The sequence below is a fragment of the Cinclus cinclus genome, chromosome 1 (genome assembly GCF_963662255.1).
Source record: "Cinclus cinclus chromosome 1, bCinCin1.1, whole genome shotgun sequence".
In the NCBI taxonomy this organism is placed as follows: Eukaryota; Metazoa; Chordata; class Aves; order Passeriformes; family Cinclidae; genus Cinclus; species Cinclus cinclus.
This window is the reverse complement of record NC_085046.1, coordinates 65,045,681-65,334,038: the sequence shown is the minus strand read 5'-3', so window position 1 is coordinate 65,334,038 and position 288,358 is coordinate 65,045,681. Positions and strand designations below refer to the sequence as shown.

The 288,358-nt window shown below is 41.2% G+C and overlaps 3 protein-coding genes across 4 annotated transcripts in view; 2 read left to right on the top strand and 1 right to left on the bottom strand.

Annotated features, from left to right (window-relative positions):
- Positions 1–10,619, top strand: part of TMEM170B (transmembrane protein 170B) — an 11,910-nt gene extending 1,291 nt beyond the window's left edge. The window contains exons 2-3 of the mRNA XM_062498915.1: positions 6,328–6,498; positions 10,489–10,619. Of these exons, the coding sequence (XP_062354899.1) occupies positions 6,328–6,498; positions 10,489–10,619 (302 nt within the window). The remainder of the gene's footprint in view (positions 1–6,327; positions 6,499–10,488) is intronic.
- Positions 10,620–50,578: 39,959 nt separating this feature from the next.
- ADTRP (androgen dependent TFPI regulating protein) lies at positions 50,579–80,017 on the bottom strand. Its single transcript, XM_062498902.1, has 6 exons — positions 79,865–80,017; positions 72,468–72,602; positions 70,899–71,000; positions 60,419–60,534; positions 56,504–56,655; positions 50,579–50,622 (listed from the first exon to the last, which is right to left on the bottom strand). The coding sequence occupies exons 1-6, from the start codon at positions 80,015–80,017 to the stop codon at positions 50,579–50,581; spliced, it is 702 nt and encodes a 233-aa protein (XP_062354886.1).
- Positions 80,018–150,597: 70,580 nt separating this feature from the next.
- On the top strand, positions 150,598–272,200 carry HIVEP1 (HIVEP zinc finger 1). Of its 2 annotated transcripts, XM_062490807.1 has the most exons (9): positions 150,598–151,459; positions 155,772–155,916; positions 220,979–221,032; positions 240,363–246,304; positions 252,527–252,660; positions 254,019–254,194; positions 256,180–256,284; positions 267,123–267,640; positions 270,479–272,200. In XM_062490807.1, exons 2-9 carry the CDS (start codon positions 155,877–155,879, stop codon positions 271,625–271,627), a joined length of 8,118 nt encoding a protein of 2,705 aa, XP_062346791.1. In that variant the 5' UTR covers positions 150,598–151,459; positions 155,772–155,876; the 3' UTR covers positions 271,628–272,200. The 2 variants fall into 2 exon arrangements, with proteins under 2 accessions (XP_062346791.1, XP_062346735.1); XM_062490751.1 differs by lacking the exons at positions 150,598–151,459; positions 155,772–155,916 and adding an exon at positions 200,554–201,606.
- Positions 272,201–288,358: the final 16,158 nt, after the last annotated feature.

Below are 288,358 nucleotides of genomic sequence, written 5' to 3'. Positions count from 1 at the left end.
GTAGCAAACAGAAAATTAGCATCTTTCTTGTTCTTTTAACTTTCAGGATGCATCTTAGTGTAATAAAAAAGATTAACCTTTTCATGTTTATCTGATCTATGAACTTTATAGTCTGTATATCTGATAATAAAGTTTCCAGTTATTAGTGTGGTGACACACTAAATACAGCTCATTTCCTGAGTAGTTACTTTAACATACCTACTTTAAAAACTTGTACTCCTGAAGGAAAAAGTTCACAATGGATTTCACTTTACTGAGGATGTCTGGAACAAAGCAAAGTTTTTCTTATTAGATCATTATGCAACACAGGCGTTTCTATGAAATTCAGTGCCGGGAGTTAAAATCAACTCATTTCTCAGTGCTTTTGCAATAAGATAAGGGCTTGCATAAGGTATTTTTAATGTGGAATGTTTTTTTTCTTTTTTAACCTAAAAAGTATTCAAAATAATTTTTATCCATTATAGCATTGTTGGGGAATATGTCACTGCCACTTGTAGTTGCAGTTTCTAAATTGGTGCTTAAATGCAGGCTGCTCTTACAGCCATTACCTGTTGAGCTGAATGTTCTCATGGACTGTCAACAGTCCAAAACCTGCACTGGAATTAAAAATCCTTTCCACAGGATAGACTATATATTGATATAATCATTGATATTAAGAAAAAGCTGAACTAGTTACATAAGCCCTTCCTTACTACTTATCGAAATAAACTTTTTTTCAAATCCAGAAATTCTGTTCTTTTCCCTGCTAAAGACATAGGTTTGTGAATGAGTTTATCTTCTGTGACTACTTAATCCATTCCCTTTTGCACCTCTATTAGGTATAAGGCTAAACTTCTCTAGAATACTGGGAAAAGAAAATCATTAATATACCATATTCCATGAATATTCAAGACTGCTTTGCGTCTACATTTGGACTTAAAGTTGTCGTCTAGACTGGACTTTTAAGTTGTACAAGAAAATATTTGTCTCCTTTAGATAAGCCATATTGATTATGTTTTCACGAACACGTTGCAAAATTTTATCAGCATTGTACTTAAAAATAAGTTAATTTTCTGAAATTTTCAGCAGGGTCCTGGTATGAATTCCAGCCTAAGCCAGCAATGCTTCATACCCTAATAGCTTCATTTTGGTGGGTTCTTTTTTCTGTCCATGAGAAACTGAAAGATTTTTTTTATAATGTATGTGTGAATCAGGTTCAACATAAAAAAAGGAAATCCTGTCTTTCGTTCGTGGCCTCAAATACCCAGGAGACCACAGACAAGTTCATTGCTGCCACATACACATCACACCCTGCAACAGCTGAAGCTGCAAGCGTTGTTCTTCTTAGCTGAACGTTGGCCCATCACCATGGTGTGCTTGCTTCCTATCTTCCTGACCTCTCTTGGGAGGTGGAAGTAAGGTTTTGGGAATCATGGGAGAGGTGGGGTGGCTTTTGCCTCGATCTTGTTGCATCCTCCATTAAATCCCAAGGACACCTCCTTTATATGAGCTGGTTGTGTTTTAGAGTTAGTGCTAGATCAGAGTTGGCTGGAACAAATAAGATAGCAGCTGAATTTGAACTGAAAAAGGAGGGGAAAATAATCCCATTATTAGTATCCAGTAAAATAAAAATTGTTTAAAGGGTGTTTCTACGATAAAGGACTTGGTGATATTTCTTCTAATAGAAGCTCTTAAGCTCCATGCTGTGCTCAATTGTCCCAGACTGTCTGGATTTTCTTTGCCCCCTATGCTGTTACTTGAGAGGACTAGTTTGTAATTTGAGATTTAAATGCACCTCAGTGAAGTGTTGTTTTTTTTTTTTTCCGCAATTAATGCAGTATGTCCAAACAACAAATTGACTGTATTTTTGATAGCTTCAAAAGTACCAGTTAATACAACAATTAAGGTGCTGAAGGGAAAAAAATGTAGCATGTGAAGAGCTGGGTTACATTTGCAGGTATCATAAGGTGTCACTTCATCTGAGTGCTTTGACTTTATAAAGCAACAGGAATGTAACATTACTTTTCTAATTCAAAATTTGATGTGTGCTACCCTATTGACTTAAATTTGTATTTTTTTTATTCTTAGTAGAGGTGCTTATTGCTTGACTTACCTCTGTAGATAATAATGGTAGGCTGGACACTGGGCTTAGAATGAAGAGGGAGAGAGACTTTGTTTTGGAGTAATCTCTTCTGATTTATGACATGTTGTAGGCGTTCATTATTCATCTGGCAAAACAAGCTTAGAACTAGAGGAAAACTGCTGAAGATGGAGATGCTTCATGTATACTGAAGCTGAGTGGCAGTAGGACAGCATATTCATATATATATATAGATAATATTTGAAAATGTTATAGTTTATCTACTTTCCTTGTGTAAGATGAAACTGTTGATGGAGTGCAACTTCAAGTCTTCTTAAGATGGAAGTGATATGAATGTTATTCTAAACAATAATATGCTTTAATAAGTTTCTTCCTAATCTTTAATGTTGTGTATGCCTACACTAATATATGTGTATCTGTAGTACATAAGCAAAATGTATGCATGATACCTATCTGATATGTATAAATATCAAAATTAGGAAAGTACTCTAAAACTGGTGTGATTGGGCATTAATTACAAGGTATTTGAGCCTTGCAGCTTTTCTGGGAGGACAAAAATCTCCCACTAAGGCAAACCAGAGGAAAGGATCATAAACACTGTCTTAAATCTTCCTTTCAGTTTAAGCACTAACAATTTTAAACATGAAAAATGTATCTCAGTTGTTCTTATTAGAAGAGCTGTGACATCTTTGCAATATACTGAATGTCACTGTGCTTGTAAACTACTGGGCCTTCCCTAGTTCCTGTAATTTCTCTAGGAACTGTGGAGTTTTGATACACATATGTTGTGTTTCGATGACTTTAAATAATTTGGATACACTAAAAATGAGCTCTGAAATTTTCTTAGGGTCAAGCAAAGGAAGTTGCAAGCATTTTGTTGAGTTGGTTTTTTAAAATTTTATACTGTTCGTGCCTCTTTAGGGATGCTCTTTGAGGGCATGACTAAATAAACTGAGGCTAGGTGAGTATTTTAATCTCTCTGACAGATACAAGTAAATCATTACCTATGTAACAGCAAAGTACTCTGTGCAGCTCACGTTGTCAAAAGAGCCAGCTAATTAGAATAGCTGCACAAAGACTGAAATTGGACTGTGCTTTTTATGTCAGGGTAGCAATACATAAATTTATGCTGCTTAAAGATCAGGCGGTGTATAGGACCTAAATAGCTGAGATGCTTCAGTCTCACTTCCTCTTCCTTACAGACGTTGCAAGTCAATTCAGCAATCAAACTACTCAGTCATTTTTGAATAAGTGAAGTCTTGACCATTTGTGTTCAGAGGTCCACATTCTCTTTTTCTGTTTTTTAGTGGCACCTAAGTGTTATTCCCAAACCATTCTTTGTGTCTGTCAGTGTTACTCTAACATACTGTTTTGGAGAGTCATCTCTCTTCATGGTTCAGGGGTTAGATGATACTGAATTTTACAGAACGTGAGTAATTCTCTGCCCTCACCATATCAGGCTAAGAATGTCTACACTGTCCTCTAGGTGAATGCAGCTTAAGGTCTCTAATTTGCTTGAAAGGTGTTGTCTCTCTTTCCTTGCCTTGTTCATCCCTGTTAAACAACTTACTTGCTTGCCTTCATCCCTCACCCTACAAGCAGAAGTAAATAAATGACTGTGTTGAAATCGCAGACACAGAAAGAGTAAATACAGGAGGATAAGAAGGATAACTCCTGGCCTTTCCTAGGGAAGATGCTTGGAAGTGATTTGTCCTGTTTCAGCTCCTAAGACCTATGTGATTTTTTAATGAAGGGAGGTCATAGTTTAACAAAGCTCCAGCTGCTTTTGTGTCAAACAAGGAATATTTCTGGATGTTCTCTATTTTTCTTTTCAATATGCCTGTTGCTTTTAAGGAGTAGGAGGATAAAGTGTGTTGCAAAGCACTGAAGTTTATATTTCTTTAGCCATCAGGACATTTTGGTGCTGGTTCTATTTTCAAACCTCCTGGCCTAAATATAAAGTGAGGGGTGATGATAATTTTCCTCAAGCCTTATTTAGAACATAAATAAGACCGAAGATAGTTGCTCACTGTGGAGCTATTTTGTTGTGTAAGAGTCCGTAAATATTTTGGGTTTCTTAGTTACAGGGGAGTAGTTCGCCTTCCCATAAGCTTCCATTTTCTTCTAAAAATACAGTCATCTTAGTGAGTTTTCCTAAGACTGGAGGTCTTTTGTCTTTTCTACCTGATAAAAGTTGACAATGCCTACAAACACCGATTTCCTAAAAGGTGATGCAGTGCCTAACAAATCTTGTAGAAATGATGGAGTATGACAGTGTCAGATTCCCACAGACTCTCTTGGTCCAGATTGGTTAATAAATCCTAAGGTTTGTTTTCTTGTTGTCAAACTGTAAGCCTGGCAGGGCTGTCATGTTCTATATTGGTAGATCTTTGGTTAATCCTCTTGTTCATGTGCTTCCACTTGAATAAAACAATGGTAACACCCAGGCTGTGCTAGTAATGGACAAGGCCTGTTAGGACAGTAGGGAGAAGTTCCCCTCCCACAGATTGGGTCAGTCAGTCTTTCTTCATTTTAGTGTGGGGCTTTGTCGAGTGACTGCTTGTCATTCCTGCCAGTGTTCTATCACAGTGGCTTCTGAGAATGATGAGACATTCATTCAGTGGAACTATACCATGGTCATTATTCTTTTGCCCAGATTTCTGAGACCCATTTTGGGGCGAGGAGTGAAGGGATGGAGGATCTCAGGGGAGCTGTTCCGAGCCACCCTCAGGTTGTGGGCACGTGTATCCAGGCACTCGGAAGGAAAAGCTGTGCCTTGAACTACAGCTGGAGTGTTAATTGGGTGTAGATTTGCTAGCCACTTTCCTTGCTGCTCTCTTAAAAGAGCATTTTGGCTGTGATGATTTCGGGGAGTTGTACGTCCTTGGGCAGGCATGGTGTTGCCATTTCTGCCTGTGTGAAAGGGGAAGGGTTGAGCTACTCCCAAAGGACTGCTAAATAAAAAAAGCTTAAACTCTTGTGTCTGTGTTTTCTGTATACATATCCTACTGACAGTGGACTCCCAGGGCTGTGGTTGTTGTGTAGCAACATGTTTTTCTCAGCATCTTTTCACAGCGTGTTTTGTGCTTCTCAGTATTATTTTTAAGTTAGCTAGTTGGGTTGTATTTTTTTCTCAAATAATTGATATGAGTCAAGCTACATTAATATAGGCTTGCCTCATAAGCAGTAAGTATCTTGCTTTTGTAAGGAAGCTGGGTTTTTTGTTTTGTTCTGTTTTTGAGGGGGAACTGCAGCAAAAACTGAATTAATGACAGTGTCATGGGATTATGGAATATGTACCCTAATTTGCTAAATTCTGTAATGGTACACACCTACTGTAGTTGACTTAAAACAAAAGGGATTTTTTTTTTCTTGTATTTACTCATCCCTTTGATTTATAGAATGTTTTTAGAAAGTTGACGCCAAGTGAGAAAGGTTCTTGAGTTCCTGTGTAGCTCCATTGATGGTTCTTTTCTTTGAAGGTGCTCATCATGTCTGACATTCTTCAAAGAAGTGTTTATGCTCCAAACATTCTCATGATCTGATGCCCTTTTTAATAATTTAAATAATGGTCACTACCTCTCTCTGAAGTTCTGTGCAAAGCAATTAGAAGCAAGGAGTTAGATGTGTTAAAATTTCTTGTTAAAATTGTAGGAGTTTTTATTTGCACTTTTGAAGCTAATTTGATAGAACACTCTATTACAGCTCCTGGGTGTAGATAAGTTAGTCTTTAATCTCAGTTTTCCCATCTGATGTTGCCTGTTGCTGTCTCTTACTTATGGGGGTGGGGGGTTGAGAAACAACAAAGGATCCACACCACCCCAAAATAAAAACTCACAACCCAAACAAACCCCGAACCAGTTCTTGACTTTTTCCTCTCTCAGTCTTTGTGTCAGAGAATATTTCATTCTCCAGAAGCAGTTACAATGCCTACTAAGAAATTGCAATCACCACTATTTAAAGAAGCCATTAAAGGAATTATGGCTGCTTAAAAAAATACATCTAAATAAAGATTTCTGCCAGAATACTTTTTATAATTTTTAACATAATACAGCTAATCCTTTATGGCAGACTGCTGACGTGAGGAAAGAGTCTTGAGCATGAGCTGATGGTATCACATGTATCACTTTTAAGATGGAAATCAGTGTTGCTTTTCTCTTACTGTTGATTGTTTGCAATGTTTTAAAGTTACTTATAAAGTTCCTGTCTAAAATGTATTAACCCTTTATTTGACTGCTTTCTTTCAGAGATGTGGTACTGGGTTTTCCTCTGGGCTCTCTTCTCCTCTCTCTTTGTCCATGGTGCTGTGGGAGTATTAATGTTTGTGATGCTGCAGAGGCATAGGCAGGGGAGGCTGATCTCTGTCATTGTGGTCAGCATTGGATTTCTGGGTTCTATAACTGGAGCAATGATAACCAGTAAGTCTGCCTTTTGTTCTTGTTTGGGTTTTGTTGGTGGTGGTGGTGGTTTGGGGTTTTTCCTTTCGTATTTTACATCTAACTTCTAAAAAATAACCACAACAAAGCTGCTTTTCTTAGTTAATTGTTTATTAGGGATTTTGTAATAGTTACAGAGTGACTTCCCCCTCCCCCCCAAAATAAAAAAAAATAAGCTTTGCTGATGTTCTTGATGAAATACTGTTTGGCAAGGGCATCTGTTACAGAGTTTCTTGTGGTATTCAATGAATGGCTACCACTCAAGATACATTTTTTATTCCTTGACATTGTACACTCAGATGCAGACATTTTTTATGTTAAAGCCGAAAGGTTCGCAGAGCTGCGTTTAAAAACCACACTCATGTTGAAAATACTGCAGAAGGTAGGTGTGTGTTATGTGGTAAAGTGTGGAAGGGGTACAGCTGACCAAATATGACATGAGTAGTGTTGCCAAGAGTGTTTTGAGGAAATGCTGCTCATCTATCTTCACCTAGAATTACTGGTATCAGATGCTGCTTTTCCATCTTTCCTGAAAAATTCTGTTATTGATGTCAGCACAGCACTGAAATATGGGCCATAAAACCTGTAGGACAGTTTATTCATTCTTTGTTTCTATCATATCCAGCTCTGTTTACCAAACTTATAAATAGACTACGGTAGCTTTCCCAAGCAAGTAGGAGCATGCTGAGTTTTCAGCTGTGGGGGCAAAAATAGTGAATGTTATTTTATCAGGAAAGAAGCATGTGCTTGTCTGAAACAGTGCTGACAAGGAGTTCTCAGCATTAAAATCCATGTATTGAATGGTGCCTATGTTAACTGAGCAGTAGTTTCTGCCCCAAAATCTTCAGTGTTGCAGAAAAGATTGCCTAACTTGAAAGGACTCTGTGGGTAAGGAACCGTAAATCTAGCAACCACATATAGTGTGAAGGCAAAACTTCCCACCTTTCATTTTGTATTTCCTGTGTTCTGCCCAGGTTATCAGAATAGTGGCATCACTATCAGCTTTGGACACATTGTTTCACTTGCTACGGATTTCTCATCTTAGAATTCACACCCTTTAGCACAGTCTAGTTCAGTATAACTATTTTTTGTTGGTTTTTTGCGGGGGGGGGCGGGGGGGGGAGGAGATTGGTTGGGTTTTGTTTTTGTTTTTTTTTTTTGTTAAGATAAGTTGGAACTAGTGGAGTGCCTTATGTTATATGTTATGCTGACTTTTGTCTTAGGATCAAAATAGCAGTGGCCTATTACAAGGTCAGCCATTCATGAGCATTTCTGAAGAACTGAAGTTAGGAAATGTGGTGTTGAAAGATCCAAGCAGAGATTTTCACAGCTTTTTGTGGTGGGGAGGTTTCAGGATCAGTGTGTCTCAAATGAAAGTACTTTGTGTCTTTTATCTTGCATAAAAAGAGAAGCAATGTAGTTGTTTTTTTGGCATCCAGTTTTGCAGGTCAAAACATTTAGCACGTAAGCAATCCTGCTTGTGTGCATATTCATCAGAGGACTTCTCTAAGCTTAGACTGTAGACTTGTTATGCTGTTCCCAAAGGTTTTGCACAGAGCATTGCAACTTGCTTAGGCAAGTACTTTTACCTTGAAGTATTTTTGTTTCTGGCCAGAACTCAGTTGTTTTATACTGAAGGAAATTCTGTGGGGAGCTTTTGAAGGCAAATTATGCTGATCAAATATTAAAGAGGATTTTTAATAGCTATTGTGTTGCAAACTGGGAGATGCAAGTTGAAATATCAGCTATTTGAGTATGCCTGGTCCAGTGCTAAAGAAATTGAAAAAACAAACCAACTTCAATTTCCACTTTGTATTTCTAGTCTTCTGCATTGTTTGTGTAGGAGAATGAAGGCAGTATAGGTTATTGCACAATATAAGTTTAATTTTGCTCAGGGAGATCTTTCAAACTTTCTCATGTTCTGGGACCTTTTTACCAGCATATAGAAAAGCAGGAGACTCCTCTGTTTCTGAGCTTTGATAAAATCACAGAAATCAAATGTTGTAAAAAAAGGTACTGAAAAATTACTAATTAGCAGGGGATACAGTAAAAAAGAAAAACCAACAACCAAAAAACTGAAACCAAAACCACAAATAGCAAAAATAAAACAAACAAACCCACAAAACAACAACAAAAACATCCACCAAGCCAAACGAGAATATATTAATACTAGGCAGTTTAAGGCAAAGACTTTAGCTGTATCTGATCCAGAAGGGTCTGTCCTTCCTCCTCTTCCCAGCACGCTCCTTTTTGGTGGCATATTCTCATTTCCCTCCTTGGCAGCCTATTGTACATACTTTTGGCTCTATACCAGCTGTGCTGGGTTATGCATTACAGGTTGTACTGCACACTGCTATTTGTGTAATAATAAATAATAAGCAAGCTACCAACATTTTATTGTTTTAATCTGGATATTTCCCAGGGTATCTCAGTGTTTTGTCAAGAAGCCCAAAATTTCTGTTATTGACCTAGTAGTGACAATTCTTGTATATGTTTTTGGCCAATTTGAATTCTCTTTGAGAGTTCAATCTGAAAAATATTTTTAATGTCAATAGTGGGCTCAGTCTAAAGGATCTCTTTCAGTTTTTGACAGCAGCTAGCCAAGGAACAAATGGAAAAGCTTATGAAAGACATCTGAATGAAATACCATAAGACTAGCCTTCTGATGAGTTATTTCAGACAAAATATACTTTACAAAAATATATTTATTAAAAAAAAACAAAAGCAGTTAAAATAAATTAACCCAAAATTGCCTAACAGTATGATTAATGTTTGTAATTATTGTTATGGCCACAATCAAATTCTACTCTTCCTAAAGCTATTGTAAAAATGAGGTGTTACTTTTTGAAGATGTCGGATGATTCAGATGCTGACTGTACTTTTAGAAAATCTGTTGGGACTCAATGTTTTTCTGTGACAGTAATGGATTTTTGATCACTCCAACAGACTACTTCTGTTAGTGACTGTGCAAAACAACAAAAAAAAAACCAAAAAACAAAACCAAAATAAATAAAAAAAACACACAACAAAAACCCCAGCAACTGTTTTTTTAAAACTATTGCCTATTATTTAAAAATAATTGTGATGACTTTTCAGTTCTTTTTTGAGCCTGAAAAAGCCTCTTTGATCTCTGAAGGCTTTTAATTATGACTGATAGCATCTGTGACTATACACATTGAAGATCTGCAATTAATTTTTGGGTTTGGTTTTGGTTGATCCTGGCCTCCTAATATTATATTTCAAATGTAAACTTGCACACAACTATACAAGAAAAATGATCTGTTGAGTTTGCTTTGGTGTTTTTTTTTTTTTTTTTGTTGTTTTTTTTTTAATGTGCTATATCTCAAAATCTAGTTCTGTTGGTTAGATATTTCCTCTCATACACATTTATGGAAAACACTGCAATACTTTGGCCTTTTTCATATTTTGCTGGATTTGCTAAACAATTGTTAACAATTCAGTAGTTTGTCAAAATAAACTCATATAGTATGACCAGTTTATTCAGCTGAAATATTGAATGAAGCTGGTAAATGTGTGTTTACAGTTGTTTTGTTGACACTAGCAGTTTTATTGTTCTTGTCTTCTCCTTCCCTATACAAACAGTATTAAACCACTCTTCAGACTTGGTCAATTTTTAGAGGACTGTCTTGCTACCTTTTCAAACTGGCCCAAGGCAAAAAATGTTAAAAACAAAATTTGAAGATGTGTACAGGGAAACGACAAGATTCTATTTTCGTAAATCAAACTCATGATGGGAAGAGTTGAGCTGGTTCAGTTGGGGAAATCATTCCTGAAGGACATATATATTAACTATAAAAATACAAGCAAGGCTAGTAATTGTGTAATGCCATGAAGTAATACAGTGTTTGGCAATGTTTTATAAATAGCTGACACATAGAGTGGATAATTTGTCACGTATTTCAACCTTGGCCTTTTCTGTGGTTTGATCATTGTTTTCCTTGTGATTCTTAGGTGCTGCAGTAGCTGGAATTTACAGAGTAGCAGGAAAGAATATGGCTCCCCTAGAAGCTCTTGTCTTTGGCGTTGGACAGACAGTACTGACATTAATTATCTCATTTTCAAGAATTCTTGCAACGCTTTGAAACTGATGTGGAAAGGGGGAAGAAAAACGTCTTTAATCTGAAGAGAAGCTTCCTGAAAGTGGATTCATCAGCTCATGGACCCGAATTCCAGTGCAAGAGGAAGGAAGCTATGTGGAAAGTGCGCTACAAATCTCGAGGCTCAGTCAAATGAGCAGGCTGTCCTCTAGTGTTGGAACTGCTGCACTCCTGCACTGCGCCTTACCGTGCCTCTGTCACGGGCCAGGGAGGATCCCCGTGTGCCACGCAGAGATGGAGCACTGGGAGCAGCTGCCAGGCAGGTCCATGCTCGGTGATGGCATCGCTGTCCCTAACACCATGCAGTGGAGCAGAGGGGCCGTCCTCAAAGTTGCTCCGTGTGCCAGACTTGGGGTATAATTCTGAGCGGGCGGCTGGGTAAGCTCTGGGATGTAGAAGAATTCTGTGAATGTGCACAATTCTCCTTGAGTTCAGGTGAAATAGCAAAGATAACTGACTTTTGTGTGTTAGAGGAATCTCTCTGAATGCTGAATATTCTTGTTCGGCATTCAAAACAACTCTTAGATCTGTTTCAAAATCTAGATTCATTTTGATGGGGTTTAAAAACCACGGCTTTAACAACCCTGATATAATTAGCACTATGTGAGGAATGGCTTGTGGCACTTTTCTTCTTTGGCACATTTCTCCGTGATTTTAGCCTGACAGAAATCAGGATTTTAAGGAGATTGTATGAAGGTTACTAAATACAACCTTTCGTGTGTGCACAAACAAATATCAAACTGATGCTTTCCTCAAAATTACATTGTCTAAACATACAGATGGTTACCAGCCCTTCTGCAAACCTCAGAAAAAGGGTATTCATTGCAAATAAACTCCCTATATTTGATTAAGCACTGGTAGGACCCTTACCCCTACATGTATTCTGTAAGGAACACACAAATAGAACAGAGAATACACCTAAGTGAGGAAAATGGAGAGGGGTAACAATATGATATGTTGATTTTCTACTGAATAAAAATATGAAGTGTAATAAAATAGTTACCATACTCCAAAAATTTTTAAGTGGGTCAGCACTAATGTATTTACTACCTTGTTTCTGAACACTTTGTATCTTTGGAAAGATTAAGATACCTGGAACTTTCAAACACTTAGCTTTCAGTCGTTTGTGCTTTTCTAGTTTAAAAGGGACTGAGTGGTGTTGTGCATGTGAAATGTCATAAATGTGAGTGTTTGGAGTAAAGAGAAGTTTTAAATCTAATGACTATTTATGAAATACAAAATTTAAAGGGCATAAAGTTCTGTGAAGAATAAGGATTTTTTTGCATCTTTTCTCAATTAAATGCTTTTCAGCAGTTGTCTCTTAATGATGACGGGGAGTAAATCACTCAAAGGTTTTGCTGTTATGATGTCAAAAAGACTTTCAGGACTGTCGCAAACACTGGCACCTACTGCACACCTAAAAGAATATGTTTAAAATCTAACTTGCAGTCCAGTCATTGCTTAGTATTTCAAAATATTATGAATTAACCTGTCTGCCTTTATCTTATTCCTCATACATTTCTTTAAAGTACTAGGGACACTAATATTTGTTTTCTTTAAAAGCATCAAAGTCTTGTTTGGAAAACATACAAAGTTATGGGCTTTGCAGGAAACAAGCTAAAATATAGGTTTATAAACATTTTCAGTGTTATTTTTACTTTTAATTGCTTAAAAACTGTGGCTGAATACATATGCTCTCACTGTTTTTCAATGTCTTCAAAAACTTTTTTGTGGTTGGTTTTTTTGTGTTTTTTACTTTCTGCTTATACTTTTGGGCACACAACCATTGCACTTTAGTAGACAATGAAATTACGACATCTGTAACAAGAAATTGAAACTTCTCCCCATTGTCTTAAATTCTGAGAAAACTGGTTTCAGGTATTTAAATCAAATTGAATAAAAAAGTGATTGAATATATTTTTCCTAGTACGTGCCTTGTTACATATATGTTTAGGGGAGAGGATTTCTAAAAGAAATTGTCGCATCTTCATTCTTGTTCTATTTAAATTATTTGTAATTAATTTGGTTACTTGATACCGTGTCTTGTTCAACAGAGTTCAAAACATTTTATTTGGCAACCTGGAAATGCTTGTCTGGATCAACACCAGCCACATTATGAGGCACTGTGTTCAGTAATTTAGATTATCTCATGCCTTTATCTCATGCTGAAACTTATTCACAGGTTCCAAATTTCCTTGAACATCTCAGTTCTTTTTATAGGAGGCTGTTATGCTGCCCCTGGTCAATGGCTTGCTGTCTTTCACTAAGTTAAATTACAGCAGACTGCTGCTAACTGATGGGACACATATGCTTGTATTGATGAACTTCATTTTAATTACTGTGCCAATGAAATTGTTGCCATTGTAACTTTCCCCCTTGGACAAGGAGGCATCTTTGCAGGTTTTAAGCTACCTTTCCCCAAAGAATTTTTATTGCATAGGTTGTTGTGTTCACTTTTGAAATGTTGTCATGTGCTTAGTTGTCTCTGCATTATATGGCATTATTGCCTGGCAACAAGGGACAGGCAGATAATATAATGCTTTAGTGGCTTAAGAGGGACAAGGCTTTATTTGACTGAAGTTTGTTTTCAGCTGTTTATTGTGAGGAGTTTTAAATTATAAAAAGTTTGCCTGTGAAGTATTCTTTGATCACAGCATGAACGTACTGCTTAATAACTCCAGCAGTGAAAGAAAGTGTAAGTGGCCTTATGTCTGCAAGACTTGGAACTTTCATTCCATATCCCTAGAAACAGCATTGTTAAGCATAAGGGCTTTACTCAGTGTGTGTATGTGTGTGTATATGTGTGTATATATATATACATATATATATATATGAATGAATGGTGCTTTGTGAAGTGTGTTTTATACTTAACACACACTAACAACTGAAATAGCTTATCCAAGAAAAATAAAATTACTTTAGATAGCCTCCCCTCCCCTGCTCCTCTTAATTAAGCTACAAAGATGTCTTGTGTGTGAATGGCACTGATGGTACCCTGGTTCCCCTTGGACAATAAAGTGTTGTCCCCACAGGATGTTTTAGCACTATCTTCAATCAGCTCTGCCTGTCTCTGCATTGTATCACTGGGCACATTCTGCATTGTGCAGAACAAATAATGCTTCAACACAGATTAATATTTGGAAGAAGGGGGAGTACTGAATATATTGTTTAATGTGGAAAAATTACTGTTTTTAGAAGCTGCTGCTATCAAAGATTCAAACATTCCACACACTTTCCATTTATCAGTATGATTATAGAATTATAGAATACCAGGTTGGAGAGGACCTCAATGATAGTCTGGTCCAACTTTTCCTGTCAACAGCATGGTCTAGACAAGGTAGCCCAGCACCCTGACCAGCCAAGTCTTTAAAGTGTCCAATGCTAGGAAGTCCAACACCTCCCTGTGGATTTTGTTCCAATGGCATTACTCCAGTGTCCAATTGGATATCACAAAGTAACTTGTATGCGTGACCCCTCATCTTTTCCATGTGACTGCTTGTGTAAAGGGAGTATCTTTGTAGCCACCCTTTGAAAATTGGAATATGGTGATAAAGGCTCCCCTAAGCCTTCTTTCTTCCAGGCTGAATCAAGCCAGTTCCCTGCCTTTCCTCATATGTCAGGCTTCCCAGACCTTTGACTATCCCTGTGCCCTTTCTCTGGACCCTTTCCAGCCTGTCCATGGTTTTGTGGGTATTTTGCATATCAGGGACCAAAGCTGGACACAGAGAACCCAGTATCGCAGGTGTGACCTGACAAGTGCTGAGTGAGATAATGGTGATTTTATCTCTGCTGGTGATGCTCCTGTTGATGCAGCCCATCATGTCAAAGATCCTGTTGGCTTCTTTTCTGCCATAACAGCACACTGCTCACTCATATGGAACTGCTTGTTCACCAGGACCCCCGGATCCCATTCCACAGAGCTGTTCCTCAGACAGGTCCATCCCAGCCTGTGCTGCACTTCTGGCTTATGCTTTGCCAAGTTCAAGATCTTACCCCTGTCCTTGTTGAACCTTCTTAAGGTTCTCTGTATATCCTATCAATGTCCTTTTAGTTCTCAACATGTATTTTTCTGCTTTTCCATATCTGGTAGACTTCTCTTCTGGCTTTGAGCAGACTCAGAGGTTCACAGTTAAGTCAAGGAGGTCTCTTGCTCTGCCTCTTTCCTGACCTTAAAGGTGATGAACTGGTTTAGTGTTTCCAGGAGATTGTTGGTGAAAAAGTCCCAGCACTCACTAGCTTCTTTATCCTCCGTGGCATCACTTCCCATAGGCTCTGAGCATAGTGAAGTTTGCTCTTCTAAAATGTTTTTACAATGACCTTCAGCATGCTCAACAGCATCCCACTACTGTGGTCATGGCATCTGAGGCTATCACTCATTGGGATTTTATGAAGCAGGTTTCCTTGGCTTGTGAGTAGCAAGTCCCGCAGTGCCTCACCCTTGACTGGCACATCTAACCATCTGTGTTCCAAATATGACCTCTACATACTCTAGCAACCTGATGGATAATATGTGGGCTGCTGTATTGTTTTTCTACAAGTCTCTAGGCAGTCAAAATCAGCCATAGAACCAGGTTCTGTTGACCCAAAGCTTTCTTAATTGACCCAAATATTGTTTAATTGCTGTTATTTCCTTGATTTGGAGGTCAGTAGCAGATGACTCAGGCATTCAATAGAGCTTCCATAACCTCTGTGGATTGGTACACATATACTGGAGGTGCTTTCTCTTTTGGTTCTCATCTTGGGAAGCAGCTAAGGAACATTTGGCACTGTTCTGGTTGGCCTGACTTATTCCCCAGATCAAAAAAATATTGTTTTGATTCAAAACCTGCAGCTGTTTTTCACGAAAAAAATCTTCCAAATAATTATTGTCTTTAATTTTTTGGGTGATTTTGAGTTTATGAAACTAAGCTGCGTGATGTGGCTAGCCATGATTTGCTGTTAGCCTTTTTTTTTAAGAAACCAATAATTCAACCATTTTTTAACATTCAGCATGGATCTGACTTTGTCTAAAGTAGCTTTCTAGTTTTGAAGTACACTCTTTTGATAAAGAAAATAGTGTTTCCCTCTCAACATTCTTTATGTTGATATTTATTTTGCTACAATTTGTATTTGAGTTCTGTTGTGGGGGACACATATATAATGCCATTTGAGCAGAAACTGTAATGGAGTCTGAGCTCTAATGACTATGAAAACTATTCTTTTTTGTTTTAACTTACATATTTCAAGCACTAGGCATATTTTAATAATGGCTTGCCTGCATTAAATCTAAGTATTTATATCATGAGCATATTAAACTGCCTGTTTTTGTACACAGCCATCCAACAGCACACGTGTATAATTCCAGATGTATAGACACAACAGTATTGCTTGGTGTAATGAATTGTGGATTCATCAGTTAGCTGCCCTCCCCAGAAAGTATGTGACTCTAGCAAGGCCTAGAAATGCAACGGTGAACCTGAGATTTGTTTTCAGTTGCTCTTCTGTTTCTAGAAATAGGTTTTTCCATCATATGTGTATTTCGGTTATGGGGAAAAGCCTGGAGATAGGTCACAATTGTCATCCTAATAACCAATCTAATTCCAAACAGGTTGAGACAAAATGGAGTTCTGGATATTGTTCATAAATTATGTCGGAGTATTGTATACACAAAAATGCTAAAGCATAATTCTTTTCAGAGATACCAAAATTTAACATACAATTGCATTAGCATATTGATGAGATACCTTTTGAATTATAACTTTTCTTTTAGTCTTTAGATTGGGAGCAGCCAAAGGTGGAAAGACTGGTCAAATCCTCAGCTGCTGCTTCAGAAGGAATAAGGGTTTTCTGAGTAGAGATGAATTTTACAGAGCTGAACCTTTGTTTTGGGCTGAAGGTCAAATACTTGATTGCACGTTAGTCACCACCATCACAACCTTTAAGGACAATGGGAAGAGTGTTCTGTACTCTGTTACAGCAATGAAATCTTCAAATCTGGGTTCATTAATTTGTGTATATAACTGCACATAATTTTTGGAAAAATGAAGTTATCACAGAAAGTAGAATTCAACCTGAGTATGTATGTTTGGTATCCTCAAATTGTGACAGATCATGTTCTGAAGCATGCTGTTTCTGCTGTTTCCCACAATTGTGCCTGAAGTTAAACATGAAATTCAGGTTGTGCATTAATTCTAAATGTAATCACAAGGACATCTCAAAGCCTGTGAAGATGTATTACTGCTTGGGGTATTCTCCCAGTGTAGCAGATATAAAAACAATTACGCTCTAAAAAATTGTCTAAAGAAGTATTTTCTTTCAGGAAGACACATTTTGTCACTTCTCATTGTTCATCTTGTAGTTACTGGAGACTTTAGGAAGCTACTGTATGAATCCTAGCAGGATTTGACAGCTGTTGAAGGGAATGGATAGTATGTCCTTCTTCTGAGGACTGGAAAACACCAACCATAAGGCAAAGTAAATACTGAAGAGACTTTTTCAGTAAAATAAACTAGTACTTGATTTAGTACTTGATAAACAGTAATTGATACAAATGGCATTCCTTTTGATTTGGGACCTAACTCTCTAGGTTTATTTGAGATATTTAATATCAACACTGTAAAATCCATTCTGGATTATCCATCAATATAAGGTATATGGGAGCTAAAAATCTAAAACTTTTTAAAATTACTTGGCTAGAGGTTTTAGTTGTTTGAAATGTGCCTAAATTTTATACAGAAGTTCTGAAGTTCTTAATAATATGCGTGTTTTAGAAGATAATCAGGTATCTATGGAACTAAACTTTTGACTGTGACAATATATAGAATAGCACACAATTCTTCAGAAGTGCTTACAGAAACCACTAAGAATAAATACCTATTTTACAGTTAGAAAAAGTATTTAGCATCTCTATTGGTAACTTTAACAGTTGTACTATAAGCTTTACAAATAAAAGTGATATAACAATTTGGATTTGGCTGAATAAATAGGAGGAGAAGAAAACAGGAATTTGAAAAATCTTTAAAAATGACAAAGGTAAAAAATATCCATTAGTCCACTGACAGACTTTTGCTCCTTCAGTACAGCTTTTCATCAAGCATGACTTAAACAATAGAACATTGTTGGTTTCTCACCATAAACTGTCTTGTTGATAGAATGCATTCTTCATACATGTATTAGTAATAGATGTTCATATCTTCACTTTATAAAATTACCTAAGCTAAAGTGCTCTGACCTAGGCATTGTTGCAGAGCTCAAACATAGCAACAACAGTGATGGAGAAGAGTGATTTAACATTTAGTTGATTTATGCTTTGTACAGGACTCTATTGTAGTGTGCAAAAGGTACTTGTTTTGAGTTGTGGATGTACTGCATGCTCATGTAATAGTTTAACTCCAGTCAAAAAAGGGTGACATTTAAGCTGTAAATACTGTATACTACTATATTTCATTTTTAAGCAACTTTTTTATTTCCCTGTTTGTGTACAGTTCTCTATGTACATATTAAAAAAACCTAAAACTGACAAACCACAACATTTTGAGAAACTTTTGTAGTTATCTTTTGCATTTTAATTGTCTTAACAACCTAAATATGTCCATTCAGCTGTCTGTTTAATTTGAAGTTTTCATTGCATGTTTTCAGGTTCTTTGAAAAACAGCAATAACAGTTGGGCAATTATTTAAAGTAAAAAATTCTTCTGCACAGTTTCCACTTCCATTCTTTAGAATGCAGACACAGTGGAACAGTTGTCCAATTGTAAGATTAAAAGAATCTTTAAGTAGTTATTTATATTTATTTTCTTTTTAGTGGTAGGAAATGTCTCATAGTTTATAAACAGAATTTGTAAGTTAAACATGATTCCTCATGCTCATTTATTTAACTAAAATTTTCTATTAAAATATTTTCATAAACTTTCTGTAGCATAGTGCATGTTCTTCTAAGTAATCATGAAGCTATGTGTCAATCTCTGTGTGAAATACTGATAACACAAGTTTTACATTTTGTCAATCTGGTTGAAATGTACAGATGTACACATAAAATAAAGCTAAAACTAGTAATTAAATTATGTACCTTCTTGTAGACCACAGTGGTGTGTTCCTGCAGTTGTCTTAATTGTGATTTATAGATAGAAAAAGACCCTTCACTGGTACCTGTGGTAGCACAAGACTGAAGTGTGTTGTGAGTAATACCTTCATTTCTCCACTGTTTCCACACACAGCTTTATAACCTATGGCCTCTGTTTCTTAAACTTTAGTGTCTGGGGAAAAAAACACCCAAGCAAATGAAACATCTGTAAATGGCTAGTTACTGCAGAAACTGAGGCAGCTGCTTCTGTGGTTGTAATAAGGATTTGTTTATGCAACTGGGTGTATGTAGTTTAGAAAACAAATTGGTTGCAGAAATGAGAACCAGATTGATGTAGTTCATCAGGTTAAGCCAGCTCACAAGGGAGAGCTGTTTGGGAAAAAGATGCTAAGTCAACATGATGTAAATGTTTTCATAGGGTTTTTTTGTGGTCCTGCTGATGTATATAGCTGCTAGTTATTCCTGCTTTTTGTCCCATGTACTTAATTTTAAAGGAAGTCTAATTCACCATGATTAGTTTTTATATCTTGAAGATGCCATTTTGACCAACAGTAGTGTAAGCTTTGTATTGCTTATTTTAAAGGAAAAGTTTGATTTGCTTTCTGTTTTCTTAAATAATCTGTCTGAGAACATTCACTAGTAAATCTGTGTGTCCTCCATGGAGACTGGAAGCACTGCTTTTAGAGATGCATTGCAGGAGCTGACTTATGAAGTGCTGAAGGGCCTTTAGAGAGTATAAAACCAGATTGCTATGTTGCTATGTCTCAAAGTAGCGGTGGGTTGTGGGGATTTTTGTTTGTTTGTTTTGGTGGTTTTTTTGTTTGTTGTTTTTTTGTTGTGTTTGTTTGGGTTTTTTTGTTTGTTTTGGTTTTTTTGGTGCATTTGAAGTTTTGGTTTTGGGGTTTTTTAATTTGTAAGTTAAAGTTGCTTCCAAGATGAGCTTTTACTGTGAGTGATGGAGGCACAAAAAGGGAAATCAATCTAGAAGCAAGGATTCAAAATACCTAAATCTTCTGATTAGAAACTCTGGGGGAACTTTTGTAAGGCACAATGCAATGCTGTGCAAAGGTATCAGCTTTCAAAGTAACTTCCAGAAGCAAGCAGCTACTTTAATTCTGCAGCCTACATGGGGTACCTGCCTCTGCAGAACAGCTGGGTACCCTCTGGATCTGCCTCTGAACGCAGCAGGGATGTTCCTCTGCCACCCTGCTCCCTGGCTGCCTGCCCTGGACCTCTGCGGGAACATCTGTGAAATCTGAGCTGTGTCCTTAGCGGGAGCCAGAGGAAGGCAGGAGCTGAGAGCACGCGGGCTGCTCCAAGGTAGAGCATAGCATCTCTGTGCCCAAACCTGAGCCCTCACTCCAGGAGGAGCAATGTCCAAATTCTATCTCCAGTACCCCACAATGGCTCATTCACGACTGAATTTTTTTCCCCCCTTCTTAAAAAATAAGACGTGCTTAATTTTAAGACACTTATTCTCCCAAAGAATAGATGTTCTTGTTTTCTGAGAAGCTTAGTTTCAGGGAATGCTGTTAAGCATTGCATTTTACATTGCTTCACAGAAAGGTTTTTAAATCGGTTTCACTCTTCCTGACACACGAGAGAAATATGTCAACTTTAGAATACCAAAAGTAATAAGCCTGGTGGGTTGGATGTAACCAGAACAAAACTGTGTTAAAGTTATATTATAACATATATAATATATCTACAAGCATATATGTATGTATAGACACATATATATGCATATCCCTATTTACTGGAGCTTCTCTTCCTGGCTGTATTTGTGAATGGTGATTGGGTCTACCTTTTGCTTTAGAAGTATTTGCTATTTTTCAAGTATTCCTAGTAAGTTTGGGCGCAGAAGTACAGTGTAGGTAAAGCTTGTTCAATTATAAAATAGGATACAATTTTAATTTTTTTTTTGGGGGGGGGAGCATGAGGACGTGATTTTTATTTCAAGTGTGTTCCTTTTGTCCAAATAAATTATGGCATGTGTCAGCCCAATTCTGTTGATGGATAATAGAACAACACTGATTACTGACATTCCAGGCATGGTAGATACTGGCACTATCAGGGTTTTTTTAAATTGTTAAAAGCTGACTGAAAATATTATTGTAGAATAGCAGCTTGAAATGTTATCAGTGGAAGGGGAGCCAGAGTAATCAGTAGTCTGAGCATATAGCTTCCTATTTAGCATGGAATTTATCCCAACACAACTGGTTCAGAACCAGACGAAGCTGTCCCTTTGCACAGTGCCTGACTATCAGCTGAGCAGCACCTTTGTACTGTGGTTGCATTTTACTTTAGAGCTGCCTAAACTGTCCCTGGTGCTTTCTAAAAAAAATAATTAAATAATGGTGGCTTTAAAAAGAAAGAAGTTTCTAATGCCTGCACTATTTGTTCTCTCTTTAGTGTTTTGGAGCAGTTACATGGATGGATGCCTTTACATTTTCAAACCTTGCCAGGCACAGCTTCTGCTTTTAGTACAATTCCAAGCACCCTCCCTCATTAGAGGTTATTTGTTGTGCCCTAGCTACCCTGGGAGAGGTGTGCAGCCCTGCTCCTAGCACTGGGCAGCCTAGAGCTTTAGTCCTTGACTGTTCCCCTCTTGTGCTGGCATGCATGCACAGGACCTACCCTTAAGAGGCTGTAACTCAGTGTAAGACTGTAGAAAACAGTCATCTAAAGGCAGGATGGGAAGTACAAGGCAATAGCATTGTTCAGCGTGCTGAAATGATAGGGTTTAGAAAATTATTTTTTAAAAAAGTCAAAATTGAGGCTGTTATCACATAGCTAAGTAACTTGAATGATTAGGGTTAAAGCATAACAGTGCTTGAGAAGTCAGTCACTGCTAGATAGTGACATGACAGACTCGTTGGATGTGGGTGAAAACTCCCTGATAGTGCATTAGATGGCTCGACTGGCACATACTTTGGAATACCTTGAAATAAATAATGAAACTTAGCTAGGATGGGGAAGCAGAACAAGAGACCTGGGTGAGCAAGACTAGGATGCACTGAATTATGGTGAGGATCTTTGTAGAGCGTGAAAGGGAGCAAGGAAAGGTGTATTCCTCAGAATGGGGGAAAGGATGCTGCAATAACAAGAAGAGAGGCAGCATGAGCTTCATCTGGAAGGCTAGGAGAGTTTTATTAGTCTGAATATTAAAAGGTAGACATCCACATCAAAGATCATGCCTCAAGTTTAGCATTTTAAATTATGGATTTCTGTACAGGAAGGGAGAGAAAACAGCGAGATATGAAAGAAAAGAATAATGTACTGTGCAGGAAGAATTAAAGACAGATTACAGACAACCTTCATACTTCACCCAGCTCTCCTTCAGAGTCAGGTGCTGCACAAAGGTACACACCCAGGACTGCTTCCCTCATGCAGAAGGAACACTTCCTCTTTCATGTACTACTTATTCTGTGGGTTTTGGGATCCCACCAGTTTAGAAACCTCATGCCTCTATTAACTAATGAAAAAATAATTAATTAAAAACATGTTCAGGTTCAAATAATATTTAAGTTACTTTTATCTTTTGTATATTTAAATTGTTACTTCAGAGAATATTAAAAATAGTGCTTGGGCACATTGGTTTTCCACAAATACAATTTTCTTGATAGTTTTTTACACAAACAAATAAAATGAAACAACAAAGTACTACATACTTCACTGTACCAGATCGTATGCTATGAATTTTTTCGTAATCCTGAAGCAATATATAATCCTTCCTTTAGAGGACTGTTGTTCTATCAGGGTTGGATGGTTTGTTTCTCCGGCACCAGGAGTTTGTCTGATATTTAAGCAAACCCCCTGCAAAGCAGAAGTTCTGTCGCTAGGTGGTAATCTTGGCCTGTCCATGATTTCTCCTCCTTCTTCCTCTCCCCTTTCCTCCCACACTGCACTTCTAGATAATGACCAAAGTAATAATCCTGTTTTAATGCTGCTTATGAACATTATGTCTACAAAGGTAAATAGTCTTAGCATTTTAAAGCTTAGGACAGATTGAAACTATTCATTCTCACATTTTTCCTCTTAACTTTATCTTTGTTTACGATGTCTTGTACTCGATTCTTTATTTATTATTTATTCCTTGTTGCATATTAAACATTGTGCTATATGACACGAATATTTCTAAAATTCAAACTCAAAACTACAGGAGCAGATGAGACAATCCAGATCTTGAACACTTCAATGTTAAATTACTCTTTACCTGACTCAAAATAGAAATGTGGTTTTGGTGGTGGTGGTGCTGGTGGGTGTTTTTCCCAATAAAGGAACAGAGCAGTAGTGTGTTGGCTCAGGAATTCGGAGCACAAGATTTTGCCTGGTAAGAGGTAGTAAGGCAACAGCAAAAGTGGGAGTGTGCAATAAACAAGAGCAGAAGGGAATCTCTTGTTGAGGCTATACTTCTATTTGACTTGCGACAGCAGGTGCTTTCTTTGGAACACCTCCTTTCTTTCCATGCAGTGCAGCTCTAACTCTGCATCTTTTGCAGGCTGACAAAGTGGCCCTGTAGAACCGGGAGTTTTTCAGGAATGTGACAGTTTTGCCATTTGTGTTTGCTCGTCCAAGCTGGGACTCAGAATCCCATAGACCATCCTTCTCTCAGTGCACAGCCATTGCATTAAGTGCTCTCATTCCAATGTGTGTTTTGGAAAGTGAAGTCCTCCTTGGCTTTCTAATTGGTGAGATTGAGATATGAGATACTTCAGGAAGAAGCATTTCAGTGCCAAGACAGGGTCTTGCATTTAAATCTTTGTAAAGCACTACCCAGGTGTTTCACAGTCAGAGTAATTACTTTGCAGACATAGAGAATCTTGGTCAAGTAATGCCTTGACTGGCATAGTCTAAGGAAGATCAGCCTGAAAAGAGCCAGATTAAAATCTCATTCAACTGCAAGAGAAACTTATCAGTTCCCACTGGAAATAGAGCTACTTCACACGATTTCATGTCCTGTGGGAAGGATTCCGGAACAGTTCTGTAGTGAATAGCTCCAATAGCTCTATAGTAGAGAGGGAATGTACCTGAAATTCCTCATATAAGCATAAAATCCCCCATACTTCCATTTATCTGCCTAAACAGTCCCATAATCACAGTGATTGCATATGCCTGGAGCTGAGACACCCATTTTCATATTGAAGATTTACCACTATTTTTATTTATTTTATAATAATGTATTATCCTGGAACCAATCGGGGGAAAATAAGAACTTTATCCTATGACAATCCTTTTAATTTCAAATTAACCCCTTTATGGATCAGTAAGATAGTCAGATCTTTATATTTAACTTTGTCAAGTACAGATTTCAAGGACATTAATAAGATGAAGAAGACTTCAAATCTCCAAATTTAAAAGCTGTAGGGGATTGTTGGGGTTCCTGTTCCCCCTCCCCCCTCCCCCTGCCTTTTTCTTTTTCAAGTGGGTTAAACAGTCTTTGGAGTGCTTCTTCTAACTGAAGTCATCCAACTAATTCTTTCAACATGGAGAAATCTGTTTAATCTAAGCTATAAACATCTTCTAGATATCCCATGGAAACTTCCAGTTGAAAAAATAAATGGTGAGTCCCTGTTGTAAACTTTCAACAATGCCAATAACAGCAATATTCTGCCTTTTACCATAAGTCTTAAGAGAGAGTTTTCTAGTGAGCTTACAATTCAATAGTTGAATGCTCTTGCTTTTGCTGAGGGGCCTCTAAGCACAATGTAGTATGTGGATCATATGCTTGGGTTGACAAGTTACTTAAAATAAACTGTAAAAGAGAGATTTATTACTCCAATAATTAAACAGAAAGAGTAAAGCAAGCAGGTATTTAATGCCAGAGATTCCATGAGGGGTCATTGTTCCTTGTCAAAACACGAACTTACAAGTGGTAGAAAAGCCATTGAGTAAGTTCACACAGTTCCAGTTTTGAACCTGAAACCTGTAGGGCTATGAGTTATGAAGACAGCACACCTTAATTTCAAAACAAAACAGACAAACAAAAGGCCCAATAGTGTAACCTATTGCAAAACAAGTCCATACTCAAAGGTCAGACTGAGTTTGGGAAGCACAGGAAGAATATGCGTGGATATCCATCTGCTGAGAGCAAACAGTCCAGCCTAACCCTCTGAGCACCCAGTACTCCTCAGCAGAGCAGTCAGGGGGAACACGTGCAGCTATGGCTGGTCAAGAGCTTGTTTTCCTGACTGAGAGAAGAGGACAACCTCCTTCAGTGAAGTCTCAGTGTTAGCTAAACAATGAACCCTTTTTACCTGGAAAAATGTGCATTTGAGGCTTCTAAAAGTACATTTGCTCTTTGATAAAATGCCTGTTACAAATCTTATACCACAGGTCTGCAAGGTACAGCCTAATCTAAGGCTTCTTAAGGGTTCTCTGCTCTGATCTTCCTTCAAGCATTTGACACAGGTCTCCCTTGGTCTGTAAAGGTTCAACCTATCAATTTTGTCCTGTAACTAAATCAGGGAGTTAGGACTGAACACCTAATAGCCCCATGACAAAAAGAGCAGAAGCAGAGGGTGCTGCACCTGTGTGAAAGTAGTAGTGACTGTAACACTGCCCAATTGCTTCCTCTGAATAACAGATGGGTCACAAACAGGTTATATCAATTGATCTTTCCAGCTTCTCTTCTGTATTTGCCAGGAAATTTCCCTTTCCAGGCTCAGTTTCACAAACATGTAATTTAATGGGGGCATGGTTGAATTGCTTGGCTCCTATGATTTTATAAAAATAAAGGCTGAGAGCTCAACACAAGAGCATGCACAGTTTGGGGGGATGGGTTAACAATAACATTTATTGTTAGTCTGTAGTGAGAAAGAGCACTACAAGAACCAAATATGGTGTAAGTTTTGGGTGCTCCTTTCTGTGTCAGTGAATTTTCTCTGAAATCTTCCCACTGCCTGCACAATCTCTGCTTTTATTTTGTGCAAACAGCACAGGGAGTGGTATGTAGTCAGTGGTCATTGGTAGACTGACCTAAGCACCAGGTGTGAATATCTTTAAGGCTAGCTTCTTCCTCAATAGTTCCTGCTCACTAACTACTCCTGCTGCTCTGTTGCCTTCTCTTTCACAGGTTCTTGATGTGGTTTTTTTTTGCAGCAGGACTCCTCCAAAAGGCTGCTACCTACCTGCACTGGTTCCTGCTCCCTACTGGTCCCCCTGACCACCAGTAGCTCACCCCTTACAGAGAGCATGAGATTCAGTAAAAATATGGGATCCATTTGTTTCATTGCCATAGTCAGCTGAGATCTTCTGATACAAAGCAATAATCCTCTAGGTATGCATCATATGTGCATCAATATTTATTAGAGTAACACAAGCTGGGCTGAAGGAATAATTCCCAGTGTGTATCAGTCCTGAATCACGCACAATGATATTTAGTTGTTCTTAACAGAGCACTTAAAGGGTTTTTAAGTTTCAGTAGTCTGCCGTTTTTTGTTTAAGACTACACTTTTTTTAATGTTTTCATTCATGCTCTGATGTGAAATTACAGCTGCATTTGCATGCCCCTGCATTATTCTCCCCTCTGTCCCCAGTTCCAATCAAGTTTGCTGCAAGATATCCAAAATTATTTGTCTTGAACTGCCTGGGATAATTGACATTGCAAATATGATGCTATACATAAATACTCTCAGATATTCCTTTTCTCCTAAGTTTACTTGTGGCTGGATTCCTTAAATGAGCTATGGAAAAGAGAACTTTACATTCATGCAGCTTGAGACAGAAATTATGCAGCCTATAATTGCCTTTTTAAAATCTATTAAAAATTTAAAGGAAAAAACCTCACCAATTATCTTACAGGCAAGCAAAATTACTGGGGTTTTTTCCCCTACCCCTGGGTATCTTTTTCCAGGTGCTTTAAGGACATACAGTACCTGTATGACTCTATGCATGCATGACTCATTTTAGTTATAGAAGAGAAAAGATATAAATTACTTAATGCCAGACAAAAGGATACCAGTATAGAGAATGTGGCTCTTGGATTTTAGGAGTGAGGGGAAACACATGGGTGTACAACAGTAAAATCTCCTCCTTGTTCCATGGTGCTCTAGGAAAGGCAATGTGCCAGGGAGCAGCAAGAAATTTCAAGCTGAAGATATTCTTGCAAATGTGTCTATCTTACAGGATATTGTTGTTCATCTGCTTTCTTGCCATGAGGACTTTGTGTTGCAACTAGAGTGGAGAAAGGGGGAAAGGTGTACTGTGTGTACTCCCATCTTTTATTCTGAGACCTGGGGTTATTTTAGAAAATGGCAATTCTAGGATAATAGCTTAAGTTAACAATATTCCTTAGCTAGATGAGCACTACCACAGCTTTAGTAAATACATGTTCAGATTTTTAAATTTACTTTTTCCGATATGCATATCTTAAAATCTCTGGTACATTTTCCCTAAGCCAAAAGACACTTAGAGTAAAAAGAAACCAAACCAAACCAAAGGAAAAAAAAACCAACAAAGTAAAAACCAAACAAACCCCCAAACCCAAATATAGTCATTTCAAAACTTTTCAGTTATGCAGGATATATTTAGGAGAATATTGGTGATTTCAGACTTTCCAGATGGCAGTTCATACTGCAAATACCACCAGAACAAGCTATTAGTACAATCTGAAGGATGACATGTATTAAACAGGCTTGGCAGTAGAACAATTTTCTTTCTGTAAATGTTCATCATTTTCCTGGGGCAATGATATCGAGAGAAGGGATGAAGGTGTAGGAAAGGAGGATATGAAGAAGTCCTGTTGCTTTTTTCTGTGGCATCTTGATTTATGGATAGAGACAGCATTCCCTGTCTCAGTACCAAATAGTATTTGCCAGCACTTCAGGAGAATTACTGTTATTTTAGGCATGTTCTGATAAATTTTCATAGATGAACTTTTGATAAATGTTTCATGCCACTGACCCTAGTAGGTAAGCACTCCATGTTTCACTGAAGCAGCAGTAAAAGCAAACCATACATTAGGAAATGCATTTCACTCATGATTCTTCATTGCAGCACACTTCACAGGACATCAATCCAATGCCAAAAGAAGGGGTCAATTTAGTTTTAAATCCTTAGCCTTGTGACAGTGGTTCAGGATCTGAAGAAGGATAAGATGTACCAGATGCAATGGCTACAGAAAAAAAAAAAATTGTCTATGGATAGGCACAATGTAAAATACTTCAAAAACTACAGAGGCTTGCAAGGTAAGATGTGTAGGGCCTGATTTCCTATGAAGGACTTCCATAACATGAAGTTAAGGCAGTAGAGTAATTAATTCTGAAGTCAAAGGGTCTACAGAAAGCTACATGGGACTGGTTAGCCTAGACCAAGTGTAGACAATTGTTTTTAAAACAGTCCTCTAAAACTCATATGTCATGTGAAAGACTTAACTGATGGGTCCCATAAGGTGCTGACAGAGAAATCAAACAACCCTGATGATTTACAGAGTGCTCATATTAATTACTGGCTAAAGCAGCAATGACAAAGCCCTAAAACTTTTCCCTTTTTCTACTTTTTCCCCCACAATCATAATATTTAAAGAATACAGTGATCATGAAGTAGTAATTGTTCAGCATCCTACCAACCCGTGCCTGCAGTGCAGTGGCCTGTTGCACACCCTTCCTCCTCTTCTCCTACATCAGGCAGCAACCTCTATTCCTGCAGAAGTGGCTTCTGCTGTCAACTGCAGTATGCTATGTCGTATCTGGAGAGAAATAAAAGCTCAATGTGTCCATTAGGATATGTTTTGTTATGGGCAAATGAACAGCTGGTGAGAGGAAATGTCCTGTGGAAAAAGTTGCTGAGAGATGTAGGATGGTGAAAGGAAGTAAATGAGCAGCTGGTGATTTAGAGAGAGAGCAACAAAGATGTTACAGGTCAGTTCTGGGAGTAGCAAACAAAGTATTTCAAGCTAATTAGCTGAAAAAATATTGGCAGTTTTAATTTCCTGAACAATTAGGAAAAAATAAATGTCTTCTTGATCTGAAAAACATCTTTTAAAGGACATCATGTTACAAAAAGAATTAGGGATCTACAATAACAGAAATGGGAAGTACAATAATCAGCTAATTACACCTGGACAATAGATCCAGACCTCATAAATAAGATCACTGTCTGTCTTCTGGTTGGCACGGAGTGAAATCAAACCTTTTACAAAACATGTTTTGAATGAAGGCTAATTCACTTCCATAGAGTGTCTGCTTATTTTCTCAGGAAAAAAAAAAAAAGAATATAATAAAAGAAAGTACCAGGGAGTTGATCTTGTAAACTGGAAAGAGAAGTGTGAAATTTCGACAGTGAAATTTTATGGAATCACAGTAATCCTTGGGGGAGTAGGTCTCCAGTCGGTACAAATATTCAGAACTTCATTATTCATCTTCATTTTGTAGGTTGTTTTGCAGAAGCTGTAGGTTGCCCCTGGGCAGCCCAGATGCCAAGTCAAATTGTTCCACAAATGGTATAAATGGATGAAATCGTTAGCTGTGTGTTGAGGCTGTGGGGGAGGGAAGCACTGCTTCTCTTCACAACTTAATGGCTCGCCCCCCATTTCATCCTGAAACCCCAGAGCATCCTCATGGCAACCTCATTATTACTTTGCCAGGAAGGTAATCCTAAATGTAACTTTTTGGCTTCCCTTGAGTGCGATCATCTTTCTGTCCTTGCAGGACTGTGCCCTCTGTCATCACTGTGAAGCCAGTGGAAAGCAGAGTGATGCACGAGGCTCTCTGTGCCCTTCTCAGAGGCCCCTGTACGGGGCTGTTTCCATCTTCTTAAATTAATCATTTTGGATTAAGCTTTGCCAGAGTGAGTTCCTGGGATAGGTCTTGTTTTGCACCTTCGAACAATAACAGAACTGGCACATTACCAGGAAGGGCAGTGGCTGGGGTGGGTAGGAAGGAAAGAATCATATAGGAAATAATTGTGTAGGAGGTTTTTAAGTATGAGGAAACAGAAAATAAGAGCCAGGACTTATACAGATTTGTGATGAATGCATATGTTCAGCTATAAGTGGTATCTGCATGGAAAATTGATCTATTTTTAGTCGGCAGGCTTTGAATCACTATTCTAATTTGCTATTCTGGTTTTTCCCAAATTAATCCCTGCAGGTGAGTCTAAATTGGAAGATTGAATGTGAACAATTTAGAGTGGTGGGGAAAATTCAGGCTATAAATCCCAACCCAAGATTCATATTCTTCTCTGAGATTCTGAGAGATAAAATCACCTGGAGGTTTGAACTTTGTTGGAAAACTGGATGACTGCCCAGGATAAGAATGGGATGGAGGAAAGGAGACCTGTGATTCGTGCACAACTCAGGTACTCACAAAGACTGCATTTTCTCTAGCTGCAGTATCAACAAAATGTCCTGGCTTCTCAAACCCCTCTAATGCTCTGGCCAGTAGATGGATAACATTTTCTGCCTATCCAGAGTGGGCAGGCTACTGCCAGCAGACATTATTTGGGAGGAAGAGGAGGCCTTTGAAAGCGAATGACTGACATTGCAACTCTCCTTTATTTCTAAGGCTCTGTGTTTCCTCAGAAGCATAGATGGGGGCAGAGGAGAAAGGGAAAACTTTTTCAGTATGTGGATAACCAGTGGAGCAAAGGGCTGATTGTCTTAAATGTACTTCTGAGAAGAGAAAGGAAAATTAATGGCAACCTTCGGACTTTTCTTCTGGAGACAGTTATGAAGGCAAATTGCACTTGTTAAAGAGCTTATTAGCACTTTCTGTGATCCAATTGACACTTTCTCTATTCTAGTTAGAAGCTACTGGAATGCTTGCGGATAATTTTTTGGTCCGTGCAAGATGAGAATGACGGGTGACTTTCTAGCCTTTATTTAATTTTTTAAAATATGGTGGTCCAAAGAGTTCCTTCTGAGGGCTGTGAAAGGTTATCATGTAATTGTAGTGAGAAATAGAGCACTACATAAACAGTAGACGGGGGAAATATGCCTTAAGAAACAGTGCCAGAAATGGAAGTTATACAGGACATCTACCTGGTTAACACTGTTGGTTTCTTGGCTGTATGGTGTTGCACTCTTGCACAGCAGATCCTGTTCTAGAGGTTGTCTTTGTAACTGTTTTCTGATGTGGATGTGTGTTTCATATTCACCTATTCATAAATTCTGGGTGCCTTTGAGAATAAGGAGTCAGTGCCTACTTCAGCCTGACTTAACCAGCTCTTGTTAAAAACACAGCCTTGCTACAGAGAGCTCACCTTTGATCTTGGCAGTCTTTACAGCCTTCAGATTTGCTATTTTTTTTTCCTTCCAGCTTTTCTACCTTTTTATTTTTCTTCTTCTTCTTCTTCTTCTTCTTCTTCTTCTTCTTCTTCTTCTTCTTCTTCTTCTTCTTCTTCTTCTTCTTCTTCTTCTTCTTCTTCTTCTTCTTCTTCTTCTTCTTCTTCTTCTTCTTCTTCTTCTTCTTCTTCTTCTTCTTCTTCTTCTTCTTCTTCTTCTTCTTCTTCTTCTTCTTCTTCTTCTTCTTCTTCTTCTTCTTCTTCTTCTTCTTCTTCTTCTTCTTCTTCTTCTTCTTTCTTCTTCTTCTTCTTCTTCTTCTTCTTCTTCTTCTTCTTCTTCTTTCTTCTTCTTCTTTCTTCTTCTTCTTCTTCTTCTTCTTCTTCTTCTTCTTCTTCTTCTTCTTCTTCTTCTTCTTCTTCTTCTTCTTCTTCTTCTTCTTCTTCTTCTTCTTCTTCTTCTTCTTCTTCTTCTTCTTCTTCTTCTTCTTCTTCTTCTTCTTCTTCTTCTTCTTCTTCTTCTTCTTCTTCTTCTTCTTCCTTCTTCTTCTTCTTCTTCTTCTTCTTCTTCTTCTTCTTCTTCTTCTTCTTCTTCTTCTTCTTCTTCTTCTTCTTCTTCTTCTTCTTCTTCCTCTTCCTCTTCCTCTTCCTCTTCCTCTTCTTCTTCTTCTTCTTCTTCTTCTTCTTCCTCTTCCTCTTCCTCTTCTTCTTCTTCTTCCTCTTCCTCTTCCTCTTCCTCTTCCTCTTCCTCTTCTTCCTCTTCCTCCTCTTCCTCTTCTTCCTCTTCCTCTTCTTCTTCTTCCTCTTCCTCTTCCTCTTCCTCTTCCTCTTCTTCTTCTTCTTCTTCTTCTTCTTCTTCTTCTTCTTCTTCTTCTTCTTCTTCTTCTTCTTCTTCTTCTTCTTCTTCTTCTTCTTCTTCTTCTTCTTCTTCTTTGCAATTCAGCTAATCATCTCTGGCTCTAGAGCTTGGCACAAAGGCCTTTATCCCACTGCTGAAGTGGTGTGTTGTGAGGAGCACTGTGAGACTCTGCTAGAGAGAAGGGATCTTTGATGATATCAAAGAATTTTTACGAAGGAACACCACAAAGATCTGTGTTGTTTGTACTGCTATTGGCAGGAAGATCTGGAACAAAGGAGCATGAGCTCAGATATCCTTCAGATCCGAAAGAGGAGCAGCAAACCTCAATGTTGAAAGCAGGGTGAGGCAGTAAGCTTGATCTGATTCACAAAAGAACAGTGTAGTTGCTTTCTGATTTCTGGGGCACACTTGATCTTTCCTCCCTTGATTCTCAGGACACTATAAGTTATGCTCTACCTGTGGGATCCTGTGCTTCATAAACAGGTCAGGATTTTGTCTGTCTCCTCAACAAGGGTGATTTATTTGGTCCTCCATTCCTTGTCCCCCTCTCTTGCAGTCCATGGGACTTGGCCAGTCAGCCAACATCAGTAATAAATAATATATAACATCTCCTCAGTGCAGTTATTTCATTATCTGTTTGCACAGACTGGTCCTGGAACAATGGCAAACAGAAAGAGTACATATCTTGAACTGTTTACTCTCAATTTATGAGCAGCAATGAAGCGACTACTTGTCTATGAAAGTAGCACAATATGCAAATGAAAAAGGTAAGGAAGCAATTAAAGAAACTACTTAGTCTAGCTGATGGCTAACACTACACTAAAACAGGTAATTTTTTGTAATGTACTGTGAAAATATCTGTTTACCACCTCCTTATTGTGGCATTTACTTTATTTTCCGTATATGACTGCATATGCATATTAATTTTTTAATCCTCTTAAAGGCTAGATATTCTTACAGCTCTTTTCTGCTGTCACTTACATAAGGCTTCAAGACAGACTGACCCTAAATGTTTGGTGTTGTTTTCAGAAAATAGCCAGAAGTGACAGGACTTGCCAAATCTTTCCTTTTCCTTGAAAGCACAGTTGTCTTGAGGGAGTGCTGCTTTGGGAGGACTTTTGCAACCTTTGTTTTTGACTCCTCTGGAATGTGACACGTTGTTATCGCACTTGCCTAAGAAGGCTTTAGTTGCAGGTTTATCATATACTCCAGGCTCCTGAACTATTTCCCTGGGGACCACACTGCATTCTTGATTTGCATGGCGTCTAGTAGCCAGCCAGCACCATTCAATTCCTGTCCTCTTGGCATCCTGTCTTAGAAAATGACCTTCTATTCTCCCTCAGTATCTCCAAGTTGCTATTGAAAAAGTGCCTGCTGTTCAGGAAGACCCACGGGCGAGTCTGGCAAGAGAAAACAGCATTTGGGTCTAGGAAGTTTCAGTGATGCATGTACACACACACACAGACACAGTCATCTCAGGAAAAGCTGAGCTGTTTATGTTCCTGTCTTTGAAATGATGAAGAATACATAAAAATTCCAAATATGTACAGTATGGAACAGGTGCAGAGCAGCCCAGTGACAAACAAAGAGTAATGCAGAAAACCCTTCCAAAACATGGGCTGAGTTTGTGCTTTACAAAGTGCTAATTCATAAGTTATTTCCAACATACAGCTGGGCAGATGCCAGGTTTTCTTTGATTCTGCCTTTTTATTATTTTTTTTTAAGAGCTCAGTTTTGAAAGAAAAACAATAAATAATCCCTTTTAAGGAATCCATTGCCAAACCATCTTGCAGGTCTCACATGGTAATAGTGTAGACATTAAGGCATTTGTACAGTTGACAGGATCCTCCTAGAACATAATTTTTAATCCAATATGCGCTTAATTACCTTAGTTGAGGACACAGTGAAGCTGTCACATTTTTTGGAAACAGGTGCCCGCTATCTCTTTTCCACCATGTAATGACCTTCTAGAAATCACATTTTGCTGGCAGGAAAAGCTCTTCTTTCCTTAACTACCTCAGAAAAATGTCAGTTGTAATATATTTATTTTTAATCAATGAGAATTTTCATAACAACACAGAAAAACATTTCTTTCATCTTACATTAATCGAACTGTCATTCCAAATTTTAACAGTGTGTTCCTAATTGAGAAAAGAGAGCAATATGTGCCAATATATTGTAGCAGTCCTTTGTAGATCTTACCCTTGCCAATTTAGCAAGTTGGGTAAATGCATATTCAGGTTGTTTCCAGTGAGTTAAAGGTGGGGCACACACTCAAGTTCCTTGCTAATATGCATCTGTCCTGTGCAGTCCATGCAGTTTAATATTTTTAACAAACACAGCCAAGCTACATTCTAGAAGAGAATTGCTCTTATGGAAAGCCAGTCTGTAGGGAGGAAGGGAGCAGTTCTTTTCCATCTATTGCAATCCTATCTGGGTTCCACCTGTGGTGTTAGAGGCCCTGCTAAGTAGTGACCCTAAAAGAGCATGGTTGGGCAAGTTTCTGACTGCAGCTCTTTCACCCACCCAGAGAACAAAGGGGTTTCTGAGGCACAGAAACTAGTGCCTCTGGCATTGCTGGGTCTCCCCTGAGTGTCCCAAAGGTGAGCAGCTCCTGGTGCTGGCCCAGGGCATGCCCTGCCTGCCTTCAGCTGCAATCAAGCATCTCCAGGTCTTCATTAGCCTTATCAAGGAGCATTGTACTGTGTATATTACTTTTTTTAAAAAAAGAGTTTAAAACAATAAACTTTTTGAAGTGTTTTCTACAATGTTTAAAAACCCAGCTAAGGAACAGTGCCCTAGGAAACCTTGGCTCAATACCCAAGAATTTTTCACCGTGTTTCGATTTCAAAAATAGCTCTTGTTGTTAAGGCTGATCTCAGGACAATAATAAAGTAATGATGATGATGATAATGATAAAAAGATCTCCACTTTGCTCAGGAATTGGGTAGCAGTTCATGTCTCTTTCAAACCTTTCTTTTAAATGCAGCCTTTTGCCATAATAGCCCTCAAGGCAATTTGAATGTTATTAGTGACCAAAGTCATATCACTGTGGAGCAAGAAGCAGGAGCTTTGTCCCTTATTGTTTTAACAAAGAAAAATAAAAAACTGTAAATTTTTCTCCTCTAATATTTATCTTCAGCTGTGACAAAACCGATATCAAGAGCCAGAGGCTTATGTCCACAGGCATGTGCTTTTCCAATGCTCTCAGTCTCAGCAAGTTTTAAGCTAGTGCTACACTGGTTGTAGTGGGCAGGTTTTGGGGTGGGAAAGACCCTAAAATTACAATATCTTTCCCTGATTTCAGACTTAGAGGACACCCTATTTCTGCTCCATGTCAATCTGAGGCCTCCCCAACTTTCTCAATATTTCCACTCTCAATGTTATTCCCAGGTCTTTCCCTCAGACACTGAAAGTCAGATATGAAATGTGCCTTGTTCTGACATGGATATATGATCCTGTGCTAATTTTTATGTTAATGCTTTGATTTTGTTTAACCACGTAGGTTCACAATGATTATGCAATATGCTCTTCTGGGAATGCTGAATCTAATTGCAGTCACCTATCACTACTTTAGTCATTAGTAATATTTGTTCTGACAAGTTCTTGGGACTTGCTGTCAAAGCAGGCCAGTTGTGCTTCTTCTTATTAAAATAAAACAACAATACAATGTCAGTAATTCCTTTTCCCTCTCAGGAAATAGATAGAGATGATTGAAGTTTGTTGTTGTTTTTTAAAATCTCTTATGACGCTTTAATGCACCTGTTGAATAGAAAGATGCAAATAAAAAACTTGCATGTAATGTTGCTGACAAATTTTGTAACAGTTTAAAAGAAAATCTTTGTTATTCGAAAACTAAAAATACCAAAAATATTTTTTTTCTAAAACCTGGGGGGTTTTTAGCTAAAACCTCACCAGCATAGAAATATTTATAAAGTTTCCTGAAAAGTTCTTTTTCATTCAATAGCAGTACAATCATTTCTAGTCATTAGTACAGTCACTGATTTTTAGAGGGGAGGCGTACTCAGCCAAGAGACTATCTGAAACATGCTGCAGTTTCTTCCTAAAACAAAATTTTGCTTATCTGATGATGATAAAATTTAATTTTTTTAATAAAATACCACTGAATTAAACTGTTAACTGAACTTTAAAAATATTTGAAATCTGGGAGATTCTTTGCTAAGTGGAATAGAAAGCCTAGCTGAAATTGATCACATTGTGAGACTGTTGATGATAAAGAAAAAAAAAAAAAAAGAGAAGAAATTGCTCAACTGCACTAATACTGGCTCAGTGTACAATAACTTTTCATTCCTGACTAGTTAGATGATGTTTCTTTGCTGGAGCAATTGCACATTCACCTCTCCAGGGGCCCATGTCCTCATGGAAGTGTTAACAAACATTCCTCTCTAAAAGTTTCTAGGCATGTCCAGCTGAGGTCATGGTAATTAGGGATAGAAAATACCCTTTGGGTCACTACATCTTTCTCCCTGCCAGTGCAATTCTGTTTCTTTAGGAGGTGTATTTACAATTGACTTTATAAAGCTTTGGAAAAGTGACTCAAGATGAGGCTATGGAGACTGTTACATAATCAAGAGATCATAAGAGTACTTTTCTGGGATTTTTTAATGTTTTCTTGCATTTTCCTTGCTGCAATTATTTTTTCATCTGATAGTCACCTGGGAATCCCCAGGAACTATCCAGTTTGGAGCTTGTCTGTCATTAGCAGCTTCCTACTTTGTCACATTGCACATCAGCTCACTCCTTGAGAAGACATTCAGAACTCAGCACATGATGTAGACTTCCTTACCTTTTCATTGCTCTGGCTGTTGAGCTACTTTCTTTTCTGGAAATCCTTTAGCTGTCCTGGGCTTAAACTCAAGTTTGCTACACTTGAACAACATCATCATAGTCAGACCTGCAAGTAAAAATACTGTTTTGAGAGAGGTTTGTGGGGGGGAGCAATATTTTTTTCTGATTTCTGCTACTTTTTGTTCATGATACTGTCTCAGTTATGCTTTATTTACTTGTGAACATTACTCCTCCCCAGCATCTCCTTTGACTAGATTGAAAGTGTGATTATGAGCTCGCTTACTGTGGGTTTACATCACTGTAATTCCATATGGCAAAGCCATAACGATACATGTCAGAGGCAATAGTGTTTTACCTCTTTTCCCTGGAGTTAACTGGTGAAAGTCAGATGTCCACATTTCCATTTTGTCCATGAATCCTTGCAAGTATGTGCTGATGTATTTATTCACCAAGAGAGGCTTTTCTTTCCCTGCCTTGTTCACTGCACTATGGAAAAGGCTTCTTGCTTTGTCAAATTAAAATAAATACCCTTGTATTTAAAGAAGAAAAATTAATGTGTAATTGTTTTCAAAAGCTTGATGAGGAGGAGGCTGCCTTCTAGTCCTAAGTGATGGTTAAGGTATAAACAAAAGACTGTGAGATTTGTTTTTTAAAACCCCCATGTTCACAGCTGACTGTGCGTTGTCAAGAGGCTGGACTGGATGATCTCCTTCAACTCTTTCTAACCTGGCTTGGTCCATGATCCTATGAACCTGTTTGAGGGGACAGCAGGTAATCTAAATGCATCACTTGAGGAAATTTCAGGAGAAAAATATTTGGTAGAAGTTCATTTTATGCTTCTCTCTTGCACAGCTGTTTTTTTCACAAAGAGTCACTGTATTTTAGAAGAAGGTCTTTTAAAGTAATTTTCAGAATTTATCTCCTTGTTTCATTTGTTCTATTCTGATATCAGACACTATATGAGACCACAGTTTTGTTACTTGAGGCCTAAACTGCCTGCCAAACTCTGCTTTAATGTTGAACTATTGCTTTCATGGAGAAGATAAAAGCTCAAAACAAACAAAAATATTTTAAAAAATCACACAAATCCACAGCAACTTTCAAATAGCATGCAGACAGCAGGGTGCCTTACAAACATCCCCGCTAACAAAGTCACCTTTTGAAATACCAGCAATTACACTGCATGAGGCACAGTTGCTACTCATGTGCCAGTTGTCACTTTTTAAAAGATTACTATTAGTTATATTTCCTCCCTGTGAGACATTGTAAAGCTGCTTAGCATTTTGGGGAAGCAAGTATATTTTCCAAAATGCATATATCTCAGGAAAAAACCCCAAAACCCAAACCCACAACCAAACAACTTGGCATTTATAAATGGCATAGGATATCCATGGCATAAATAGAAGCTCATTTTCTGTTGCAGGTGAGGGCTGCTGTTTGCCCTCTCACTGCAACCTCACAACTGGAAGACTGCCGTGAATATGTACAACATGTAGGAGACCAAAAAGGAAGAAAACAGGCAAGTTGTGGAATAGAAAATAAGTCTATAACACCAGCTCTTAAATATTGTTAAAATATTATTGAATAAAATTATAACATAATTTATAAGCTTTTAAATTATGTTACAATATTGTTATGTTAAAATATTTTTGTATCCATTACACAGTGTTCTGACTCCTGTCCTTGCACCACTGTGGTTTTTTAAGCACTTTAAAAAATTCTAATAAAATGCTCTTTTAGGGTCATTGAACACTTTCATACAAAAAGAAAGAAAGTAGTCAAAAACCTGGCTCAAAGGCTGTGAAGTAACATGGGGCTTTTAGATGCCTCTTCAACTCCATGTTAGTATCAACCAGTACTCATAGAAATGGGAAATGCAGAGACATTTAGCAAAGGGGTTTGGTTTGTAGCAGCTTCCAAATCTCTCTGTTATACTTCTTTTTTACTCTGTGTCTGACATTAAAGATGCCATTAGAGATGGAGAAGTGGCAAAGACAGAAATAGAAATACTATTCTTGGGGCAAGGCAGGGGGAACAAACCCATCCAAAGACCTTCCCAAAATGTGAAGCAAGGCTTTACATGGCTGCTCCTTTCTGCTCTCTATGTGTATAACAGCAAGTCAGCTGAACAGACATGGAACAGGATTCAGGGTCATTGCCAGAAGGGGCAGAAGGTGGGCATGATCTTTCATCACCCTTATTTCACCAGCAGAGTGCCCTTGCACAAACTGTCTGGCACAGTGATGGCATCCTACCTCCTGTGCCACCTGCTGTGTCCTGCTCAGCCATCCAGAGACTGGATGCCTCACGTGAGGACAGCCTGAACTAGATTAATTAAACAAATGGGTACTTGTGCAAGAAAGTGTTTTTGCCACTGTTTCTTGAGAAGCAACAGCGGCCTGGGGTGGGAGTGTCTGCTGTTCTGGCCATTCTCAGGAGCTCTGTGTTGTGTAAGCCTAATGTTATGTAATTTCGTGTGTCTGCCAGATTTATTTGCAAGCCTTTTCATGTCTTGGGAATGAAATGGCTAGCAAAAAGTCTCTAGTGCACAAGTAATCTATGCTGCTCATTTTTCATTGTAATATGTATTTCATGCAGGGATATATGAATTGTATTAGAAATCTCTGTATTAGAAAGCTCTCTTTTCTTTCCATAAGTGGTACCAGTTTTAACAAACTGTTCCACGTTCCTAAAGAGCTGCAAAAAGTTGCTTGGGAAAGGCAAACTAGGTGTTTCTCTTACATGGTGTCAAATGAAATAGGGTTGATATTCAGCACTCTAATCTGGTTCTGAAGGTACTTTATGTCTCCATTAGTTTCCCAGAATTTTTATAGCTACACTCTTTATTAATGTGGAAGTTAGGAAAGGAAATAAAAAACTAGCTATAATAAAGGGAGTATTTAAATTTTGTTTTATTAAGAATGAACAGTATTTTTTAAGCCACCATGGGGTTCGATGCCTCCTCCTGTAAAATGTTATTGCTTCTTATTTCCGTTTAGGGAGGAAAAATCTTCATTGTTATGGGTAAGTAGTCACAGGAGAACTTGCATTAAATCAAAGCTAATCAATACTGTGCTTAACAATGCATTACCTGGGAAAGCAAAACAGATGCTTGAAAAGAGCAGAATTACCATTCAAAATTACCATTTTTTGTGTAAGTCAGTCCTTGGACAAATTTTTTGAGGAATCCTGGCCAGATTCCTCCTTATTTTTTGAGAAAGAACAAAAATTTTCTACTTATTATATCAGATCTGATCTCTAGCCTCTTGTCATCAAATTGCCTGCATCTTTTCCCTTAATATTAATTTTGGGGTATTCCAAGAATAATTGTCTTTGAGGACTTGGTTTTATTTGCTCTAAGATCTAGTAAAGTTTGTTTCCACCTCCATATTTGAAACACCTTTAATTCCTGAGAAAAGGATAAATTTTACAATTTAATTAAATGCAATGTGATTTTTCTGTGGTTGCATTTGTGAAGGAGGAGGTTAACAACTCCATGACAGACACAAAGTATTTGGCTAACAACAGACCTGTGTGCCCCAAGAATAACCCTTGCTTTAAACAGATTTTGGTGGAGGGATCACTGCTAAATTTGAGAATAGCTGACAACCTTTTCTCTCAAGCTAGAGAGCTCAGGAAGAGCTATTTAAGGCTCCTCTATATGGAGAAACTGATGAGGAATAAACTAGTGGGAGAAGTTAAAGAACAAAAGGTGGTCTCTGGGAAGAGGCTGTAGTACCAGACTGTTTCTATGGAGTGCAATAGCCGTGCTGCAAGCCCCTGATTTTCCTTCCCTGAACAGGAGTGTCATCTTGGTTTTAGAGTCCACTGTTCTAGTGTCACTTAATTATGAAGAAATCTGATTTTCCATACATAGAGAACAAAAGGCAGAAAAATAAATTCTAAACATCGTTTTGCTTCTGAGAACAGCATGGGGCTTAAGGGGTTTCTGGGCAGAATACAAACAAAAAGACCCCCAGGTTGAAGTACTCTTAATGTCAGTTTTTCAACATGGCATTTAAAGTCAGTGAAAAGCAGAGTGTGGTGGCAGACCACACTTATCAGTAACCTGAATCTGTAAGAGGCACAATTAAACTGAACCAAGCGGGGCTTAAACAGGTTAACACTATCCATAGAATAGTATCCAGGTATCGAATTAATTAAATTAATAAGCTATTTTAAACTAACCTTTTGCAAATTTTGAATATCAGCATTCATCACTGTGATCCAAGCATAACTCCCTCATGCTAACTCCTTAGAACCAAAAACATGACAGGCTGAGTATAGAAAGTTAAATGGTCTCATTCAGCAACACGGTCCAAGACGGGTGAAACTTCAATAAGAAAAAAACCATATAGAGAGATCACTTTATGTAACTTATCAGGCATAAACCTTTTGATCAGAAGAAGATGAAAGTTCTACTAAATTGCAGGGGCCAAAGTTTTGATACAGATTACACAGCAATGATGCTAAGAACAGAGTTTGTTCCACAATTTCAATCTTCTGTGCGCACTCTTTGTTTCAAAATACTCAGTTGTGTGCATGTGTGATGCTTATTTCTTTGGATTCTGGCTGAGAATGAAAGGGGAGCAATGTCCAAATCCCTTTTTATCTCTCATTATTGTTTTGGCACAGGAAGAGCTCTCAGTCAATCATTTGAATCCATTGGCTACAAGCAGCCTGGCTTGAGGCTTAACTCAATGTGCTTTGTCCTTTCCAGTGGTGTGTCTTTGCTGTAATATCATTTACTGCCATGTGGCTGCCAAGGCACGCCCATGTCACCCCTGTCACAATGTCGCTTTAGATGGGTACAGCGACAGGATTTAATTCAGCTGCCTACATGATGCAGGGTCAGTGCTCACAGCAAAGCTGCAGCAGTGCTCCAAATGGTATGCTGGTAGTACAGCTGGGGAGAAGGGAATGCAGGACAAGAAGGTGAGTGTGTGGGAATAAAACAAATAAGCAGTAATGTGTTTAGCTTTATTTCTTGATAACCTCTATTTTCAGCTCAGTATGATCATGTGAACTTCGTGGACAAAACTTTGCTGAAACAATAGATAAAGCTGTGTAACCTTTGCTAATTAGAACCACAATAACACAGCACAGGCTGTACAGGAGTGCATAGCTGGGTGAATGGCCAAAGTTAAAGCCCAGTGGAAATATTTTTTGCATGCATTGATCCAAAGCCCAGTGAAGACAAAGGGAATGAAGTCTTGTGCCAGAAGCAAGAAGTCACAGATCCTCTTCTGATTAAGTCTGGAATATTCTGTCCAGACCTTTTAGTTTCAGGTGTTTTGAAGGTAGTTTTTTTCTTTAAGTGCTCTTCTGTTTCCAGGAAATCCAGTTTGATTATTGGAACACCTTCATGTATGGGCAGAGGAATATGCTGAGTGATAGAGTTGAAGTGGTTTGTCTTTGGACATCAGCAGCCCTGTCATGGAAGAAATTGTGAAGTTTCTTTTGTAGGAAGGTTGGGGAAATAGAATGAAGAAAAACAAAGTGGGATAGCTGGAAGCAGGTGCTAATACTAATCAGTGATTGTTCTAAGTTACATAAAATTTTGAGATCATCTAGTAAGGTACAGGGAATTTAGCAGGGCATAGACTGGTACAAAAATGAGGGGGGAAACAGATGGAGAGGTTTGAGAACTACTTGCAAGCATGGCAAAGCATTAGGGCAGACTGAGAGCTGCACCGTGGGAAAGGACAATGCATTTCAGACTTGAATTAGCCATAATAAAAGACTTTTCCTAAAGCTTGAGTCAAAATGGCACCAACAAATTTCTTCCACAAGCAAATACAAGCTGGGTGAAGAACTGTATCCCACTGCTTGTGGGGCACACCCGAGGCACAGAGACCTGCTCCCCCACTGGCCAGAGGACAAGGTGTTTTCCCTCAAAGCCACGTGCCCCTCCTGGTGTCCAGCGGGCAGCAGGACACTCGTGTTGCTTGGGGCAGGGGTGGAGAAAGGCGTTCTTCTTCCACATCCACCCCCTCCTTCTTTTCATCTAACAGGAATATCCTAATCAGGGAAGTATGCACAGTCTGTTTAGCAAGGGGTCAAATCCATTTGGATGAAATTCCAGGGCTTCAAGGATAACAATGGCAGGAAGAGAGGTTTTTAAGCTGGCCCTCACAGCACCTTGTTGACAGATACGGCTTGCTGCTTCATGCTGCCCGCCCTTGGAAAGCCCTGGCTGCTCCCGGCACCAAGGAGAACCGAAAGCTCACTGCAACTGGAGTTAAATGAAAGAACCCTTCCATTAATTATGAAATTATTCTGTGACCATGCTTCTTGCCCAAACATAAATCTCCTCTTCAATGCTTTGGATATTTTAGGTGTTTTATGGGATAGTATGTTAGCAAAAAGGGAATGGTTATTCCACTTTTCCCCTTTCCCATGGGAAAACCCTCTTAAACAAACCCCAGTGTAAGCACTGGGTTTTCATTACAAGCTCCCGTCTCAGGTATTTTCAGTCTGTAAGAAGGAAATCAGGCTTTACTGATTGATCCTCAAAGCATATGGGGCAACACATAAGTAAGACGCAGCACATAGATTTTTTTGTGCTTGCTGCCGATGCTGGATGCAGTGGCTGCCTTTTCATTCCTTCAGCTGCTGTTTTTCCTGCTTCCTTTAAATTCCTCAACAGTTAACATAGGTGGGCAAATGGACCAAACCCAGGACACAGGACTGTGTCTGGCATTTGCTTCAGGAATGCTGTAGACTGGGAGATGTTTCTCTATCTGGCTCTGACACTGGGATGAGGAAGGGGGAGGAATGAGAGGGCTAGTCCAAGTTAGGGCACATTTTTTCATTTCTAACACGCCATGCAGTGCTCTGATTGCCTGATAGTGACTGTGTGGGAAAATTCTGTCTTATCAATTTGTTAAAAATGCCTTTCTCATTGGGGAATAGGAGACGGCACTCACATGCACAGACAGAGAGCGTAGGAGTGCTCCAGGAGGGCTCTGATAACTGGGAAACTCCAAACCCAGCAATTCAGCAAAATAAACCAGAAACTCCTAAAAGGCACTACTACCACTAAAAGGAAAGGCATTTTTTCTGTCAGTGTAATGACCAGATCAACCTAATTTCTGTCCCGACTGTTTAATTTGTTGGTGTTTTTTTTTTTTTTTCCCAGCTGACCACAAGAGTGCACTCATGGAATGATGTCCTGCATAGTTTCCTCCAGGTCATTTCCTTTCCCCCAGCTCTGGAAGCGGCTTGCAGCATGTGGAGGTCGGGGGGTCAGACCTGGGCCCACGTGTTGTTTCTCTGGACATATAGATGCCGTGTCCCCTGGGGAGGAAGACGCTGCAGCTGTACATTGAGTGGAACATATTTCCACGATGAGGACACGGACACGTCACCAGAGACACACGCTGGGGTACATCTGAATGGCACGGGCTTTGCCCACAGGCTGTGCTTTATGTTGGTAATGATTTTCTTCCTTATAAGGGACGGCTATACTTAAAGAGCATATCTGAGATTCTCCCACAGCCTCGTCTTGCTGTACAGTTGGGGTTTGGGGGGTTTTCCTTCCCTTTTTTCCCCCCTCCCAGTGTTACTTTGCTACTCTTCCTGACCTTCTAACACCGCAGATCATTTGTCAAATAACCAGTAATGGCTAAAAAGAGGCCCACTGTAGTAGGCATTTGCAACAATTTGTTAATAATAAATATGATGTGATTAGTAAATGCCTCATCTTTGAGTTATGTTATGTAGAAATATCAGCTTTGTTTTTTGCCAGAATGTTGGTTTGCTTTTTTAAAATTATTATTATTTTTTTAGTTTTAATTATCTTTCCTCTGAAGCAGTTGTTGTGACTTTTTTCCACCTGCTCATTTTTTTTCTACACCTCTGATTCAGGACTGCAGTCAAAGTTCAGCTCTGAATTTGTGTCAGAGTCTAGGACTGAGACTTAAGATAACTAAGTAGATCGATGATTAGAAGTGTGAAGGAAAATTGAAAGTCAATTTTTACACCACACACAGTGTGCATGTGGATTTTACCTGTCTTGCAGGGCTTTCTTTATCAATAAATGTATTGCTGATGGAAGATGAATGATCTTTGTATCCAGAGATGTACAACACAGAGAACAACAGTATGAAGTTCCAGTGGTTCATGAAAGAGCCTCTTTTGTGGCCTGGACTTGTATTTAATGAAATACACATAAGAAATAAATTCAATTTTTAGGATGCCAGTTCAAAGTAACTCAATTTTTTTCTCCCTGCCTCAATGCTGAAGACCAGATTTCCCATAAGCTACAAGCTATATATATATATCTAGCTCTGCTTCTGTGACCCCTATGATTTCCAGATCTTTCTTCTTCAGATAATGTATTTCTCCAACCAGGAAGGGTAGCTATTTTACATTTCCTTCCAAATCCTCCTTCACAGTGATTCTTTCCAAAATCAGAGTTTCATAAAAGCATCATCTAAGGTGCAATTGCACAACCACCAAACTCACTAATTATATGCAAGTCGCAGTGATATGAGCACTCAGATATTTGTGGTTTCATTTCTGCAACAACATGAAAACAGCTGCATAACTAAACACTTAACTATCATAAACTCATTGTCATAATGCTTTTCTCTCTTCCATCCCCTACAACTTTCTTATTTCTACTCCACCCACTTCCAACGTTCCAAATTGTTCTGCTCCTTTTGGGTTTATTTGTGCTGTAGACCATCCGTAAAAGCATCTCTGGAACTTTTAAGTAGTTTTGCAAAGACAGCAGTGGGAGGGCAATTGTACATCATATTATTTTTGGCTAGACCCTTCAGGAACAATGGCTATTGTTTGGCAAGCTAGCAACAAGGAGGCTACATTAGTGATATAAGGGTTTAGAGCCTGGGGGTTGTTCCACAAATGATTGTGAGGCATTTTGGAGTATGTGTGATTCAAAACCATTTGGCAACATCTGTTTTTTAAAAAGAAAAAAAAAAAAGGGGAGAAGGGGGGTGGTGAAGGGGGGGTGGTAAAGAAGGGGGGGGGGGGAGAAAAAACCGCAGAGCATCCACAAAACCCGAACCTATGGATAGAAATAATGCGCTCTATTAACTTTTGGGTTTTTTCCTCTTGCACATAATTGTTACATGTGTTGATCAAAACGACTCTCTGTTTGTTGTCCCTCTCTCTGCGATTTTGGCTTAATAAGGTGGCGCTGGCTGACCGTGACAGGGGGGCATTTGCTTCGGGCTGGGGCTGCTTTGGGCTCACAGATGTGCGAGTGCAAGAGCTCCTGTGCCGAAGAACTGCCCCCGTGCTTGAGAGGCGAAGGCTGGTGCACCTCTGGGAACCCACCAGCGACCGGAGGCGAATTATTAATTAACGCCGTTCCCAGCGCTGAGGCAACCCCCGGCTGCTGCACCGCGGAACGCCGAAACCGCCCACCAGTGCACATGACGCTGCAAGAACCTGCCGTGAGGAGGACGTGGCAGCTTTCCGCGGTGGGAAAGGGCCCTTCCCGCAGGCGGGAGTCGCCCCGGGATCTCCCGCTCCCGCAGTGCCCCGCGGCCCCGCTATGAGGGCGGGCGGGCCATGGCTCCGCGCCGCCGCCAGGTGTCGCTGCGGCGCCTCGGGAGCAGGGCCGCGCTCCCGCCCTGCCGCGCTTCCCTCAGGGAATGGCCCTCCGGGAATGGCTCTCGTGGAGCGGCCGCAGCGCCGGCACCTGCGGAGGAGCGGAGCTGCCAGCGGTGCTGCCGCCTCCGTGCTGAGTGCAGGGGGTCCTGGGCGCCGGTGAGGCCGCACCTCCGGCGCTGAGCCCGCTTGTGAGACCCGCACTACAGCAAGGACACGGAGGGGTGCGGGGCTGTCCGGCGCTGGAACAGAGGCTGCCCACAGAAATCGTGGAAACACCGTCCCTGCAGGAGTTGAAAAGACGCGTTTTGGATGTGTGTGGGTGTGGCGTTTTGGGACGTGGTTTAGTGGAGTACTTGGCAGTGCTGGGTTAATGTTTGAATCCAGTGATCTTAGAGGTCTTTTCCAACCTTAATGGCTCTGTGGTTGGAAGTGTGGCTCTTCCCTGCTTGAAGCGCGCTTCCACAATTGTGCTTATCTCTGTCCACAGCTAGAAAAGCCTGATGGAAAGAAATGCTTAACCATGGAGCTCCTTTTGTACATGCGTCCTCATTTCCCACATGGGCACTGATGCTTGGGCACACTCACTGGGGGTTTCCACATCAAAAACTTGAATTAATCTCAAAAAGCAGTCTTGTGTTGGTATATACTAGTTTCCTTCTCCTCTACCTAAGGAATGTAGTCCATACCATCAGTGAAACCATACTGTCCAGCATACTTGACAGTAATTCTGCTTCTCTTGGGTGTAAAATAAAACATTTTTCTCTTACATATGTGCTGTTCTCCAGGTAGTGAAGGAAATTAGCCCCTCAAGTTGAAAGTTTGCTTAAATATTTTGAGAACATCTGATAGAAAGTGACATTTGGAATACCAAGTATTACCATAAAACTTTATAGCTCAGACCTATTACTGGGCCATATCCTAGAGGTTTAACTCAAACACTTGGTTTTTAGACTCACCACTGTCTGGAATCTAAACTGAAGGGTACTGACATCAAACACTAAGGGATTTTGGTTTGCTTTTCAGAAACATTGAACTCCTTGCAGTGTAGGGTCTCTGGAGACCTTAAAAGGCAAAAACTCTGCTTTGGGGCTTTTGACCACTTGTTCTGAGGTCTGGCCTATTGAAACTGTATTTGGTTTTTGCCTGATGCTTCTTTCCAAATGGCTAATTCAAGGACAAATAGTTTTTAGCTGTAAGCAGGAGCTTTAGTTCAAGAGTAGTTCTTAATATTGGGGTTGTTTATATGAATCCAGACTGCCAATAACTTCTTCCTCTGAGGTAAGATGTTACTACAGATGATCAGCAAGATTAAATGCTAACAAAAATTATAATGAACCCATACATGTCGGCAATGATTTTTTTCCAATATTTACTGAATAATTTGCCTGGGAAGTGGGTCTTAGTTTGGCTCTCATGGTTGATACTAAGCCTTCTCTTACACATACCCCTGAGACTCTGGTTAATTTTGTGGCACAAAATATTTAATTACGTGCTCTGCCAAGTGAATACAAGATCTCAAATTGAATTTCAGCATCCCTGGGCAACTATTTTAGACATTTTGGTAAAATGTAAAAGTATATTTTCTGCATGCTAGATCCTGGCTCCATATCCATCAAAGTAAATCCTCAGTAGTTCCACTGAAGGTTTGGAACAATCTTAAATTATGTTGTTGAGGTCACATTGTGACCCTGAAGCTCTGGCAGAGACCCAAACCAAAAAAATTGTGTGGGAAACTGGGGAGGGAATAAATTAGCACTTGCCTATGCTTTTTGTGGAAGTAAACTGTTACAAAGGTGTGAGTTAAGATGAAAGCTCCTCGTGGTGGTGTATATTGCTTTCCAGCTGTTTCTGCTGGAAACAGCTCAGTGTGTGTGTATGGGATGAATCCTTATTTTCTGATGGTGCTCTGTCTCAAATAACGACCAGTTTTGAATTTCCTTCCCCCCACTGTCCCTTCCCTCTCACCCCCTCTTAACAAATATCGCTTAATCTTATAAAATGAAACTCCAGGGGTAGGTTCTAGTCTGGGCAGTTTTGGTTTTTTTTCCTCTGGTGAATTTAATCCGTCATTTTCTCTCTCTGCCAAATGCAAGTGGCAGGTCTAAACAGTATTAGGTAATTGTAGTTGTCATGCTGCAGATTGCACTGTGGAAAAAATTAATTGCTGTTTTTCTGCCCAGGGGTTTGAGCCGTGGTCCCTCTGTCTGCCTGGGACAGTGTTATTTCCCTCCCCGTTGGGGCTGCGTTCCGTGGAGCAGCATGAAAGGGCTCCTGTGCAGCTGCTCTGGGCAAGTGGGCGGGCACCTCATTCAGTAATAGCAGCTAATTTATACAGCCATGAACATCGGCGGCTATAAATAAACAGTTCCGACTGACTTTGCATACTTAAAATGAAACGAGAGAGACTGATGGACTGGAAAGAGAAATCTGGTGCAAATGTCGTCAAGGCCAGATCCTGACACAGTGTGTCTCAGTGAAGCCTTTTGAAAAATCACAGGGAAAATGTTGGTTTGTGAGCAATGACACATTTTCCTCCTTTCAGGGTTTTGTGGACATGAGAGAAAGGAGCAAAGCGAATCCAAGATCCCAGCAGTTGTATTTTGGGGACAGGCATTCCTCATTGCTTTTCCAAAGTGCATGACTGGAATCCAGCTTCTCCTCCATACAGGATGTAGCAGAGAGAAGTACCTCTTCTGAGCCCTTTTCAAAGAAATAAACAACCTCCCTCATGATTCTCCTCAAAGCCCTGTAGTCCAGCAGCTCCATCCCTACATCAGATCCCAAAGGTCCCCCTGGTGTGAGCAGGAGCTGAGGGTGAGATCTGCCATTTGGCTCCTCTGGTTGGAAGTGGAAAGATCTATCCCTCTGTGTTGGGGCCCAGGCTTCATTCTGAGTTTCCAACTGAACTGTTTGTACTGGAGTATCAGTACAAAATAAAAGCATTTGAAAAGAAGAGATGTAGAGACAAAAATATCAACAAACCTGTACAGGGAGTTTCCACAGCCTTCTCTTCTTCTCTAATTCCCTCCATGTTTTTTCTTCTGTCTGTCTCTCCAGTATATTTCCTTTGAGCAGCATCTTTCAGCTTCAAGAAAAAAGGAGGGAGGAGTATGTTTGTGTGTGGGCAAGTGTAATTGCTTACATTCCCCTTGCAAAGTTAGCTGGACCGAGTTATCTTGATAAGATGGGAATTACTGAATGCATGCACATCTCTCATTGAGTTAATTTAGTTTACAGTCTAGGCCTAGCATGTTAACTTCCCAGATTAGAATTTTTATCAGGTGCTTAACACATGCAAAGAACAATATTATGTATACATGTTATCTTTTTATTGCTCACAGGCAGCTTACAACGTGTTTCATTTTTACTAAGCTCCGCGGCATTTAAAAGGTGAAAATAACACCCCGGCGAACTGCATGCACAGTAGCTCTAAAGGAAGGGTTTTGGCAATGAGGATAGAGTTAGACATTTAAGTACTGCAGCTAGTTTCAAATCTTCTTTGAATACAGGAATAATAAGAGAGATTTTTCTTTTTCACGTTGACCATTAAGGAACAGTTATGGTACTCTCGGTTTTGCATGTTTATTGGAGTTTGCAAAGCAGATCTCCAGTGTTTTGGATGTTAACAAAATGTTGAGGCTAATAACAGAAATCAACTATATTGAGGAAAATTAGTAAACATGTGAATGGAGTGTAATTATATGGCAGGCAGCTTTATGTTAAACAGTGCTTTAAATTAACATGCTTTCTGTCAAAGCAATCATACAGTCAGTATAATTAGGTTACTTTTGCTGTGAGATTAACTGAAACCAAGAAAAAGAAAGAAACTGTTGCCTTCACATTTCCTGTTAAAATGGAGGGGAGATATTAAGCATATTAATATTACAGGAAGTTTCTCGTTAGAAGAACTCGGCTTCTTGGTGAACTTTCTGAGCAGACATTTCTAATTACACTGCTTGTTAGCCCAATTTGTTATCTAGCTAGCTTGGAAGTCACAGCACTGTTAAAATTATCTCTCCTTTTAATTTTTTCCAGACTTGATGAAGGGCAATCCAAACAAGAGCTGGCTTGCATTCACAGGTCTTTTTCAGAGTGGTGCGAGGCTCATGAGGGAGTGCATTTACCAGTGACAACTTTTAACCATGGACACATCCTCACGTACATTGTGCAAGAGATGAGAAATCTGTGTAAACAGATGAACACGATTTTCTTATTCATAGCAGTTGCAGAGTTATCATGAAAGAGGCAAACATTTCATATTTTCCACCAGTTTTCCATATGTCTGATGTCATAACAGCTTCACCAGAAGCTGCAATGCATTGGAGAAAGGATTTATCGCAGCTACATTTATTTTCCTCTACTTCATGGCTTCAGCATTTGTGGAGAGATTGTTTGGCTTCAAGAGGAGGATTCACTTGCCTTTCCACTTGTGGTCCAGTATTACTATTGAATCTCCTGTTTGGAGACAAAGGAGAAGATATTATTGGGATGTTGGAGGGGGAAGGCACAACTGAGAAGGCCTTTCACACATTTGTCATGAGTAGGATGTGAAACTGGCTCCAGCCTCCCAACATCCCTGGGGATCTCTACCCATTTGGGAATGGGAGTAAACTGTGAGTGCATGTCTCTCACCAGCTGCTAACGCTAAAGTGCTGCAGAAGTCAAATGAGTTTGGGGTGTCCCCAGCAAGTAACAGATTACTCCACCATTGAGGAATTATTTGAAATCTGCCATGGGCCACACCCACTGAGAATAATTGTGCTTTGCCAGTGGGAGAAAGTATCTGCTGCTGAGGGAACCTAGCTTATTGTAAGAGTATGTGAAAAGCTTTAAAAATAAAGCTTGTCTGGAAGGGCAGCAGATGCGTAATCCCTGAATTTGGTATATCTGAAGGATCCTCACATGGCTGCTAAGGACAGCACAGGACCTACTGAAATCCCACAGCTTTCTGAAGCACCAGTTATTGTGCTACTTTGGGACATCCAGTGTGGCAATAATCAACTGTTTACAGGTACCTTTTCCAACACACTGTCCCAGCCTCTCTTCTTCCCCTCCGATGATCATTTGTTCACAGGAAACTCTCCTTTAAATGATCTTTCCTTGTCTGTAGACCTCAGAGGCTCTGAAACACTAACTGCTGTATTGTATGGGTGTGTACCGACCAAATAGATATTTGTGGGTGAGGGAAAAAAAACGCAAACCACAAAGAAAAAAAATCACCTGGCAGGCCAGGGACCAGCATGTTAATCAGCACTTGTTAATGTCTGGCCTCCACTGATGAATTCAGAAGCCCTGCTTTGCAAGAAGTTCTGATCCAGTCTGCCTCCAGTGGATCACCAGATAAATTTATCACCAAAAATAGGACCTGTGACAAATAGTGCAGGTTTCCTTTACACAATCAGTCATCTCTGCCTGAGGGGTAAGCTGCAGCTTTGGGGAGTGACAAATATGAAGGACATAAATGTCCCATCACAGGTTTGTGGTACAATTAAGACGGATGAGTCTAAAGTAAATATTCATATATAGTTTGCAAACTCTGGGATTTAAATCCTATAAAATCTGAGTTCCATTCCTCATCAGCAATATAGTGAAATTATGTATATAAACATTATTTGGCCACTGAAAGGAACAGATAGACTCTGGACTCTTTTTCTTTGTTTTTAAAGGCTTGATACAACAAATCCTCCAGAATGGAATCCCAGTTTCAAAATCCCACCTGGATATTGTAATAACAAAGAGTGGAACCTGTGTCTGGAGTAATAACTACATGCAGAACAACAGCATTTTAACATTGACACAAAAACTGCTGTTGATAAGCCTGTACCAGTACAATGGTAGCACTGCTTCATACCCCATACAGTTGCCCTTCACATCCCTTTATTTCCCATTTGGGTTTCTGCAATCTCAACAGCTGCTCAGAATAATGACAGCATCAAGAATTCAATCTTATTATAGTATTTGCTTTGTATTGCACAGACTTGTGAGCTGTCACATAGGCTGGATTTCCCAAGGCTACAGGGTGTTGAGGGAGCTTGGTTTCAAAAGCCCCTAAATATGGAAAAAAAAAAAACTCAGGGAAAACAATCAGTTGTGAGAACATATTATATGATTCTGGGAAATGCATTGAATGCAAAAGTACTAAAAAAAATAAAAAAGAGGAAAAACAAGCTAAAGAGAAGATTGTTGTTTAATTTTATTTCAGCCTTAGGTAAATAGGTTTCAGCAATGTCTTCCCAAGATATTTAAGACCTCACAGAAGATCTGGAAGAGCTCATCTCTGCACTGAGCATATGAAAGTTATTCCACCATAAATTTTTTCTTTTTCCTCAGAGCAATGTCTCTTATTCTTGTTGTGCTATCTTATCCCTTTCATTATAATATCTTTAATTTTTGTTTTGCCCCTGACAGTGTTCCTCAGCCAGTGCTGGCCAAAGTTTTCCCCTCTGGAGGACAGCAAGCATCCAGGTGGTTCTGTTGGAGCTGCTGCCCACTCCAACAATCAGCCTCCTTTCCTCCCCTGTTTCTCTGCCAAAGGAAAATTCCACCACCTGGGGATAAGCATTTCTCTGGGAGAGGCCTTGGACCCACAAAATCTTGCAAGTGGTTTCCCAGGTGTCCCTCAGGAGACTTTTCAATCACTGGTGGAGCAAGTAGCTGTTGCTAGCTATAGCTCCTCTCCAGCTGCATTTCAGAGTATTGAAATGAAGCAGCTGATGAATGTTATTTTGGATTTTTTTCAGATGTGTTAGATGCAAGATGAATGTGCTCCATCTTCAAATTCTGGTTCTAAATAAGAGAGCTTACTTGAAAGGTTGCTCTGTCTGATGTGGAGAACTTTGATCCAAATTTCTCCCAAGGATCTGATTGTCCCAACAAGAGCACCCCCCCCCCCCCCAGCCCCCATAAAAAGCACTGCTTTGCTTTACTTTGAGGATTCTAGTTTGACTGGTCAAGGAGACATGAGATCAGTTGCCTGTGTGATGTTTTCCACCCATTAGGAACAGGAGAAACTATCACACGGTTCATCTTTGGTACTCAGACTCTGCAGCCAAGTTCTTGGCTGAGGTAAATTTATGGCAGTAAAAGAATCAGCTCATTGTTTCTAATTATCCTCTTTGGAGTTTCTCTATTGCTCAACATTGTCTTGTACTCTAGAAACTCTGGGATTTAAAACAAAAAGAAGTCATTACTGGTACTATTTTCTGTGCCTCTCAGGCTGTGCAGCTGGGTTGCCTTAGTTACCACCAATCCAACTGTGCAAGGGGAGGGAGAGGAGAGGCACATGAGAGATAATACATTTTTAAAACCTCCAATACTGTATGAAACAGTTTGTCTATAAATAATAAAATGAATTTAGGGTCTGGCATCCTGAAAAGGAAAAAAAAAGGTTATATTATTCTACAGCCTAGATTTTCCAGCTCTCAGAAATGATACTGCCTCTTTTTGGTCAAGCACGGGATGTGAATTTGACACTTAGTTGCTTGAAGCTGGAAGCTGCCACCTATAGACTTTGGAATAAGTTGGAACTAAATATACCTTTAAGTGTGAAAAAGAGTAAATATGTATGTAGCTGGTTTTAGGAAAAATAATAATGGCCTGGAGTTATAAGGGAATATGGAAGAGCCCGTATGAAGCATGGTGTGCTGTGAAACAAGCTTCCTTAGCAGCCTACAGTTTGCCACAGGATGTAAGTCCAGAAGGAGCCAGGCTTGCCACACTGGTGGAGGTGTTTGTTAATCGCTTCTTGCACCTTTGAATAAACACATCTGGGCAAGCATTCTTCATTTGAGTGGGAAAAAAATAAAAAGAAGCAACAGCCTCGAATATTTTTCCTCTGGGGAGAAGCCTGCTGCCAAGCAGCCCAGTCAGAGATCTTTGCCTTGTCAGATCCCAACAGCATCAGGGCTAATTGTTTGGTGGCTTCAGGTGTTATTAGACAAGGTGTTTTCAGAGGTGCCTATAGCAACCTAGTAGATAACTGCATTAACCTGTAACCCACACTGCCTTTGGGGAATGAGGAAGAAGCAAAAGAGAGATCGAAAGTGCCCTTCCATGTACTTTGTCTTTTGGGGGAGGAGGTGGACAGGGTGGAGAGTATGGAAAGATGAAGAAGTCTGTCCTCTTCAAATCAGCACCACTGATTGTTTTACCTTGGGGGGTGGGGGAGCTGTTTATTTTTTGGGGTCTTTTTTGTTGTTTTTTTTTTTTTTTTTTGGTCCCCTGCAGGATTATTCCCACTGCATCTTCTGCCTTATTGTGATGGGAAGGAGAGACAGGAAAGGGTAGGATGAAAGAGAGTACATGGAGCCATTTTTGCTGTGGGAACAAAGGTATGTCGGAATCACGTCTTCATTCAGTTTGCAGCTCTTTTTTCTCTGGTAGTGCTGAACCAAAAATTTGTCTCAGTCGGGAATATATTAAAACTCTGGCACACTGTAATTTGGAATAGCTTCCCTGTGGCTATGTTTCAAGGCTTATTGGGACTTTGTTATTGATACCAGCTTAAGAAAGTCCTATTCTTCCTTTGGGTGGATGAAGCTGGGAAGTGGATCAGGAAAAACACTTGGCATCAACATGGGGAACTGTAACTCAATGGGAGTGTCTTGCACGTGGATGAAAACACCATGTAATTGTTAAGGCCAGGATTTTGTGGCTCCTTTGAAAAATACTAACTATGCATGGAGAGGCAGACCCACCACACAGATGAGGCCTCCAGGGATTGCAAGAACACACCAGATATCAATGGAGAAGATTGTGTATTGTTTATATACATACTCTGAGGTTACATTCATGCTACCACAACAGGGGTGCTTTTCAGCCTTTCTATGTGCACAGTAAAGTTGACTGCTTGCCCCGGTTTCTTTAGTCAGCTGTTGAATATGCATCTAATTTTTGAAGTTAATTTGATCTCTGCTTGGCACAACATTTTGTCCAATCAGTTAACACTTTGGGAATAAAATTATTTTAATTCTGATTATCTCCAGCTTATGCAGCAGGCATTCTCTAGGCCTAAAATTACTAATATGTACTCAGTGATGAAAAAAATCTGATACATAGATGTATCAGATATCTCATATAAAGACTTACACCATCATGAAGTGATGGTGCGGTCTTTGGTTAGTAATAGTTACTATTTATGTGATGCCTCTTAAAGCAGAGCTAGTGCAGAAAGGCTGCAGGTCTGTTTTCATTTACCAGCAATCCTCATCTCATATTATGTTTATGCAGCCAAAATCTCCAAACATGGACATGTAGAGCAAGCATCTTGTTTGTAAAGGTAGCAAGCTGTGAAGTTGGTTGTTCAGCACATTTGAAAGCCAATCTGCTGCCTTTAGGTAGCTGAGTACGGGTGGTGAGAGACCAGCTACAGACACTCTACTTTGGTTTGACAGGCATGTGAGGCTTGGCAAAATAGATCAGGCATCAAATGTTCCCTGAGAACAGAGGGAGGTTGTCTTATTTATTTTCAGAGGTGTTTTTGTAGTGTTTTTTTCTTTCATCAGAAAGCTAGTTTAAGAAATTGCAAATGTTCACACATTTGTCCTAAATAAAATACACACGTTTTCCTGACAGAAACACTTTCATTCTCAAAAATTCAATCTTGAATTAAAAAGGAGAGGAAACCAGAAGGAATAATAATGACAGACAATAATAATACTAGTATCCCCTGCTAAACCCCCAAAAGTGCTTCCTCAGTTCTCTCTTTCTTCCGCTTGTTAAATATGCTTTCCTAAACTACTTTTTTCCCTCCTTCTAACTGCCCATTATAGCCAAGGAAGCTGCTTTTCATTTTTTTAGGTCACTATTGATTATACCATTACTAAAGCAGAAGGGAAAAGTTCTCAGCAGTTTGTAAAACTTCCCCAAGTGCTGCTTTAGTCATGGAGCTGCTGCCACAGTGCTTTTGCTTGGATACACTAATGCATTCCTGTAAATTTTCAGTAAATACTGCTATTCCCTAGTCTGACAAACAACATGTGATGCAGGTGTAAGAGTTTTAGCCCAAGACACGTGGCTTCTCTGCCCCCTTCTTTGTGCAGGAATTAAAAATCCAGAGATTATGCTGGTAAGAGGTGCTTCTTGAGACAAATTAGAGGAAGGTGATCCAACCTTTGTTTGGTAGGGTTGGGATCCTTGCTCCAATTTGTTCTCTATTTGTTAGCATGTGGGCGGGACCAAATAATCACTATTTTACACCCAAATGCCACCACCCCAACACCTTCCCCAGTGCACTCATGCCCCCTTCCTCTCCCTGCCTGCCTGGGCAATTACAGCAATTCATTTTAGGGGTATTTTTTTTATACACATAGAAGTAATGAAGAAAACTTGGACTGACCCCATATCATACGGTTGAGGAACTCTCCGAAGTTGTAGAAGGAGATGATGATGGCAAGGCTACCGGCAAAAAAGGCTGCTAGCCCAAGGGGGCTGAACAAAGCAAAGAGAGGATATACCCACTCTCCCGTTACAGAATAAATCCACAGGACCCTAGGCAAGGAAGAAGAGAAATTACCTTTGTTTAGGATCATTCAGTTAGAAGAACCACTTCAAAATTTCCAGTTCCTGAGGGTCTGAGTTATCAAAACAGGCTTGATACAGAGAAAATTAGCTGGGCTGTCAATACATCTCCTCAGCACTTGGGCTATTTGCTGTGAAGCACGCTTGGGCCCTGCTAAATTAAATGTGTTTCAGTGCAGGTTGAGATGCACACAATATTCTGCTGTCACCTGGGTGGCATTGGCTATTAACAGCAGTAAAAGCATGGTAAAATAGCAAAATGTTCAAGAACAAGGACATGCACTTGGCTATGCTAAATGAAGCTTATTCAAATAAGCTCTCACATATGTTTACTCTTTATATACAACAGCTTTTCAGCCCCTATCCAGATCCCTAGAGTCTGTGGAGACACAGAGCTGTTCGTCCCTGTCTCAATCCTTCTGCTGTTGACCGCTGTTTTGAGGAGTGGAAAGAAGTTTACAGGAGGTGAGAGGGCAAGGGGAATTCTCCAGCACCTTTTCTTTCGTAAAGGAAAGGAAAAGAAGAGGAATGATTAGGTGGGACACCCATGTGGCTGCTTCACCCTTTTGTGCCAGAACTGTTTGCAAAGCATGGTTTGGAAAAGAAGGAAAAGGCTTAATATGCCTGCTTTATAGGGTTTCTTTTCTTCTAATTGTGCCCTCTTTTTCTGCCTTTTTTATTCTCTCAGAAAATATCTTGTAGTGGCTGTCGGTTTGCTGGGAATATGTTCATTGTTTATGGCTCATAAGAGTAGTTTGGTAGAGAATGCCTGAACTCAAGAATATAAAAGTGATCTTTATATATTAATTATTGGAAAATACACTTTACTGGGATTTTTTTTGTGAGTAAAATTATTCATATTTGCATTGATTATGTAAAGAATTTAAGAAATAGGGTAAGTCTTCTTTGATTGTTATCAGGATGTGCCATTTTAACAAGGACAGTACTTTCCTAAAAAAAAAATGTTTGGGTCCAAATGGTACTGAAAGGTTTCATTCTTTATTTAAAAAAACATATCTGAGGATTATGCCATCCACTTTCCACCACCAGTGCTAACATGGGAATGCAATCACAATTTTTTCTGATGGCACCCAGCCTGCTACCTGACACTGAGCATCCTGCCTCAAAGAGAAGTGACAAACAGGATGCAACACTATCCTGAAACTGTGTCATGACACTGAGGTATGGGAGAATGCTAAGGAGGGAAAAAAAAAGGCTGAAAAGATGCTTCTTCCTTTCTCTAGTAAAAGAAGGAAGGAGTGGGGCATTAAAAGGTGGTTTTGTCTTGCCTGTAAATTAAGATTTACTATCCCCACCCAAGGGATAGAGTGGAGAAATGGAGGGGATTCAGAGTAGAGCTGTCTGGACTGAGCATGGAAATATTTAAATGTAGGGACTCTATTTTATGGTTCAAGATTCTTCCATCTAATAGACAGAACTGTGAAACACCGAAGTAATTAAAAAAAAAACCACTAACCAAAAAAACCCAAAAAAATAAACCATGCAGGAAAGGCTCCTGAGAGGTAGAAACACTGAAGTCCAGGTGCTAAGTGGAGCCTGTGCAAATGTCAGCATGTGTTCTTCACAGCACAGGACTCCTCTTTTCATATTGTATCTCCAACAGGAAAACAGAGAGTGACAACCACTTTTCTTTTACATAACGAGGATCTGGATTATCTTTGTGCAGTTTGGCCAGCTGGTGTGTCTCAAATGAAGCACTCCAACCTGCATTTTCAAGCCCAAATAAATGACTGTGCAGGGTGTCCAGTGTGACAGTGATACCCTGCTCAGAGGCAGGTGTCTGGTGCGAGGTGTAACTGGCTGCTCAGTTTCTCTGCTGCCTCAGAGGGACCAGTCACTTCTCAGCCCATTGCCAGTGCAGTGATGGCAATGACAGTCCAAGGAGAGGCTTGGGGGAAGGACTCTGATGCTTGTGAAACATATGGTGCCCACACGGGGCTATTAAATCACCAGGTTGTAACACCAACAGTAAAATGTGTACATGTGTTGAGATGTCAGTGCACGGGCCAGAAAATTTTTGTGTTTGTTGAAAGCTGTTGTCTGTGGTTTGCAGGGCACCACAAAGTGGAGGCAAAAAGAAAGCAGACAGAAGGTTCCTTGCTGATTTGAAAACTATATTGACATCATAATATCTTTTATCCAGTCTTCAGGGCCCTGGCACACGGGACAAGCACTCTAAGGGACCACCTTCCACTCCGGACCCTGGCAGCAATGTAGTGCTAACTCACAGAAAATACTGGGAGGGCTCAAATGTGTTGATGCTTGTGTTGATCTTCATCCTTGGATGTGGATTCAGGTCCTGATATGAGCCGTGTCTCCCGAGGGATGAAATTGCTCAGCTGATAGGGATTTTAGGGGAAAGCATGGCTCACATGGTTGTAAAAGCAGTCTGGTCTCAAATACAGTAAAACCCAAATGTTTTCATAAGACAAGCAAAGCAAAGCTGGTGTTAAGCAACTGGGTGAATCAGAACATAGAAAAGGAATTTAGGAAGCCGTGGTTGTAATCCTATTAGACTCTGGGCTGGATTAGAATAAATGGCTCCTAATTTGGTTATGTAATGTATCAGTGAAGTCCCCTGTTTCCACAGCCACTCTGATGGGTTTCAAATCACTCCAGTGTTTCATCTGAACAGTTTATTTTCTATTTCAGATTTTTACTCACTAGGCTGAAGATGATTTCTAGCTGAGAGTGAGAACTGTAAGTAGGAATGGGAAGGATGGGTTTCCTCATAGTTCCAGTGACATCTCAGAAGTGTTTGCATAAGGACAAGTTGTCTCCTCACTGACCAGTGTCCTCTTGTTATACAGGTGTTCTGTATTCTTCACCCTACAGCCTGGATGTTTCCTTAGCTCTGGAAAGTTTTATCACAGCATACCCTGAAATGATACAGCCCCCTTCCTGAGCTGGGTCTCAATATAAGGCACCCTCTGAGAGCTTTGAAATGTTGGCAGCTGCCCAGAGTTACATGGGGTGGCAATGCCACCATATCCCCGCACTGCAGCCAGGATGCAATGAGCAAACCCACTCCAGGGGTGCATCACACACACAGAGCAGGTGGACAGATGGCTATGAGCTGTGGGAGGTGCTGATTAAATATATAATTTATTCTCTCAGGATCATTCTCTGACAAGTTGGGGATCAACTGGTGCATTGCTGGAAATATGGGCAGTGTCCACTGCTGGAGTGGGAGGTGGTGGTGGGGCAGATGCCTCCTCACTATCCACCAGTGTGCACCTGGCTCAGAGTATCATTTTCTGTCTCAAATTTCTTAAACCAGCCACATGTTGCTGCCAAACATTAAACTGTTTTACTCCTCTCCTGCTCCCATGACCTTTTGGGATTTGGTGGTTTAGTAGTGAACGGAACAGCGAGTGGAGGTAAATTGTATGGTACCAGTGGAAGTAAAAACTCCAGCCCAGAAGAAATTACTCAAATTATCCCTGAGTTTATGGCAATTTGGTTACTTTCCTATAAGAGGCCTTACTAGAGCAGGAGATACTATATAAGGTCTCAGGACCTGTACTGTGTTTGAAGAAACCTGCCTTGATTACATTTGGAAATATTTTTCATGGGTTTCAGCTGAAGTTTAAATGATTTCTCCACAGAAAAGTCTGCTGTCCTCCTTTAGAGGAACTTTAGATCTAAAGTACAGCATTTAGCCTTATTTTAAAAAGTAGATTACTTGAAGAAAAAATACTTAAATTCTTACCAGCTGATATACAGAAAAGCGACAAATCCCAGTAGGATCAATCCCTTCTTCTTTGCTGGGTAACGATGTGGCAAGGCGAGGATTTCCAGGAGAGCAAATGGCAATACAGCCGTGTGCTGAGGAAGAAAGAGAGTCTGTCACTGACAGATCACAGTGCTTCACCTTCAGTCATTGCTGATCACAAACTTCAGACCCCTTCTCAGAAGCAAAAAATTATTTAACAATACTGAGTATAATTGTATACAAACGTGCACACTTCATTTTTTATAATGACCTCTAGAGTAATAAGCACAGAAACTTTCTTGTTAATATCATATGAAAATGAGGTTTGCCTGTAGCATGGTCTATAATAGGTGAGCTCTCCTTTTGCATTTTGTAATGCAATAATTATTTTTATAATTCCCATTAGAGTATAAAAGATACTGAACTCTATCATTATGTGTGGTTGAGGATGTCAGAAGAGTGCGCCTTGAACTCACTAAGCAATTGCTGAATTGCCTTCATGTTCTCTTCTAGTCATTATTGTATTTTATATAGTGCCATTTATTACGTGCTCCAGTGCAATCCCAGTATGTTGTGCTTCCCTTTGTAAATGGAAAAATGGGGTTGTAAACATACAAGAGACTTCAGTTAGCTGTGATTGAAGGTGATGAAGGAACTTTAAACAAGCTTATCCCAGAGTCAGAAAGGAGTTAAATTGATGGGGAAGTGTGTTTTTCTTCTCTCTCTCTTTTATTTTTTTTTTCCCTTATTGAAGAGTTTGAATTGTAGCTTCAGTTTCAAGGACTTTAATGGTATCTATCTGAGCATGGAGGATTTTCAGCTCTGGGCAGACAGTTTGGTGGCGCTGATTGTTTTGTGGTGTAGAGCTGTGTCCAAGAGGGATGCTCTTCACCATGGAGATGTTGGGAGCCCAGCAGAAAGCCTTCTGGGCTCAGATGTTAAATGGCCAATGCAGGGACTCATAGAATGGTAATGCCTAAAATTTTTGACTGATTTGTAACAATTTCAGAAAATAGTTTGCCTGGGTGAAACTTCCCCACTGAAAGTCTTGTATTCCCTGTGCAAGCAAACAATAACTTGGAATTGCAATACCTGGGACAGATGGCTTAAACAGTGTTGGGGAACAACGAAGCAAAACTAATCAATGAAATGCAGCAGGAGAAAACTATAGCAACAACTGTAGCTGATTAGTTGGTTAATTTCCTGCTAATTAAGTACATAGTTTCATGGGTAGATATGGGAGGTATGGGAGGAGGGCAACAGAGAAAGATAGATAGATTTTTAAGTAGAATTAATGTCAAAATAAGGATTTTTTTTTTCTTTCTCCCTAAAGGTGTAACCTGCTGGGTATGTGGTATGAAGATTCCTCTTGTCCCAAGGAAATGGTTCTAACATTTTTTGATGTATGTGTTTTTCAGAAACTGTTGTCAATATCCGATATGGTAATATGGTGTCAAATTTTTACCATATGTTTATGCTATAGTTGTGAAAAATACATACTAAATTCTTTACATGAATGGTGAGCTATAAACAGCATGCATGTATTTAGCTTTTTGTTTAAGAGACAGGCATCCACTTTGTCTGCTGCTTCCAAGTGACCACTCTCTGGAAGCTGAGTGTCCTCCCTCAGACTCCTACCACACCCAGGACCTGCTATTCATACCTGGCTATCCTATCAAAATAACCATTCCACTTCAGTTATCCTCTTTCAGAGAAAAGAGATAGAAAATATCTCTTTGATGTTCCAGTTCCTCTCAGTCATTGGCACTGGGATTTTCTTCTGTTCTGTTTCACAAAGATATTCTTCAACTCTACAACCTGCTTGGTTGATTGCAGAAGTCTCATATCAGTACAAGTGATTCTTGGATTCATTTAACCAGAAAAATATCTTCAGTGCACACAGTTCTTGTATATAATCCCTGTAACTTCTTTTAGTCAGAAATCTATGTGTTAAGCTGCTTTCAAAAAGATTTAAAAGAGTTTATTTTCCATAGCTGAACAATAGTTCGTCCTTGAGCAAAACCCAAAATGCCCATGGCAAGGCAGCAGTGATAGAAAACCTGCACCTTGTCCTCATTTTTGGGCTTTAGCCTAAGCCTTTGGCTGGCACACTGATTTAGAGCACCTCATTTTGATAGGTATTTTGGAGCATGCCCAGGAAAGAGCAGCAAAAACAGCCAGAAGGTATGAACAGTGAAGCAGCCCAAAGGAAGGCATAAAAACTGTGAATGCACTGAATGTGTTGTTGCATCTAGAGAGGGAAGGAGAATGAGAAGTTTCAAAAGCTTAAGAGACTGATGCAGTGATGACTGACAGGTGAGTGCTCCATGTCCATCGTGTCCATGACCAGCGGTGAGTGTCTCAGTGTCTCACAAGAGAGATGTGGCTTCATGCTGGGAAGCACATACGCTCCAGCAGCTCACAGACAGCATGTGGACAGCAGGATGCAGTCACAGGGAGAGGCTGGGGGTGGTGAGGGGCAGCCTGCTGCTCAAACACACCCTGCATTGGCACTGCTGCTGAGCAGCAGGCTGGTAGTACCTGCAAAAGATTGCTGGGAGATGTGCTTTTTTTATTCTGGGCTGGTTTAGAAAAGGATGAAATGCTTTACTACTCATTTTTGTCAGGCTCCTTCACTTATGTAGGAGTTAGAGAAAATACTCAGGGGCCTATAAATCAATAGAAGCTTGAAAGCTACTGGCAAAACTGGAAAATCTGGCTGCTTTTGGGAATAGCCAGGCATTTAGCAGAAGGGGTAGGTAGAGATTTCTGCTCTTCCTGGTTTGATGACCACTGCTTGTAAGATTGTTTCCATGTCCAAGGACAGCGAAAGCATTCAGGAGTGGGACTATCTGCCTCTTGTTTTGCAAGCTCTGAGTTTCATAAAGGTCTTGGAGCTATCCTGATTTGGAAAAACAAATGAAAAATAAAAAAAATCGTTGTGGCATAGGAAAGCTGCAAGCTGCTCTCTTCCCAAGTCCAGTGATGTCACTGGCCCATGACTGTGTGCTATTTCCATTCAAATAATTGTATCTTTAAAAATCTATTTTGCCCTGTGTATTAACTAGATGTGTTTTTTGTAGATTCATCTAAATTTGCTGTGAAAATGACTTCTTGAGACAGATTCCTACAACAGTTCTCAGCTTCCTCAAGCACCCCCAGGATGGTTTTTTAAAATGTTATTATTTTTCCTTTGTGGATATAAAGGTTTGTTTTTGTTTTGGTTTTTTTTTTTCATTTTTCCCCTCTGCCCCTCAATTCCTTCTCATGTACACATACACCCCAGGCTTGTAAACATGTGGGAAAATCTCTTGCAGTTCTGCTATCCCAGAGTCTATTTCTGCCAAGCTGAATTTGTGCATTAACAGTAAAATCACAGAGGAATTCCTATCAAATACCCGAGCAAGTTTATGACTGCAGATGGGTTTTTGTGGAGCAGACACCAGGGAAATGTGTGGATGGCTGTGGGGTGCAGAGTCTGCCCTTTGCCTACAACACAGTTGGCTTTCCACAAGATTTCCCTCTCTCAGCCCAGAGACGTTGACTTTGGCAACATCATTAGTGATAGACCATATATCATGCTTAATCAGATCTGCTGAAAGGCTATAAAGGCTTCTCATATCCTTCTCTAAAAAAAAAAAAAAATTAAAAAAATCTTTTCTCATCTGCATTATTTTTAACCATAGGTCTCTGGTGCATAGTCATTAAATATTTTCAATCCTACTTAGCAGTGTTTCATACTCTTAAACTGACGTATATCTGAGGAGTGCAGTATTTGTATGGGGCCAAATTAAAATATACAGTTTTGCCTCTCCCTTTAAAGAAAACTTAATAATTAAGCTCAGATTGACACAGATCAAAACATTGGCAAAACTTGCTGGAAACAGTGACTCATTTTTTATTTCAATTAACAGTTTCTCAGTTTCACATATAAACAGTGAAACTGTCAAAAATAATTATCTCGGAGGGAGGGAAAAAAAATCCAAACTATTTCACTCCAAGGTGAAGAAAACAGGCAAAAACAATAGCTGTGTGTACTGATCAGGATATCAATGACCCAAACTGAATCAGAGAGTTTTTGCCTACTCTTGGCAGGGATCCTGCTGGTACTTACTTTTATGTTCTTTGAAATATTAATGTATTTATTTGTCTAACAACCTCTGTTTGTTGAGGAAAGCTTTCAGCTTACAAATTTTGCAAGAGCAGAATTTTTTTTTTATTTCTTTCTAGAGTGAAGAGGTAAAAATTATGTGACTTTCAAAATTATCAGAGACAGTTGGTTAACTAATCACACTTTTAGCCTGAATTCTGCTCCCAAACATTCAATTTTAAAATCCTTTGTGTCTTTTTGGCAGCCATTGTGATTTTCCAGATGGTTTTAGTTTCTTTGTTTCTCTCCTGAAAAACTCAGGTGAATCTGAACTAGTTATAAAATTACAAATTTATTTTTGTTGCTCATACAAGCTCTGGCATATGAATACAGGGGGAAGAAGGTTTCTTGGACATATTCTAACCTTTATCTCAAATATTGGCATGTTAATCTATCTCCTGCAGACAAGAACATTCCCCTGCTTCTTTACTTTTTGTTTCCTGCCCTGTGTTGTGTGTTTCCCAGGATACATTTCAGGTTCACAAGTTTAAGCTGAGATAAATAGTCCTCTCTGAATATTATTTCCAGTGCTTGCTAGGACCATATGGAATTTTTACTTCCCTTTATTTTGAGTAATTTGTGTATTTATTTAATGCTATATCCTCATTTTGCCGTTGAGAATTCAAGTAAAAGCGAGTTTCCTGGGGCTGGGTAGAGTTTGTGCTCAGCTGCAGGCTCCAGCCTAGGCTGAGCTTTGAGCCCATGAATAATCTCCCCAGAGCTGCTGAGATCACTTGTGCTCCTGACGCGTGTATCGCAGTTGACTCGGTGTGACCTTGTTTGACTCCAGAGCAAAGGAAATGATGCCTCGGTTGACCAGAGCTGTTTGTTTCTAATTTGTCTGCATTTACATACACTCCATGTCTGCTTTCCATTAACATGTGAGACTTTTGGGAGGGATCTTTTCACAAACAGTTACCACTGGCCAAACTAAACTCCACTGGGCACAGTTGGAGACCATCAAGTGCTTTTGAAAAACTGCCTGTGTTTCTCCTTTCAGACCAATTCCCTGCAGAGCCTGTGTGCTGACAACCAGTCGTGGCCAATACTCACTCTTCTCTCTTCTCCATCGGTGTGTTGCTGCAAAGGAAAAGGAAAAACCCACTTTGGTGTTGCTTTATGAGGCTCATAAGCCAGTATTCACTGGTTGCCCCTTGAGGTGTTTACTCAGATACTCAGTTCTTTGTTGGGAAACGTCCTCTTGTCTATGGAAATTTCCTACAGTTGGATGCTTTCATGAACAATTACAGCCTGTGTTATCTGAGCGTAATAAAACTAAATGGCTTCCTGTCACCATAACCTCTGTTTAGTTTTATACTCGTAATTTTCCAAATGTCTGTATGTTCTCTCCTTTCTTGGCTTAATTTTGGAACTAATTCCCTCTTTTGATTTATTTTGCTATTATTTTGTCTGCGTTCAAATGCCTCGTTCAAAATTTTCTTTTGCAATCTCTCCCTATACATTTTTCTTCTTCTCTTAATCTTCCTTTATTTTTCAGGGTAGAAAGGGCTTAAGCATTATTGTTCATTTTATTTCCTTAACTAGTACCTTGCCATTTCTAGTTGAAGAAATATTTCTCTCTTGGGGTTGCTACATGTCTCTTGTGTTTATAACCATCAGTGCATTTTCAGGGAACCACAGATTTATATTATGGATAGAGCGGGAGGCACTGGGAGTCCTGTTACTGAGCAGGTGTGGTGGCAGATTAGTGAGGAAGCTATTGCTCAATTTAATTCCAGCAACACTCCTCTCTGAACCATCAGCCACTCTCCCTTTCTGCCTTTTCCAGATCCATTCATGCTCACCTGTAAAGCAACATTAATATTTTTTTCTTAGATGTGTAGGTAGTTTGGAAGTGTTATCATGAAAAAATGGATGAAACATTCAACCAATTGTATGATCAAAGGTAAAAGAGCTTCAGAGATAAAGTTTCTTGCCTGCACACATGCATTTTTGGGAATAAGGCCCTGGCTGAATGTCCTATTGCTTACTAGCAAATGTTCTGTCTCAATGTCAGTGCCAGAATTTTAATTGCCTCTCTCCCTGACATTAGATATGTAGTCTAAGAAATTGATGTTGCACTGCAGCTGGAGGCTGACATGAGACTGAAGTGACACATCCTTTGCCGTGGAATATTTTTCTCCAGCTGTTCCTGTGCAGGGAGGGTTACAGGAGACTGCACCTGTGCACGCTGGGATAGCAGTAGCCCGGGAGGAATCCCTGCCATAACATTTGCCTGTGAAGCACATACTTTCTCCCTGAGGAAATGGGCTTATGTCAACGAAAATGGAAACTTCAAAAAAATCAGTGTAGTGCTGGGAAAAGCTAAGCATCTTTGCTCTTAAATGTGTGGGGTGATTAATTTTGTGTGCCATATTCCTCACACACGCATTCTTCTTCTTTTGCCAAAAGCTGAATGTAATTGGCAGCCTGTGAATGTCCATAGTTGCCAGACAGCTTAAAATTGAGATACTGTGAAATGCAAACAAATGGAAATGTTTCTCCCTTGTGTAAATATGCAAGAATTATTAAGCATTAAATAACACTTGCAAAGAAAATAGTTTAAGATGGTCAAAGATGAACCTGAGGTTCTTCTCATGTACAAACCTCTGGAGTAGGAGTTAAGTTCAAGTGGCCTGGAGAAGAGGGTTCTGCCCTACGAACTAAATTTGCACACCTTTTTTGTTTAGTGATGCAGCAGCTTCCTAAAATAGCTGTAGTAAGATATAATCCTTCACACAGATGCTGTCACATGAGAGTAACTTATATTCACATAGCTTACATTTTTTCCAGATGGAAGTAGATCATGCTGATCTGAAATACCATTTCTGTTGATGTACCTGTGTCCACACTGGGGAAGGTGAGGTTTAGTTAGGTAGGCAGAAGACAAGCAGCTTTTATATACCAAGAAGCTCCAAGATGGGAGTTGGTATTCCTACTGTCAGGGCATCAGTGGCCTGCTTCAGTGAAGGAAAATTACTTGTATGTACCTTGCTTGTTCTCTCACTCACTTGCATTTTTTTTTTCCAGATACAACTTAGCCACAGCAGGGTAAAGTACAAAGGAGCTTAAGAAGCTCAGGCAATGGGGGATCTGTGGTCATTTTTGCTGAAAGTCTGCCAGGTATGAGGTGTTTTTTTATGAACTTCCATTTACCTTCCTTCCTTGTCTATTCTCAGCATTTTAGCATACAAAATCTTCTGAACGTGCACAGTTCAAAACCATGTGTCAGTAGAATGCCCAGGGAACTAAAATGCTGTTTTTTGTAAAGGTGAAAGGGTAATACAGTTACAGGGTAAATTAGAAAAAGAGGTGGCCAAACTTAACTTAGCTGCATTCTGAAAACAAAGAAAATTGTGCTTTTGAGAAGAATTGTGCCAACAGACTGAAAATATAAATCTTCTTTTATGAAAACACAATTGTACCGTTAGCATTTTTTTGTAAGCACATCTGCTCAACATTTATATATCTTTTGTTATAGATCAAAAATGTTTTTGAGTTATATCTTCTGACCCACCAATGGCCCACTTTATTTAGCATTCAATTCCATCAGACCCTTCAAAGTGTTGTGTTCCCCAATACTTCCATTAATTTGAATAATACGTGCACATGGCTTAATCCAAGATGTTTCCTGCAGTTAGTCTCCTTCTGGAGAGTGTCCAGATGTTGCTTAAAAAGAGATGACTGGGAAAGAAATAAATAAATTCACTTGACAAATTGGCCAGCGTATCCTTTGTCTCAGCCATCTTCCACTTCAAAAATCTTGTTCAAATAAAATAATTGGGCTTGAGACATAAGTAGAGCCGACTTTTTTCATCTCTGAAGGTCAAAGTTTTATATAAAGATGGTAAAACATAATTATCCCAGGCAAACAGAAGTGGAACCTGAGGCCCAACCTTTGGGTTAAACTCAGTAGTAAAGCAAAGAGTGAAACCTAGATAGTCTGGAATATTTAGTCTCCTTCAAATATGAGCAAAATTCCATTCTACTTTAACCATCCTGCCTGCAAAACAAAATGTTTCTGCTCAGAGTGCAAAAACATGGCAAAAATGTAGTGCTCACTCTGCCACTCTGGGCTTCCAGATGGGCAACAGCAACCCTTTCCCGCTGTAAGAGCAGTCCATGTGAGGAAAAAAAGTTGTTATTAATTTCTGCAAGGGAGGTGCTGCAGCATTACTAGAAAGCCAAGGAGATCACTATTCTTGAAAGGGGTTTACATGGCTGTTTTTTAGGTTCCCTCTCCAGTTACATAACAACATATGCTTTCCCTATTTACAACATTAAAATAGCCTGAGATTTTTAAAAAAGCATTCCCACTGCAAATGATATGGCACTGATGGTTATTACTGATACACCCATGTCTTTCTCCTCCAAAGCCAGCTACATGCTGCTTCAATCTGCCATGAAATGCTTGTAATCTCAGAGCCATATTGTAATAGCAATATGCAAGGAAATGAACCTAAAGGAAAAGTGTCTGCTTGGCAATCAGAACTTGGAGATTGTCCCTTAAAATGTTGGTATGTCCATACCCTGGATCTCCCTAGTGTTTCCAGCAGATATTTTGTGTTGGAAGAAGGAAATGCCTCTGCTAAGCCTGAAGGCACCTGTTGGAAGGTGCTCTAAAACACAGGGATTGTCAAAGCAGGGATCAGTCTATGCTGATGGCAGATGTTTTATGCTTGATAGTGACTGGAAGGAGAATTTCCTACCCAGGAGCTGTCAAGCACAAGATGTCTGCAGTGTATTAAGAGCCTTAGAAGTAAAATACCAGGTTGTGATGGAGGTTTGCTTTATGTGAAGTTTCTCTCTCGTCAAAATAATTCTCAGGAAGAATTGTTTTTCCTTTTCTAACACTTGTTTTTGACATTTCTGATATAGAAAAGCTTTATGTTGTAGTCAAAATGACTCTGTTATGAAATGTAGATGTAGGTAGGGTAAGAAGAAGTTATAACAGATGTGTTTGAGGGGTTTCTGCAAAGAGCTCTTACACATGAAATAAAAACATATGCCCTAACACCTCTCAACCTTCCCATGTCATAAACAAATGTGGAAATGGAAAGGGCAAATTCTCAGCTGTGAGCCAGGATTAAAACAAGCAGCAAAGCCTATCTTCTCTGAGCTTCACTTTGTGCTGCCCCCCTCTCCCCACTTGCCCAGCACCTCCACCACTGTTGTGAGGATTGCAAACCAGTTGCCCATAGTAAATCCTGGATCTGAAACCAGCATGATGCTGACAACATGAAGAACCTTTCATTTTGGTGGATGATGGCTTTCAGAAAGTGCAGTTCCCTTTTGCACCTGTGCAGAGGTTTGGACAGCCATAGAAGGGTCCTGGTGGAAAAGAATTGGTGGACAGAGAGCAGGTGATGAGGTTAAAAGTGCATGATGGCTGTGGTTCACCACTTGGGTATCAGCAATGCAGACATGCCTCTGTGTGTTTGGATTCCAGTCACACAACTCTGAATGCACCTGTCTAAATCAAGGGGCTGCTCAAATCTTAAGCAACTGTTCTCAGCCAGACGCCCCAAACCCTCCCAGATTTACCTGCAACACTCACTGGAGAGTGCTGCAGTGGATGGCAAGGCACTGCTCTTATGAAATGAAGTCTGGAGAGAAAGGAGTCTTCTGTGTGATTATTTCATACTTTTTGGCTTCTCTGATTCTAGCGCTGAACCTCTCCCTTCTCTCCCACTTCCCATTCGCCCCACGAGGCCTCCCTGACCTTGCAATCCACCCACAGTTTCCATGTTACTGTCAGCCTCCTTTCACTTGACTGATGAGAAATATGTGATTATTCAACACATCATAAAAATGGCCAGAGCAAATGAAGGAGAAATCTGGAAAGTATTTATAGAAAATCTGTAAACAATCATTGCAATCCAACTATTCAAAGCTGTGCACACATTAGCTTATTAGCTGTAGAGCTGTCAGATTCTCTTTTGTTATTTCACATTTTTTAAAAATTAAGGGCTGCTTTGTTACACTCACAGCCATTTTGTATTTCAGAGACTTCTGTTAGCAGACACAATTTCTTTTTTGAGCTACAATAAGTGATATTTTCTTTCCTTATGACTACACATCATTTCATTGACTTCAGAGGTTTGACAAGCACCGATTCACTGACATCCCTTGTGTTCTTGAGGCAGCTTCAAGCACATGCATCTGATTGCTGCGTACAGCTCAACATCAGATTCAGATAAGCAGGAAGGAGGAGGTGAGAAAGGAAAAGCTGTGAAGCTCTTCTGGAAAACTGCACAATGCAGTGATGGGGCACACATGGCAAAGTCTCCCTTTTCTCTGCAAGAGGCTGAGGTGTTTCTTACTCACCATAGCATGATTTAACCAGAGCGGGATGACTCCATCGAGGCTTTTGGGGTAAACCAGCTCTCGGTTGTAGGTATACAATGTCCAAAAGGATATACACACAAACTGGAACAAAAATGAAAAATGAAAGCAATTTAAAAATGGAAGGCAAACAAAACTGATAGGATTTGGTTAGTGCTTTCATTTCTGAGAAGGCAAAACATCTCCATGTTTTTTTACATGAAAAATGATGACATTGCCAGATAAACTCATGTTATCTCACATTTACTTAGAGATACAGTGTTCTGTGTTGATACTGAGAGAAAAAAACCCCTGCTTTATAAACTGCCAACACTGATATTTTCTGTGGCATCTGAGATTAGCTGCTGCCTTCCCTCCCCCCCCCCCCCCCCCCCCCCCCCCTCTTTCCCTTTTCCTTTGTAGATGGGATCTTTTGATGGTCAAGTAGTTCTCCTCAAGGGACAGTCTGTCAAGCCTTTGTTTTGCTCAGTAACAAACTGAAAACAGATCTTGATAAGGCAGTTCACATAAACTTATCCTTTACCTTCACAATTCATGAGCCTAATTCCTAAACTGCAGGTGAAAGCTGCACACTGTGGGCACCCATCTTTTTCCCCAAATGATCAGGAAATACAGTGGGACAACTTAACTGAAGGAAATTATCCCTGGTATCAGTGTCTGATACCTGGAAGCTGATTTGCAATATCTGGCCCAGCTTTTCATTTGAGCACGCTTTGTGCTTGGGGTTAGGAATCAGGGGTGTGAGGAGCTGGAAGAGTAAGACTATGCCACAGTGCTGCAGGCATGGTAAGGAAGCCTGGCAGGGTATGAAAGCAGCATACTGAATGCTGCTGTGCAAGGTAGATAATTATCCAGTCTCTCTGACTCCATCCCTGGAAGGGCTTTCTTATGGAGCCAGCTATCCGAGCTGCATGTGGACCATGTTTAAGCCATGTTTCTCAGACCTCTGAGATTCAGCGGTGGCTGCGGGCATCACTTTCACAGAGTGTACCTACATGCATAAATAACCCATCAGTTCCTGTCCAACCCACAGCATTTTGATAAACAGCATTGTCTGTGAGGGAGTAGGTGATCCATGATGAATCTGACGTAGGCTGTGACTATAATTATTTTTCTGTGAATCTGTTTCTCTCCGGTGCTTATTTAAAGCTAGTCTGGTTTCAAAGGAGGAGATGTGAGGTTCTGCTGCCTCTTAGGTACCCTCTTGTGTCCTCCTGACCTGTGCTGCCCTTTGGAGAAAAGCCCTAAATTGATAAATCCACAGCTATTTGGACCATGAGATTAACAGAGAGGTTACACCTCAATCACCCTTTGGGGTCAATCTGTGTCCATTTGAGGACAGCAGCCCTAATGTTTGTGCAAGAGGCTTTGCTCTCAACCAGGACAGGCTTAGCATTGTTTCTTCTTCTAAATGGTCCAAATCCATTCCAAATTCAATGGCAGAAGAAAGCCCTTAATTCTTATCTATTTCATATGCATAGTTTTGGAACTCTACACCCCTAATCATTTATGCAAACATAATTTTCACATACTGAGACAAAGGGTACTTACTGTGGACACTGGGAAAGCCAGGACACTGAAAAGAAGGTCTCTGCTGGAAATTACGCACTTAGCACATCGCAGTTTCTTAATTAGTCTCAACACATCAGCCAGGAAGGACACCCCATAGAAGACAGCCTGCAAAACCTAAAGTAATTACACCTAATGAGGGAAACTCATCCAGCTTTCATTAGCATGTTCCTCAATGAAATCTGTTCTTGCTCTTCAGGGAGCTGTTGTGTTTGTAAGCTGCAAGCCTGTGTGAGGGAAATAGCTGTTGGCTAAATCTCTTTTACTAACCCAAACTGATTAAATAAAGTTGGTCAGGAGTTAACTTTAACACTATCCCGGTTAATAGACTAAAGAGAGATGTGTGATGTGATTCAGATGGGTGAAGTGAAGGGACATCTTGAAAGCCAGCTCAGTCACACTTCCTATGTTAATGGTTGACCACTGGATGTATCTGAGCAGGAGAGAACAAATTATGCCAGGACGTATTTCCTATAAAGCAACTGCTAGATAGCTTTTCCACTATTTAGCCAACACAAGTTCTTCTTTCTAGGGACTTACAGTGCAGTTGATCTCAGTGCCAAGTAGTTCAAAATGATCTAAGGTGAGAATTAGGCACAGAAGTTACAAAAACAGAACCTCTTTTGCTGAACTCAAAGGGATTTAAGAAAGGATTTCAAGTGCTTAGAAGTAAAGATCCAGACATCACCAACTAAAAATGAAGTTTTATTTAAGTTTAAATGAAACAATTTATAACTAATGACTTTTAGGGGTGGGATGTTGTGTTTTGGTTTGAAGTTTTTTCACTCTTTCTTTAAATCATTTATAGGTAGCAAGGGTGGGATATTTTGGAGAGGACAGTAGGAGGATTTGGCAAAGAATCAGATACGTGCATAGTGACAAAACAGAGTTCTCCAAATAATGAGTAAAATTGTCATATTGTTGTGGTTTAAAACAATATTGCTTTTCTAACTGATTCATTTTCTCTCCTAACACTACACAGCATATCAAGATGAACCAGATTTGTCAGACATGCAAAGGCAGAATAGAACCTCGCAGAAAAATACTTCTCCTGCTGTCTTGCATCAAGAACCAAGTCAGTTCAGTTCACTTAAATCATGGGGTGACCTCTTCTTTTTAAGGCTAGGTTATCCCAGAGTGATGAATATGGGAAATGCAGCCTACTGCAAACACTGGATCAGCTAGTGATGCTTAAATGGAAAGAGGGCTACAGCTTTCAGGATGAGATCTCTTTTGCCATGATCTTACTCTGAATCAGATATTTATTTAGAGCAAAGTCTCTGAAGCTGTGGCTGGTTACTTCATCAGTTTCTGAAGAAGCTGAAAAGGGTGGTGCTTGGGAGGGGACAGGATTAGTGCAATGTTTTTCCATTAGAAATTCCTTTATTATCAAAATACATGAGGGGAGGAGGAGACTATGATCTCACCACGCCTGTTGTCAAACAAGGGTTTCTGCAGGCTTTAGTTTACAGAGACTGAGTCTTCCTGGGCAACAAAATGACCATGGTTTGCAGTTGTATGCAACCACCCCCAAACATTTTGTTTCTTCCCAGCACAGGGAAAAGATACAGTCTTCCTCCCCTATCCTTTCCACATTCCAGGGAGCCAGAACAGTAATTACCACTGCTGGATTGTCCCTCTCCCTGTGCAGAGCCACAGCAGTGGAGGTAGGGAGGTGCTGACACAGGCTGGGTAACTGGCACAGGATCACCCAGGACCAGGTATCAGAGGCTGTGCTTCACCCAGTTCAGCTGCAAAGCCCCATGTTTCCAATCAAGGCCTAGGATGAACAAACATATCTTTACTTAAAAAAAAAAACAAACCCAAGCAACGTCATAAGATCCCACATAGGTCTTTGTTGAATTCTGAGGCACCCAAAGCAGCCCTTTCAAGTGTGATTTTTCCTTTCCCATTATCACAATTAGCAGGCATTATTTCAGTCAGTAGGGATTCAGCCCTCCAAGTCATAAGTCTGGTCCAGTTAAGTCTGTGCTGGGGTGCAGTGTACTTAGACACAAACACATGTTCAGCCCAAATGTCTGTCCCAGCCCTTGGCCTCACCAGGACACCAATGCCAAGTCCTCAAAGAGCTAAGAAAAGCCTTGCAATAAACAGAAGCTCTTGTTATACCCTGTAGAGTCAGCAGTAACTTTCTGTAAAAGGCATGAAAAATGAGCATGAGGGTGGTGACAGTCCAGTGACACATGGTGACTAATTGCCAATAAAGCAATTAGGGAAAAGCCTGGTTCCCAGAGGATGGGGCTATTATTATCTTGTTCATGGTCAGCTTTACATTAATCATGGGACAGGGATAGGCTGCTTCTCTCCACTTCAAAATTAACTAAAATAAACATTACTGAGAAGAAACAGTCCCAAAACAGCCACATTCTCAGCCTGGTAAATATTCTGTTATACACAGGGGAGGACAATGTTATCTTCTGTATGGAAAATTCTTATCTGAATGTGTAACCTGACCCATTTCTCTGGCTAAACAAGAGAAGAACAATTCCTGAAGAAGTTTGAACTCAGCCTCAGGAGCTTGGATTTGTGCTGCTGTAGCTCTACCCTTATCCATCACCATAGTTTCAACAGTGTTTCGGACACTTCAGTGATCACCCTGTATTTCCAAGAGCGATGGAAGGTTATACAAGTGATTTTCAAACCAGAAAACTGAATTTAGCTAGGATTGTCCCTAGTACTGCATAGTCTGGCATTTTACGCCCACAGTAGATTAAAATCCAAGTTCCAAACCAGCTGGGATTATTGTTGTAAGAAAGGTGCATCCAAATCTTGTAGCCCTCCACTAAAAAGAAAATGTTGATGTTAAAAAAATAATACATGAAAACATCAAATTATTCAAGATGTCCCATGAATTTCCCAAGCAGCAGTGCTGGCAATCACAAATCCATTGCAGGCGCTCATGGAATATAAATCTACTGGCTGTAAATAGAAAGGATTCCCTAAAGTGTTCCCACACGAACAGAAGGAAGACTGGAAGCATTCAGAAAGCTAATGATTAACCCAAATAGAAGAATATGGATATGATTATCCCTGCTGGAGAGAGGCTGCTTTCCCTTCTAGACCCTGCAGAGTTCCATGGTGGTGGGTGCTGGAGAAACATTTAATTTGGCCAGATCAATTTTCCAAACTGAGACTCACAGTGTCTAAGACAAAGCTCAATTTTTATCTAGTGCAATGATCAAAAGGGTGTTTCTGTTTAACTAACCTGACATGATTTACTTTTGTGTATAAGATCTTACCATATGTGTATATTGAAATCTCCAACTAGTACAAATAAATCGGGCTCCAAGCTCTGCCCTTTAGGGAGGGATAAATCCAATATTTTGAGCAAGTTATTAGACATCAAAGTCAACATTTAGTGTAGACACATCCATTCACATGCTAGTGTCTTAGAAAGTATCTTTACTAAATACTGGACCTATTCTGAAATAAATACCAAGCAGCTTTCAGGACAATTGAAAAGTACTTCCATTATGAAAAACAAAAGTGCACAAAATAAATTGAGGCAGGAACACAATTAATAGTTTTAAAGGTGCAGTATGCTCATTATGCAGTGATTTACTAATAGATTTACAGCTGTTAGTAGATTTTTATGAGCTCTGATATTTCAGACAATGAATTATTCTGCTTGCACTGTTTTGTGTCACAGTTGAATGAAATTAATACAAAACTGTTTTTATCTGTCATTTCTGCTTCTTCAATAATGGGTCAATGAACCTCTTTGATACAAAGCCCACTTATCCCTTCCCCCCCCACAATAATATTTCCTTTCTGAATCTTGATTGCTATGATCATTAAGAAGACAAATCTGAAGCTATGCCAGAGCTGTTGCTCTCTTGGGAGAACCACATGACTAGCAAGGAATTGAATGAGGTGCTAAAAGAGGGCCGTATCTAGAAGGAATTCTTCCAGCATCTCTCGTGAAAACTGGGAGACAAGCAGCATTTTCATCTGCAGAAAATGTTACTTTTCCCAGTCTTTCCTTTTCAGATCACAGTGAGGCAGCCAGACCAGCTTTCCACAGAAAGAAATTTTTAAACGCTATCCCAAAGAGATAAGAAAAATTTTGGAGGGAAAATTTCCAAGTGATTCAGACAGTCAGTGCCAGAAGACAGGCAATCCCAATCAGGCAGGACAAAGGCAGAAGAGCTGGACAAAGGCTGTCTCTGCATTCCTGGCTCTGGGAAAGCCTTCAAGGCACTGCCCATGCCTGCCCAGCACAGCAGACCCACTGAACCAGGACAGCTCAGTGTGAAGGTTTTGCCCGCTCTTCTTCCCCACAGCCATACCTCCTGATATCCCCAGATGTTTTCTGTGTCCAGACTGGAAGAAATTCAATGTGTTAGATGTGCTCCCAATGGACAGGCGCCTCTTGTTCCTCGATGTTCCTCAGCAGCAACAGGGAGTGACTAAATGCCAGACCATGGGATGAATTTTTTAGGTTCAATGGAGACCCACAGAGAGCGCCACAGCATTGTGGGACATGTTATCTTCTCACCCTCTTCCTCTCTTATACAGCAGCTCAAGAACCGTTTGCCACCTTTTTGCCATTGCTTTACCAAAAATTGGTACCCAGTTCAGCAGTAGAAGGGGGGTGACAGCATTTCTTTCCCTAATCCCTCTTTGTTTTTTGGCAATCCTTTCTTGAAATAAATAAATCCCTGAAGAAGGACTACCATCCATGAAGGAGTAATTTTGCACACCCTGCCCCATTGCCCCATTTTCTGCATGAGAGGCAGGCAGTATCTTCAGCCCAAACTATTTCCCTGTTGGGTGGCAGCTCCATTTTAACACTGGGATCAGATCAGTGAGTGGTTAAATGTTGGGAGTAAAAGGACTGGGGAAGAAGAGCAAGAGCCCTCACTCATGGAGATTTATTAAGACCTGAGCTGTTCAGCAGATCTGTAAATGAGCTGGAAAAGGGAGCAAATACTGAGGTGTTACACTTGTGAAACTGATGGGATTTTTTTTTTCCCTATCAAAGGGATCTGACTGTTAAATTGCCAAAGCATCTCAGGATACTGAGTGCCTGAGTGATCAAATAGTAGGCAAAAATCAGTGTTGATAGGTGCGATGTAAAGCATGTCAGAAAAAAAATTAAAAGCAGCTTCAGTTATATATTTTTCAACAGTGGGTTCTCTATTAACAATCACCATCCAATAAAGAAATGTTGGACTCAGTGTGGATAACTCTCTCAAGTTGCTGTCTCCTTGCCTACCAGCGATCAAAAAAGACAAATAGAGACTTAAGAGTAGTCAAGAAGAATTGAACTACAAGCAAGGAAACACCTTTAGGCCACTGTATAAACACATATATGCTCATAACTTCACTGCAGCCTGCCCCACCTATTCCCTCCTGAAACTTGGAAAAGTGCTGCAAAGGGTGATATGGATGATTTACTGAAAGAAGCAACCCTTTGAGGAGAGAAATGAAAAAGGCTTGGACTTCCAGCTTGCAGAAAAGAGTAACTGAGAGGATAAGCTAATGCCACTATAATGAGTGGGAAAGAAAATGTGAACAGGGATGGATGATTAGATTACAACACAGAAATAATGAGACATCCAGTTCAGTGGTCAAGGAAGCAGGTTTACACCAACAAAATGAACTGCTCTTTCACACAAGGCACATTTGCCTCATGGCACAGAGGATAGCGGAAGTACCAGAAGTATGAACAGGTATGTTTTTCCTTTAGATAGATGAAAGGAAGGCTTTGAATGGGTATTAGCTACCATTATTTTATTTTATTTATTATTATTATTTTTTAAATTTTATTTTATTTTTTGGCTGGGTTACTCAGTATGCTAGTGGGACAGTAAAGCCATGTAAACTTCATTTCATGCTTGTACATGCTCTTGTCTTGTGCAGCCTTTCCCTGACCTTTCACTGTGGATCATTAAGGGAAACTGGATGATAATTTCAGTAAATATTTCTTCATCCCAAAATACTGGGAAGTTGGTTACTTGCTTTGTCTTTTTGACCTCATGCTTTAGAGCTGGGTGGTAAATCTCATAATAATGGTGCCAGGGGATGGGGGTGGAGATGCTGTTTTGCCTGAAAGTATGGGTGGTATTTTAGTGGGGTCAGCTATCCCCCCAAAATGGCTATGCTTATAAACACCACAACTAGCAGTACAAATGCCACCCGACTGCAGTGATATATATGTGTCCTCATCCTTCCACAGCTGGCTTGGCCACTGAGAGCACTGGTGCTCCCAGAATACCAGTGGGTTCCCAGAATCCCCAGGGTTGTTGTGGCCACTTCACTTGCCATTCACTGCCTCTTGGTTGCAAATGTTTCACAGAGTCACAGAACGGCTGAGGATGGAAGAGAACCAAGTTCCCTGCCTCCCTGAAGGTCTCCAAAAGCCCCACTTGGAGCTCAGGAGCCTTTAGGCTTCCACTGAACTCCAGCATAGAGTGTCTCCTTCTGAAGGGTAAAAGTAGAGACAAATATGCCCCAGACCAGATATTTATGACCAGTGATATTTAACTCTGACGGTCTCACAGAATGGATGAAAGGCTATGTAGGTCCCTGCAGTCATCCTTCAAATTAGCAAGTATGCCTGCTTGAAATTTTTCCCTTGTAGGAAACATCTCCACAAGCCTGGTCTTTCCACCAGCACTACTTTCCCAAGCTGCTGATGAACACATTGGACTCTGAACAAGCCTTCTCCCCTATCTCACATACTTTCACTTTGATTTCTGTCCTATGAAATGTTAGCACATTAGAAGAATCAGAACACATTATAGTCTCTCTTTTTCTGTGTGCTTTTAGGAAATGTACAGCCAGTTGATAACACTGCTGAAGCTCATGTATTAATATCACAAGCACCTCTCTCCACAGGCTGGAATTTCTTTCCCTTGTGTTCTCAACTGGTTGTCAAACAAAGCAGGTACTCTGAATGGCTAAATTAGCATGGTGCTCTGCTTTGTTTCACTTTTCCTGTAATTTAGAAGATATAAAAGCCTATTAAAAAATTTAGTAAAACTCCAAACAGTGTTGAAATATTTTGAATCAAAGGATAGAAAACAGGCACCAAAATTTATGTGGCCTGGCTGGACATACCCCCACTTTTCTGTCCTTCTCCTCACTGATAATGTCTTTTTACAAGGAGGCAGCTAATTTCAAAGTACTTTCTGAAAACTAAGCATTTCACCAGTCAATATTCTTTGTGCATGAAACCTGTGAATACATTTCACAGCACAAGCACAGATCCCTCCTTAGTTTCCTTTGGGGTAAAAACCACCAAAGGAAGCAGTTTAGCAGCAGCAAATACACCAGCTGCATATGTCTTGAGGCGCAGATGGCAGACAAACAAATAGACATATTGGTATCACTCTACAACACAATTTGCTTACCAGATTGAGGACTGTCAAATATTTCCACTGCCCACCGTAAAGGAACACTTCAGATGGCCGTTCCTCTGTTTTAATATGTGTGATGGAGTAGGCAACAAAAAAATACCAGACAAAAGCAAGGCAGTGATACGTGGCGAGAGTAGAGATTTCCATGCTTCAGCCAAGAGCAACTGACAACTGCTCCAAAAGCAGCTTTTCTCTTAAGGTGCTCAGTGCTTGGGATAAGGCAAGGCAGGAGGGTTTACTTCAGAGCAGTCTCAGGACACGATGCCACTTTGGTCTTGTCAAAAGGAAAAATCACAAGGCTGCGAACTTTGCTTCTATTTGTTTCCCTTTTCACTGTACAGATATGCTGGGGGATGGGGGGGAGATGAGAAGAATAGGCTTATTCCCTGGATTTAAATGCCTTGCTCAAGATTAGCAAAGATTAGTTGCAGAGTTACGTAAGTTTTGGGTTCGTTTTTTTTGGTTGGTTGGTTGGTTGGTTGGTTGGTTGGTTGGTTGGTTGGTTGGTTTTTTTCCCAAAAGTGGGGGGGAGTTTTGCTGCTGATTTTGTGTAACAAGCTGTCATATGTCGGGCAGAGAGTGAAAACAAGCAGCATTTTCCTCACTTGTAGTTGTGTGTGCAGCCATGTCTCCAGCTCAGCCTGGGAAGGCTCTGTGTCTGTTTTTTGCCTTGTGCCAAAGAAAGAAGTGGGAAATGTAATGGCCTGTGAAAGAAAAACCTAGCTGATTTGTTGATAGGCTATGGAGGTGGCAAGGAAGCTGACCGAATTCATAGGCAAAGGTCCTTGGGGCTGAAAATCTCTGTGGCTGCTAACGTTTTTTTGTGGGAAAAGGCTCTGCCACATTTATGCCACTCCCAGCCGCTGTGCATGGCAGGTTGGACAAACCCTGAGTCACTCTGAAGCTCTGGCAGGGATGGAGATGCAGGGCAAAGGCCCTGGGTGACAAATAAGAAGTGCTGAGCAGCATATCTTGCCTCTCTGCTTCTTTGTTTGCTGCCAAGCACCTTCAGACAGCCCCTCTTCCCTGGCACAACATCATCACTTCATCAGGGCTGAGGAGAAGAGAAGAACCAATACAAAATGACCCTAAATTGAAGCAAACAAAAAAATTCCCATGAGAATGGTTGCTTTTCCCTCTCCTCCTGCCTCACCAAGCAGCCATAACTAGCACTGGAAAACACACACAGTATTTCCTAAAGTGTCTATAATTGCTGCACTCTCAGCAGTAATTGCCACCTGAGTGTTTCACAGGGGCCTTGACAGGGAGCAGGTATCATGCCCCAGCCCACAGCTTGACCTTCCCCATGCAGGATGGGGAGGCAGGTTGCTCTTCCTGCCCCTGAAGAGGTTGCCCTGTGAGCACAGACAGTCTGCTTTGGCCAAGCAGACTGCACTAAGAGATCTCTTTTTCCTCCCCTTTTAATTGGCCTACAGACAGCATTGAGCAATATGCTGTGTTTTGGTTTGGTTTGTTTTTATCTGGCTTTTTTTTTCTCCTCCTACTGGACCCAAGGCTCCACGTGGGATAATTTCCTATGAAGTCAGACAGCAATGTGCATGCATGTTGGGAAACAGACCTCGCGCAAAAGCACTTCAGTATTCTCCTGTGTTTCATTGACTTCTCCCCTAATTCAGATTGCCCGCATCCAGATCCCCCAGGCATTCCAGCTACCACAATCCCAGATAATTATTGCTGCCTCACTTAGGAAAAATAAAGATGTAGAGCCTTCTGTGGTTGTTTGAGGTTGGAAGAGGAAACTGCCTGCCAGGAAAAAAAAAAAAGGAAAACAAAATGGGATTATGTTTTTTATACTCTGACAATATCACCAGTATTTTCATAGAATCACAGAATCATAGAATTATTTGGGTAGGAAGGAACCTTAAAGATCATCTAGTTCCAGGTCCCCTGTCATGGGAAGAGACATCTTCCACTAGACCAGGTTATTCAAAGCCCCAACCAACCTAGCCTCGAATACTTGAAGAGATGGATCATCTACAACTTCTCTGGGAAGCCTGTTTCAGTGTCTCACCACCAGTGAAGACTTTCTTCCTAATATCAAAGTTAAACCCATCCTCTGTCAGTTTAAAGCCGTTTCCCCTTGTCCTGTCACTAAATGCCCCTGTAAGGTCCCTCTCCAGCTCTCTTGCAGAACCCCTTTAGGCACTGGAAGGCTGCTCTAAGGTCTCCCTGGAGCCTTCTTTTCTCCAGGCTGAACAAGACCAGCTTTCTCATCCTGTCTTCATAGGTGAGGAGCTCCAGCCCTCTGAGCATCTTTGTGGCCTTCTCTGGATTTACTGCAACAGGTCCATGTCTTTCTTATGGACAGAGCTGAATAGGACTACTACAGGTGGGGTCTCGTGAGAGTGGCATAGGGGGGCAGAATCACTTCCTTTGACCTGATGGGCAAACTACTTTTTATGCAGCCCAGGATACGTTTGTCTTTCTGGGTTGAAAATGAACATTTCCAGGCAATGCTGAGCTTATTGTCAACAACCCACAGACCTTCTTTCAGGGCTGCTCTCAATCCATTCTCCCCCAGCCTGTATTCGTGTTTGGGATTGCCGTGACCCAGGTGTAGGACCTTGTACTTGGCCTTGTTGAACTTCATGAGGTTCACACAGGCCACGGTCTCCAGCCTGTCCAGGTCCCTCTGGATTCCATTCCTTCCCTCCAGCATGCTGGCAGCCCCACACAGCTCAGTGTCACCAGCAAATTTGCTGAGGGTGCCCTCAATCCCATTGTCCATGTGTCACTGACAAAGACGTTAAGTAGCACTGGTCTTGATACCAACCCTTTAGGAATGCCACTTTCACTGCTTTCCACTTGAACACTGAGCTGTTGACCACAGCTCTTTCAGTGCAACTATTCAGTCAATTCCTTGTCCACTGAGTGGTGCATCTGTCAAATTTGTGTCTCTTCAATTTAGTGACAATGATGATGTCATGTGGGATAGTGTCAAATGCTTTGCTCATGTCCTGGAAAATCTAGCAGAAAAGGGTTTTCATTTGCCTTTACAAAATTTCTGGGTAGGGACAGTGCCATTATGAGCTGTTCTTCCTTGTCTAGACTCATCTCTGTGACAAAAGGCAGGAAGAAAATAGGACTATGGCATGGAAGGGTTCTTTTTATTAATAGTTTGCATATCAAAGTCACCAGGCAGTCAGTTCTTTTAACAAGTAATCTTCACAACAGTCTTTCTGAGGTTGAGTGCAACTTAAAAAATGGGAAGGCTGAGCATTCCACTCAGTAGGTGCCTGAATGCATGCAAATGAATGTAAATGTATGCAAAATGGCAAGGTGTGTTTTTTCTTTTCTGGAGGATTTTGGCCAGTATGGCTGGGAAGGTGTCAAGTGCGGTGACAGTTTTCTGATGTGGACATCTGTCCCTCAGACTGAGACCATCTGCTTTGTTTTCCCGTATACAAGAAGGAAGCTGCATTCCCTTCAGCCTAGTTAAGGGATAAAATTTGAATGCAGAAACACCACAAAGAAAGCATGAACACCAAATAGGATCTGAAATCCAACACTCCACACTTCATGGAGTCTTTCTTATTTCACAGCCAATGTGATGTAGCAAGCAAATACACAGCAAAGGTCATATCTTATGTCATCTCTCCATGGGTATGAACATCGACTGAAGGTTCAGTGGGATAGGAGATTCAGACCAAATCTTTTTGCACTGAGCAGAAAAAGGAAGAAGGAGCACACTGGGGTGCAGCAGATGTGCTGCTGAAGATCTAGTGGGACTGTTTAGGGAAACACCATTTTCCATCTGCTTGGTACCACACCCCAGCTTGCATCTACTTCACCCCTGGAGCTGAGCCACATTCACATGCTCTGACCATGCTCCCAAATCTACTTCAGGGGTTCATCTGATTTGTGCAGCAATGGCTGACTTTGTGCTGAAGCAAACTGGGAGCTCCCAGTTAGTTCATTAACATGGTTCAGCTGAAGGATAGAACAAGTAACTGGAACTGTAATTCACCTTGTGTCCAGAAAATGTCCTCTGCTCATGCCCAATTCTATGAGAGTGACTTAGGCCACCTTTCTTGGCTGCATCGAAATGGGTTTGACTCACTTATGGTATTAGTACGGTTCAGGTACAGAGGCGACAGCGAACAGTGTGAAGTGGCAATATCTTGGATGATTGTATTTCTTCACTGATGGGCATGGTATTTTCAGGCCATCAAGCAGTCCCCAGTTAAGTCCATCATTACCATATAGTGTTTATTTACCACCTCAACCTGTCGCTAATGAAGCAGCTGAAAGAAACAAATGTTCTTGCTTCCTCACTTCTGACAATTTGTTCAGAGACCAGATAGGTGCCTTTCAAATATTCTTCAATATTTTTGCACTGGCAAGGTTTCCTCTCTGCCAGGGCAGCATCCAATGAGAGCTGGAAAAACAAGTGAGAGCAAGGCAGGAAATTACTGGCAGGGGACAGCAGTTAGGATCTGATGATAGGAGCAGATTCAAAGCCATGCAAAAGCCTAGGAAAGGTTTGAGGACTCAACAAAACCTGTCTTTGTGCTTATCTCTCCTATCAAGACGCCATCTAAGAATAAGAGACTGGTACAGAAGGGAGTCTTTCCTCTGCCAGAGTGATTTTATAAGGTGAAAAAAGCCACAGGGAGTTGGGCAAGTACATTCTTCTTCTAGTTTTTTGATGCATATTTCTGTTCTTGATGCAGTTCTGCTGTTTCACGCGTAGATTTCCTAGTTTGGTTGTTTTTAATTTACAGCTGGCTTGCATTAGGGGCAGCATCCCTTGAAAGGGGGGCCCAGGGCTGTTCTCGTGCAGCATCCTCTGTGCAGAATGTGAATGTGTCTGGGGGCTCTGCTTCCCTCGTTCTGGCTCAGTTGCAGGTAGTGTGGGGGTCTGTGTGGAAGATGCGTTTTCAGCCAAGCCCTATCTGAGAAAGCTTTTTAGCATGTAGTGTGAGGCTGCCTGAGCTCTATGTCCCCAGGGACAGCTACGATAACAATTCATTCTATGACAGCCCCAATGTATGAAATGAAACGCAACTGACAAAATTGCAAGCTCAGCATAGTCTGCTCCAGGCATCATCAAATCCTGAGGCAAAGTCATGTGGTTGGTGTAATTCACATGACTTAATTCTCTCTGGTTTTATTTGTCTTGGGCTTTGGTAGCTTCTGGGGGTTTGAGTTAACTTTTCTTCACAGCTGTGTGAACAGCAAGTGTAAAAATATCTTAACTTTTAATAAAAGTGGAGGGCTTTGCCCAGCAATGCAGCAGTGACAGCAGCAAGTAATAAAGATTGATTGATAATATCCTGAAAGATTTCAATACAAATCTGAGAACAAGCAACACTGCAATGTCTACCTAATATGTGTGGCAAGCAGGAAAATTTTACAGTTCTTAGACAGCTTATGCATCCTCCTGCATGCACCTCTCCTCTGGTGTAAGATTAATATTTTTAATATGTATTTTTAAGGAGAAGGCAGGAAGTGGCTTGCCTCATCTCAATATCTTTGTTCTGAATTAATTAAAAGGTTGTTCCAAAAAGCCGAAATTCAGAGGTATTTCTCAGTCTCAGAGGGATTACTTGTGTACAAGCAGAAATTGGATTCAGTAGTTGGAAGTATTTGCTTAGATTTCAGAATTTCTCCTTCTCATTGAGTTGGCTTTTAAACTGTGTGTTTATTCAGACTGCTAAATGAAATGTCACTTTGATCCAAGCCCAAAACTTCCTGTGTAACAATGATTTGACATTTCTGACTCTTTTAAATGAATGAAAATTATGACATTAATCAAAACAAAACCTTTTCAGTTAACAACTTGGATTCTAAAAGTAGATATGTTGAAATTTAAAAACATTTTACCAGAAAAACGCTTTCCTAACTCATTATCTCCTGCTCACAGGGGAAATTCGTAATTGTTTACCTTACCACCAAACCCCAAGAGTGTGTTCTCTCTTGGCAAGGTTACTATTATTTAGAAATAAAAGGCATAAGGAAAAGGCATTCACTTATTTTCAACAGCTTTCAAGAACTTATATACATTTTTAGAGAGATATATAAGTTGCTTCCTAATTTTACCTTTTCCCTTTTCTGTCAGAGAGGCAAAATTAATATTTGACTATTTACTAATATTGTGCAGAAACAGCCTGAAGTTCAGAGTGAAAGAAACACACCACAGTGTACTAGGGAAAAAATGCCACGGTATTTATCCTGCATTTATACACAAAGTATAATTGGTTCTCAGACTCTGTCCTTCTAAGCAGTTGTGTTAGGCAAGCTAAGATATTAATTTATATTATCTTTTCTTTTGCTTTGCGCTTTCTAGAGGGGGTCAAGAACTGCTCTGGTAAATAGATGCGTGTTTGATAACATACTGCATATCAAAATTTTCAAATTTATATGGGGTTTCTTCATCTACCACTGAAACTCAGGAACTTCTATGACAGCACAACAGAACTCTGTAACAGGAGAGTTTCATAAATATTTATGACACAGAGAACACCTTGCTGGACTGAAGGGATAAGAATTGCAGGTGGCAGAGAAGAAAAACCACAGAAGTCACTTTTTCATGACTAAAGAGACATTACTAACAGCATTTTTTCCACTTCCTTTTCAGAAGACAGCAGATCTAGCACATGTTACTTTTAATGTGGTCTATTCATGACGATAAGCAATTATTCCACATACAAGGGATCCAGCACTGACTCCACTAAGTGCTTGCTGAATTGATGTCATTTATGTGCAACTCTATCGTAGATAATATTAGATTATGTATTAGATAATATGATAAAATCCTATCTAAAGTCCTATCCTCCTGAAGTCCTATTGTGTGTATTAGTATATGTTGTCACAACCTTTGGTACTTAGGTTGCAACAAATGCAGAGCATGGAACTGCTTATCCCTGCTGTGTGCATGGAGAAGTGCAATCCAGAGCAGTGAAAGGGTGTTCCGGTCACATGAAATGTAAGTTAATGATTATTCCCATTAAGTCCTGATAACCTCTGAAGCATCTTGGAAGAAAGGACATAATTCTGCAAGAGATGTTGAAGAGATGCTGGTTTGCTTCCCACCACTGGTATCATCTTGATGGATGACTCAGTGGGTTATAAAATACATGTAAATGCCAAGAATTTCCTAAACCCCACTAAGTCCTTGGGACCTTGCAAATTGGCCAGAGTGGCAAGTACTAGGATCTCCTCTCCCTGGGGACACTACTATTGTTTGCACACCACATCTATGTCCAGTTCTTGCTCACTACCAGACACTGAAGAACAAGGTAATTTTATCAGTCTGTGAAAGACAGGATAAAACAAAGGTTGCAATGTTTTAATTATGCTAACAACCTGTTAACAGGATCATGTAGTTTGAACCAGTGGGTTGGTCCAACTGCTGTTCTAGCAATGGGTACAGTGAGTGGGTTTCTACACAAGAGCCACTGCTGTGGTTTTCACAAAAAAGTATCAGCAGTGTCTGACACCGCTTGTGGCTCTGAACCCTACTTGTGAACTGATCAGTCAGCTGCTGGTAGGCTCTCGCTGGAGTAGGGGTTACTCAGAGGGCTATTCCGGCTCAGGCACAGCCTAAACCCCCTGCTCAGCTCTCCAGGGAAGCACTACCATGGCAATCACACTCTAGCTGGACACTGTCAGCAGGCAAATGTTGGGTTTACCAAGTCAATGCTGCTCCTTTTCTAAAACAATGCTGCTCTCCCCCTTCTCAAACAAAAAAGCAAATCCTGCAGTGCAAGCTGTGTGTGATACCAATGATACCTCAGTGTCTTGGCTGCTGTTCTTCACTAGCAATGTATGAGTACTCCTGCGACTCTGAAGGGCTGGCATATTGCCCCCTATTATTCTGACCCTTTACCCTGGGAAGTTCTTTGAATTTTCTTGCCTCTTTGGTGAAGATGGGATGGGGAAGGAGCAAGCCCTGCCCTGCTTCCCCAAGCTGAAGTGGCCTGCTGCCTCCTCTTCATTTTTTCTTATCCCGATCGCCAGTACAAACCCCCACATAAAGATGTTTCCTAACACCAGCACTTTTCTGAGGACATCAGTTCAGTGCCTCCAGCTTCCTTTTAGTTCTCACATGTATCCATACTCACTGTAGTTTCTGTAGTTTTCACAGGTCTTTCTCCATGGGTGGCTTTTCCTACCTCTTTGAAGTGCAGTGGTGATGTGTATTGCCCAAAGAGCTGTGCCAGATATGACCAAGTTCTGGCCCACAGCACCTACCTGCAGTATACCCGTGCTCTAGCAGTGCTACCTGTGAGGGAGGTGGCAGTACAAGCACTTTGTCTCTGCTTTCTGAGCCTGTGTCTTTCTTTGCAGGCTGTGGTTGGGCACAGCTTGAGCTTGCCCTCTGCAGGGGAGTGAGAGGTGATAGGGAGCTCTGTGCTTCTTGTAGCAGCTGTGGCTTACCTTTGCCATATTTTCAGTGCTGAAGAGAAGTTTCTCCGGTTTTTGCAGCACTTCATTTGATTACTGGTCAGATAATCAGATGTATTTGTGAGGAATTTGAGGTTGGAATAAGGCCATTTGGTATGAAGCTCTTGTGCTGCCTCCTTTTCTCTGAAATCATGCTGTGCTTCATCAACACTAAATGTGTTTTCAAGATCTGAATCTTCTCAGTCATGTGCTTTAGCTGCTTAGTGAAAACATAGGTAGTTTGTACACCTTTATGTTTCTGGGATCAGCTGGTGAAGGGAGGCAGTGTTTGCTGTTCACTTCCCATCCCAAAGCCTTGGTGTTTTCATGCATTCTTTCTTCCTAAAAGTGGGGGTGGAAAAAAAAGCAGGCCCTTGCCAAATACAAGATGCTGGTTATCAGCTAATTCTACTGTTTACTGTTCACACAGTGAGAGAACTGCTTGTGTTTGGCAGTGAGCTTGAGTTCATCTGCAGAGTGCAGGACAAGGCTGCCTGCTTGTTTTCTTCAAGAGCTTTCTGCTGTTGTGTTTAATTGTAGCACTCAGCAGCAGCATGCTGTACTGCTTTCTCTGTGTGCATTCTGAGACCCTTTAAGGAAGGAGGGTGTCATCTCCCTTGCTTTGAAAAAGGAAACCTGAGTTTCTAGACAAGCAGTGCAGGTGTGCTGGTTCAAATACATTAGATGGAAGCTAACATGGACTGATGCTAACGTGGACTGATGCTAAGTGGTGCTGCTGCAGGTGTCTTGAGAGCAGGAGTCAGACTTGTGATGACTCCTTTCAGTGTTGGTGATCAAGGCAGGAAAAATATATGGCGGAAGGGAAAAAAGGATAAGAGTGTAAAAATAATCAAAACTACCCCAGATCTGGATGAGGTTTTCCCTGAGTACCATCAGCACTGGCCGCATGCAAGCTGAGCTGACATTTTCCTGGGATACCACACCTGGAGCTTTTCTTACAGCCAAATGTGTATGGGTCTTTGCAGTGCTGCCTTCCAGTGGTGCTACTCCGGCATGGAGAGCAGTGCTAGTGTCACCTAAGGAGGTGCCAGCGCCAGCCCTCTCCACGCTCAGGGCTGCCAAGAGGAAATATCGGCCTCTGCGTCATTAGTGACAACTTCATGTTGTTGAACTAGTCTTTGATCCCTTCCTCCTCTGCAAAACTGCACAGTGGGTGGTAAATTAATCCCTGGAGTTTAGCCCAGCACGTATGCAGAAAGCACAGGGGGAAAGTAGGTGATGCTGTGCTGATGCTGAGAGCCCAGAGCTTGCCTGTGCCCTCAGTTTTAGCTCAGTGTTGTGCCACTGACTTGGGTGGCAGAAGCTCTCACAGCAATGTAATGTCAGCACAGTCTGTGCTTCTTTCCTCATGCCTGCTGGTGCACTCATACAATAAGCATGAATCCAGATGTCACTGCTCTTCTCACTAAGTGCTGTAGTCATTGTGGAGAAAGAGAACCTGGTTCAGTCTGCCCTGGCTGAAAGGAAAGGTGGTGCTGTCAGCTAAGTGGGCTCAGTGCTGGGGAACTGGGCGGTACTGCTTCATGAGGAAACCAGGAGCAAAACAGAGCAGAATGACAACTGAGGAATGGACAAATAACGAATCTAGTTGGTTAAAGGAAGGGACTTGCAGTTCACACAACAATGTGAGGAACAGAGGCGGCCACAGTAAAAAGATGAGCCTTCTCAGTTCCACATATTTTTGCTCTTTTACCCTTTCTTTGTCTTTCTCTCCTCTCCTTTGGGAAGTAAATTTCCAAACTCAAAATCTAATGAGTTTTAGGACACTCAAAGGGGAAAGAAATTTTTTTCTGTATGTGACTGGAAAATGGAAAAAATACACTCTTAACAAGTAAAAGGTTGTAAGCTTTGTAATCTGCTAGCCAGCTTGGTGTGAGAGCTGAAGCAAACTGATGCTCTTCTAGAAGAAAGGCTTTGCTGACACCCCAGTGACTGGATCAAACTACTGTCTGCTGACAATGTCTAGTTCAATCCCAATAGCTGTAGCTAGGATGTGGCACATGACTGCAACACATGCTGAGGATGCTTTGAAGTGTCTTTTTTGCTTTTATTTTTGCTTTTTTTTAAAAAAAAAATTGAGCTGTAAAGTATGCAGTTCAGGAAGGTCAAGTATCACATGTGAATATTGCTGACTGCACAGCACAATGAAGGTCTGTGCTGAATGAAGTTGGGCCTCTGGTTCTTTGCAGATATTTAGTAATAACCTTGAACAGAGCATCTTTGCTTTCCACAACAGTTCTTGTAATTCAGCAAATGCATATTCCCCTCAAAGACAAATCTATACAGCCTGGCAATTGCTATTTTTGTGTAAAGCTCTATTTCACTTATTATTGCATAAGAGTTAGCCTGTGTACATTTTCAGGGAGCTTGTCCAAGGCAGAACAGCTACTCTGAAGACAGCACCATGGGATAATGACTTCCAGACTGTCCAAATCTACATTCCTTCAAGCTTCCCCATCAGTGCAGTAATAAAAACTCTGAGCCACCTGGGCTGCATCTGTACTGTGTGGGAGGTAGAAAATGGTGCACCCTGCAGCCCTGCTCCCCTAGCTATCCAGATGAGGCCTTCTGTTGAACTTCCCTCCTGCCAAATGCCCGAGTGTCCTTCCAGTGGAGCCTGAAATGCATCCTGGTGGGGTGAGTGCTCACGTGCAAAACAGGGCATCATCCATGGAGGTAGCAAAGGCTGGGTCATGCTGGAGATAGCTTCCATGAGCACAGTGAAAGTCAATGAGGAGAGGTCCTGCAAAAGACTGGAAGGACTTCTCCTAAGGACAGCTTTTGCACATTTGGGACCCACAGCTGGCAGAGAGATTTGCTAGTGCAGCTTGGCATTGCTCTGCCAAAAGCCAGTTCCAGAGGAGGTCTTGAGCAGAATGAAATTGAAGTGTAAGTTATTGAGCTGATGTGAGCCACACCAAAGATGGCTTGCATCTTCACGGAACAGAAGCTTGCTTCCCAACAACAAAAAAGTCAGGGCATATGAGGACTTTGCTACAGATTAGTGAAAATGTAATCTATGGGAAGTAATCAGATAATTAAATATTATAAATATTTATAATAATTAAATTAAATAAGATGATTTAAAAAATAAATAAATAAAAAGAAAACTAAGTTGATTCTAAAGTTGAATCAGCCCTAAAGCTGATTCTTCCACAAAACTAGTTTTTGTGACTTCCAAGTGACTCCACAAAATTTATGGCTATGCAGAACTTGCAGGACCCACTCCTTAGAGGCTCCAGCTTACAGGAGAGAGAAGATAACAGATTTTGCTAGCAAGCCTTGTACAGTGGGGAGAAGCAAACAAGATCCAAGAACAGAAGCCCTTCTTTCAATCTACAACTGGAGCCTTGCATTTCAATGTTGGGACTTTGAACACATACAGTCTAAAGCAAATGGATATCTTGTTTACTCTTTGGTGCTTTTTCTAAAGATATAGAAGAAAATGTTAAATAATGCCAGAAGTTCATATGGAAACATGTGGGAGAATGTAAATTTAAGTGGGCTCTGAACTGACTTGGTAGTGAAGTGGTTGGGGCATCTTTAAATGATGAGTTTGAGGATTGCTGTTGCAAATATGAAGTTAGCCATGTAATTCTGTGGGACATGCATGGACTCTTAAAAATTTACCCTAAGTGTCTTTTTTTGCAGTGGAGAAATAAGCTCTCTGTTCTGTGTAACCTTCTCTTTCAATGATCCTCAATGTTTAGATTTGAATTTAGGTCACTGAGAGAAGTTTGGCTGGAAAGAAAAGGTGAAGTTAAGGATTCAAAAATATAATGAGAACTGCAGGAAGAAAATAGGAGAGTAAGGGAGAAAGCAGCCTAAAGGGACAAAAAGAGGAAATGGCAAACAATCTCCAGGAAGCTGGATCATAACTTTCCCCAAAGTATTTTGCTTTTCAAAAGTAGAAGATCACCTTGTGCAAGTAGGCAGTTAGGTCAGGAGCAGCAGCCCAGTAGCAGTTCAATATCTTTGGATATTGATTCCTTAAAGGAAGATGTACTGCTAAGGCTTCATGAAGCAGGGAGGGAGATTCAGTCTTCTGGGGTCTCTGTATTTATTTCAATATATAATGTCCATGCATGTGAATGACATGCTGAATGACCTTACATGGGTTGCTCCATTTCTATCAGATGCCCTGATGGAAGGAAGGGTCTGTCTGCATTGGACTTCTGAATGAGACCCTGGTGATTGATAACCACTCTTCAGTCAGAACTCACATTTCACCTGTAGGCTGCTTTTTCTTTGGTTAAGCCTCTACGCAAAACAGGGTGAACTGAAAGCTTGAGTAAACCCAGTATATTTCCAGCGTGCTGGTAAGGATCTGGAGATTCAACTGGAATTAGACATGAATGAAAATGACAAAGCATACACATATCAGCCTTGTCCCCAAACCCAAGACCAGACCTGCCCCCAAAATTAGGTGATCCTGGCAACTGCCTGTGTGGATGCTTGCTCTGCACTAAAGTGTTAATTCCTTTGCCCTCACTTGCTATTTTTTTTTTCCCAAGGACCTTGGGAAAAGCTCTCTTGGCACTACTCCCTGGAACCTGCTGAGGTCACTGGTCCCCAGTGTCAAAACTAACTAATTTTCCTTGTTTCTCAACTGTTAAGAAGAAACACCAGATAGTAACCAGTCTTTTCCTCTACCTCAATGGCACCTCCCCTCCTCTCCTAAATGTTGGAGACTCCATGTAATCCTATCTTTCCTCTGTTTCTGGTGGAACCTTCCACTGAGGACAAAACTTTTATTTGGGAGGTAGGGATATAGAAAGTAGGTGTCATTTTTCACTTTTGTTTCTGTTCTGGTAAGCCTTATTTGAAAGTCACTTGAAGCTCACTGGCCCAGAGCATTTATTTTGGAGAGAATACAATTCCTATTAAGCTACAGTGGTAATTGTATGTAATATGTATTTTTTAAAGTGGATAAGTTATCCACAAATCCCAGATGATGATATGTCTTTCAAAGAAGATGCTGAAGAGGGCCAAGATTCCAAGAGTACTGTACAAAGGAGACAGTGTCATCAGAGGGTGAACAAAATGGAAATGTTTTCTAGGGGAAAAGAACCAAACATCCATCCTTGTGTTTGCAGGCCTCTTTTTACTGTTGCTTTGTACCTGTCCCAGACTTTCCCCTGAGCCTTGAATGTAATTGTTTTGCTCGCTGTTTGTTGTGGGTACAGCAAGGGAAGCTGATGTGACCTGTGTGTGGCAGGGCCAGTGCTTCACCTGCAACCCTCAAGCCCCCCTTTTTCTGAGCTTCCCACCACAGGCACCTCTTCAGCCCTTCAGGAATGGTTGAATTTGGGATGCTTGAATGAGGGCGTAGATTGAAATGGATGAGGAGTTGTGCTCAGGCACATTACTGGGGTATGATGTTAAGTGCCTGCTCCACCCACAGGGCTGTGCAGCCAGTGAAGGCAATGACTGCTGCTGCCAGCTGGGAAAGTGGTCTTTAAAATGGAGAGCATTAGGTGGGGCTTCTCCTTCCGGTTTCTTTCCTTTCCTTTTATATATATATATATATATATATATATATATAAAGAATATAAAGTTTTTAGATTCTCCATCTGCCTGGAGACTTTCTAAGCCATCTTTTCCCAGGAGTTACCATTTTTATCCTGTAAATGATTGTTGTTTTAATCCTGCCTCTTGTCTCTCACAGCCTCGTTGCTTTTTTGGACTCTGCTCCATCCCTCCCCACCGCCTTCTCTTTACCCCTTTTGGACAAACTGCAGCAGCGTTTGCCTCGGTTAAGAAAAATGGGGCTAGACAGGGTTGGGCAAGGCTCCTGACTTGTCACAGAACGGGCGGCGAGGATGAAATGTGGCCGCAGCTGAGTTTATTTTGGAGACCGCCCACTGGTGCCCTGCCCTTTGCCCGGGGCCCTGACACAGGCTCCAGCTGTGCCGGGCACACAGCAGTGTTCAGGGGCCAGTCCTCATGGGGGAAGGCAGATCCTGGAAATCCCCAGTGCAAAAGAGCAAACGCTGCATTATTTTATTTCAACCTAGGACATGGAAGCTATGTGCTGTTGTGTTTCTTTATTCTTTCCTTCCTTTTTTTTTTTTTTTAATTTAGAACAGAAGAGAATCTGCAGACATGAGTTTAGAAAACCTGAACGCTTGCATTCCTTTCATTTTCACACATATGTCACGATTTGGATAACCCTGCCGTTCCGAAGGAGCGGGTTTGGATGTGCACAAGCTGAGGAAAACCAGTAACCACTGGCATGGCGCAGCGGGACCACTGGTTTTCCCAGAGCTGTGCCCTCCTCGGGGCTTTGCTTTCCCCTTGCCCTCCCGTCCCCTCGGCGCAGAGAAGGGGCTGATGCAGCCGAGAGCTGACAGCTCTGTGCATCATTCCAAGCCCATCCTTGGGTGGGAGCGGGGCGGGGGAGCGTGTGGCTTGCTTTTGTTTTGCTGTCCCCGGGCATTGCGCAGGCTGCGGTCCGCTGGCCGAGGCGCCAGCCCCAGCAGCGGTGACTCAGGATGCTGCTGGGGATGCTCCAGAGCTGGAGGAGGGCTGCCCGCAGCCCGGCGTGACCGGGGAACCACGAGCCTACGTAGGCGCTGAGCTCAGGGATGGCGATGTTCCTCCTCCCGCCACAGAAGAGCCAGGAAGATCCCTGTCACCCCGACTTTGGGAGCACAGCTGAAAAACAAACTTGCTCTTTTTCCCCTTTGCTTCTTCTTTTTTTTTTTTTAATTTTTTTTTTTTCCTTCTTCTTCCCTGCCATGCTTAAAAGTCCCCTGGTGCTTCAGCCTCCCTCGTAGCACTCCCACAGCTCCTCTGCCAGCATCTCCCTTAAAACCGCAGCTGAGCAATTACCAGCGCTGCTCCCAGGGCGCTGGATCCCAGAGGGAGGAGTGAGGGGTCCCCGGGAGATCTCCCCACTTGCCTGCCGGTTAGGTTTACCAAGGATGCTACATCGGGGAAATCCCATGAGCCTCCTACAGGAGTAAACCAACCAGGCATGCTATGCACTCTGTGTGTCTGTATATATGTGTGTGCATGTACAAAGAGATATTATTTAGTGACATAAGCCCTCATTAATGGCAATGGGATTTGTGTGGTTTACAGCCCCTAGGAAGCTATTTGATAGCTTACTCCTAATTTGCAAATCTTTGAAGCCAATCACCGTACCTGGTGATTAAGGGGTTTTTTTGGTTCTTTTTTGTTTTGCAATAATCCGGTGCAGAGAAAAACAGAGGCCTCTCAGCGGTTTGCATGAAAAGGCTGCTGAGCGAGTCCTGTGATTCACGGGCCAAAAATAATGTGTTCTGTTTAAACAACATTTGCTCTGTGATGCAAACTGACAAAAGCCAGTGAAATTTAAAGGGACCCTGTCAAATCGGGTCTAAAAATAACCCCAGCCAGCTGTGTTTTGGTGAGTGGGCATGTGTGCTCATGTGCTGTGCTCCCTCTGCTCTGCCAGTCTTGTCCTGGGCTGTGAGGTTTTTTCAGAAACAGGCTAATATGACATTTGAGCTTTGCCATCTGGTCGTGCGGTGTATGAAATTACTCTGTTCTGGGAGAAAGGTTCTGGCTTTGGCGTGGGAAGGAGCATCCTCATCCTTGGCCACAGCATAGCCACATTTCCCTGAAGGAGGTGAAAAGTTGCTGGCTTGGGATTTAGCATCCCAAAAGGATGTTGCAGCAATACTTCTGGCTATCATCCTTTAATTCAGTGGGATGGTGGCAGCGCAGGTTCTCATCCACGCCCAATCTTGCAGTGTTTAGTAGGAACTCTCAGGATGGAGCTGGACTCTTTCTTCAACATGCACCTCCCTGGGCTTTGGAGGCATCTCTCTTGGGGAGTGCTGGGACTCTCACTTCCCTACAAGCAGCTGTGAGATGGGCTCCTCATCATGAGATAACTGCTATTTCTCAGATAAGGCTCACTTTGAAACTGGGATTCCCCTTTGTCCAAAAATACCCTCTAGCATAAACCAGCATAACTCTGCCAATTTTCACCTTGTCTGACCTCACCTTGCTCTTTGCAGGAAACAAATCTAGGCTTTCTACCTCTGTAAATGTAATCATTCCCTGTGCCCTCTCCTCCTCCTGGGCATGTGAGAAGATGCATAGAAAGAAATATGCACATAAAGCCTGTGTATGTGTGTGATGCATCTGCCTAGGGGAGCAGAAGCAGGCTTCAGTTGGTTTCTTCATCTAGAGAAGAAATGGGAGATGGAGAGATTGATATTTCTTAGGACCATCTATCCCAGTGCTGTATTTCCCTGAGCCCTGTCTTTTAAAGTCAGAAATGGCAATAAACAGCTGCTGGGGAATTCCCTTCTGCAGAAACCTCAGTAAAACACCTTTGCCCCATACCCAGGAGCAGCTGCCCTGTTTGCTCTTCCCTTTCCCATGCGCCCACCAAATTTCTTGCTACCCTTTCTGCTCTCTTGAGGTTTCTGTTGCAGAGGTCCCTGCCCTGTGGTTGCTCCATCACTGGCAGTAGGATGTTGAGCATCTCCTTCCTTATTGTATAAGAACTGCAAACCCCAAATATCCTTAGATCTTCCCTGCCAGGCAAAGGAAAGAGGTTGAACATGTGCAACATCGGCACAACTTTCCCCTTGCTGTCTCAGCAGGAGTTGGGTGCAGGATTGAGGATCTCTTTAACTATCCTTTCTGAATTTTTTCCAGGTGTAATTTTATGTTAATTCGAACTAACATTCCCAAATTGCACTATTCTTGCCTAAAATATTAACAGTAATAAAACTTAAATCTTCCTCTCAGCATGCTTCAGTGTAACTGGAACATTTCCATCCCACTCTTTTTCTTGAGGGTTTAGATATTAAGTCAGGTACCATGACTGGCTGAAATCTGAAGCAAAAGTTGCTTTGAAATTAAGTTAAACAACTTTATTTTAGCACACTGAAACTGTAAATACTGCTATCAGATTCCCTTTTGGTATTGAAAACATTTACTTTTTGATGTTATTTCCAAAACAAAATGTCAGCAAAACTTGACGCCTTGGCAGGATTTTGTGCTTCTCTGATTTTGCTCTAAGGCTGTTTTCCAAGGGAAGTTGTGCTCTTCCAATGGTGGTTTTGCTTTGCTGGACACTTATTGCTTCAGTCATCTCCCACATGGGGGTGAAATGTGCATTTTGCTGTAACAATATAATAAAATTGATTACAAGTGAGGCTGATAATAGGGTATTTACAGAGATGCTTACATTGTAGGAATTATTTTTTTTTCCTAGAGCATTCTTGATTGATTCTGGGCTTCTTAGTGTAGTACAGGACCCCAGTGTCCAAGGATGAAGATAACATCTGCTATCAGGAGAAAAGTGGCAGATATTCAGAATATCAGATAGCCTCTGGTGTTCTTCCAGGTGTTCACTGAGGGGGGAGAAATAAGAAACACTTCATTTTGATCTCATTGCTGGCACCGAAGTGCCAATGGAGTTCAAAAGAACTTTTCATCTTAAGAAGGAGAAAGAAGACTTTCAAGATGTTCCTCTGAAAACACTTAAATGGAAGACATCCAGATTATGGTCTTTCACATCCACTGGTCTGATACTAGGAAAGAAAAAGGGACCAGGGAGAAGAAAAATAATTCAAAGCACTTTTGACTTGGTATCAACAAATTGTACACTGTTCATCAGCATGAATTCATTATTTGCCTGGAAAATCAGAGGTCAGAGCAAGTGTTGCAGAAAGCTTTTACAAAATGTCAATTCCAAATTTCTACCAGAATGTATCCTGGAATATGTTTCTGGAATACATCTTCCTTTTCTGTTTATTGTCTGTAAATGGATGTAATGGTGAGAGAGATATATAGAATCAAAACAAAAAAAAAAAGGGAGGGGTGAAAAAATCACAAGCAAATATCAAGTAGTCCCAAAAAAGCAGATTCTGAATTCATCATAATGATGTGTGGAGGTTTTTTCCAAAAACTCTGGAGTTAATCATTCAAATACAGTAAGGCACTGCCTGATTTGTGTGTTCAATCAAGACTAATCACCACAGCTTGAATTTTGAATATTAAATGTTTGTGGAGTCTGCTCACAAATTATGTGCATAATTTTTGTCATGTAGATTAAGTTATTTGATGAATTATGTCAGACGACACATGTCTAAAAGTTAGGAAATGTTGGAACAAAATGCACACAGAGGAAGAGAGAGGTAATTTCCTATGAATAGTTCATTCATTTCTGAGTTTGATTCCAAGATCTTCAGGTCTTAATTTTTCATCAATAGCAATTGATGTGCGACTGAGTTTTTGCTGGGTAACATTAATGGGGATGCTGTCTCCCTTCAAAGTGAAGATGTTGGGAGCTGCTCTCTGCTGCTACGCTTCAGAGCTGCTTCCTCAGAGCTGCGTAGCCACAGACTGTTTGGTCTGCTTGTGTCCTGCATCTCCTCCTCATGTTGCTGCCAACTGCAGCCTGGGGAGGTGGGCAGAGCTAGTGAAAACTGAAATTGCAGGAGTAAAGCAAACGGCCTTTGATGTATGAAGTTGATGGTTAGTCAGGTGGAACTAGGAATTAGAAATTGGCTTGCTGAATCAGAGAGAAGAAATGGTCTGATTAAAGAAACTAAAGGGAGTTGGTAGGTGAGAGACAATAAAATGCAGGAGTTCATCAGCATGTGAAACTAAATCAAGCAGTGAATGACAGGAGGAAAGAATATGAAAACACTGTGTGAGACAAAGAATCACAGAATAGATTAAGTTGAGCAGGGACCTTAAAGATAGCCTAGTTTCACTCCCCTGTCACAGTCATGGACACCTTCCATGAGACAGATTACTCCAAACTCCATACAGCCTGGACTTGAATACTTGGGGGTAAGTGTTTGATGCAGCTGTGGATGAGGTATCCACGGCTTCTTTGCTGACTTCAGGAAAAAGATGCAAACATTGCAGCTCTGCGCAGGGCTGTGCGAGCCGGGTTAAAAGGCATGTTCTTTAAAGTGTGGCTGAGGTGCTCTCACTGCCTTGTGTAAATGGGATGATTTATCAGTGTCTGGCTGACTGCTTCCCTGGGGTGTCCTGGCCTTTCCTTGGAGTGAAGCATTTTAACACCCCTGAGGTTAGCGTGTAGATAGTGTTTGTTGCCAGTAGAGGCAAGCAAATTCTGTGCCTGTGCCTTACTGTGATTCCCTCCTGGCTTTACTGGGCACCTGAGTGTGGCTGTTGTCTCGTGCCCCCTCGGCTGGGTAGCATCATGCAGGAGGGATATTTTATATGTGACATCCATGTGTCACAGCTGAAGCCCCTCTCTAGGGTGTGAGCTTTCTGAAACAGCATGATTTAAATTTTCTAATGCATTTTATAGGGTTAAGGACAAGAGTGATGCTGTGATTTGCACTCTGCTTACAGGATAGACTGCACAGTTAATTGAGAATTTCATGTTTTGGCACATTTTGTGTTTGTGGAAAAAGTCTGAGAAAAACCCTGACATAACAATCAAATGCATGTGCTAGAAATGAACACATATACAATATCTTTTCCAAAGCATTGATTTTGAAGCAGTTTTGTCACCTTAAATTTCACCTTGTTGTGGACAAAACCAAAAAACACTAGAATTATCTCTGTGGGGGAGTTCTAGGTCCTCCCATGGCCACTGACTTCCTGTGGCCCTGGGAACAACCAGTCTTCTGATGCCGTCATCATCTGCATTCTTAGGAATGTGCCTGTGATTTGCCACAAATTAGGCAATGATAGGCAAAGAAATGCAGAAGATGTTTCTCTCTCTCTTTTTTTTTTTTTTATTCCAATGTCAACAGCTGTTTTTCATACACGATTCTGTCCCCTCCATATTTTCAGCCTATGCAGTTGAATCTGCCAGTGATGCTTAAGAGTAAATAAAAGTGAGATCAACTTAATTACCAAAGTTGAGATACAAAGCAAATGAAAAATATAAGCTGACACAATCCAAAAGGGTCATGCTGATTTGTTTTTTTTTTTTTTAATTAATACGGTATTTTCAATTTTCAGTCTAGGCAATAGCACTAATTATTAGCCCATTTACTTGTTCTGTTAATGTCACACCATCCTTCTAATGAAGAATGAAGTAAGATAGCAATTGGGATAAGCAAACCTGTTACACAAGACAAGATTGTTTTAAAAGTGCAGTCACTACAGTGAAACAGTGCTATAGATCTCCCTGCTAGCAGTAAGGCAAGGAGGCCACAGTCTTACAAGAAAAGCTCATAATTTCAGTCCCCAGCTGCCCCAGACACCTTCTTGAGTAAGACACACCTCAGGGCAACTCATCGTGGTATGTTTTTACAAAAAGTCTCAGAGAGCAAATTGGAGGCTTTGTTCTCAGTCTGCTGAAGCTCAGAGAGATGGCTCCTAATTGTTTCCACTCATGCTGGAGCAGGGATATTATTACACCTAAAAACAGGAAAACTGGAAAATGCTGGGGAATCTGTGCCAGCTTCCAAGGAGTACTTTGTTGTGCATATGGTGAAAAAAGTTTCCTAAATAAGGGACAATTGTTTGAAAATCCTGTTACCACCACAAGTCAGGAAAGTCCACCAGTTAGCAAGCTGCAATTCAATAAACAAACCAATCAAAAACTGCCAAAAAAAAAACAAACAAAAAACCCACCAAAAATCAGGCAAAGAAAAATACAAACAAACAAAATCCCCCAGGAAATACAAATCCCCACCGCCACCCCAAAAAATAAAAAACATTCCCGAGGTTAACAAGAATATGCAGAACTGCACAAGTATATGTTATCAAAGTTCAGAAATGTATGTACTAGTGGCTGAAGGAATCCTCAAGTGTGGAAGATTGGTGAGAGATCTGGTCAGATAACCCCATTTTTAACCACTTCTTCATTCTCACATGGGCTTGTATTTCCCCAGGGGAAGATCAGGAAGGTGGCTGAACTGAAACTTGCCTAGTCACTCCTTTGTCCACAAAACCACCCTCTGACCCTTGTAAAATTTCCAGATCTGTCACGTATACTGCCCCTCATGATGGGACAAGATGATTAGAAAGTTGTCTGTGTGGTTATTGGATATCTTGGTAAAGGGCTCCCTCCATCTCAGTAATTCCCTTCAATGGCCCAGTGCCACAGGCAAAGTGTGGGTGTTTGGAGAGGTAAAAAAAGATAAAATGCAGGGAAAAGAGAAAGTGAGAAAGTGGGTTTGTTTCTCTCATAAGAAGTGTAAAGGAATGATTGGTGTCATGGGAGAAATTAATGCCCACCCTGACCATGTGGTATCTTCAGGCTTGCTTTATTTTCCCTTATGTGGGAGCCTATCGATGATCTATGGGACTTATTTCTTGTGGAAATAAGTCTGGCTTTGGGTAAGATAAGGCACTTCTGTGCATTTTCGTGATGTAAACAAATGCTTTACAGATACCCATCTTCAGAGATACTCAAAAGTCTTCTGGTCATGGTTCTGAGCAATCACCTCTGGGTGACCTCACTTGAGCAGGGGAGTTTGACCAGATGATCCCCACAGGTCCCTTCTCACCCCAACCAGGCTGATGTGATCCACCTCCTGAGTTTTCACTTAAAGCTTGCAAACTTCCCATGTTTTCATGGGGAAAGGATGGGTGCAAGTTCCAAATAACTTAACATTGGAAAGAGAGAGGGAATACGAAGAATGGCAGAGCCCTTTCAATGCCTCAGGGTAATGAAAAGTGAACTCCCTTTGTTTAGACCATGTTGAAGTAATTGTGTGTATGCTTTCCCTATTGATAAATGTCTCCCTAACTCTGGCTGCGACTTCTCATAATAGGACTATCAGGGAAAAAGATTAAATATATGTGTAGCAGCAGAACTAAACTAACAAAAAACCCCACCCTCAGTGCAGCTTATTCCAACCCAAAGCTTGGAATACAAAAGGGGAAGCATGCCAGAATCCACTCTGTGCCTTTAAAAGCTGTTCTTTCTCCACAACTTCACCCTCTCTGGAGCAAATATAGGCAGAATAGGATTCTGGATTCTGACTTTTTTGGGGATTTTTTTTGTTTTGTTTTGGTTTGGTTTTTTGTTTTGTTTTTTTTTGGGGGGGGAGGGGTTTAGGTTTTCTTTGGTGAGGGGTTTGGGTTTACTTTGGGGTTTTTTTTATGTTGTTGTTGTTTTGTTTATTTGTTTTAAAGTTCTTTTTCAACATCAGTTGAAGTCTGTCTAGGATTTCTCTGATCCTTGCAGTGCAGTGTTCATTAAGTTAGAGAAACCTGTGATGTCACCTTACCACCCCCTTTAGGTCTGACAATAATAATGGCTGAGGCAGGCAATTAATGAGTATCTGCTGCTGCTTCTGTGTTTGCTGAAGGCCCAGGGAACATTAGAATATAGGCTTTGCTAAAGGCAGTGCAGGACAAGCACTTCATTTTGGAGAGAAGTGACATGATAAGCTGAGATCTAGTTTGAGAAAATATATGAAGCATGGGTTATTGAAACCCCACTAAGCAGAGCCTTCTTGGCTCTCACAGTTCTGTCAAGGAATATTCTTGTGGAAATTTAGAACTGCAGCATCTCAAACTCTTCTCTAAATGTGTGGTCCATTTCTCTTCTTCCTCAAAGAAAAAGAAAAAAAGGAAATTTTTTCAATCTATCATTTGAGGATAGCAGGGAGTCTGGTGGACCTCTGCTTTCTTGCTGGGGAAGTGTGAGATGTGGCAACTGGGAACAGTGTTGTGGAACGATTAATGGAAAGGGAGGTACTGTAATTTGGCCTCCTCCATGGCACATGAGCAGTCATTTTAGAGATGCTTTTTCCATAAGGATGATTGTTAGCATTGCTAGCAGGTTTTTTTTTCTTTTCTAGTTGTAATCAGCTTTGTGAACAAGACCCAAAACTGTATTCACAACTGACCTATACATATAAGCATGGCATGCAATTGATGTGCAGGCTTCAAAATAAATTTGAAGAACAAATTGTCATTGTGATTGTTCTTGTTATAAAACAATTTTGTGATTCCAGAATTTTACTGGAGGGATAATATGTTGTTCCTCAAACAGAGAAAAAACAACCAAACCCTGCAAATGAAAATGAAATGTAGAGTTTTCCACCTGGCAGATCAATAGCTTTTCAACATTTTCTGTTTCTTGTGTTTCCCAAGTGAATGCCTGTTATTTGGAAGCATAACAAAAATAAGACAGAAAATGACTGTAGGAAAATTCGAAGCTAAGTCTTTCGTTTGAACAACTGTAACACACAAAGAAGCGATGAAATCTGTTTTTTTTTTTTCCTTTGAGAAAAGAAAGTGAACAATGCTGTATTACTAAACAACACTCTTGATTTGTGTGTGTCGGACTGAGCAGGCCCTTTTCTAATGGCAAGCAAATAGCAGGAGCCAGTGTCTGGAAGAGCTTGCTCCATGGTGGCATTTCCAAAGCAGCTAACATAGATGTTCACAGCTTTTGCTACGTGCTTGGCATTGGAGACTTTGATGGTGTTTTTACATGGATAGCTGAGTGCATGAAAAGAGATCCCTAGTCATCCTTAAGTCCTGCCAAAAAAATAAGATTTTACCCATGGCTGCAGAGACGTCTCCAGGAAAGTCTGACTTCTGCTCAGGGGGAGGAAGAACTGGCCAAGTTGTTCAAGCAATAATGCAAGAGCATTGTTAGCTTTCAAACTTCTAAACCTGCCAGTGAACTTGATCCTTTTGAGGGATCAGAGTTACCTATATGGTGGTTTGGGGCTTTCTCCCTTCTTTCTACTAATCTATGATGTTGCACTTTTAAACCTGAAACATTTATTTGCTGTCTGCAACTCCTGGCTTGTGTGCAGCTGTGCTTTGCTGGTGATGCTTGGGAAAGCACCAGTGTCCGCAGAATAGTCTTGCACAGAAGTGTGTCTGCTGGTGGCACTGAGCAGGGGCTTTGAAGTGACTTGGTGTTGCCAGTGAGTTAAGAAAGCAAAGCTCAAAATAGCAGCTGTTGGGGGGCACTTAATGGGGCTAACAGCATCGGAAACAAACCTAAAACTGTGGCCAAGCCAAATATTCCTGCCCTACCAGATCTTAGAGTGGCCAGAGCAGGGTGGTTGCTTTGCTGAGCTGATGAGGGCTGGGGAGGGGGGTTGCTGAACACTCAGAGAGTAGATCTTGGTGTGGGAGTGTGACTCTGCCTGTCTCCTCAGCCACCAGCTGAGTCCCAGTGGTCTTGTACACAATGGGTTACCCTGCCCCACCACCCACTGGGCCTTCAATAGGGCATCTTTGCACAGGAACAGGGGCAACACTTCAGCACCACTTGTTTCCTGGGAAAAGCAATTCATTTCCATATGCAAGCAGTGAACAGTGTCTAAGACAGGATGCAAAAAAGCTGCCAGCTGCCTGGAAATCCCTGAGATCATCAAGAAGACCGGATCTATCCTGGTGCCACAAGATAAAGTCTGGCCATTACAGTATTTACTCTCAGCCTTTCTCTTTGGGAGAAGTGAGTTTCTACCCCGTAGTGCTGCAGGCTGCCCTAACTCTTATGGCATGACCACTGAGATAGGACCCAAGGAGAAGACCTGAACAGGTTAACAAGCACCAACTATAACAGGAAACTGCAGCTTTCCCTGTCCAAATCCAGCTGAGCCACTGCAGAAACACTCTGGATCTGGAGAGCATCATTGGTGTGGGAGCAAAAGGAGCATAGCTTCTGGGACATAGTTTGCTTACAGAAACGTGCTGCTTGGGAATGCAGGGGTGTGTTTGTATCACCTTTCCCCACCACCTGCTCTGTGCTCACCCCATTAGCCAGAGGGGGAAGGAGAGCACAAGAGCCAAGGGCTGGGTGCAGAGTGTATGACAAAGGTATGAAAATCTGGGGAGAATGAGGAAGAATTTGGGTGATAATTATGGAAAATCCAAGGGCTGTGGCAGCATCCTCTTCTGCATAGGGACCTCTTACAAGCAGAATTCATGCAGACCCTACTGACCCTTCAGGCTACTTCTGTAAGCTCTTCTCCTTAACCTTCCCTGAAGGTACTGTGGTATCTGCTCGACCCTGCAGGAGAGGAGGGCTCAGATTGTCCATCAGTGTGCCACAGTCAGCAATTATGTTTGGTATTGCACACCCCTCTGATTTTATTTGATTTTACTTGATTTTAAAACCTCTGAGGAGCAACAAGTTTTGCCTGATGGGTGGACTCCCAAAGCCACAAAAAATGGGCAAAGAGAGTGTCATTGGAGAAAGCAGTGGATCTGGATTTCTCAAACATCTGGTGGACGATTTTGAGGACTCAAAAGGAAGCTGATTTAAGGAGAGATGATTTTCAGCAGGCTATAGGCCATTTTGGCTATATAAGGGTCATTAGGCAAGACTAGATGCATTCCAAATCACTAAAGCTTGTATTTCCTATGTCAAATCTTGGCTATGTTTTATCTTAACCATCACCCTGAATGCTACCTTTTATTCAGGACAAGTTGTCTTTTCAGCAGTGCTTAAATGCATTCTTAACGTGAATTATCATGTTTTATGGTAGAGCATCTGAAAAAGAAAGAGGCTTGAAGAAAGCTTTTTGCTGGCAATAAATTAGATCCAAGTTTCTGTGATAAGCTGTAATAGCTCTCAGAGCAGATGTATTTTATCTGTTTAAGAACACAGACAGAGAAAACATGTACTGCGTTCAGACTTTTAAAAAAGTATTTTCATGTTGGTATGTTCGCAGTCAACAATAAATCCAGAGAAGCTATGATTGTCTTCCACTTAGACATGATGCAGTTTGTGCTGTGTCTGTTATTATATGTAGGCTGACAGAGGCACTTTTCAAGCCTTTTCAAGTCACTCCTTAACACAAAGCCCGGTACTGTTGGAAATGATGGACTGTTGGCCCAGGTTTGGTCAAGGGACAAGGCATGCTCCCAAACAGATAACTCACCCACGTGAAGGTTTATGGGACACCTCTCTCAGTTATCTGCAATCCAGTTTCCTGTCTCAGGAGCCTTCTCAGCTGCTGTGGTTGCTGCCACACATGAAACATGTAGCTGACACCAACTTCATCCTTCTCTTCTTCCTCCTCCTCCTCCCAAAATCTCTATGTTCCCAGTGCCCAGGGAGAGAGGCTGGCATTATCTGCCAGCTTGGGCTGCTCTGGAGTTGCAGCCATGTCCTTCATGCCAGCAGCACATGTGCATCTCACCTGATGCAGAGGGGTGGCCCTGAGGGTGATAAGGCTGTAGGGAGTGTGGAAAATCCCAGCTAGGCTGTCCAACCCTGGAGTGCTGATCCACTGAGAAATCAAGACAGTCTCTCTCTCCCAGGTGTTTCTGTGGCATTTGTCTGAGCTTCTTCAGAGGAACCCAGCCTACCTTCCCTGGATTTTATACAGTGGGTGTGGAACACGGTTCTTTCCCTTGCCTTGTCATCTTCTTTTTCACAGTGCCAGTCTGTAAGCAAGGTGGTTTTGCTCACTCCTCAGCTATACAGGTTGATGAACACCATGAATCAACATTCTTATTTTAATTTTATAATTTTTTTTTCTTGATAAGAGAGTATTTTGAAAAGAGGTCTGCTTGGTTTTGCACAGATTTGTATCTGTTTTTCAACTGGGCTGTAAAAATAGTCAGCAGAATTTTCATTACTTTTTCTCATCAAAAGACAAAGGCAAGCAAGGGAATATTTTGCTAAACACAGGGTTGATTTCCACACCTCTGTAGAGTACTGGGCACCCATACATTTAGGCAAATCTCTATAGGACCTCACAGACACAAACTGTGCGACTTCAATGAATGGATAATTTTCCAGTCCTACTGGCAGACTAGTTTGTTAGAATTAAAGAATTAAGAGAATAGAAAAGCAGCTACTTTGAATTTCATTGTTTTCTAGCATGGCTTTTCTAAGGAAGCAAGTCTTAAGCAATCGTGTTGGCTGCCTGGATTGAACCTCTCAATGTTTGAATCCTTTGGTCATTTTTAGGCACATTTTTCAGCAGGGGAAATGTCTGAGGCGTCATTAAATTCCATCAGTCATGTGAAAATTAGGGTCTCCATAAAATAAAGTCTTAGAAAAAGAGTCAAAATGTGTGCTTCAGCATAGGCAATGTCTGCAACATGATTGCGGATGGTGTTAGCTGCTGGAACACCCACATGAGAGAAAGAGACTTTATGAATATCCCAACCACAGGAAAATCTTCCCTGGGAATTTGAAATCAACCACAAGACACAGATATTCAAGAAGCCAGATTATGTTAAACTGGGGTGTGTGAGGGAGTAGGTCTCCAACGTCTCCGTTTTCTCCTTGCCAAGGCCATCCCTGTATGGTTTAACTTGCTCTGCACCCCTGAGAAATTTGCTCAGATTTCAAACATCTAAGAGTTTTCCCTGACCAAGGTAATGGATGCCAATAGATGTGCACATCCAGAGCAGGCAAGGAATTTTTCATAAACCCTACTGAGCTGAGGTCAAGCAGAGTGAAGAGACATTTTCTCTCTTCATTGCCTCATTCAGTCTTTTCCCACCCACAGGCCGGCAGACCTGGGCGAAGAGGTTTCCAGAGGAGCAGTGCTGATGTGACACTCTGCTGGTCACATTGCTTCCTCCTTTAACTGTGTTTGTTTCTGTTTCACTCTGTGGTTGGACCAACAGGGGTTGTCCAGGGTTTGCCCTTTCCACTTCAGTTCCTTCTTTCTGTGTGGAGGAAATTTGCAACTTCCCCTCATGACATGATGTGTTGTAGATCATGACTGTCTTTATGAAAACCCTTCCCTAGTCCTATTCCCCTTTAAGCTTAATGAGAGTGACCAAACCAGATTTGTTCACAATTATTTAGCACAGAGTGGAGCAGCTCCAACAGGAAATGCTGAATTTTTAAGCAGAGTAACCAGCAGCCTTGTGGTTCAGAAATTACCGGGGAAGCCCATGTTAAAATCCCCAATCTGCCTGATTTGGAGACGGAAGCTGAAGCAAGACTGTCTGCTGGAGTGCCCCTTTCTGCCAGGGGGAGAGCTTCTGTCCTTTGTGCTCAGGTTGATAAGATTTAAACCAGGTCTAGATTAGAAAATCAGATACCTGCCCATATAAGGTGTAGGAGAATAGGCCTGCTTAAGAAAACCAGAGAAAACAGAACTTCCCTTTACCTTGCCCCTACCCTGTCCATCTCAGTGCTGTTTGTAGATGACCATAAACAATTAGATCCAGGATAAAATGTAAAAAGCACACAAGGATCACTGGAATGAGAGATGGTTTAACAGTGGACTTGACAGTGTTAGGCTTATGGTTGGACTCTATAATCTTAAAGGTGTTTATGAGATTAAATGATTCTATGATCCTCTGTCTGCTCTTCTGCTCTTTGACTGCTGGGCTGAATCATCACAGGCACATTTCCCCACTGAGCTGAGCATTTCTTTTCCTCTCTCTAGGCTCTCGTGCTCCTCAGGAGCCTCCTATGATGAGTTTCTGTAAGGCCTGTCACCATGGGCGGTGTTTTGAGACCTCTTACCATGATTCTAAAATGGAGAATAAAAGCCCTGTAGAGTCTGTTCATTGCCTGTACAGGCCTGGTTTGTATTTAGATAGGGTTGGGAGGAGGTGTTATAGAAGATCCATAAAAAACTGCTTGCTTCTCTCTGGGCTGAATAGTCTTCTGGGTGGTCAGGAACTTTGCTGGCAGGGAATTGTGACATTTGCCTTTTTTTCTTAGCTGAATTTGGCCCCAAGGGGCAAGAGCCGGAAGCTGTGGTTTCTGCAGTTGAAGATTAGTTTTCTAAGTCACTGTCCCTGGCAGATAGGTATATCTACATATTTACTCTGGAATGTGACAGTGGAGGTTCTACACAGTCAAGGTGCTCTCAAGGAATAAACATTACATGTTTTAATTCGACATTAAGATGGGAGCAGGAATTTCATTTTCCCTTAGATGCAGTTCCTGTTTAAAACAAAATCTCCATGTACCAAATAAAGTCCTGGCTTTGGGTCCCAGAAGGACAAATAAAAAAGTCATAGTTGTACACCACCATTCCCTTCATTTTCTGCAACAGCTGAAACTTTCCAAGAGACAGCAGTCAAGGTACTGAGCCAGATAAACTCTCTGATCCTCAAGAGTCAGATATCTTCTAGATACATTCAGATGAATGGCATATTCTAGAGTTCAGAGGAAAAGAATGAGAATACTTTCTTGGAAGGGCTGAACTTCGTATGTCATTGTGCATCCCTTCACACCAAAGCAGGCTTCCTTATTAAATACTTCCAGTGCCAAGGGTGTTACTGTGTCTTACTAAAGGATAAGACTTGAATGAGAGTTTGCATATAAACCCCTTCTCTAGAGCAAGTGAAATGGTGAATTTGGAACAGCCAGAAAAAAGATTCTTAGCAAAGCGCCAGGACATTACTTTGTTTGGGAAAATTCAAGGACATGTGACCTCAGGGTGCAAAGAGCCTGAATTTTTCTTAGGGAAAGGGACAAACCTCTAAAAGCTCCTATTACAGGTACAACAGCAGATGACTGAGCCTCAGACAGCAGAAATAGTTTTCTGGACATGTTTCTATTCACAATTTCTCCCGTGATTTTTTTTTTTTAATATCTCCTGGAAAAAAATTGGATTAGTTTGTAGTGCTTAGTCTAAAACTACTCTGCAAGTCTGTGTACAACACGCTGGGTTTTGCAAAACAGCAGCTTGGTGCACGCAAGGTCTGTCTCCCACCATAACCCTCCAAACGGGCAATGGAGCAGCCCCACAGCCACTTCTGACTCACTGCCGTGGCACAAACAGGTTCTGTGTTCTCCCGGGTGGGAAAATTCTTGTCCCAGTAGTGTTTGGACTTTCCGTAACTCCAAGGGTACTTGTGGTGTTATAAATAGTAGTGGTGGGGCTATTAAGGGGTGCAGGGCTGTGAGTAACACTGTTTGAATAGTGTGCTCTCTGCGGTAGATTCATGTTTTTATTTCCAGCATTTGTCCAGCATCTATAATCTTCCCTTCCTGGAGTTCATGATGAATCTGGAAGGGAGAAGCTTTGCTTTCTCATTTTGTGAACCGGAACAGTCCTGTACATTGGGACTTTTTACAGATTTCTGTCCAAAGCCACCCCGCAGTATAAAGCGATGTACTTTATCCTCCTCCTTTTTTTCTCGGTTGCTTTAAAATACGCTTTTCACCAGATTAGCCTGAGTGGTAATTCTCTGTCAGCTATCTCTGAATCTCCCCCTCCTACGTGTCATCTCTGACCACTTAAAGAGTCTCCCCTCTTCCTGAGCCTTGGGAAGGAGGGAAGACAAAGGCAAGAAAGCCTCTGCCGGAGGCTGTCGGGATGAATGGCCCAAGTTAAAGCAGGCGGTGCCTGATCGAGCACGGGAAGGTCCGAGCCTGGCACAGGATGCAGTGAAGCTGCCGCGAGTTTCCGCAGCTGGCAGGGCGCAGGTACAGATGCCACTGCCCCTGTCCGGGAGAGCTTCCTGCAGTGATGTGTGCGGCCGCTGAGGATGTGAGAGGCAGCAGAGGATGATGAAGTGAGACCCGGTCTTCCTCCAGCACAGCCTGGCATGACAGGGGAGGCTGGGATCTCCTGGGATCTGGCAGCAGGTAACACCAGCACACTGTCTGGAGGAGGTAAAGCACCAGAGAGACGTGCCAGCTCTCTCCCTCCACACGCAGCTAATGCTCAAGACATCCCTTCTCACAATGAGCTCTCTTGACAAGCAAAACTGGAAAAAAAAAAAAAAACTACAAAACTCATTGCAGAGGAGCTGACGCAGATTAGATCTCAGCATCAGGTAAAATATTCAGCAAGAATACCTCCTGCTGGGTTAGCTTGGGGGAAAAAGGCTCAGAACAAAACTTCAATGCAAAGGAAGAGTGCAGATTTTTAAGTATGGATGCATAATTTTGAAAAGCCTGTTTCTTAAAATACGGAGGGCTCACGAGTGCTATGTATGGGCTAAAATATATTGTGGAATATAACTCAGATACACAGATGTAAGAGTATCTTTCAGGATTGGACGTTTTGCAAAAGCTTACCTTTTTTTTGGTAAATAAATGCAATTAAGAAGCCCTACTGGCACGGACACCTCATCTAACAAGAAACAGTGTAATTATTCCTCAAGATTGAATGGCTTTTAATGAAGATCTCAAACTTCAGTAATGTGGAAATATCCACTGGAAAATTTTTTCTTAATTTTCTCAAAATAATGTAAAAATCCTAGCTTTTAAGTGGGATCAAAGCTGGTCTTTGAGGAACAATTGGAAGCAAGTAGGAGTATTAGAAACATCTTTGTAGAAACCAACAATGACATTTGCCCCCAGCTTTTCCCACGTGTTTCAGGTAGGCGCAGATTTATTAATGCAGACAAGTGTTACCAATTGCACCCTGAGAGAGCAAGTCCAGTCAAGCAGAAATCTAGTTTACATACCTTGCCTTCACCCCTCTGTGATTATTTTGCTCTCTATTAAATGGTTGGTTGGATTACTAATTAAAAAGGAGAAAAAAAAGGCTTTCCATTTGCAATCATTTTGGGGCCTTAATTTCCTTGGAGGTCTAACAGCATGAGCTGTTGACACAGCTCAAACATTCACATCTCAGTTATCCTGAAAAAGTGCTGCAAATAGGATAATGAACTTAACACGTGTATCAGCATGGGAAGTTGGAGAGGCTGAGTCTGACCTGTTGCACTCCTCCAGCAGCAGAGAGAGGAGGATCATGCCCTGCATGGGAACATCTGTGCAAGCACACTCTGCCATGCCTATTGAGACATCCTGCCCTGCTCCGGCACTGCCCTTTGTCACATGGGGCTGTCACAGCTTAGGCTGTGGTCCACAGCCTTGCAGGAGGCTGAGTTCTGGGGCCATCTTGTAAGGTGGCAGCTGTTCTACAGATGCAATGGGATGGGGAAGGAAAAGAAAGCCCTGTGGTTACCCCAGTAAAACCAGCAGAAGATACTGGCAGGTGTGAGACCATCTGGTGAACGTGGCACGGAGACTTCCCCTTGTGTTTGCCTTATTTTAAAGGAGGTCAGTGCATGTGTGTGAGCTCTTACCTGCTCAGCCCATCTGAGCAGTCTCTGCCCAGCACACACCACTGCTACTGTGGCACATTTTATTTCTTCCTGCAGAGAGCATGATCTAGTGGCTGTGGCCACTCTTCAGGAAAATACAAGTCAAGGGCTTGTACAGCCTGACAGAACAGAGCTTTCTAAAGACACAAGAAGCAGAAGAAGTTGTAGGGGCAGGAAAGTGGAAGCTACTCTCTGGTAAAGTATGAGCATGCTTAATTTTGCCCTTACTGTAGATCAGTCCTAGGGTACTCTGCCATCACATGGGAGGCTCCCAGCAAAGTACACCTGAGCTGGTGTCCCCTGAACCAGCAGGATGACTCACAGAAAGGGGCTCAGTGGAGAAAAAAACTGCTGCCATTTAAAGCTCTTGGCTTCTCTGCCAGGCTCAAGCACAAAGCTGCAAGATGTGAGACAACACATAGCACATAACTCTGGGGGCAGAACCCAGTGCTGGGAGATTTCAGATAGGCAGCCAATGGCCTCTGGACTCCTTGTGTTCTTAGATGTTCTGAAGGGTCCTGAAGGGGATATGTATCTTTGCCAGTTATTGATCACAATCCTCCAGCCTCTCCATGTGTCTGACCCTGAGTTTGAGGGCAAAAGGAGTGTGCCCTCATGATGAAGGATAGGTGAAATCATTGCTTGGGGATAGCCAGAGAGTGCTGTGTAGGAGTCTGCTGTGTTCATCCTCTGAATGTGCCAGTTTTGCCCAAACTTCAGAAGACAACCTTATTGTCACCTCTAAGACAGTTTATTTCCAGAAAAGCTGTTACAAATGGCAATAAAATTTGCCCTCTTCTCTCTGCTTTCAAGATTTCTTGGGTCAGGGCAGCACCCTCCAGGTGGTCAAGAACTGCAGTGAAAGACTGTGGTTTCTGACTTGAGGGCTGCCTGCCCCCGACACCAGCTCTGCCCAGGAAAGGCTATGTGACCCTTAAATAACCTATCTCCAATTAGAAAACAACCCAAATCCCCGCTGTTCACATGCCTTCCCCATTCTCCATCTTGGGAGGAGAAATGGAGGTGGATTATAATCAGAAAGGGAGCACGTTCTGCCTATCAAGCTGCCAGAGCAGCCATCATACTACATGGCATATTTATTTGGTGGCCTAGGAGTAACTGTGCAAGTGTATTCAGGTTTTGTGTAGAAAAATGTAGTTGGTATTTCAGCTAATGTCCCAGTATCCAGGCTTCTGAAGGGATGGCAGAAAGAATCCAGTGGTCATATGGTCACCCTCTAGGCCAGTGGCTGCTCCTTGGTGATGCTCCCTCAGGTCCCCAAGGACAGTGCAGGTGGCCTAGGAAGTGGCCAAATGCTCCAAGTCCCCGTGCAAACAGGGAGCAACAGCGCTCCTGCCCTCTGTGCAGTGTTTGAGGAATGGGAAGGAGTGGGAGAGAGGATGGTGTTTGCTGGAAGGGGGTGATGTCTGCTGGTGAACTGATGTCACGAGGGACCAACCACAGTGCTGGTGTGGTCAAGCTCAGTCCTGTGGCACCAGAAGGGACAGATAGATGCTCGTTTGTGAGTCCAGCATGTATGGCACATGCTTCTATAAATGTACACACTGCTCCCAGGTCGTGGTACTGATTTCAAGTTAACTTCGAATTGCTCTAGTTCTGTTTACTGTAATAATTTCTTTCACTAGATCACTCCTGCTTTCACAAAAGAGTATTTTAATCAGATTATACATTAGTGGGCAAATATTCTAGGTTTTGTTACATATTATTTTTTACCTTTTTTTTTTTATTATTCCATGCTGTTCAACCATCTCCAAAGTTTACATTGGGGAAAATAATTTCAGGAGCTTTTATTCAACGAGTTTTCTGCTATTGAATGCCAATGCAACTGCAGATTTCTGTTTCATAAAAACAGATTAAAGGCAGTGTGGAGTGTAACCTCCTTTGTGCCAAGTTGAAAGTTAATGGAATTCCATTGTTTCACTCACCTGTGATTATAAAAATGCTGCCTTATATTGCAGTCTGCAAAAGCATATATATATCTGTGTTTTTATATACATAGATGGTCACTTAACTGTTTCTGAGAAACAAATCTTTCCAGATTGCTCTGTCTGGGTATAGGAAAAATGTAATGCAAGTAAAAGTAGTAATGCAAGTAAAAGAAGCAGCAAAACAGCAATTCTAACTAGCCTATTTTAAAATATCAAATGTGGGCAAGAAAACGGGGCTCAATTAGTATTTGCTACAATGTCTCAGAAAATAGGATTCCTTTTTCATCCGTTGGGACAGAGTTTATCATGGCACAAGTGCAAGTAAATAGTGCAGTGCAGGTCATGTCTTAATTTTGAACTGTGGGTACTGTGTGAACTGTGAGCCTTACTGGGTACTTGGATGTATGTCACTCCTGCTGGTGCCTGGTCAGGCAGAGGGTAAATGTAAGAGTAACTCTGCAGTCCTCCTGTCTGAGCTGATTTTCTGCACAAGTAAGTCTATCACTAATAATAGAGCAACTGAAGCCAAGGAGCACTGCAAAGCAAAGCAGGGATTTACAGCGACCAGAAAGCACGGATTTAAACACCCAGGAAGAGAAATAATTGCAAATTGCAGCAAAATTTAGTCTTACTGTCAGGTGCAAAGCATTAAGGAGCTAACCTAACAGCATGTGCCTGTGCAGACCACACAAAATTCTTGCCTGTGTCTTAAGGGTTTTGTTGGTATCCACCTCAATGATCCCCAAATGCAGGCAGAGCAGAGACCTCATCCAACATGGCTTTGGATGTCTCCAAGGATGTAGTTGGAGGTTGAGACCTCTCAGCATCCTGCAGTGCCAGTATCCCATTTAGGATTTATTTGACTACTCAAAGTTCTGTTAAAAATGCTTTGTTATTAAATCTATTTGGAGAGATGAGCTATAGACAGACACTCCTCCCATCGTATGCATTGTCTTATTTTATGCACATAAGCTGTACTGACACTGAAGAAGACCACATTTTGTGGAGGATTTTAGAAAACCTATGAGTAACTTGAAAAAAAAAATAAAAGCCATTTCAACAGCCATTTGTCTTTCAGGACCCCATTGTCACCACTGCCTGTTACTTAGAGTCTGGACAGGACTCTCTAAGTAGTTTCTGTTCTGTTTTATGAGAGCTGAATGCTGGTTTAAGATCTCTGGTATGGCACTGCTTGATGCTGCTGGCTTTTCTGCTTTGGATCATCCATGTTTCAATTTGCTGCTGTGCTTGTAAAGAAAGAACCTTTAAACGTGTCCCCTTTTCTCCAGCTATCTTCGGATTTTCTCTGTTTATTAACTATAGATGTATAAAAGCAGTGGTTTTTATCCTAATTTTGTGTTCAGAAGCAAAAAAGGTTGAGTTGAGGTTGTGCAGGACAAATTTAAACAATATCTGTGGCAGCCTTGCTTGGAGAAACATGCAGAGTTAGAGATAGAATAAAGACAGCAGAATAACAATGCAAGGACTTAAAAGCACAGATTCTGTCTCCTAAAAAAAAATACTCACTGCTTTTAGCACTTTAAAGGTTGTTAAAATAACAACCTGATGGCTGTGCCACTGCTGGCCTCTAAGGACAGGATGGAGGACAAAGAGCTTCTGCTGTTTTGTGTCCACTCGCCATAAACCACGGAGCAGGCCAGAAAAATGTTCCTGTTGGAAAAGGATACTCTGTTGCCCCAGTCTTGATGGGAGCTGTGACCTAACCTGTGATTCAGCACAGTCTTGTTTTCCAGGTCCACTCACAATAGCTGCTGAACTGACACTCTTTCTTGCTCAGATGTGTCAGGCCATGCATCAGCTGGTGCTGCCCTAACCAAAAACTATTTAAGCAATTGTCTCTATGTCTCAGAAGATATTAATATTGCTAAATTAGCCCCTTGGGCAGCACACCCTGTCAGTGATTCTGGCTACGCAGCCTTTATCTGAGTACTTCGACAAGCTTAAATCAGTGTTTCTATGGCAAATCTTCACCCAGTTTAAATAGATATAATTTTATCTATTCTAAAGCTATGCTGTTTTACACCAGCCAACATACCAGCTCTTTCTTTCCAGAAAGCAATCCCAAAAACTTTATTGGGCAAAATTTACCTGAGATGTACACCCCAGATTTTGCAAAATCATCTATGCTATGCTAATGCAGAAAGAAGGAGTTTTACTGTTATTGTATTAAATGGTTTTGGTTTTATTTTCTTAGAGCAATTATTTGACTTGATTATCATAGAAGAACTTCATCTGACATTGAGCTTAGGTGCACCTGAATTCATTATACTGTCTAATTTGTATTTGATATAAAATGACAATAGCTTGAAATTGTATTGACAGATCTTTATTGAAGATAATTACTCAACAAGAATCATTCTGAATGAATTACACTGAAAATTCGCTTCAATTTTGCAGCACTCCAGTGATAAGAAACATAACTATACACATTCCCTTTGCTAAATTGTAGCTATAATTTTGTTTAAAACTCTTTGAATTCTTCCAGGTAAATTTGAGCTCCCCAGAGAAGCTTGTAACACCTAAGCTCAACTTCTGAGACTTGATTAATTCACAATTCAAGATGATATAACTACAGGCAGATGTCTCACTCTTCTCCCTGGGATGGCAGGTTGTCAGTTGTTTCAGGGAGACAGTTTTGTGGGAAGTGTGGGAAAAGTGACCACCCCTTCCCTGCTCTTATCCAGAGGAGGGTGTGTTCCCCATTTGCAGAGCAGGCAGGGAACTGGTCACTGCTGTGTGTGTCTGGTGATGTCACTCCCTCCACACAGCTCCAGGAGGGAACTGGAGGGTTCAGGTTGCACCCCCCTCCCTCTCCTCTGGCTATTTCAGTCTGTGACTGCCATAGAACCAGCTGCAGGTTCACAATTGAGCATCTCTGCATAACTCTGGGATTACAGAGGCCTTATGCTCAGCACTTTGCAGAATCAGTACATAGAAATATTTCTTTCAACTACAGTGGGTACATACCTTTTATCTCAATAGATTACAATAATTTATTTCCTCAATTTTGATCTCTTTCTACCAAAGAGAGCTGGCATAAGTGAAAATCTAAGGGTTGCCTTCTTTTTTCTTAACCTATTAAAAGTCATTTGCAAACACAAGTAATGTGTGTGATATATAATGGCTGTCACCCATCTTATGTTCTTTGGCTACAAACTGGCATGTGTGGAACTGGCTTTCCAATAATTACCTTTTAGAAACATTTTCTAAAACTTATACTCAGCCAGGATATAAAACAGCAAAACGGAGAAAAATTTAACTGTAAACCATGGGAGGGGAAAGGAAGGAAAAAAGGTAAAATATCATCAGAACCTCTGAAATACGATCGTGATGTGTTCATACAGAGAAGGCATTCAGCATCCACAATGGCTTGACCTAGTAAGTGGTGTAATTGTCACTCAGACATATTGTAGTAGTATTTAATTCATGTCACGTTTAAAAATTAGTTGAGTCACAAAAGCTGAAAATGAAGAATAGTGAAGACAGGAATATAGAGGTAGAAGACAGAAGAACAGGGAATGATCACACTGAGAAATCATACTGAGAATGAGTGTGCTACACGTAAGTGAATTCCTTCATAGGCTATTAATTAAAGGTTTATTTCCTTTTGTTGAAGTACCATTGTCCTAATGGAGTTAGACAGAGAGGAAGAAAAGGAAACAATGGGGTGGGTGCAATTCATCACCAGAAGAGGAAAGCCACTGCATGTAATAAAGTCCTTCCATCCACATGGTCTGTGTCTCCTAGTAAAACACTTCTGGATTTTCCTTAGCATCTTAGAAATAATGTATATTATTGTGCTTCAGCTGTTTTATTAGTATTCATTTTCCTCTTAGCCAAATGGGATTGTTTATTGAGAAGCATTACTGCACATCACTGAGTGTCCAAGCTATTTCAGTTTGGCTGTGCTTGCTTCCTTCAAGTCTCAAAGGTCGCCAGCTGCTTTGTGTTGAGGATCTGAGCCAGCAAATTGTTGGTACCCACCTAAACATTGACTGCTAGGGGCTTATATGGCTCTGCACAGGAACGTGCACTAAAGGCTGCTGTCACTTTCTTGTTGCTTTTCCCTTCTGTTCTACCAGCCCTGCAAAACTCTTTGTGAGGGATGCTATGTATAAGGCACTATCTGTGTGGGGAAGAGGAGGTGGTCATTGCCTTAGTAGCCATGCACATGCTCTTTTATTACTCTTCACCCCTAATGGGACAGCTTCTCCTCTCTAGCTTTGCTCTTCTGGCTCCAGAGGGGTTCTCCTGATTCATTCCATTGTGAGAAACTAGAGGATCCATTGTCTTTTGAATCCTCCGCTTGCTAGCACCACTTGGATAGATGTGTAGCTCTATTAATTTCAGCTGAATAAGTTAATCAATGCTGATTTGGTGAGAAGTGAATCAATTTCAATATTGCAAAAGTTCCTGTACCTTTTTTGGTGTTACCTTATATTACGTGTATTTTCCTGTCTCTATTATAACACACCTTTCCAGACTTAACAAGGGTTTGCAGAATTTCCAGAAGACCTTGATTAAACAACTGTATATTTTGTGCATATTTGCCCAGCCTTTCTAGGAAAATAAATATTGTGTAGCACAATACAAAGGACTTTTCCATACCTTTAGACTAAGCACAGGAATGAAAAGCAAAGTCTTATGTGGGAAGATTTTGCTCATTTTCACAACCCTAATTACAGACCTGTGAATTAGATGCAGGAATAACACTGATAAATTCTCTGTCATGTTTTACTGCCAGTCAAGTACTTTCACACATGAGTTATTATATAAAACTCATAAACCACCTGAAGGAGAAAGCAGAAACCTCACTGGAAAAAGATGCATGTGCATTGGCCAGCTGTTGTTCCACCAGGAACCAATTTTATCCAGTACAAATTCCCATGGTGAAAGCTAATTTGGAAGCTGCTGAACATTCCATCCGTGTAGATTTTGCAAATAGAAGATGAGGGGAAAGGGCATACAGTTCAGCAGGTGGACGTAGTCTACTGTGTGGAAGACAGGAGACCATGGAGAATGCTAAGATGTCTTAAAGAATAAAAATAGTAGTCACAGTCTATTCAAACATGTTATATTACACTGATTAAGCATAAATCTGGTTTCAAACAGAACTGCCAGCCATTAAACTGTGTTCCTCATCTTTGGACAAGGAAATGTGTCCTGGCATAGTCCAATAACACAGTATTTTAGAAGAATGATTTTTAAAAATAAGATTGAAAGCAAAGAAATATTCAGAAATTTTAGATCCTACAGAGGGGAAAAATGGAAAAAAAACCCAGTCGGCTGAAAAGCCTGGAAACAAGGCTTTTCAGGGTATTTTTCTTTGGCCCTCTGTCTTCAAACCTTTGCTGATCTGTGTTTGCCAGCCTCAACTGGTCAGGGGCAGTTAAATAGAACTGTAGTGAGACAATATTTGCAGAAAGGCTGCAAAAAATTTAGAACAGAGTTGAGGTAGTAGCTTCCTCTGGGTTTGGCATTTGGTGAAAGGAAGCCCAACAGAACCTAGAGTATGTCAAAAGATGGATGGAATATCTTTTTTTTTTTTAAACAAATCTGTATTTGGAAGAGAACATAGAGAAGTAGATGACTGTGGTTTTCCTTTCTCAAATGTCTTACATGTTTGTAACAGCCTTTTGTAAATAGTAAGCAATTTCAAAAATTAAAGTCATGTTAGAACAGTGTGAGTGATGAGACTTTTACCTGAGACATCAAACTGAACTGGAGCTGTCCCTTGTCTAAAAAGATACGGCACAAACATTTGAAGAAGAAAACAGCTTAGTTTGGGCAAGAACACAAATTGTCCTTCTTTGGGAAGTGAGGGAACATTGGACTGCTGAAGCACTAGAAAGAAATTCCTCTAGCAGGAAGACATCCCCTTGTTACCTACTGCAAAAATTATTGTGTGTCCTGTAACTCTACTTGTATTGTGCAATACAACTTCCAGCAAAGGAATTTTGGTGCAAACTTTTAATACTGCACATTCTCACTAAACCATCATTTATACTTTGAAGAAAACTCCATGAGACAAAAAGTAGACATTCTGACTATACCCCTTATTTTTATTTCTCAGTCTGTTCTAAGGCACCTCCCAAGCCAAATTTGCAAGACCCTGTTTCAAGTTACTCACACTTTATGATAAATCTGAGAGTAGCAACAAGGTTTAGGGCTTTTATCCTTTCAGTAATGTTCTTATCTTTCAAGGTCTGTGATAAGAAGTTGGACTTACCCAGGTTCCTTTGCATCACTATCTGTGTTTGAGGAAAGTTGTTTCTGAGTGTGGGGGATAGAATTCTGCGTGATTTTAGTACGAGGCAGGGGGGTTTCTTGTTTTTTATTGGAAACAGCATTGGATTTGGCTTATGTTCTGAAACATTTTATCTCATGGTTGAAAACTGGACTTGTGAGTTGCATATATAGTTTTGCTTAAACTCACATCACACTGTACATGGACTTTCTGAACTATTTTTATGGCAATTCTGTGACTTACCACTTGAAACAACTAACAAGGTAGATACATGAGAACCAAAATTATTTCAAGTGTTGTCTCATAGGTAAGGAAACCCAGACTGAAAGAAGTAAAGGTAATATTAGTGGTTAAATCTAGCAAACTATAACTGGCAATTAAGTCACTGTAATTGATCATACAGTCTACTGGACTTGAATTATTTCTCCAGACTGTTGTGAAGATACCTTTTCTTTCTTTGACTTAAAATAGAGATATGTCAGGAATTGGAAGCCTGAAGGCTGGATGCTGAGATCAGATAATATGAAGGATGTGTAACTACTGCCAGTAATGGCTATCACATAAAATAAAAATTTATTACAAGAGTGAAGAACATCCATGCTTGAAATTTCCTATGATCTGATCTTGGCTTATGGTACAGGATAACTGGTTAACCTGCAGCATGTTTCCCACGAAATTATGCAAAATTATCAAACTGAAGTACACTGTTTAGTAGTACTAGTGAGACAATGTACTACAGATGTGCCAACACTGAGAACTGTAGTCCATTAAAACAAACAAACAAACAAAAAAAAACCATAAAACCAACAACAAAACCTCTAATGGACCATCCCCTGTGGTCTTTAAAGAGGTAAAATCCTTTATCTACCCTCACTGGAGCAAGGGCAAACTGCCTAAGTAAGAAATATGGGACTGGTTTATGTATGTGTTATCATTCCTCCCCCAGCTTGACTGAAATGACCCAGTATCTCAGCCCAGCCTGTCAGGTAGCAGAAACTCATGAGCCATTTTTCTACTACTTGACCCTGATACCAAAAAATAAATCCCAGGGGCTGAAAAGGACAGAGTGAGAAGAATAAGAAAACATATGGCAAGATCAAGAGATACATCTGGTTTGCAATCTGAAGAAATACACCTTCGGATTTCCCTCTTGCTCTGAAAACGCAGCTCTTAATCTTGCTGCCACAGAAAAGCTTGGTCACCATTCTTAGATAAAGCAGTCTTCTTATCTCATCAATTCCCACTCACCCATTACTTATTTCACAAGTTAGAAAGCTGTCAGCATTGCATAAGAACCATCAGCATGAATATTTGATGACCACAGCTGTCATATGCATAACAAATCTGATATACTGCCAGCAGCCATTAAATATTCTGTTTACTCCATAAATGTACACTTTAGGAAATCTATGGAGAGACACTGTCCAAGGAGATTTGAATCTGAGTATTTAATATGAATCTTAGTTTTGAATATAAATTATAAACTTCCCTGAAAGTCTATACAACATTTACATCCTTGGTGCATATTTCTGCATTTAATGAGTGCTTAGAATGCAACATCATTTTTTGCTTCTGACTATTGTGTGATGAAATGCAGTGACTTGTCAGTTTACACTCTATTGGAATGCATTTGAAAGCCACATGAATATGTTTATGTTTTAATAGGCACCAGTATTTTAAAAGGGTGGAATAATTTTAAATTATTTTCTATTAAATACTTGATTGTAATTCTATATTTTTCCAATTTTTAATCCTAGAAGAACTTCAGCACCTTTGTTTTTATGCATGAAAATCTCCCTGGATTTGTAAGCAGTCTTTTTTTTGCTTTGCTGTGTATGTTTAATGCAGCAGAGATTTAATTTATCTGTGCTGGAATGTGCTCCAGTGGCTTATACAGTGAATAACAACAGCTCTTTCTCTTAAGTTTAAGAGTTACTTCTAGGTATCAAAAATCACACAAATTTTCAGCCTGATTTGGATTATATTTATTTTTTATTACAGAACTCAAAAAATCCTAATGGTTTCAATTAGAAATCAGTCAAGAGTGTTTGTTATGGACCAGTACTTAACTTGTGAGATATTCAAGTGAAGATGCCAAACTAAGGCAATGATCAGAAGAAAGTTTGGCACTCAGTAATTCCCCCATAGAGAAGCTGTTGAGCTTTCTTGAGGCAGAAAAACAAAACAAAAAAACAAAACAAAAAGCGCTATTTATTTCAGTAAAGATATTGAGTACTAAATCTTTCTTTCTTGAATTATTTTCATTCTGATCTTAAAATTTAAATTATTTGCACTGGAGTCTTGGAAAGCAGGAAATAAAAATGGTTCAGTCGGGCACCAGAGCAGAGAGAGATGGTTTTTCTGGGGATGCCAAAAGGAGCACCACACACAAATTGGAGATTTGATGTCCATCACACCCATGCCCATGGAACATGGGGCAACAGTATTCTTCCATCTTCTACACTGTTGCTCCCAAAGACAGAATGGAAGATCTGCCCAGTGATAGTTAACATGAAAGTTGTACTATTCGAGATGAAACCTCCTTCCACCAATGTTTACGTATTTACAGATTTTTACAGATTTTCTAAGATTCCAAAACTTGCCATGTTTGCCAGCAACCTTTGCTAACCTTTTAGCCACACTAACTGCTTTTTGTACTTTTACAGACTTTTGTGGCCATAATTATGATGTATATTCTTTATCTAATATCAGATTGTTTTGCACAAATTTTATATGAAGTTCAGTTTAAATAGTTTGCAATTAGATGTGTATAGTTTAAAAACCATGAACACTGGGCAGAAAAACCTTAACGAGATTATTCTTATACTCATCAAAAGAAATAAATAATCCCCTGGTTCAGCTGTGTCTATCAAAAAGCAGGGCAGTGGTAGCAGTCTGAATTTCATCATGCTGTGTCACCTCTCAGGAACACCGGCCTTCTTTTCTTTGCAAACAAAAACTATGGATCTGATTGAGCTGGATATTTTAAATCTGCATCTTTAAAAATCGTTGACACCATTTTAGTTGACAAGAAAAACAATTCAAATCATTCAGAATGAACATGAAGTATCATCATCTGTACGTTTTAAAATTATTTTTCTCCTCCTTTCTAGTGTTTCTAGTATCTCTCTAGGATCCTGAAATTAAACCATTTCCCTGTTGATTTGGGTTTAATTTTTCCAATTGGAAAGAAAGAAAAGAATATGCTTTCCTTTTTTTCTTCTTTTCCTAGCATTGCAAAAGCCCCACAAGAATTCTCTTCAAAGAAATCTGATCAGTGATTCAACACAATATAAAATGTTATGTAAAAGCACTAAGAAATATTCTCATAAAAGTCTTTTGGGAACAAAACAAGAGACAAAAACAAATGTTTCAGCCAAGATTTCCAAAGGAAGATCTATAATTTTTATTATTATTATTTTTAGACTCAATCTTTTTCCTCATTCAAGCACATGAAGAATTGGCTTTTCATACACATCTCATGCCAGAACCCAAGCTGGGAACAAGGTGCTTGTCTGTTCTTCAGCACTTGATATGCTGGAGCTGAGGATCCTGAGGGGAGGGAACAAAGCCACATTACAACCCTGGTCTTCAGGACAGCAGACTTTGGACTTGGATGTGCTTGGAAGAATACAACAGGAAACATCCCTGGAAAGAAGAGTGGTCCAGGAGAGCTGATTGATTTTCCAAGGTCATCTGTTCCCAGCAGCAGAATGGTCCATCGCAATGAGCAGGATAAGAAGCAAAGGTAGCAGGACATCTGCATGGATGAGCAAGGAGCTCCTTACCAAATTAAAATGTAAAAAGGAAGTATACAAAAACTGGGAGCAGGTGCAAGTGATCCAGGAGGAATACAGAGACACTGAGAGTGCATGACTGGGGTAAGAAAAGTCAACCCATACGGAACTGAATCTTTAGGGGAGGTAAAGGGTAACAAGAATAGCTTCCCTGGGTACATTAATAGGAAAAGGAAAACTAGGGAAAATATGGGCTTGGTGCTGTATGGGGCAGAGGGCAAGAGAATTGGTGGCAAAGGGCATAGAAAAGGTCAGTGCCTTCTACCCATTGGATTTTACTGTAAGAGTGGATTTCAGCAGTCCAAGGGCCCTGAGATCAGAGGGAAAGCCCAGAGCAAGGGAGACATGCTCTCAGTACAAGAGGACTGGGTTAGGGAGCATTTTTACAAACTGGACACACTTGAGCTCATGGGAGCTGGCAGGGTGCACTCACAGGCACTGAGGGAGCTGGCTGACAGATTGTGAGACTGGTCCTGATAACCTTTAAACAGTCCTGGCTTTTGGGAGAAGTACCTTAGCAATGGAAGAAAAAAAAGTCACTCCCTGTGAAGGAAGTAGGACGTGGGGAACTACAGGCCAGTCAGCCTCACTTAGATCCTCAGGAAGATGATAGAAAAACTCATCCAGGAGATAGTTTCCAAACATTTGAAGAACAAGTAGGTGATTAGGAGTCAGCATGGACTTCAGAAGGGCAAACTGTGCTCAAACCATCTGGTAGCTTTCTACAACAATATTAGTGTTTTAGGTTACGTGATAGACAATACAAGGGAGGGAGTTAGATGATTTTAGCAGGAACAGAAGTGGGAAAATAGCAGGGCAAAGTTATAAAAAAGGGTGGCTATCCATAAGCTGTTGACTGGTCAGTATGGTTTTTTGGCTGTGCCCTGTAGCTGAATTCTGTCCTGGAAAAGCTGAGACTTTCATGCAGAGAAGAAAAGGCACAAGATGGGCTTTGTGTGTAAAAATATCTGAAGGAAAGATGTAAAGTGACAGGCTCTTATCAGTGGTGCCCAGTGACAGGACAAGAGAGAATGGGCACATACTGAAACACAGGAATATACATTTAAGCCTCATTCTGAAAGTGGAACACTGGGCTAGATGTCCAGGGAGGTTGTGAAATGTCCATCTTTCAAAACCCAAATAAAAATGGCTCTCAAAAACTGCTCGTAGTTTTCCCCACTTTGAGAAGGGAGGTTGGACTGGATGATCTCTGGAAGTCCTTGCCCACTTCATCAGTTTTGTAGTTTGGTGGCATCAGTGAAGCTGAGGTGCAGCACAGCAAAAGCCGGGAGCCCAGGACATCCTCTCCTTTACTGTCACCTCCAACAGCTCCACCACTGCCAAAGGAATTGGTAAGCACATCTCTTGCCTCTGCAGGAGGGAGCAGAAAAGGTGGCAAGGAAGAGCTGCAGCCTGTCCTTCATAAGAGACAGTGGGGAAGCTTCAGCTATGCTCCCAAGGCTGGGGTTGCCCTGCAAGTGCTGTTGACACCTTCCTGCTGCTGCACATCTCTGCCCCTCACCCTGCCCCAGCGAGGCACAGCTGCCTCTTGGCATGTGTCTGGTGCAAAGCCTTTTCATGGAATCACAGAATATTTGGGCTGGAGGGAACCTTAAAGACCATCTCCTTCAAATCCCCTGCCATGGCTAGGGACACCATCCACTAGATAAGGTTTCTCAGAGCCCTATTCAGCCCATCCTTGGGTGGGTTAGGGTATCCAGGGATGCTGCTAAAGAAATAAGACACAGGCACGAGCACCGTCCCCACATTGCAGCTGAGAGCATTTCCCAGACCACTGCCAGCATGGCAGCTGCCCTTGCCTGGCCACACTGCTTGATCCAGAGGGGAGGTCACTTGTGAGGGTCCAGATGCCCTTCACATCCCCTTTCCTGCCACAAGTCAGGCTCCTCTCAAGATGAATCCCACTTTAGCATAGGGTAAATATTATTTAATATAGTAAAATTCCTTTGGATTTCTCTAGACTCTTAAAAAAAAACAAACAAAAAAAGGCTGCCAGATAATTTTGGGCAGTTGTTATTGAGACAGTTAAATCCAAAGGGAATTTTATTGGCCTTCTGTAATGCAAGTTAAATATAGGGGCAGCAGGAATTTCCCTCCAGGCCAGATAGGTCTCATATAAAATATTTGAACTTTGCAGGCATGCACACCCCATAAGGCAATGCTGAGTATTTCACCCAAGTAACAACATATTCTCCAGTATTGCAGCAGCCCTATGTGTGAGTGAGGGTGGCTGATTCCCTTTGTCTGTGTTTCATTCTTATGCTACTTTGACAAAGTCTGTGTACCATCATCCTTACTCCTACCCGATCATTCCTCTTCTTTGATCCTTTCTAGCACCGTGAATGAATTTCTAATTCATACGTACTCCTTTGTGTGGAATTATTTCAATAATTTCATCTGGGCTATTCCACATTTCCACCAGCACACCTGAGAGAATTTTCAGTTTATTTACCTATTTTGTAAAGTTCTGAAATTTATTCTCTCATTCATTAAAATTCCATGGGAGATATTTATTTTGCCTTGCATTTAGTGTAAAGTCAATTTGAAACAAAATAATAGAAAAGGGGGGGAAAAAAGAGTATGGGTAGCTGCATTTCCTTCTCCTTGATTAAGGCAACTGACTGGTCTGTCCTGGAAGAGCTCCTCTTTGGAGAAACCAAAGACCTCGACACCTTGTGGATACACCTACAGGTCCCCAGAGAAATGTTACTGCTCCAGTGCAAACTACTACTCACATGTAAGTACTCATAGACAGCTTGCAGCCTAAAGGGGAGGGGAACAAAAGATGTCTGGTATGAGAGAGCAGGTCAGTGGAAATGCTCCTAGAAACTTTTCAGATATTTTTCAAATGAGCTCACTGTGTTAATCACTGTGCTTTTTCTTTTCTTTTTTTTTTTTTTTTCTCCTCAATGGTTGTGTATTCTGGTAGAGTAAAAAGAAGAGTGTGCCACAACCAGGCCTGGATTTTGTGCACCTTACAACCCTGGCCAAACAGAAATCTCTTTAATTTTTTTTTGTAGTTTATTTACTGGTAAACTGAGATCCCAGATTGCACTGAGAAGATACATATTGCTCCAAACAGTACCTGTCTTGGTAGCAAGATGCTAAGTGGATTAAATATGTAATGTTTCCCAAAGGAAAGAGTGTGCTTGTAACAAATACAGCTCTTAAACCTGACATTTCTACAGGATAAAGGAAGATGAACAGCTCCCATTAGCTTTCCTCCCTTCAACACTACATGCCACTCTGAATGGAAGTTCACAAGTAATTAGATACCTTAAGAATGAGGTGAAGTTCCCAGAGAATATTGATTTTTAAGAAGCAAACATACTTGCTTGCTTACTCTGTTCAATACAGATTTCTCCTTCTCTGTCTGCAGAAAACCTTGGTGGGAGCATATTTTCACTTACCTTGGCCATACTGGTGCAAGCTGGGTGCAATAGAGAGGTCCAGGTCTAATGCAAGTGCTTGCTTTAAGTGTGGGCTGCAGAGCTGGGGGTCTCATTGTAAAACTGCATCCAGAAAATCAGATTTTGGAGGAGAATGGAGAGTGGGGCTGCCACACTTATAAACACCTACGGACTGACAGATTTTAGACAATCTGTAACACCTTGTCATTGGGTGTCTCAACCACAATATTATGAATTTATTTTATTATGTAAACCATTTAAATGATTTAAATAAAACCCATGGGAAATCTGTGCTCCCTGTGTTTGGGTAGCTTGAAGGAACAAGATTGTGCCTCAGTTTCCTTAGGTGGGGAATTCTTTCAAGGGCAACCCTTTTCTGCTCTTCTTTTGGGGAAGAGGACTGTCCACTTTGTTGTAACTGCTGGAGGTAAATTAATTAATAACATGAAAAAAGACAGCAAGAAAGCAACACCTACAATAGAAAGCACAACATATACGTGCAGTTAAATTAGTTAGGATTTGTTCCAGAGGTGAAGAGGTTAAAAAAGCAATACAAATCTGTTTCTTTGTTTTGTAAGCTGTATTTTCTGATGCGTCATTTAAAGTCTATGCTTATTCTGTTCTAATCTTCTTCCAATAAGTATTTTTAACCCATCTTTGTGTCATCAGCTTTTTGATATTTAGAGAAGTGAGTTTCAAGCAATCATCTTGTACAAGGGAGAAGTTTTATTGTCTCAATCATGTCTTAGAGCCTTTGTTTCAGAAATATTACTCTGCAGCATTCTCCTGTGCCTCCTGCAGATATTAATAACACTGTGTTGCTCACATCAGACTATCAAACAAATTTACCAAACTAACTGCAGACTAGAATTAATTGAATCTTCCTCACAGTCAAGTATCTTATCATCCATACACAGCAGGTAAGTTGGGCAACTGCTGTAAAAACTGAAGCCATGTGCATGTGCCTAATGGTGATAAACAGAAGTAATTTCTGTGCAAAAACATTTGATGCAGCATTCTTTCATCTCCAGAGCTCCTCCATTCCTCCGTTTATTTTCCTGTCTACGTTAAATCAGATACTTTTCCTGGTGAGCTCAGCTAACTTCAGTCATAGCTTTGCTACCTGAAATGTGAACACATCCAAGCCAAGAGAGCCAGGTAACTGTGCCTGTGTCCACTAGGAAAAGACTCTCGCCATGCTCCAGGGACGTCAGCAGCACCAAAAAGAGAAGGTGCAGTGTGCGAGGGGACCTCTCCCTTGAAGCTGTCACACCAGCAGCAGCACCTGGACACTGTTTGACACTGTGCCAAGGCTGTGCCCCATCTGCTTTCTCACCATCTTCCTGCAAAACTGCAGCCACCAGTTTTGCAGTGAATTGTCTTCTTGGAAGTGACAGACCAGGAAATTCTGATTGAAACACCCACTTACCAGGCTCTTCTCAGTTACATGCAGTCTGCTTCAATCAGTAAAGCTGTGATATGAAAAGTCATTTCATTTTGTGGAGGATTTTGATATTGCAAAATCTGCTTTCATTTCAAATTGGAATGAAACCTAAATTTCAATATTTTTCCATGAAAGGGAAAAACCTTGGGTCACTGCATTTCTGGAAGGCTGCTGAACAAGGGAGGGTGCTGGAAACCCTCAGTCTCTCATCCCAGGGCTTGTGACTGGCAGGACTGGGACCAGTGAGCCTGAAAACCACAGGGTCTCCCATTTTCCCAGGCAGTTGCAAGGCTGCAAATTGGTGATTCAATTCATCATTCCCCAGCAGTCCACATGGTGATGATCTCTGGAGAGCTTGGTGTGGTAGCCCTTCTCTCCCTCCTCCTTGGGTGACTTGGTCCAGTCTGCTGCATCTCTTGGCTTCGTATCTTTGGATTTCTTGATGCATTCCCAAAGTGCAGACCCTTTTTGAGAATCCATTTATGAGAACTGGGACCTTGATATTCAGTCAGCCTTGGTATTCAGTAGGAGTTTTGGAGCTGAGTGCCAAGTTTATAAGCAAAAACTTTGTAGCTCCTTTGCCATTGGTGCCAACTGAGATCTTTAGTCAGGGTGAACTTGACCTCTGTGTAATGGTTTGCTCCTGCTGATGCAGATCCTGAGACTGGTCTCAGGTCTCAGAGACTCCCTGATGGCTTAATCAAACTCTTTCCCAGAGCACCATCTCTGTGGATATTCTGGCAGGCCATCTCCTTAGGGACACATGATAGCTGAAGTGAATACTGCAGCCTTTGCATGAGGTTTCCAACCACATCCCAATTCCCCCTCCCCTTACAGCTCCCTCAACACTATTTTAGGCAGCACAAGAGAAATACAGATCTAGGCAAAACAATAACATGTCTGTGTGCCATAACATGCCTCAGTTTTCTCATCATGCTGAACATTTTTGAGAGCTTTCTGGGGTCTTGCTCTCAGAAATGCAGAGCCTCTTATCTCTGGACCTGACACTACAACATGGTTCAATAGTTTTCCTCTCCCTTTTGTGAGACCTAACCCCTTCTTTCTTCCAAAATTAATAACAAACAGTCAAAATTATGCTTTTTTTGCATTATTTTCTTTATCATATTTATTACATTGTCTAAAGCTGTTGAAAGTGCCAGTGACCCATCTAATCCCTTACCAAAGGCAGAGCTTCACCTCTCTTTCACCTATAGCATGCAGATTTCATCCATCCATCCATCCATCCATCCATCCATCCATCCATCCATCCATTACCCAAGCATAAGTCCCAGAAAAGATCTCTGAAAACAAGAGGGTCACATAGCATCAACAACTGGACATTTTCTGTAGTCAGTCTCTTCAGAGGGTTCAGTGTGGATGAGTCAGCTTTCTCCAATGAGCAGAAAACACTTCCTTCAGACAGCTTCTGACCACTTGTGATTCACTCGGAGAATGAGAGTGCCAAGTTGAAGTGATTGGAAGAGCAAACAGGGTTTCTAAGGATGTGAGACCTTGCCACCGCTCTCAATGATAAATGTACCTGAGGACATGAGACTCTGCATCAGACTACTGTGTGAACACAAACTCATTCTACACCTACCTCAAGAGCAAACCATGCTTTTAAGGGCCTTGTCTGAGCATCCTCAACTCCACCTGAAGTCAAGGAGGGTTGATGCTGTTTAACATTTCTGACATGCACTGAATTATGTTGATATTCAGCCAGGGGCTTAAACAATACAGTCCTTTCGCTCCTTCTGGAGCTTTGTGCCAGTCTGTTTTCTTGTAACAGTACAGAACTGTACTAAGAATTTATATATTATTTGCAAGGTCACAGACATTTGATGGAAACCTCCATATGTAGGTCTGGATACAGGTCTGCTTTTATGATTATTTTGTTTGTTTAGCTGGTTAGTTTGTTTTGGTTTTGTTCAGGTTGGGGGGCTATTTGTTTGTTTGTTTGTTTGCTTGTTTGTTGGACCATCTAGGAACTTTCTATGTTAGACCATCTAGAAATTTTCTGGAGGATACCAGAAGAGTTTAGCTTGTTTACCTTGCCAAAATCAATGCTGCGAGAGATTATGGGAGTGGTGGATAAATACTGCGTGAACAGTGAAAAGATCACTGACATGAGAAGACTAGGTTTGTTAAGAAAAGTTCAAGCTGGAAGTGAAGTGTTTCTGAACAGACAGTATCTTTTTAGAGGAAATAAGAGAAAGAATTGCCTTACCCCTTCCTTCCTTGGCCCTTACTTTTCAGGATAGGGTTTTGTCATTTCTATGAATTCAGATGCAGTGTGTCTGCAAGCCACAGCAGGAAACAAAATCAGACACACAGAAAATCTTCCTAGCTCTAACGTCCTGGAAGTGTCCTTTCCACAAGAGTCTGGGCTATTGAGCTGACAGAAAGCTGATGGAAAAGGAATGCTATCTGAACTTAAGCCTACTCATGGTGAATTCATTTGAAAATCCAAGCAGATGACTTCAGGGAAATTATTATTGTGTTGCTTGCTTAGCTGCAGCTGTGATTTCCTTTCTGCATAGTGTAGACAGAGTTTTACAGAATGTTTCCAAGCACCTTCTGTGGTAATTGACAGCTATATGTAAACCCAGCCTATTGTTTCAGATCGTACAACATCTTAATTGTAGGTTTCAGATTAGAAAATGAATAGACAAATAAAGCAGTAAAGTATGTAGAATTTGTTTAACTCATTCTTTTTTTTGTGTGTACTCTTGGGCATATTCTCCTGCCACATGCATGTGAACTCAATTGGTGTTTAATGGAAGCTTTATGAAAATGCTGAGGAAAAATCATACTTCTCTGAAATTCAAGTAATATTATATCAGGTTATATCATATAAGCATATGAGAGACTTACTGTCCAAAGAAATATTGTCTGTCTTATTTCCTTTGCCCTATTATCTTTAGAGATTATTTATTTTTAATAAGGCAGTGGCATCAAAAAATTGCAGAGCTAGATTGTGCTGCCTACGCAGAATGGTGTGTAGGAGTCTAATGACTGTTTTTCCACAAAAAAAGGTCCTGTAAGTTTGCAGACTGCCCCCAGATGACCCTGCTAGGATGAAGGCTGAATCATAGAATCATTTAAGTTGGAAAAGACCTTTAAGATCATTGAGCTCAACCATTTAGCCAGCACTGGTGAGTCCACCATTAAACCATGCCCTCAAGTGCCACATCTACACTTCTTTTAAATATCTCCAGAGATAGTGACTCAACCACTTCCCTGGGCAAAGTCCTAATGTCCAATCCAAACCTCCTCTGAGACAACTTGGGGCCATTTCCTATTGTCCTACTGCCTGGTACTTGCGATACAACTGACTCCCACTCACTACAACCTCCTTTCAAGTTGTGAAGACACACAAAATCTCTGTGGAAAGTTTGCTATACGAGTGAGGAGGTGGAGGATTCAGAAGAAGTACTTGGATATAAAGTCCCTTTCTCCATGAAGAGGATTCTTACAAAACAGGCTTGAATGGAGGATTGAGGGGCTTACATTTTTAAACTGTAAAACAACATCTGAAACACCATCACTAATCCAGTAGACCAGCAATAATCAGAGAGCAAGAGAATACTGTATGACACGGGAAAGGATTTTATGCAGATGATGTCATTCTTCCTTTGAATGAGTGTTATTAATCTGCATCTGAAGCATAAAACCATGAGGTAATGGAATACATTAATTACTGCAAGCTGCCAATGTCTCTAGGCCAGTGGTTACCAATGTTTTTGGAGCCAGCCTCTTAGCACTTTTCCTCTCAGCCCTTGTCCCCAATGACAATTTCCACCTTTGCCCATATCAGCTGAAATTTCCCATTTCATCTTGCCAGACAGAGTCTTTGCTGCTTTCCTGCATCCCAGTTCCCCATGCTTCTGCTGCTTTTCCTTACTGCCAACTCCCAAGAACGAGGCCGCAGACCCCAGCAGAGATTATTCACTTGGCCCCTTGCACTGTACTGAGCCTCACCTTTAATGTGGACACACCTCACTGGTTGGGAAGGGAAGTTCTAAGTTACCTGAGTTGTTCTGCTAGCTCAGCAGGAGTGCTAAAGGGAATGTGAATGCAGAGGATCAGTGTAACTGTTCTCCATCACAAATGCTGGAAGTGCGTGAGAGCTCTCTGGTAGGAGCTCAATATTGCATACTTCCAGGTCCTTGGCATTTGCTCAGGAGGGAACCGTGAGGGATTTTAAGTGCATTGTGTAAATGGCCGAGCAGAGGAAGCTATTGGTATTCCCAGAGTATATCCAAAATTAGTAAATTATACTAAGGTAATAGCACTTCCATCTGTGTTTGTAGTTCTTTTTCTGGTTAGTTTCTTGGGGTGGGTTTTTTGGTCTAATTAGATTGTACATACTTTGAAGCATATTTTGTAATGTCTAATATAAGTACAGGCAGATAACTGATCCTGATACTCAGTACAGGTTTATAGTAATGTATTAGAAGGATAAAGATAGTCCTGGCTATTTTATAGTGGTGTAAGTGCCAGGTCTCTGACCACAAGGTCTGGCCTGCCACTTGAGGACTGGAGTCTAAGCTCCGAAGTTGTAAGCAATCAAGAGACTTTATTTGTGCAGCTGACATGCTAAGGTACTCAAGGTGTCTGAGATCAGGTCAAGGTGTCTGTAAGGACAGAGCCAGCAGCAGCTACAACTTTAGCCTTGGGATGAAGGGACAAAACTAGACTGAGTCCCCTTCCTTCCATCTTTGATAATCCATCCACATGCTACCAGCCAAAAAGTTGATAGTTCCAAGACAGATGAGAAGCTGTGGAAGAGGAGTCTGGGAACCAGGGCTTAAGGGATAACTGAGACAGAGGAAGCTAAAAGGAAGATAACAAGCTTGATAAGGAAATGGAAAAGGAGGATGAGTAGGGGAGCTGGGAGAGTCAGAAACTGGTGCAACAATGACAGTTTGGAGAATCAGAATGGCAGTGGGACAGGGGAAAGTAGTCAGGGTAAGAAAAGGCAGAAGAATGGAGCTGGATGAAAGGTCTACAGAGGCGCCTTAATGGGCTGAGACACTTTTTAGGAGGAAGCTTTGGGGTAGAGCCCGACTGTCTGGGTAAGGAGGCAAAGGGAGAGCATTCATCAGGGTCAGGAAGACTGTACAGCAAGGGATGCTTGTGAAGCAGAAGGACTGAGGGGAGGAAGAGACTCAAGTTGGGGAAAGTGTAGTTTGTCAAAGAGCCTCAGATGTGGATTCACAGCCCAAAGGAGGGAGGGAGGGAGGGAGGAAGGAAGGAAGGAAGGAAGGAAGGAAGGAAGGGAGGAAGGGAGGAAGGGAGGAAGGGAGGAAGGAAGGAAGGAAGGAAGGAAGGAAGGAAGGAAGGAAGGAAGGAAGGAAGGAAGGAAGGAAGGAAGGAAGGAAGGAAGGAAGGAAGGAAGGAAGGAAGGAAGGAAGGAAGGAAGGAAGGAAGGAAGGAAGGAAGGAAGGAAGGAAGGAAGGAAGGAAGGATTTGGCTGACAAGGAGAAATGGGTAGGGATGAAGAGTGCCAAAGGAAAAGAATCAAAGCAGAAACATCATAGTGGGGTGGGACAGAGTCAGTCAAGCTTGGAAAGGAAAAGCAGAAGAGCATGTGTCCCAGAGAACATCAGTGATAAATGGGGTCCCTCAGGGGTCCGTACTGGAACCAGTGCTATTTCACAACTTCACTAAAGACACAGACAAAGGGATTGAGTGCATACTCAGCAAATTTGCAGATGACAGCAAGATGAGTGGTGCAGTTGACACACCTGGAGGATAGGATGCCATCCAGAGGGACCTGGACATGATCAAGAAGTGGCCCATGGGAATCTCTTTAACAAGGTTTGATGAGATAAAGAGCAAAGTCCTGCACATGTGGTGGGACAACCCCTTGATTGGCTGGGGGATGAACAGGTCAAGTGCAGCCCTGCTGAGAAGGAAGTGCTGAGGGATGAGAGGCTGGACATGAGCCAGGCATGTGTGCTTCCAATCCAGAAAGCCAACTGTGTCCTGGGCTGCATCCAAAGCAGCATGGCCAGCAGGTTGAGGAAGCAGATTCTGCCCCTCTGCTCTGCTTTTCTGAGACCCCACCGGAACACTACATCTAGCTGTGGGGTCCCCAGCCCAGGAAGGACATGATCTGCTGGAGCAAGTCCAGAGGAGGCCACCAGAATGACTAGAGGGTTGGAGTACCTCTCCTATGAAGAAAGGCTGAGAGAATTGTGTTTATTCAGCCTGAAAAAGAGAAGGGTTCAGGATGACCTAATTGTGGCCTTCCACTACTTGAAGGGAATGTACAAGAAAGATGGAGAGGGACTTTTTGCATGGGCATGCAGTGACAGGACAAGGGAAAATGGATTCAAATTGAAAGAGGGTAGGCTTAGGTCTAATATTAGGGAAAAAATCTTGGCTGTGAGGGTGGTGAGGCACTGGAACAGGTTGCCCAGAGAAACTGTGGCTGCCACATCCCTGCAAGTGTTCAAGGCCAGGCTAGATGGGGCTCTGAGCAACCTGGCCCTGTGAAAGGTGTCCCTGTCCTTAGCAATGGAGTTGGAAAAAGACAAACTGTGAGGTCCCTTACATATCAAACAATTCTATGATTCTATGATTCTATGACTCTCTGTGCCTCTTGCAGCATATATTTCATTGGTTCATACATTGTCAGCAAATAGCACTGAATCCCACTGGCAAAGTGTGTGTGTATGTGTGTGTGTGTGTGTGTGTGTGTATTTACGGTATACACACTCACATATACAAACTTGCATACCAGGTGGGAGCCTGTCAGATATATCAGGTAATGGTCAAATACTAATGAAAATTGTCCTTCAATTAAAGTAGGTGATGTCTTCAAGAACAGTATGCAGCCTTCTGTGTGCTGGAGTACTCGAAAAAAACAGAAGCATATTTCTAGGCTTTCAGTGTGTTTTTATAAACTTAAATAATGGACCTTTTTTCCCCTTGTTAATGTTTTAAAATATCAAGACCTTACTTTTTGGGCAATGCTAGAATTAAGGTTGAAAAATGCTCTCAGCACTGAGACCTATAATTTTAACTGCATACATTTTCCCTCAGGACACTTCTTTGCTGAAGACATAAGATGAATCTGCTCTGGGACATATCCTTCCTTGTTCTATATAGAAAATGGCAAATGGGTATTGCATGAGAAAAAGAACTGAGGATAAAGACTAGAGATTGTGAGAGCTGCATCTTGGTTCTGCTCTAATTCCTATATGATGTTAATCAAGCATTGACAGTTTGAAAACTTATTTAAGCAAGGGTTTTTCTTACCTACTGTATTCCAGATTTCAGGTGCTGATGCTTATGTTTGCAGCAAAAGTCAACATAAGTTGTTCTCTTGTCAAGTAAAGTGCTGTATAATGCTAGAGCTTCTGAAAAAAAATCAAACTGGCCATTTAAAATTAATGAACAAATGGGTATTTGTGATACTAGAGTGGCGGGTGTTATGGATATTAGTAATTCTGTCTCCACTACAGGGTTTGAGTGGCACCATTACTAAGGCTTTGGTACCATGCCTTGAGCAATACGGCAAAAAGGAATATTGAACAGGAGCTCATTAATGGTGCAATCACACACAATTTTCTGGCTGCAGCAGATCCTGTCTCACGGGTTGCTGACCTCTCAGGTCTGCTGCTAGAAGAGCACATCTCACTGTTCCTCGGCTCTGCAAAAATTATCTGCCTTTGCGTGGGCACTGCTTTGACTGCCATTTAAAGGCACACACACCACCGTGCTGCCCCCCAAAAAATTGGATCATTTGACAGAATTTGAGTTAGGAAATTACTACAGATGGAGCTGTGCTGGCAGATCAGAAAGTGTGATTATGTCCCTGGTAGAGAAAGAAGGGGTGATGAGCAGTTGGTGGTAGCATCAGGGCAGTGACTCTGTCTTGGGACGAGCTGGGATCAAAACACATCTGATCCTGTTTCACCAGTGTCCCACCCTCAGCAACATGCAGAGCATGGGATCATGGGATGGCCTTCATGCACAGCAAAGGAGCACAACACCGTGTTGGGCTCCAGTACTCACTCCATAGGACTAAACCATGCTGCACAGGTGGCATTTCTTGTGGTGTTTCCCAGCTGCTAAGTGGTGACCTTTACAGTGTGAAATGTATTCTGAGCACATTTTTATGTGTCAGTACACATGGAAATACATGTTACATAAGGTATATGTATGGAAATTTATTTTTGCTACCTGTTAGGGGTTGGTTCTTTCCCTTTTCCCTCTGTGGAATTTTCCCCATTGTCATGCTAAGATACCTGTTGACTGGGCCCTGGTGACAAGGGGGAGGGAAGGGAAGAGGGAAACCCCTCGATATCCAAACATCCAGTAGAGGAAGTGGAAGGCTCTGGCTCGGCCCATTTCCCCCGCGGAGTTCGGACGAGAAGGACGATCGCTGCCTGTGTCCCATCCCTGCCATCCCAGCACCGGGAGCCATCCCCAGTGCTGTCGGACCCTGCCCTGCTGCCTCCTCACTGTAACCTTCCACCATCCAGCACTCTGCTGAGCACCAGGACCCACACCGTGAGCGGAGGGCTCTCTCTCCATCTCTCTCTCCCCCTGGGACAGCGCTGCCATCACCCCCAGCCCTCCTGCGGCTCTGCGGGACCCGCCCGCCCCCAGCACCGGGAACTGCAGCTCAGGGAAAAGGTGCCTGAAGCCAAAAAACACTGGGACTGAGTTACTGTTCTGTTTGTGGGTAATTTCATAGCTGCTGTTGTTCTAGTTTGTCTTGTTAGATATACTAGTAAAGAACTGTTATTCCTACCCCCATATCTTTGTCTGAGAGCTCCCTTAATTTCAGAATCATAATAATCGGAAGGAAGGAAGGATCACATTTTTCAGTCCAAAGGGAAGTTTCTGCTTTCCTTAGCAAACACCTGTCTTTCAAACCAGGACACTACCTTTTCTTTGCTGTGCGCAAAGAAATACTCTAGGGCCAGATCAATCAGTCCTATGGCCCAGTCAACATTACAATGAGTCTATCTAGTAGACCTCACAGAGAACATTTAAATCACATAGTTATTTTAGAGCCACTTACTAACTTCTGGTACTCCTTAAATATTAACAGCTGCTCTGGACTGTTGGATGAAAGACCATTTGGAAAGTGTTTTGTGCAGATCCATGACATAATGGTGTCTCAGTTGAAGAGGAATGATTCCTTTAATCAAATAATGGTGTAACATGTTTGATTCACCATGGAGTTGCTAAGTAGTGTGTCCCAAGTCTCTGCAGCAGATACAAGGCATAAGTTGGGTGGAAGGGTGGGGGGAGTAGAAAAGGGAAATATATTTTAAATCATGCCCATAACCTGAATCTTAGGCCAAAAGTGGACAAAACAAGTTTCCTAACTGAAGGTGGAGTCTGAAATCTTCTTAGATTTGTGCCAACAGGTGGTGGCAGGAGCAGTTTCAAAGGAGAAGTAAATAGGCTGAGGGCAGCAACCAAGCATCGACTAGTGGTGGGGATGCCATAGTCTTAATCCTTATGCCATACTCAAAGAAGATAAAAGGATATATAAGGTGCTCTGCCACTCCTCCAGAGTGAAGCCAGATGGCTTTCAGGACATTTTGGTTTGCTCTGCTATTCCAAAAATCTGTAGTGAAGATATGTGGGCTGAGCTGGGAAACTTGCCCCTCTGCTCTGGTGTACCTTGAGTGAAATTCATGTATGAAATGCATCTGTTTGGATTGAGAAGGATTTACCAATGGCAAGGAGGCTTGACATCGGCAGAACTATCATTCCCACCACCTGGTACAGTTTTTTGCATTGAAAGAAGGATTGAAAGGTAGTTAGAGCTCAAGACCCATTTTATAGAAATTTAAAAGACAAGAGGTGCACCACTACAGTGACATGGGTGTTGTGCACAAGCCTTGAAATGCCTTACAAGACACTTTACCACTTTACCACAGAAAAATTCCCTGAGGGAACTAATCTTGCCTGTTGGTAGAAAAATAATCTATTCTTCTTTGAATGAGAAAAATTGAGTTTAAAAATGGTAATCATCTTCTGACAAACTGCGCCACAAAGCTGGAGAAAGCTTCGTGTGGCACTCTTGATGTGATAACCTAGAATAAATGCCAGTTGGTTGAAGAGGCTGTCCACATGGTAACCATTCGTGCTATGTACATGTGATGCAATTGATTTTTGTAATCCCAGACAAAAGAAGACTCTTCTGAAGCATTGTCAGCCTGTGAAAAGCTTCCAAAGACCAAAGCTGCTGCTGAAAAGCCAATGGTGTGGCCAACTTCCAGTTTGGCATCTGCGGCTAATGTTCCATCTACCTAAAATTGCCATTATAATAACATAGTTAGAAAAGGCGTTTTTCATTTCCTGCTCTGCACTAATGTGTAGAGTTACTGTGTGCTGTTAGCAACTAAGTGCTGGTTTTCACTTCAGGAACAGATGCCTTTTATTGAAGGCTAGATTCTGGCAGGCCCTCCATAATTAGAGATGGAAAAGAGTGCAAGAGGCTGCCTGGACTCAAATGTGCATGTGCAATGCTCTTTCTGTCAGGTTTGGTTTTCTCTTTTCACTGTCCTCATTTTTGGTTTTTCAGATGTGAGGCTTCTCTTCTGATAAGAACATTAAGTGAGAAGAGGAGCCCTCACGGCACCTCTCCAGCACGTGAGAATGTTCCTGGATGCAGGTAGCTTCAGTCCCTACCCAAACCTTCCCTGTGTGAAGTTGTTGGTTTGAGCCTTATGGGCTGCTCTGTAGTTTCTAAAATATTTCAGATCTCCTCCATTAAGATGTGCTAAGCAGCTGCCAGTCTCTAAAGATCAAGGCATGATGGGCACTTGTGGTGGCCAGAGTTTAGTGTGAATTAGATTAATTTTCTCTGAAGCAATTTGAGAAGCTGAAACTGTCCTTGTCCTCTCCCTGGATAATTTCCTTCTGATGGTGATCATGAATCATCCTTGAATAACTCTTCCAGAGAGATGGTTTTGATGTTCTATTGATTCATCTGTGCAATCTGGGAGGGTTTGCTGTATGCTGGCTCCACACCTGCATTTTCCAGACCAACCCACAGGGAAATGCCCCATGCAGTTGCTCATGGTGTCCTGCACACAGCACCATGCACCATTCTCGGTCATCTCCATCTCTTTTCAGAGGTAATGTAGTTTTTGCAGCATTCTTGCTTTCCAGGTTTTAGCTAAGCCAGGTAAGATAATGCCTCTGTGAGGTACTGGTGACTGTTCCAGTGTGGGAGGTCTCCATTCCCACTGATCAGCCAGCAGGTGGAAATGTGTTTACATACACCATTTGCTTCTTTACAGAATGAACTCAGTTAAACCACTGAAGAAGGCAGTCTGAACTAGCCCATGTGCAGTGGAGCAGCTCAAGGAGTGTCCACACAACCCTCTCTGCTGGCAAAGAAGGAGCTGTGAACTTCAGGTGGGACTCCAACACACAGCCTCAGCTGAAATAGTAACATGAGTAGAAAACATTTATCCACAGCCTGGAAATAGATATGACTTTAACTCAGTCCATTTGAGGTTACGGTAGCACATGGACAGGATTTAAAATATTAAAAGATTCCAACATAAACTAAATTAAAAACTAATTACACAAACTTGCAATGAAAAGGGAAGAATAAACATAATAACTGAACTCTATTAAGGGATTTCCATTTGTTCGAGAACATTTGCAAAACTAAATGTTTTAAAAATTGTTTCAGATTATTTGGCCAGGAATAATTATAACCTAAAATCAGACTGTAAATACAGAGAAAACCAAATTAAGCTGAGACATGAAGAAAAGTAAGTTATTAATAAGAATCGCTGTTTCATATTTTGTATATTTTTTTCCAACAGCCCTGAATTGTCTTACTGCAGGATAATTAGAATATAATCTTGTTCCAGGAAATCCAGCACTTGCAAGCCCAGCCCTGTGTGTGTTTGCATTCAAGCCTGTCTGCACACTGCTTGAAATAATCTGACTGATGTGCCAGACACTCACTAGTATCTACTAGAGAGAAGGGAGAAGGCAAAAAGCATTAATTTTTCAGTTGATTTTTAATTTAGGGAGGAGTACAGATGCCACTAAAGACAATAAAAAATAGAGAGCATCTTGGAAAAGTTATCCTTGTGGAATGGGAAGATTAAAGGGAGAATCAATTTGGGGGAAACAGTCTAAAAGTGAGTACAACAGGTAGTAGTAGAAGTACAAAGCAGTAAAAGAAAGAAAGAAAGAAAGAAAGAAAGAAAGAAAGAAAGAAAGAAAGAAAGAAAGAAAGAAAGAAAGAAAGAAAGAAAGAAAGAAAGAAAGAAAGAAAGAAAGAAAGAAAGAAAGAAAGAGAAAGAAAGAAAGAAAGAAAGAAAGAAAGAAAGAAAGAAAGAAAGAAAGAAAGAAAGAAAGAAAGAAAGAAAGAAAGAAAGAAAGAAAGAAAGAAAGAAAGAAAGAAAGAAAGAAAGAAAGAAAGAAAGAAAGAAAGAAAGAAAGAAAGAAAGAAAGAAAGAAAGGAAGGAAGAAAGGAAGGATGTGGAAGGATAGGATGTTGGAAGTGCAGAACATTTGTTTCCAGATTTATAATGATTTGTAGACAAGCAAACCAGAAAATTCTTAAATAGATTTTAAAGTAGCCTGGATGTAAATTGGAATGCAGGCCATATTATTTTCAGCTTGAAACTCTTGCCTAAAAGTACTTTCAATCCCTTTATTGAAGCTGTGTCTTTCTTTAACTTCCCAAACTTTTGCTTGCTGTGTGACATCAGATAGATTTTTAGAGTTAAGGTCTATTCCAAGCCTTAGAGGTTCTAAAATCATAAGCCATATGTTTGGAAATGGAGAGGGGAGCTTAAGAAAGAGAGAATTAACAGAGTGACATATAGGGTGTGTGTGTGTGTATATATGTGTGTGTGTGTGTGTGTATGTGTGTGTGTGTGTGTGTGTGTGTGTGTGTGTGTGTGTGTGTGTGTGTGTGCAAGCTTTGCAGTTTCTTTTGCTCATTCTCACCATCAGGGTCCTGAGAACACATAACTGTTCTCAATAAACCTGGCCAGCCCCATTTGGGACCCTCACTCAACCACCTTAAAAGGGAGCAGAGCCCCTTTTTAATTCACCTGGGGACTGTCAGCCTCTGCTTGAGCTGTTGGGGGTATTTTGGTCTCCAGATCAGCCTGGCTAGGGCTTGCTATGGAGATGTTTTCTCTGAACTCACTGTCTGGACTGTCTTCCCAACCTAAAGTGGGGACTGTCTTATTATTGTGGCCCTATTTGGACATCACTGAACCTGACTTATTAACTGACTTCCTGGTTCTGCCTTCCTGGTTTGATCTTGGATCTGACCTGTCAGCATGCTTTTGCCTCATGGTCTGAACTCTTGGTTCCTATCTCTGAGCCCATCCTGCTTGGCTTACTTGAGGCTGCAGGGCAGGCTGTGGGGTCATCTCAGTTTCTGGCTTGCCATCCCTTGGAGGAAAGACCTGCTTTTGCTTCTCTCTTCTGCTTTCTTCAAGTGTGTGTGTGAGTGCACAGAGGTGAGGCACTGTGCTGTCATGATGACAGAAGGTGCTGGCTCCTACCCACTCCACAGAAGTGCTGTAACTGAAGTCATCTTTTTACCTAAAGAGGAAAGAGCTGTTGTTAACTGTTTACTCTTCCCCTGGAAGCAGGAAAGCAGCAGCAGAAGACAGCGATAAGGAATAGGAGTCTCTGGCAGCATTGCTACATCATCTGCACCGCAGGAGGAAAATCTAGATAATGGTTTTATTTTCAGATGTGAAGATCTGTGGTTCATATTTAGCTAGAGGACTTTGCCCACAGATATAGATAATCCTCTGTTCAGTATTTCACTTTACTGCAAAGCCTTGCTTGTCTAGGTAAGGAATGTGTGCTGACATGCCTCATGCATTTCCAGAGTTCAGTGTTTAGGTCACACTTGGTACTTCTTATCTGTCAGACTGATCCACTTGTGTTTTATAGGTCAAGGGGACTGGGATTCTGCAGTATGCTTCCAGAATCACCTTTTGATCACTTTTTGTCACTGCATCTAACCAACTCCACAATATCAAGGAATGTTTTTTGCCTTGGTAGTAACAGGGCTGAGAAACAGGTCCCAGATTTGTAAACAAGAAGCAGATAATTGCATTTCTGTGTCTTCTCTGTGCTTCCTGAGAGCTGCTTAAGAGGCATCCACCAAATGGTCAGCCAAGACAGGATGCTAGAGAACTGAGTGAAGGAAGCTTCAATCCTTCCTTTCCTAACCTGCAACTCCTCAAGCTACATTCAGATTGGGAAAAATAAGACGGAACACAGTGTCTCCTCATGCAGTCTGGGTAGGGAGAAGGTGCTTGGAAATTGGAAGATAAATAGTGTGGAGAACAACTGGAAAAAGAGACAAAACACAACAGGAAGACAGGCCCTGGGAATGGCAGTAGGGAATGAAGAAGCAGTTAAAAAGAATGTGTAAGTGGAAAGGGTATATTAAAAATAAAGTTTATATGCAGCCCGTGGGGCAAAAAAGGGGAGATACAAAGGTAGGTACCATGAGTTTGGCCTCCATAAACCAGACTGAATTGTCCTGCTTGCTTTATCCTGCAGTCCATAGCAGTGGAGTGAAGTGTTTCTGCATCTCTTGGTTTGTGTGAATAATATGTTCTTGGCATCAGCTTTGGTTTTAATGTGATTTGGTTTTTAAACATAATTAGAAGTGTTTTTACAGCTTTGTGTATTTCTGTTTAAGAGACAACAAAAAGTGCACGGTGATGTTTTTTTACCAGAGGAAGATCTCTCAAACATTACACCAGAATGGCACTACTGTCTTGGTAATTAGAACATGCATGGTGGATCATTGCAGATTTGGCTCTGAATGTTTGCCAGCAAAGCCTCTGAAAACAGAAAGCACAACCTGTGGTTTGTTAGCCCCGTTGACCTTGGTGCCTCATTGTGCAAGCTGTTCACAGGATCAGATACCCCAAAATGGAGCTTTAGATGGGGGAGGAGGTGTTCAGTACTGTTTCAGTAATGAACTTTCTTGATTTAGTTATATTCACTTTCCTTTTTCATTTGAAGTTCACTGTGGAGGCTACAGTAAGACCATCAGGGACTCCAGGAATGCATGGTCTCACTAAGCCAAGGGGATAACTCACATGCTCAAATGATGCCTGTAAAACTTGATACAAGTACCCCTTAAGCACATGCTCTGGTTTTCTGAGAATGCATTAGGGGACTTAACAGACACACAAATTCTTTCCTGAAGATAGGCACAGGAAAAATCACTCCGCAAAGGAAATGCCTCTCCATAGAGGGATTCACAGCTGTGCTATGTACTCTTCCCCCTCACTGCACTCTGTGCCTGAAACCTTTGGGGAGCTGAACTGTTCTTCACAGGCTTGTCTCCTATTTGTATCCAGCATCTGCCTTATGTTGGTTCTCTCTATCTCAGCTGGCCTGGCCTCCATGCTGGATTTCTTCTAGTCAAGCAGACAAATGGTATTTTTTTAAGAAGTGAGTTCACACCATTTTTGCATTTAGGGGTTGACTGGCTGCTCCTCCTGTAGCATTTCTGTGGCAATAATATAATCTAAGTATCTTGAAGGAACTTTGACAATTTAAGCCAGCAGAAGATTCAATGTCTTAATTTGCTTTTTCTTGTGTTTCCATGAGTTTATCTGCAAGTTGAACAGTGAATCAGTGTCAAATTCTACTTTCCACAAATGTACACACATTTAATGCACCAGAATGGCTGTTCCACAGTTCGGTCAAAACAATATATAAACCACATTTTTGTCACTTAACAAAGGCCTTAACACTTGCTATAAAGACAGGGCTGGGGAATGATTCACCTCTGAAGGAAATAGTGTACCACTTCTTAAGCCAACAGACAAACAGCTTTGAGACTGGCTGCTGCACCCTAGAACAATTTTGATGTTGCCTTTCAAGTGTTTAAACAGAAGATAGAGTCAGTTGTGAAATGTCTTACTCCTTTTTGATGAAAAGAAGCTTCAACTGGAATGTGACAAAGCCGTGGCACAACTTTCTGGAAGGGGTGCAATGTGTAGCTGGAGCTGGAGAAGTCCATGTGGAGACTGCCAAACCAGACTGGAGCAAGAGTTTGGGTCAGGGGGAGACAGGGCTGGATGTTGCAGCAGCCGTGGGCTGATCCATAAAAAACCAAACCCCAATTATTTATCTCCTTACTGCAGTGAGAAGCCAGACTTGACCCATGTTTCTTATTCATATCACTGCAGCTCTCCTTCGTCTGTCTTTCCTCTATCTTGTACACTAAGTGGGTAATTGTTTATCAGTGTGTGAAAATGGGTAAAGGATGCAGTCATACTGCTGTGATAGGATTTTTGGAAAATGAGATCCATGGCTTTTACAGTGAAATTGCCTTGTGAAATTTTGGGACAGCTGCAAGACTGCAAGGGCTGTGTTTTCAACTTGCATTTGTTTCCTACAGTGTGCTTTTAAAATTTTCTACACTCCTCAGCATTGGAGCTTAACCTTGTTAGCCTTAGACTAAAAAGATTTATAAAACCACTGGCCACAACTAGAGAAAATTATTTTTCAGGAGACCCCATAAACAGGAAAATTACATAGAACCGTGATAATTCAAAGCAAAGCCATATGTTAAATTATTGTTGTAGCCATTTGGATTTAAGGATGACTGAGCATCTTTAAATGATATAGCATGGCTTATGAAAGGTGACCTGTGTGGTTTGTGATGCACCACTGCAAATATTCTATGTACTATTTGAATGCCACTTCATACTTCTGAGGAATAAAGGCTAAAGGAACTTGAAGCTCTGTTGTTGATCTTTGCCTAGTGATCTGCAATATGCCTGCAAAGTAAACATTTTAGTAATCAAATAAACTTTAACATATTTGAGAATTTTCAATAGAATGGTGATTATTTTCCCTTTTGTGGATTTCTTCTATTCATATCTGTACTAGGAAGGAAGCAAGGCAAAACATTTCCACAGAAAATAACAATGTTTTCCTTATTTCCTTTTAATCCTGCAATCTTCAAGCTGCTAAGCTAACTTAATGTTCTCAAAAAGTGATATTTAAAAGACCTCTCCCACACATGTCTGTGGCAAGCAATACTAGAGGGCCACTGAATGGCAAAAATACTTGGGGAAGAAAAGCCTGGGTTGGAATGCTTTTTAATCATTCAAATATGTTAAAATGTTTGTGGTTGAACCTAAAGAAAAAGCATAACACTGAAGGCATCTTGGCAAGGTGCATTTGTGTTAAGTGCCTCATGTGTCTCCTGTTTCTTTAACTGATAAAATAAAAGGCTTAGGAAAAAGTGCTGGCAAACCACACCATATTTAAATGAACAGTTCAAAACCTAGAGCTACTGAGAAGGAAAGATCAGAGTGAACTTGTGGGGTGAGGTAAGGAGAAGATGCAGTGGAAAATATGAGCAACTTAACAAAAAAGTTCAGAAACCTGTCTAACTCAGAAGTAAAAATACCAGGGTGAAAGGGAATAAAAGGGCTGTGAAAGTGCAGAGCCTGCTGACCTACAGAGAAGCAGCTCTTTCTGAAAAGACAGAAGTAATTTTCAGTGGAAAGCTAAAAGCTTTGAGACTTGCTTTTAATGGGTACATCTACACTAACTTCAGAGCATCAGCCCAAGCTCAAACTTGCCTCATGTCTGGACACAAGACTCTGCTCAGGGCCTGGGTGAGCTCCATCTCTGGGAGGAGGTGGGGAGTCTGTGCTGGCTCAGCCCTTTAATATAACCCAAATGGTATCACACCATGCACTTCAGATGAGCCTTCGCCTTATCCCAAATCCTTCATTCCAGATCTCATAACTCTGTGTGGCAATTATCCCCCCCCAAAAGTGCTTAATGTCACATCCCCACAAACCCCTGCTGGATGTGTGGTGTGCTGAGTACGAGGCATTCACAGCATGCCAGTGGTCCAGCCTGCTCCCTATCCTGCTAAGGGCAGGTCAGCAGCAGCAGAGCCACACCATCTGCCCACCACTGGGGCTTCCTCTTGGACTAAAAGGCAACAGTGGTTTAACCAGCACAGTTTTAATTATTCTTTGTTTTTCTCCTTAGATGTTGGCAGGCCATCATAAATGGGTTTGTCCAGGCAGGGAGTGGGGCCAGCCTGGAAAGTGCTGAGAGCGGCTCCCTGTCGCTTGGCCTCATCAGGTGTCTCTGCAGGGAGGATGCTGCATGAGGTGGGGGCTCAGCCCTGGTCTCACCAGGGCTTGCTGTACTGAAGGACACTGCACAGGGACTCTGCTAGAAGGTATTCTTCTCATTGGCTGCTGTGCTCTGTGGCTGGTCTCTTGTCTGGCCTCTGTCCTGTGACCAGCCACATGAGACCTCATGTGCTGGGAGGAAAGTAGGCTGATGTCAGGCTGTGGTTGTGGTGGTTAAAGTGGGGTTAAAATATTATTTCTTCCCCTGCCTCCATTGAGTTGTCCTGTGATTATTCTTGGGGAAGCACCCCAGCAGCTGGGACTCTTCCAAAGAGGGAGAAGGAAAAAAGTCACCAAGAGAGATTTTATCATGGCCTCTTAAACACAGGTATTCTTGTCTGAGACACTCTGACATCATTAAGATGAAAATGATGTAAATAAGTAGATATGGTATCTGTGATGTTGAAGTTCATTAAAATATTTGGTTAATAATACCTGGGAAAAAGGTGAAGCTCTGTCAGTGAACTGCGCCCTGTATCACATGATTAACCTGAAGCTGGACAGATTTTTTACCTTTTCTTAGCCACGGGAGTTCATACCAAGTACCACCACACAGAGCTGCACTGTACACAAGTAAATAAAAAGGAAGGTTGTGCCAAAATTATTCGATGGAACAGTTTGCATTATTTAATGCCAGTTTCTCCAAATCAGAAAGAACTGAGCCAACTCATGGGACAATGAAAAGCAACCCGCCTTCAGGACCTCCTGAGAAGGGTGTAGATGAAGGATATTGCCACGCAAAATGTCCCAGCGAAGAGCAGCTTTGTGGAGCTGCAGGCTGTGAGGAGTGGTACATGACCAGGTCCCTGCTGCTGCCTTTGCCTGCCCCCAGGAAAGCATCTGGCTGCTGCTGACAAGGGAGAGCTGCGAATATCTGGGGTGACAGCTACTGCTACAGAACAGGGGAAAATGACCTCCCCTCACATCAGCGGTTGCTGCCCTATCTCTCCAGCCCTGCTGCAGAAGCAGCAAGCCCTACAAAAGCTCTAAGCACCCACTGGTACCAGGTAAGCCAAGATCCTCTGACTTTTATATGAGTAGTGCTCAACGAGAAGCCTCAGAGCATAAGCTAATAGACAGCAGTTCTTTTAGTGAAACCTTTATGTTAATTCAATACAGACTACTTATGGAATTTCCCTTCTCTGAGAAAATCTCAGCTTCTATAGAGAACAGCACTCAGTCTTGTTCTTTTTCTTTTCAGACCTTCAGAAGTTCCCTCAAAAATTCCCCGAAGCCTTAATAATAATGATTCTCAGTTGCATGTCAGGATGTAATGTACAATGTAAAGTTTTCACATTTGACGCTCAGCAGTTAAATTTACCACAGTGCTTCACATTCAATTTATGCCAAGAATTCTAGCAAAATCACATACTGTTCAACTAGAGATTTATCATGGGGTGCTTAACAATGAATTATTCAAGACTACCTAATGTATCGTGGTTTCTTGAGAGCCTAATGTGTGTATGTGTATATATTTATATATAAAATACCTGTGAGCCATTATAGAAAACCAGTTTGTGAGCGAGGTTTCAAGAGTAAAACTAGAGGATGTTTAAAAATAGGTGTCCTCCTGAAAAATAGCAGAGTTTTAGCAAAAAGAAAACCTCAATGATCTTCCCTGTTCAGCTATACACAGTCATTTAAAGAGGATCTATATCCTGTAGGACTCCTTTTAGGTGAAATTTTAAAAGTATCTAAATTCTGCAATAAAGGTCTTGTTGGTTTGGGTTTTTTTTTTTCCCTATGTGCCAATTGATGTGGCACTTTAGATCTCACTGACAAGTTTTAAAGAATTTCCTTCATTTGCAGGTTTGAGAAGATTACTCTGTGCCTCCTACTAGCGATCATCCACAATACTTTTCCCAAAGTACTTTACTGAGTGGGTATGCACTTCCTTTTTTTGATGGAAAAACAGACAGAGAAAGATGACCTGGTCTGCCCGGGATAAACAGCATGGTATGCTGCCTTTTCAAAGATCTTAGGATTGCATTTTTTACCTGGCCAGGGGGCAGCCTGCTGGAACGATACTCAGCTGGGCTCAAAGCAGCTCTTCAGCCCTTAGTTCTGCTCGCTCGAGGGGAACAGGCTGAGGAGAGTCCTCAGCTTACAGCTGCCTCTTTGGCCACTTTTTCCGATGGCCATGGAAATAACCCCAAGGGGCCAGACTTTCAATTCTTCCTTGTCCCTCTGCCCCAAACTGAATTTGAGATGACTGTTTTTATGTTCAAGGGTGGATCAGCTGCCACCATCTGATATGCATTCCTGGGGATCTGTCTCCTCTTTGACACCTCATTGAGTCTTTCCTGTTAAGACAGTTGTGCTTGCTTGCAGAGGAAGGGCACCTATTATATTCCTGTACTCCTCGGTGTAGTGAGAGGGCTGGATTTTCACGCTCATTGGTGAGAGGCAGTTTGACTACTTCTAGTACAAGAAACTTTACCTGCTGGCTGCAGGGGGTTTGCTACGGTCTTATTTCAACTTACAGGCTAGAACATTTATTTTGAACTTAACTCAGCGTCCTTATGAAGAGATGAGTGACCTAGAACTCCCTTTGGCACTCACAGCAGCTGGGCTGGCTCCCTTTTCCTAAGGCATCTTGTGAGGAAGGGCCAGTATCTGACGCTTTCTCCCTGATGAATCTGGTGAGCACAATCTGAGGTTTTCAGGCAATAAGTAGCAAAGAAGGAGATAGATGCTATGTGTCCCAGAGGCCTGCGGGACAGATTTTAAGGGACAGATGAGCAGAACAAGTAGAGGTTCAGACTTAGCTTCAGAGGCTGCTTGGTCTTGGGTTTGTGACTGGTCAGACTTGGTACAATAATTTAATCTTATGGCACCTGTAGGACTGTATTCAAGCTTGATGTGTTTAGGATAACAGCAACCCTGTTCTTTAGCCAGTCAGAGCCCCAAGTCTAAAAGCCAGACAAAGGAAAAACGGGGGGGGGGGGCGGGGGTGGCAGACAAGGGGGAAGATAAACACCGTCTCTAACAATAAAGAAACATAATTTTCTTGTCCACTAGGAATAACAGAACACATTTCTCCAGAAGATACTCTTTGAGGGTCTGATCTTTCTGTGAATCTCCAGTTCAGTGATGAATAATATCTCTAGCCCTAACCACCAGTTGCAAACTAGCCAAGGATTTCACTTACATTTGCCTCCCGTGTTGCTTCTGGGCAGGACATAGGACAGGTTACCCCCAGCAGAGAACCTGCCACCATTGTAAGCGTTCTCAAGGTATAATTCAAGTGAACTCAAGAGGAAAATTAGCCCAGAGACAGCGCCTGTGGCCAAAACCTCAGGCAGAAGTGGAGTCACATCAGTCCATAGCTGTACAGCAAGCTACTCTGCATCTTCCTGCCTTGTTTTCTCCCCTGTGAAATGGGGATTAAAATACTCATCTGTCTTACAAACATGATTAAACATAGGTTGAAAGAAGGCCCTGCAAAAACCTTGAAAACTCTGAGAATGGTGGTCCTGTTCGCTTAAGGCAGGATCTGGTCTGGACACTGACCTCCAAAGAGAAGGATGTAACTGGGCCAACGTGCTCACAGCCGAGCCCACAGTACGCCACGGCAGTGCAGGCATGGGAGAAGGGAGAACACGGAGGTGAGGCAAGAAATACTTAATTTGGTTTATTTGCTAAAGACATCACGTACTGGCTTCAAAAGCAAAACCCGATGGAAAACCCGAATGGTAATGAAAAGCTGCCAACACTGTTTTGTCGGGGTGTTTGGGTGCCAAAAAAAAAAAAAAAAAAAAAATAGCCAAACTCCCCTCCCCAGCCAGTACCCAAAGCCCAGCCCGGGCCCCCTCGCCTTCTGGAGGGCGGCCCAGCGCTCCCTTGCTCGCGGCGGGGAAGAAGGGAGAAGGGAGGGCAGCCCTTGGCCGGGCACGGTGACCCTGCACAGAGAGCGCACACACACGCACAGAGACAAACACACGTGTGGGCTGCGCACACACCACACACCCCCGCAGCTGATGCTGGAAACCAACCGCGGCACAGCCCCCACCGGCAAAACCCACGTCCCGGGCCAAAAAAGGGGCGCCGCGGCGGAGAGCACGACGCGCCTCCTCCTCGTATTTCCTCCCCCGCCCACTTCCAGCGGCGGAGGGGCTCGCTGCCGCCACCGGCTGCCGCCCGGGATGGAAAGTTGTAGCCGCGGCGGGATGCGCGGCGCGGCGGTGAGTTTCCCCGGCGGCGCCGGGGCGCGGCGGGCCGGGCGGGCGGGGGCGCGGGGAAGCCCGTCCGGGCGGGCGGCAGGGAGGAACCTCCGGGATCTCCGCGTCAGCCCCGTCTCTCTGCGTGTCCGTCCGAGTGTGTGTGTGTGTGTGTGTGTGTGTGTGTGTGTGTGTGTGTGCGCGCGCTCCCGGCCGTGCCGGTGCCCCGGGGACCGGGCCCTGCCAGGGGGGAGCGCGACGCGCACCGCGCAGCGCCCCGAGCGGCGGCGGCTCCGGCCGTCGGGGGGAGCGGTGCCTCGTGCCCTGCCGAGCGGGGACCCCCCCTTGAGGAGACCCCCGGGAGCCGCGGCGGCGAGGTGGCCCTCCTCCCCCCGCCTCGGGGGCAAGAGTAGGGGCCGGGGCGGTGGACGGCGGTGCCCGGGGGGTCCCACCGGTGAGAAGGGGGAGGAGAAAGAAGTAGAAGAGGAGGAGGAGGAGGAGGCAGTGGGGCAGGAGCGGCCCCCCGGCGCGCCGGCCGAGCCTCCCCCACCGGGCCGCGAGGAAACCCCCTCGGTGACCCCTCCCCCGACCCGGGGAGGGGGCGGGACCGGGAGACCCGGTGACGTCACTGCTCCGGCCGGGCTTCCTGCAATAGAAAGTGAGAGAAGGTAAAACACCCCCCGCCCCCCCGCGCTCCCCCCGACGGTGACCGGGGCGCCGGGGGGAGGGGCGGGGCGGGGCGGGCCCGGCGGGGAGCGCGGCTCTCCCCGAGGGGACCCCGGCGGATGCGCCGAACCCGCCCGTCTTCCCTCCCTCCCTCCCCCGCCGGGCCCGCCCCTCCTCTCCCGCCTGCCAGGGGAGGCTCCCGGCCCCCCCCCCCCCGCCCCCCCGCATTGTGTCCCACCCCCCCCCCGTCCACCGCCCCACGGCCGAGGGGCAGGGCCGCGATGGGGGCTCCCGAGTGGGACGTGGGGGATGGGGCTCCCGGAGGAGGGGTCTGCTGCCGCGGGGGGCGGGCGCGGCCGGGGGCCGGGGGGCTGCGGAGCGGGGCCGTGCCGGGGGGCGGCGCCTTGGCCGGCCCGGGGGGACGGTGCATGGAGGAGGGGTGGGTGCCGCCGCCGGGCTCTGTGTGTGCGTGTGTGTGCGGGCGCGGTGGCGGCTGTGGCGGCGGCGCTGGGTCATGTTTGTGTTTGAGGTTGTCAAGTGAAGGAGGCTCCCGGCCCCCTCGCTCCCCCCCGCTCTTTCTCCCTCCCTCCCTCCTTCTCCCTCCCGCCGCCGCCGCCGCCGCCGCGCAGGGGTCGCCGCGCTCCCCGCCGCTGCCGCCGCCATCAGCCGCCGCGCCGGCCCCTCCGCCAGGTTTGCAGCGGGCCCCGGGGGGGGCGGGAGGGGGCTCGGGAGGCGCTGCGGGGACGGGGGGTGCGGGGCGGGACGGCTGTCCCCCGCCGCCCCCCTCGGCGTGGAGCCGCGGTAGCCACAACACAATGTGTCTGTCCTCCGCCGGCGGCTGGGGGGGAACGGGCGGGCGGGGACGGGGAGGACCGCAGGCCCCGGATCCCCCCCCCCCCCCAACCCACCGCGCTCCGCCGCGGCCCCTCCGGGACGCTCGGGGACTCCGCGCTCCGGCTGCGCCCGCTCGCCCGCGGTGCCCCCGGGGGTGCCGGTGAGCCTCGGCTCCCGGTGGGTTTGTCCGGGCGGCCCCCCCCTCCGCCCCGGGTCTGCAGCCGGGGTTTCGGGGGCACTGGGAGGCGCGGAGCCCCGGCCCGGCCGCTCTCGGCCCCGCCGCCGTCCCCGCTGGGTGCCGGGCCGCGGCCGCCCCCCGTTCCTCTCCCCCCTTCCCCCCGCACCCCCCCGCGGCATGTGTGCAGCGCTTTGTTCGGTGCGGCGTTGCAGAGGGGTTTTCCCAGGCTCCTCCCTCTTTATTCATTCATGGATTTTTTTTGCCTCCCTCCTTTCCCCTTCCTTTCCCTTCGCAGTCCCGCTCGTGAATACCGGCGGCTCCCCGGGCCCCGGGACGAGATGCCTCCCGCCCCGCTCTCCCATTTTTGGGTGGATACGGGGGGATGTGACCGCCCCGATCGCAAAGGCCCATTTCTCCCTCTCCCCTTCCTTTTTTTTTTTTTTTTTTTTTTTTTTCTCCTTGTTCAAGCGAGGGATGGACTGACTTTTGGCGTGGGTTCTGCCCGGTGTTTCCGCCGTGGCTCTCACACGGCCGTCTCTCCCCCGAAGGAGAGGGTCCTGCTGGCCAGCGGGAAAGCTTGGTGGCATTAAAACGTCAGTAGGATGTCATTTGTGCTGCATGGAATTGTCGGGAAGGGCTCTCAATTTACCGAGACCCCGGGGGATTTCTAACTCTCGCTCCAAATAACTTGTGTAAAGAAGTGACGGTGTTTATTAGCGTCTTCAAAAACCTCAGCTCAGCCCCAGGGACTTTCCCGGTCCCCGCAGAGGAAAGGGGGACTGGGGCTCGGGGAGTACTGGTTGCTTCAAGCCATCCAGCCACTTTTCTCCATTTCCAGTTTGTGCCTGAGACCTGGAAAATGGACCTGTTAGCATAAGGTTTTATTTAATTTCTAAATATTTCTGTTCTGCTTGCAGATAAAGTGGTATGAGTTAACAGCTTGACAGGCACTGTACTCCGTTTTGGATTTTTTCCTTCAACATGCAGTAATACCCTAGTGAAGAATCATTTAGTCAGAATAACGTTTTCCAGCTTTCCTTTGTGTCAGTTGCAGTAATTTTTTTCCCTCCTTTTTTTCTCCTGTTTGGGTCTTTTTATGCAGCAACAGACACAAAAGAAACATTAAAAAATTATGGTTATATTCCTCAACAGTATGTAGACCGAAGGGGTGGTTGCAAGTAGTCTATTTTAATTTGGTTTGAATTAAATTTTCACAAAAACATGGTTGCCTTGAGAAACAATATAAGCGCCCCTAAATTAATGCTTACAACAAATACTAAAAATTCTACATCCTTCCTCCTTCGAGTGGCTGTCCTTAATCAGTTTGCCTGTATTAGGGGCCATTCCAAAGTTCATATAGTTTTAAAAGAATTCTTCCTAGTGTTTACTTAAAAGAAAAATCTGTTAACATGAAGTAGTATTGCTATAAAAAGAACAGAACCTTGTTATTTTAAAATTTTGTTTAGAAGGAAAAGTGTAATGACACCAGTTATTTTCCTTTTTAAGTTCTTGTGCGTAAGTAGTTTTCCATAGGTCTTTGAGTAGATTTCACATCCTATATCAGAAACTGAACAAAATGCTTATTGAGCTGTTAGCAATTGCTTAGAATGTTTGAAAAGTAGGAAAGTGCAGGTAGGTCAAGAGCTAGCGTGATCCTCTGCTGTACACTGATATTTTGGCAGAAACATCCCATGGGGAATTCTTCCAAACTTACACCTTCCATGTAAGGATTCTGTAGGTAATGTTACAAATAGGATGATGCTTCGTGTGTTTGCCCTCCCCTCTGTACTTCCCCCACCCGAAGCTGAAGATCTGTATCTGAAAGCCTGATGCCAAATTTTGTTTAATTTTTTGGATTTGCTTGCATGAGGCAAGGGTTGTTGGAAGATGTTTTCTGGCTTGAAAACAGCTGACAAATGTGGAAAAGTGTTTTCGTTTTCTCATGCTTCCTGAGTAATCCTAAAAGGAGTTCCAGCCTCACGTGGTTTTCTTAAGATACTGGAACACTTGACTCCATAAAACCTGTTGGGGAACCCATTCAGTGCAGGTTGTGCAGCCCCAGTGGGAGCTGCAGGTTGAGCTCTGGGTGGCGGGAGCCCGGGGCAAGAGGCTGGGAAGTGGTGCCGACCCTTTGCACAACAAAGGGCGCTCACGTCTGTGGCCCTGCCAGGGGACCAGGGACACAGCAGGAGCCCAGGACTCAGCTGGAAAACTCCAGACTATGGCACGAATAAGACTGGGAGGGTGTAAAAACCCGGGGTGTCTTTGAGGATTCCTCCTCTGAGGCACCAGCTTGGGCTGTTACTCTGGTGTGGCACCATGAAAAAATTGCCTAAAGGGACCAGAGGTCTGAGACTCTGCTGTGGGAAACCTGTATTGAGCTGGCAAGGAAATCTTGGCTGACTGTGTGAGAGTGGAGAGAGTCAAGCCCACTGTGAAGAGACTTTGGTCCCACCAGTGTAACTCTGGTGGTCAGAGTGTGACTGCCACAGTGGCTCCTGGGCTGTCAGACAGGAAAGTTTCCTAACCAAATAATAGGTGCAGAAATATTTCTTGCTAATTTCTATAGTCATTTGAGGATGAAAGAGATCAGATAGGTATCTTTGTTTTTCTTATTGATGCCTACATCTCATAACTTTCCCTCTCTGTCTTTTTCAGCGTATGGATTAACTGAGCCCTTTGACAAGTTTATGGAGCTGCCATCTCTCTGTTTCCTGTACCTTCTGTTTCTGAGAGGAAAGTGGTGCATGAGATTAGAGGAAAATGCCTCGGACAAAGCAGATACATCCCAGAAATCTAAGAGGTATGTCACTCTCAATTGAGAAGGAAAAGCTCTTGGGAAACTCCGTTGCAGTTTCAATTATGAGGTTAAAGGAATATGTGTTTAAGAAGTTGGTTTTGTTCCAAAAGTAGTTTGTAAGCTGGTTTTAGATGTCCATGAGACTGCTCTAATTTTCACAGGGAAATAACTGGAATATGTCCTTATCCCAGCAGTTTGTGTACTTGACAGCATTCTTGATATTCTCCAGCTTACAGCAATAGCCAGCATGAACTTCGAAAATGCAAAGGAAGAAGCAGTTTCCTTATCAGAGAATTTACAGTTGAAATACAGGGGGAGGTGGGAAAAGGGTGTGACGTGGCAGAACTTGACATCTGGCAGCCGGTAGTTGTTTTTCTTCAATACTTTTCAGTGTGGCTTGCTTTTGAGGGGATCAAAATCTCCTGCCATGGATGGCTTCTCACTGTTTATCCATCACCTGTCACCCTTGCTACCTTGAGCATTGCTAGGTTTGACCTTGGTCTCCTCGCTCTCCTGCTTTTGCACAGCCACACAGTAGCTTGGCTATAAGGAGCGAGCAGACAAGAAACCTGCTCTGCAAACTGGCAAGCTTACATGTCCTGGCATTTCCTTGAACAAAATCCCAGTGCACTTTACCAAGCCCATACGAATGTCAGGAATCTGATCCTATGGATATTTGTTACTGCCTTGGTAGAAGTGGCCCTAGAGGAATTAAATGAGAGGAAAAATGCAGGTCAGTTGACATCCATGTTGAAGAACACGCTTCTGTCCCCACCCTTTTACCCAGCTTTTGGGAGAACATGCTTCCACCTGTGCCCTTACATGTAGCTGTCATCAGCTTTTTTCAGGTTAGTTTTACAATTGCAGTGTGGAAGCATCCCTTCAAAAAAAAGCCATTACAGAACCACAAACACCATCATAAGGCTTTAGGGCCGGGAACAGCATTTGATTCTGGTTTTAACTTTTTTATGTCAAAACACAGCAAACATCCTCATGTGTCTCAGTTAGTTTACAGTTAAGAGTCTCTCAAGGGCTTGTGCATACAGCTGTATCTGAGACCTCATGTTTGCAGATTGTTGTCATTGCTACCACTAACAATCTCTGCTGGAGAAGACATTGTCTTTATTCAGGAAGTGCTGAGTAGCATTTTGGTATGATGGATAAATCTCTCTCACAGATCAGGAATTTAACATTTCTCCTTCTTGCTGGATGTGAAGTAATAAATCAGCTGAGTTTTTCATATTGCTGCTTACCAAGTTGCTGACATAACTGAGCTTATGTTTTCTGATCAAATAGGAGAGTGATCTAATTTTAGTACTCTGACTGATATGTACTCTTGTATTGCTTGAAACTTAATAGGAGTTAAATCTGTTGTAAAGCTCTCTATTCACTTAAATAAATAATCTAATTAAAGTCTTAATTGTGTAAGACATTAGTTGTCTTTTTCCCCTTGCATAATTTCTCCAGTCATTTAGCTTTTATCAACCCTGTTACAGCAGTTTTCATCAGTTCCTATTTTTCTACAGCTAATGGAGTTCTTGAATGAATTGAGATGGGTTAAATGTTGAGAAAGGAAACAGCAGTATACAGCAAGCCCATAGTTAGAAATTATGTTGGAACAGCTAAATGATTGTCAAAACTATACAGGTTGCTGAAAACTTCAACACCTTGTGAGCATATATGGCTACTGTCATGGGTTGTTAGAGGTGAAGTGACGTGAAAAATCAGTTTACTTCTCATTAGTTATTTCCATTTTATTTCCACACTATTTCCATTTCTAGTCTAGATAATAAAGAAAACTGGATTTCACTTTCTTTAGTCATTTTATCTGTCCCTGAGAGCATTGCAGAAGATACTTGTTTGAACCCTCAGTTTTTGCTGGAACTTGGGGAAATTGAAAGGTTTCACAGGTTGTTTTCTGACAGCTTATTTTTGCAAAGTTAGACACATCTTACTTAAATTGGTACGATTAATTAGTCTTTAAAACTTTTAAAAATGGGTGGTTTAGCATGTGCTTTAATCCACGGTAATTAGAATTGATGATATCTTAAGTGTGCAAAAAAGCATAGATGTATATGGTTGAAGGTGAAACTCAGCAAACTTGGCAACCACAAAAAATATGTTCTGTAACATTTGAAAGACGAAGGTGTAAGTTTAAGTAACCTGTATTTTTACAGGTTTTTAGGTTAAAAGCTATTTTTAAGTTGTCTAAACCTGATTGTCACCTTTTGTACTCTGTACAGAGAACATTCCATGGCCTTACCTGGCTTCTCCTTCCCTGCTGCCAGCTCCTCTCGTTGCCCCATAGCAATCAAATTGGCAACAGCTTTAACTAGACTTGCTCTGAGCCCATCAATGTTTAACTTTTTTGGGGATCACTGTTGAAAAACCCTTGAGACTCTTTATGCTGTTGTGCGTTGGATGAGTTATTTGGGTTGCCCTTGCAGTCCAAATCAGCCTGGAGAATAAATAACCAAGTCCAAGAACCTAAAGTATTTTTTCCCTTAAAAAAAACCCAACACAATCCCTCTCTCCCTGCCTGCCAAGAAAATGCATGTGAGAAAAACCACCATAGAGATCCCCCCCCAAACTCCCATTAGTTAATTTGAGGTTTGCTGCAGTGTAGGAATAAGTTTTGAAGGATTTAATATTGTCTGTGTTTACTGTAAGCAACCTTATTGTCTGGGGAAAATAAAGTAACATTGTTTAATATAGAGAGCTAAATTTAAGATTTTGTCAGGAAACCTTAAGGCTCTTTGTGTCATGGCTTGGTTTTGCTCATTTTGTATATTCTGGGAGATCTGACAGCCTTTGGCAGAAAAGCAGTGGTCCTAAATTGTTAGGATCAGTGAAGGGCCCTAATATTCTGAAGATTTTACTGTCTTTTATCCTGAAGATTTCACTGTCTGCTTATAAAAGTGTCAATATAATGCTGTACTGACCTGATTTTACAGTAGGAAAAGAAACCTACAGAAGTAAAATGGGGTATGGGAAGCATTATTTTGCAAATAAAAACTCATCTAATTAGTTCGCCATTTGTTTTCATGAATGTATTAGTGACATGGCTTTGATGCCTGTTTGCATCTGAATGAGCATGTTGAATTTGAAGGTACCAATAGGATATGTGCTGTGCTGCCCTTGTTTCATCAGGTTATTTTGTCACATCAGCCTTCCCTGCTTCTCACTGAAAATCCCTCCCTAAGGTGAAACATGTTGCCATCACCAGCAGGCTGCTTTGGTAAGAGGAGACATGCACAGTGTCAGATTTAGTCCCCTAACCAGCTTAACATAATGACCCTGCTTGTCATTCCCAGCAGTGGGGCTGAGTGTCTAAAATTTGAGAGAAATTACAGTTTCCCAGGTCTCAAAGAAAGACATGGGTTGGATGCATGGAAGTTCTGGAGAGTGTTTACTAGTGTCAGAGGTGGAGACCAAAGGTATGCCTGGGAAAAGCCTGGCATGGGTTGTCCATCAGTGATGTGACTGAAGCTGGGTTCATAGGCGGATGTTCCTGATGTTGTCTTAGTCTTTTAAGTGTTAAGGGTGTGTATTGTGTTGCTAATCAAAATCATCATCATTCCTTCTTCAGAAAACAAAGAGGAAAATATTTGCAAAAGAGGAAAATACCTTGCTCAGATACCCAGAGGTCTAATTTTCTTATTTTTCTTTACCATTTTAGCTCACTTAAACTAACAAAGACTCCTTTGCATGTGGCTGCACCCTATATTTACATGGCTGATTGATCCACATGTGTAACAAAACATTTCATGGAAACTGTAATGTATTCCCAGAAGTACAGTTACATTAGAGAATCGTGCTTTTGGCAGGGCTGAATGGGCTTGGTTTGTTGTCAGGTAGTTGTGAGGCTATGGAAGGAAAAACAACTCATGTTTTTTTTACTTAGAAGTACCCAATTGCAGAGTTTAAAATGAAAAGTTTTGTTTGTACACTGTAGCACTGTGCTGTGATTCACCAAAACAAAACTGTAACAAATATTTTGAATTTTGTCTCTTTCTAGATAAACTTTCTGTTACTTTTTCAGAAGACAAGTTGTTGCTGTTTTTCCTTCTCAAGTATTTCTCTTTGGAAACAATGGGAGACAGGCCCATAATGTTCAATTGCCACTTCAGAATCTTTTAGTGCTTTGCACTTGATAAGGAAATGCAAGTATAATATGAGTAACTTTGCTGAATAGGTTGATAGCTTTGCAGTAATCTGAAAAGCATGCTTAAGTTTGTTGAAAAGCTGTGTATGTTATGGCCTTAAAATGTCCAGAAGAGCTGGGCATCTCCTGCTTCTCAAGTGTGAATTAGCAAAGTCTCTTTGTGTTGCTTTAGGATTGTAGTGTGCTTTTAGTGCTGAAATTGTTCTGTCTACATTGAAAGCTGACAGATTGAAATTCCTTATTAGTGTTGGTTGTGTAGTCTCTGTAAGTTATGAATAGATTGGTGTGCTGTGCTTTATTCATGGTTTTCATCAAATGACTCAATAAAAACACTGAGTTTTCTCAAGGCTTGCTTCTAGAATTTGTGCTTGCTTGAGTCAAAAGAAGTGTAAAAACACATGTGACTTTTGGGTATTGGTATTGTTTCTGAGACAAAAATGATGCACTAATTTAGGATGTTCCAGAGGGGCTGCTGGTGCAGTCTTAGTTCATCTGAAGTGCTGGTGGTCTGCACTCTGTGGCTTACCTGTGGGTGTCTGTAAAGATGTTGCATATGTGTCTAGTCTAAGTTTCTGGAGCAAGAGTGAGACATAGGCAGAACAAGAAATCAGAGTTTTGACTTGGTTATTTCGCTACAGAAATATCCCGTGATTTTACAGCAGTTTTTTTTTTTTTGTATATCAGATAATTTTGTATAATTTCTTCTACAAACAAAATCTGAGCTCCAGACATCTCCCATGAGGGTAGAGAGAATGCATGGCTCTGTTGGTCTGTCACCAGCTGGAGTACCAGGAGATCCACCTGTAATGCAGTGAATAGACAGATCTCTTGTTGACCACAGAAGTACTCTCTTCCTGTGTGTCTTGAGTTTCTCATTTGGGATGTGGAAGGATAATGGTGCTTTTTTGTTTGTTTGTTTTGTTTTACTGGTTAAAGATGTAAGATATTTAGGCTGTGTCTTATGGTGTATGTGGTCCAGCATCTTGCAAATTAGATATCAATGTTCCTGCAGACCTTAAATTCTATTACAATGTGAATCATGACTGAATGTCCCACGTACTGCATGGTGTGAGAAAGGCTATGTTTGAAGCTGCAATTTGCCACCTTTTCCCATCACCTCTAATACCTCCTGTCTCATGCTGCCATGTTCCTAGATTTGATCATGTGTTTTCAGCAGGGTGTAGACCTATTCACAGGATGTCTGGGGTCTTGCGTCAGTAGCCACAGTTGATGGACAAAAGCCTGTTGAGAGTGGATTGCAAGATGGGAAGGAATAGTAAGGTGGATAACACTGGTCACTGTTGCCTTGAGACAGCTGTGTTGAATTTCTGCCTCTTCTACTGAGTTTCTTGTGTTGAGACTGAGAGATTCTGTTACACCAAGCCTTTGCAGCCACCCACTACTGGTGAGTGCTGCACTTTGCCTGACTTGAGATACCCAGGCACAAGTTACGAGTTTATGCAACCACAGTTGTTCCACTATAGTGACAGTTTGGTGGAAAATACTGCAAAAGTGCAAGGTACATTAAAAAAAAAAATCAAGGTCTTGGTGATGTAAGATCCAAAATTAGCCAACTCTTTTGGCACATCTTTTAATCTCTGTCTCTTAATCTTTATATGCCTCTGTTTTCTGCTGTAAACTGAAGATACCAGTACCACATCAGCTTTTAGTGACTCAGAAGCTGAAGTTGTTGGTGTTGTGAAGCAGACACTTGGTGGCTAAATAACGGAAAAGATGATGAAGAAACTGGTAGTAAACAGAGCCAAGCAGTGAGCACAGCTCAGTTTGTGCACTGGCTTCATTTGCGTAAACACCCTTGCTTTTGGCATCCTCCGACTTCTTGCTGCTTCACCTCAATCTTAACACACAATCTTAACATTTAAAAGGTATTATTAAAGCTTACTTCCTAGCTTCTAAAATACCAAACTAAAGACCCAAGAAATTCCACCATATCGTACCACAAACTTCTCCCATGAGTCATTGGTGTGTTTGGACCTCAACCTGCAGCATAGGTTTTTGTTGTGTGAGCTGAGCAGCGTGTGCTGGTGTGCCCTGCCTGGACCTGGCACGGGGCTCTGGAGAAAGGAATCTTTCTCTGGAGAAAGGAATCTGTCCCATCAGTGGGTGTTCAACATCATGTGTCAGAGTTTCATGCTGTTGCCGAGAAAGCCCCTGAAGCCAGGAAGGAATACTCACTGGTGGGAAAGGTCTTTGGAAAGGTGCCCCTTTAATGTAATTTCCCAGTTGGTTTTGAGACAGGCTTAAGCCATTGCTGCTGGAAAAGGAGGAGGTGTAGTGTCCTGCCTCCTGCCTGCCTTAGGTGCTTGTTCCCCATGCACGCTGCCCTTCTCACTTGTCTGTTTGCTGGCCCCACCACGGAAGAAGTAGTGGCACCCAGAGCAAGTTATACCACCCTCATTTGGGTTGGCTTTTTGGGCTGAGTTGGTTGTTTCCTGATGCTGCACACGCTTGCTGGAGCTGGAGCCAGTGACAGTGGAAGACAGGGAGAGAGCACAGAGTTGCCTTGAGCCTCGCTTGAACTCATGGTGAAACTGCGTTATAAGCCTCTATTTGCCATCTGTGAGCAGCAAGCTTTTTTGAGCTTCTTTAATTGCCCAAAAGCAGGTCTAGATTTTCATGAGGATAACAAGAGGTGTGTTCCCTGTTTCTGCTTGCTTTGCTTTGCTTTCCAGAACTCTCTTCCTCCTGACTCTTTCTCCAAACTTCACAAGTGATACAGCTTCCTTAGGCATGACTTGAAGAATTTTATTGTCCTGGTAAGCCAGCAGGAAACTGAACTGGTCTCAGCTGATACCTTGATAAAAAATAAAATAAAACACTCTCTAAAATTTGGTGTAGAACTTTCATTTAGAATGAAAAAAAAAATTGGTTAAGATTTAAGAAGTTTAAAAAGAGGTCCCAAAAACTAAACTTGATTGTAGCTGGCACTGACAGTTTTGAATATGTATTTATAGATTTTTGCGTTTGCATGCTAAATATTGGGAAAAGAAAATTGGGATAATACAAACAGAAACTGCTGGATATAGACCATGGTGAAAATAGATGCTTTCAGAGGGTGTTAAAAATAATGTTAAGGAGGAAGGTGTAAGAACGGTATTCCAGCTAACAGGATTCCAAAGATATGCCTGCAAGAATATTTATGAAAATATAAGAATGGAGGAAGGAGCTTAGTTCTGGTCTTTTGATTTCAGGAAACAACGTACTGTATTTTTATGTAGTAGAAAACCATTATAATTGTAGTTAGATATCAGGCTTGAGCTGTAAAGGAACGGTCAAGGATAATGTAAAAAAATTGAATTCTGTGGAAACAAAAATGTATCAGTGAACTGGGACTTGGAAGCTATAAGCTAGTTTAGATGTCTTTCAGAATACAGTGAAGTGGAAGCCGTGCATGTCTTTAATTCTGCCTCACTTTTACATCTGTATCTTCTTTATTGCTAATTGAGCGTGGAGTAGGAAATGCTACAGAATTTGACACTTGCTGAAGCAAGAACTCCAGCATGTTAGGAAGGTCATGAAGAAAATGGTAGTTGTGACAAGAGAAACAAAAAGTAAGATTTCAGCAGTTATTCTTTCAAGTATTTCTATTACAGCAGGAAGTTGACTTTGGGATGAAACTAAGACTAGTCTTTTGAGGCCGATAACAATTACATTTTCTAAGAACCAAGGTTTCTTACAGGCATTTAGAAGACTATGGCTTTTTGTTTAGTTTTCTGGGGTTTTCTTAAAATCCTTGCATCTCAGAATCGACGTTTGGGTTGCTGTGAGTGTGTATGTAAGGTAACTTTAAATGGGGGTAGGGTGTGTGTGTGTGTCTGTGTGTGTGTTTGTGAGTAAAAAAGCAAAGCAACAAATGGAAACCCAACAGCCACCACCAATATATAGCCATCTGAAATAAACATGTAAATAGCAAAATTCCAGAGAACCTTGGTTAAGAGAGCCTTCTTGTAGATTTATGGTCAACTACATCTTAAATATCTGCTTTGAAAAAGGCAAAGGCTTTGTGGTCTCATGTTTTCACAAATTGACTTCTTAGGGCTTCAGAGCTATCCAAGTTTTTCTGTTGACTCCTGACAGTATTTTCAGACTTTGAAGTTTTCAGTCCACTGGGTTTTGCAGTTGTAGTAGTGTTATTGCCCTGTCTTACATCCTGCCCAATAAACTGTCCAAGAACGTTGTTATCATTTAAAAATACCTCGTTCTAATTAATTCTCCTTAATAAAATGATACCAGAGGAGTTTGCAAGCACAGTAACTGTTTCCTTCAAACTTGCATCTGCCAGTGTTACTGTGCTTGAAAGGGCTTGTGTCCCAAATACTTTCCTGCTACTCCAGGTGAGGACTCTTGCCTGTGGAAAGAATTCCCTGTCCTTAGCTGGGCAGACAGGCATGCAGAACCTTGGGCAGGGAGCTCAGTAACAACACAGTTGTCTGTATGTTAGGTAGGAGCATCTGTTTGACCTAACCCTTTGCAAAATTGTTGAAAAGATGAGAACTACTTTTTTTCTAACCACAGTCAGTTGCTACTTTCAAAACAGTCACTCATAGCCCACCTTAATATAGTCAGGAAACTTTGCAAAATACTCCGTTTTGAGAGTTATTTTGTTCTGTTTTCAGTTGTTAATCCAGAAATTGTTCCCTTTCATGGTGTGGTGTGTATTTTGAGTTTCTTCTTATGATCAGATATTTTGATTTCAAATTGCAAACTGCTGCTTCCTAGAGCCACACATTTTCAGAGAGCTGGTTATACGAAGTTCCTAGGCTGGTTCATTCTTTGGTATGTTGGACTTCTGTGTTAAGTATTTTAGTTCAGTAATGGATTATGAGATTATGAAGAGAGAAATTGGGGCTCTTGGTTGGAAAAGTAAGATTCTCCTTGCTGTGTAAAAACAGATGAATAAACTGGACTTTAAGTTTCCAAATCACATGCGTTGGGCAAAGTGCAGTCTTCCCCACCACTTGTTTAAATGTATCATAACTCACAATATTTACATTAAGAGGAAGGAGGGGGGAAAATAAAACACCACAGCAGATTTTTGGAGCCTTCAGTAAAGCATTTGTGGGGAAAGTAGGGAATCTCTAGTTCAGTAGGTGAGGCAGTGCTGTTTGTTTTTAAATAAAAGCTTTTTAAATGCCTTTAAAGCTTCTCTCAGAATGAGGCTGCTCAGAGACTGTGCTAGCTTAGCAATTCCTGTATGACCTTTGGTGGCAGGCTGAAGGAGAAATGTCTTTGTAAGGATCCACAAGTTGTGAAAAGCAGAAGGAGGATTTTTGCTAAGGCAAAGTTGAAAAAGTCTCTGTACTTGAAAATTTAATTTTTGTCATATGCCTGTGGCCAATTCGGTAAACTCGATTTAACGTGTTTGATTACCAACAGAAACAGCAAGTAGAGAATGTGTGTTCATATTTTAAATACCCTGTGAACCCTGAATTCCTATGTGTTTAAAAGATAAGTTCCCAGCAAGTGCCCTTTGTAAATCCCAGGACAGACCTCTTGAGTTGAAACTGGGAAAGGTTTGGAATGAGCTGCAGGGAGGAAAAGCAGCGGTTCAGCAGGAGCCCATGGTGTAGTGTCGCTACAAAACAACTGTGTGTGTGTTCCTAGTTACCTATGAAATATGTGGCTTACTCCCTGCCAGCAGTGGTAGTCATGGAATATCCAGAGCACACTGCATGATTTCCTCTGATTTTTGGCCTAATTTTGGGGGCTGGGAAGTAGGGTAAGTTAATATTAAATGGCGTTGTTTTTAACTACTGAGCTCTGTTATGTCAGATGGGAGATTGCAGGCTTGTTCTTACCCTAAAGGTTGCAGTGCAAACAGAATAGAGAGCTAGGGAAAAGAAAAAAAGTGTATGAAAGTGTCACTTAAAATCTAATTGCTGTGGTGGTTTTGCTGTTCCATTACCTGTAAAGAATCTCTAGCCACTATGCTTTTTTTGAAGAGAAGTGCATGTCTCATACTCAGTAGTTGTATGGATTTTACCTTTCTTCCTGCTTTAGGATTTCTTATAGAAAGAAGTATTTCTGTCACAGGTCCATGAAGAAAGCACAACGGTGTACGTATTAATAGGTTTTAAAATACTGTATTCTATAATTTTTATTAGCAGAATACCTAATAAGCCCAAGTATTCCTGTAATCTCTGCTGTCAAGAGACAGAGCAAAATATGTACATCGCATGGTCTAATGCCTGAATTGTAAGAGAATTGCCTTCTTCAGCATAAGGGCAGTGTTTTTGTGGCCAAGAGGCAAATTAGGAACTGTGAAAATACTAAACTTTATTGCAGGAATGATTTTGTAATTTTTCAAACACATCTTCATGTAGTTTACAGTGAGGACTTGCTGCATTTGTCTCAAGTATCGCATGTATTTGTTAGGAGGTATGATAGTACTATTTTTGTGTTAACAGTTTATGGAACATTTTATTTTGTTTTCCCCTGGTGTTTTTTTCTTTATTTTAAACAACATACATTTCCATGACAATAAAATATTACTTTTATTTTAGAACACTGCCTACGTGTGCTGTGTCCAGATATGTGTGCTATATCCAGATATATGTGTCCGTTAGTACGTTCAGAATAGTGTTTTCCTTACGTGCTTTTTTTCCTTTTCTTTCTTAAAATTATGAAATGGTGATATAACTTTTGGAGATACCAAGACAAATTGCTGTTCTCATACCAGATGGTTTTTCTTTTGTCAGACTTATGAAATGCAATTGGTCCTTAGTGCCCTTTCAGCAAGGTCTGGTACCAGAATTGCTGCAGAGCCTGGCTGCCATCCCTCTTCATGTAGGTGAAGTCCATTGCTGCAGTGGAAGAAAACAAGCCAGTTTGTCTTGTTTGACTTCTAAAGTGTGGGTCTGTTTCTCTGTTTAAAGGGTCTTCAGTCTCTCAGACTTGTTAATTAGGCTAGAATCCTATCCTAGAGGGAGAGGGCATCATATACAGATGATGTGCTCTGGGAGCACATCCCAGAGCTCTTGGGACATTTTCATGGGCACCCAGGTGGGATATGTATGGGCTTGGCAAAATGCACATTTTAGTTATTAATGTTTCCCCAGTATCTTATGACTGACTTCTATCATGCCTTTTCAAAAATAAGTAAAATAGAATATTCTCCTTTAAGACTTTATTTTTTGACAACTTTTTTTCTTTCGTGCTTTTTTTCTTTTCTACCATTCTGCCTGCTAATATAAGTATGATAAAAATGGGCATCTAGGAAACAAAAATTTGTAGTCTCATCTTATTCTTGCCTGGTTTTTCCTCCTGTTTTTAAACCTCACAAACTTTTGATATTGGGGACATCTCACACATTTCAGTTTGCTCCTTGAACAAAGTTGTAGAGACAAAAAAGCAGTTTTACAACAGTTAAAGTGTGTTCTTCAGGGATAACATCTGTATAGTTCTTTGAGAAAGCAGAACCAGAAGTTTGCTTTAGAGAAACCGCGTTTGAAGGATGGGATACCTGTATGTAACATGCTCAGGAAGCAAGGACAAGTAAAGGATTTTCTGTATATCTGAACAGTGACCCCATTATTTTAGGCAGTGTTTCTACAGTGTCTTCAAGATAAAAGAGAAAGTGTGCATATGGCTGCGTTTCTCATAGGTCTGTATAAACACATTTAGGACTGCTTGAAAGTACAAAGATAAGGGTTAATATTGGAATATTTTACCAACTTTTACAGTACTTTATTTTATTCTTTTTTGGGGAAGAGGGAGGAAACGGGTATGGGCAGAGCATAGTTCTCCGTTTTCCCATTTGTAGGAGATTCACATTCTAGCAGCTTTTCTTTTGAATGTTAAATGTCCGTGCTTTAGCAAAACACTGACTTTTGGATTTTCCAGTAGATCTCTTTAGTCAAAGGCAACTTGTGTGTGATAAGCAGGCTGATGTGCCCCACATGCCTCACAGCCTCCTTTCTTTTGCGTAGCTTTGTGGCCTCAAGGGTAAAAGATAGATTGAATCCATTAGAAAATGTTTTTCTGTGGGCCTCAGTATTGCCTGCAGTCAAGTGGTAAAATCTTAAAAATGCTGCTTGTGAATTTCTGATTTTCAGTCTGACTGCTAAACCACAATTTGCACAGCATAGCCAGTGACAGTCGTAGCTCTCCAGCATTGGCCTTCTGTAGTTGGATGTATTAATTTAAAAAAAAAATCTGTTAAAAATACTTGGAAAACAGGTGAGAATCTGAACGTTGATTTCTTACAAGTGGGAAATACTGGCCTGAAAAGGATGTAGTGGTCAGTGTTTTCCAGAGCTGAAAGTTTCTGGCTAACCACATAGTTCTTCAAGGGTATTCAGAAATATGAAATATTTTAAAATCTACTGTTATGAAGAAAAAGGAGAGAGGAGACAAAGCCTGATGGTAAGATAATAGAAAAGTGTCAATGCAGATGCACATTTATGTAGCAGTTACCTGCAACTAAATTGCAGTCTCACATTTCTAGGAAACACTGTCCTAAAATGTGTCCCTTGAGCCAATGTTGTAAGTAATCTGCTTTTTCTCCAAGAGGCTTTGAAAACACAATTTTGGCAACAGTAACTAAGGCAGTATTTTACAGAAGAGCCCCCAGTAAATAGAAAGCGAGCTGGTAATCAGTTTTGATTAACGGATCTGCATTCTGTTATTTAAATGTTTATATCCTGATTAGCATTCAGGCTGTATTTAAATATGCAATTTTATTTTAGCAAAATCTGAGGCATGGAGAATGGAGATAATCTTTCAGATGCTAAATGCTGGGGATGTAAGGTAAAAAATGTGCACCCACCTCCCTCACCCTTGTAAAGTGGTACTGATGTGACTGATATTTTCACTGCAGTTGTGGGGTTGTGGAGTTTTGTAATCAGTTATGACTAAAGGAAAAAACGTTTGTGTCACTTAAGTTACAAAACTAAGTTTTAATTTAAGTATTAAGACTTTTGTTCATGAACTAAATGTATCCCGCTCCTCATTTTGTTAAAGACAAAGCAAGTTGAGCAGGTACAAAAGTTTGTAACTGTTTTCACGATTATTTTAAGAATTGCCAATCTGTGATAGCACCTGATCATTTAAATCTGCATTTGCATTGCTTCATACATGTGTGGAGAATAGTTACTATTCCTTTTGTTCATAATGTGTTTTTATTTTCCATGCAAAGGCACTGTTTCTGACAACAGTTGTTAGGTACCAGAGATAGTGGTTTGCTTTGCCAGCTCACTTCTGCTGCAAAGTTGATACTTTGTGGCCAAAGGAGCAGGCACATCTTTCTGGGTTGCAGATCCCAACTTTGTGAAAAACTGACTGATTCAACAGAAAGGTTGGCCTGCCACGTAAGCATGCCATAAAAAACGAGCATCTGACAGCTCTGTGGCTTGAAATAGTGGATCTGACACAGGCATATGGAAAATTCATGCAACAGGGATACTGTATCAAAACAATTTCTGTAGAGAGGCAAAACGGAATCCTTTCCCTCCCTTCTTCCCCTCCTTTGCTTTCTCGTGACTCTGTTATTACGTTGTTTCTTAGCCTTTGCCTTTTAAATGACGCCTCTTTAAAAATTGACATCTTACACAAGGATTGAGCAGTTTTCAAAGAATTTTTAGGTAGAGTGATTTAACTTTGAAGGAGAGTATTCACACAGGGATAACATTAGGAAGGTGGGATACTTCTGAAAAGCCATGGCTCCTCTTCTTGATGTGACTGCCTGAAAGGGAAAACAATGTACTGTGCTCATGAGTTGGACAGGGAATTCTTGCATGGGATGACTTGACTCTTCCTTTTCCAAAGCAAACTCAGTATCCTTTCTGTGCCTTCTGATGACACAAACCTTTTCTCCCCTCCACCTGCTGTATTTCTGTTGCATTTGGTTTGATATCCTCTGCAAGGTTTCTTATTACACTTCTACCTGGGCTTGTGGAGCAGAGTTCTGTTTACACAGAAGGACTTCTGTTGTTGAGCTGGCAGAGGTTTTGAGGACTGGGAAGGGATAGAAAGTAAACATATGCAAGCAACAAATGGAACAATCGCCCTCCTCTCGTAGTGAGCAAGTCTATAACTGATGTTACTGGCTTATTTTTTTCATAATTTTTTTTTCCCTCCCCTTCTGCTTTTCACATTTTTCACCAACTGTCATTGGGGTTTCCATATTTTTAGCTCCACTTCTTTCAACAGACCTTTGAAAATAAGATATTGCTGTTACAGCTACCATGAAGTAAAGAAGCGGAGGCACAGGAGGATTAAGAGACAGCTTAACCAAGATGTGTAGGCACCCACTCTTTACTAAAGCCTGAGGAGCTGTTGTGCCCAAAGTTCTTGCTGGATCATGCCTTGGAATGGTCACTTAGGGTTATGCTGGAAAATGAGCTAGGTCTTTCCTGGTTGTTCTGGGTAGCAGTGGTTACTGCTGACCCAGCGTTTTCCAGCAGAGCCCTTCCCTAAAATGTTGGAGCTCTGGTTCTCTTTACCAGAGCCATCCACTCATGTATTTGTGCCTACCACTACAGGGTGTAGATTAATGAAATAAGGATGTGTTTGTCCAGGGGCCCATGTCTCACACTGCCAGTGGGACACAACTGAACAGCATCACCAGCTACCCAGTCTGCACTTTCCTCTTAGGAGTTTTATCTGAGGGAGGCTCTCTGTGGTGAATGAATTACTGAAGTGAAGCACTTGAAGACACAGTTAGACTTTCATTCATCCTGAGATGTAATTAACATGTGGATATCTTGCTGCTGAGAATTAACTTCCTTCAGTAGTGGCCAAGTCCTTCTCTGTGTCCCTGCAACTGTGTTTGTGTCTTCTGTTCAGCTGGGCAGTTGAAGTGAATATGGCAGGTGTGCTGCTGAATGTGAAAAACTGTGTGTAGAGTGAGCCTGTGCAGGGGGTTAGGGCATATACTCTTGATTTGCAATCACCAGCTGGTTCAGTGGAGCCTGGACCCAGTTGTGTACAGGCTGTGGAATTCTCATCTTTATACAACCTCTGTGAAGTGGCTGACTTCTTGCCTGTGGAAATGCACTGGCCTAGGAACCATAAAACATGAATCACGGGAATGAGATCCTCATGGGAAGATAGAGGGAATAGACTTTTGCTGCCCAGAGGAAGGAAAACTTATTCTCCACCACTGTTGCCGTGTGTGTGCCCAGGAGTGCTGAGGACCTTGGTGTGATGAAAATCGACATGGGTCTATCCTTTATGTGTGGCCACGTGAGAAAAATATGTTTAGTAAACGAATTTTAAAAAGCCTGGTTTGTTCCTTCTGCTTCATATGTAAATCCCAATGTGAGAACTGCAGATCTGCTTACTTAGTGTTTAGAAGTTGTAGAGGGCTAATGATGCTGCAGCGCGGGTGCGTGAAGCCACACTGCTGCTTTTTGTGTTATGTCAATTTTTTTTTGTTGTGTGCAAATCATCCAGGAGTCTGCCAACACATGGAGAAAGGGATGTCTCACTCCTGGTAAGTTGCTTCTTTGCTCCCTTGGTAAAACTGCTGGATCCACACATTGCTTAGCTTCTTTCGGTGCTCTTGCTAGGTATTCTAAATATTCATTAAAATAACAATGCAGCCTTCTAAGTAAAAAGCTTATTGGAAAAAAAGATGAGCTTTTTCCAGAAGCAAATCCAGTTGCCGCACCCATTTTCTTCAGAAACTGGAGCTAAGGAATTGCTACAGGAATGCTCTTCCAAGTCATGGTGGTTGCTTCATCCCTTTCCTAATAACTGCACTCCTGTGGTGATGAAGTACAGAAATGCTTCCAGGCTCAGTGTCAAAATCCTCCCTACAGTCGCCAGAAAAGTAGTTTGCAGTTAAGTGGATAATTTTTAAAGAAAAGCTTTGTCCATTACTGTCCTTATCTGGCACTAATGTTGGAGCATGCAGCTGCGAGAAAGACAGTGGTAAATATTCCAATATTCCAGCTGAGTCATCTTTGCTTCTTCCTGATTATCCTTTTCTATTCATGATTAATGTCCATGGAAATATTTTTAGACATTATTTTATTTGTTCTTCTTTTCCTTTTTCTCAATAAAATTATATATAGGGTATCTTACTTTAAAAATTAGATTAAAAGAACATATTTGAGTAACTAAATACTAGAAATCAGAAAAGCAGATTTGTGGGTTTTCATTCAGTATTAATTCATTTTACATGTACTCCTGTCCTGTATCAGGCTAAGTCTTTTTCTCTGCAGAAAATGAGAAGCATGTACTCATGTCAAGAGCATAATTCATAGTTATTTTCAGCAGGTGTTTAAAAACATTTGTAAATTCCAGCTTATAAGAGAGCAATTCACCCTCCACCCTCTGTATGTAAATTTGTAACAGAGGATTCAATAAGGGGTTTGAGTGTATAAATGATACCTTTATTTTCAGTGTGGAATTCCCATTGAGAGGCCAGGCTAAAAATACCAAATGTTTCCACAAACAATTCCTGCACACTTCATGTTGAGTAATACAGCTACAACCAAGGGGAGAGCTTCTGCTGACAGTTTCCCAAATGAATGCAGGAGTCCAAACTGAGTTAGTTTATATATAGTTTTTATTACTGGTCATAAGCTCTTACCAGAAATCCAGATGTGCTTGAATCATGCAGCAGATTAATGACACGAAATGACGGTGGGTGCAGGATGAAGGCTCCTTTTGTGTACCAGAGAGGATACTGTAACTTCCAGTTAATGACTTCAAAGTATCTTACAGAATGCAAAGGAGCAAGTAAAGGCATGTAAACAGAAGTTGCCAGACTTCTTACCTAGGTAATTACATGGTATTGAAACGTGTGACTTGATTTAAAGAAACAATTTTGTGTCTGTGCCACCCTTTTCTAATGGACTGTTTCAATAAATAAATACTTTAAAACAAAACCCCCAAAAATACCTGCCTCAAAACATTCTCAGTAAGCAAAAGGGAAATTCAAAAGGGAAAAGCCAAATGAAGAAGAGGAACTTTACAGGGCAGGTAACATGTCTTCTAAAATAGTAGAAAATCTTGTATAAGGGAACCCAAAATGCTTTGGTTTTGGAATATTTAAATGTAGCATATTTTTGAGTGGTTGCTAATTTGAAATGTTAAATTCTGCGTGGAAGTTAGTAAGCATATGAGTCTGGGTATTTCTCAGTGCTCATGTCCACTAGGTAAATAGGCATGTTTGTGCAACATCAAAACCCTTGACTTTTCTTTTTCCTGCTCCTGCCATATTGTATGATCTTTGGAGAAAATCCTGGTTCAGTGACTGTGGAATTTCATGCCAAAGCACGCTCTCTCCAGGTTAAATCCCTGCAGATGCAGGTGAATGGCATAGGAAACCTGTTCGTTGTGGCTGCATCCAGCAGCTACAAGTTCTCTTGCTGCTCAGGGTTTACTCACAGAGACTATTTACTCATTTATTTGGCAAAGAAGTTGATTAGGCTCAGGCTGTCACTGGATTGGTTTCACCAGTATCTCTCTAAGAATGGTTTAAAGTACAATATGTAATTGGAAGCAATGTGGAAGATGTCAGCAGCCCTTGTGGAGTTTTTTGTCTTGATTTTTGCCGCAGTTGATACAGTTTCACCCCTGAAAGTGAACAAAAGATCCTTGTAGACCTGTCAGCACTGCCCTTTGGCACTCAGGTCAGTCACTGTGTCACAGAGTCCACTCAGGACTGTAATTTCCACTCCAACAAATCCGGTTTAAAACTACCATTGTGTACTACTTACACCAGCAGCTGTTTTAGCCTCACATATGCCCATGAGTAGCTGTATTTTCACTCTGTGTATTTAAAGTCTAAGCTGCTAATAATGGTTGACCTCTTCTTAAGCTTATTTTCAGGGGTTTTTTTTGGCAGAGTACTTTAATTATTGTCATAGACTGGAATGGGCTGCATGTTTCCTTTGTGTTGTGAAGCTTTCACACAGTGACTTTTTGCTTGCCTTAACATCTGTAGAAATCCGCCTTTGAGAAAAGGGTAACATTTACACCAAATTCTCTGTTTCCTTTGGAACCGCAGAAAAAGGAAAACATTTTTCCTGTTAGTGGCTGTTTTAATTTGTATTTCCGTTTGCATGAGAATGTCTCCCAAATGTACAGAGGGGGATTTGTTTCAGGGTGCTGTTAACCTGAGAACATTCAGGGGGGTTTTTTTGTTGTTGTTTTTATTCCTGGCAGTAGGATTATGTTCACTGTTTCTCCAATTTTGAATTTAATTTCTAAACATTATGGGAATTTTAATGTAGTCTTCTCCATGAAATGTCTGTCGTATTATGAACACTTTCATAATTTTAGATTTTTTGTGGGCTGTTTTTTTTTTTTAACCAGTGGCTTGTCTAGGCTGGGTATGAGTGGGGCTGTTTAGCCAGAGGCACTGGTGGCTGTGTTGGGCGTGGTCAGGTACCCTTTAGTCTTTGATCACAGTAGTTTTTAATGGTACTGGGTATAATCCTGATGAAAATTCCTGAAAGCAGCCAAACGTTTGTGCATGGGTTTTTGGTTGGTTGGTTGGTTGGTTGGTTTGGTTTGTCTTTTTTTTTTTTTTTTTTTTTTTTGGGGGGGGGGTTGTTTTCTTTTTTTGTTTTGTTGTTGTTGTTTTTGTTTTTTTGTGGAGATAATAAGATTGCTGATGGGCATTTCTTTGTTACTAAGGCAAGCACAGTATTGACACAGAAGTGTTTTCTCTTGGGACATCAGAATTGAGTCTAGTTTTTCTGTATGCATACTTAATCCTTTAGGGTTGTAATATTCTCTGGAATTCCCACAATTTTCTGCAAACAGCTTATTATTAGATACACATTTTCTGAAGTCTCTGTTTAGGTTACCTTCAATATCCTGATGATATTGAGCTGACACCTAGCAGTCAGATAACTCATATGTGGGGGAAGAAGTGGAGAGGGAGCAGGGGTAGAACAAGGGGTTAAGGAGGAATCATAACTATGTAATTTACATACCTCTATGGGAAGTGTCTACATTTAGTTATGAAAAAAACTTTCTCAGATGTTTCCTCAAACTTATTTTTTTCTATTTGCCTGAAGTAAAGATATTGGAGCGAGATAAGAGATTACAAGAGGCTGTGGTGGAGATTCTCATAGGAGTTTTCCTGTTCCAGAGAAGATTGTTTTTTTAAATTACAGATATGCTCTGAAAAGATGTAGAAGAAAAGGTAAGAATGAGGATAGATGGTTGGCACAAAAAACACCCAACAAAATTAGATCCAGATGGAGGAAGTGGGATCTATGTTCTGGAGCTGTGCAAAGGCTGTCCCACATTTATTCCCCTTTCCCATTATTTTCAGCACAATGTGAGGAACTCTATGTTATATTTATGTATTGGAACTGAGAGTAAGAAGGTAGTAATGAGTCTGTTGTCAGCATGTTGTGCTTTCTTTAATTTACAGCATCATCACTGTGCTGTGCTGCCATAAAGGAGAGAATATAGCCTTTGTCCCCGCTCGGTGCTAGCGGAACCGAGAGTGATGTACGCACTTGGCAAGGGCTGCAACAACAGAGTCCCCATTCATCACTGCCATCAGAGCAGTTTGGTTTAGCCGTGTTACGTAAGCCATTCGTGGTATAACTCAGGACGTTGCACAGAATAATATTGGGCAGGGATATCCAGCTGTTGTGCGAGATATTGAGAAGGGAATAAAGGTACCTTATTGCAGTCGGGGGCTGGGGCATGCCTTCACTAGCTCATTGAATTGAAGTATTGCAGCCCATTCCCTCAGCAACCATCACATGACAAGTGCTAGAAGTACTGTTGAGCTACTGCACTAGACATCCTTCTTGCACAAAAAATACTCAGTTTTACCCTTTATGAACCTAATGCCAATCCATGTGATTCTGTGACCAGACTGGTAAGGGAAGGCTTTTTCTGGAAATACGGCATGAGTTCCCAACCTCATGCTGTAAGGATGATGCAGGGCTTCAGGAACTATAAAACACATAATATTTCTGCCATTGAGCTCTGAAAAGTTACTGCCATTACCTATTGGGCTTCCTGAAGGTAAATCCGCCTGCTTTTTGTAGTTTGTATTCTGCCCAAGATTATGCAAAATAATATTATTAAGTAGAATGTTTTGGCTTATCATGGAAAGAAGAAAAAGAGCTGCTGAAATACACCAGAAGTTGGCGATGGTGAAAATACTGCCTTGCCATCCTGAATATTGTCTGATGAAGTAAGATGCTGTATAAAATTCTCTTCAATTAAAGTGATGGGTCTCAGTGTTTTCTTTTGGAGGGCTAAATAAGTGAAATCAGACATTTCCCAGAGTCACGGATTGTCTTTGCCTTTGTTTTGTCTGCCCTGTGCAAGGGAGGCTCTGAACATTGCCTGCTTGGCAAAAAGTCTTGCTTTTCCTGGCTTTTGATATCACTACTCCTCAGCGTGACCTTGCAAAGTGACTAGAGATGCTGGAGAAGCTTCAGGCAAAAGCTAGTTTTGGTTCAGCCAGGTGGTGGTTTAAGTCATTGATTACTAGTTAGCACAAGCAAAAATGTAAAGCATAAACCAAATTGCACAAAGACTGTTGCTATATATTCTATTCAACCTATTTCTCTACAGTTTTGGCCAAGGTGTTTTATAGTTACAAAAGTCTACAACTCTGCATAGGTGTCTTTTTTGCCTTTGTTATGTCTCTTTCTAAGGCAAAATCTTTCCTAGAGTTAAACAAAGAAAATTTCAGATCATGTTCCTGTTGATTTTTTGTTTTTTAAGCTCCTTTTTTTTTCTATTTTGTCTTCAGTTATGTGGCAACCAAGATGCTGATGCTATCATATCCTTAAATCTTATTTGGGAACAGGTCTTGATGCTGAAGAACATCCTTAAAATTCCAGTGTTTTACCTTACAGTAATTCATGTACATCATGCACTTTATTGAATCATGAAGCACTTTGTCTTCTAGAGCAGTAACACTTTATTGTGATTATGAATGACATTAACATGAACTATTACTTTTACCTGGGGACCAAACCTGATGCATTAAATCAATGTCAGACTTGGGCTTGCAGGATGATACTTCTAAATAGTCTTCAGGTACTAGCTTGTTCAACTTTTAGTAATTTTGGGGGGCTCTGGCCATCACAGTGATGAATTACTAAAAATAATTAGAGAGTCTGTTGCAACTAAAAATTTTGATGTTCATAAATATATATGAGCAGGAAGTGCTGATAAAAATCCAAGGTAATTTTTCATGGTTTGGGGCCCTTCTTTTGCTTGACTGTAAAATTGAAAATAACCACTTGAATCATTTTAATAAAAGGCAGCATCCATTCCTTACATGTATAATCACATCTTCTGCAGTTGGGCCATGCAAAAAAAAGTAATGTAAAGTTAGGGAATGTTCCAGTTCTTGAACAAAACCAAGTGCTCTGTGTCTGTTCAAGTTTACCTATTTTTAAAATAGAATACTTAATCGAGAATAGCTCCTTGCTGTGCTTAGCTAGGCTTTGAGTGTACAAATGCTTTCTGTGTTTTATTTGGGTTCCTGAGGAGGCAATGTCCCCAAGTATTATTTAAGTATTGGGTTTCAGGCTGAATGTTTTCCCTCTGCTTGTTTTGCAAGCACCTAAAATTACTGTAACTGAGAGAAGGGGGAAAAGTGTAGTTTGTGCTTTTGCTAACAATATGTATGTAATCAGCACCTCCTGGTTAATGAATTAGTTGGCTGTTTCTTTCATACAGCAGTAGCAGGGAAAACTGCTGGGATAATCATCAAGTGTTGGCAGAGGGATTCAGCAATGTATATATCAGTTAATATTTCCTTTAAATAGTTTTTAAACTAGATCAAAATTTTGAATGGGCCCCCTACATGTCTAAATGTTTTTCAGGAGCTGAGGCAAATAAAATATTATAAACGTGCAGTATTTAGTTACTTTCTTAAACCTCAAGGAAGCACACAGAGTGGTTTTATTCCCCTTTCACAGTGCAATCACAGTTTGCAGAATAAACTCCTAATTTTGAGTTTAAAATTTTGAACATAATTGAACGTTTTGCTTGGGATTTTTGTAACCCAAAAAGGCCTCCTTTTAATGTCAATATAAATAGCTTTTTCTTCTAAAATGGTGATAAAAATACATTCTTTCTACAGTTATCTTTTGAGATTGTAATGTATTAAATACCTTAGGCTCAACCATATGTGCAGAAGCCCCGTTGAAATGTAGAGCTCACTGCTTAGAGTCGTCCTAGAACTCAAGTATTAAGAAATAGCTGCATCAACGGAGAGTAAATTTACCTTTGGTGATGGCTACCAAACCTGTGCCCTCAGCAGTGTTATGTTCCAGCACTCACACGTGTCTTTAAACATTGTCTCCTACCAAGTGGACTGACATGCCAAAGCAGGCACAGGGCCATTCCCTGAGGAAAAAAAACAGAGGGCAGTGCATGGATGACCACCAAGTGATGGCCATCTCTTCCTCACAGAGAGAGGAGCAGCTGCACACAACAGGTGTGGTTGAGGGGAGGTTCTGGCTTCAGCCTCGCTCCAGTGCCCATCTCCCCAGTGATGTTCTGCAACACAGATCTGCTTGGGAGTAACTCCACACGTTGGGAGTGAAGCGCTGGTGAGGAAGGGAGCCAGACAGCCCCTAGGACAGGCTGGAATTGGGTACTGCAGAGGGAACAGCCTCTGAAGGCAGTGTTTGCAGGGGATGTTTGACGTGAACTTCCTCTTGTTATCTGAGTTTAGGCAGATGCTGCTGCTGATGGTGGGGATTTGGGGGTTTTTGAGGGTGTTCTTTGGTTGTTCATTTTTTTTTGTTTGTTTGGTTTTGTTTTGTTCTTTTGTTTTGGCTTATTTAACAGAACCAACAGTATCTTTTTGTTTAAAAGAAAAATGCTGTAAGCTTAAGATAAGATTCTTTCATCTTGGCTGTAACAAAACAGCAATCCAAACAGACAGCTTGAAATGGGTGTGTTTTTCCCAATTAGTGAGCCTCATTGGTAGCACAGTGGTTTTCTAGAGCTTATTATTTACTGTACATAAATGTGAGGTACAGATTCCTTTCTCATCCTTTCTCAGTGATGGTAGCTGCCACCCAAGGACGCTAGTGCTGGGGAGCAGGGACTTTTTCTAGGCTTGTACCCAAGCCAGGTGCCATGTAGGGAGGTTGATCTCTGTCCAAGCAGGGAGCCAGGCTTCATGAAGTGCAGAAGGCTTTGCTGATTGTGCCTCTTGGGAGGATCCGAGACCTCTGTTGCTTCATGTGTGAAGGTAATTTAAATAATTCCAGCCTGACATTGGGGATCGCTGTGTGACTTTCTGCTGGGTGGTAGTGACCAGGTCTCAGTGTGTTCTGGTGGTTTGGCGTGACCACTTTCCTTCTCTTCTTTATTGGTGAGCCAGTGAAAACTCATTATTTTCTCTTTAACAACCCTACTGTCCATCTATAAGGACAGAAGACTAACCTCTTACCTCTTTTATAAGAGGTTTGGTAGCAATATAGTAAATTACAACAGTATTTTCATCAAATGTTCAGGAAAAATAAGTTTCTGGAAAGACTCAGAATCGTGGGAAGGTGTTTTGCAAATGTCATTTTCTAGTACAATGCAACAGGAGGAAACTATGCTATGTATTTTGCATTTAGAAACAAGACAAATTTAAGCTACAAATAATTGTAGAAGTTGGGATCATCAAGATAAAAAAAAAGGTCCACACAAATGACTTAAAATTTTGCATCTGACTGTGTTTGTACTTTTCTCATGTCTAAAGGCTGCCAAATTCTAGATGCTGTCTTTCCTGGGAACTAACCAATGCTCTCTGGCATGATTTTCACTTCCCCTTATGTCTATATTTGAAAAAACATATGTGTAGTCCCTAAATGAATATAGTGGTTATCAAGCTATGGATGACAACCCACAAAACATATTTGCTAAAGCAAGTTTCATTCTGCTTAATGGAAAACAAATACCAGAACGACTAAACCAAGGATATTGCTCTACATGCGTATATTTCAAGTGTGAGAAAAGTTGAAGGAAAAAGTCCCCTTCTGAGTTTTTCTTGAGCATGCTTCTTCCTGCTGGAGTTCAGTTACTGTAACTCTGGGAGCAGAACTTGGTTCTTCTGTACATATTTATGTTTTCCCTGGTAGGGCAGGGCTTGCTGCATGGTAGAAACAACTAGTTACTGTCATTACACGAGTAATAGCTTCATCCTTCTTAGCTCCTAAGGAAGGAATCATCCTTTACATCCTAAGGCAGTAAATCCAGCAGCATCCTGCTAAAGCAGCACTATTAAATTATTTTGTAGTAAACAGTGTCTCTGTTGTTCCTACAAGAAAAGAAGCCATGCAGAATTTTCAAGCCTTCTATGATGTGTCTTGTGTGCAAGCAATGGGACGTAGGTGATGTTGGAGAGGCTTGGGGAAGGACTGCAGTGTATGGGGAAACCCCTCCTTGCAGGTAGTGCATCACCCCTGGCTGAGGGGTGACCTTGGGGGCAGGTGGGGAACAGACCATGGCTGGGATAGAGCAGATTTTTCTGCATTTTTCAACTGCAGATTGCCACAGGTGCATGGAGCCCTTGCTGCCCAACCCAGGTAGCACTGAATTTGGAAGCTCATTTAGGTAGTAACTGCTAGCTTGAACACAGCATGAAATTAGAGATTGTATTACAAAACACTAAAGCTTAGTAGTGTTCTTAACCTTGGATGCTCAGTCTTCAGCCAGAGCTTCCTGAAGGTTGCTTATTCTATTAGATTTTTTTTTTAAATTTAAAAGTAAGTTAAAATGTATTTACTTGACTTCTTTCATCTGGTGACTCACATTAGTTTCTTCCACATGACTGCTCTGCTGAGAAGGTTAGGAACCTAAGAAGTCAAACTGAGATTTCTGTTACTTTCTGCTTCCTCTATCAAATCCCTTAAGAAATTATCAAACACTGGCAAAGTTTATGATGTCATTAGAGCCTTTGATAACTGCCTAATGCTCCAAGTAGAAGAAGAAACTTGGTTATAACATGTTATGTAACCAGGCACACACTGGTCTTCAAAAACAGAATTTAAAGCCCATTTTTTTTCAATTTTTTAAGATACCTATATAAATACAGTAAGTTCTGGTGAAATCAGTGAAAGTTGTTAAATGGGTAGCACTTTCTCTGATATGAACCACAGCTTTTGTTTTGATTTTCTTTTTCCTTAATTTTAGTCCTTAGTTTCCAAATAATTTTCTGATACTAGTGCACTTGGTATTTAGGAAAAAGGGTCCCATATTAGTTACCTGGTTTTGATAAAGCAGCTGTTGTAGAATGTCCACCCTTCTGCCAGGGTTTAGTCCATGAAGTGTATAAGAAAACAGCCCTGCGCATGCATGCCCATCTAAGTTTTTTTTTAGTTAACTGCTGTGGGAAACTGGTTTTCTGATGAACTTTATACAAACCAGGAAGATGTGGCCATTCTTACTTGCTGTAGGTGAACCTGCTGTAGCAGGGGTGTTGTACTAGTCCCTTCCAACCCCAACGGTTCTGTGATTTCAAAATGAGTTGACGAGTGGCTGCTGGGTACTTTCCAAATGAGTGCAGCATGCCATTTGTGGCCCACAGAAACCTCACTAGGTCAGCTGTTGGTACCCTGTCAGGGAAACCAGATCTGCCATGCCCTTGCATGAGGCTTTGGCTTCTTCAGAAAAAAAGGAGGATGAACAGAAGTATAAAATAAACTTTCTTTTTATTTTCCTTGAAGTTCAGAGAACATGTGTGTGTGTGTGTTTGAGATACATAAACAGGGAAACAAAGCCCAGTGTTCCAACAACCCTAATGCATGTGCAGGGGAGAAAAATACACTTTTCAGATAAGCACCCTTGGTCCTGGCTATACCACGTGTCTGCCCAGTGATGGTTCTGATAAACTGTTTGTTAAAAACTGCTGTAGTTAAACTCAACAGTTGCTTTGCATGAGATGTGACTCCAAAACAAGTTGCTGAAACTTAGTTATGCCTCTGCTGTGGACAAGGCTTTGCTAAGGGAGGCATGTGTTAGTAATATTAGTAATGTTGTTACCGAGGTGTTCTGCTCTGCCTGGAATGTCTTCTCAGAGAGCTTCAGTTCTTAATACACTGCACCAATTTCTGTGTTGTGGTAGAAGGAAAAGCCAAAGGAACATACATGTGTGGTGGCTGAGATCTTCACCCAGACTGCAGTTCTTTTGATTTTCACCAAAAAGCTCCAGTCTGGAATGTTTTAATGGGATTTTTGACAAAGGATAATGGCTTTAAACTGACAGAGGGTGGGTTTCGATTCATTTTGGTAGGGAAAAAACTTCTTTGACTGAACCCAAATTTGTAGTCATAGCTAAATCACAATGAGGTGGAAGATGCAACTTGTTTGGACTGCTAATGGCTGGTCAGTGCTTATAGTCAAACGAGCAAGATCCCTCTTTTTTTGAGGGATGGTGTAAATAAGTAAAATAGTTTTTAGCCCAAATCTACTACTAATCTGTGCAGACAAAATACAGATAAGAGAGGAAAAAGCGCTCTCTTTATATAGAGGCAGGGTGCAGGAAAGGCTGATGTCCTCAAATAGTATGCATCATGCTGGTAAAGTATAAAGAAGTGGAAGGTAGTGTTGCAGTAGACTTTTCCTCTTCTTATTTGTAGGCCTCTTAGCAGCTAACTGCAGACCCCTGATTTTATTTTCTCTGTAGCTGATTGGAAGGATGCTGGGGTTTTTGTGCAGTTCAGGTGGCTTGCAGTACTCCACATGGCTACATCATCTTTCATCATTCTGCCTTAGACTTGCTGTTGTTGACCTTGACCCAGGACTACTAGGGACAGCAATACTGAAGTTTCTCTTGTTTCTGTATTTTAAAATAAAGGCACTGCTTCTCTCATAGGCACTTAGTGCTGGCCAAAGGGCAAGGCAGTTTGCCTGCATGCAGAACCACAGGGCTGAACTGTGTGCCCAAGGAATGGTCTAACCTGCTTACCCTAAGACAGGGTTGGCGAAGTAATTTCTGACAGCAGCTAGCATCTCTCTACAGAACATACAGATATATGTTCTCATCTTAATAAAAAGACACAATATATATCACAGATGCTGTATATGTATACATACATGTATATATATATATATTTACATACATATATACATATACATACATATATATATATATAAAATCTATGTATGTGCTTTTCTTCCTGTCAGAAAGTTTTTTCTGTCTTGGTAAAGTCTTTTCTCTTTACATTTGAAAATACATTGATTTCCTGTTTGCATCTTCCTTCTGAACAATTGAAGACTGTTACCTTCTCTGCCTTCAGTTTCCTTTTGTTTAGATTAGGTACTTAATTTATCCTCTTTCTACTCTTCTCTGAGTATCTTCTAACTTGCCCACATATCTCATAGAAAGCAGCAGTGAAACTTGACCAAAATGTTCCTGTTGACATCTAGTAATCTAGCAGCCGGCTTTCCTCACAGACCTCTCTTGCTGTCCATTCCAGCACAACATTTGCTTTTTTGCAAGAGTGTGATATTGCTGATGCTTATCTAGCTTATTGTGTGCTGTAACCTCTAGCTCATTTCCACAGAACTCCTGCCTAACTGGGAGAGTGCAAGTTGGGCGGTCAATGAAAGATACAAACCTGGTTGTGAGGCTGGCCTGGCATAGTGAAATAGAAAAAAGGTAACAATGGCTTAGAGGAAAACTACCTGATTAAATACCTCAGTAAACATTTCACTGAAAAAAAAGGACAAAACATGGAGTATTTTTTTGACAGTTACTAAAGCAGATGCCAAAGGGATTTTGGCATAAAATGTGCTGAAGTTCAGTTTGGGTATCAAGGTTATAAAGTGTTTGAGGCTAGGAGATTGCCAAAGAAATGTTTTGCTTGTATATGCAAGACAGTGCTCTTAATGGTATTAACACTAACATTTGCCTGCTTGCTCTGGTGCCTGCTGAAGTCTGTCGCTTTGCAGCCCAGGCTGCTTTTCTGTATTACCTTTTCATCTTCCTTGTGGAAAAAAATTAAGTTCAAGTGATTTTTGTATTAGATAAATTCAGTTGGATTTGTGTGTATGTGTTTTCTTGTAACAATAGTAATTTTGTATGTTTCAAGAAGTGGTACTTTAGATTTTTGTGTGATCTTTTTATCCCACATATGGAAGAGCAGTGTTGTCTTGCAGTGTCTGGAGTGGGGACCTATGCAAGTCCCATGATGGTTTTGGTTATTTAGAATGTTCTACACATGCACAGTGAGTTTTTTATTCCTGAAAAGAGGGGAAATCCTAACTCATTGAAACAATTTGTCTTCCATATTGGACAAAAAAACCATGGGTTTTTGTAGCGGGCTAAAATCCTGCAAAATTTCAGCACTGTATTTTTTTCCAGTAATCCCTAGATTGTTTATTCAGCTGCTTTCATTCAGTGTAGCACTTAATGAGAGTATTTTTTTAAAAGAGAGGCGGTTAGAGCATGGAACTTTTATCTTTTTTTTAAGTTCTGTGACATACACTTGTTCTTTTATACCCCTTTCCACATGCACACTGTGTGTGTGTGTGTGTGTGTGTGTGTGTGTGTGTGTGTGTATGTAAAGGAGCTTGTGAGAGGCACTCCCGGGAGGGATGTCAGCAATTTGTGCTCCTGAGTCAGCAGAAGTTGCTGGAAAAAGGACAGAAGTGTAATAACTGCTGCAGCAAATGCCGCGCTTTGCGTTGTGTTGCCTGATCCCGATTATGGGTCTTAAGCCCCTACTGACAGCCACAATCCCCTTGTTTATGAATCTGTTTCTAATGCTTTCTTTAGGAGAGTCACACAGCTATGACTGCACCCTGGTTCGTTTCGACATTTCCTTGTTAGCCTGAAGGGAACTCTTTAAAACCTGCTACCCCACGTTGTTTCCGTCCTCAGCAGGAAAGGGGATGGTTTCACAGTCCTGCACAAGGACCAGAGGGTGGGGTGGATTTGGGAGCCAGGAGGGAAGGGCTCTCCATAGTGACTGCAAAACCATGTCATCAAATATCAGCTACACTCCTTTATAATTTCTGATCCAACTATTACTGACTTAGCCAAAGACTGCCTTGAAATAATATGGCACTCTGGGATCCCTTTATATCCCTTTAGGTCTTTCACCTTGGGCTTCTTTGAACCAGAATGGCAAAAGATGTATTGTTCAATTTATTGTATCTTCCATCCATTATGTGGTCTGGGTTAGGAGGTTGGGATTGCTTTTTTGTTTTGTTTTGTGTTTTTAAATAGCTAAACACCTGAATCCACAAAGTAATGCACTTAATAATCCTACTTTGCTTCTGTTCTTCAGCATGTGCAGTGCTACAAATGGGACAATCACCCATAGAAATGACCTGTGCTTCATCTTTCAAGGCCCATTGGTGAATACATTATTTGCTGTTTAGCATGTTCTGTGATCAGTGCTAAAATTTGAGTTGCACAGTTTGCAGAAATGCTGAGTAACTATTGTTGCCATGTTATTTTGTTCTAAATAATTCTGAAAGATGCTTATACAAAGCTGTGGGTGCTCTCCCGCATAATTAATACATACTACAAGAAAATCATGGCAGCATTAAAATGAATAGTTCCTGTCTGCTACCTACAGAGAAAATTCCGTCTTACCTTTTTATTGCTCTGGAAAGGTCTCTGCACCACCAGATTAAGATAGATTTTGCTAAGGTCCCTCAATTGAAATTTAAGGAGGGGTGAAAAGAACAGGACCAAAGAGCTGACATGCCCCTGGAGAGGTCAAAGGAAGGAGCAGTGGATGCAAAGTGAAATCTAATCTCTGCTCTCAGGAAGGTGAGATCTGTGTCCATTGGTTTTCATAAAGGTATGGTAGAGTTTGAGTTATGGGTGGTGCTGGGTGCAATAAGGCAAGTCTTGGGGTCACCCTGGTGACCAACTTTTTCTGATTTTTTTTGTAGAAGAGCCCAACATGAGCTCCCAAGTGTGGCAGAATTGTGATTTTTTTTTTTAATTGGTACACGAAATACTTTTGATGCTGAAAGTTAAGTTGAAATTTAACAATGATTTCTTAGTAGCAGTCCCTTTTGAAAGTAGACAGTCATCTAGCTACAAGGAAACGCTACACAGAGGAATAAATTCTGCTTTTAAGTCTGTATTTTATATGTCTTATGAATCTTTTTTAAACAATATACGTTAACAGGAATATTTACATAAGAAAATAAAATAGGATTTTAAACTATTCCATTGAATATGTAAGTATCTCTGTCCTTGCTTGATTTCTTTTTCTTCAATCAGCAGCCTCTGGAATTTCACACCTTTCATACAGTAATTTTCAGTAATTTCTTCCTGAGTGCTGATACTTGATTCTGTCTTAGCTAATTGATACTTAAGTTTCTCAGAAAGCTTTTACATCCATATTCACTGGTAAGAAACTGTTTGGCTGCTTTTTTTGAAGTCCTATCACAACATTTCCTAAACTATGTAACTTTTTTTTTTTTTTAATAGAAAACCACTGGTGTTCTCAGCTGTGGCTGTGCTGCCAAATTCAGCAGCCTCATGGCAGGGCTGTGACCTTACGAGAAGCTCTTTCCCAGGCTGGTCTGAGAACAGCAGTAGTGGTGCTCGTTGCCTCTCCTGAACCAAGTTTAACACCAAGCACAGGGGAAACACCCAGGCCGTGTGAACACAGCCGCCTTGGGCCTGCCACAGGCTGCATTGCCTCATGTCACACAGCACTGTTGTTGGTTATTAAAAGCATCCACGCTCTCACGTTGGCAGCCTACCAGACCTATCTTCTTCCAGCTGAGCCTCAAGGCTTATTGTATCAGAGCTCAAGAGGGATGTGCTTGCCCTAGCTGTGTGCTGATGGTGTCAGTCAGGTGATGTGGGGTAGCTGGCCACTCTTGATCATGCATTCTGTGCCTGATTTAAGGGCCCCAGTAGATCCTAGCTCAGAGGAGCAATGTGTGTGGCTGCCACTGGGCAGTGGGGTTGAAACCTCAGCCTGATGACAGTCAGAAGAGGTTTGCTGAGTTTCCACAGTTGGACCCATGGACACCAAGAACTTGTAATGAATCCTGTGAGTCATTCCATTGCTGCTTGACATGTCCATTTCCTGTACCTTAGTGTTCGGAGGGAGCCCAATCACTACCCCTAGTGACTCCTTCTTTCTTCACCTTCATTCTCCACCTCTGTGTGGTCTGGGCAGGCAAAACACTTGTAGGAAAGAACCTTGATTTGGACCACCACACTGAAATCCATTCTGGAGAACCAGCATTAGCATAGAGTGGGAGCCATTCTGTTGGCATCTTCCATGAAATAACTACAAAGTTGTGTCATAAAGAATGTGCAAAGGTTCTGATCATCACTGCAGAACATGCTGTGTGACAGCCTTGCTTAGAGGTCTATATCTTAGGGATTGTGTTGAGTCATAGAGTTGATAATCTAAATGTAAATAATAGTTCATGCATTTTAAGATTTGAATTCCATTAGTTGGAGGTTTTTAGACTTGAACAAATGAATTTTTTGTTTTATGTAATGCTGTAGCATGCTTATTAGATTTGATAAAGAGTGTTTCCCCTGATACAGAGATACCAAATAATAATAAGCAAGCAGACAAGGTTATGCAGCAAGGGGGTATTTTAATAATTTTTGTTTTGGAGAAGATAGGCCAGAGCCAGGTACCTCTTAGAAACAATCTTCTTCACTGATACTTTGCTTCAACAGACTGACATCATCTCAGGAAAGAAAATAACTGTTTGCTATTCCTGTCATAGACTTCTTTCAATCACTGCGACAGATGTTCCAAGTATGTTGTTCCTCTGATATGTTTCTTTAGTAGTAAAAATACCGTGGTCTAAATATAGTTTAAATTGGTTGAGGTACCTTGTTTGAATATGATTCATAATTGCATTATACCTGGTTTAAATTGGAGTGTAGCAGGACACAACCTTTGGAAAGTCTAGTTAAGATAATTTCAAGCCTAGGTAGGAAATTTTATTCAATGATATTTAAAGTGAAATGCTATCTTTTTCTAATATATCTTGCAATCCGTTTTAGGATGAACCTGGCTAATATAGTGAACTTCTCTCCACCTGCTCATTATTTGGAATTGCCTTGGACAAAAAATGGGACAAATATTTAGTTAAATACTTCTCTTTTCCTGTATACAGTGTTGTCTTTTGTGGCAGCTGAATGTTCTACATCAGGAATAGACAGATTCTGTTATCCTTTTTCTTTAGTGAAATGGAGTTTTGCATTCAGGAACAATTGAGATGCTGAGATTAGAGGGAGAACCAGTACATATGCACAAGGTACCCATTATTCCTTTGGGGACGTTGGAAGCTGAGAAGGCTAGACTCTTTACATTCCCCCCCCTCCCCCCCCCCCCCCCCTTCCTCTGCCAGAGAGTCCCAGTTCAAAGCTCTTCTCTGTCATCTTTCCTGCTCACTTGCTTCTGGGAGAGCTAACAGGATGATGCAGGCTGAGTTCTGCTGCACCTGTTGGTGATAAATAGCTCCTCCTTTTCATTCTCTCATTTTGTACCTCCATGATTGGTTGCTGCTCATGTGGCCCACTTTTTGAAACCACTGGGTTGGGAGCACAGCTTCCTGCCTGGAACTGGGTCATGGTGGTGTGACAGTGACTGCACTGCTGTGTGTCCCTTCCAAGTGCGATTCCAGTCAGTGACGTTGATTGGGGGAATGCTCTTGTTTGGATACTGGCTGGCTGGAGCTTTCTGCTCCCTCTTTCTGACACGTATACAGATAAAGTTGCTAAATGGCGGTGTCTGGGACAAGGTGCTCTTTTGTTTCCAAAAATGATGAGTAAAGCAACAAAGTTCAAGGTTTATTTCATCACTTGGACTTTTACTCCAGTGATAGAGACTGGGAGTTCAGCTTTAGAAAACTGAGATCCTCAGTTTGTGATCTGTTCTTGTTTCATTGCTAGTTAACTTTACTTAATAGATTGTTAAAATAATCCTTCAAGAAGGACGTAAATGTAGGGAGATACAGCTGCCGTGATCTCCAGTGCCTAATGACACTGACTGTTAGCATCCTTCATTTTGTGCTTGCTTTTGGGGGAGGAGAGAGAAGCTTATCTGGTAATGATATGCTGCCAGGTAATTTCAGGGAATCTGGTGCCAGCAGTAACACTCTCTTCAATGTCCTGCTTCTGTGGGAAAACTCATGGGTAGTTAAGTTCAGCATCCAGTTTTGAGCCTTCACAGAGGAGAGTGGTTCATGTATGCTTTGTCTTGAAGCCATTTGCTTCCTTCTATGATCTCACATAAGGAAACAACTTCTTTTCAATTTGGTTTACAAATTCGGAGTTGGGATCATTCATATTGATCTTTCTTTGGTTTCAAGCTTCTTTGTGCACCAGTGAAGGTTGTAGTTGTTTACTTACTAATTTCATCATCGTACTTGTATTGATTTAATGCCCATAGGTATTTAAGCTGTGAGAACAGTGAGAAAGACTTTAACATCTAATTTTTCCCCTTTTTATTCTTATAATTAAATAGACATCCTACAGCATTCACCCAAGGAGTCACTTCATAAAGTTCATGGGTAGTTTCACTATCCATGGGCAGCTGAATGCACTTTCAGGACTTTTTTACATCGTGATTGTGGCCTTCTCTTAATGGTTTCTATGCCAGTTTTATATTCAGTTAGGTTTAGAATGAAAGAACAAAAGGATTCTTCAGCATTCAAACAGGCTGCCTAGGGAAGTGGTTGAGTCACCATCCCTGGAGGTATTTAAAAGATGCGTATACATGGCACTCAGGGACATAGTTCAGTGGTGCACTTGTCAGCACCGTATTAGCGGTTGGACTCAATGATCTTAGAGGTATTTCGTACCTAAATGACTAAATGGTTTTTAGATCCAACCTACTACTTCTTGAGTTTGCTTTCCTTTTTGAAGGGCTGAGCAAGGCACGTCAGGACAGTTGAGGTGTCCAGGTTTCAAACTTCATCTCTTTTGTCCAGTTTCCATGCCAAGTACAGGAGCATGGTGAGACTTTTAGCTCTTGAAAGGTAGATTGGTTATTTAGGGACAGACATTTGAGATTATTTTTAATTTCTTCATCCCTATTTGTTTATAATAACAAGGTTTCCAGGAAGAAGATACTGCCTTTAGCCCAGGATTTATCAGGGCAAATTACTTCAAGTGAGAAGTTTATTGGAGGTGAATGTAGCAGGAGTGTTCCTGCCAGCCTGTAGCATTTGTAAATGTCTAATAAGGATGGGAAACACCCTAACCTTGAGGTAACCTTCTGCCCTCCTACTTTGCCATCTGTCTCAAGACCTGCAAAAGATCTGACTGCTTCTCACAAGCTCTTCCACCAAGGTTGTCTCCCAGAAAGGGAAGAAGAAAAGTTATATAATAGTGTTTTCCTCCAAAACTGTGTGTTATGGAGTTCAATCAATACCCTGACTTTTAGCTCCAGTAGAAGTCTAAAACTGGCACAAATTGTTTTCCAAGGTCCTTTCTTCTGTGTGTATAAAGAACATAAATGAACGAATAGTTGAATATGTGGGGCAGAATATTCCTAAATAGCATCAAAGGAGAATGGTTCTTGGGAAGAGCCACAAGCACCAATTCACTAGTTAGTGAGCTTTCCTTCTCCATCAGGAGATACAATTTCTTTGTTGGAAATCACCAGTGGAGAGCTTGGAGGAGAGGAAATGCACTGTGATACAGAAATGGAACCTGTTTCAGATATAATACCTTCCTGTTGAACATTAATGAACTGCAGTGGTTGTAGGTAAGGTTTGTGGCTTGTTACATATGCTTAGCTTGTCAAAAGTTTCTCGGGGCATTAAGGGCAGGCAGGGTCATTTGTGCAACAGGCAGAGCTCTCTGCCGGTGGATGTAACACTGACCTTACTTGAACTGATACATAGCTGTCTTATCCATGACCTTCAATAGCTGAAATGTGTACACCATCTACAGCGTTTTTCAGGTTTCCTTCAAAAGAGATCACTGGATAAAGCATATGTATGTATGCATGCTCTGTGTCATCTTTTCTGGCTTGTAACAGCACATCAAGAGAATTCCAGAATTTAGGAGTAGCAGAGCAATCACTTTTCCATGCGTTCTTTCTTCCTCATGAAACACGTTAATTCATAAGGATGCATGATGTTATGCAGCCAGCTGATCTTAAAGGAAAAAAAATAAAACATGACAGAATGTAATGTTGGGCTTTATCTTCTTAATGTAAAATAAGACTTATCTTCTGTTTGCATTCTCTGGTTTAATTTGAAAGAAGACAGAGACAATATTAAAATATAATGAGGACAATTCATTTTGTGCTTCACAGTGGCTCAGAGGGGAAAAAACCCACCTTAATCAGCACAATACTTAACGGGGTTCCCTGTAAGAAGGTTGTGCTTAACCTTCAGCAAATGCTTATGGGCTGCTCTGGATAGTAATGGATTTAAGCACATGCTTAAGTGTTTTCCTGAAGGAAGACCTAAGCATCTTCTCAAGCTTCATTTACCTTATTCATAAATCCCAGCATCAGAGGCAAACTTTTCTTTCATCTCTTGGCAGATATCTGGGTGTATAGATTTTTCCACCTCCATTTGCCCTGCTTTCTGTGGCTCTCCTTCTGCAAACTGATCAGCCCAGGCTGACCTTCAGGGGTGCTCCACATGTTTCGGGAGCCTGCCCGCATGGCTCCGATTGCACGATCAAAGTCCGTACCTTGCCTTTCATCTGCCGGCTCTCTGCCCTTCCCAGGGTTATTCATTTGAAGAACGCAAAAGGCACAACCCCTTTCTGCCGCGCCTGTTCCCGGGGAAGCAGGAATGGGAATTGGTGGGTTGTCCAACGGCTTGGCTGTGGTCAGTTTTTCGTGGTGGGAGATGGGATTGGAGAGGGTTAAATCTGTACCAGCTGGTTCTTGGTTGGCTGTCAGGAAAAAAAAAATAATAAAGAAACCAACTCTACAAAAAATATGGGGGGAGGGGAAAGAAGAAAAAAAGGGTGGGGGGAAGGAGAAAGCAAGAAGAAGGAGGGGAAAACGAAATAAAGAAGGTGGAAAACGAGAATAAAAACGGGGGAGAAAAAAGAGTAAAGAGGGGGTGTAAAGGTACAAAAAAGTACACGAGAAAAAGGGGAAAAAAAGGAAAATGAAAATGGGAAGTAAAGAAGTGGAAAAAGCAAAAGAGAAAAAAAGGCAAGAAGGGAAAAGAAGGAGAAAAGGGGAGGAAGAAAAAATATCACGGGGAAAAGGGAGAAAGAAGAAGAGAAAAAAAAAAAGGAGAGGAAAAAAAGGGGGGGAGGGAACACAAAAAAAAATGGGAAAACCCCGAGCCGAGCATGGCGCGCCCCCCAGGCCGGGCCGGAGCCCCCAGGCCGGGCCGGAGCCCCCAGGCCGGGCAGGAGCCCCCAGGCCGGGCCGGAGTCCCCAGGCCGGGCAGGAGCCCCCAGGCCGGGCCGGAGTCCCCAGGCCGGGCAGGAGCCCCAGGCCGGGCAGGAGTCCCCAGGCCGGGCAGGAGCCCCCAGGCCGGGCCGGAGCCCCGAGGCCTCCAACGGGGCCCGGCCCTGCGCTCCTCTTGCGTAAGCGGCGGCCCCGCCGCCCTCCCGGTGTTGCCGTTGCCATGGCGAGATAGCGGGGGAGGATTCCTGGGATCCGTAAGCCGGGGGAGAGGGACAGATTACGTCTTAACCCGTCACTCCGCGGCGCCTAACGTGATGTGGCAGGGTCGCCCAGGTGTCCCGGGGGGGTGACCCGACGGGCAGCTCCGGGGTGTTGCAGGCATCGTTTTAAATAAAATAAAGCTGGGGGAGGGGGGTTGTGGGGGTGGGGGGTGGCTCTCGGGGTAAGAGGATTAGCTGCGTTCACATGGGGGCCAGGATGAGAAAAATTCTGCAAGGCTTGAGGGAGGTGGGTTTGAGGAATTGGCCTCGATGGAAATGGGAGGCATCCTTCTTTATGAACATTCCTAGTGCCTGCTGAGAGCTGCCTGGCAGGTGCTGGAAGGGCATTCTTTTAATCTTCCTCTGCATATTTTATTATCATACTTAGTTGTCAGCGTTTTAATCTTAAGATGTGCACATAAGCACACCCTGAGAATCTCTGAGCAGTGAGTCCAAGTACCAGCCCTATGCTGATACCGAGCCTAGATCAAATCATTGACAGATGTCTTTTACATGAATGGAAGGAATGACGGGAGAAGGCATCAGTGTCTGCTTGGGTAAGTTTCCTTTCTGTTACCTTTAATCATTATTAGTATTTTACACCATCTCTTCCTCAGTGTCAGAATGAGAGCAGTCAACTCTGGTGGGGTCTTCTTGTGCTTTTGATCTTCTCACTACTCTTTGCCTGCTAGAATTCCTAGAAGCAGGTGAACATGTATTGAACCCTTTTGCTGTGGTCTCTTCTTTGTCATTGCAAGAATGTCATTAGTGCAGGCAAAAACTTTATAAATTCCCCTGTTTGATTTTAAGTTTGGAAAAGATCATGTCTGGTCTAGAATTGGGTATGAAAAATACCGGTCTCCAAATTTACTGTATTGTAAACATGTTCCTTAAGAGAGCAGTCCCTACCTGTGTTAATAATAATATTCATTGCCAGAAAACAGATGTGTGTGGGGAAAAAGTCTAAGTGAATTTAACATTCTTAAACAGTTTAACAGCACTGGGGTAAGAAATGTAAGAGAGAATACTTCTGGGAAATGAGCTTGCATTACACCCACAGAGCATATACTGTACATTAGTTATAACCCTGTTGTTTTTGTTGCCTGCAATTAATTGAGTAATTTCTTCCATGACTGAAACTGCAGGTTAAGCATGTTTGCTTTGAAAGCCAGTCTTCTGAATTGAGATGGCTCTTGCACTTACCATATATTAACAAGCTCTCACAAAGTATATTTTGTGTGCTATGGTTCTGAATTCCTGAAAGGTGTCAGTGGGGGTTAATTCACTGTTACATAAACAGCCAATAACAGCTTCTGACTGTACTGGAATTGCTCTAAAATAGTTACTAGCTTCAAGGCCATTATGGAGAAAAAGGCATTTCACTTTTGCAGATATCATTTCTATGAAAAAAAAAAACAGAAATGGACTACGAGAGCTCTGAAGCATTGAAGTGAGGACACTGCTGTATAAATAGGCAAAGCTGTAGTGTAGCTTTACCACTGGGTCTTACAGCTCTGACAAGGCCTTTACCTCCCAGTTGTACTTGGAAACCAACAAAATCTCAACCAAACCAGTTTTCCAGAAGCTGAACATTTATTATGTAAAGACTTTTGAGTAGAGTATCATTGTTTTCATTAGCAAAGCCTGCCTGCTACCTGTGTGCGCGCATGCTGATATTCTAAAAAAGTAAAAGCCAGAGCAGGCATCACAAAAAGCCAAATCTTGGAGCCATACTGAACTGTGGGAGCACAGGGGCAGCATGGGGAGCCAGAAGCTGGGATTCATTGCAGCAAGGTTGTGCAGCAGTTCAGCTCACTCCAAGTGGTGCAAGAAGGAGCTGAGAATCAGTTTCTGAGCTCCCTGGCTGGGAAGCAGGGGTGCCTGGAGGGTGGAAAATATGCCTGCAGCCATTTCTGGTGCCTTCTGGTTTTGAAACTTCCATGGGGAATTTGCTAGATAGTTTTGTTGCTAGAGTGTTTATTTAGCAAAGCAGGCCTGGTACCTGTTGAATCAGCCTGCAAAATTGGCTCTGTGCTCTCTGGGCATGAGCAATTGTTGTTTGCTCAAAGAACTGGAAGTGTTTGGATATGAGAACTTTGCTTTCATTTAGGCATCTTCTGTTGCCCCCGAACTAGGTTACACTTTGACATTTCAGGAACTGGAAGTACTGCTTCTGCTGCATATCAAGAAGTAAAAGTACAGGAAGAGGTTTTATGTGTAATTCAGCTGTTTTTTTGCATATGACTTTTCATACTGACAGCTACTTTCCAAGAGATACAGTAACTTTATGTTTTGCGTTTCAGCTATAGGATTTGACTCCTGTTTATTTTAAATTCAGTGTTGTTCTGCATCACCAGCAGTTATTTATTTAGGTGTCTGAGGAAAACACGTGACTTGGCATTAGCCTTTCTTTTTCTCCCATCTCCCCTGACCCCAAAGTAGTTCAGGCTGAAACTTGATCAGTTAATCGCAGTTACCTTGGCAAAATTATAAACAAATTAAGATGGATGAAGGCTGGCCGTAAAATTATTTCGGATAGGTTGGGCAAACGCAGCTGAGAGCATTGATTGCTGCTGCTTTGGCTGCTACCTTTGACAGTGTAGGGTTTCAGTAAGTAATTCCTCCTTGAAGGAAGTGAGACATGCCATGTCATCTGTTTCACTTCTGAAGCCTTTCCGAAATTCCCTGGATTTATGACTTGTATTAATCATTGTGTGTAGGTAAGTCTTTCAGATATTTTCACTTCCCTGACATGGAACTAGTCCGTCTCTGTATCTTTATTTTGGTATATGTATGCTTGTCACAGGGAATTACATGTTTGTGCACTATTTAAAAATGGCAGACCCATACTACAGTCAATATAGTTTTAATGGAATTAATGACATTTTAAATTAAGAAGAATTTTTGCTCTTTTTTCTGTTATGGATCATGATTTGATTACAACCGCCAGCAGTGCTGATGGCCCTGGAGATGATAGATGACAGGACACAGAACGTACTGGGGGATCAGCTGTTAATGTTGCTTCATCCAGTCCTGCTTATGTTTTGAAAAAACATTTAGGAGGTGCGTGTAGCTCAACCATGGAATTTATTTAGAGGGAGATTTCAGGAAAACACCAAGCATGAATCTTCCCATATTTGCAAGTTTTTTTGTGATATTAAATCTTATGGTGCATGTTTTTGTAGTATATTTTACCATAAGTGATCCTAAACATTTTTAAGTTGTCTTTTATCCAGAAAGTGAGTAGTACAGTGAGATTGAGAAGCAGGGATAAGCCTTTTGAATCTTAATGAAGCTAGCTCAGCCAGAGGGGAAGTGTCAGGTGGGAGGCAGAGCTGTCTTTAAAGAGCCACATGGGTTTCTTTTAGTGTGGTCTAAGTGTCCATTTGAGGCCCTCTACAGGTTTACCATACTGTTTCGGTCTCGTTTGGGTTTTGTATATTATGAAGTATATGGTTGTAAACCACTTCAGAACTGAACACAGTATTCATTCTGGTTGAACACACATGCTTTATTATATGTCTTTATCATCATTGCCAGATAAATATCAGGGCTTTGTGACCTAATAATAAGTTTTATCTTTAAAGATCATTTTCTAAAATATTGAAATGGGTTGTTACCTCACCTAGGAGTTATGAGTGTGATTGTTGGAAGCACCTGAGCGTTGAATTAGATGAATGCTGTTCTAATTGGCAGGAGATTATCAGTTTCTGTGGGAAAATGAATCAGTTAAAACCCGTCACAAAGGCCTTTTGAAAATTCTCAACTGTATTATAAAGATTGTTGATTTTTAAATAAATTGCTACAAGTTGAAAGAAGAGGCTGCTTTCTAAGTACCCAAATTTTTCATTGTCTGTACAAAATTGGTTTACACTGTATTTAGGAGACACATACTAAAACCAGTTGTGTTTTTGCAAAAGACTTTTAACAGTAGCTTTGTGTGGGCCCACTCTGAGACAATCTAATAGGGTCGGATTTTCAGAAAGCCTCTTTCTGAAAACCAGGTTGTTTTAAGAGAATTGTGGTTCGGTGCTTTGACTCATGGAAGCTGTTTTGGAAGTCTCTGGTCTCACTAGTTAGTATTACCGGTCAGAATGTGTAAGGGCAGGAGGAGTTTGTGGCCACCCTTGGATGCAATAATTATACAGGATGAGACATTGGCACAGTTTGCCACAGAGAAGTTGTGAATGCCCCTGGAAGTGTTCAAGGCCAGGCTGGATGAGGCTTTGAGCAGCCTGGTCTAGTGGAAGGTGTCCCTGCCCATGGCAGAAGGGTTGGAACCAGATGATCTTTAAGGTCCTTTCCAACCCAAAACATTCTATGATTATGTAAAATATATTTTTAAAAAGCTGCCTTTAAATTTTTGTGTATCATTGGAAAGGGCACTGGTAAATGAGAAGATATCCCCAAGAAGATTGCCTCAGGAGGCAAGGGGTTAACTCTAGAGTATCTCTATGTAAGTAGCTGGCAATAAAGTATCTAAATATCTCTGTAAGACTTTGTGTGTGCAGCCACTAAGTTCCTCAGGAATATAATTATCTTTCCAATAAATTCTTGGAGCGTGGAAATCTTGTTTTATGGACTGGAACTATAAAGTACACAGGAAGGTTTTGTGGTTTTGTTGTGTTGGTACCAAGCTTCACATATCCCATGACAAGTTCCTAAACCCAGAGAGCAGACTTCCTCTCACTAAGAAATTCCCTCACCTCTCCATCATCATCCCACAAATTCTCTTCTGCCTTCCCATCACTGAGCTATATAGTCAAAAACAAGAATCCCCTTCCCTTTTCCTTCTTGCTTTAAAAGAGGGAATTTTGAGCTTCTGGTAGGTGACTTGCTGCCTGCTGTTTTTACTGCTCTGTGCCTGGACATTTTCCAAGGAAGTCAGTCCTCACTTTCATCTACGCCCTGGGATTCCACAGGTGCGATGGAGAAGTGAACCTTTGTGTGAGATTTGGCTGGTTTGCAGTCTCTTGCCACAGGGGAATGGAAGTAATAACAAGGGAGTTCCCACAGATAGGTGGATGTTGTGGGGTTGTGCCAGGAAGTTTTGGTTTCCTAATAAAATTGAAAGATGAATTTCTGCTTCTCTTAAAATCCTTGGGAACTTTATAGTCTGCTGGAGCAGAATTTTGATGAAGAGTCAAATGCTCACCTGAGACTGGAGCATGGAGTTGGGGAAGGCATTTCAGCTTCATCTAATATATTCTGTGTGAGATACTCACCTGTGTGTGCCTGCATACTGCTGCAAGGGACAGGTGGATATATAAGAAAGAAAAAACCCTGCATTTCAACATCCATAAAAGTCGCTTTATAATGGCTACGACGTTGTTAGTGCAAAAAGCAAAACATATGCCTAGTAAAATTGCTTAAAACATCTGTATTTCCCCTGAACAGTAATAAATTTGTTAGCAGATTGGAATAAGCAATAGATATGAAATCCACTCCTAATAAGCATGTGTGAAGCCATTCCTTATGGTTTTGTCAGATGACCTTCAGAGCAATTTGTACTGTACTCAGACATCCACAATTAAAGCTCATTGAAATTAGATTCATAGAGCAGTGTTGACATTATTTTTAGAAATGTGACTTTGTTTTCCTTTATGACTTGTATTTAATGGGAGAAAACCAATAAAAACTAAAATGTTGGAAAACTCAAAAACTTGTCATATTTCTATAGCTTTTTAGTTTTTCTGAAATTATGTGCATTAAATGAGGGATTATTTGTTACAAATTTTAAAGACTTTGTACTGAATTTGAATTTTCAAAGTCTGCATGGCTTCTAGTTTAATTCAATAAAAAACTTGAAAGAAAACTTTGGACGAATAGTTTTTGAGGCTTTTTGTTGCATGCTTTTGGGAAGGATGAAACTGTTAATTCCAGAAAATATTTTGTAGTTTAAAACTTGAAGCTCATCCATGCCACAAATACCTTGGATTTTGGTAGTGAATTATGTGATTTTGTGTCAGAATTTTTTTTTCTTTCTTTTTTTTGGGGTCAGATTCCCTCTGGCAGCATCTTCTTGTCATCTCCATGGGTGCTTGTAGGGAAGTTGTAGGGAAAGATAGGTGTCAGCCACCATATACTATAGCCAAACAATGTGTCCTTTGGTAATATTAGAGTAGGAAAAATGGCCAGTACATCATCAAAGAAAATTGAATTTAGGATTTCAAAATGCTGGAATATCTTAGTAAGAATCCCAGTACTGACTCTGGATTTAGGAAGTCTCCATGTGCCTTAACAGTGCGTTTCCCAACCATGATGTGTTTCAATTTCTTTTGCTCCAATTTGATGGATATGCATTACTTGTTTTGGGGATAAATGTGAGGATAGTGTGCCACATAATGCATTTTAATCACCAGCTGACATTTATTGTCAACCTGCTTTCTTAAAACATAGTTTTTATGGGAGAATTTTAGATGAGAACGTATGGATTGATTTGTCTGATTTGCTTCTTATTGTGCAGGATTTGAAGTATAATACTTAAAGCCCCTTTGATAATACAGCACAGAGTTTCTTTTTGGTCTGTACATGGTACTCCCAAAATGTGTTTGCTGGTGTGGTTTAGTGAAGCCTTCAGGTTTTCCTTGGCATTATGCCTTAAGGAAGTTTTACTTTGCATTGTTTGTTTTCAAATCTTACTTCTTAAATATAAATTAGATACTATATAAAGCAAAAATTTGTAAATTAACATGGCCAGCCATCTGAAATCTGAGCTAGAAATGAAATATTACAAATAAAATTTTGATTTGCTCTAACTCTTGTTGAACTGTATGAGACAGAAGGTATCATTTCCTGCTGTGTATTTTCAGCAATCAGCAGTGTAACAGCAGACGGATTGGCTATTTACTTTTTATTTTCTCTCCCATAGATCTTATGTCAACAGCATTCAAGCAGAGTGTAGCATGGTTATTTTTACAGTATCTTTATTGGTTGCATAGATTAAAACATGAACAGTTTTATGGAGGTTGCCTTTTTGTCGCCTGACAACTTCATATTTGTCCCTGTCTCTATTAAAACATCTAATTTCTCTCGGACATCTTAACCTTTTTCTTCTACTTCAGATAATCGCAAGGACAAATATTTGTCAACATCCTTTCAACTTGATGCATTCACAGCTCTCGCAGTATCTTGGAGGTCTGGAAAAATGTGTTTGACCTTTCCTGTAGCCGAGGTGATTGCCAGATGTGGGGATGCCCATCTCTGCTTCCATCTCTGCAGCAGTTCTGGTGGTGATGTGCAGCTGCTCAGGCATTGCCACAGCCCTGAGGGAGCTTGCATTACTAACACACTTTCCCAAAGCCCTGGATCTCTGTGGGAGCATGGCAAAGAGCAGGATGCAGGTTGGGTCTGTTTCAAATCTTCCTTTCTCCTAAGGTATTGTTCTAGACCTCTGAGCTGTCATCAGGTGTAACATAGCCACAAAGAAAGCAAATTCTACAGTACCTCCAAACGCGGTTTAGTTGTGGAGTTTCACCATTTTGCTTTGGAGAAAATGATTAAAAATATTGCTTGGGAGAAAGAATGAAAATCACCTGAACAGACACAGCAACTTTGTCAGGATGTGTTGGGCCTTGAGCAGAGATACAGGTTTTGGATATTCTGTAATGCTTGTGAAATAGAAACATAATAGTATTTTTTTAGAGTATGGATAAGTTAAACTTCTTGGGAGAAAGGGACTAAGTATTTTTCCCTTATATATGTGTTGGGCACACTGCTCAGTAAATATGATCCTAATCCTTCACTAGCAGACTGTGATATGAACACCAGTGATTTCCCCATGTCTCCTTCAGACTTGTGTGATTAAAAACCTACGTGTGTGATTAAAATCTTACATCAGCATTGGAATGATTTTGATTCCTTCATGCTTTCAACTATTCAGGTTGTCAGTAAAAAAGGCCTATTTCTACCAGCATGTGATCAGAAATTTCTGTTGCACTCTGCCTGGCACAGACCTAGTGATGATGGATGTGACTTGTACCTACACAGAATGTTCCTGCTGTGTCTTCCTGAATGTGTGCCCAAAGGGAATCTTTCCACAGTTTTTGAATGGCCTTTAGCTGAAGACTTGTTCAGGATGCTGAAGGTCTTTTAAGGAAACTGGTAATAAGGCTCTTGTGGTATATGCAGTGCTGCCTGACAGATCTGTATGTGATTTCACTGATGGCCTTTCAAATGTAGAGTTGGATTTTCTGCATGTTATTGCAGCTGAACAATTGCAGATAACTCCCCAGAGAAGGCCTCATTGCCTTTTTCTGGGCAAATACTCCCTTATTTGCTCATATCCTGCTCTTTCTCTTTCTCTTTCAAAATGAGTTGAAGTGTTTAATTTAGGAAGAACACAGTCAAGTATTTGGTGCTGTGAGATCACAGAAGGGGTGTTTGTTCCTGGTGGTGGGGCTTGCTGGCGTAGGTGTCTTCTGTGGCTTTGGAAGGAACATTCAGCAGATACTTGATGACCTTCTGTAGGAGGAAAAAAGGTGCACAGGTGAAAATGGAGGAGGTTCTTGTGAATGTCGAGGTCTCTTGCAAGTCTGGAGCTCAGCCTACGTTCCGGTAGATAGGGAGAGAATTGTGCTGCCAAGAAATTAATGTCTCCTTTACTGGGATACTGAGAATCTCTGCGCACCACATTCAGAATGCTTCTGAGGCTTTGCTTACAGACCTAGGTTTGAAAATAACAAAAATGTTCCAGCTGGAAAGGAACGGATTTTTCTTAAAAAAAAAAAAAAAAAAAAAAAAAAAGCCTTGGAGTGCCTTGGGTGTGTTGGGTAATTGTGTACTCAAGAAACGCACTTACATAAGTGAAGACACTCCTGTAACCCTCGCCTGCCAGGAAGGCAGGCGCTGCAGAAAATCCACTCTTCGCAGAGGAACTCCAGTAGGTGCAGAAGGGGAAGAGAACCTTTTTGCTGTATTTATTCACAACGAGAAGTTGTCTTTGGCATGTGTGCTTGGCACCAGAAGATTCCTGTTTTTTATCCTGCGGAGCTGCTTTTTCTTGTCGGTGTTGCGGGTAGGTTTCCTTTCCTAACGCGGAAGGGGAGAGGTGGGTATTTTCCGTAGTTCATCACAAGGCTTCACCCCTGCTGGCTGAAAGAGCCCATCAAAGCACCTTCTGGAGGCAGGGTAGGAGTCAGAAGAAAAGTCCTGGGAAGCAGCTCTGGTGGATTCCATTCCAGGGCTGTTTGATGAGAGAGGGGCAAGATACAGGAGGATGTTGAGGTGTCATGCAGCAGGGCACAGTGTGCAGGATATCGGTCTGGGTTCCCTAGTTCTGTAAGGAAAGCCCACACAGATGGGGAGGGACTTTATACAACAGCATTAATGATAGGACAAGGGGTAATAACTTTAAACTGAAAGAGGGTGGATTTAGATTAGATCAAAGAAAGAAATTCTTTACTGTGAGGGTGGTGAGACACTGGAACAGGTTACCCAAAGAGGTGTTAGATGCCGCATCGATGGAAACAGTCAAGATCAGGTTGGATGGGGCTCTGAGCAACATGATCTCATTAAGATGTCCCTGCTCATTGCAGGGGGTTGGATTAGATGACCTTTGGAGGTCCCTTCTAACCCAAACTATTTTATGATTCTGGCACATGCTCAGTAAATATGGTCCTAATCCCTCTTTAGCAGACTGTGATATGAACAACAGTGATTTCCAGATCTACCTCTCATGCTTAACAGTGTGCATTTAGGGAAGTTCTAAAACAAGGACACTTTCTGGGCAAAACTAGGCTATACTGTATTTACCAAGTAAGCACATTTTCCATTAATGTAGTTTATAAAAACGTACAAACAAGCCTTAGTGTTTGCTTACATTGCTTACAGTACAAATGTCAAATTTAAATGCATGTTAAACTTTATTTCATATGTTTATTTCAAATGTAATTTGATTTTACTGTGAAAACATTTCAGGAGTTGAAATGTGTGACAGACCAGCAAAGATATTTAATACTTAGCTTAATTTAGAAAAATGACCTTTCGGAGAAAAAAACCTGTGCTTGTCAAAAATATACTGATGAATTCATTTCTTGTGATGCCAGTGTGATAGCTGACTTTTGAGAGCAACCTTATAGATAATGAGTTTTATTTTTATCTTAGATCTGATTGTAGTGCCTCTTAAAATCAAGTCACTTTACCGACTTCTATGGTTATAAATAAATAGAAAAATTTGGAAGCAAAAAAGAGAAACCAGAAAAAATCCCAAATAAAAACAACAAACAAACAAAAAAAACCAACCAAACAAAAAAAAAACCAACCAAACAAAACCACCAAAAAACCCCAACAAAATTAATCCAAATCAAAACAATGCAAATCTGACTGACCAGTGTGGATGGATACTTGGGATTTTAAATGACATTGCAGTTGTAAGATCAGAACCCTCTTTCACCACCACGACCACCTCCCCAGTGAGGGTGGTCCATAAACCACCCTTGCAATAGTATCTAGAAATACCAGCATTGTGATCAGTTTTTAAATAGCCCTAATAGAAATGTGGTAGCAATGCTGTCTTAGAAAATACTAACTTTGTTTCCAGTCATTTGTCAATGACTTTTATTTTGTAAAAATCTGCAAGGAATTTGAAAGCAATTTTAGTACTTCTTGTAGGTTTCTGACTGCTTAAATTGATTTATGTTTAGAACCTAATCTTGCTCACTTTGACAAAGCTGGCAACTTCAGTGGGTTTATTTGTGCAGATAGAGTGAGAAAGATTCAGCTTTTGATATAAATACTTTAGCTTTCTGGTTTCTGAGAACTATTTTCTTACAGTTAATTATGCATTCTTAAAAATGTGTACATTCATAGGCATATGTAGAGGGAGAGATGGCAGCTTAGTTTGCAAAATATTGAGCTTCGTTTTGCCTATCAATGTTTTTAATTTTAGTCAGAACAATCTCTAAAATGTTAAGACAGATCATGACTTAGAAGTCATGTCACATATATTGTCACATTAGCATTGTGAACTGTATAAGCATAGCTGTTACTGGAATGTCAGTATGTTTCAAAACATTGTTTTAAAGGTTTTTGCTGAGTTGGTTCAAAGTGGTCACTTGGGGTTCATTTGGTGAGGGGCAGATGTCAAAACAGGAGGTTTGTGTTCTTGTGGGCCAAGGGTGGCTGTCAGGTGGAGGGGAGAGTGTGGGAGGTGACTCAGCATGGATGGGCTTGGGAATGGGTTTGTGAAAGCTAAAATATTGCAAAACAAAAATTCCTTTCCATGCTTGAATTATATTAATTGAGATGGTTTGAAATAAAGTGGTGCCAACTTGAAACAGCTTACAAGTTTAAAAGTCCATATTATTTAAAAGAAATAGTGAAGGGTCAGTGATCAGGTGTGCTTCTGACTAGAACTGGAGTGTTTGTATCAGCAAACAAGAGAATGTGAATTCATTGGTCTAAAAGTCTGCAATTTGGATGAGATGCAACCATAAAAATGCGTGGTAAAACCAGATGGGTTTACCTTAACCATTACATTTTAGCAGTATTTTAACTTTGTTGTGTAGAAATGTTATCTTCGTTATTTGGGTTGAGTATGAAGTTTGCTGAAGATACCTTTAGCTGCAAGCTGCTGTTGAAAATAGAAACGCTCCTCTTGCTGTTTGATCACTGTGGTTGTGATGGAGTCGGTGAGCAGCAGTCACTGTCGTGCTTTGGTGGTTACACTGAGGTCACTCCCGGCTAGGCTTGGCTGAGCATTTTTGATAATGTTGCAAGTAGACTTCAGCTTTGCAGCACCACATTTTCTGTAGTTCTGTGGTGATCTCCTTTTGGGTGGTAGTTTCTTAGAATAGCTTTAGTTATTGTTGGAACAGTGGCAAGTTTGAAGGGTATTGCATGCATGTAATGGTATTTCATCTCAACCAAAACAAAGGATGTCAGTTTCTAAAGCAACCAGAATTATTTTTAACTCTTTCCTCAGTTCTTTAAAACAAATTCAGAATGATTAATCATGATCCTGTCTCAAAGTGGCTCCTGCAAAGTGTTTCTGAGGGAATATAACAAGGAGTTCAGTGGGCAATTTTGCAAGAACCAGCTGTGGACCATGGTATTTTGTTTAGTGGATTTTTAATCTTTAGGCAGTGCAATTTGTAGCTGGGTGGTGTTCTGAAAGTCACATTTGATCTTCATCGAGAGTGTTATGTTTGCTCTTACTTAGGGTATGTTCTTCTTAGTAAAGAAAGTGCTGAGATTCCCCAGTACACAGCTTCAGTATTCCAGGACAAAAGCCCAGGAGCTCATACTTCATTTGGTTTAAAAGTGTTTCTCAAACAGTATTGATCAATGAATTCATTTGCAATGGGAAAGCTAAATCTCAAACACATGTATTTTCAATATCTGCCTGAAAGCAGGGAGGAAATGGGAGGTGAGACAAATTCATAACACAAAATTGGTTAGAAGTTAAACTCCTAAGTCCTACAACTTGAGGTAAGAAGTAAGAGTTACAAAGCTTCAGTTTGGTCTTCTATTCTGCTAATGCTTAGCTCGACCTTCCCTGTATCATTTATTGTTTAATATACCCTTATTTCAAATATTCCTCACCTCTGTAAATTAAACTGCTGTAAACTTTCTCACTGGGAATCATCTGTAGTCTCGTATTTGTATTGCTCTTTGAATTTTTCTTATTTCTGATATAGTTGTATTGTCTGTATTTTTCCTGAATCAGCCTAATATTTTATCTGTAAAGACTGACCCTTCCTACAAAGAATTAAAAAACCAAGTAAGTACCCAGGAATGAACTTTATGTGCTATGTGGTTATTTTCAGAGAGTCACTAAGACCTGCAGGTCAGTTCTTCAGCACCACAGACCAAAAGGTCATAAATTGAATGTTATAAGTAGTTCAAAAAGTACAGGGATTTGACCTGTTTATTTCTTTATGTATTTCAGTGCCTTGATTGTGGCTTTTTACCTGAGCATTCTTGTTGTAACACAACATTCCAGGTACAAACACTTTCCCATAGTCCAAAATTTAGGCTACTAATGTGCTGGTTGGGTTTTATCACTCCAGCTGTCCTGTAAGGAGGCAACTTGCAAGGTACCATATAACAGCCTGTAGTTCAGCTGGGAATTACGACACAAAATTAAACTGTTTGCATGCTCAGAACTATATCCTGGTAATAATTTCAAAACTCTGTCTGTTTTTCTATATTCAAATCCTAATTTTTCAAGGGGTATTTAATGAATGCCACTGAGTTTGTCCCTGCTTTTATGCTAAATTTGGAGTGATACTTTCCAAATGCTTTGTTTACTGCAGCACATGAGGTAATGAAATTAGAGCCACAAAAATCTTAAAGATCATCTACTAAGAGTGTGAAAATTTTATCTAGTTCATAATTGGTAATTAAGGTTGGGTTCTGTTATTGAATCCTGGCTTGAGTTGTTAATGAATACAGGTTGAGTCTTCAATTTGAATAAAGCAAAATTTCTGAAAGCTCTTAAAAATAAAACTGTCTCAGTTTAGTATGGAAGTAATTACTAAAATGTTAAATGAAAATTGAAATATTTAAACACCTAAACTATAAACTTGATATGAACGGAAAGGGTGTGGGGTGTGTTGTTGACTTTTGGATGTGGTTGGTTGATTTACTCTTTTATTCCTTTCTCTGAAAGTATTCTATGCTTGAAATTTATTCTACAGCATGAAACCAAAAGCCAAATACTTGACAGTCTGTAAGAAATTGGTTAGTCTTGTCTCAGGATTAACCAGAGATTATTTAGTTTGTATTTATGAATTGTAGCTACAGAAAATAAGAAGCTGCACAGAAAAACTGCCGAAGATATGAAAGCATCAGGTCATCTGCTGTAAGAGTATATGTTTTAGTTTAATTAAGTCACTAATAAAATATTGTCCAGTGTTTCATTAAAAGAGAAAATAAATGGGAAATCACGTGTTTAGTATTTTCCTGCTTGCTGTGATTTCTCCTAAGTAGATTCCTCAGAATATGAACTGATGTATCATTTTCTCAGGAAAAAGGAAGCAAAAGAAGGAAATAATTTCAGCGCATCATTTCTACAGTGTAGCAAATTTTTATATTTCTTGTATTGTACTTCATAATTTTTTTCTTTTTTTTCCATGTACTGTCTTTTATGCTGCCTTTATTCTTCTGTGTCCTTTCCTTCCCTCATCAGTTTCCACATGGAGAAAACTATTTCTATTTTTGTGAACCTTTCCTCTCTTTCTTATAAAGAAAGAGAGGAGAATGAGGTCTCCCTCAAGTCAGAGCCATCAGAAGCCTTTAGCCTACTGCAGTTCACACAGGGAATAACAAATGCGTGCATTTGGTGGATGTCCATGACTCACAGCCCTAAATATCAGCACCAGATAAATCTGGTGGCAGTAGATGGGAGGAACTTGGTCTTGCCAATGTGATTCTTGGCTGAGGAGGGGTTGGCAGGAAAAAAAAAAAAAAACCTGAGAAGCTGAGGAGCACCGGGCCCAGCCTTTCTCCTGCTTCTTCTGTGCTAGAAAATTCAGTCATTCCAGAAGTTATGTGTGATGATTTATATCAACAAACAAAGTGAGTTTGGAGAGGGTATAAGAGGAGAAGAGTAAGTCTTAAGGAAGCAACATCTGTTCCTTGGCAGGCCATCACTATGATTTCTTAGCTTAGTTGAAAGCTTCAAGGTGGAAGCTTTAGTGAGAAATTAGTCAAGCCTTTTCCCTCAACACAACTCCAGGTGCTCAGACCCAGGAGACTCAGTGGTTTACCAGTCACTGTGAACCTCCTCAGAGAAGAGAAATCAGAGAGCAAAGAGAGGTCATCCAGTTGGCCTTGTTCTCTGTCCTCCTTCCCTTCTTTGTGCATGTGAAGTTTCCAATGTTACTTTTCTTCCCATTAACCATGCATAATTTTTGTCTCAGCCTTTCTTGCCAGGAAATGTGGCAACTTCAACCAGGAATTTATTTTAGCTAAGATGTTAAAAAAAAAAGAGAGAGAGAAAAATACTTCTGTAAATAGGTACAACATTTAAAACTTAAATAAACTGAGTATATATAGGGGTAGGGAGGACATTCCCTTTAAAATCTGAATAGTTAAGGAAATTTGGGGTGTTTCTTAAATCATTAATTTTAGTGCTACCAAGAAAATGTCCCAACAAATTTATTCGAAACAAAACCAAAAAGCAGTTTCAGGACATTCTACTGGGTTTTCATTTTCATTGTTTTAGTCAAGTGTCACATTCTGATAATCTCTTCTCTCACCCACCATATTTTCCAGAAGTCTTTGTTCCAATAAAACAAACAAAAAAAAATCTTACTGTAAATTAGTTAATAATGTTGGATGTAATTCTTTCCACTCTATCGTGGCACAGGGTTCACTAATGTAAAATCTTTAGGCTAAAGGCCAAAGAAAATTGAGGACTCGAAATCCTTGGATGCTCGCTTTGGCACATGGCTGTTGAAATAAGCTCCCTCCAGGTTGAATTGTTCACTTCTAAATGCAGGATCAGGATGGTGTGTGCAGCAGCTTGCTGTGGCTTTCTCCCCCATGTTCCTCACCACCCCCTCATCTTCAATCAGACAGCACAAAATTGAGCGTGAATTCTAAATAAAACAGAGAAAAAACACTTGGGTGATGTTCACATTGCAGAGTGCCATCATTTTGTAGGTGTTTAAGAAGTAGCTCATTAATTATCTTCCTAAGCTTGCAAGTACAGAAAGAAAATTTCACCACTGAGACTAGAAAAAGAAGAGAAGAGTGCTGGGTTTTGGATTGGTGTAGATTTTACTTGTTGGGATTTTTTTAAAGAATTCATAGTAGTTTGCTGTTCCATAGCTTTAGGAACTGCTTCTTGTGGAATGAGGTGAATGTGAATTGATCTATAATTTTTTTTCTTCATCTTTCAAAACATTTCATAGCATATTAGTAATACACTTAACTATTTGCATACTGCCACATTTGTTTTCTTTATTTACTGAACAAAACTTTATCAGCTACTTGCAATAACTAGGGGTTTTTGTATAAAAGTCAATGACCTAAATTTGCAGTGTCAGTATTCCAGGATATTTTTTTTCAAGAGCTGATCTATTATCCAAGGGTATCTTAGAGATAATCGAAAAAGAAATGCCACATACTTCAGCCTCCTTTCTTTTACTTCCTGGGAGAGAATGTATTTTCTTTCTTAGAGGGGAAGAGAAACAGCATTTCAGTTTTTTTTCTTCAGATTTGATGCTGACTACCATCTAGGGCAAATATTTTAAAAACTCCCAGCCCTCCTCAAAGAGAGAGAAAGAAAAACCGTTTTGGTTGGGACTCTGCTTTGGAGGATTGATTAAAGACTTTATTATTCTATTCCCTTTCTGTGTCTATTCAGGTCTTAGTTTTTGCTCCCTTTTACTGGATTTGTATGGTCTGAGCACTTCTGACTTCTTGTAGAAGTCAGGGTCAGGGGCAGTGCTGTCCATATGGGTGAGCCAGGGTGGGCAGGGTGCCTGTGGGTGGGACCAGGAGCAGGGGGGCTGAAGCAGTGGTTGCCCTGGGGCCAGCCTCCCCTCTTGGCTCCCAGAGCCAGCTGGAGCAGGCATGGGGGAGGAGAGAGACAGAGCTTGCTGTGCTGGAGACAGGTTTTAACAAGTTTTTTGGGACCAGCACAATCCTGCTTCAAGAAGAAATCTTGGAGAAGCAAAGCAGAGGGGAGCTTGAAAATGGCTTTCTGTGGTTTGTAGGGTAACCAGGTCAGTGCTTAAAGCTGAGCACAGCCTCAGCAGGCTGGTGTGTGGTTGTGATCAGAAATTTACCCTTCATAATAATGTGAACTGTCCTTTCTGTACCGAACATCTCCCTGGCACACCTGATTTCCTCACTGAATGCCTGCTGATTGGTCCCCTCCTTCCCCAGGTCATTCCTTGGGGTGTGTCTGGGAAAATTTGGATGGTGTAGGTAATCACTGCGCAACTAAGTTCCTGTGCTTAGGGTCTGCCTAATCCCAGGTAGGGCATGATCAGTTTCTGGAAAAATGGTTTATCTTTTACTCCTGCCGTCTCTGTCAGGAATAGCATGTGGGTTGGAAAAGACCCAAGTGCTCACTGGGATACTCTAGACCTAGCTTTTGATTCAGATCTTAAAGAAGAATGGGAGCAGGTAGAGGAAAACAGTAAAATGAGTCACTGAAATGAGGTATTGGCTTAATATGTATATTTATTGCCACCAATTTCCAATTTGCCCAGAGAAAAGAACATGAACTCCCAAGGGCTGTTTGGTTTGTAAGCCTCTTAAAGTGGCTAAGCCCGTGCTCGTGGCTGCAGCACACTGTTAACATGAAAAAATGTCGTATCTTTGTGCCTTTGCTGAAGTTTTTTGTTTCAGGTACATCTAGTTCTACATCACCTTGTATTTGACTTGCTTTTCAAAGATGTTTTCCATTTTATGAATCCTGTTTCTGATGATGTTTTTTCACTTGAAAGCTGCAGCTATTAACACTTCGTGTGTAAAAGTCAGGGCAAAAATAGAAAATTACTATGGAAAAATAAGCTTAGAAAGTCTGTAGAGCAAGGTCTAGTATAGCAAGTGAATTGTGGATTTTTAGTTTTTTTGTGTTTTTAGCACTAAGAATCAATGATGCCATTATGACAGTTCATATGTTTGACATTAGGACTTACTAAGTTCTTGGAAAAACAAGTAAACTAAATATGAGATACCTTAGTCAGGTTAATGAAAAACTGTCTTTGCATTTAATGTTTAGTCATGCTAAGAGAGTGATTTTGAATTTGCAGGTGTGATTTTTCAGCCCTGTTGGAAGGGGATTTACCAAATAGCATTAAAAGGCATCTGCCCTTCAGTGTGGAAAAGCCCCAAGCTGTGCGTTAGAGTCGGTCCAGTTACTGTGGTATTACATGAGGATGCTCCAGCACAGGCAGGAGCTGGTGAGGAAGGAGTGGACAGGGTGGCTGGAGGTGATGACCCAGAGGCACTTTGTACTTTGGGCTGTAAGTGTTGATGGGATGACAGTGTTTGATCTGGCTGGATTTTAGAGAGGGATTGGAAATAAGGGCAAGGCTTAATTTAAAGAAGACACAATATCAAGTGAACCCCCCAACATACCCCAGCAGAAAACTCCCTTGTGTGTAAATTTACTGACAGGCTGATATTTACACATTTTACAGTCAATACCTGCTCCTTAGCAGACAAACATTGCCTGCTGTTTTACAGTTAATAGAAATGTGCCACTGTCAGTTCCAGTTCGCTTGAGTGATCCCGGAAAAGAGCAGGAATAGTGGTGAAGTGACAATGCTGCTGATTTGATGGAAGTTATCAAGGGAGGTGAAGATGAAGATGCAAATGAAATTGCAAAGGATTTCAAAATGACATTAGGTTGCTGTGCAACCAAATTGCAAAAATGACAAATGAAATTCAGTGCAGATAAATGTGATGTCCACAGAAAAATTATTCAGACTTTTCATTTAAATTCAGTTGCTTGTTAACACTTGGTCATGAGATCTGGGGGTCATGTATTTGTGAGGCAAAGTCAACTGTACACTTGCTAGCTGTCAAAAAGCAAATAAAGCATTAGGAATATTTATGGCAGTAGTGGAGAAAAACATGTCTGTCAAGCTACCATCTGTGGTGTGTCTTCCTCTCTAACAGTGCGATCGATTCTGATGTCTTCCTTCTAATTGTCTTTCCCTTCTTCACTTCCACCTCCAAAGAGGATAAAATAGCACTGCAAAAGCTGCAGAGGTCGTAAGTGTATTGAATGGCTTTCATGTAATGAATGATTTAAGAAGATGAGGCCATCTGAAGTTTGAAGAAAGATGTGAAAAGCTTACATGGATTCAGTACGAAAAGCTCCCAAGGGTTCAAATGATACTTGGAGAAACTAATGTAGGAATAATCTGTGGGGCCCATGTAGTTTAAAAAACAGCTCCTGGGGTTCACTTCAGAGCTGCCTGGTTTCAGAATCTTCAACTTACTCTTCTGGTTATGCTGTCGGCTGCTGCTCAAGGCAATATGTTGGGCAGGACTTTTGATTTGTTTCAGTTTTTTGTTAGACATCAAAAACTTCCTTTTTCCTTAGCCTGCAGTACTATTTATTGTCCATCTTTATATCAGGTAATTATAAGAACTTCAGTATCCAAAGTCCTACCAAAGATCTTATATTTTAAACCATTTCTGTAGACACTTTAGAATCTCAGTAAAGAGATTGTTTTTAGGGTAAATGCTAAGCTTAAGAAAATTAATCTCTCAATAAACAGGGTTGTTGGTGTTGTAGGTTCCTTGTGCTGAATGCATCTGCTTACCTGATGTCAGCCTTGTAAACTTGATAGTGTTTGAGGAAGACCAGAAATAGAAGAAGAAATTACAGAGAAGTTTGACCCCTCAGAGAACTTGCAGAAAGCCTCTACACAGTTCTCAGGTGATGAAACACCAACGCCTGGTGTTGTTCTACCTGTTGAACCAGTTTTGTGCCTTCCTGTGTTGGGCAAGCCCTCCCTCACCAGCCATGCAGCCAAGAACAAGTGCTTTTGGAGTACCAGAAAGGTACATGGAAACTTTTTCCCCTGTTTGGCTGGGGAGTGGCAGGCTCCACTGCTTGTTGCTTTGGTTTTGGATCTGTATTTGAGAAAATACAGAATGTAATGAAATCTTTTGGGCTCCACATATTATATTTTGACATGTTTCCAGTGAGTGGAAAAGCTGCCGATTTGGTTTGTTGGTTTTTTTTATTTTATTTGTTTCAGTTATTTCGCTGGCATTATTGTATTTCTGTGTCAGACTCTAAATATATGTATGTATGTATATATATATATATATATATATATATATATTGAAAACCACACCTTTTGCCAATTTGGGAACAACAGATCATAGGCCAGTAAACCTGGCAAGGGGAACCTGTCTCAGTGCAGAAGGTATGAAGGTGCTCCTAGCTGCAGCTTGGAGAAGGTGATGAACTAGAGTAACTTGTGGCTTTAATATTTTAACTTCTAACACTGATACTGAGTTAGGTATAGAAAAAACACCCAGAAACCCAAAACTGAGCCTTGGAATAGTGAATACCCTAGAGGCTGTTAAGTAATTATTATGTAGATTTTAGTGATAATAATCACCCTGTCCTAGGTAGGCAGCTGAAATTCGGCAGTGGGGCAGAACAATGCCGTAGGATCAGCATAGCAATGGGGTAATTATTGTGCTAGATGGCTAATTAGGAGCTATGCAAATGGTATGCAATCAGTACTTGTGTTTGTAATTCAGTACCGGAGGGAGACAATGTGTGTAGGAATTATCTCGGCTCAGCTGGGTGCTCTCAGAAGCACACTCAGGATGCAGGATCACCTGGCTTGGTGGGGCAGGTGGAGAAGGAACTAGCCATGGAGAGCCACCCTTGTGGGTTGGCTTAGGCAGGGTGAGAAGGTGCCAGGCAGGAGGTATTTCTGAAGATACTTCACCTACACTTCTGAAATTTTATGCTTGGCAGCTACTGTGCCTCTCCCCACAGGTGCCTCGCTGTTTGCTATATCCTTCTGTAAGGTGACAGTCATCCAAAAATTCTCTTCCTCCCCACGCCCTCCTGTGCTGTTTTTAATGAGTTTAAAAGCCTCATAATAAAAATTCAAATCATGTAAACAAACAAACACAAGACCCATCACAAATAAATGACACAGGGACAGAGTTTGGGTTCATATGCACAGTGCTTATGTAACTTATACACATACACCTTACCAACCTCATCAGGAGCCCTTACCATATTTGAGCGATATATGCGATGGCAAGGATAAAGCCATTCTATATTTAATTTATATACATCCTTTGCATTGACTGTTTTACTTTATATACACTACAGCAGATCATTGCTGATACAAATCTAAATTGGAGATTATTGATTGTATTTTCAAATATACAAGCTTCTTTTTTTCTTAAGATTAAGAATAATAAAAGGATTTTAATTTTCTGTTTTCAACAGAGTTGTACAAAGTATCTGTCATGAGTTCTTCATTTTTAAATGCAAATAATTCTATATGGCAGGGAGTATGATGAGCATTCAAAGTTGACATTAAAATGAAAATGCATCAAATTTTTCTGAAAAACCGATAAAACAGGTCATTAGTCAAGGTTATAATGACTAGTAGAACATTTTAAATTGTTTAAAATCTCATTTTAGATGTTTAAAAAATAAAGTTCTTAATAGGATGACTGCTGCTGCGTCACCCTACTAGTTGTTTTAAGTTTACGTAATTTTTAAGAGATCTTTTTTACCCCCTCTCTTACAGCTGTACAAACAGTCTTCAGACCCAGTAGTACTGGACAAACTTGAGGTTTAATCTGTTTCACCTTGCATTTTTGATAGGCTGGGGACATCCATGCTATCAGTCATCAGGCTCAGCATTTGGCAACTCAATAAGCCATGGTGCTGTGATTCTCTAAGCCCCAACTGGAAAGGAGAAACCACAAAACAAACTATACAGCAAAAAGCGTCAAGTTCCCACAGTATGAAATTACAAAGATGAAGAGACTGTCTTTCCTCATCAGATCTCTTCCTTTTAATCTTGAGTGTTCCTCATTAAACTGGAAAAAGGAAATGTATGGGGACATAACAGTAGTTTCTAATTAAAAGCAGATTTAATCTGAGTGAGAAGAGTGCCTTGTCCAGTGGGTTTTGTGAAATGCCTTCTTGCTGCTGTCTGCCAGCTTTGAAGGTGTTTGCTTTGTGGCAGGAGGGCGGTGGTAGAAACTTGGGGCCATCAAAGGCATCCTCAGCTACCTGTGTCTGCCAGCCCCTGCACCCCTGGGTGCAGGGTCCCCTTCTTCAGCACAGAGGGGCAGTGCTGCCGTGCCCAGGGTGCAGTCAGGACCCTGGCTTGGCTGCTTGGGTTTCAGGTTTGGATGCTCTCCTGCAGTGTGGGGACGTGCAGGGGCCTGCCAAGCCTACGCGCTCCCCGAGGAACGGAAAGGCAAGAGGCAGCATCCCACTGGCTGCACCGCCTCCCAGTTAACCTAATGGGCTCCATGTACAGACAAGGCTCTGGGGTTTGGGGTTAGGGTTCTTCTTTTTTTTTTTTCTTAATTAGCTGGTTAAAGGAAGTCTTGGGATTCATCTCAGTTAACCAAAACACATTAGGGCGTTCTTGTTTTAGCAGGTTGTAAAGAGCCTTTCCTCCTCCTAGCAAAAGGGAAAGACAAGCATCACATCCCCCTTGCAGTGGAGCGTGGGCGCTTCTGCATGCTACCCAGTCCCAGGTGGGTACCCACAGCTGCAGGCAGGGTGCCTTGGGATTAAACACTGCCTCCTGTGCCAAGGGAGCCTGCCATCTGGGAAATGCTCCAAGCTTGCATCATCTTTGCATCCTTCGTTGGCTTCATGTGGCTGCCCTTCCTGCCCTGCCTCTGCTGCATGGGCACTGCTGCTTGGAGCGTGGGTCTCCCCTCTGGGGGTGGTGTGAAATGGCTCAGATGGGATGTGGGGCTGGGGTCCCATCCTCTGTATCAGGTCTGAGCCCTGGAGATGTTCAAGATCAGGTCAGGTGGGGGCTTTGAGTGGTCCAGCGGAAAGTGTCCTTGCCCGTGGCTGGGGGGCTGGAATTAAATGATCTCTAAGGGCTATTTTCAACCCAAACCATTCTATGATTCATAAGATGTGCCACTCTGCACCAGTCATCTGGTGCTCAGGGTATTTTTTTATTTTTTTGTTTAATTGATTTAATAATAAATGCTTTCGTACTTCTCATCCAATGAAATGTAAAACACTTTGTTATTTGCACATTAGCCTGGCCGGTTTCAGAAGTCTGAAGATGGATGTTTCCATGCAGGAACTTGGCCTCTTTTCACTTGCACTGTGAATTTAAGTAGTGGTGAAAAAATGCAGAATTTTGTACTTGCATCAGTGTTTCTCTTAAGCTGTGCATACCCCTCTCCCTCCCAAATAAAAACCCACTGACAAATGTTTTCGGTAATACTGCCCAGTGCGTACAGACTGATTGCATTAATGTACTTCAGCTGAAGAATATTTTGTCACTTTTTCTTTTCTGCCCCTGATCTAGATGATCAATGCAAGAAAAAATAATTGACGTGACATCTTTCTTTGTGTCCATCTTAAAACCAATGCAGACTGATTTTCTAAATTACTTTTCAAATGTCTTCTGATGCAGTAAGGCAAGAGGGTGTGATTTATGAGAAAGCAAGAAGAAAATATGCTTCCACCTGAAGCTGTTTTGCAGGAGGTATTTTTAGGATGACTCAGGCCTAAGGCCTGAGAATTGTTCTTGTCTTTAACTAAAGGGAAAAATATGCTGATATTTTTCTTCCAGTTGTTTTGGTTAAATATTTGAAGATATAACTCTAGCCTTTCAGGCAAGATACAAGCTTGCATTTTTAGAAGTTTTGATGTCATAGCCTGTTCTCAGCATCCAAAATGGTCTAAATCTGGTAGTTTTCCACTTACCCACACAAAACATAAACAGAATATTTGTGATTAAAATACCAAACACAACAAAACTCTTTTTATTGTTTTAGAGCAGCAATTGTACATAGTAAACTAGAAGCCGAAAAGTTTCCCTATTTACAGTGATACCGACACTTGCAAATATGTGGAATGAAAAATACTCCTCTTTAGGTGTTTTGCAGAAGCTTAATGAACTTTTCCAACCGACCACTCCCCTGTATGCTTTCCTGGAGGCTTAAAAGTAGGTCTTCCTCAGTGACTTCATTCCTCTGTCTGTTGCCATTGTATGGGGTGGGGTGACTCCTTCAACAGGACAAAGTCATTTCATTATGCTGCTCTAGGGACACTTGGGTGGGGGGGGGGGAAACAAACCAAAAAACAAGAACAGAGAGATGAAAAAAAAAAACCAAAACCCACAAACAAACATGCAAGTAGAAAATATATCGTACTCCAGTTGAAATTGCTGTCAGAAGTTACTGGGTGTATATTTTGCCAGCCTCACACATTTCAGTATTGTGGCTTTCTCTGCTGAAATTCCTAAACCTTTATTTTCTTTAACTCACCATATAAGTAAGGCTTTAAAATCTTTCTGAAAATGTGTAATGCATACCTAATACATAGAAAATTAGACATATTCAAGGTTTTATTTATATTAATGGATAATATATTTGAAAAAAAACCCCTGTAAATTACATTTTATTTGTGAATTAATTAAAATATGTGAGGTTGTATCTTTCAGCGAAGAGCAAAAATAGAGACTGTAAAGCTGTTGAAAAATCTGGTTTGCTTTCTTAGTTTAAAACCCCACCACAGCACCACCATATTTAATTCAGATTGTTGGTGTTCTTGTAATGATCTATCACAGCAGGAGGTGTGTAAAACAAGAAGCATATTTTACTGCATGCCAGTCTTCTTCCTTGCAGTCTTAGAAAGCACAGTTGCTTTATATATTTAAAACCTCAAGGAATTTGATGATATTTCCACACAGCAGATACCTGCTGGGAGAGCTGTGTTGGAGAATAACATGAAGAGGTTTCATGCTGGAGTAAGAAAAGCCATTGTGCACATGTTGTTTCATTTTCTTTTACAGGTATGTGTTTATATATATAATATAATTTATATATATAATAAATAAATAAAACTATTAACATGATGCTACTTGTGGTTTGCAGTTTTGTGGCATGCACCACAGTTTGCAGTTTTGTGGCAGCCTGGGATAACCAAGAGCTGGGTCTGTGGCTCATTACACAGCTGTCACATGGAACCTCCATTCTCTACAACAATGCATGTGATGATTTCCTCTTTCATTGTGCCTCCACATTTTCCCCTGTAGTAAGTTCTTGGTGAGAAGTGTCCCATCTTCACTCAGTGTTTCTGTCACTGTCATTTGCTTCTAGATGTGTGCTTCTCCAGGAGTCTGTCTGCTGAGTTTGGGGTCATTAGGATAGGTCTTACAGTAAAGTAGTCAAGATATGTACTATTCTGGCACTTAGGGGAAATGAAGAGGGTGCCATGCCTGCCATGTATTAGAAATTTCCATTAGTTAAATGGCTTTTTCTTATCCTAGTGGATGTAGATAATATTCCAGCGATAAGGAAATGTTTCCTTTGTAAAATGTTCAGGTTAGACAGTATCACAGTTTTAATTCTGAAATATTACTAAACCAAACAATTATTAAATTGGATAATATTATTTGCAATTAAATAGAGGACTTCGTGGTTTTCAGTTCCTCCTGGGCTTTGCAGATGATTTTTGTGTGGTGGTTTTTTTTTTGCTTATAAAGCGTTTTTAAAGGTGTGTACCATTAGAACACCTATAATATAATTATGACAGAATGTGGTGTGTTGTCTGAAGTAATTTTCCTTAAGATGTTTGACATACAGCTAATTTAATGGCACACAGTAGAAGGAGATGACTGGATAATATAAATTTGATGTAGTTAGCAAGTTATTGCTGGCGTACGTGAGAGTTGGCAGAAGACCTGGGGAAGCTGCCTTTTGGTGTTGCTGGGGTACTTGGCTCTAAGCCTGCTCTTGCCACCTGCTCCATGTCCCTTAGGGATAACACAGTTCTTCCCTCCAGCCTGAAACACAGCAGTTTTTTCAGGCAGTGTAGGATCTGTAGCCGTAAAATGCGGCAGGGCGGGAAGCAGCTGCTGCAGATTTTGTACGATGGTTTGGACATGCCTTGGTGCAGTATCCAGAGCAGGTAGTGTGTGATGCTGGCCATCATGAAACATTTAGCCCCAAACTGATTTTAGTACCCAAACCTCATTTGCAGTATGGATCACTGCTTTTGGTTTCCAGCACCAGCACCAAGGTTTTTCAGTGTTCACAACGTTCAAAACTGTTCTGCACAGAGATAACTCCACAGGTATGAAGAAATGTACACAGCAAATATAACTCCTTGGGAAAAACGTAGCAGGAGAGGCAGGAAGTGTAGGAGATTTTCTGGCTGTGTACCAAGCACCTATTTACCTATCTATTATTCCTGTTATCTGTGGTTCTTTGTTTGGGATTACAGTCGGACAAAAAACTGAGAGGAACTGATTTTTTTTCCAATAAGAGAGACATAGTATTCAGTTAAGGAGATCAGAGCCTTTAATCTTTCTGTCAGTCTCAGGTAGCATAATTTCAAAACATTTAAGTAATTTTTTTTCCAAAAAGTAACATGATTGTGAATTTAAATGCATATATTTCTTGTAGCATTTATGTGAAATATGCAGATAATTATTTTAATAATAAAACTACGGTTGTCTATGTACTTAGGTGTAAGTTTTGTTGACAAAACATTTACTCTGAGAGCAGAAACATCATATATTGTGCATTAAATATATCTCTAAGCATAGGGGAAGTGAGTTTGAAAGCCAAACTATAGGTTTGATTTCTTGTTGCCTTTTGGTAAAACCTACAGCTCCATTACATGGGTAATTTGTTGATATTTATTTTTCTTTCTGTGTGTTAATATATTTTATGGGCTGTCCTGCAGCTCTGTAAATTGCTTATTCCATCACCTTTCTGTAAAGCAATAGTCTGTGGAAAAAACTGTAAAAATCTGTGTAAGATTGCTAGATACATTTTCCTCTGATTGTATTAGTGGTACATGTATATAAAATATGCTTTGTTTACATTTCCTCTTATTTTTGTTGGAAGTGGTTCTTTATATCCCTTTCTATACAAAAAAAAGTATGTATTAACACATTTAGTATTTCAGATGTAGTATTTAATCCAGGAAAGCATTAAATATTGAGTCTTCTGTGTTTAAAGTAAGCCTGCATAACTGACTTGGTAATGGGAGGGTGAAGGACTGGGCTCTTTTTGGGCTGTTTGTCTTCAGCAGCCAGTAAGTCAGTACAAAAAAAAAAGTGATAAAACTTTCCTTTAAGTAAGTATACATGTCTCAATAACCCCAGGGGAAGCAGGAAGAAATTTGGCTTTTAAAATTGCAGTGGTAGTCTTTCTCATGAGAAGCTCTGGCAGTCTGCTCAGTTAGCACTGTTGTGAGATGTTCTGGTTCATTCTCTGGGACAATGTACAACAGAGAAATTAATGAGCTTTAATGAGAAAGGAAACCTGGTACTTGTTCTGAAAAACAGAAATGCAGAATCAGAGTGAGCTTGACAAAACTCAGTCTTAAAAACTGCTAGAAGGGTTTGATTCAGTTTTAATTATTTGGTTCTATCAAGGAAATAATCGAGAAACAATATCAGACTTCACCTGTGAACAATTGGTTCCAACATGTTTGAATGATTCACCTGATAAATAATAGAGAAGTCATTTAAACCCACTTATTCAGAATTGTGTTGAGGAAAGAGCCATTTTTTGAAACCTTGTGTTGTATAGCAAGGCTGAGTAAAAGTCAAACTGAATAAAACCTCCATGCTTGTAAAGAAAGAGGTGAGGACTTTGCAGAGCTATCATCCTCCTCCTGTGTATGGCAGCCATGAAGTCTGGCGTTTCTTGAGTTGTACCAATAGAGTCTGTGAGATTTAGGATTACATTCTGTTCTTTCAATTTAGTTTAAAAAAACCTGAACACACCAGGGGAAAAGAAGAAAAAAATTAGTACAAGGAAAAAAGCTTTTCACAGGTATTTTAGAAAATAATAATTTACATCTACAAGCTACTTTCCAAGCTCAGATCTTGGTCAATCAAGCCATAATTTGATGCTCAGAACATCAAGAAAGAGAGCTCAGCCTCTTACAGTGCTGCTGCTTCTTGCCAACACAACCTTTTATCCTGAACCCACTCAGAGGACTGTTTGCTACCTTAAGAAAATCAGTCTCAAATTTTTGTTCACTCCTGTTGCACCTTTTCTTGCTTTCTTGCTCTGCACATGCAAACATGCACACATGCAGAACAAGGACTCCCTTTCCATGGGACCTTATATGCAACAGCAGGCAAAGCACAATTCTCCTTCCAGCAGCAGTGTGTCTGAGGGGCGGCAGGTGAACTGCAAAGACCTGTAAAAACTCAGGACCTCCTTTTGCTCCTGCTCTGTGTGTGTGTGTTTCACAGAGGAATAAGGTGGGGGCTGCCACTTGCCCCCTGATGCTCCCATGTGAAATTATTGGCTCCACTGCTTCACTTAGCAAATCCTGTTTGCTGTTCTTGCTGGGTTTAATGCAACATTGACTCGCTCTAACAGCATTTTTCAAAAATGTATTAAAATACTCTGTAATGCACCGTAATACCTATTCCAAAGAGTCCCCTGACTGCACGCATTATTATAGATGGTAGGAAGCTACAGTGGGATTAGCTGTTGACTGCAGATGCAATGGCAGTGCTTTTCTTTCTGTGGTTCTGTGTAATTTAACATGTCAATAGCCTCCCTGGTAAAACATGATAAAATTTTATATGGTTGTATTGCTCATAATGTACCACATAGTTACACATGAATGCTATCACTCCTGAATATAAACAGATATTTCAAGACTGATTTCAGTAAATGACTTACTGCAATCTTGCCAGTTTTTATATATGTATTTTAATAGTGACCTCTCTTTCTTGCAGACAAAATTGAAGAAGCACAAAAACAACTTAATGGAACAGAAGACCAACAGAGAGGTAATAACATCCCCCAAAAAATAAAATAGAAAATAAAGTACCGTGATCCTAGAGGCTGGTCCAGTCTTCCTGTGTCAGTGAAAAGACTTGGCTGGGCTGGACACTGGATGAGGCTCCAGGCATGTCTGTCTGCAGATCAGAGGCTGTGTCCCACTTCAGCTGAGACACAAAGGCTTTGTTTTAACCACTCAAGTAGCTGCCTTGACCTTGATGAGATCACTGAAGCTGTAGCATCAGGGACATGCACACTGCTGACCACAGCCTGTGCTAACCCTTGGTTCATTATGTGATTTACCTAATTGTCAATAACTACACTTGGTTTATGGTGAGCAATATGTGATGATTTCCAACAGATGCTGAGGAGGGAGGCTAATCATCACATCTTATTCGAAGAAACAGATGACCTGTGGCAGATTTAATATGTGTGTTAGAGCTTAGAAAGCTGGTGCAAAGTCGTTGCATTTCAAGAATGGCTGACTGCAGTGGTACATGTTTGGTTGTGTGATAAATCTCATCTGCATCCCATGAGGATGCCCAGACACAGAATGGGGAGCCCAAACAGAACTTTGCCAGGTTACTACTGGGCCCATCATGGGAGAGGCACAAGAGATCATCTCCACAGCTTAGAGGAGCACAGGGGCAAGAGGAAACCCAAATTAAGGACTCAGAGAAAGAGCGATCCTGCCCAGTCTCCTCTCAGGCCTGTGCCTGTAGAACCCCAGCCTGTGTCCAGGAGTGAAACTGTCACCCTGCGCAGTCAGGGAACAGCTCTGCAGTTCACTTTTGGGACTAGCAGTGTTGCTGGCTGGGAGTGTGGGACACCTTGAGGGATGCAGGGGAAAAGCTTTTGGGGATTGTGTAGTGCTCTGTACCAGCAACTGGAATGGGGCTGCAACTCTCTGGGCTGATATGTCTAGGTGCAGCAACTGAGGAGTCTGGGATCCAGGGGTGGCTACTGGGCAGACTGAGCTTCTGAGCCAAGCTGCTGGTGAGATCTACCTTGGATACACAGATATATTTCCATTAGTGGACCTTTGCCCTGCTTAGCCAAATCAAGGAGCAGGCTGAGGTAGGAGTGCTCAGAGAGCCTGTCCAGGATCTGTGTGTCCAGCCAAATATATTTATGTATGTATGACATATGTGTGTTTGATCAGTGTATATGTCCCTCTTGGGAAAACATTTTAAGCCTTGCTGCTGGTTGGACCTGGGGGCATGGAGCAGCAGCTCACTTCTCTTGGGCTGCTGGATTTGGCAGATGAGATATTTTCTAGTACCTGGTGTCAGTGCTTTGGCTTTTTCTGGGTAGGCATTCAGCTCTCAGTGGTAGCGAACTGTCATCTGGCCCGTGACGTCTCTGTGAACAGTGTTGTAACTTGTTGATTCTCTGTCCTGGAAGGTTTATTATCTTTCAAAACAATGAACTTCAAAATTTTTTGAAGATTAGAGCAGAATACATACCCAAGTGGATCTCAGCAGGGTCTATCTCTCCAACCCAGCATTAGGCCTCCAGTGAAGGGAGTAGGACATACTGTTTAAGGACACCACATAAGCCTGGCTGCTTTCTTTAGCCTCTTCCCCTTATGAAGTCTACACGCATTGAATTTAGGGATGTCTGTCTCATCCCTTTATTATTTAGACATTCATGGAGCTGTTATCTATGAGTACAGTTGATTAAATGCTGTTTGCACCCAGCATTTTCTGGCAGCAGACTGCAGCACTTCACTAGCAATGACATTAAAAATATGTGGTTTTATCTTTTCTCCTCAGTTTCCAATTTTTCTTCCGTTTTCAACAGGTGTGCCCTAACTCAAGCGCTGTGAATCATTAAATAGCAGTTCTGCAGTCACCTTATCCACTGCCTTCATGATTTTATTAATCTTGTCCATATTTTGCTCAGCTTTCTTCTCTCTGAACTTGTAGCTGGTTTCATATTTCAAGATGTTTAATATAAAATGTCTCATATGAGTACCAGGACTGTGATGCTGCTCTATGTATTTGTAAAAGGTGGAAGAGATAAAACATAAGTGGCTAGATAGCAGACCTTCAAATGTTTGCAGAGACTTTTAAACAAACTAGACCTTCTATTGGGTATCTCTTACATATTTCTATTTGGTTGTATCATAGATAAGTGGTACTGTCATCAAAACGTGAAAAATTTGGCACATAAGGTACAGCTGTCTGTTCTTGTTGCTGTCAATCTCACAAAAGTAACACTGCTCTGGATGATTTTTTTGGGATGGACGTGTTCAAGCTGAAGGCAAAGCTAACCTCTGCTTTCAGACATTTGTTCTCACATGTGGCCCAGTAAAATCTTTTCATAGAGGAAGATAAATTATCTAGGGTAAACTTAGCAATGTACTCTGGAAGGGATGGGGTTACAAAGATTTATGTGGTGGTAGCACTCAGCTTTCAAGCATCTCAGAATCAAAGAGAGATTTGGCTTAATTTTTGGCCTCTGGCCTAAATACTTATGGCTGGAAATTGAAAAATAAATTTTTACATTGAAAAATGATATAGAAATAATTGAGGTAATAAAGTTACTCTTTTAAAATTAAAACTGTCCTCTGCCACTGTGGGGTATTTTATTTTCTTAAATGCCTGAATACATCACATTCTTGGTAATATGAAGGGAACAAAATTCTTTATTTGAAGCTTTAGACTCTGAAGGCTGCTGAAAAAAGAAAATACATGTTTTGAGCTAAACAAGTAAACAAAAATATGCATATATTCACATAAGTTATTATAAATCACAATCCAGTGTATACAGATTTGTGTGAAGTATGATTGTATATTTTTCCTCTTGGTTAATTAATCATCTAGATCACTTTAGATTTGTTTATTTCCTGTCTGAAATGATTAAGAAATGTAATTTTGTGGAATTTATCATAAGTTAACTGCTGCTCTGTCAGAGGAGCTGTCAGTGGCACAGTGTATTTGCGGGGAGGAGTTTTTCATAAGTTTATTCATGCTGAGTTTCTACTGAGTAGCTCTGTGCACTGATCAGTCATAGCTTTATACATGTGTGGGATTTAAGTTGAATTTAATTGAGTAGAGAAATACATGTATTTAACACCTCATGTTGCCATTAGCTATATTAATCCAATTAAGTGCAAATTGGAGTAGGACTCAAGCACAGATGAGACAGCAAATGGGCAGACATTGTTTTCAAGTTTGCATTTTGGTTGTTTAGTACAAAGGTGCAACCACATTTTTATTTTTTGAAGTTATTAAAATTATTCAAATGGCCTTGATTCAAATAACCACTTGAGACCAGAAACATGTTCATTAGGGGCTGTGCTCAGGTTCCTGCTCATCGAGCGAAAGGTGGGTAATTCTCATGCTTTTTCATTTTTTCTCTGCTGCCCACTTGCCACTCTGACTTTTCAGCAGGAGAAACTGCTTCTTCTTATTTTTGCTGCCATCTGCCAAAGCTCTTTTACACCCTAGGTGTGCCCCTACTTTGGGGCTGAATTTCAACTTCTGACTCATGTACAGGGTTTAATTAGTGTGATAGTGAAAGTCTTGCTCCACATGGTGTTCTTTAATATCTGGAAGGGATGATGAGCTTGAACTATACAAAGTCTCTCCTTGGGAATGCAGTGAAAGTTTTTTGCTGTGTGGGACTGAGTGGATATTGTGGGCTGGAAAGCATTCAGTTGAATGCAACTGCTTTATCTGTGATCTGCCAGTGGCCATTCTCCTAAGAAAGCCATTCCAAGGATATCTCTCTGTCTTCTCCCTTCCAGACAAGTCAAGTTCTCTCAGATTGTGATCACCACAGAGGCATCTGATTTGGTCATCCTCAGAAACAGTCCAGCCTCTGAAGTGCTGTAATCATTTTGTCTCCTGCTTTATTCACTGGAGCAGTTCTTTGCCTGTCACAACACTCTGGGTCCTAGGTACATCAGCACCACCACCACCATCATCACATTCCTTAGGACTAGTGGAACTAACTTGGCTGTCTCCATACTTGGTGTCAGCAATGGTGTCACCTTGGTGTCAGGTGGCTGACTGCCACCTAAATCTCTATCTCTCTGCTTTTGAAAATGTTTGGGGAACTCAAGTTCATGACAAGCTTTAGCAGAACCAATATTTGCCAGAAAATGCATGAAAGATTTCCAAAAGGACCATCTATGGCCTGATGTATACTCTGTACTGCCCACCAATCCTGGGGTCTCTTGGACTGTTAGGACTCCATCATTTCAGGTAACTGCTTCTTGCCACGTCACAGACAAAAGGATCAATGATAAATTTCTGGGTAAGATGGAAGATGGACTTCTTAATTCTCCTTCTCATTCGTAGCTATTGCTGTGTCGTCACAGGGTGGTCTGGGATGGACTGGAGACTTGCATGTGTTCATCAACCTCACTGGAGTTTAGACTTGTAGACTGTCCTGGTCATTTGTCAGGTGTGAATTCATCCCTCTGAATAAGCTGCTGCGTATTGTTTGATTGAGTTTTTGACTTTCTGCAGTATCAAGGTTTAACCCCAGCTAGCAACTAAGCCCCACACAGCTACTCGCTCAATCTCCCACAGTGGGATGGGGGAGAGAATCACAATAGTAAAAGTGAGAAAACTGGATGGAGATGAAGACAGTTTAACAGATAAAGCAAAAGACACTCAAGCAAAGCAAAACTAGTAACTCATTCACCACTTCCTATCAGCAGGCAGGTGTTCCTCTCTCTCCAGGAGAGCAGAGGTCCACTGGCATTTGTCCAGTAACAAATGACATCATTCCTCCTGTCCACCTCCTTTCCTCCTTTTCCCCCCAGCTTTATATGCTGGGCATGATGCCATATGGTGTGGAATACCCCTTGGGTCAGCTGGGGTTGGCTGTCCTGGCTGTGTCACCTCCCAGCTCCTTGTGCAGCCCCAGCCCACTCACTGGTGGGGAGGTGTGAGGAGCAGAAAAGGCCCTGACACAGTGCAAGCCCTGGTCAGGAGTAATGAGAACATCCCTGTTACCAACCCTGTGTTCAGCACAAATCCAAAACACAGTCTCATACTGTGAAGAAAATTAGCTCTATCCTAGCCATAATGAGCACATGCAGGAAAACAAGACATAGATGTAGTGTCTGTACCTATTCAATAGGTAAAATTTTAAACAGATTACTGATTGTCTCTGCAGGCTGTATATGGTATAACAAATCCATCCTGAGCTGGTACTTCCAGACCTTCTTAAAGGTATGCAGGCAGCTGCCAGTCTCTTCTGATTTCTTCCCAGAAAGGTATCTCTCTGTCTAGCTTCAAGGAAAAGCCTTTTTTTTTTCCCCTGTCATGGATTTGAGGCTTTATATTGCATGCTACCTCAACAGTTGCAGCTGACTTTATTCAAAGCATGGGAATAGTTACATCTTGAATATCACCTTTCCTTCAAGGTCTGTGCTCCATAGCATGAATGAGGAGCATCCATGTTCTGGTGGCTCAGTTTGTTGCAGCACTCCTAATCTCCACTTAAGAAAAGGCAATGCTGTAAATATCAGAAAGGAATAAGCTGTTATGTACCTTTCAGATGAGTACATTATGTTGGTCCCTTGCATTTTGCCAGTTCTGATAATGAGTAGTCATTTTGGAGTACCCACTTGAGTTAAACTTGAGTTAAAGGGTCTGTGCTAAGGTCTATTTAGCACCTATTTGAGTCTGTCATTTGCCTATCAGTCAAGTTGCTGTAGTTTCTCACCCCATCTTTTCCACAGTCCTTACAGAACTTTTTCAGTTTCTTGCCTTCAGCTGGAGATGCAGGAATTTAAATTCTAAGCTGTTCACTCTTCTGTGTCATCGGTTTCAGATCCTCAGCATAGCTGTTCACTTTCTGGTCTGTGAAGATGAATTTCTAAGTTGCTCTCACTTATTCCAGAGGCCAGTTCTGGCTGATCTGTCTTGAAGATAGCATTCTCTTTCAGACATACCACACCATTTGTCCATAAGACAGTATCAGAACTTCACTCAGATCAGCTGTCTTTCCAGAGTCTTATGCTTTGATATTAGTAGAGTCTCTTCATGAGTATCTTGAGATACAGAAATATTGTTGGCAGGTTTGAGAGTTTTGCTTGACTTGATCAGTGATTGTTCAAATGTCCGGAGGTTCTGTCAGTGCTCACTGAGAAACCACCTCAGCTGAACCATTCAGAGCCCTAGTTTGGACTCCAGGAAGGTCCAAGCAACTTCTGGGGTGCTGTTGAAGTACACCTTTATTTCCAGCCACTGTCACGGAGCTGCCTGAAGCCTTCATCATCATTTTCAGTGGGTGCTGATCTGTCTCTGATGCCTAAAGGTTGAAGCAGTGTTTGGTGGAGTGGATCTGTAATCACTGCTTGTGTGCAGAACATGATTCTCCATTTGCTTCCTTCAGTCCCAGTATAGCTGTGTGGAACCACCCATGGAGTGAGTGGACCTTTGAGCTGTTGTGTGTAGAAAGAGAAAAGAAAGGAGAGATTGCGTTCACCACCAAATAGTCTCTGAGATGCACAATCCACATGCACATATGTTACCCTCCCACACTTGCAGTCCCTTCAAGGCAGTGTGTTGGCATGAAGGAGAGGCAACCAAAATTAAATGCCCTTTACCTTGTTTGCCCATCTGCTGTTTTTTTAACTGGAATGTTATTTTTCTAGTAAACTGAACAGCACTGAGATTTGAGTGAGAAGTTTTGTCTTTATAAATGCGTGCATGAGACTTTAGTTCACAAATATATGTTCTGCCTCAGATCTGTGGTAGACATATTTTGTATCTTCAGAGTTCTTGCAAACCCTTCCCCCTTTATTATCCCTCTTGTTAAGTGAATGCATGTTGTTGACAAAATTCTAGAGGGAATTTGAAATAAATTATTATGAATATACCGGCATTCTGGTTAGAAAAACAAATCATTGCATCTGTCTTATCTTAAAGATAACTGCTGTTTTCATGTTGTCATGTCCCAGCTTACAGACAACTCTCACCAGCCCACCATCTGGCCCCAAAGGAGCATCCAGGTCCCTTCCCTCCTCTCCCCTCCTCATAGACACTCCCATTCCTGCTTTTTGCCACTACACCTCTCCAAAATAGCAGGTGGGAGCACTGCATGCTGGTGATGTGCCCTGCTCCCTAGGCTATCACAGAATCGTAGAATGGTTTGTTTTGGAAGGGATCTTAAAGATCATCTAATTCTAGCCTCTTCCAAAACCCCTGCCATGGGCAGGAATACCTTTCACTAGACTGTGTTGCTCAAAGGCTCATCAAACCTGGCATTAAACACAGCCAGACAGCTGCAGTCAATACTGTATTCTTTCACTTGGGGGAATTAGGAAGTGGAATAAGGGGAGATATCAAACAAAAATCTGGAAATGTGATGCTAAACAATTTATGTGTTTTGATTTACTAGCTTAGTGTGATGTCATCCTCCACAGATGTTTCTCTGAATATTTCCAGGAGGTTCACAGACACAGAAGCTATGTACTATCAATGTGCTATCATTAGTCCAAAACATTTTCTTTCAGTTTTGTATTTGTAGGAAACTGCATTACTCTTGGGCAAGGTACATAACTGAGATCCAAAGTTTCATTTTATTTTTTTCATCTTTTCATCCTTATCTTCAGCAGCCCCATGGGCTAGAAATACAGTCATTCTAAATGGGAGTATATAATCTACAAAAATTGCAAGTTACAGTAATGTTGTGTTTGTTACTTAATGCTGGTGAGAGGATTAGCTTTTTTATTTTTTGACATACACCAGAACTACCTAGCTTTTACTTTCCAAGTGTTCAAAACTACCACTTAGCAGTGAGATTTCAAGCAATTCACTTGTGCATTTTCCTGATACCTGATTTCATCAGGTACTTGTATCTGCATTTAAATACGTCAGTACAGCTGAGAGGTAGTTTATTTAAATTGTTCTCTGTGTGTCAATCTATAAGGCTTTAATTCAAGACTGAAATGTCTTCCTAAAATATTTACATCAGCTCAGACATCTATGATTGGCTTAATGAAGGCACTGTTCGTGTCTATCGCTCATGTCATAGAAGATGTCACGTTTTCATAAAAGTCACATCTATTCTTAAAATCTCTGATGTTTTCATATTGAAGGAGCAGTGCTGCTAGTAACAACAGTGACAACTTGAAAGGTTCTTTCTGTCTTCAGGCACATTGAATGCAGGGGTTTGTGCCCACAAAGAACAGAGAGAAAACTCCTGATTTCTGTGGGAACAGAAATAGGCTCTGATAGCATTTAACCTCATTTTCTTTGTTCTTGTCTTCAACAGTTAAGTACATTTTGATGTCCCCACTTAGCCAGTGGGGGCAAACTGATAAAAATTGAGATGCTTGCATGTTCTGTGCTCTGAGACACAATGTTAGAATATGGGCTTAACCCAGGGAAGTTTTCTGGCTCCTGTAAACCTCCTGCATTGTGAGTCAATGTATCTGGTATTTCTATTTTAATTTTCTTCGGTTAGTACATTTAGTTTAGACTACCAGCAGATGAAATCTGCTTGGTATATCCATTGCTGGTGCTAGACGTAGCAAGGGCTGGTGTTGTTTTGACAGGCAGACAAACAGATTTACAGTTTTAAATTGAAATTCATTCTTTGAAGCTATTGTGAGAACTTGGTTGAAGCATTAATGAGATAATAAAGTAACAGTATTTTGACTTCTCCTGACAGTATGGCAAATTTTCTGAGTGACAATTCAGCAAAAGCGATTCCAACCTGCAAGTAAAATTTTCAAAGGGACATTTTGCAAATTAACATTATAAAACAATCATTGGAAAAGCATCTTCCTCATGAAAGTAAATGGAAAGTATCTATTCCAAATCCACTGTATAGTACATTGTTAAATCGGTGGCTATGTTTTCAGACGCAGCAACATTTTGAGCTTAGTCCTGCTTTAATGAATAGAAGGATTTCTTTCAACTTTATAGAATCTGAGGCCAGAACAAGCTCATTTTTGTGGTGGGAGGATGCTGAGCTAACAAACTGGCTAATTTGAGAGCATACCTACGCACACGCGCGTAGTAAATTCAATAGGGTGCTAATTTTAGTTGATATGAACTGGGAGCAAGCCAGTTGTGGAAATGCAAGGTTTTTACTTGTTAGCTTCCTTGTAGTCTGCCTTGCATATGAGTAATGAGTGGGTTTTTTTCATACTTTCCTGATACTCCTTTAGCTCAGGGAGTTGTTAGTTTTCTTTGGTCTGCTTTGGAAGGGAAAATATAATATATAAATGGATGATAAGTGATGAGTTGGATAAAATGTACCACTCTCTAATAACTACATACTTATGGGCTGACCTGGGTGGAGCCTTTCCTAGGAATCTCCTTGAACCTGTGTGTGAGATGTGTGAGAGGGCAATAAGAGACTGTTCACATTTGTGGATAAAGGGCAGGTGAAGCTGGGGGAAGGACTCTGAGTAGCTTGGAGGTCTCAGAATCGGGAGCTTCTTCCCACTGATGCTGAAGCAAACCTACCCTGGGGAGAGCATAATTGCCACCTGCAGCATGACAAAGCCAGTTTCCACAGTCTGGATATTCCTTGGTTTGGACTTTTACTCTACTTTTGTCCTGTTCACAGCACCATTTAGCCCCAAAAGAAAGAAAGACCTGCTGTAAGGGACTTTTCCTACGCTCTTTGCCAAACCTCCTATTCCTTTCTCTGTCTTTAAATAAGGTTGTTACATGTGAACTCTTTCTTGCTCTTCATTCCTAGTGAGTTGCTACAGGCAGTATGGAAATTGCTCCATTTGATCCCCACTTTTCAAATGAAAGATTATGTTAAACAAATGCAGAGGATGTTGACTAAGGAGCTTTTTCTGTTTGAACATCATTTTGTGCAAGGATGGCTTAGTTAACATCTTGTTCCTTCCATTTCTGTTTTTTCTCCACAGGCTTCTGTTTGGATATTTTGTATTCAGTGTCTCAGCTGACCATGTAGCAGTTGCTCTCTGCTGAAAACCCCCAAAACTGACTGCTGTTTCATGAGCATGTCTGTCATGTTTCCATGGTTTTTTTTCTTAAGCGGTGTTAGAGGTGCAAGTTGTTCTTATGATTTGCTAGCCAAATCCTAACTTTCCAGTAACAATTGGACATCCTTAAATTACAGACAGGTACTTTAGTTATGAAACTGTTGATAACATTGCCTGACACTCAAGGAAAATTTCCGGGTATCCCTGAGCTATTTTAGTTAATTTCTGGCAGTGTACTTGCTTTAACAATTTATATTTAAGCAGCTTTTATTTTTACATGGATAATTAGATGGAACTGGTTTCTGCTTTGGCTTTGATTGGGAGCTCATTAATATGCCTTTTGGGAGTCATCCTGTCCTTTTGCTTGTCTTTGGAGTGCCCAGCAAGGAAGAATTTCTCAGGCTGTGATTGCTGGTGATGTGAGTTATCATAGCGTTGTCTTGATCTGTACTCATAGTCAATATAGTCAATGTGCTGCTTTATCTTAACAGCACTTAAAATGTGATTACCTTTCTTATATTAGTATGAAGGATTCTGTGTAGATTAGGAATACAGAGCTGTTAAAGAGCTATAATGCAGAGGGAGCCAGTGCATTAATACCATAAGGCTACTTAATATGGCAAACATTTACATTTTTTTCAGGATGTTTAAAATCCTGTACTATATGCCCTTGCTGAATGTTCATACATTGCCATTTCATGTGTGTAGTTAGGCATTAACCATAGCCTATGCTGTCAGTGTCTGCTGTGTTTGCATTGCTTTTCCTCTGTCATTCAATGTCAAGTCCTATTAAACTTCACAGTGGTTCAGCCTCTGCTGGTTTCTTACACCATAATAGTGGGAAATCTTGATCAGTATCGAATCTTGTGTTTCATTTAATGTGTGTCATGCTGGGCAGGAAATTAATTCTTTTGAGGGGGAAAAAAATCCTATTTCATTTTGGTCAGAGATTTTCAGATGTGTTGAAGTATTGCATTAGATTCCTGTTTGCATATGGACATTGGAATTTCTCGGGCTCTCGTGTTATCTCTCTGAGGTTCTCTTGTTACCTCAGCTGTCAGATGTTTACTGCTGTTTGATCTTCATGGTCTTCCTCATCAAGCATGCTGATTTCATGCCTAAAAACCTGCTGGTTGTTACTTTCTTTACTTGAGATGCTAGATGCACCAAATGAGACCAAACTGTTCTAAAGAAGGTATTTTTTGGTCTTGTTAGCATAGGACAGTTATGTCCTTTACACTTCATCAGAAGTCAAGGTTGTCCTGAATTGAATAGCCATGACTTGAAAAGGTGCCGCCAGTAAGACAGCCCCAGACTGCAGTTTATCATTTACTCTTTACCTGTCCCAAGGCCAAACAAGGGCTGGCAGGCTCTCACATCTGAGATGAAACTGTATCATGGAAGAGCTTCCTGATAAGTCCAAGCCCCGTGCCTGGGGGTGAAGGTGTCTCCCTTTCCTTATGCTAAAATGTTATTGCACAATTTATAAAGCTAATCCGCTCTGCCCTCTGCCCTCGCAATGGTATTTCACCATATGTGAGGACTAGCCCAGAGGACACCTTTGTGGCTGGAACCTTTAAACCTGTCAGTTGCTGTATTTCACTTCGGAGGTTATGTGTGTTCCTGTTTCTTTTATGGTTTGAATTAATGACTGGATCATATCTGTATCTCCTCACTGTAGCTTCAGTCAGTCCAGAGCATTATTCTCCCCTTTCAGCTTCATTGTAATTTTGCAACTGGCAAGGGAGGCCCTGAAACCTGGGGCTTGCTCATTCCCACACCAGCTTCTCTCTCCCTCACTACAGAAGTATAGTCAGGCCTGTTATTTCAGGGAAACATTACTCAAAGGCAAGAAATGCTTCTTCCTTCCCTCAGTGTTACCTTCGCATACCTTCACAATTCACTCCTATACATATGGAATTAGTGGAAACAGTAGATTGTGTATTTTAAACCTTACCATTTGTACTAAGCATTATTAAATAATATTTGCTAGTTCTTAGCAATTGCTTATTTTTTTTTGTAGCCAGCAGTATGGATATTTCTTGGAATGTCTGTAGTTGAAAATCCCAAAATTCCATATGAGAAGAATGTTTTTCTATTGCATTGGTTTTATTGAGGGGCCTGTGAGTTTTGCCATTGGTAAGAAGAACTATGAACAGAATCTAGTGGTGGGATTTGTTTTGTGATGGAAGTCGCAAATGGGAAAAGGAATTAAGCAAAAAGGAAAATAGAAAAGCAGGATTCCTGGGGATGCTGTTCCTGGTGTAACAAGAGAATGTATCATTGATGTGTATTCTGACTGTGATGAGTTAACAAGATGAAGACCCATGGAAGCTTGCAAACAGTGTCTTGGGTATGAATGTGAGCATAAATACTTTGCAGACATTCGGCTTTATCTGTTCCAGTCTCGTAGCAATGGAAATTAATGCAAGCTCTGAAAACTATGATAAAATGGCTTCTATTATAGAGCCGGGGACAAGGGAACACTGTTTCCCACAATATTACTTTATCCAGGTGAGATTGGTAAGGTCTGGCTAGGTGGACAACCAGAGGAGTAGTTCAACAGGTGCAAATGCAAAGCCCTGCACCCAGGGAGGAGGAGCTCCAGGCTGGGGACTGACAGGCCAGAGAGCAGCTCTTTGGAAAGACCCTGGGTGTGTGGTAGGCATCAAGCTGGACACTCACCAGCAGCACACCTGGCTGAAGGGGAGACCCCAGCATCCTGGGCTGTTTGGTTGAAAGCATTACCAGATCAGGAGAAGGAATTGTCTGCCTCTACTCAATGATCCTTAGAGCACTTCTAGATACTCCAGTTATACCGGCAGCACCCCACTCTCCCCAGTGCAAGAGGGACATCAGAAACCTGAAATTAATTCAGTGTTAAAGCACCACAGCCATCAGGGCAGGAGCATTTGCCCTCTGAGGAGAAGCTGAGGGACCTGAGCTCATTCAGGAGTGCAAAAAGGTGGTTTCAGAGGTGGTTTTCTTGTAGTCAGATTCTTCACAGTGGAAAATGGTGAGACGATGAGAGGCAATAGGAACAAGTTGAAACAAGAGTGATGATGACTGGCTTGTTCCCTTCAAGGACAGTGAAGCAATGGAAGATGATGCTCACAGAAGCTGTGTAGACTCTCTCCTTGAAGGTTTCCAATACTTTACACTTCAAAGCCCTATGGACTTAGGTCTGATCCCATAGCTGGTCCTGATTTGAGCAGGAGGCTGGACTAGAGGTTTTCTGAGGTCCCTTCCCACCTGAATTGTTTTGTGATGATATGAAATACCAATTTTCAGTTTGGAAAATTCACTCAGTGACAGAGGTACTGAATGTGATTTCTTGGTGTGTATAGATCAATATATATTTTTCACTAAAATTACTTTTAATATATGAACTTGAGAAACACTGATGTTATGGGCTTGCCAGGGTGTGATGGTTGGGAGTATTAAAATTTAATTTGACTTTACAAAAATTTGTGCTGTCATTGAAGTTTGTGGCACTCAGATGGGTGCAGGTGCTATATATTAACATAGGTGCACATTTCCTGGATCTTGTGTAGAAAATTATGCAGATAAAGTAGTCATTCCAGTACAAAAATCTGGTATGAAATGACCCTTGAAAAAGGAATGGGGAGCCTCTGCCTGACAGCCAGTACAGTACCTTAGATGGGTCACATATCAACATTGTCTGTTAAAAACACCAAGAAAAATAATCATGTGCTTACAGACAGTGTGAAATCCTGAAGCCATACTCACTTTATCCATGCCCTATGGAATCATCTGCTGTTTGCTGTATGAACAAAATGACAAACATTGGCACTGATGAACACTTGATCCAATCCCTGTCATTGCTTTAGCCTTTGAATGTCAAAGCTCCTCCTTACTTTTCAACTAGTCCATGTTAAAATGTGCTTTACATACAAATCCAGTGTTTTTAAAGGTCTGCTCTAGATATGTTTGGATGGGTGTTCTCAGTAATAAAAGTACGTAAACATGCATTAATCCTGCTTACAGGGTTTTCAAATACCACTGCTGACTTGTAGTACCCCAAGTTCTGTCACTTGCCTCTTGACCTCTGAGACAGGGAGCAGCCACCCTCTGGCCACTTCATGAAGTCTGAAATCAAGCACCTGAAATAAGACTGTTAAAATTGTTGGTGATTTGCTTTAAAATCTTACTCTATTTGAACTTAATATTGAACATGGAACTTGTGTTAATCATGTTCAAATCTTTATGTTGTCTTGTTGGCTGTGAACATTTTGATAGTTATATGGATGTGTTATGTAACCAAGATTTTGTTGTTTGAGAAAAATGTAATTTTAAGGAAAATATTTATGGCCGTTCTTAACATGTAGGAAGTGAAAAAGGTAATGAAGCTATAAAGGTAGTTATTAAAAAATGAACATTTATTTATTCCTTGCTGCATTTAATGTGAGTTCTGGTGGTCTTATATTTGCCAGCAAGACTTATTTCTTTATTTCATAATCATGTTCTTTATTTATTCATGGAAACAGGCCCAGTGAGGTGATTCGTGAGTGCTTTTGATAGTTTTGGTGAAATCAGAATTAAAGAGTATGTAATCTTATCTTAAATCAGAGTAAGATCCTTAATAACGGTCTCTCTCTTTTGGGAACCCTTCCATCTTTGGATCACTAGCATTGTTGGGTGTCAGAGCAACCTCTTAGCTGTTCATCTTAGACATCAATTAGTAGTTGAAGACTTTCAGAAGAGACTTGGTCTTACTTGCAGTGCCCTGAGAGCCAAAGTACAGATTAGGAGCTAAAGATCAGGCACTTGGATTTGAAGGTCTGGTCTTTGTATGGAAGCCAACAGTGATTTTTTAAAAATTCCAACATGTGAAGTGAGTGCATGAGATGAAAATTATGATGTTTATTGGCCTGCAGGGATAGATAGTGGTTGCTTAGTCCATATTCACAGGATGACACTGAGGGAGAAGGGAGTGGTGCGCTTGCTTGGTTCCCTCTTACTCTTTTCTTTAAATTCAAGCCTATAACTTTGTTGGAAGGGAGAGAAAGAGAGTAGGTGTTATAATAACTGTAGGCTTTGAGACAGGCAGTTCTGGAAGTTACTTAAACAAAACCACTGAGATCATTTTGTCAAGACACTGTCTGGTTCACCAGTAAATGCTTAGGGAGAAAAAATCAGATCACTTATAACTTCCCTTATTTGCTGTGTGAGTTACCTCGCAGATTGCTATCTACACCATCACACCTGTGTTCTTTTGTTCTATTTCCTGTGCACAGAGTGAAGTGCATCAGAGAAATTGTAGGTGAACAAAATCATGTTTAGAAACGTCAGTTTTTTCTTGTCGTGTTTTGAGTATGGAATTCATGCTGCAACAAAGGAATTAAGTGGAAAATCTTGAGGGAAGGCAGAACAAAGCCAACCAGGCAAAGCACAAAAGAAATGCTCTGGTGTCCCTGGAATGTGAAAAGTTAGGTACTGAGCACAGTGGCATTGTCCCCTCTTCTCCTGGCCTGAGTGACTTAATACTATTTGATATAATACAGCTTTATGAGAAAAATTCATTTTAAACATCTGATTGAAGTGAAAGCAGTTCTCAAAAATACCACTTCACCACCAGAGGAAAAGGGGAATTACCATTGAATAATGAGAATGACTGCGTGACTGCAGAGGGGGTGAGCAGAGCACATGATGTGGCAGGGAGAGGAAGAAAAGAAAAGCATATCAACTTCATACTTTTTTCCACATGAGGATGTTTTTACATTCCTTTTGTTCAGTGTCAGTTTGTGGATGTGGGTACATGGACAGCCCCAGCAAGTCATCACACTCCTGAAAGTTGCAAGGCAGAGGAGTCTTTAGCATTTGGTGACTGATGCTTTCTGCCAGTTTTGCTGATGCCTCTGGAAATATTGATGCAATTGACCTTTGTGCAATCATGTAGCTGTAGAGTAAGAAACATGCAGTGGAATATCTTCAACATAAACTGGGAATGCGAAGCAAGGACTTACACAAAAAGAATGACCAGCTTAAAATAAGTGAAACAAAGTTGTTGGTAGTTCCTTTTTTTTTTCCTCCAGATATGCCAGAAATTTGGTTGTTAGCAAATATGAGGTGAATATGTCCATTAAGAATAATAATAAAGATTTCTAAATTATCGAGGAGTAGGGTAGAACACAGGACTTAAAGAATTTTTAAGCCATGTGAAGTCATTGTCAAGTAAGTACATTTTACAAGATTTTATAGATGGGTACACTAAAGCAATTCTGTGACTCCATCTCAGGGATCACAAACATGTAGAGGCAAAAATGCAAATAAGAAATTAGTTCTCATTATTTCTGTAGACTTGAATTTTATTGCTATAGGAGCAGCACAATTGTAGTAAAGACTGAAAAAAAAGTATTTCTTTTTATATGTAATGTAGCGCATAACTTGCTTTTGTTTGTTATTTTTAGTTTTCAACTTCCCAAGCAATTTTTATACTCTGGCATGTGTCGAACAGCATTTTAAAAAGTAAAGCAGTAAGGAGATCATGTAAAATTTTGATCTTGTTATTCACAGTGAATGAATCTTTTTAATTGCTTGATTGATAGATTAGAGACACGTTTTTACTTCCTTTAAGGCTCTTGGAAGCCACATTTTATCTTTCATCTCTGTTGGTTTCCAGTTCACCAGTAATTTGTGCAGGTTGAGTATCCTTGTCCTTTGGGACTGTATGGTTGAAACCCAGAAACAGTAGCTTTGAATATTCCGAGGTATCAGGAAGCACCACATCATTTGATTGTTTGATTGCTGCAGTATGAAACAACTTAATCTTCTTTGTGTACATTTGCTTGAATGTTTGCAGTTCATGGCACTCTTACTTTTCTAGCTGTGTAATCTGCCCGGCTCTTCCCGTAGCGTTCCAGTAAAAACACCAGAGTATGATTGGTGTGGAGGCATGATTGTGACAGAACAAAAGCTACAGTGTGTGCATAAAAGGAACCAAATCACTTATGTGCATTTAACGTGGCCATGTTGCAGAGAGATCACCATGGCTAAAAGCATACTTTTTTGTAATTACCTTGTTATTTTCCTCTTTGATTTGAGTAAAACTGGTTTTCGTTGTTATTGAAGAAGAAACACTTGTAGTCAACTATGAATTATAAAGAATTCACCCTTATTAATACGAATGATAACTTATTAGTGTAAGTCACTATTAAATTATGAAGCAATGGAAAGTACAAAACATTGTGATGGGAGGCTGTTTGGCCTTGAATATGTTAAATCCAGCCTAATAGGAATAGGTTTTGATGATACAGCAATAGATCCAAAGTTTGTTTAAAGTTTAAGTGAACAATTGCCACAGAAATTTCTCTCTGGATGCCCAAGAGGAGCACAGAGTTACCAGAACTGGGATTCGGAGGCAGTAGTTCTCTCAATGGATTCAAGCATCTCTTTGAAGGGACTGCTGAATGTGGCAAAACAGACTCTTCATAGGTAAGCTTTCTCTAGTAGGGCTGGGAGAGGAATGTGTCAGGTTCTGCAGAGCATCTATATTTGCAATGAATTATGTGTGCTGTGGTTTCACCCCAGCCAGCAGCCAAGACTCTCTAAAACCCATTCTGGCCACTGTAAAGAAAGCTAACTCTACCCCAACGAAAATCAGCAGATTGTGTGATATGTAATCTTTAATCTTTCAGTTTGCAGGGTAATCTGAATATCTATTCACCCTTACTGAATATATGTGTATAATTTGGTTGGAATCAAGGCAGAAATTAGGTTTTGAAATTCCAAGTATTACCACACATCCCAGTTGTGCTCTGGCATGGGGAAAACATAACATCTTTGCTTTTTTTCCCCTACTGGTCACTTTGCAGGCTCTTCTGCTAGACGAGCTTTAGGCACTGCCTGGATTTCCTCTACACTGAGCAGGAATTTCAGTCTGGATTCATCAACTACAGTATCTCTTGTCAGTTGCACACAATGCATTGGCTTTCCTCCCACCACAGTATGGAATCCAGTTGGTGTTTCTGCAAGAGGAGAGTCCTTGTGCAACTCCAAGGGGCTGTAGGGCTGATGGGTACTGGGAAGTCTGAACTTCCTCCACTTGCCTCCTTGTGATGCTGACTGTGAGGATTTCGTCCCTTTATACTTCGTTGTAAGGCTGGTCTTTACGTAGAAGTGCACATAAACCTCTGTTCCTTAGTTACTCATGCAGAAAAAAACTGCATGGGGTTAGGTGGTGCTGCTTCCCAAAATGTCTGAACCTTTTCAGAGCCATCAGCCTTTCAGTCACACTGCATTTCTCCTTTGCTTTTAATATTGGCAGTCAGACAAGTAGGGGTTTCGCTAACAGCATGATGAAGGAATTGTTAAAGCCTCAAAAATGAATTTACATCCATTTAATATTTAGCTTCCTCTGTCCTACCAGTGATGTTAGTGGAGGCAGTGGCTGCAACTGTGTCTATGTTAGGATAGAAGTAAAAAAAAAAAAAATCTGATAGATTATCATATATTTGAGGTAGACAAAGGTGTGTAACTTGGGTATCCACAAAAAAAAAAAAAAAAAGAAAAGGCTTCTGTGTATCAACACTGCAATTCAATCTATCTGTGGTTTTTTGTTACAGAGGGAATTGGTCTGTCGACAAATACAAGTGCTTCCTATGAAATTATTATTCTGCTGAATAATGCTCCAATTAATTTGCTATTCCCTACCCCCCTGAAACTCTGCATGCATATCTGCTTAAAATCAGCAACAAGTATAGCTAGTAATGAAATAATTCAGATTTAGTTTATTTTGTTTCATGATGCACAAATAGGAAGTCATTTAAGTGTGACTGATTTTATTCATCCACAGTAGTTGCTCATCTAAAATGCTATTGAAATTCAGTAATTGGAGCTCTGAAATACAGTATTTGACAGATGGCGTGGGTGGTTGTGCCATTTCCATGATAAATCTACTTACAAATGTAACCATGAGGAAGTTGTGTTCATTCCTTGACTACGGGAACATATAGATGGAAAAAGTGACAAACATGACATATGTGTCTTGGTTCTTCATTTTCCTCCTATAATAATTTGAATTCTTAAACTAGTGCAAGAGAGAGGCTTCTGAACTTGTCTGAAAAGAGAGTTGCTAAAATATTCCTTCAGTAGCCTTCCTGTTCTTACATTTCCTTTGAAGCTTTTCCTATAGTAAATTACATTTGTAATGTCTTTGAGCATCAGTTAGAAAGCATTACTCATCTTAGATGAAAACAAAATAGATCTTCTCTAAGATACATTTACTGTTAACTGAAAGTATTGGAGGCTGGAGAGACAGACAGTTCTGTTGCCCCAGGGCTTACTGCTGAAACTTAGAGATGGTAAAATGGTATAAATAGAAAATATACTGCATTATCCAGTTTGAATATTCTTTTATTCTCTTTGTGTTTTAACAGAAATCACTGATGCTGGTACTAGAGGAGCCCAAGATACAATTAAAGGTGTGAAAAGAAAAAAGATTGTGTCTGAAAACCATCTTAAAAAAATACCAAAATCGCCTTTAAGAAGCCCTGCTGAAGCCAAGGTTAAGCAAAATGTAGACCCTTCACCACTAAAAGCTCTTCCAGATGCCTCTGAACATGCCAGGGCACAGGATCACCTGCCCGTGCAAAATGGAAATCAATGTACCAAACAAAATGGGGGAGCACTTAGCAGTGAGATAAGTGTTGAAACAACCAAATCCGAGACATCAATGCAGACAAAGCTTTCACTGACCAATCAGTCCTTAGATTTGTGTAAACAGGCAGCAGGCGATACTGATGCAAACCAATTGAACTCCGCAGAGAGGAAGCCTCCCTCAAACTCCTCATCAAGTAATACAAAGAATGACAGTAATGAATGTATTGATTTTGTTGATTGCGGTACGTCGTCCCCATGTACGCGTACTGCCTTCGATGTCTTACTAAAAGCTATGGAGCCTGAACTGAACACCTTAGCACAAGAGTGCCCCCCTTATGGAATGCAAATAGAGAAACTGAGACCAAATAAAACTGTAAGCACCTCTTGTAGTCTCACGTCCAATACAATAAGTGTCCAAAATCAGTCTGCTTTGTCACAGCAGGAGTTTGCAGCTGGACCTCACTATTACCCATTGAACAATGTGCATGTAGCAACAGCAGCCAAGACTGGACAAGCACAAGGCCAATCAGTTTCTCATTCACAAGACCTTATTACTAAAACCAGTCAGCAAAATCACCAGGTTGTTATGTGTCCAAGTTTAACTAGGTCGCTGATGCAACAGCAGAGTCAAGAAAACCCCAAGCTCCAGCAGATCTACAGCATAGCAGTGACTTCATCTGTTGTTCACACCTCATCTTCCACTGTAACTCAGGTTTTTTCTCAAAACCCGTTAGTAGCTAGTTCATCTTCACCATTGTCAGTTAACACATCGAGTTCTACACACTTGTCTATAGGTCCAGTGTATAATTCAGCCCAGATAGCATCAGTTGTAAATCATGGTGTAGAACAAATATGTAACCTCTTGAAAGACCAGAAGCCTAAAAAGCTAGGGAAATACGTCTGTGAGTATTGCAATCGGGCCTGTGCCAAGCCCAGTGTTCTCCAAAAGCACATCCGATCCCATACTGGAGAGCGACCGTATCCTTGTGTGACGTGTGGGTTTTCATTTAAAACCAAAAGCAATCTCTACAAGCACAAAAAATCTCATGCACACGCCATCAAACTTGGACTTGTCCTACAACCAGATTCAGGTGGCCTCTTCTTATCTCATGACTCAGACAAAGCACTTAGCATTCATTCAGATGCGGAAGAAAGCGGTGAAAGTGAAGATGAAGGCACTGCAGATGAAAGACAGGATGATCAAGAACTGGAACCTGCACAATTAGTGAAAGTCATTTCAAGTGCAGAAACACTGCAGAAAGGAATCCCTATTCCATTAAGCAACCCAGACTGTATACCAGGTGACTCTTCATTACATGATGCAGAACCTCAAGTAAGGGCAGCTTTACCAAAAGTAGTAGTTCATCCTGTAAATGTTTCTCCATTGAGGGCCGATAGCCCAAAAGTGACAGAGCCAGCACCTGAGCTTGCTGCAGCACAGAGGAAAGGAGATTCTAAAGTCACAACTCTTCAGTCAAATTTAACACATACAGCCCCATTCAAGGAGAATGACATAAAGCAACATCAGAAAGTAGAAGCAGGCCTGTTAGAGGAACAGCCAGGATCAACAGGAGGAACGGTGCATGCTCAACTCCAGAGACAACAGGCAACTGATGGTTCTCAAGATCAGCAAGGAAAATGTCTTTTGAGCCCTAGAAGTCTAGGTAGTACTGATTCTGGTTATTTCTCTCGTTCCGAAAGTGCTGATCAAACAATGAGCCCCCCAGCTCCTTTTGTAAGGGGGTTGTTGACCTCTGAGAAAGATCCAAATAAAAATCTGCCCTGTGTGCCACGAGCAAGTGGCATGGTAGCATCAGTGGTACAAACTGTTTGTGCCGAAAAAAATCTGATTCTCTCTGGCCAAATGCGACCTCCCTTGGCAACAAAAACTCTTGAGGAGCGTATCTCAAAGTTAATTTCTGATAATGAAGCCGTTGTGGATGACAAACAGTTAGATAGTGTGAAACCAAGAAGAACATCTCTTTCAAGAAGAGGAAGCATAGATTCACCAAAATCCTACATATTTAAGGATTCTTTCCAGTTTGATTTAAAGCCCATGGGAAGAAGAACTAGCTCAAGCTCTGATATACCAAAGTCTCCTTTCACACCCACAGAGAAATCCAAGCAAGTTTTCCTTCTTTCTGTACCATCCCTTGACTGTTTACCTATAACACGAAGTAATTCCATGCCTACCACCAGTTACTCAGCAGTACCTCCTAATGTCATACCTCCCTCTCATCCCCTTCGAGGAAGCCAGTCATTTGATGATAAAATTGGTTCTTTATATGATGATGTTTTTGTGTCGGGACCTGCTACTCCACTGAACCAAGGTGGACATCCTCGGACCCTAGTTAGACAGGCAGCAATAGAAGATTCTTCTACTGGTGAAAGCCAAGGTCTTGGACCAGTGCGTTCTGTAGAAGAAGGTTATCTGGGGTGTAATTTATCAAATGAATCCTTATTGCAAAGGAGCAAATCCCTGGCACAGGGATCAAATTTAGAAAAAACAAAGAAGTCCCCTCAGGTGCGAGGAACAATGTTTGAATGTGAAACGTGCAGGAACAGATATAGAAAACTGGAAAATTTTGAAAACCACAAGAAATTTTATTGTTCAGAGTTGCATGGACCTAAAACTAAAGCAGCAATCCGAGAGCCTGAGCACAAAACTGCTCCAAACAGTACACAGCCTCAAATTCTACACTACAGAGTCACAACTTCAACTGGTGTCTGGGAGCAGACACCCCAGATAAGGAAAAGAAGGAAAATGAAAAGTGTTGGTGATGATGATGACCCACAGCAAAATGATACGAGCATACCATCAAAGAACACAGAAGCCCAAAGCAAGCCAGCAAATTCTTCCAGTCTGTCAAAACACAGTGCCGCAGCTGTGGTAGGTTCACAACCACCAAGCAAACTTCTGCTTCAGAATTCCCAAATTCAGCTTGTGACTCGCGGCGCAGATCAGACTACTGAGCCAAAGATGGCTCCACTCAGTGAAAAGCAGGCAAGTTCAGCTGTGCAAGAAAAGGTGGAGTTGAAGAGACAAGGCACTGGAATTTCAGTAATACAGCACACAAATTCACTGAGCAGAAATAGCTCATTTGAGAAATCAGAGTCGTTTGAAAGAGTGTCACCAGTTTCTTCTCAAGAGCCCAACAAGGTTGCAAAGCAGCGCTCTTTGAATACAGTTGTAATCCAAGAAGACAGACACTCTCATCTGAGCACTCCCCAGCGTCACCAACCCTTGTCATCAGAACCGCCTAGAGGGGAAGTTCAGGGAAGCCAATTAGTTTCTAATGAGAGAAGTGCACCACTTCAGCCATCAAGACTCGTTCGCCAGCATAACATCCAGGTTCCTGAAATATTGGTCACAGAAGAACCAGACAGAGAGCAAGAAAACCAATGCAGTGACCCGGAAAAGACGGAAAGGTTTAACTGGCCACAGCGCAGTGAAACGCTGTCAAAATTGCCAACAGAAAAGCTTCCACCGAAGAAGAAGAGAATTCGGTTGGCTGAAATGGAACATTCATCTGCTGAATCAAGCATTGACTCCACACTTTCCAGAAGCCTCAGTCGGGAGAGTAGCTTGTCTCATGCCTCCAGTTTCTCAACTTCACTTGATAAAGATGAAACTTTAAAGGCTGAGAATCTTTCCAAAGCAGAGTCTGTTAGTAAGTCTTCAGAATTCCTCATGATTCCTGCTGGCTCACACGCACTGGCAGTGCCTGGACCTCATTACCGGGAAATGAGACGTGCTGCCTCAGAGCAAATCAGCTGCACACAGCCCTCGATGGAGGTTGTGGACTACAGGAGTAAGTCTTTCGACTGCGGGAGCATGTCTCCATCAAAACCTGTCCCGCTTGTAGAGGTAGCCACTCCAAAAGTGTCATCTGCAAATGGAGCTGCTGGACACGTGCCTCTGCTAGAAAGGAGGAGGGGGCCATTTGTAAGACAAATATCTTTAAATATTGCTCCAGAAAATCAACAGCCTCAAGTGAAATCAACTGCTTCATTGCAGGCAGTTCACGCCACAGATGTGTCTACAGTGCCATTGCACAGGCTGCAGACCTCTGGCAAATCCTTGGTGGAGTTTCCTTCAAGTACTCAGCATTCACACACTAACTCCAGGCCTCATTCAGCAATTCAAAATTGTAATCCTGTTAGCCTATCTTCAGGTCAGCAGCCTCTAGATCACATGTTGAATAATCAAGGCCAACCATCCTTGACTCATCAACCTTCCCAGACATCTACTAAAACATCAGCCCAAGGGGAGCAAGCAAGCACAAACTCGCTTTCTTGTCATCCTGATGAAAAAAAGGACTGTTTTGCTCCAAAGTATCAGCTTCAAGTTAAAACATTGCATATAGGTCAGTCATACTCTTCTAAATTGCTAAAAAATACTTTATCAACTCAAACTGGTCCAAGTCAAGCTGGGGTGGATCAGAATGCATCTTCCTTTGAAGTGCAGACAAAACTCTCTGACATGTCTAATCCATACTCTGTGCCTCCTTTAAAGCAAATTGTTCCTAATAACTGCAGCAGTCAGATACATCAGATTCCTCCTTTTGTGGTTCCTGTCCGTATTCAGAGCAGTATGCCATCCTATGGTTTCGCAACTGTTACACCCCTGCCTCACATTTTAGTGACCCAGGATCAGGGAAATCAGTCCATGTGCAAAACAAATGTTGTGACAGTGCCAATGCTTGAAGGCAAAACTCAGCTGCCAAAATCTCACAAAGATCATCAGAGGACTTTGCCAAATTCTTTTGAATTTGAAAATTCACCACTGGAAAGAGGAACCAGAAATTCACCTTTGTCAAGCTCTTCGAATATCATTCAGAAAATGCCAGTTAGCGGACTCTTCCCTCAACCAGAAGTTACAGCTTCAAGTAAACGAATGCTTTCCCCAGCAAATAGTTTAGATATTGCCATGGAAAAACAGCAAAAGCGTGTTAAAGATGAGAGTGGAGCTGCCTGTATGACAGATGCTAGACCATTGCATTCACTGAATGTTAGATCTAATGACCCTACTAGTAAGCAGAAGAAACCAGTTTTGGTAAGACAGGTTTGCACCACAGAGCCTCTTGAAAATCACCTCTTGGATCCTGATGTTGCTACACAGCATGAAAAAAGCACCAAGGCCAGTACTTCAGACCTGCCTGACCATCAGTCATCTGACACTGGGGTTTCAGAAACCCCAGAGAAGTCACCAGAATCCGAAGACCTTAAGTCTTCCACATCACCAGTGTTTGTAGTTAGGAAACCTTCTGAGTTGTCTCCAGTGAATAGCCAGAGTTCTCTTCTCAAGGCTGTAAACAGCAGCCAAGAAAGAAGGTCCCCGAGTAACAGTGATGAGAGCGCTCGCATCAGCAGCCCGGGCGAAGCAAAGCCTGTAGCGACACCAGCTGTGATGAATGCAGGAGAAATGCAGAGGCTGTCATTTCCAAGCCTCAAGACCACAACAAATTTTACCTGGTGTTACCTCATGAAGAGAAAACCATTGCATCTGCTGCAAAATGATCAAAAAATCTCTGCCTATTCTACATGGACCGTTAGTCCCAACAACCCCAATCCACTTGGTTTGTCGACAAAGGTAGCTCTATCTCTCCTCAATTCCAAACAAAAAGTTGAAAAACCACTGTACACTCTAGCAAGAACTACGCACCCCAGATCTGATGTATTGGTCTATTCAAGCAAATGGAAGAACAGCTTGACGAAGGTACTTAAGCTATGTTTGATGTATACTGATCATTTACAGAGGATTTGCTTTGGAAATCATGCTTCTTCATATTTTAGGGAATGTAATATGCCTGACACATACCATGTATGCTCATATATTCTAATTATGCTGGATCAAACTGCTAAAAAAATCTTAAGTAATTCCATTAGGAAACCTGTTCATAAGGATTTATCATTTTTTAATGGAAATTAGTTCCTGGGCTTAAATCTGTGTATTAAGTGTTTATTGTGGCAGGAATGTGTTTGGCTTTTCTTTTGTCATTCAAAGGGTAGAACAAAATAAGTCTGATATAAATATTTTTTTTAACACTTCTAACTTAAGATCACAATTGCATATTTTGCCTTAAAAGTCATCTAAGGAAATAACAATAGGAGTATTTTCTGGTTCAAAAGAGTGCTTGGACAGGTGTCCATGGATACACCATGAAAACAAGTTTTCACCATCACTGATTATCTAATTGTGAGAGGACCATTTCTCTTTCTCCCACCTAGGTTAATCAGTCGTGTGAAATAATAACAGAAATAGCAGGGTTTAATCAAAATTTTCACTGCCATAAAACCACTGACAACTTATTGGATTAATATGGCTCCAAAGATAACATTAAATCTTGTGCTGAGGAATGCAATCCAGTTGCGACCCACATAAAAAAACACGTCATTCCAGAGTCCAAAGTGGCAGAGCAAAATAGTCTCATTATTTCCTTAGCTTTTTTGGGGCTGCACAGATATGTTCAAGACTTTACTTGTTGGACAGTTTTGTTATGGGCAGGACCAAAGCTATTTGGTGTAGATAGGATTTGGTGTTCCTTAGTGGTTGAACCACCACTGTGCCTGGGTGAAGGTGGCTCCTAGCCCCGCATTATGTCAGCAGGTGTCTGTGTCTTTAATGGACCCAGTAGTGGATTTTATTGCCCCATATACTGAAATTATAAAGCTCTCTGAAGCATGCAGCACAGTTTCAGCTTTTCCCTGCTCTGTGCTGCATATGCCATGTCTTTGGTGCCAAACACATGGGAGCTGGCAAAAATGGGGAATCAACGAATCCACAGAGCTTCCTTTCTCCATGATCCTTCAGGGCATGGAAATGGTCTGGCAAGGGGGTAATAGTGACTGTAACTTGTCCTACTACCATCAGCAAAACATCCCAGACATTGGGACTCAGGGTCCATAGGCCAGCAGTCACTCTAGAGGAGACATTCCAGAGCCTCAGAAAAAGACCCCTGTTTGTGTGGGTGTTGAGAGACAGAAACTACTGATGTCAGAGGTCACCCTGGAATGTTTCTGTGTCTGCTAAATGTTTTGCTGAGATACAACATTGTCATTGAGGAGAAAAGCAATAGAAAGAGAAACTGTGAGATAGGAAGCAGTACTTTCAGAATTACATGGCAAGTTGTGAAGATACGCTGAAACCTTTAAGGCCAAAAGGGCAGTGGAGTTAAACCTGGTCCTCCTGAAATCGGTGGGAGTTTTGCTAACATTTATATTGGAGTTCAAAACTTTATCCATAATGACTCTTGCAGAAATTGCATATGGGCTGTTGATTTTGTTTTAGTGCTGTAGTTGAATCAAATTGTTGGTTCCACGTTAGTGTGCTGCCTTGGTTTTAAACTCTTAATGCTTTTTTTTTTTCAGTCTGCTTCCTCATACATTTCATGAGATGTTGCACTTAAGAGTGCTAAATTTTTTTTAAAAAAGGAAACAAATGTTTAGCTTTTTTCATTGTGTATAGTTGAGTGAGTCTTTCTCAGGCAAGTCTCACATCCTTGTGTCGTTGAGTCATGTTTGTTTTATTTTTGAAGAACAGTCTATCAGAAGAAATTCAGTGATAGCAAAGCAATTGTATGCCTCTTGAAAAACAGATTTTCTCTACAAACAAATTCTGTTTAGAATACAAATAATGGATGATAATATTTTGAAAAAATATTTTGACAGCACCGTTTTAAAACATTCCAGGAGTGCTTAAATGCTGTAATAGGCAGCTGTCAGGTACATTTACTGTGCTTCTGCCACAAAAGAAACACATTTACTAATCTTTCTTCAGTCTTTCTTGCTGACGTTTTGAATGAAGCATATGAGCATGATGGAAATGAAGAGTTTTTAAGCTCTGCTTGGGCTGATTTACAGGCTTTGCTCAGAGCCATTGCTAAGGAAAAAAGTGCAGCAAATAGCACACATTAAAGTTTAATTGGCACCTCAGATTGTATGAGTGAGGTGTACCATGGCAGAAGTTAAAAATTTCTGAGACCTGATAGGTTTTTCTATCTAATACTTCCAGAGTTTGTCCACCTTCCCTTCTAATGATTTAGGCAGCAGGATTTCAACTGTTTTCCAGAACGATGCTGCTGCTGCTGCTGCTATTACAATAGACCTCTGTGTTACCAGCCTCCAGTTAGACCTGGTAATGGAATAGCTGATGCCAACTCGGAAACTTCCTCACAGAAGCCATGTTTAAAAAAAGCAAAAACTGAAATTCCTCAGCTCAGCCCAGTAATTCCACTGAGGGCTTTGTTGTTGGAGTCTGAGGATGGAAAGCATTGGAGATCATTTCGGAAATTAATACTGCATTAATAAAAAAAACAAAACACAAAAAACAACAACAACAACAAAATAATCAGCACAAACAAAGCCAACAAAGAAAATAGAAAATATTTATTTTTTAAAAAAAATTGTTGTTGATTTCGTCCTTAGAAGCTTGGCAGGGTGCTGCGTTCCTTGGGGAACCGTGGTTTGGATTGCAGGTGTTGGGAGTTGTGTTTTCTCAAGTGGTTTGCACATTTTAACCCTGATCTGACAGAGAGCTTTAAGTGCTACCATAATCCAATTTACAAATGATAATAAAAATGCAGTACTGTTATGTCTCACCTCCTCTCTCACAGCTGTAGCCCTTTCTAGACTCATTTGGCATATTCTGCTCATGGGGCTATAACTGCTGATCTTCTCACCGAGATAAAGCAGCTTGCTGAACTGTTCTGGGTTTGCCCCCAGAACTAAACCATGTTTACAGACACCTCGTGCTGCTGCATAACCACTACTAATCACTGTCACAAAAAAGGCAGTTCTTTCAACAATAGGTACCAATGGGAAAGGAAGATACACGTGAACAAAATGCAAACAAAGAGGAACCCTGGGATTTTGTTTGCTCTTCACAATTCACTGCTCAGAGGCAATAGGTGAAGTTGCCACGTTCCAGTGATTCAGAAAACAAACCACAAAATGTTATTGTGAAAGAAGCTTCTGGAATGACTACAGCATGTTAAAATGTAACAGGCTTCACCTGCATGGAAAATGCTTACTTTATCTCCCTCCTCTTTTTATTTTATTGTTCCATTTATTACTGCTTTTCACTGGTTCTCCTCACTTGAATTCACTGGTGTTATATCAGGAGTTCTTTCTCAAGCTTCCACATTGATCTTGGCTCTTCTTACTAAAGTGAATCAGTAGTGTGTGCAATACTCCAAGGTGATGATTTTTGAGCAAGGATAGGCTGAAGGATGGAAAGTTTCTCCTAACTGTGGAAAGCTTTCATTTCTTGGATGATATGCCACAACAGTCCAGCTCACCACTGGAAAGTAGTTAAATGTAGAAGATTTTTTATGTGTAAGCTAGTAAAAGGTTAAGGATATTAAAACATTTTCCCCAAGTGGCTGTGTGCCAGTGGGAAAAATGTTTAATGAATATTCTAATCTGAAATTTATAACTTCGATGATTCGGGCTGCGAGCATTTTTTTTTTTTTCCAAAGGATGTGTAAAGTACCAGAAGTATCTGTTGAATTCTGGTCTCTGGGCAGCCCTAAGAGAATTTTTTTTTTTTCAGTTTTATGCCAGTAATTGAGGACAGTGGAGTTAAATTGGAGCAAAATGGGTAAAGTAGAAATGAATCATGATCTTTGTCTCTGTGGGAGTAGAGAGACAAATTTCTCTGTTAGAGGGCAGAAGTAATCAAAGAGAGGAACATTTTACAGCACTGCTTTTTTCCTGCCCTTTCCACCAGTTCATGTGGGGCTTGGGGGATTTTAGGTGAGGTACATTAAAGTATTTCCACGCAAGAAACCTGTGCTCCTTAGAGACTGGTTGCTCTTTAAAATGTAGTAGGGCCCAAGTACTTTTCACCATCAATTTGAAATTTTTCAGAAAAACCTAAACAGACTGTTTTTTTCATTGTCAGTGAGCATTTCTGTAGATTTCTGTGACATTTCTGTCCCTCTAATATTAGCATTTTGCATGTCCAAGACACTGAAACAATTTCCTAAAGCAGCAAATAAACAGTAAACTAAAGTACAGCAGGGGAGATAAATAATTTTAATATATAAGTTGGACTGTCTTGTATCTGTACATAGACACATGTTTAACAAACACAAATGGGTAGTGGGAGATTCAGAGGTATTTGATTTCATGATAGTTTTTTCATTCTGAGTGCTTTTGTGAATATACAACTTAATGTAACAGTTTCATCATAGTTTGGATAACAATGTGGGGAAAGAATTATGTAATCTTTCATTTTCCTTTGTCTTTTCACTACTTAAAATTAAATTTGGAAAAAAATAATTGCTACATAGTATTGAAAGATTAGGCACTTAAAAATTGCATTATTTCAGCTTCTGGGAATATTTATGTGGTTGGTTTATTGTGTGTTTTCTGCATTTTCTACAGCTCTCTTCCTGTTAAGCTACAAATGTAACCTTGTTACTCTTCATTTGCAGTGGAAACAAAAGCAGTTCATATGCCGGGTCGTGTGTAGGAACTGCAGAATGGCTGAGTTGCAATTGTTGGAGCAGGCTTCACTTCTGATATTTCTCATCTAGAACATCATCTCCTTTCACCTTCTATGAGTGCTGTTAAAACATGCAGGGTGAAATTTCTTTCTTCCTACACACAGGCAGAGTTGTCATGTGTGCTTTGGTGTTCAGACATTTGAAAATGCAGCCTGAATCAATCCAGAGGGCTATATGAGGGCGTACGGATTGGGGCAGTGCTCATGCACATTCAGCTTCCTGGGGCATTCAGTGAAATTGGAAGATGCTTTTCCTCTGATCTGTGTTAATTCCTTATCATGTGGGAATTAGAAGAGAAGGCAGTGTCTGAGGCTGCATGAAGGACAATGGCAAGGACCAGGTGCCAGAATGATGTCACCCTTCGATGTATGTAACAGCCAGCATAACTGATCAGTCATTTTAAGCCAGCCAGTGAAGTCATTCCTCTTGCCAAGAATTCACAAGCTTACAGCATTAAATTTTATAATGAGAGAAAAACATAAGGCCAGACTTTTTTTTTCTCTCTCATCATTTTATTCACTTATCAATATGAGCAAGTGAGGTAAATGTGCCAGCTACGTGGGTAGAACAGTTTATAAATATAGCAGTAATAATTGCTGGCTAATTGGATCATTCTTTCATTGTTGCCCATTTTATAAATATCCTAGGGTTGGAAGGAGTAGATATTAATTGGCAAATGTTGGAGGAACTCATCCTCCTTAAAACAAACAATAAAAAAGTTCCTTGACTAATAATCGGGGAAAATTAAAAATATAATCGTGTTCTGCTAGACAACTGGATGCTTTTTCTTGTAATTTGGTCTGTAAGTAGGAATTGTAAGTGTGGAGTCTTGCTTTTGGAAAGGTTGTGGAACCCCTGTTTATAACCTCACCACATCAGGAACAGTCAGTCTCCAGAACAAAAGAGCTGTAGTTCTTGAAAAAATATTAGTACTCAGAAATGTTACCTGTTAATAACCTCTCTAGCTTCACACCCTTCTCCTCTCTGCTGTGCCATGGGAAGGCAGCTCCTGCTGGCCATGAAGCGTTGCTGTGTCTTGGGTCAGCAGACAGGTTGGTCTGGCTGCTACTGTTCAGGAAGCACTGCAGTTTGTCTGTACATATCTTTCTCTGAAGGCTTTTTGTGAACTAAAAAGCATCACCTTCATCTTCCCAGAACACGGAAAAAGACTGTCCTACTTCAGAATCAAAGCATTCCTGGTTTCCTACAGGGCCATAATCTCTGTATAGACTTAGCAGTCCATAAACAGGCAATGTATAGTAGACAAGAAGTTTAGCAAAAGATATTTTTTATTTCATGTCTCTTAACAGTTTTAAAAACCAGTTACTAGAATTGTAGCTTTTATGATGCTTTTATTCACCATAACTTGAATTTTTGAATAGCATATGAAAGACACTAATTTTAATAATAAGCATATCATTTTCTTTCAGCGAGCATTAAATAGGAAAAAATTGACTCCAACTGAATTCAGCAATAAGGAAAACTCTGAATCAAGCACTGAGCATGATAAAGAAAACTCCTTTATCAAAACTGTACCAAGAAGAGTTAAAATATTTGATGGAGGGCAAGTATTGTACTTCATATACTAGATATCATTGGGAAGATATTTTTTCCTAGACTCTAGACTTTGCAGAGATGTTACTTCTTGATTGATTTATTTTAAACAACAGTTGCCATATTGCGGTCTGTGGATGTTGGTTTATATTTCCAAGAAAAATGGAAAGTCATCAGTAGCATGGAGCCATGAGAGTTATGAGAAGGCATAACAAAATAAAGAACAGTAGGCAGTGCGATGCATTTTTTTTTCCCAGGGAACGAGCATTAATCAGCACTAAAGGCAGCTAGATACAGCCAGAGATGTAAATTCTGTTCTTATGTTTCTCTTACATGATAAATAATACCTGTTCTGCAGCAAGGTTGTATAACTGTAGCTGGAGAGGAAATAGTCCAGGGGCTAAGCAGCAGCCTGCGGTGCCATCTCTGTCTGGCAGCTTGCTGTGGCATACACAGGCTGGAGATCTCTGATTAGAAAAGTGCCATGGAAATATTTACTGAGAGCCCTTCTTCCTGCACTATAATACTTTAAATCTGTTGCCTGATATAAATAACAGTTGCTTTAGCCACAGTGTTGTGCTATGTACAACATCTTATAAAACAGATTTATAAATAGAAAAGCGACACCTATAAAATTTTGTAGCACAAATAGTGCATATTTGATTAGTCTCAATGGTCAGCTGCAGGGTTTAAGTTACTGGTTCCCAGTTTGAATCTAGTCTAGGCCAGCAATTAAATCATTACCAGCTGCCCAGGTAAAATACTGCTGTAAAATATTGTCTCTGCTCAAATCCAGACATTGCAAGGACCAGGTCACAAAAGCTAAACACAACATTTGGCATCCTTGAGTGGAAATACAAAGGGCGTAGTCAAATCCGAATTACTTTTTCCATCTAGAGACAGTCCCCATAGGCTGAGTCCAGAGGATGTTGATAGGGAATTTTAAAGACTTTCCCATCATTGTAACTAATGTTATTCATTTTCTGCACAAGGCAGAGCCTCAGAGATGCTCTTTTAAAGCTCCCTCATGGTGCTCAAACCTGCTTCCAAGAACTGACACCTTTAAAAGATACGTTCTTGTGTTGCTAAGAGGAAATTTGAAATCCTTAAATGCTTAGTATCAACAGTACCTTTATTAAAAAAGATTAGCTGTTATTCCTAAACAAGTCTATGATTAGCTAGTGATAAATGTAGATATTAATTTAACAAATACATGCAGGAGTGAGCAGAAAAAGAGTGTGATTTGTTTTGTTAGTCATTGATTTTCATCTAATGTGTTATTTCAAAAATTCTGGTAGATGAGGGTTTTTGGTTGGACTCATTTTCCCATTACAGCTGATTGCCTTACTCTCACGGTACTATTACTAGGTACAAATCAAACGAAGACTATGTGTATGTGAGAGGGAGAGGGAGAGGGAAGTATATCTGTGAGGAATGTGGAATACGTTGCAAGAAGCCCAGCATGCTGAAGAAGCACATTCGCACACACACCGATGTCCGTCCTTACCACTGCAATTACTGCAACTTTTCCTTCAAAACTAAAGGTAGGGCTTCTTTACTGGGTATGTTTTTTCCTCTTTTTCTTTCTACTTAAAGTAGAATTCTTTTCTTCTCACAGCTGGCCGCTCATGAGCTTAAGAGGTTCCCTCTCTGTGGAGTTTTATTGTCTAATGCTTCAAGTAGTTGTAATTTCTTATTTCCTACTTTTCCTTTGTTTTCTGCATATTTATTCATATGATCACATCTTTATCAATGAACTGTCTGGCCTGCCATAGTGGGTGAGAAAGTGGAGTGGAAGAGGGAAATCATGGGAGTATGATGAAAGTTAGGTGAAGACAAGTGAGATGGTGCTCATCCTAGTTAGAGATGGGACACAGAATTTTAAGTCCCTTACAGTGTCTTTTGGAGGTAGGAGATGGATGTATATTGAACTCCTATGGGCACTCAACCAATTGCTCTATGAAATAAATTGGCCTCTAATAAATTATTATATTGAAATTCTTCTTTTTTTAACTTTGAAGGACAAAGGTTCACTTTCCACTTGACCTTCTAAGACCTAGAGTTGGACGTCTACATTTTAAAGCCTGTTTATACCCTTAGATATTTAAATGCATCCCAGTTTATGCAGCAGTATATTAAGCAGTGGTACATCCAGGACTCTAAATGAAACAGTCAGGAGAAATTCACAGCCAAAATAATTTTAGAAAAAAAATTCTAAGCAGTAAAATTTTTCTTGGCTTTGAACATAATTTATCAACAATCACCACCCCCACCCCCCCCAACCCCAGCTGTAACCTCAGGAACATTTGTGTTTTTAGTGGGTTTGATACTACTCAGCGGTTGGGTGGAAGACTTCCAAGAAATAATCCAATGCTGCACAAAGTGGGATGAATAGGCTTCAGATATGTCAAAACTCCTCACTGCATCCTCACAGGCTGGGTCATCATACTGCCTTTACAATGAAATGCCTGAGTGCAAACCCAGTAAATTCTCTTTATGGTATTTGCAGAGGAGGGGTGCTGGCCAAGTTCAAGTAATTAACTTCTGCTTGTGTAAAGTTCTCCCTGGTTTCAGTTGTAGCATACTTGTTGTATTCACATCTTCTTCTGCATTTGTTGTGCCTGGCTCTTACCATTACTGCTGGCAGTCAGGTTACACAGTTGGGTGTTTGATGTTTGCTAAGCCACTCTTCATGACAGGACAGTGTAGTCAGCAGCTTCATGAAGTGTGCAAAAACTGGAAAATTTGCTATTTGTGAGTCAATATATTCGCAACAATTACTTCAACATTTGGGATGAGCTGTCACCTTCATTTCAAAGCAGAAATAAAGCACTCCATAACCATAGAAGAGTCATCATTACACTTTAATTTTTCCTGTTTATATACCTCAAAGAAGCATTTTTTGTGGGTGAGCAGTTACTTGTAGTAACATGCATTTCATAAATATAATTTACAGATCTGAGCCATTTCTTGATATTTACTGTATTTTTAAAGAAGGGGAGACCAGCCTGTGGGGCCTCTCAGCTGCACATTCACTTTTGAGATTCATATCAAGTATGTTCATGCTCTGATTTTGAATAAAATTAACGTTTGCTTAAGTTGGTGCTGAAAATGTTTACACTAAAAATAGACTTCATCAAATACTGGAAGAGCTGCAAGATACAAACTTCAGTTTCATGTGATAGTTTTCTGTCAACATGACTTTGAAGACTGAATCACCCCTTTCTATACTTTACCGTAAACAAAGGAGGGATCTCTTACACCAGTACAAAACACATAATTGTGTGGAATTTCCATCCTCTTCTATTTTATCTCAATAAAAAACTTCCTGAAATGTAGACAGCGAACTGGTAGCATGCAGGATGGAGTATCTGCTGCAGCCCTTGACAGCTTGCATTGAGGGACAAGGTTCTAGCAAGTGTGAAATCAAATTACATGGTTGGTATAAACGTACCTGAAGAAGAGGTGGACACGTTGAGCATATGTTTATGTACTCACAGAGTAGGTAATATTTTTTTTTTTTCTCAAGGAAATTTAACAAAGCATATGAAGTCAAAGGCACATAGCAAGAAGTGTATGGATTTGGGAGTCTCAGTAGGCTTAATAGATGACCAGGATGGAGAAGAAGAATTTGGTAAGAAATTAAAGTCTTCTTTCTTCACTGAATTATTGTGTCTATTTTGTCATCTCAGCTTCTTACCCTTTTTTTTCCAAAGCTTTTTAATTCTTACACAGGGAAAAGATACAGAGATAAAAATCTTAAGAGCTAATCCAAGGGAGCCAGAAACACTGGAAAAACCTTCACTGAAAGAAATGACAAGCATATGCTAAGGATAAATTGCTGCTGAATTTTTCACGAAGTGTTATGCAGTTTAACTTTATCACTTTCACAGATAAATATTACAAGATTGAAAATACCAGAAAAACAGCTGTTTGCCTAGAAAAAAATGCAGTCAAGTGTAGTGCTTCTTTGAAAATAGTTGTGCCTGAAATGGTCCAAGTTTTGGGATGCATATTTCATAGAAATTAATCACTAACATGCCACACAAATCACAAATATTTTGCTGTGTGCTATGCAAGGAGGCTAATCATCTTCCAGCATAGAATTCTGCCCTCCTTCACAAATAACTGGGATAAATGTGCAGATAGAGAACATACAGAAATTAAAAGCCTTATTCATCTTGACCTGTTCTACTTCTTCATTAGTGATGAGAATATTTTCAGAATTAGTGTATTTGCTAAAAATTGGAATTCTGTACTTCCCACATCTCAAAAAAGATTCTGCTGAAGAGAAGATGACATCAAGGACAGTGAAAGAGGGCCAAACCAGGTTCATGAGTGACTTGCTCAGCATGATAAGAAAGGTGTGCCTGCACCAGAGCCAGTGAGATGGAGAACAGGATTGTGCATTAGGACTGTTTGGGATCTTGGCATGTCTCAGTGCAGCGATGGCATTTTTCCCTTCCTCACATTCCTCCGTGACGAGATGAGTTGTGTTACCTTGCCTTGGTGTATTTTTCTTCCTCCAGTGGAATAGTTTATTAGATTGTGGATGAGGCTTGGAGAAAAGAAAGCAGTAGAGGTCTTTATTTAAACTGTAAGGGGAAAGAAAGATGAATGCGCTGGCGCCCATATGACAACCACTGGCAGAATAAGCAAATCATCTTGAATCTGATTCTAAATAATGCCAGGAATATGATTCAGCTGCTGTGATTCAGTAGTGCACTAGGTAGGAAGAAACCTGCATTTTTCCCTTTTTTGGCCTTCTTCATATACTCCTTTTTCGTAAACAAAAAATATGTCTCCCATCACAATTTGAGGAACCAGATAAATAACAGAAGATAAGTAGCAGGAGAAATTACTGTCTTTTTCTTACAGAGGAACAATATTAATATTTTCAGTCTTCACATGACAGAAAATTTTTCACTTTTAAAAGCAATGTTCTGTAGCATTTGACATTTTTGTGAGTTTCATAAACTACAGGTGAACAGATATTTCCATTTACTAGCAACTGAAAACATTTTATTGATTGATAAATTGATATTCCCAATTGCATGCCTTAAAAGTTGAATTTGTGGTTATAATGCAATGGGAAATGTTTCAAATGTTAACTGAATTTTCAGTAACAGAGGGTCAAAGGAAGACACTTCAAACATTTGTTGAAAGAATTCTTTCCTTTGACTTCAAGACTGTTTGATTGAGAAAGAGAGAGGCTTTCCCTTTTTATATCCCATGTACAGGAATGTTTGACCATGGTATAAATATATATTCCCTGAAATATGTTCATTGCTCAGCACAGTAATTACTTAATAAGTGAAATACTCTATTTTGGGGGAAAAAAACAAAAAAGCACAGACATTCTGCAGGATTTGCTACATAATCCTTGAAATTATTCATGGAATTTAATTATATGGCTATAATGCCTTTTCTCCCCCTAAAATAAAGGACATAGGACTTCTTTCTTTAACTGGAGCCTCAAACCAAAAAACAACTTGTTTGTAAAAAAAGGTTCTGGCTCAGATACCCATAGCAAAACCAGCAGTGCAGCACAAAGTTCAGCACTAGAGACCTATCCAAGAATCAGGGTAATTAAACCCCTGATAAAGGTGCATTTGCTGCAGCCAAACCAGTCCAACCTCTCCAGCTGCTGCAGAGCATAGGGCATTTACAATTATCCACGGAAATTCAGCGAGCAACCCTGCACTTAAAAAATGTGATTTCATCCGTCTGCTCACCTGGCCAGCCATGAAGGTTTTTCTCATGGTAATTCAGAATCTTTCTTGTCAGCCTATTTTAAGGCAGAATCAGGAGGGGGGAAAAAAGTGTGATGTATCTGCATATATGTTTTTTTTTAAGTGTGGTTCAGTTGCCCTCTCTGAAATCCTGAACATGCTAATTTTAGGCAGCGTTTGAATCAGCTTCAACCATCTCTTTGGCTGCCCTTTCCCCAGGTCAGAGCAGCAGAGCTCACACTGGGGCCAGCACCCCTTGTGCCAGGTCTGGGCTCCAGGGACAGCCCTGGCAGCAGCACGTCACCCACAAAGGACAGTGTGGTACTGAGCTGCACTGCAGTGTTACATCTTTGGCCCTTCCACCTCTCCTCCCTCTGGCATGCATTGTTGGCACAGTTGTGCCGCATACCCTTCAGATGTTTTAAAAACCAACATCTTCAAATGCGTGGATTTTTGGGGTTTGGTTGTTAAAAATGTTCTGTCTCTTAGAGAGTGGTCTGTCTACCCCCATCACTTTCCTCAGCTGGAAGGCAACGTGAGAAGCAGTAGAGGAAGGTGCAGAAAAATCTGATAAGAAGTAATTATGACCTCAGAAAAAAAACTTCTTCCTGAAGACTGTGTGAAATTGGCCCGTTTCCTGACCTGTAGAATGTCTGTCTGTCTATCTGTCTGTCTCCACCTAATTAATTATCTGAACATTTCGAATACTGATTATTCTTATGGCAATAGAGATGTCTGCAGCTTTGCTTAAAATAACTAAGATGTATGTCTTCCACTAGAATTCCCCTTTGAATTAGAGAATTTACCCAGAAATTTTAAGAAAGCCACCAGCCTTTTATTTATGAAGGATTTTGCTGTTTCCAGTCATGTGTAGTTTTTTTTTTAAAGGCTGGGTAATCACAGTTATTTGAATATACAATTTTTTGGATTCATATGAGAAGCCAGCTGTGACCAACAGCAGTACAGATTAAATGAATGCAAACTGAACCAGGAGTGCAAATTCACACACAATCCTGAGCACAGGCAGACACACACACACACACCGCAGACACACACACACACACACACACACACAGACAGTCTGTTTTTCTGGTAATCTGAGAAGCTGAAATGTTGTGCTGTGGTGTCTCAGGAAAAAAGAAAGATGCTCTCTAGCTGTCTGAGACTGCATGTGGTCACAGCTTTTAACATAGCATTCTTTGTATTTGGACTTGTCATCATTTGGGTATTAGTAAATACTTTCTGGCCTGGGTTTTTGTATTCGAAACTATTCCCTCATCCATTTATCTTTCATCTTCTGCTCTGTGGAATGTTCTTGTCACCAAAATACAGGGTTACAATGTGAGGAATGTTAATATCTGAATTAAATTGTCAGAGGAGGTGAACTGTTTAGTGTGACAGACTGCAACTGGGAATATCTTCTTTGGCTCTGCTCACACAACAGTTTGCTATGCAGACTTAAAAACAACAATAATTTGTGATCAAAAAACAGTTAAAAACTTTGAACTTGTAATAAGCTAATGTATGGTATGGTATGGTATGGTATGGTATGGTATGGTATGGTATGGTATGGTATGGTATGGTATGGTATGGTATGGTATGGTATGGTATGGTATGGTATGGTATGGTATGGTATGGTATGTCTGAGTAAGCTTGCACAAGATAATTCCTTAATAGTGAAATCAGTAGATGGGCAGAACCTTTAAGGGGTTTCTGTGCAGAACTTCTATCCCATAAAATTTATTACCAGTAAGAAAAACCCTAATTGTAAGTTTCAGATACGTATTTATAGATATCTACACACGCACACACGTACATTTAAAAAGATACGTTCATTTTCTGCAGTATTATTACTGCAGTTCTAAGTTAATTAGCTATATGTTGCAGTAGATTTTAAGTGAGTTTCAATGGCTGTTCATTAGCTTAATCATACTCAGTCTGTGTTTTCACTGAATCTGCATTTAAGAAGTGAAAATAAATGAGAATCTTTGCAGTATTATCCTTTTTCAAAGAGAATGGAAAGCTGGTTCTATGTAGTTTACAATAATTATTTTTTAATTTTTCTTGTTAATATCAGTGTCTATTCTTCAACTAGATGTACATTAGGCATGCTGAAGCCCTACACCCACAGCGTGACATTAGACTACCTAGTGCTAGGTTTGATTAATAATACACTAGTTATTTAAGAAGATTTAGGTGTAAATAATCTCTTTAAGCAGAAGTTGCTCTTCCTTTTTGGTGTAGTTTTGCTTCATTACTTTCTGTGCTCTTAGGAGTGAAAGTCAGAAGCTCACAAATTTTCTTCTTCTCATTTCTGGGGAGCCCTGGTGATCACCAGTCTGAATTTAACCCAGTAGATGTCACTGTGAGTCCTGTTAGAGGGTGATGAGCAGTGGACAGTAGCTCAAGCAAGACTGAAATCAATAATTGGAGCCTATGAATAGGCTTAGAATGACAGGAGGACAGCAGGGTGGGGTACAGATGCTAGCATTGTTTAACTGTATCTTGTTTACCCCTTTTTAAATTTGTGTGAATGGTTGTGGAATTGATCTATTGCAAGTCTAATAGAACGAGTGAAAGCAAAGTCTAAGTTGTACTTGTTTAGAAGAATGGAGCAAATTGATGACATACAGACCTCACACTTGATTTATGATCATATAATGCCATGCTGAAAGGTACTTCTGCCTTTCTTGCCGTAGTCTACATTTTTTTCTTGAGTTTGATGGAGAATACATAGAATATAGAATGGATGCTTTATTTTTAAATGCTTTTGTGTAAATGCCAGTCCATAACTGAAGACGCTTCCAGAACTTAAGACAAGAAACACTCCTTTATATTACTCAGGTGCTAAAAGCCAATAAATGTAATAAATTTAGATTTAGATGCTAGTATATAGTGAATAGATACTTAGTAAACCGTCTCATTAATCTGCATAAATAGAGCTAATGGCAGTCATATTGTTGTCTATATAAATGCACATTTCCTAAGGAATCTGTGAAACTGAGCAGTCCATTCTTGTCTTCCTGCCACTGAAAGAGTGAAAATGAACATTTTGCTCTCTATGTGACAACCTACTTAAATATGATTAAGTTGTAACTAAATGTGACTAAGTTATAAGCTTTTCAACTTCATCACTGGATTTGGTGAAAATTGCAGAAATTGCTGAATCTGTGGCAGGTCCTTAGTAAGTTGGTCATGTGGCAATGATACTGCAATTAAAATTAAAAACTGTGAGTTGAGGTTCTGAAGAACCTTTGTTTTAGTACTCTGCAGTATGATGATAATTAGATGGCTGTTGCAAAAACCATGTACAGTAAGGATTCCTATAGGAAAAGCTTCCAGTAAAATGAAAAACTTCAAAGTACATAAGGAGATATATTTCAGTTACCTAATTCATAGTATCCTAGCTGGAAATAGCAGTACGTGGATTTACCAGCCCCAGGCACTTCATAAATGGACGTATTAGGATGCTGGTAATTCCAGCTAATGCTACTGTGCTAAGGAACTACGAGTTTTTCTTTTCTGCTCTGGCGTAAAATGTCACTATAGCAGAGCCTTGTCTTAACAAGCTCAACACCAACAGTACAAACACAGTACAGAGCTGACCAACTGAGGACTGACAGCAAAATAAATGCAGGACTTAGGTATTTTTACCTATGATTTGTATACACTTCAATACATAGGATAAAAAATTCAGTTTCCTTAAAAAATAATTGTAGCTGCTGGTGAACAAAATCCCCAGTCAAAAGTTTTGTCCATGTTTCTATTAAGCCTTTATTTCCAGCTGTTCGTAATTTCTGCAGAGTTCAAGCCTGTAAAATTCACTTACTCTTGTGAAGTCCAGGAAGAAGAAAGAGTCTTTCCAAGGATTTAAAAGAAAAGATTGCAGCAGTTGACAGAGGATGAAAGGCATCACCTACTCTTCCAAAAAGACTCTTTGTAAAAAACTGAGGCTGTCTTGAGCAGTTTGTCTGTTAAAATGGTGAGAGTTGAGTTATAAATTCGAAAGAGGAGTAGTTTTCATAAGCCTTCACTTAATAGTGTGAAGCTCTTTTCCTGTTTTCTTTTTTAAAAAAGAAACTGAACTTTCATGCCAAAAGCCATTTCTCCACATGTTAGGAGCCTTTAAATTTATGATACATCCTTCATTCGAAAATACCATACACCATTTTACAACCTCATACAAGGTTAAACACATAAGTAATTTTGCTCCCTCTGGAAATTCAGTCAGTTCTAGTTATATGTGTGTGTGTGTGTGTATATATATATATATATATATATATATATATCAGCTACATAAGCATATGGTTATAATTGTGCATAGTTCAAGATAGGAAACGAAGAATTAATTTTTCCCCAATTAAAACTGCCAGGGAACTTTAGTAGGCAGTGTACAGTCATCAGAATGGATTGGGGCCAATACTAGCCAATACTACTTAGTTAAAAAGACTGCTTGAAAGAGAATCTTCCACCACAAGGAGTGGTCACAGCCTCAGCCTGATGCCTCCTTCAGAGGAGACCCATAACCCTGCCTGGGCCTTCTACTGCTTAAAACTGCTGCGTCAGGTCCTCTTGTAACTCCACAGCAATGCTTAGTGGGATCACTGATTGGAAAATCCTGGGCACCTCTTCTTTCAGAAAACATGCATGCAGGTATAAAAGTCAGAGCAAAGCATTCCTTTGTCCATCATCAGAACAAGTAAGTCAGGAATCTTATTTTTTCTCATCTGATGTTGCAAAACGGTGTGGGAGTAAGGGAACCACATTCATTGCTGTCACCTCGCCTACACTACAGGCTCTGGCTCCAGGTAACCACACTCAAATAGAAGCTGGCAAATGCACAAAGGGTGGAGGTAAACAGGGAAACAATAGAGGGAAATGATATCCCATGGAATCCTGCATATAAGGAATCTGTGTTCCACACAGTTTCCCTTTCTGTTTCCATGGCTTTGTTGTAGAAAGCTGGGATATAGAAAATTCCTACATAAGCAGCATTTGCTAGTAAATCCAGTAGCATTTTAAAGTGTTGATTAGAAAGAAGGTAGCTTCTTCTAAATCATTGTTTGCACATATGTTTTCCTTGCTTTACAAATGTGACAAGTCAGTCTAATCACTTCAGGTGTTTCCTCCTGCCAGTAGAAACAGTCATTCATTATTGATATCAGCTTCATAGAAATTGTGACTCATGTGGAGAAAGGGAGAAAAAAAGGCAAGAATCAGTAGGATTTCATACAGAATAGTTGTGTTACATTGGTTACTGACTGAATTTAGGGGGAAGTCCAGAGTGAATTCCAAGACTTTACAATGCCCCCTGCAATATTTAAAAAGTTTCAGGAAACATGTAGGTCACCCTTTAGATGTGACACATGGAGAAGTCTTCAATATCTGTTACAGAGGCATTGAGGGAATCACAGAATATTCTGAGTTGAAGTGATCCACAAGGATCACTGAAGTCCAGCTCCCGGCCCTGCACAGCATCATCCCCAAGAGTCACACCATGTGTCCAAGAGCATTTTCCAAATGCTTCTTGAACTCTTTTGGGTTTGGTGCTGTGACCACTTCCCTGGAGAGCTTATTCCAGTGCCCAGCCACTCTCTGGGTGAAGAAACTTTTTCTAATATCCAACCTAAACCTCCCCTGATAAAGCTTCAGGCCATTCCCTTGGGTCCTGTCACAAGTCACTACAGGAAAGAGATCAGTGCCTGCCCCTTCTCTTCCCTTCATGAGGAAGTTGTAACTGCAATGAGGTATCCCCTCAGTTTCCTCCAGGCTGAACAGACCAAGTGACTTCAGTCTCCTTGTAGGGCTTCCCCTCAAGGCCCTTCTCCATCTTTGTTACCCTCCTGTGGGTGCTTTCTAACGGTTGGATTTCTTTTTTGTACTGTGGCACCCAGAGCTGCCCCCAGCACTGGAGGTGAGGCTGCTCCAGCTCAGAGCAGAGCAGGACAATCCCCTCCCTTGCCTGCCTGGCCATGCTGTGCCTGATGTCCCCAGGACAGGGTTGGCCCTCCTGGCTGCCAGGGCACTGCTGACTCAGGTTCAACTTGCCATCGACCAGGACCCCCAGGTCCCTTTCCATGGGGCTCCTTTCCAACCTCTCATCCCCCACTCTGTACATCCAGGGTTGCCCCATCCCAGGTGCAGAATCTGTCACCTTCCCTTGTTGAATTTCATACAGATGGGGGTTGCCCATCTCTATTTTGTCACAGTCTCTGCAAGACCTCTCTGCCTTCGAGGGAGTCAACAGCTTCTGTCAGTTTTGTATCATCTGTGAACTTGCTCAGTGTCCCTTCCAGTCCTGCAGCCCAGTCATGAATGAAGATTTTGTAGAGCTCAAGGCTGAGGATGGGGCCCTGTGGAACCCACTAGTGACAGATCCCCAGTCTGATGTCACCCCATTCACTGCAGCCCATTCTGCCTGACCTGTGAGCCATTTGTTCACCCATCACACGATGTGTTGTTTGTCCAGAAGAATTCTGTGACAGACAATATCAAAAGGTTTACTGAAATCCAGAGAGGTTATATCAGCTGGCTTCCCTTGGGTTACCTTGCCATACAAGGAAATTAGGTTTGATAAGCAGGATTCTCCTCTCATGAAGCTGTGCTGGCTGTGACCAATGGCTGTGTAGTCCTCCAGATGTTTTTCAGTACCTCCCAGGAAAATCCTCTCCATAACTTTACCAGGCACTGAAATGACTAGTCTGTACTTTCTGGGGTCCTCTTTCTTGCCCTTCTTGAAAACTGGGACAACATTTTAGCCAGCTTCCAGTAAGATAGGACCTCTCCAGATTCCCAAGACTGCTCAAAAATCATCGAGAGTGGCCTTGGAATGACATCAGCAGCTCTTCAAGTATTCTCAGATGAATCCCATCAGATCCCATAGACTTTAGGCATCCAGCTGGAGCAGCAGTTCCCACACAACTTCACAACTGGGAGTTTATATTCTCACAGCCATGGTCCTCCATCTCAGGCTCTGGGACTCTCCTAGCTTGTAATTGATATTGAAGGCAGAGGTAGTTGTTTCCATTCAGAAATCAAAGATGTAGATGTTCTAACATTTTAGACACATTTGCTTTGCAAGTTACCTAAAAAACACTGTTTATATGAAGAATAGAAAAGACAGAATTATAGAGAAAAGAAAAAACAAAAAATATTTAGTCAGTCCACATGTTACTGTTAATAATATCTTTAACAATTGCACTTGCCATAATTTTGGAATAGAAGTTAATGAACTAATTTTTCCACTAAAATGTATCTCCTATTTTGAACAGCTTTGTCTGTGGATGAGAATTATAAATTAAGACTATTTTAAATTCTGATATATTTTTGTTAGGATCATTCCAATGACCTGGAGGATATGGGGATTTTTAATAACGTCTGACATGTTCACATCTGCTGTAGTAAATGTAGGAAATCTAGTTTCCATATTTAGCTAATGTACAAATTATTGTGTAGGCAAAGAGGGGGAAAGTCATTACAGACAAATTTTTTCAAAGAAGCTATTAGTTCCTAATTGCATTGCTCATTTGAAACCATAAAGGCTTATAATGGTGGGTAACTTACTGAAAGGTAACTCAATTAAACCCATTTATTTTAACTGGAGTTCAAAATGTTTGTTTGGGTTTTGGTAACTTAGCAGCCTAAAGTATGGGCAGTATATTCAAATTCTTTAAGGGTCTGATTTTTTTTCAGAATTGTTCATTTTGATGGTAAGTTGCTATGTAAATTTCCCTAGAACTGCATCTCTGAGATTTTATCTGACATCTTTTGCTTTACAGAGCCAAATGATTTTTATGCTGATACAGTTTTTTGGACAGCTCAAGAGACAGACCTTTAATCAAATACAAAATATTAATGTATTCAAAGCATTTTGTCTTTTATAAAATATGATCCCAGACAGTCTGGCTTGGAATCAGACAGAGCAGATGGGATTTTCTGTTGCTTTACTAAAGATTACTCTTTCTTTCCAAGTCAGATACAAAAGAAGGTGAAAAGCTGCAGTAGAACTGTATTTTGTAGAGAAATTAACCCCTAGACAGAGGTTTGGCTTTTAAGACTTGAAGTCAGGAGGGCTTCTTTATGCAAACAAAGATTCATAGGTAAGAGGTAAGTTTTGATATGATTAATGCTTTCTTGGCTCCTAGGACATCTCAGGTAATTTTTAAATAAAATTTCTAAACATTTGTGGAGTGAAGAAATCTAGTAAGGTCTTATTTTGGTCTCTTTTGCCTGTTAACAAGACAGATTCTTGACTAGCAGCCTCCAGTATTTCTGATTCCTTCAAAAACCTTTGCAGCCATGATTCATATTAGGTACAAGGACACCCACTTATGAGTCAGAACCAGCCAGAGAATATCCCACCACTAAGGTTGACAGACCAGCCCCACATGTCAGCACAGGGAACCTAATGAACCAAGAATCTGCTCACTGCTCCCTGAGCACATGAGTGAAGGGTGACTTTGAACAAATGGTTACAAATGGCATGAAGGAAAATGGCCAAATCCAGATTAAAACAACATAGAAGCAGAAGATGAAAGATTAAGTGGCTGTATAGTTAAGTGTGTAAGCTGGAAAATAAAAACAAAAATGTAAGTCTTCCCTGTTGCTTTGATGCAGTGGGGTGTGAGTGGAAAATACGTGGACCATGTGGGTTTTTTGGTGTTTTTAGTTGTTCTCTCCTGCTTCCTTCCCAGTCAGTCCAGGGTTTTCATTGTCTTAACTTCTACTCCAACTTTTGCAGGTGAGAAGCAAAGATTTGGTTATGACCGGTCAGGATATGATGTGGAGGAGTCTGATGGTGGGGATGAAGATGAAAATGACAATGAGGACGATGATGAAGACAGCCAGGCTGAGTCAGTGCTGTCCACAACGCCCTCGGTGACAGCCAGCCCCCAGCACCACCCCTCTCGCCACAGCCTGCAGGATGCCGCCAGCACCGACGACGACATCCGGCTCCCAGACTGCTTCACTGGGGCTCACACGGACTCGATGGATGGTCTCCCAAAAGCACTGCTGACCAAGATGACTGTCCTTAGCACAGTGCAGTCTGTCAGCAGGACCTCCAGGTCGCCAGCAGAGTCCATCCTTCAGGAAGCACATGAGGGCAAAGTCCAGGAGAGAGTAGTGAGTCCCCGCAGTGCTGATGCGGCACTGACGGACATCGCTCCTGCATCTCCGGGTCGCCAGATGTCTGTGGATTACCCAGATCCAGATACAGTCTTGGGCCACCCCTTAATATCAACTACAGCTCTTACAAAGGTAGGAGTGTCTAAAACCAGGGAGAGAGTGGGATTTTAAGTCTTCCTTCTAAAAAGATCTTTTTGGAGATTTTTCAAAGATCAAAATGTTTGCATTTCCCTTCATTCTTAGAATTCTTGGAGATGAGTCTTTCAGAAGAGTTAAAATTAATCCAAGCACAAATATGTAGGACTCTAGACACAAGGATGTTGTAGGAGCACTGCTTTTCAAATTCTTTAATTTGATTGTATTCTTCCTGAAAGGTTTAACTGTAATATGGCCATTTCAGCTGATGTTTGGTAGATGGTGTTACAAATCAGAAGGAAATAACAAATATGTGGAATGAACATATGGTGGTGGTTATGAAGTTTTCAGGGGAAGGTGATAGAATTCAGCAATCATTTCTCTCTGAAATATGATGATAAAATCACTGGTAATTCCAAGGGGAAATTAATCTAGTCCCAAAGTTTTTTTGCCTTATTACTAAAAAAAATGGTGCAATTTTTTATCTATCCTCCAAAAATGATTAAGAGTAGAATTAGAAAGAACACCAGATGTTCAAGGAAACTAGAAGATTGCCCTTGCATGATAACAAAAGGAGAGATGAACACAGGACTGACCACTGAGTTCCCAGTGCTCTGAGCTTGTCTCCAAGCTGAAAGATTTTAATCAGAAAAGGATGGATTTTGCCCATGCACGTGTTAGACATAGAGCTTTTGAAAGCAGTGTGGAGGAAGGTGAGGTCAGGTCTGTGGGAGTGTTCAGTAATTTTGGCAACTGTTTTTTTTAAAACTGTGCCCATGAAATCACAGAGGGAAGTGGCAGGTGCTGATCTTTTTTCAATTCAGCAGTGGCTTTAATGGACTGTGATGGAGACAGTACAAGCCACTTACCAGACCTACCCTAAAGATACCTTTTGGAAGTTTTGAATTCTTGCTACAGACCATGTAGGCATTTGAGCTTTTCTGAGTAATGCTCAGAAAAATGAGACACAAAATAGTTTCATTAAAGGGGTAATCAAAGCACTGCATTCTCCATGATGAATGCAATATTTAGAAATATTATATGAAACCATGTCATCATTTAGATTGGAAAGAATTCTTGAGATCATCAAGTCCAAGCCTAAACCCAACTGCATGCCATTATTGAAAAAAAGTAGCAGAAAATTTCCAAAAGCATAAAAAGTAAAAATTCAGTCTGTTTTAAGCACTTTTCTTTGAAAATTTACACTACTAGATTTATTTTTTACACAGTTTAAGATAGCAAACTGTTGACATGGAGAAACAGTAAAAATTATTGCTGTATTGTATTGTTTGACACAGGTTCATCCCTGCCAGTAGGAACTGTGAGTTCATATGGTAAATGTAAATTGGAACAAGTTTGTGGTGTGACAGAGAATAAAATGAATGGTCTCTGATCACTTTATATGCCTGCCATAAAATGGGTATGGTCCTAGTATTTGGAGTTTAGGTTCTGTTGTTGCCAATGAATACCAGAATGACATTTAATTGAGTTTACTCCCTCATTAAATAGAACCACTGAAGCCTCAAGTAAATATTCATGCATTTAAAAATGTTGAATGGTGTTAATTTATATAGCTCTAATAATTGTCTACATTAATATATTAAAAGAAAAAGAAGTAATGTAATTAATACAAGGAAGTGATTCCTTTCCAGAGTTTCTTTTTCCTTTCCCAGACCAAAAGAAGCATCAGCCATGTGTCTCCAGCGGTTAATCCACAGTCTGTTCCTGTGAAAGGCTGTGGATCCCAGTTCTAGCAGTCGAGAAAAGGACTCCACAGAGCTCAGGAAGGCTGTTGTACATTCCTTCTAAAGCATCCATACCAGTTTATCAGGATCTCTAGTGAGGTGTCAGTTCTGAGAAAGTTGTTGGCTTCTTTCTCACACACATCTTCTCATTTGGACAGATCGGTGCTGCATAGCCAGTTAATCATGTTCTCCCTTTGCCAATACATTTTCTACCAGCAGATTTCAAAAGTATTTCTGTCTGGTTTTGAGCTTTTTGCCTGCTCTAGAGAATTTTTGAGAGTTAGGACTGTAAAAACTAAGTAAGGTTACACCAGTGTCTGCATGTGTGACGCATGTGCCTAAAGCAAAAGATAACTGTGAGATTGCAATTGCACTTTCAGACTACTTATTTTAGGAGGTTCAAGGAAAGGAGTTGCAAGCCTTGGTCAGTAACAGGCTGTACGAGAAGAAAAGGGAGGGTAGAAACAGCATTATAGATGCAGATGTGTGCACCAAATAAATCACAGTGAGCTGAGGCAGCAATGGGATGTGGGTCCCCCATCTCACTCCAGTATCCACCCATCACCTCCACCTCTGCAGGAGCTGTAGGTGTCAGCCATCTCTTGTCATTGCGTACCCTGTCTGCCACATTAGAAGCAGCTATGACAAATGTGCCATGATGCTGCCTCTGCCTGCCGGAGGCTGTAAAGCCTTCATTGTGCATCAAAACCGGTGCATCAAAAATGCCAGCTTATGCTTATTTAACCTTCTTGTCTGGGGTGATTTCCACATAAAACAGTTCTCCAACGCCTTCTCGCCACTTAAAACATGTGCAAAAGATACTCAGCAATTTTTTGAGCACTAGTGTTTGAGAGAAATTAAGCGAGGGCAATTAGGAGAGGAAAAGGCAATTAGTGGGTGAGGAAGGAGGTGAGAAAAGAAAGGAAGGAAATCAGTTCATTGTTTAAGCTGACCACTATATACTATGAACCATCTTGTTGTTCTTTCTTAGAAGAGGGCCTGGGAAGCACTCCCAGTTCCCTTGTGTTTTCATGTCACTGAAGGGCGGCAGTGTCTGCCATATTAACATGCCTGTGTTGTTCTCTCCCAGAGCACACCCTCCATCAGTTCCCCGTCCTCGCCGGCAGACCACGGCATGCCGACCACGGTGCCGTCACCCTACACCGAAATCCCGGAGGAGAAGCCAGCTGCTGAGCCAAGAGCTCCCCAGACTCACCTCTTCAGCCACCTGCCCCTGCACTCACAGCGGCAAGCCAAGGCTCCCTACGGCATGGTGCCGGTCGGGGGCATCCAGGTGGTCCCTGCCGGCCTGGCCACCTACTCCACCTTTGTTCCCATCCAGGCGGGCCCAGTGCAGCTCACTTTCCCAGCTGTGAGCGTGATTCACAGAACTACCAGCGCCCTTGGCGAGACAGGCGGCACGGCCGCCGGCACCACCGCAAATCCCGTGGGAGTCGCCGAGGTGAACAGCGTGGTGCCGTGCATTCCCATCGGCCAGGTGAGCGTGCCGGGCATTCAGGGGCTCGGCACGCCCAACCTGCAGCCTCTGCCGCCGCTGGGCATGGAGACAGTGAACATCCTGGGCCTGGCAAACACCAACATCGCCCCGCAGATGCGCCCTCCGGGAATTACCCTCAACGCCGTGGGCCTCCAGGTGTTGACGGCTGGCGCAGCCCCGCAGGGCACCCCCAGCCCGCAGGGACACCTTCCCGGCCTGCAGATCCTGAACATCGCCCTGCCGACCCTCATCCCCTCCGTCAGCCCCGCCGGCGCCGAGGGGCACGGCGCCTCCGAGGCACTCACCGCAGGCTCCAAAGCCAGCGAGGTCCAGCTGGAGCCAGCTCCTGTCAGCTTCCCCGTGGCTGAGGCCGGCCTGGCCGGCCGGGATGCTTCTCCTCAGGTGGTGGCTGGCGGCCAGCGGTACGGCGGGAAGAGCCATCCCGAGTCCACACCGCTGACCAACCCCGTTGGTCCCGGGAAAGCTGATCCTGAAAAGACTGACCTCACGAACCCCAGCAAGCCAAAGTGTGACCTCCCTACCCTCCAGGTGAAGAGGGCTACCCCGGCAGAGCCCCGCTCCAAGGTGAATCCCAACACGTTAACCAAGTCCCCAGTCCACCGAACTGTCACCCCGGACAGACAGGTACCCAGGCCAGCCGCCCCACCCCAGCGGCAAAACACGGTGCAGTTTAGTGATGGCAGCAGTGACGATGAGGATAGACTTGTAATAGCAACCTAGCTTTTGGTTTTTCGTTGTGTTTTTATTTTTAGGGTTTTTTTGGGTTTTTTTTAATAACACTTGCAGGTTTCTTTGCAAACCTTCCTTTCCTTAAAGCACATTTTTCTGACACAAACCCATTACTAATCTTCGTGCAATCATGAACTCTTGACCAATAATTGTTGTTTCTTGTCAGCTCCAGCCATTTTTGTACATGTTGTATAGACAATTGTGCCTTTTTGGAGTTTTATGTTTAGAAACCTGTACAGATTGTTGAATATATATATATAAAATATATATATATAAAATATGTATATTAAAACCAGGTAGTTGCTTGTGTTTAGTAAGTAAACATCCTATGTCAGATAAATAAAGGATTAAATTATATGTTGCACTGTTAAATGTAAATTTTTATGGCTGTGGGACAAAGTTTCTGTGTACAGATCTAGTATGTAAAACTCCATATTTATTGTATCCATATTAGTCTTGGAAAAGGGTCTGTCCATCTTTCTTGTGTAAGACGGTAGCTTTACACTTCAAAGAGAAATACAGTATCTGTGTTACAAAATATTACAGTAAAATTTTGTTTACTGACTTTACCATTGCTTATGTCGTGCCTTTTTGATGCAGCCCGGTAGCTAGAGAGGTGCTTGACTCATTCCTTTCAGTGCCCTTCCAGCTGGTTCAGCTTTAAAGGATCTAGTAGTGGTAAAAGCCCCTGTGGTTTCACTTGCCATGGGAAAAAGAGTAACTCATCAGGCTTTACTTGGAGTAAAATCTTCCATTTCAAAACATCCGGCAATTGCAGAGTGGGGAGGGAGGCCCTCAGCTTTCCGTAGAGCGAGGCATCCATCCACCTCATGTTTTTTTCCTGACTGAAATTTCAAAACTTGCCTGAAGGAAAATGGCAAAAGATTCAAGATGAAATACTTTTTATTTGTAATCTTAAACTATAAAAAACCCACTTTTTACTGACATTAAAATGTTGTTACACAAGAAAGGAATAATTCTTTGTGTGTTATTTGGAAAATCCACCATACAGTTGGTGAAAATGCCACTGATGTAATGAGGATTTGGCATTACTGGTTACCATCAACCTCTTATGAGACTGCCTTTCAGGAGATCTTCACTTACAGGTAGACAAAGGCATTTTCTCCCTAAATAAAACTTTGTCTTATTCTTGCAAGGAAAGAAGAAGGGACTAGAGATTTTACACATACAGTTATTGTGCTGTTTTGACAACAAACCTGTCATGCTGGGCATACAAAACATGGATGGATCCCAGAAAATGAAGTTTTAATACTCCTCTGTTTGCACATAGTGAAAACAATGTAAAATTATCACTGAATTGTTGAGGCCTTCCAACTATGGCAGGAGACACGTCTGACAAGTTACAGGGCTACACATTCCTAGATGTTTCAAATAAACTTGGTAATGCTGTAGTTTTTCAGTAGAGTTGGTTTCCTACTGTGTCCCTTTATCACATTGTTACAGAAGTTTTTATAACCCATTTAATAGCCAAATTCCAGTAGGAAACAGGAAGGTGTAAATTAAAAGCATGATCACCTTTATGGAATTAACAAGAATGAACACATAAAATAACTGGGAGAAAAGGATGGGAAGCAAATCTGGCAAAAAAAAGGGAGTGAACTTGAATGTGAGCTGGGTTGCATTGTTCACAGATAACTCCTGTATCCATCTCAAGGAAGTAATTCATACCTTGCACTGCTCATATTCAAAAGCAGCACTATCCTAGATCCATTTTTAACTTTACCCTGGCTTTTGTACAGTACTCACATTGTACTCATTACATTATTCCATTACGGCATGTTGTAAAACTGTAGGCGATGTTGAATGAGCTTTATTAACTTCCAGAAAGAGCACTTCAGTACCAGAAAGCCATTTCTACTACTCGTGATTATCAGGCAATTGTACTAATCTAGCAATTAGAAACACACACACTAGAAAGGGGAAATTACTCCCATCTCTGACATGAATGTGCAGAGCCTCACTGAGGGCCCAACCACCTCGGCCACCCAGCACTCAACTCACATTGAGCTTAATGAGAGTTAAGAGTCCTTGGGGAGAGCTCCCTGCAGCACTGGACTTCAAATTTGTGAGTGTCTTACGTGCAACCCCCATGTGAAGTGTCACTGTGCATTTGTATGTTGTTTTTATAAGTGTAGTAGTGATGTCAACGTGTCTTGTACCATTATCATTTATACCTGTGTGAACTTACCCCAAGCCGCCAAAGCTAGAACCAAAACATTCCTGCGTTACACAGCTTTGAGAGCCTGAAGCTTTTCCTAGTAGAGTCAGGTGACAGTTTGCAGTTAATGAACTCAAGAAATTTTGCATTAATTTTCGCTCCTTTGCAATGGATACCTACCAGCAAACTATCTCCAAAATTTTGAATGCCAGCACAACTTATTAACAATTCCCTGAGTTTTATAAGGCAGCAGTGGGTAAGGAATTGCTGTTGCACATGCCCCTAAGTCCTGATTTTACTAAACTCCAGAGATTCGCTGTATACACATCTTAAATATTTACTTGACGAGCAATTTGTGGTGCACTCATATTCTGCTCAGGATTAATTCCAGGAAGTCGCCAATTTAACAGAAAATTCAGCCTGGTGAATCAGGTGATCTACATCTATCTTTTCTGTTCTAGGTGTTTTGAAGAAGTCAAGGGCAAGAGATGGAAGCATATCTTGGAAGAGTAAGAATGACATGGCAACAGATATGTCATAAAGAGGAATGTTAAGACATGTCATTTGGTAAGTTCACGTCAGGACAATAGGGAGGAAGGACCAAGAGAGTGGGCACTGATTCAGCCATGATGCCCAGAAGATGGGAGTTGCTTCTGGGGAAGTAAAGTTGCAGGTCAAGAGATCTGAGGACGAATACTGAATCATCACTTATCCAGGCAAAGCAAATAAGCCACATTTGAAGCAGGAGCTCTACTATTAGAAGGCAGTTGCAGATATATCTAATGTTCACATCAAGGTTGGAGGAAATCACAGTTTTGTAGGAGGCTGTGGTCCTGAATATTACACTGTTTCCCTTCCCTCTAGGGTATTTCCAAATGTATATTCCTTGAGCTGCCTTTACAGCTTGTGCTACAAGAGCAAAAAACGAACTAGGAGTGTGATCAGACCTGAGAGAAGGTTAAACTCTATACCTCTCCTCTGTTAGTGCCTGTAACCAACATCTATAAATATGTCAGCGCACATGGGGGTCCTGCATGAGCACAAGCCTGTGACTTCTTTGTTAGCAATTACATTTTCATTCTGAATTAATTCCTTTTGTTTTAAATTGCGATGTATCTTTTATTGTCTTGTCCAGAGTCATCAGTGGTGGGGAAATCATATTCCCCTTGCCACAAGGATCCTTCTGTTCAAAGCAGTAGCAGACATCTCAGAGACCTGCCAGTGCAGGATTAGGCTGCTCTTCAGATGGTGTGAATTATCACAGCTGAGTTGGAGTAAATAACACTGGGCTGTGTACTCAGGGATCAGTTTTTAATGACTCTGTCAGACACCCTCTGGCAAATCCAGCACAGCTGTTTAAACATTTAAAGGCCAGAACAAGTGTTGCTCCTCAGTGTAACCAGGCACACTCTGGCATCTCCTCACAACCTATTCGCATCAGGAGGGTGCAAGTAGGTGCCAGCTAAAGTCTGGGTACAAATACAGCCAGAGTATAGACATGGCACAGTCGGCTTCTGTGGGATCCATGCAGATGCTTCCCTGTGATCTGCAAAAGCCCTCACTAGAAAAAGAATTGGTGGCCAGTAGCTTGTGGTTCTTTCAACTTAGGCCTTTCTTGGTTTCTCATTGCAATACATGATGTTTGTTGATGATGTGAGTCCCTGATTTTGGAGGCAGCACGTCCATGTAATAACAATAATAACGGGTTTGGAACATGAATTCTTAAATGTGTCTGTGTTTCCTGTTGGGGCTTGAATAAGCTACAGCATGGCCTACCTGTCACTTCTTAGGTCAAGACCTAAACCAGAGTTCACTAAAACACGTTCAGTGTACCTGCCCTCAGATCTCTTGATCTGTAACATTACATTCCCAGAAGCAACTCCCAACTTCTGGACCACAGCTGAAATAAAGCAAACTTTGTAGGTGCAGGGATGCTCTGCCCTGCTTTGGTTATTGCTGCTGTACACCCCTTTGTCCCTTTCTTTCTCAAGTAGTTTGCTGAGGTTCAGGTTGCTAAAAATTATGCCCTGAAGCTAGAGCAGCCCACAGATGGTCGATATCAGCCAGTCCCCTGCCAGAAAGTCTGACAGCAGTGTATTGCATACAAATTCAAATGCCCATCACATGTATTTCATCTCAGACAACCTACTAGGCTGAACACAATATGGCCCACCTCAAAGCCAGAGATGTACCATGAAACAGACAAAGCATGCCTTACACTCAGCTAAACATTCTGTATGGTTTCTTAACAGATTTATCTCGCCTTAAGTTTACTGACACGTGGTTAAACAATATAAAATTAATTTGTCACTATATAACTTACTCCAGAAGTCCTCATTTTTTTGCAAAATAATCCACACTAAGCTTTCATAAACACTGTAATTTAAACCTGTAAAATGCCCTTCAAACGTGTGGTTTACACTGGGACAGTTTAATCAAAACAAAATAAAAAATACAGGGTTTTAGCATGAGTGACTTGCCAAGAGCCATGGAAACCAAACAATCCACAAGTAAGAGTGCTCACTCAAGATACCTTCAGCTGACTTATCTAATGACTTATCTAACTGCTTCAGTTGCTTTGGAAAGATCCTCTGAGACCTGTATGACCATGTCATAGAAGGGAATCCTTTCCTTCCTTTCCTGGTTTTCCATGCAAGCGCAAAGTGTCACCCATCTTGGGTGACTTCTGGCCAGTCTCTAATTGTGAATGTTACATTATGAATGACTAAAAAAACATGGCTAGAATTGTCTTCCCATGTCTTTGGGAAATTTCTGTTTCCTGTAAGGAGTCTCAGCACCTACAGATGTTCTTTTTAAATTATACCCAAAACACCAAAGACTTAACACCATTCCTGGCTTATATCTTTGAGGATAAGACCCCTGTCATAGGTCTAGACACTGGACTGCTAATTCTGTAACTGACTTAAGATGAAAACATGCTACTGTAAAGTACTTCAAATCGATTATTAGGTAATTTTATATGGAATGTTCATGGGTGGATGAGCATATAGCAACAAGGGTGTAACAGCCTGTAATTCATTGATTTGATGTTCATGTTTTGTTCGAGAAATGTTAAATCAAAAAAAAAAAAAAAGGTTGTTGTGGCCATTTATGTTTGTCTGTACATTTCTCTTCTTTATACTGAATAGACTACTCAAAATGTTAGGAGGTGATTGGTGATTTTCAGATATTCCATGAGATCTAAGGAAACCATGCTAGCTGAAAGATGGCCAGGCTTTACATTCCTGTGGTTCAGTCATGGAAACAAAACTTTGAGTTCTAAGATGAGTCAATTAGCTAGGCATGCTTAGTTTTCTTTGGTAATTGTAGGCTTGTTTTCCCCAATAAGGTCAAATGTTAAGGCTTGTTTGGTTTTTGTGGCCACACTCTCTAGTGTATTTGAAATCCATTACCATGCGTGAGGCATTTGTGATGGAAATGGGCCAGCTGAAGGCTGTTTGTAAAGTCAAATACCCCCAGCATTTCCTCTTTTTGTTGAGTTTAGGCAGTTACAACATCCCTTTGGGCTTCAGAAATTCCATTTGCAGGTCATTCAGGTCTAAGGTGTTTTGGTGTTGGCACCTAAATACCTTAGGGTTGGATTTCTCCTTGAGAAAGAGAGCATGTGACACAGGTGACAGTTCCATCTCCTGTAATGAATAATAGGCTCTCCATTAAAATCACTGACCTCTAAGAGCCGTTTGCCACGCCATCCTCTTCCTGCTCCAGATCCAGGTATGGAAGTGAGTTCAGAGCCCACCTCTTGGCATAGGACTCATCCCCATTGCAGCCCCACTTTCATGAGGGGCTTTTCACAGAATGCCTGTGGAAGGCAAGAGGGATCCCCGGATGTGAACATACAGTGAGGGACACAGCAGAGAGGGAGCGTCACAGAGAACATCCACCCACGTCCCAGGAGCACAAGGACAAGGTGCACCAGTAGGGATTTTGCTCAGTGCTGGGTCTCGTGCAGGATCAGATTTTGAAAAATAAATTTGTCGTCATTGCAGGGGGATTGGAACAGATGACCTTTAAAAGGTCCCTTCCAATTCAAACTTGATTCTATGAACAGGACCTATCCAGACCTGAAGCACTTCAGTGGAAAGCCATCATCATCTTGAGACTTAACCCTTCCCATCCTTTATGATCAAGGCAAACCAAGTCAACATGAAGGATTAAAAGGCATTTTTTGACAGAAATTTTTGACTAATCAGAAGGAATTTTGACAAGAAGCCAAAATTCCCTGTTTGAACAGAAGACTACTACATCTCCTGATTCTGCTAATGCTCAAACATTCCCCAGCCTGAGCAGCTGTCCTTCTGACACCCAGCTGTCCTGTACAGGATCTAACAAGGTAGTACCCTTCAGGAACAATATGTCCAGAGTGATCATACTCTGTACAGCCCCATCATAAGGGCTTCATCCTGAACATATGAGCATGAGGAGGAGGAGATGGTGCTGCCCATTTCTTCTATGCTCAGCTACTGACACCGCAGTCTCTGCCACCAAGAGGTGCCAGGGAAGATGCAGACATCATCCTCTAGTGCAGCACCAGCTCCCTCCTCTATCAGCCAGGGACTACACAGCAAGGGAGGTGATGTTCCTCAGGTCCCTGGGTGAAAGGGCACCTCCATTAGTTACACCTCCTTCCCAGGAGGCTCCTCCAAGCTCCTGTGCTCTGGCCAGGCCAGCTGCAGGCACTTGCTGGCAGAAATGAGGCCAGGAGAGAAGAAGAGGGAAAGATAAACCAAGCTGCAAGACAGAGCAAGCCAGGGAGAGCATGGCAATGTAACCAGGCTTTTGGGCTGTTTGGGCACAGGAAGGCAGCTCCTGTATTTCAGACCTGTTACCCAGTGTTAGGTGTGTCCCTGGTTTGCAAAAACAGTCTAGGTGCCAGAACAGAAGCAAATGTTGAAACAGTGCCTCTTTGCATACCAGAAGTCATGTTTTCATCTGAACTCCAAACAGTTGTCCACCAAAAAATCAAGTGGGTGGCTCAGAAACCATTTTTGACACTTAGAGATTTAAATGCTGTTTCTTTCTTTGTTTATTCCCATACCTATAATAACCTATGATGCTTTTCTTATTTACAGTGTTTCAGAGCAAGAGCTCACACAGCTAATGCTGATTAATTCTGCTGGACTGGGCAACTGGCTCCCCTGTGGATATCCTGTTTTCCTGTGAATCATCACTCCTTTTTGAGACATCCTCCAACTCGGATCAAAGGTCCCAAATGTATTAGATATGAAGACATCAGACAGCTCAAACAGATCAGAAAAGACACACACAAAGAAAGGTGTCCCAGCTGCTCCCTCCTGTCCTGCTGAAAACTGGCACAGTGAACACAGTCGTAAGCACTTGTCATAAAAAGTAGAAAGACAAAAAGAAGAAAAACTGAGAGAGACTTTGGGAAGGTAGTTTACCAGAGACTTCTGCAAATTGCCCTTTCTAGGTATTTGCACTTTTATACTTACTTAATTCTCCCTTGCAGTTGGTAGCTCCTCAGGCTAGATCCTCATCTGATGGAAAATGACATCCGTGAGCTTCAGCAAGACCTGCACCAACTGCATCAGCAGAGGACATGGGACTATCCCTTTAAGCACTGAGCCTTGCCTACAAACACAAAAATTAAAGGAACATGAACACCTATGGTCTGTTTTTTTCAAGTTTATGTAGTCTGCTGTGTCCTCCGTGGTTTTACTGAATTTTCCATATAGCTACATGAACAACTGAAAGGGTCCTGTAGCAGTAAAATGCCAAAACCTGAGGTCATGAGGTCAAACTAGATTATCTTAATAATCTCTTCTCCCCTTGCAATCTTCACACACAGGTTTTATCTGATAAAAGAGTTAAAGTCTTTATTTCAGCAACATTTAATCTAGAAGATTACACAAATAATTAGTCTTTTAAGCTTCTGTGCTTTTTTTAAAATATAATTTTAAACTCTCCTTTTAATGAATGCCTTTTAATCCTAATGTTTAAGTGTAAGAGCCAAGCTTGATCTAAGATGACAGTCAATGTGTTTGGATAGTCAGAAGGCCATTTTTATGGGCGGGTTTGAACAATGCATTGTGTTTTTTCAATAAGCTCTGCCTCCAGTCAATGTAAAGAGATGACTGAGGGACCAGAGGACAGTCTTCTGCTGTCATTAAGCTCGTATCAAAAGAAGATGTGCTACTCTTACATCTTATAGTGGATGGTGCTAGGCTTTTCTTTAATCTTGGACTTCTAACTCTGCTTGTATCCTTCTGCACTCGGAGGGAGTAAAAAAAGCACGCTTTTACCCTTATGCACTCTGAATATTCACTTGAAGGCATTGGAAAAAAGAATACCCAGCAGGAATACACTCTGAAAACACTCAGCAAAATCATTAGAGCTGCATATTCTTAATCAATGAGGTCTTGGCAAAATAAAGGACGGTGGTTTTTATCCAGACTATAGTTTGTCCAAGTCCCTGGGTGGGGTTCAGCTGTTTATGTTTTCTTTGAGGAAAAATGTCCTCAAGGTCTGGTGCTGAGTTGTTCTTTGCCTCCCAAATAAAAACCCCAGTGTGGGAGTATTGACACATGGCAGGGTTGTGGAGCGGCATGTGAACTGAGCCCAGAGTTTGCCCCTCGATGCAGCTCAGGCAGCCATCAGGGCCGCTGCAACCACCCAGCGGAGGTGGGTTTGAAGGAATGAGGGTCAAATGACATGGAAAATGTTAACCTTCTGCATAGAGACAGAAACCTCACTGCCCATTCTTGAGGACAAATGGATAATCTTTTTAATTTTCAGTATCAGTGGAATTTCTCTTGTTTTCATGACCCCTTTATTTGACCCGTGTATGCAATACTCATGTACTTAGAAATGCACTGGAAACAGTGATGGATAACATCTTTTTCCAACATTTGGAAGAGGAGGGGAGCAATTGTTGGTATGTCCAATCTGGAAAGCAGTAAGAATACCACAGCATATGCTTGAAACTTTGCTAAGCATGTAGGACATTAAACCAGATCCTTCACCTCCCCGAGATTCCTCCCTGTCAGTTCATCTGGGGAAATTATGAGGGAGTTGGGGACTGCTGGCTTTTTACCCAGTGCTACCTTATTCCTCAGACTCTCAGCTCCTCCTACTAGGGACCATTTACTGAGCACACCTTGTGCTCTGTATGTGCACAGTAACACAATTTTGTCAGGCCCCTCAAATCATAAAATGCCTTGGGTTGGAAGGGACCTTAAAGATCTGCCATGTGCCCCCCGACCAGACAGTAAAGCTGTCAGAATAATGATGATGCCAAACTATCACTTCCCAGGGGGAAGTGGAGCTGGGGGTTGTGTGTATCTCACTAGCAATTATCTTGTGGCTTTCTGGCACAGCATAAAAAAAACAGCTGTCTGAAATTTTATGCTTTGGAAGGTGACGTGAAATGCTTTTTGAATATTTGTTTGGGCCAGAAAATTAAGACAAAGAAGACAAAGCCTGGCCTCAGCATTGTCACAAGCAGTCTCCTACTGCCTTCAGGAAGGCCAGGATTCACTCATGGATTTTTAAGGCTGGCACAGAGACAGTATCCTAAAAGAGAGCGTGGGCATTTCTGGCTCTGTCGAGATTGCTGTTTAATGACACCAGAAAGTGATTTTTTTTTTTAACCTGGCATTGCTCTTTCGAGCAAATTAAAGTCTGATACATTCACATTTCTATGTGTCATTAACCCAGACACCTACTGCAGGGCCTAAAGCTTGTGGCTGCTGGAGAGATTAAATCCTACTAATGCGCTTTTCCTAACACACTGAGGGAATCTGGAGTCTCTCCTTTTGAAGCTGACTTGCTATTTTGACTAATTGCTTCTGGTAACAGTTAATAGCATTTTGCAAAGGCACTTCATCTGCTGACAGCAGATTGATGTAAGGAAGGGACACAGTTCACATTTCCAAAGGGAGCATTGGGAAATCCATTACCAGCTTCATTAATCTGTTAATAATAAAATTAAAGTACAAATAAAATGTGACAAATTGAGTTCTGTTGTGAAAGTCACTTTAACAGGAGGCTCTGAATAAAGGTCAAAACAGACTCTGATTTCTGCTGTGTTCTAATAGTAGAACCAGAGGAGAGCATTGTAGAAACACTGTAATTAATCTGGCAATACTGTAATTGTCCCCAAATGATGCAGAGTTTTAGGAGTGATTTTTTTCCTTTTTCCTTGAGGACATTTACAAAACCTAGAACATAAAGTTCTGTCACACAACATTTAAGTGCTAATCTAATTTCACAGGAAGCTTTCAACAATGTAGGGATGGTAGATAGGCTTATTCTCACTGCCTGACTTCTTGTGGCTGCTACATACATCAAAACTCAAGTTTACCCAGCACAAGGGCAAAAAAGAGAGAAGAGAAGCCCTGCAGGTGTAGATCTTACAGCTGTCAAAGAAACGAGCCTGACATTGGAAACAGACTTAACCAGAGTCAATAAGCCAGATCAGACATCCCTTCTCTGGCAAGGATGGCACTGGCTTGCCAAATTTGTTTAAAAATAAAATTGTTTTACTTTTAGGGTTATCCCGCAAAACTATTGGTATCCCCTGCGTCAGCCTTCCTAGCCACATTCTATATTAGCAGAATATCTTACTCTAGCCTCTACTTTTAAGTAATTCTCCTGCTAGGATCTCTGGCTAAAACTGCAGAAAAAAAAAAAAAACTGCTAAGAATGAAAAAAAATGAAAAAAACCTGTTAAGAATGCCTCTCCAAGGCACAGTGTGAACGGGTCCTGTACAAAAATACCCAATTTATCAAATTCCTTCTTATTACTGTTGAGCAATTGCCCCAAAAGCAGTCAGTCACAGAGCATAATTCGGAGACACAGCTGCAGTGAATGGAGGGTTTCCTGCAGCCTGGTAGAGCAGCCTCTGCTGGGAGCACCTGAACCAAAGGCATGCTATTAAAGAACCCAGCCAGGCAAGCAAATACATAAACATGTTAATGTGAAGTGTTTGAGGAGAATGGCTCATTAAGTCGAGCAGAATAAGAATACAGAAAATTAACAGCTCTATTTTAAAAATAGGCAGGAGGAAACGGAGAAAGTTGTCCTTTTGTTTTATGCAAGCCAAAAGGAGTCTGCAGAGCATCCTCTTCTCCAGTCATTTCAGGGATAATCCAGATATTGAAGAGAGCATATTTCCAGTTTGAGATGCACCATATGGAGTCAGCTGTGTCAGGAAAGATGTGAGGTGAGGGGGAGGATAAATAATAAATAAGGGAAGGAGAACACCATTGTTACCTGGTCTCATAGGAGATGTGAACAGTGTGGTGAGGAATTGCCCCAAAGTTGAGGGTCTGGGTAAGGCAAGAAGTCTGAAGCCACTCCCATCAGTGCAAAAACATTTATAGATTGGAAATGGGATATAAATTGGGCTTAGCAGCCAGAAATTTGTGTGGGTTTGAGAGGAGCTCTTAAGCAGAGAGGCAGACTATGGAAGGGAGGGAGGGCACCAAGGAAGCTGCTGGGTCTGGATGGGTGAATTTTTCATTAGCACCGTGGTCTCTCAGAGGAAGGAGCAGGACAGAGGCTCACATGAGCAGATTTTTCAATGTGTAGCAAGAATTATTCTTGTGCTCAGACTGACTTTAGCTGCTTACTTTATGCTCAGTCTCACATATAATATCTATTTGTGATAAACATCAAGTCAGATCTCTAATTCTTGTAGTAGCGATTTGAGCACTAGAGGTGGAGCAACCCGGTTCAGTTTGGGTTCACAGAGAGCTAAGTTGTCTGTGCATAGGGGAATATTTTGGGAAAAGCAATGATGGGCAGGCCCAGGACTGCAGCTGCTTTGGGATGTGTAAGTAACCTGATTTGAATTTTCATTGTCAAGGACTCTCTCCAGCTAAGAGAGTCCTATTTCCTACCTCCTTGTCCCCATTTGCCATCAATTTTCCTATACTCTTGAAGTGGATCTTTCTCACACTGTGTTTGTGTAGGGTGAGGAAGACAAGCTCTGGTATCTCTCCTTCCTGTCGCCTTTTTCTCTTCTGTCCAGCACAAATTTGTGCATTCTGGACCCAGTGAGAGCCTAAGGGATATGGCCACATAAACTGTGAAAGAACATCCCCAGGTCTGTTTGATACCCACCAAATTCCTGAATCTTCCTCAAAGTCTGCTGAACCACATCTGCTGCACCACAAAGAAGGGAGCTTTGTATTGCTATTGGTTATGTATGGGATCCTGCAGCTGCCTGCTGGAAAAGCAATCACACCCCAGGCTTTTCCTTCTGTATAATATATGTTTCTCTCATAATTACTCTCCTTTTTTCCTTTCCCAAGAGTTCTGCCTTGTAAAAAATTAGAGAGAACAAGCCTATGAAGAGAATTAATATCAAATACAGAAGACTAATGCCTGAATGCCCAAACACAGCTCCAGTAGTCCAGTCAGTACAGAAAATGCTGGGATCAGCATTTTGTCTAAGTCGTTCCAACTCTGTAATTTAACTCCTTAAAGGCACAATTATTATGGCAAAAACATGGGCTTGATGCCCAAGCACCAGAGTCTCAGCTGAGGTAAACATTTACGTGTCTATCTGTTGTGCCAGGGTCATCTGTAGGAACAAGCATCACAGAAATTCCCATACAGTCTAAATGTCTGCTGTCTGTTCTTCAGGAGGCTCCTTTTAAGCTCTTCAGGGCTTCTCACACTAAAATAAAATGGTAGGTATTATAAAACAAATCAGCTTTTAGCAACAAAATAGTAGCTTGCTCATGGAACAGTAGAGAGAAGTATAAGTGATGATAGCTTGGAAAACCAAGCTATTAAATATCAAACAAGGGTGTTTGGGTTTTTTTTTGCTTGGTTTGGGTTTTTAGGGTTTTTTTTGGTTTTGTTTTTTTGGGGGAGGGGAGGAGAAAAACTTATTCAGTCTGGCAAAGAATAAAGAAACAGCAAAGACCTAAAGCTAGAAACTTAAGTGAGACATGTGATTTGTTACAAAGATAGAAGGCATATGAGGATACATAGCCAATATGAGAAGAGTTTAATATGGGATGTTCCCCATTCCTTTTAGTTATATGTCAGTATTTTGATAACAACCTCCATGGCTCAATCACAACTTCTGAGCTTGACACAGAATTTATTGAATAAGCTTCTTTTGCTCCAATTAAACAAAAGATAGAGCAGAGAGTCCTAATGCTCCCCATGACTATAAAATTTATAGACATATGAATTTATGGGAATGGAGTTTGCTTTTAAGATCCCAGTGTCTGGCTGGTTGCCTGGTGTGAGGGAAGGACTAATCTACCTGCAGGGATATGAGCTGGATGCTGAGCCATGCCTGCACTCAGTGTCACCAATATCCTCAGCTGAGAGCTGGACCCAACTGGGTATTTTCAACACATTTTCTAGGGGAGAATTTCTATCCTAAAGTCCAAGCCTGGAGCCTGCCATGATTTATGTGCTTGACCCACTGCAAGCAGTGAAACTAACTGTGGGAATGGTTACCACATCAATCACAAAACATAAAGTCCAGTATATATTAAGTCCAAGGGGTAACTCATTGCTACTAAACTAAAATTCTGCGAAGTTGAGTGAGTGTTTAGAGTTTCAGGGCCCAGAAAGTTCAGAACAAATATAAGTGAGGAAATACCGTGCTGTTTTGCAGGACTGGGCACTGTGGTCGTTTAATCAGTTTAAGAACATAGATTGGTTGTGGAGGCATGAGGAAAGATCTATAAATGGAAAAGATAGTGATAACTGCTGGATGGGGTTTCCTGTTCGTTCTGGAAGGTAGCATCTCCCAGGCTTGGCAGGAACCCTGGCAATGTTCCCCAGGCAGCAACACCAAGGTCTCAGCTGGGGCATGGGGAGAGTCCTGCAAGGAAGGGACTGCAAGTGGCAGGCAGAGCTCTGAAATGCCTGTGTCCTTGTGCTTGGAAGAAAGAAGGTGTCATCAGCCAGGAGTGTAGCCAGAGGATGGGAAGAAGAGTAGGACTGCTTGGGCCAAGAGCCTGGGGATCAGCAATGTTGGATGTTTCAGAGCAGAGGAAATAAAGCCCTCACACGTTCAGGGGAGCAGGACTTTAGGATTTGTCTCCTGTCTGCAAGCAAGTTCACACCAAGGAATACAGATGTGTGTATTTATCTGTAGATCTCTGCCTCAGCTGTCTCCCTCTAAGGAGAAAGAAAGCCAGTAAGGCCACCAGGTTAGCAGGTGCTTTGGCAACCCAACCAGCAGGAAACACAAAGCTGGGATACAGCTATCAAGTCTTCATCAAGACCACGGGACTCCCACTAGAGGGATTCTCTTTCTCCCTCCCCCCCTCCCTCCTTCCCCCCCTCCGTCCCCCTTCCTCTTATACTTGCCAGTTTTAATTTCATTTTAGCTGTAAGAGTCTCTTTGCTCCTGACATTTCTTCATGTCTTCCCTAAGTAAACCAATGTTTATGACATTAAATATATTCACTGTGCATTAGTATTAAGGAATTGCTTTTAAAAGATAATCTTCCCCTTTCTGTTATTTCCCCCTTATTTCCACTGATATTTTTCTTGGTGAGTTATACATGGAAGAAATTACTGCTATTTTTTCTTGAGGTTTCCCTGAGGAATCTTGTCAAAATGAACAGTCCTTCTTCTAAGCTTTCCTACACAGATTGAGCAGAAATAAAACAAAATAATTAAATGGCTCCTGAAAGAATCCAGGGCCTAAAACCCTGGGGGCAAATAATGGTTCCAGCTACACCATTGTGAAAGCCTTTACTGAAGCACAGTGTTTATGTTCTGCAGAGGGTCCTACAGCATCCTCCCCAACACCAGCAGCTCCGAGTGCTCTCCAGCCATGCAGTTAAGTGACATGACTAAAAAGTGTCACCTGTTTGTTCTCACAGCCTCCCCCCACTGGGAGAAACCTGTGTGGTTGAGAGCCTTGTTTTGGAAGTATATTACTTCTGTTTGAGTCATAATTTTATTCTTGTTTTTAGTATACTTGTTATCATCTGTATACACTAAAGAAGTTTAGTGGCACTCAGGGAATGAGTGTCTCCTGGCTGCCTGTTCTACCGAGTGCTTTGTTCTTCAGTAGGAGATTGAGGAAAAAAATGAGTGTTAGGAAAGTTTTCCTCAAGTTAGAAATAAGAGGCTGAATTTCACACCAGTGATACACTTAATTTGTGCCTACAAATTGGCATGATGAATAATGTCTTGGCTTGTTTTGCTGTGCAAAAATATCCTGCATCCATGCAAAGTTATGGTTGCCACAGCCCCAAGGATAGGCTTGGCATGAAAACCCTGAAGTCCCTTTGTCATTTTTTTCAAAGCCTGTGAAGTTTCCCCGACTTTAGAATCTGCCCTTCCAGTTGGATCAAACAGTCCAAAGCTGTTTCGTTTTCTGGCTCATCTGTTCCCCCTGCTACTTCTCAGAGAGTGAGAATTAATGGGCTCAGTCCTGCAAGGCACTGATCTTTCTGGCACCAGTTCAGCAAACCACTTATGCAAGGGTTTAAATTTTAACTGCTCAGAAGCTGCTGAGGTTAATGGTACTGTACCAGGGGCTGTGGTGGGATCATCTTCCCTGACCCTGTGGCCTGACCTGCCGACATCCCTCTGGCTCCCACGCTGCCGTAACTTCGGGGTGACCTCAGCACACGTTTGTTTATCCTGGAATTAAATGGGTATGTGGGGACTTTACTGGATCTGCCTTACACTGCCCAGCCCTTAAGTTCAGATATCCACAGAGCAGACACAAGGGGACAGCAGATGGGGTGGGATCAGCTCCACGATGTTGTCCAGTGGCAGCCTGCTACCCTGGCCACGAACTCCTTCAGGCACACAGGACAGGGGCAATTTCTGGGGAGAGAACCCTCCCTCTCTCTTACATTTTGTGAGGGTTTTATGCATTCTAAAGGGTATCATGGTGCAAGAAGGTGGTGTCAGCACTTGGGTTTGGGTACCCAGGTTTCTGGGGACCTGAATCTCAGTGGTATCCTGCAGTGCCATGTTGCAATGGTGAAAGGAGAGGCCACCATGTCAAGCAATACCTGTACATGAGTAGAGGGCCTCACATGTTCTTTGTTCCTTATAGAAACAACAACAAAATTCATCTCAGGCATGATCACTTACAAAACTTATGAATCTGCAGAGGCAGCCAAAATTGACCCATCCTTTTTTTCTTGAGAGGGGCAGGGGAAACAATCTCCACTGGTCCCAATTATTCTGTTCGCTAGAAAAAATATTTCCGTGTAATGACCTCAGTAGGGAGTAATCAGCTCCTTTTGTGTATTAAATTAAACCTCTGGGGGGACATTAGACCCTGTAATTCGTATTTCTCATATGCAATTTAAGTCTTTCATCAAAAAACCTCATAATAACTGAGCACTGCAATACCCAGTGGATTCATTTTCATGTGGAGGATGAAAATAGCCAACAACATGTTAACAAATTCCATGGGGAGACCAATTGTAATGATATAAATAATCTAACGTGGGCATGAATTTGAAAATATGCTTCTTTATGGATCACTGAGAACAAAAAGGCTGTTTTAAACATTTTCTTTTTATTAAGATAGAGGTGGGGAAAACCTCCC

Bases quoted from the DNA above. Each gene is read 5' to 3' on its own strand.
- ADTRP (XM_062498902.1), bottom strand. From the start codon at position 80,017: ATGGAAATCTCTACTCTCGCCACGTATCACTGCCTTGCTTTTGTCTGG. The intron at 60,535-70,898 runs GTGAGTAAGAAA...TTTCTTCCTCAG, and splicing joins TCTGGTTAAATCATGCTATG to CACACGGCTGTATTGCCATT. The intron at 56,656-60,418 runs GTAAGAATTTAA...TTCCTTGCCTAG, and splicing joins GCTTTTCTGTATATCAGCTG to GGTCCTGTGGATTTATTCTG.
- HIVEP1 (XM_062490751.1), top strand. From the start codon at position 201,537: ATGTGTGCTTGGCACCAGAAGATTCCTGTTTTTTATCCTGCGGAGCTG. The intron at 252,661-254,018 runs GCAAGTATTGTA...TACTATTACTAG, and splicing joins GTTAAAATATTTGATGGAGG to GTACAAATCAAACGAAGACT. The intron at 256,285-267,122 runs GTAAGAAATTAA...CAACTTTTGCAG, and splicing joins GGATGGAGAAGAAGAATTTG to GTGAGAAGCAAAGATTTGGT.